General features: G+C 38.7%; 1 protein-coding gene and 1 long non-coding RNA gene across 2 annotated transcripts; both read right to left on the reverse strand.

The window, feature by feature from the left end:
• Positions 1-1,929: 1,929 nt before the first annotated feature.
• On the reverse strand, positions 1,930-32,707 carry RGMB (repulsive guidance molecule BMP co-receptor b). Its single transcript, XM_013044168.2, has 5 exons — positions 32,396-32,707; positions 31,338-31,413; positions 27,831-28,102; positions 21,730-22,238; positions 1,930-5,326 (listed from the first exon to the last, which is right to left on the reverse strand). The coding sequence occupies exons 2-5, from the start codon at positions 31,340-31,342 to the stop codon at positions 4,658-4,660; spliced, it is 1,455 nt and encodes a 484-aa protein (XP_012899622.2). The 5' UTR covers positions 31,343-31,413; positions 32,396-32,707; the 3' UTR covers positions 1,930-4,657.
• Positions 32,708-60,590: 27,883 nt separating this feature from the next.
• On the reverse strand, positions 60,591-212,329 carry LOC123390403. The gene is made up of 3 exons (XR_006604979.1): positions 212,234-212,329; positions 136,941-137,001; positions 60,591-60,695 (listed from the first exon to the last, which is right to left on the reverse strand). It is a non-coding gene; the product is annotated as an uncharacterized LOC123390403 (long non-coding RNA).
• Between the last annotated feature and the right edge of the window lie 76,029 nt (positions 212,330-288,358).

The raw sequence follows: 288,358 nt of genomic DNA on the forward strand, positions 1-288,358 counted from the left end.
ATCTATTAAGTCCATCTAGCCTAAAGAGTCACCTAGGGCCAATGTTTTCTTACTTATTTTATGTCTGGGTGATTTATCCATTGATGTCAGTGGGGCTTATTAACGTCTCCTACTATTACTGTATTACTGTCAATTGTGCATTTGTTAACATTTGCTATATTAGTAATTGAGATCATTTTTTAAAATATGTCATTTATGGCAAGTGCAGTTCCTGCTTGGTTAATTTGTGTATGGTTTGGTCTAAGGTATTACCCGTCTGGTAGCAGAGTGTTTGCTTTTTTTTTCTGGAGTTGGGAGTTTTCATTATTTTAAATTTTAAAAAGTTGGGGACTCATTGAACTTTGTCCATGAAGAACCCTCAATTAGAAAAATTGGCTCTGTTGCTTTCTTCTTGTGGAGTTTGATGGACCTACTTTAATATATGTTAGTTGACCAGACTGGTTTGTTCGCTTGGTTTGAACATCAGCGTAACTGGCAAAGGTGCACGTTCCACCTGTGTAGGAGCTGTTAGCACATGTTCCCGGGCTGTAGATGCCCAAGCCTCCGTGTACACCTACTTGCTACTCCTAAGAAACACAAACACTTCTGCACTCCAACCATATGCTTCCTATTTTGGGTATAGCAGGCTGTATATCCTATTATTTAGTTGATAGGGTCACATGTCTTGTTTGCTTGGAGGAGGTAAAGTAGCAAGTTCAGAGTAAAATACAGTTTAAATAATGTTGTGAATATGCCTTTTCCATTTGGAGGACAGAAAATGAGTGAAAGGAGAAACCATATGGTGAGCTAGGCAGTCAGATAACAAGGAACCGTGAACTGCTTTTTTTTTTTTTTTTTTTTTTTTTAATGTCTTAATAACATTCTCTGAGGCAGGGAGATGCTCCTTGCCACACATGCAAAGACATTGCTTGAGTTTTTTTCCTGCTGTTCCCATAGATAAATTATCTTTGTTCAGAAATGAGTGCAGTGATCCAAGACTGTTACTCTGACCACCTTTAGGCATTAAAATGCTAAATGTTGTGGCTACCAAAAAAAAAAAAAAATTAGGTAACAGGATTTTTAGGATTTGTTAAAGTCCCCGTTTACTGTTTAAGACAATAAAGACATCTCTGTTAGGTTTTTGGACAGTCGCTTAAGTTTCAATCCCTGAAGAGATGTGGGTCTGGACATAGAGTACACTGAAAGAGTAGTTTTGACTTCTAAGCATAGACTTCATTGTGATGTGGATTATTTCTTAGTGTTCAGTGAATACCAGCTTATGCATTTAGTCAGTGGCTTTATCACTGTCATCCGATTTTGTGTGTTTCAGACATTTTTTATTCTGAACTATATATAAGCACTAAGAGTATGGATTAAACCTTCGATTTAAGAAATGATTATGTAGGTTTCCTCCAGCTGGAGTTTGTCCCATTTAGTATTTGACCAAGTAGCAATAATTGATTTTCTTTGCCTTAAGTTTGGGTTTCTTTTTCAGTTAGGCATGTTTCTTGCACAAAGAACAAGTTGAGATCTTGTGAGGTCTCTTTTTAGAACACCCAAGAAAAGGGGATTTACAAGTTCCCAAAGCCAAAAAAAAAAAAAAAAATCCTGCTCCCAAGTCTTGCCCACCAGAAGGAAGTTGTTGCAGTCCGTGCTATCTTAACCACAGTGCAGGTCCCATGTCTGTAAGCCACCAAAACTATTACTAAAGACAGAAATTTTGGATGATACCAGAGGACCAGTTTCACAGCCAGTGACTTATTTGAAATTGCTTTAAGCTTAAAAATGAAAAAACTCTAAGAAAGATGTAGTTTAGAGAAGGAGTGTGGGCTGTCTGTATCATGGGTTGCCAGCGATCACCAAGGGTTTTGCACAAACACAACCTTGCTCCCTTTCTTCTCCTGTTCTGCACTTCTTCCAGCAGGTGTCACTATAATCACAGAACAAACATTCCACAGCATGGTATGTAACTTTATTTTTCTAGCATAATAATTTAAAGTATTTACACACTGCACACACACTGTTTTACACAGATACTTATTCATATACCTATGAACCACATCTAAAGGTTTCTTTGCAAAGACTCGACACACGGGGGAATTTCCAAGCATAACAAAGAGAAGAAAAGGACAAAAGAAAGTTTTGAGTCTTTTAAAGACAGCCATGTGGAGCATCTGTGAAAACCAGTGTTCTCCCCCAATTTTAAGCTCCCCTAAGAGACCTCTGAATAGCTACAGCCTATCCACGTGTTGATACAACCTGAAACTCTCTGGGCTGAGGATTTAAAAAAGTAAAATGTACAAGTACTATTTTCTCTAGAAGTTCTAGATAGAAGAGGAAACGGAAAAACGATCTGGTCCTTCTCTAGAGAAGCATCTGTATTTGTCAGTTATCTGTGGGGATTGTAAATGTTGCGCAGGAACACTGGCTGTCAAGGGCAATAGCCAAATACACTGGTATAAATACTCGTAGTGATAGAGAATGCTTTTACGTGGCCTTCCCAGCTCTATATGGCCGCACAGCCTAAGTGTCTTTCCCCAACTGTAGAGGTGGTGGTTTCACTTTCCCTGAAAAGGACAAAGGTGTTTTTTAACCATAAACACTCTAAAGCCAGATACTGTAGAAAGTTCTACTGCTTTTACTTCACTTTCATACTGTTTGCACAAGAATAGTGGTTATAAGTACTCTATTTTTCCTCCTTTGTTCTATTCAATTACATAACAAAGTTGCTAGCTAACTCTAGCTTCTGATCCTGGCACATGGTTCCATAGGTGAACCAAAACAGCCCCAGTTTAGAGGTGATGGCAGGTGGGCCCCCGTCCAGTTTTATAAAAGATTACAGGGTGTAGGTTTCAGTTCTCTCGTGTTGCATTTTCGTCAAAGAAGTGGCAGGATGCCTTTGTGATTTTTCCCAGACTTGCCAGGTGATTCTGTCATACACTAGAAGACGAGCGGAGGCTTGCCGCCTACCGATGAACCCACAGCTCCGTCCTGTGTTCGGAGGATAGCTCAGTTCATTAAGAAATAGACTTTCACAAACTGAAATCCTCTTTTCCTGCCAGTTGGGGCCTCTGGCAGTAAGCCTAATGAACGGGACATGGCAAAAGGCAGAAATTATCTGGCTATCTAAAACGGAGCAAGTCTGGATCCAAACTGCTGTGGTATTTAAAGTTCATTACCTTCTTCTTGCACTTAAAGTAGAAATTGTCTCCTTTCTCCTTGGAACCAAACATTTACAGACATACAAGAGAAAGTGACCTACCCTAGAACTCACTGCCTCATGGTTCTTGAATTTTGTTGGTGGTGCTCTTCCTTTGCAAGAGCAGGACAACAGTGAAAGGCAAGAGGCAAGGAGATACTTTATAGGAATTTTACCAAATTAAATGAGCAACTGACTAACGGATATTCACTACAGATGTTAAGAGGGAGCTTACCTGATAAAAAGACCTCCCAAGGAGCAATATGGTTTAGTGAGAATGTCTGGATTAACCAGCACCCACTTAGTCGCCTCCTGGTTCAGGCCAGGACAGTGTTCCTGTCGTCTAACACCCTATTCATTCCACCATGCATAGATACATCGGCGACTGTTGCGAAGACGGTGGTGTGGAGGGCGAGGAGGAGTGGCAGGGCCTTTGTGACTGAAGCAGGGCCTGGATATGAAGCAAGAATCCAACAAAGCCTGATCTCTGGGTTCTTAAGGTGAGATTAAGGAGGGTTTACTGGGGTGGGGTGGGCTGCAGACAAGGGTTGCTTCTGAGCAGAAGCAACCAAGAACCAGAAGGCAAGGAACGTGGGCTTGCACAAATTAGAAAAGCAAGGTGTGAAAGATACAACAGGGACATGGGGTGAGGAAAAGTCTGAGAGCTCCTGGGGTCTAACAAAATGCCTGGTATTTATTTATCCGTGAAATTGCTACCTCGAGACCGTTCTGGCCTATTGGAACAGCAGTTTTGTCTGGCTCAACCCCACATACGGTAAGTGCTCAGATCACAAGATCTTAGTTCGTTAAAACTGTAGTGATATTCTCCCTGCCCTCTGAGGAAGTGACAGCGGGGAAGGAGGGCGAGGTTCCTTGGAGATGCGTTGTGTGCGTTGTTTCACAAAAGCCAAAGTGCCTGTCATGGGACTGGGCTGTCCGTCCACACCGAGGGAGGGCAGGAGGAGGCTAAAGACACCCCCTAGCTCACAGGAAGGACGCAGCTTCCCCCAGAAGGCGGCGAGTGAAAGCCGCACACCCAGGGTGGCAGATCAGTAGCCAAGGGAAAAGGCAGGATTGAAGGGCCAGGAACAGCTGCCACCACTGTCACTGGGCATCTCCGAAGGGAACGCTGCATATGGTGTCTGTGTATATGTACTATACGTACTAACCAGGTACACACATAAATATTTAATATATAAAAAATAAAGTGCTTTCTAACAGGTCCCCAGGCAGGGACATTATAAAATATTTCACAAAACTGCCAAACAAAATCAGTACAATCAAAGAACACTACCTCCAACATACATGAAAACAGTCAAACACAGTATGTACAATCTGGTGGGTGCCCCAGGACAAACATCCTGTCATATACATGGTATATACATATATACTCTTTTACTCAATATATTATGACAATATATATTTTAAAATTCTGTTATAGACAAAAAGAAAAACCCAAAAAAACACAAAAGACAACCCCTACAAAAACACAATGAAGATCAAGCATGGGAGTCCGAGGCTGACAGCCCAGTGGCCGCGTCCGTGGGGCGTCCCCTGGCTGCCGCTGGGGAAAATGTGCCAGCGTTCCTTCCGCGGGTGCAGCGCCTCCACGTCCTCCAAGGCACTGTGGGCGGCGGCAGTGAAGTTGGCATCACCAGTGGTGAGCAGGTCGAAGACACAGGACTGGAAATAGATGTCCTTCACTGGCATCTTCTCGTGGCACTGGGCATTGGCAGCCTCCAGTGTGTAGCCCGGCCAGGCCGGTGCCAGTGAGGTGCGAGGCACGCTGTGCCCCAGGATGGCAGACACCTGGCCCTGCCCGTCGTCGATGCGCTCGCTCAGGGGGCAGCCGTTGACACACAGCTGCAGGTCCTGACTTTCCTCGTAGGACATAGCCAGGTCCTCAGGCATGCGGATGGCGAGCGTCAGGTAGTGACCCAGCTGCCGCACGAAGACCGTGGTCCCTATGTAGCGGGCGTGCATCTCCACGTAGCGGCCGCTCTCCCTCTCCAAGATAAGCAGGCTCTTGGTGTCGCCATCCCCGCCGCTGGTGCTGCCATCCACAAAGGCAGCCGGCAGGTCATCGGTCACAGCTTGGTACACTTTCTGATCTGTACACTCCCGGTGAGCTTTGAAGATGATGGTGATCTGGGGGAAGGAACACACACAAATTGAAACAGGCGGGCAGGGACAGAGGTGGTGTCGCCCGCCAAGCTGGAGCTGAATGGCCAGAGACAGAATCTCTAAACTCACTCAGCCCACGGGCTCCTGGCTCAGAAATGAAAGGGGTCACTGGGAAGGAAAAAGAAAAAGTCATATAGGTTTAGAATAAAAATTTGATGCAAATCTGAGGGATGTACATTACGAAAAACTTTTTCTTTACTTTCCTAAAACAGAACTATGCTGCTGTTGGGGTACAGTGATTTTTACTGATACTCTGGGGTCCTTCTTCCCCAAACAGGTGAGTGGTGGTATAGCTCCGAGAAAAAGACCAATTAAGTCAGGTAGAAACGTCAAGGGACGTAATTAATAATATACCCACATCAGAACTTTGATTTCTACAAAGATTCTTCTACAAATTTTCTTACTAACGCTTGGGAACAAAGCAGAGTTGAGGGGGCCCATCCCATCCACAGCCACCAATCATGGGCCTCAGCAAAGATTTCTCTAAGTCTCTTAATCAAATGTCTCACATGACTGGCTAATCCCTGTGACTTGGAAATCCCTTGGCAAATACAGCTCCCAGGCCCTGGCAGAGAATAAATACCCTCAACCTAGTTACCGCAAATGTTTTCCCCAAACAGCACCAGGCCCTTGAACTTCTTGAATTTTTTCTCGAGCCAACTCTCAATTCTCCTAATCAAGCAGAAAAAACCTGATGCTATAAAAACTTGCCTTGTGTAAACCCATTTTCCTTCCTTATTTAGAACAATTACAAGACAACGTAATTGTGCCACCTCCAAAGTACTCCAGACCCTCTGGTACACGTGCTGGAAGGGAAGAGGACTGAAGACAGACGGGCCTTCTGGGCCGCACAAGGTGGGAAGACAGAACATTTGGAGATTTAGGTTATTGTCAGGAACTGAAGTAATGGCTTTTCTTTCTTCTTAAAGGCAAAAAAAAAAAAAAAAAAAAAAGTACCGGTCAAGTAAGAAGGTAGGCCACTCTACAGATTTCCCTGGATAGAGGAAACCTACCTCCCCCACGGGAACTAACCCAAACAATAGACCCTTGTTAAAAAGGCCAGAAAATGCCCTGACTATCCCCCACCACGCCTCTGACAAGTCCTCAACACCACCCTCAAGTTTATGTCTGAAGTTTTTTTCCTCATCCAGGCCAGCATTTACTCACATTATTTAATTCCACATGTTCCCACTGGTGTTACTTGACTGGAATTTTCCAGCCATTTCATTTTACTTCAGCCAGTTATAAAGCTAGATCTGAACCAGCTGCACTGTAGCAACTGGTTCAATTCATATCCGTTGTTTGCAGCTGCAACTAAGAGCCAGACAATATACTATGAAAATGCTTGGTTTTCTCTCTTCCTAATTACCCTGACCCACAATTTAATTTCACTACCAGCCTTCTCAGATTTCAACACCTTCTTAACAACCCAAAGGAGGTGTACCAGAGATGACTGCCGGAAATTTGTTGTGCATCCAACCATAGGACCTTCCAGAGTGAATGGGATTTTGAGCGAGCTATCTAATGGGACTATAAAATAGATTTATTTGGTGGCTCTAAAGACAGTTTGACAAGTGTTTTTAGGGCAAGCTAGGCTCCCTTGGAGGTAAAAAGATTAAGTAAATTCTGCACCTGAAAGAGTTGAAAGCTAATACAGATGACTCCAATAACGGTGAGTAAGACTTTTCATATAATCATTGTCTTCATTTTCAACTGGAGCATTCACATTCGAAGACTCTCTAAGCTAAGAAACCTTAAATTTAAACTAGATTAAAATTATTTGCAAGAATTAAGTACTTTTTTTGTTCATCTCAGGAATAACAATGAGGAATTAGTTTTGTTGAGACAATAAAACAGATCCATTTTCAAACTAGTTCCCAAACGGGCAAGCCAGCCCAGTGCATTCACTAAGCACACCAATTCCAACTCAGGAGTCATTTCAAACACCTCATGCATTACTGTGCTCTGCTTGGCCTGTGCCACTAACCCCCATACCTCCAGAAGATTAAATAACACTCAAAGCTTGACTTCTGCATCAGGATCTACGCTGACCAAAGATCCCAGTTTACGTAACAGATTTTTGTTCGGTTTTCTAGCAGTCATTTTCTCCTTAAGACAGTGAAGCTGGAATGTCCACAATAGCCAAACTATGGAAAGAACCTAGATGTCCATCAACAGATGAATGGATCAAGAAGATGTGGTATATATACACAATGGAATACTCTGCAGCCATCAAAAGAAATGAAATCTTGCCATTTGCAACAACATGGATGGAACTAGAGCGTATCATGCTTAGCGAAATAAGTCAAGCAGAGAAAGACAACTATCATATGATCTCCCTGATATGAGGAAGTGGTGATGCAACATGGAGGCTTAAGTGGGTAGAAGAATAAATGAAACAAGATGGGATTGGGAGGGAGACAAACCATAAGTGACTCTTAATCTCACAAAACAAACTGAGGGTTGCCGGGGGGAGGGGGTTTGGGAGAAGGGGGTGGGATTATGGACATTGGGGAGGGTATGTGCTTTGGTGAGTGCTGTGAAGTGTGTAAACCTGGTGATTCACAGACCTGTACCCCTGGGGATAAAAATATATGTTTATAAAAAATAAAAAATTAAAAAAAAAAAAAAAAAAGACAGTGAAGCTGGTATTAATTTGTCTCTCTTCTAACTGAACTAATTCTCACACAGAGCAAATAAACGTACAGAATTAGCCTGTGCATCGAAATACTGAGGGTGATAATGGATCTATCTATAACCACGGAGATAGAGGAGTTGTCCACTAGTCTGAGTGTGTACTGAAGAGGTATCTAAGAGGTACAATCAATGTAGGTGTAGAAAACACTAGGCAACTGTTGCACCTGACTTAACATTTTGTAATTTTAATTTCGTTCCTCATACAATTACGACTCAAGCTTTCAAAAAAGCATTCAAGCCAGCTGGGGCCAGAAATTCAATTTCAGAAAAACCAAACTTGTTCATTCTTATTAAGGTTTAAAAAAAATTTTTTTTTTGGAAATTCCAAGTTTTTTTCTATTTAAGCTCTGATCGCAAAACAGGATATTCAAAACTGTATTGTAATGCTTTCAAACAGATAATTTAGAAACATCAGCCATGCGGCTTACTTTCCCCTTCCGTGAACTGATCCATATGCTATAATAACTCATTTTGGCACATCTCTTCTCTGCCACACCATTTATTATTAATGGATGGCATTTCTGTGCATTTAAAACATCAATGCCTTTTGTTAAACCTTTCCCACCAAGTCCCTCTCAACCCCTACCTCAGACAAACTACTCTAGTTCTCCTCATTCATTTTTAATGCTTCACTCCCTGAGATCTTTACCACCCACACAAGGTCTATTAGGAAGACACAGATACCAGCTACAAATCAACCTTTCCACATGTGATAGAAAGATATGAGGTCTGTTGTGAAAAATCAAAATTTAGAGGCACTGCCATGAAAAGAAAATGCATTAAGGAAAACAAGGTAGCCAAGGACGGAAAACCCAGGCACTGCTTTGCCAACAGACAGACATGGCTTCCCTGGGCTTGGCAGCTTTGCAAAGTGCTGGGCATAGGTTTTCAAACAGTAGATTCCCTGAACTCTGTACACTTAACTACTTGTGCTGCTTGTATTTTGGAAGAAACAATTACCACTGTGTAGTCAGACTACTTGGTGTTGCATGTGCAGGACCGCACCAGGTTTGATATGAACCTGAGGATTCACCAGAATCCTTCAATTCTAGAACCGGACTCCCAGATCAAGGGACTCACAGCTGTTGGGTTAAAATGGGCCAACAAAGTAACCTGAAATAGTCACAGAAATTAGGTTGGAAGAGAGGGAAACACAATTTTGGTAAGTACCTGGTTAAAATTCTGATTGAGGTAAAGGAAGCGAAAACAAACTCTATTTCATATAATTAGCTGACATGTCTACTGCATCAAATCCTCTGGGTGCAATTATAGGTTGAAAAAATAGGCAGCTCTGGGAGGCTAAGAGAACACTGCTCACAGCCCCTTTTACTCTTACACAGGTCAGTGGCAGCCAGCCTCTACATTAAGTCCCCAAATGTGAGCAAAAAATAAACTACTCCAGTAAGGGCACATGCTTCCAAAGAGAAAATTCACATGGGATTGAATTTTCTGATTACATGGACCGGGAATAAAATAAAGATATCTACTTTTGCCACAGCAATCAGACAAGAAAAAGGAATCATTCCAAATTGGTAATGAATCGGTACAACAGTCACTATTTGCAGAAGACACGGATATAGCCTCACCAAAAACCCCATTAGAAGAAATCAATCCAGTAAAGTTATAGGACACAAAATAGATATCTGCTGCCTTTTTATACACTACTAAGAAGTTATTAAAGAGTAATTAAGAAAATTACCCCATTTATAATTGCATCAAAATGAATAAAATAGGGTGCCTGGGTGGCTCAGTGGGTTAAGCCGCTGCCTTCGGCTCAGGTCATGATCTCAGGGTCCTGGGATCGAGTCCCGCATCGGGCTCTCTGCTCAGCAGGGAGCCTGCTTCCCTTCCTCTCTCTCTACCTGCCTCTCCGTCTGCTTGTGATTTCTCTCTGTCAAATAAATAAATAAAATCTTTAAAAAGAAAAAAAAAATGAATAAAATACCTAAAACCACATTTAACTGACTAGGTGACACACCTCTATTCTGGAAAGTACAAAACAATGATGAAAGAAATTTAAGGGACAAATAAACAGATGTACAAATAATTAAGATATACATACTTATGGCCTGGAAGAATACCATTAAAATGTCCACACTACCCAAAGCAGTCTACAAATTAAATGCAATCTCCATCAAAATGCCAATAGCATTTTTCACCGACTACAATAAATAATCCTAAAGTTTGTTTTAGCTATCCAGGGTCTTTGAGGATTTCAAACAATCCCTGATTTCAAGATGCAGTACAAAGAGGTAGTAATCAAAACAGTAAGGTGCTGGCACAGAAACAGATACAAATGTATATGGAAACAAGAAACTCGTGCTTATATGGTCCATTAATCTGTGACAAAGGAGAACAAGAACATACAACGGAGAAAAAAGTCTCTCCAATAAATGGTGTTGGGGAAAATAGACCATTTTCTTATACTATAAAGGTAAAATCAAAATGGATTAAAGACCCAAATGTGAGACTGGAAACCATAAAACTCTTTTTGAAGAAAACACAGACAGTAAACTTATGAACATTAGACTTACCAACAATTTTCTCTGTATGTCTTTTCAGGCAAGGAAAACAAAAGCAAAAATAAACTACTGGGACTACATCAAACTAAAAAGGTTTTGCATAGTGAAGGAAACCAACAAACAAAAAGGCAATCCACTGAGTGGAAGAAGGTATTTGCAAATGATGTACCTGGTAAGAGAATAATTTTCAAGATCTAAAAGGGCACCAAAATAAATCCAATTAAAAATGGGCAGAGGAAAGGATTTAAAAATACAGATTCAAAGGGGGTACATGCACCCTGATGCTTACAGCATCATTATTGACAACAGTCAAACTATGGGAAGTGTCCATTGACCAATGAATGGATAAAGAAGATGTAGTATGTATGTATACATTGGATTACTCAGACAACAAGGAATGAAATCTTGCCATCTGTAGCAACATGGATAGAGCTGGAATGTGTTATGCTAAGCAAAATAAGTCAGAGGAAAACAAATATATGATTTCACTCATACATGGAATTTAAGAAAAACTGATGAATGTGTGGGAAGAGGGGAAAAAAAAGAGGAGAAGGGGGAGGCAAACCCTAAGAAACTCTTAACAATAGGGAATAGAATGAGGGTTAACAGAAAGAGGTGGGTGGTGGACAGGGTAGACAGATGATGGGTATTTTTTTTTTTTAAGATTTTATTTATTTGTTAAAGAGCAAACAAACACAAGCAAGGCGAGAGGGAGGAGCAGGCTCCCTGTCTAGCAAGGAGCCCGACGAGGGACTTGATCCCAGGACCCTGGGATTATGACCTGAGTCAAATGTAGACGCTTAACCGACTGAGCCATTCAGGTGTACCAGATGATGCATAATGTCCCCAGATGATGCATAATACGGATGGTACTTGTGGGGAGCACTGGTGTTATAAGCAAATGATGAATTACTGATTTCTACTCCTAAAACCAGAATTACACTCCATGTTAACTAGAACTTAAATAAAAATCTGGAAGAAAATATATGGGCAGAGAACCTGAATAGGTATTTTTCCAGAGAAGACCTACAGATGGCCAACAGACACGTGGAAAGATGTTCAATCACTAATCATCTGGTAAATGCAAATGAAAACCACAATGAGCGATTACCTCACACCAGTCAGAAGGGTGAGTATCAAAAAGACAAGAAATAACAAGTACTGGTGAGAATGTAGAGTAAAGGAAACTGTTGGTGGGAATGTGAACTGGAGCAGCCACTTTACAGAGTCACTATGGGAAACAGCATGGAAGTTCCTCCAAAAATTAAAAATAGAAATATCACACAACCCAGTAATTCCACTGCTTGCTCTTTTACCCAAAGAAAACAAAAACTAATTCGAAGAGATACATGTATCCCTAGGTTTATCTCAGCGTTAGTTACAATCAACAAAATATGGGACCAACCTACGTGTCCACCGAAGTAGAGCGGATCAAGTAGAATGGACAAACACACATAAGGTGCTGCCATTTGCAAGAACATGGAAGGATGGAGACGGGATTACACTAAGTGAAGTAAATCAGAGAAAGAGATACCACATGATTTCATTATATGTGCAATCGAGAAAACAAACTCAAAATAGAGAGACCAAACTGGTGCTGGGTGGGTGGGTGGTGAGCATTTTTTAATGTATGGAATGTATGGAATTACTGAATCACTATGTCGAACACCTGAAACTAATGTAACATTAAGAATACTTGAATTAAAAAACAGCATTTATATATATGTGTGTGTGTGTGTGTGTGTGTGTGTGTATATATATATGTTGAATTAAATTACATTTAAATTACATTAACAGCATTTACACACACACACACACACACACACAGATTTAGGGAAAATGTTCAGATGGTTACTAACATTTTTGTAAAATGTAATTTTACAATTACGACTTATTGTATATATCAAGTATCCACCTACAGGAAGGCTGAACTTCAGACCTAGAAAAGTTTATTTTGTTAAATGCTAACACAAAGATAGTATATGTGCTAAAGTGGAAGGCAGCAGATGAAAAACCTTACCCTAGATTCCTCTTCAGGCTGGAATGAGTGCTTGAGGGTCTGCTACCTTCAAAAGACGTCTCAAATTAGGTTGCTCTACCCTCAGAATCTCTTTGCACAGAGAGCTCTGTTCTAGGAGCACTTCCAGGATTCCAGAGAAATGGAATGGATCAGCCTTATTTATTCTTCAGTGTTGCCCCAGGTAATACATGCAGGAACAAGGGCTGCCTTGGCTGCTAGAGGGCTTCTTGGCAGCAGCCAGAGAAAGAAGAAACCAAAGCAGAGGCGAAGGACACCCACAGCTGAGGCAGCTAGGGTGGTCCAGGGGAGAAGCATTAAGCTCAGGGTCTGGAAAGAATATGCAAGAGTGAAAGGGAAGCAGGCCCAGGGAGGATACATGAAAGAGGCACAAAAATGTCGACTTCCAAAGAGTAATTTCTGTACACTTAAAGCAAGGAAGGCTGGAAGTATAAATAGGCTCTGAGACAGCGAAATTGGGCCCGCTTCCTTGTATACATCAGAGCCAGGCTGCGCTGGCCATGAGGAGGAAGGGCCTGGAGTCCTCGAGTCTTAGCGACTCAGAGGACTCAACATGGAACGTGTTTACTTGTGTTCAGACTTCGTGTTATAAGGAGGCCAGCAAGTACAGGAGGGACTCCCGATACTTCCAGATGGGAAGTTAGGCATGTGTGGACAGTATTTTGGGCCTCAGCTCTCACTGTACTTCATACCAGAGGCCACAAGTATGGGGAAAGGTGAGAGCCAGGGCTGGAGGCAGTGACTGCCCCAGCACATTGTGCCTTCAGGGAATCTTCCTTCTGGGTGTGGGGTGGTCAGGGCTACAGATCCTGAGGCCCTAGAAGGGGACCCCTTGCAAACAGCTCTAGGCCTTGGTTCAGCACAGCTGTTGCACGAAGCAATGGGGATTAGGAAATAACAGCCTCTGATCATTTTTCAGTTTTGAGAGGTGATTTAAAAAGTAAAAGGGCTTGAAGGTCTTTACAGTACAGTCGTACTCTACAACTTCTAGGTTCAATTTCAAGTTCCCAGGACTATTAAAAAAAAGAAAGAAAGAAAGAAAGAAAGAAAGAAAGAAAGAAAGAAAGAAAAAAAGCCCATTCACAAAGAGGTGGTCAGAGGCGGTGACCCTCTATTTCCAGAAGCCAGTTAACTGAAATGCTACAAAACAATATCCTCTGTCTCCACTGGCCTGAGGCAGGGAGAGAGGAAGGCAGCAAAAGCACAGAAGCGCAGAGGGGGACACACGGACGGATGCACTCTCCCACATCTTTAGATCTAGAGATTAAACCATGACCCCTACATGTCAGAAGCAAATGCAGAGCAGAAGAGAAACTTAGGGTTTAAATGCCGTCCTATCAATCTGCTCACAATATACAGACTGTGTTCTAACACTGAAAGAACCCCACCAGAATTAGCCAAACATTCTTTTGGCTCCCACTCTCCAAATAACCAGCTAACTAGAACTCCTCTTGCCACAGACCCAGTTTCACCGAAAGCTCCTTCTACAAGCAACAGTGCGGTGTTGTCACCGCAAGCCCGTCTAGTTCGAGTCTGTACGGTGCATGTGTGTTGCTGTTCTTGTTGGTTATCACCTACAAGCTGAGCAGCTTAAAAAGTCCTTGGTTACCCCACCCACGAGAACACAAAATTCAGAACGCTGGGAGAGCAAGTTCTACTGCAGTCAAAACAAATAAAGACGGAATGGGCAAGGTAGATTTTGCCTTGTTCACTACTGTAGGTAACTTGTGACGTGCCACATTCCACACTGGCAGAAACTGTTTGGTTAGCATTAACTGAAGCCAAGAGAAAAGTACCAACTATCCAAGGTTTCCTTCTCGCCCCTTCCTCTCAAAATTCTGACTCACAGAAAATCTGGCAGGGCAGAGACACACTGGGAAATGCCACAGTGAAAGCAGTTCTAACTCTCAGCTGTGTATCAGACTTGGCCTGTGCCTCTGGTTTCAACTGTGGAGCAGCGAGGCTCTGTTTAGAAGCAGCAGAGGCCCACAGCACAGTGATGGAATCCTGCCTGGCTTAGGCAGGAGTTGGGTTATTTTCATTTACAAATGGGGGATATTTTGAAAAGTCTCCTCCTCCTCCTAAACCACAGCTGGGACAGAGGGAGTGGCACAGTGAAGCACGATTCAAAATACAGAACTCAGGAGATACACAGATATAAACTTTATATACAATTTTAAATGGTTTCTACTAACATCTTTAAGTCTCTTCATTCACCGTGGTGATATGCAGCCTATACAGAAAGCACAGGGACGTCTCAGTGGCTCAGTCTCGGTTAAGCGTCTGCCTTAGGCTCAGCTCAGGTCGTGGTCCCGGGATAGAGCCCTACATTGGGCTCCTTGCTCAGAGGAGTGTCTGCTCGCCCACTGTACTCCCCCCAGCCCCCGCTCATGCATGCATGCTCAGCTCATTCTCTCTCATGCTCTCAAATAAACAAAATCTTAAAAAAAAAAAAAAAAAAGACAAGTACAGCATAAACAATAATCAAGGTAGGCCCACTTATCTTATAAAATGATCTTTCACACTTTTGGATGTATCGTACAGCTAATAATTTCTCCTCTTTTTTCTGCCTGCCCTTTCCCTCCCTCATACTTGGAAATCCTTTTACCTCCAGAAAATTTGTTGAACCCGTATGAAACAAAGATGAATACTTCCTGGGCCTCAAACCTTACATTCAATACAAACAGGAGCTATGCAGGAAATGGAAAAGGGAAAAATAAGAACATTACCACCTGGAATTATAGCTATAGCTGACTTCTGCTCTTCTGTTCTTCAGTTTCAATATTCTTTCTACATTAAGTAAATTCAGGGAGGAGGAGGTCACTGACAATATGCTTTCATGGGTTTTAAAAAGGAGACAGGACCCAGAAAAATGAATTTAAGAATTGGAGACTCTGACGGTCAAATTCTAGAAAGCTTTTGGTATTAAAGACCAATAACCTCTAAAAAGTGGCAGCCAGGGTTCTAGACCCTGCTGGGAAGACAGAAATCCCAGTATAAGTGAGGGGCCACCTTGACTGTGGTAAGTGTAAAGGGAGACTGTGCCAAATCCCGGGAGTAAAAACAGTGAACTGCGACCGCGAGCAGGGGGACAGTTATGCGCTGGCTACAGCAGCCCATCTCTCTAGCCTTTCTTGACACCGGTGACAACTTGCTAAGTAGGAACACCGAGAGCCACTCTACCAATGTTCTATAAAGAAACCCTGAACGGCTCGTTTTACACACAATACTCCACCAACTGCTGCACGTTTGTTCTGTGCTTCGACTGAGAGGGAGACAGATCCCCCCTGTATCTCCCTCACCCCCACAGGGGGCCCTGTGACACACAGTGGGTTCCAATGCAATGCTGAGTTAATCATACATTTTTTTAAAAAAAGATTTTATTTATTTATTTGACAGAGAGAGATCACAAGTAGGCAGAGAGAGGAGGAAGCAGGCTCCCTGCTGAGCAGAGAGCCCGATGTGGGACTTGATCCCAGGACCCTGAGATCATGACCTGAGCCGAAGGCAGCGGCTTAACCCACTGAGCCACCCAGGCGCCCTAATCATACATTTTTATCAGAGAAAAGGCTACACTGAGCAGGAAGCTACAACTGCAAACTTCTTCCCCATCTGTTCCCCAATATGCCTCAATCAGTTTCTTTCTGTTTGGTAACCATTTTTGCAAAAACGAAGACCAAGATAAGGAGCTATTATAAAGAGATGGCAAGAATTTCCTATGTAACAGATACTCATAACAAAAGAAAGAGCAATTTTAGCCATTAAAAGTTAGTAGCGGGGCGCCTGGGTGGCTCAGTGGGTTAAGCCGCTGCCTTCGGCTCAGGTCATGATCTCAGGGTCCTGGGATCGAGTCCCGCATCGGGCTCTCTGCTCAGCAGGGAGCCTGCTTCCTTCTCTCTCTCTCTCTGCCTCTCAGTGTACTTGTGATTTCTGTCAAATAAATAAATAAAATCTAAACAAAAAAAAAAAAAAAAGTTAGTAGCAATGTATCTGCAAGAAAGTTTGTGATCTCTGGAAAGACAGGGCTTTTTAAAAGATTTTATTTATTTATTTGACAAAAGAGATCACAAGTAGGTAGAGAGGCAGGCAGAGAGAGAGGGGGAGGCAGGCTCCCTGCTGAGCAGAGAGCCCGATGTGGGGCTCGATCCCAGGACCCTGGGATCATGACCTGAGCCAAAGGCAGAGGGTTTAACCCACTGAGCCACCCAGGCGCCCCAGGGCTCTAGAATTTTAAGGAAAACACCACTGCCCTCTCTGTAACAATGCAACATCCAAGAACAGTGTCCATAGATACACAATACAATCCTGCCGCTGGAGTATGAGGCATTGTCTTTAGTTGATAAAAATAAGAATGATCACTATGTGTAGCTCAGACTATCTCTATAAAGATACTAAAAAACATAGTGGGGGGACAAACACTTGGCCACAAAGAAGATGCACTTGGCCTGGGGTTTAAGGAGGATGGTTTCTCCAACCTTGATCCAGAAATTGCTTAAAATGACAGTTGAAAGCCTTTGAAATGCAGGCAGGCCTGGTGGCTTTTCCCCTATTCTCCAATAGAGAATGGTTCCAGAACACTAGTTAACAAGCCTGTATACTGCTGTGAACAGCAACTACAAGCGATGGGGCATCAGTAAAGAGGGGAGGACTCAACTCAGCCTCTAGGACCCCACAAAAGAGGATGTCTTGTTGTGAGGGAACACCTTGGGTTACACAGTTTGAAGGAAGGAGAGGGAAAGCAAGAACAAACCGAACAATCTAAGTCTTCCTTAGATGATCTCTACTATCATCAACCAGTCCAAGTTTTCAGGCATTTCCCAGAAAGTAGCTGGAATCTGAGATTGAGGGATAATTATAATAATTTTCAGGCCATTTCCCAGAAAGTAGCTGGAAACTGGGACTGAGGGACTTTAAAAAATAGATAACTGCCAGGCCTGGCCCTCTTCCCACGCTTTGGATAGGCACTGGTGCTCCTGCCCCTGGGATTACCAGGAGCTGGAAGCCCTGAGCCATAGAAGTAACATGTGAAGGCGTGTGGGGAGCGCTCCCCCAGCTGGTCTGCAGTCACCTGGCCTGGTGCAGACAAACAACACACCTCGTTCCCAAACGCAAACACTTTAAGGTAAACCATTTTTCAGTCAAGGAGGAAGTATGGAAATTTTTGTAGCAGATCTATAAAGGAACCTGCTGTCAACCCCCCACCTCCCCTTCTAGTTGTCATCTTGTTTTACTGAGATTGAAGGACGGCATGACAAAGCTGGAGGGATGGAAAAGGACACGATTACATTAAAACAAACAGAAAAATAAACCAGAGGTATCCAAAGCACTTGTAAAAAGTAAGTTTGAAACGTATTCCCATTGTTTAGGTGTACAGTAAATGCATTCCTAAAGTTCTTTGGAAAAGGAATCACTTGAAATGTACCCGAGAGACTGGCAATCTTAATACACACTGCTAGGAACGTATCTGTACAGAATCTCATCAGAGAATTTACCGCAAAATCACCTTCTGGAGCCATGGCATACACAAATCCGTAGAGTGCACGTGAACAGAAACAGACACACAGGAGACGAAGGGGCTGGCAAAGGGACTTCGCAAGAGGTGGGATAGGAGATAACCGTCTGCACAGGTGATCTAGCCTAGTTACCGGTCTGAGGCCCAGGTGAGCTAGGTACACGTGTCCTCTTTGGAACCTAAAAAGTTTCCTCCACCCCGCAAAATAAAAACTGCTTTTCTTTCCTATTTAGCCAACTCTGCCAGTTCTAAGCCCGTCCCTCTGGTCTCTCCTCTCCAGGGCCTGCAGGCCTGCAGCCGCCGCTCACAGCCACAGGTGGGGGAGATGGCCCGGAGCTGGTGTGGATCTCCGTGGAGGTGGGAAGGTGTGCCAGAAAGCCCCGCAGCCCCTGAGGTGGAGACAGAAAGCTAGCCCTGGCCTCCCCTTTAGGAGCACACCTCCTGGCAAAGTGAAAACCACATAAGACTCCTCTGAAGAGAGGGAGACAGGCGCAGGATAGGGGGCGGTGGGGGGCTAAGGGGTGGTGGTGGTGGTGTGTGTGTGTGTGTGTGTGTGTGTATGGCTAAAAGCACGAATGGCCTTCCTATACTTTAGGAAGTATACCTGTAGCGCCACACTAAGGTTCCCAGGGCAGGGGGACAGAGAGGAGATGGGGGGGAGCTAAGGTCACACTGCCGAGTGTCGCAGGTCTAGCTGCCCTAAACTCGCTGCCTGCTCTGTGGATGAAGGAAAAGGCTTAACAAAGAAATGGCCCCTTGAATGCAGAAGACTTCACTTTCTTTTATTCAGTTTAGATATTTTTCCCCTCACCTTTTGTCTTTTTGTGATGAGAGAAAGGTACCTGAGGGCAATTAGGGATCACAAAGAGGACCCCGAGACTGCTTGCTCAAGGAGCCACGTTCCCAGGATTGAGGTAGTGTCTTAAGGACCTCACTGTGCCTCAAACCCTGGCTCAGTGACTTAGTTCAGTGCTGAAGGTATTGAAATGAGTAAGTGCTTACAGACGACAATTTCAGCAGCACAGCTGACCATCGTCTACCACAGCACTGGTCAGCTTTTCCAGCTAGTGACACCAGCACACAGGTCATTAAAAATGTCTGACCCCAAGGACGATACGGTATCTGTCAAGTGCAGTGCTAAGTTACCAAGCAGCTGGTCTATGTACGTGTTTGTGGGCTCAGTAGAGCAGAGACCTGTACAAAAAAATCTTCTGAAAGGTTTTTTTTTTTTTTTAAGTATTGCAGTAGACATTAAAAAAAAAAATCAGATCTTTTGGGGAACTTCAAATGTATTTTTTGCCTCAGTGTTATTTTTATTACCATCATTTTTTCATTGCTTAGAATTTTTAAAAGATTTCATTTTGGCTCTGGGTAGGTAAAAGGAAATTGCACTGCAAAATTTTAGGGTTTTAGTTGTGCTTCACCAGCACAGGTGACATCATCACGGAGATAGGTCTTTGGCAGTAACTTTCCAGATGCTTTTGGGAGCTTTGGGGAGAGCTGCAAAAAACAGAAGGAAAAAAACCCCACAACTATCAGAGGCAGGTGAAACCACAGAGTCATGGGCTCCTGAACAGCATGGTCACCAGATGTGGGAATTACTTTCCAACAGTGCACTTAAAGACCAAGTATTCTCATTGTCTGCTGGAATTTAAGTCAGAGGACAGCTTGCCTCCCTCATCCCTTTTGGAAAGGGCAAAACTTTTGATCCTCATCAAACTGTAGGAGAAAATGAAGCTGTACTTCTTATTCATTTGCTAAAAACGATGGCAGACCTGATCACAAATGAAATGGATCCCAACCTAAAGAACTTCAGTGTCAACTGTTCCATTTATAGAATATTGATACTTGAAAGGTAACTAGTTGTTCCAATTAATTCCAAAACAATCACTAAAAAGTACAGAATTCTGAAAGGCTAATTAACAAGTAGAAGTGACACACGATTGGATGGAAGGCACGGAAAATTAAATTTAAGGCTTGAGTATTTCCCCATGCACAAAGCACCTGCTCCTCTCCAAAGTACCGCTGACGGCCCTCCAAGCCCTCAGTTACCTACACCATCGATGACGACTTTCTCCATTCCCAGTGGAACTGCTTTTTTGATCTCACGTTTTCCCTAAAGGCTATTCCCAGGTTTTATGCCCTAAGACGCTGCAGCAATGATGGATTTTTGGCCATAGTTTGTCTTATAACTTCATAATTGTGTAACTTTCTACCGCAACTTATAGCCGGCACATATTTTAACATACAGATAGGAAAAATCATTTACATACTTATAAAAACCAGTGGAGGAAAGGTTTATATGAGATGTAGGATTTGGAAAGGCAAAGCCTGGGCTTTTACTGGGAGCTGAAGTGTAAACATTTTTGAGTTCCCCTAGATGTCTGGACTAATGTAACAGACTTCTTTGTTTTGAGCAACGACTTCTAATCTTAGATTTGTGAGACCCCTGGGTGTCTCTAGGTATCTCTGGAGGTGCTATAAAATTACCTCCTCAAAATGCCAAGTAAAATAATTCAAATTCACTTAAAAAACATGCCACCCATGTTTGGAGGCAAGGGAGGGTATTCTGGAATCAAAAGAACAGTCATAAATATTACTAAAGCTTGATCCTTGTCAATTACATTTTAGTCTAAACCAACTGATGAATAAAGGAAATTGAGCAAGATGAAACAGTTCTGTGTGATTTTTGTGATTAGGGGAGACTGGGAAGAAGCTGGTTACTTGGGACAGTCTTTCTTCTGGAAAACCTTTTCTGACCTCTACATTTACTTACTAATGCCTGAATTAGTACTCACTGGCAACTGGGAACCTTGTTCCTAGCTCTTCACCCATTTGCACGGACACTGGCACCTTAAAGTTGATTTAAATAAACTCTATTAGGTATCAGTTTCTTTAAAACAAACAAACAAGAATACAGACAGGCAGGGTTAGCTGAACTTACTTTTGTCAGTTTTCCCCCTGGCTTCTTCATTAAATTGTTTTCCTGAGATTACATACACGTTATATATCACTGCTCCACAATACCCAATTCTAAAATTGCTTAGTCATGACAAGGTTAATAACAAAAATACTCTGGGTTTGCCACTAGGAAGCTGGCCTATAGCCATTGTATTTTTACTACAGTTTCCAAATTTCCAATAAATTATGTTTCCTGACGGGCCATTGCCCCAGGTTTCAGAGCTTTCTCAGAACACCCAAGTGAGTCATCTGAAAAGTCAGAATATGGATTTAGAAACCAAAGTGACAAGAATCACACTCAAAAAAGACACCACAAAAAAAAAGTATACATTTTCCCCTTAAACCAACCTGTCTTTCCATAGAAACTCAACTTGTATTTTTTAAATTTTTCGTATCACTGCTTAAACTTAGACCCACATTTTACATAAGCCCTAAGATTCCAGTGAGAAATCCTTTACAAAAATTTTCATTTAATCCTCCATTCACCCTGTTAACTGCTTGCCAAAAACAAGAAAAGGTTCCTTTTAAACTAGGTCTTCTGTATCATACTTCAAGAATTGTCCAAAGGGGAAAAAAAATTGTCTTAAGAATCAAACACCTTCAAGTTACAAGTCAGAAAGAAAAAAAGTATACTTACTTTATTTGTAGCAGTAGCACTGGATCCAGGGACCACAGGCACATTCGTCACTTGAACTGAAAGATAATTATTATCTATGAGTGGCCAGGCTCCTTCCACTTTGCACGTCTGAAAGTGATCCTTGAAAGTTCTAAGGTGAGGATCTCCGAACAAGCCACAAAAAAGGTAACCAGGAGGGTTCAGATCCCCTCCCCCGTGTTCTCTGGCTCCTGCGTGGCTGTGATAGTTACAAGGGTCATGGGTCACTTCAGGGTTGGTAGAGGATGTGGGTCCGTCCTTAGAACAATTCCTCTGGCTCATGAGGTCACTGATACCCAACACAGCAGAATGGTATACCAGGTTACCACGGCAGGCTTTTGAAGTTCGCTGGGTGCAGCCAGCATAGGCACGCAGAGCCTTGCAAAACTCAGAGTCAAAGCCGTCAATGGCAGAGTTCAGGTGCGAAGTCAGGGCCACAAAGTCCGTGGTACATTTCTGGATTCGACATTGGGCCGGCTGTTGGCAGTCACCTATGAGAAAGAAGATAAGACCCAACATTTTTTTGAATGCTTTGCAACTTCCTGGGCTTCATGAGAAAATGACATCCTCCTTTGGAAACTGTTCTATAGCATACCCTCCTATTTTAAGAAGGCCTTCAGAAATAGGGTTGCATTGTGCCTCCACATGTCTCAGCCACTGGGAGAAAAACTGCATGCAATTAGTTACCTTAAAACTTGAAATCATGAGCTGCTGTGAGTGAACACGAGTCTGGTCCAGTATTCTTACATGAAAATTATAAGGGAATGGCTAAATGGAGTACCTTTTCACCCCTGCTATTGTTTACAGATTTTGAAAAAGATTCCTTTGCTCTAAGGCCAAGCCAAAGATGTGAACCTTTGTTTTGATTTTGGAAAGGGCGTAAGTCATTTGCTTTGGAAAGCACAGCGTCTATGCACAAAACCACAATTAAGGCTCCACGCCTCAGGTTGGGACCCCTAAATTATAGCATGATTAGTTAAAACCCCTTTACCTGACTCTAGTACAGCTACAGGGTAACAAGAAAAAATCCAGGTACTAAGTTATTCTGTATTTCCTTAGGGGTGTTTATTAAGGAACTGAACATAAACTGACAATCTCCTGGATGCTCTGAAATCTAACTGTTCTCTTAAAAAGACAGAGTGACTCATTGGATCAAGCTGTGTATTTACTTCTCCCTTAACATCCATCACTACTGGATCCCAGGTCACAAGTAGGTCATCAGGAAAGGTACACTAAATCAAAAAGAACACCAGATTGAAATCATACTGCAAGGACAGTTGATTCCACTGACTGTTTTATTAGAAAGAGAACCAGGGGGGAGCCTGAGTGGCTCAGTGGGTTACAGCCTCTGCCTTCGGCTCAAGTCATGATCCCAGAGTCCTGGGATCCAGCCACACATCCGGGCTCTCTGCTCAGCAGGGAGCCTGCTTCCTCCTCTCTCTCTCTCTCTCTCTCTCTCTCTCTGCCTACTTGTGATCGCTGTCTGTCAAATAAATAAATAAAATCTAAAAGAGAAATCTAAAAAGAAAGAGAACCAGCACACAGAATTCTTAGAGTATATATAAATGACTTCTTTCCTTAAGTCAACAGTTCAGATACACCTAATGATTAAAGCAAAGCTAAAATAATTAAAAAAAAAACCCCAACTCCAACTGCCTTATTTTTTTAAAAAGTCAATTTTCAAATTATGTTTTGCCACTAGGTCCTCATATAAAAAAATTAAGAGGCGCCTGGGTGGCTCAGCTGGTTGAACACCAAACTCTTGATTTCAGCTCAGGTGAGAATCTCATCATCTTGGGATTGAGCCCCATGCCCAGCTCACTGTGAAGTCTGCTAGTCCCTCTTCCTCTGCTCCTCCTGCCTGCCTTCCCCCACCACCCCTGCCCTACCACATGCACACTCTCTCTCAAAAAACTCTTTTTTAAAAAATTAAAAACCTCTCAAAGCATAAAAAGATACAAGAATTGCCAATACTAGGTCAGTTGTGTGCGCCAGTTTTATATTCTGACCCATAAACTGGGAATGCTAGAATTACTGAAAAGGAAAATACTTTTCCTAAACATCCACCTCAAGTTTTATAGAAACTAATTTTAACACGTACTTTGTGTTACTTAAACATTCTTTTTAGGTCTCTAAACTGGAGTAACTTTCCATACTTTCAAGTCTCAGACTCCTCAGCTCAGAAATGAGAGGAGGTTGTTTTTGTGATTTGCTCCAGGCATAAAATATTTTATAATTCTTATTCAAAGTGATGGGGAAAAAAGAATATATGTTAAATATGTAATTATTTTAAGATGTGGGGATAAATTTCAGGATAGTATCAAGATTTAGGACTTCAGCTGATGAAGACTTAAAATTAACCCTAGTATCATTTTAGAAAAATACTTTATAATCTTTCCAGTATTAAGGTGCTTTTAAGCCTGAATGGAATAACCTGTAATCTCTGTTTCTGGCTTGAGTTAAGCAGAAAAGACTGGGGGATGACAACCTCAACCTGTAATCTCTGTTTCTGGCTTGAGTTAAGCAGAAAAGACTGGGGGATGACAACCCCTCAAGCCACCTCTCCCACCGTTTTTACATTTCAAAGACCAAGAAGGGAAAAATGTAGTCTAGATTGGGCTCTAATGTGAGTTAAAAAAAAAAAAAAAATTACTGTTTTGGGGCTATGGACTTACAGCTATCACTAAATCCCATTAAAAAAAAAAATCACAAAAACACCTTCATATGTTTGGCCTATCTCATGTTGGCTCGTTCTAGAGTTGACAAAAGCAGCTCCTATATTTACAGAATTTCTCTCTCCAAAGTAGATCAAGTCCTTTTCAACCGTTTGACTTAAAAAACCAAAAACCAACCAACAACCTCAAAGGCATTAGAGCCATTTTACATATTGGAACAATCAAGACAAAGGGATATTAAAAGCCTTGTCGTGGCTGGATCATAAACAGCTAGAACAAAGTCCAGGATAAAGTGCCTTTCCTCAAATCTTTTCCTTCCTCAGGTCACAGATGCTTTAAATTCCTGATTCTCACAACAATAGCTGACAACTTAAAAAAAAGACAACTCTTCTACCAATTATTATTTTTTTCTTCTTAAATAAGATTTCACAGCCAGCAGAAAGCAAGGAAATAAAAACTGGGCCAAGATCAGTGAGTAAAGAACAGCTCCTAGACTATGAATAAATGACAGGACGGGAACTTTCCGCTAAACTTGCAATGCCTATTTGTTCTTTTTATGGTCTATAAAATCCTTCCGAGCATACATTTACTTATAATTATTTTAAATAGTCATAAAATATCCAAAGTAAGAAGAGCATGAGATGCAGATGTAACTGTTCGGGAGAGAAGTACGATATAGACTCCCACCTCCTTTGCCTTCCTTATCCTCCTCCCCTCTCCCTTTTTCCCAGCAGGCAGGTGCCAGTTCTTTTGAGAAATGTCACATCAAATAGAACTCCTTGTGTTCTTTTGCGTGGGATGAGGTTTCCAACAGCCTTTTCAAATAGAGATGATGGGAAAAGAGGAGGACTAACTAGAGAGTGCATCTGGGTCAGCAGTTTCAGCCCATCACAGGCTCCTGTATAATGACTAATTCGCAGCATACACCCAGAAATATCCAGGCTTCATGAATTTATAATGACAGCGCACACTTTGCCTGTTGCAGGCGGTAAAGTAAGCTTCCTGTCAAGATGCCAAGACAATGCAGAGCAGAAACAATCTCAAGGATGTAGCCAACAAAGCCATGAAGAGTATGAGTAAGCAAGTAACTCCTATATTGCATCTCCATTCAGGAATTGTAGAGATTTGCTTAGAGTGGATGTGAGGGAGGGGGGATGAAAGGACTTTTTTTATTTCCTAGGGCAGAAAACAAACTCTGCTGTTACAGATGTCTCCATTTTTCAAGTCAGATGATCAATGATTGGTGTGATAGTGTTTTCATTCCAGTTAATGAAAGTGCTAAAGGATTTGTGGGTCTACAGCTTCCGTTAATGATTCAAAGACCTCACCATTCAAGACCATTTCCTTGAGGCCAGGACTGCACGAGTGAATTTGCTGCACAATCACCAGTTTATAATAAAAGAAATAAGATATGCTGAAGCTGAATTAAGTGAAACGCAGGGCCATATGGGGTGCCGAGGCAAATTATACGGATCCAGGCATAAAACATATGGTAGCCCATCTGCAAAGAGCACTCCACTAGGCTCTCTGAAGAGAAAACAATCTTTGCATTTCAATACCAACACTCTTCAAAGAAATCTTTCAATAATGGAGCCTTTTTTTTTCCCCCTTGTAACCAAATTAATCATTCCACCCCAACAAGTTGTCCACAGGTATCACTCACCACGGAAACTCTAGGTAGAATCCAATGGTGACTTTAGTGAAGACCCAGGAAGATACTGAGAGGAGTTTCTCATCCCAAGTTTTGAAATAAGGCAGCTCACATTAAACATTGTAACAACTTCAGTTTTTCATTACTGGCCAGAAAAGAAGTTTTCAAGGACCACATTCCAATTTTGTCTTAGAACCCTCTGACAAGGAAGGGAAACAATATCCAAGCAGTCATGAGGGACACACAGTCCTAAAGAATACTTCAATTTCCATTTCAAGAAACATACACTTTGACATTAAGAAGACAGATTCTTCACACAAAATGCTCCTGAATGTAGCTTTTGACACATGATTAAAAATTTCCATGTGACTGTAAACAGGTTGACATTACTAAGATTCTAAAGTCACTCATTTAAAACCTTAATCGCGGTAAGGTTTATCACTTACTATCACTTAATCACTTACTATCCCACCCTATGTTTCCCCAAGTGAGTGTTAAAACGCAGCTGTTCTATCACAATGCAAAGTTCCGAAACGTGAATTAAGTCTCCTCAAATGCCACATTTTTTCCCCCATGACTTAGAAGACCTCCCAGATTTTTAGCAAGGCTGCTATGACTTAATAAATAAATACTACTCCACACAGTTGGGTGGCATTACAGTTCAGGATTCTCCAGATCAGAGAGCCGTTGAGACTGTGGTCATAAAATACAAGACAAAAAAAAAAAAAAAAAAAAAAGTCTCGAAGAAAAACTTATCTCATGCTCTAGTTGTTCTCAAAACAGAATTTATCTTTCAGCCTGACACTGAATAAATTCTTGAGACAAACTCCTCGACGTGGTCCTTACTTAGAAAGAAGGTCCTAAATATCCCCACCCCAGGCTTTCTTGAGATACAACGCACACAGAACATTGGGTTAATGCAACTTATTTCACAAGAAAAATAAGTACCACCTGCGAGAAGGCTCGTCTGCGGGCCTACTTCGGGAGGACCAGACAACTCACTCTTGCTTCCACGGGGGGAGCGCCGGCCTCCAGAAAGCCTTGTGCCATCTGTCAACCCCCTCCTGGAACCCGAAAACACGCGGCGAGCCACAAAGCACGAGTTTCCCCCAAAGAGGGTGAAAGCGGAATTAAAAGCAGCTTTCGCAAATACGAAAGAAATTCCTCGGTGAAAGACGTTTAAGTTACTTCGAGATTCACCCCCCCGCCCCCGGTTTTCCAATTCCGCTGAGAATCTCTACACGTGGGGCCATTTCTCCCCCTCACGGCCACCCCCAACTCCAGAGCAGCAGCACAAGGCTCCCGGTCTCCCCTCGAAGGGGGCGGCGGCGGCGGCGGAAACCTGATCCCAGCCTGACTTTCAGTAAACACCGCGACAGTGAGCAATAAAGCACCCGGAACATTTGTCCCGGGGGCGCAGCCCCCGCCGCCCCCGCGCTCTAAATCTTTGATAAGCGGCTGTTGGGAAGGAGATTTACCAACGGTCCCAGTCGAAGGCGGGGAAACCCGAGGGAGGGAAAAGGAGGGAGGGAAAGAGGCCTCTCCACTGCGCCCTGGGCGCGCCGCTCGACCCCGCGGGTGTGCTCCTGCCGCCGCGCCCCGAGCCCGGCAAAGGTGCAGGTCTGGAGCCCGGGAGGCCTCTCCCGTCTCGCCACGCCACGCCGCCCTTCTGCCCCAACGTGTGCCTTCGGGACCGGGGTGTTTGGGAACAAAGCACTCGGCCCCGGGCTGGCTCCCCTCGCGCGCGCGCCTCATACCTGCGTGGAGCAGCCCGAGGCTGAGCAGTAGCAGCAGCAGCAACGCCAGGGGCGGCGGGCAGAGCTGGGGGCGGCGGCGCTGCTCAGCCCCGGCGGCGGCAGCGGAGGCGGCGGCAGCGGCGCAGGAAGGTGCTGCTCTCAAGCCCATGCCCGTCCATGCAGGTCTCGTGGGCTCCGGCGAGGGCGGCGGCGCGGGCGCCGTGTCGGGTTCGTGGCCGTGGCCGTGGCTGCGGCATGGACTGGGGGACGCTCCTCGCTTCCTCTTCTTCCTCCTTCAGGCCCGCGTCGGGTACGGGCCGCCGCCACCGCCGCAGCGAAAAGCGCGCCGCGGGCGGAGCGAGGCGGCGGCGGCGGCGGCAACGGGGCGCAGCGGCATCGCGGCGGCCGGAGGCGGCGGGCGGGGCAGAGGGGGCGGGAGAAAAGACACAAAGACCGTGAGCTTAGCGCTGAGCCCGGCCCCAAAAGCGCGGGCGCCCGGGTCCCGGCCAGCGTGGGCTCAGCGGGCGTGGACCCACCGGAGGCGCGCCCAGCCCTAACGAGAAGCCGCTGGCATCCCGGATATCTGCGCGGCGGACCTGCGGTCAATCAATCTCAGCCCCGCACTGCCGCCCCGCCCTCCCTACATGCGCCAATCCACGTCGTCCCCACCCCTCCGGCCTAGCCCCTCCCTCCAACCCCATTGGCTGGAAGCGCGGGACCTCTGGGCCCAGCCCGCCACTCGCAGGGCCCAAAGCGCCCGCCCCCCGCACCTCCACCCGCCCTCAGCGTACTCGTTGTAATTCGAGTTCCGCGTCCGCAGGGTGAGAGTCCGGTCCGCCGCGCCCGGGCTCAACCTCCCTCCTGCTCCCTCCGCTTCTCTCCCCTTTCCGCGATCTACTGTTTCCTCGTGCCCGACAGAAACTGCCGACGGCAACTCTCTTGTCGGCGTTAACAAAAGCACCCGCTTTTGACTTCCCCTTTAATTAATGTTGATCGGGTTTAACTTCCCCTGAAGGTTTTTTGGTGTCTGTGTGTGTGTGTGTGTGTGTGTGTGTGTGTGTTCTAAATCACCCCCACTCTGTCCCTCCCGCGCCAGCCCCGGCTCCTGAGAGGAAGCGGGCGCTTTTACCCGGAGCCGTGCGGCAGGTCCCCTCGCAGCCAATCACATCTGCGGAACCGCGTTCCGAGCCTTTTCCCGACCTTCTGTAAAGCTAGCGCCCAGAGGCGTTGGAAATCCGAACGCGACCTGCGGTCGGGAACAGATCGGAAGGGCTGGGAAGGGACCCACCAGCGCCCGGCGGAATTCGCGGGCGGCTTGTGCGGGGCTCTGGCGTTATTGTTCCTCTGACGTTTCCCTTCCTGAAAGCAGCGGGGAGGAGTCTGAGAGTGGGCGAACTCCGACAAGTTCGGTTACAATGTAATTAGGTTAATGAGGATAGTGAGTTTTTAATGCAGTGTGGAGTAATTACGCCACCGTTTCTTGTTGCTCGGCGGCTTTTCCACGATTTTTCTTAGTCTATTAGCATAGTAATTCAATGGCAGGTCACTTTCTACTTTTGTCACTTGGATAGATCCAAAAACGAGGGGGAAAAGACCCGGTCGTGTGCCAGGAAAGAGGTTGCCAAATCTTGTCACAGGAAAGCATGTTGTGAGGTTGATGATAGGTTCCAATTTGTTATCAGTAGGTGCGAAGTGGTATCTAATCTAAAGAATGGCTTCAAAGACTAGGAGCTACTTCCACTGTCCTTGCCTTTGCCATTCCTCCGAGGGGCTCGGGGTTGCCGTTTTAAATTCACTTCTAGCCAAATTGCAGTTTGCAACCCTACCGGTTCACTACTCATAATCTCTAATTAGCAATTTCGTATCAACCACCGACACGTTAATACTCCACATGTAACAATGTGCTAATCAATGGACTAGGATAATTGAGGGCAACCCTTCGATCACTCCGGCTTACTCATTAGACACATTATGAACTGTACAAACCACTAGGTCCCTAATGAAGGATGTCTATCTATTTTTACTGTAACTTTTCATTACTTACCTATTACATACTATGATGACTCAAGTGGTAAACACACCTTTCACTGCCCAAGATATAATCCAAACCTTGTGTATATCCATAATATGCTTAATAATAGCTTCAGAGTTGCCTGGAGAAATGACTTTTCGCAGGCAGAGTTATCTGATAATGATTTTTAGATAGTATTGTGGAGTAAATACTATGAGACCAAAAATTTATTCTCTTGCAATTCTTACATGAAATACATGAACTGAAATTAGTGAAATGCTGGTAAACATCTTTTAAAATAAACCAAATCTGAGCAGTTTTTCAAAGTATTTTGCTAACAAAAACTAACAATAAGATGTTTCTTTTCCCTTAACCCAAGATTTAATTCGACCCTTATGAAAGAAGCATGCCACTTTATTGATCATACTTCAAAACACATAACCAAAAGTTAAGATCAAATTCAGTTTAGGTGGGTTTTTTTTCCGCTATCATTACTTTCACTGGTTTCTCCCCCTGCCACTTCTTCCCCACCTCCTTATACTGCTCCTTAAACACACAGTGCTCTAAATTATTTTATCAATAGAGGGCATCCTCGAGCCACTACAAATTCTTGTATAGAAATGGAACTGTATTTCAGAGGGAAAACTTCATTTTTTTCTAAGGTGCTTTATTGCTCATCTGTTGTAAAATTTGACAAGCCCAAGATTTATAAGGCTAACAATTCATTTTTTATTACCACATAAGTGTTCAGCCTGCTTGAGTAAAATGTTAATTTTCACAATTAAACCGCAAGGTGGTTCCTGTTTTCAAGTCTTTAGGTCAGTTGACATACTCGCAGGGTAAATTCGGACTGTTAGCAAGATCCCGAACGGGCTTGTAAAGCAAGAGCGTGGTGAATGGTCGCTTATAGCGCATCCATTCCTCCGGCTCGAATACTGTAAGTTAAGCAGGATTTTAAGATCCTGTAAAGAAAAATCTGGGGATTTTCCTCCCATAAAGTCAATGACTTATAAAAGTCTTACATCTTAATCAGAAAAAAAAAAAATCATGACGTGACAGCTTGCACAGCTCACACACCCACCCTATTTCTTGTTACTTGTACTCTTTCTCTCTTCATCTTTGTTTTCAGGAAGGAAAGATGAGACCAGAACAGCACAATTAGAGGACACAGCAAAGCATCCCATGGTATGAACGTGTAAGTGAACAGAATTAAAACACTTGCCAGCAACATGAATGGATTCTGAATAAGAATGAGAAGTTTCTTTTCCTGAACCTATTATACATGCTGTCTTAACTATTCCCCTGTTGATTTATCTCCAGACATCTAACACGAGGGGCTCACCTAGGACAGAGGAGCTAGGGAGCTGACCGCGATAACGATTTGTGCTACCCATTCTAGAGTAAGCCCCCCACCCCACCCCCGCCCAGCTCTCTAGTCCAGGGTGACCGCAAAGCGGGGGCTGAAATAGCCCGGAGTCCGACAGCCCAGCAGCAAGCAGCTAGTGGATTGTACTTACATCATTCTTAACCCTTCCGATCCTGGAGGGGGCTTGACGGGATCAGGGGGCCCCCGAGCTCTGGAGCACGCAGGACCTGGGTGTGAGAGAAGACCCCAGAGCCTGGCGTGAGCGCTGCGCCCCAGGAAGGAGGGGGCCCGGGACGTGAGTGGGGCTCATCACCCGAGAGTACACAGCCGGCGCCCACGATCCCTGCGGGCTCTGCAGCGGATCACACCGCTCAAAGCGGCAGGTGCAAAAAGCATTTGGGAACCGCTTGCCAGCGCGCGGAGGTAATGCGCTTCCTGTCCATTTATCTCAGGAAACCAGCGCAGCCTTCTCTTCCAAACAAAATTAACCTCTCATTAGCCAGCCACTGACTCCCAAGAAGACCTTAAAAGCTTTACCAGCTCGCTAATGTACTTAGGCTTTTCTTCCAGGCAAACGCGGCCGCGGTGGTGACTGTCATCAGCCCCGGGGGGGGGGGGTGTCCTCTGGGTTCCCCTGGGAGCCAACCGCTTACCTTCCTCCCCGCCCCCGTCCCCAGCTTCAAGTCTAGGAAACTCTGGCCAATCTGGATCCCAGTTTGTGGTACTCCGCAGACCCGACACGCCTGAACGGACTTCACACCACAAGTCGCCAAAACAAGTTCCCACTAGTTTCAAGAGCGCCCCTCATATCACATACTCAGCTCGCCTATCTTCAAGAAATGGGGAAGGGTACCCTGGAGGTACTTCTATGGACAGCTGTCCCTGGGTCATAGGCACTGACTGTCCTTTACAGCGCCAGCCGTTTACGCAGCAGGGACAGGAAGCAATGATCCGAGGTACGGGGAGTAGTGTCAGCTAGGATCTAGCCGATTCCAGGAGTGGAGAATCAAATGTGGTTCTAGGTCTGCAAGAGAAGCCTTTTGGAGCGTTGGGGTGTTCTCACCCTGGCCCCCCGCCGCCCTGAGGCTGGCAGATTTATACCACACAGGTGGACCAAGACCTAAACAAAACAGTCCGGGCCTCTGCCTGCTGCTCGCCCCCCACGTCCCCCTTGGCCCACCGCAAACTTCGACAAAATAAACAACTCACCACAGGCATTCCCTTGTCTGCAGCGCGACGCTTGCCAGCTGGGAAAATAAGCCGCAAGCCACGCGGCGGGGGCGCAGAGGGAGGGCAGCGCGGCGCCCGCCTCTCTCCCCCAGGTGGGGGCAGCGATACCCGGGGGCAGGACGGAGGCTCCGCCTCGGGGGCCGCTTTCTCGCCTCCCTGACTGCTGAGTGAGCGCCGGGCGAGGGGCTGCGCCCTTCCAGTCAGCGCGATCTCTCGGCCACCCAGGGAAGGGGGCGGGGAGGCAAATCACTCAGTTCCCTCCCGCGTTCTCGAAGTGTCTTTCTCTCGCCTTAGGTCTCAAAGAAGACCAAGCCTAGGGGCCTTCACCCCCCCCCCCCCAGCCCCACACCGCCCCCTGTAGGCACTACCCGGATCTTTCCGGCGCCGCTGATGAGTGGCGGGGACCGGCGTCCCAGAGTCCCAGCCTCCGGGTCCCCGCTCCGCTCTCTCCATGCTCACCGCCTCCTTACCCCCAAGTCCCGCACAAAGAGGCCTTTCACTCTGCCAGCGCCACCCTCCGCGCCGCCCTCCACCCCGCCGCGTTGCCTTTGCCCACCAGCAGGACCAGCCGATTCCCGGTTGGTGATCGTGGCAGCCGTCTTGGGGCAGGCCGGCCACGGACGCGTGCAGGCTGTTCCCGCTCGGCGCCTTGGCAGAGGCACAGATGGAGTCCCCCGCCCGCCTTTCCACGCCACACGGCACCAGCCGCCACAAAATGCACCCCTTCTTCTACATAAATGATCTCTGAGGGTCTCCCGAGTGTCTATAAATGGTGGGTGTTTGTGGCGGGGCCCGGGAGGGGTTTGGCGTAGTGGCGGGCATGGTCTCTGGACTTTCGCTGAAATGAATCCAGCGACCTATCCTGTCCACCCAAGGTGCCAATGTGGATGTTTCAGCTTACGAAAGCCCAGGATAACGATTTGTGAATTGTGATGGGGGTGGGGGGGGATTTGAAAAGACGTCTAAGACCCAGGTTATAAAGAAGAAGTCCACGAAATGTTCGGGGAACGACAATCACTTGAATCAGAGAAGGTGTGGAGAGCAAGAAGGAACGGATTAACTTTCTCCCCCTAGGCTGATCTTTCAAAGTTAAAAAGTAAGCATCACAGGTATTCAGAGGTAGTTATTGTTCTGTGCCTTCAGTGCTAGCACCGGCAGGGTGCTTTCTTTTTTATTTTATTTTACTTTTTTTTTTTTGTCCAGGGAAAAGTTGCAGCATCTTGACTTAGGGATTCCACTTTTTTTTTTTTTTTTTTAAATCTCCTTAGAATATCTTTGACCCTCTCCAGCTTTGCTTCTCTTCTCCTGTCCCCACTCTTCCTTATAATTTCTTGATCTAACGCTAGAGGCAGCATAGGGCAGCATAAAGAGGACAAAGTGGAAATCCAGAGAGGAGGGTCTTGACCTGACTTTCTGAGTGGGACTCTTGGGCAACTGATTTAATGTCTTTGAACTAGAGGTCACTATCAAGAAAGTGTGTGTTAGGGGCAGTGGTTTGGTTCCTTCGGGTTCTGAAATTAGGTCACAAGGGAAGCCTCCTCACACCTACAGATTCCCCCCTTTTTAAACAAAGATTTTATTTATTTATTTGACAGGCAGAGATTACAAGTAGGCAGAGAGGCAGGCAGGGTGGTGGGGGGAAGCCTCCCTACTGAGCAGAGAGCCAGATGGGAGGCTGGATCCCAAGACCCTGGGATCATGACCTGAGCCGAAGGCAGAGGCTTTAACCCACTGAGCTACCCAGGCACCCCTGGATTCCCTTTTAAAGTGTTTTCTCACCTTGCTTCAATCTCTCTCAGTGCCGATCAAATTGGGAAAAAAAAATACTGGGGATATTTTAAGATAAATGTAAGATACATTGAAAAATCGTGTTCTTGATACTTAGAATTAAACAAACAAACAAACAAACAAACCTAAACCAAAATAAAAGTCCCTTAGGTCCAGAGAAACAAGGAATTTCAATGTCCCCACTTGCTTTGCCTTTGAAAAGCCACACCAGCAATCAGCAGAGCAGAGCTTTGATTCAGAATCTAAAGGCCAGTCTTATGTTTTTCTTTTTCTTTTTTCCTTCTACCAACACAAAGACAAGCTGACACATAAATAAGTGGTGAACAAGAGTTCAAAGAAAGCTTTGTGATCTATTTCCTACCTAATGCAGACCTAGTCTCTCCCTACTTCTCTGCTCAAGCGGTCTGGATGGCATGGATATAGTAGGCACAAGCTGCCAGAATCCTCTTCCCACCCTTCCCTTCCCAGAAATATTGGGCAGTGGAACCTGGATGCTCACTTGTCAATCATCATGTAAATGCATTCATTAAATCAATACATTCACCATTTTCTTAGCGTCCTAATACTTTCCAGGATTTTCAATTCACTGTCCACTTGGGAACTTTGAGGCTTAGTTCTCCCTCTAGGCAACCCCGGGCTGTTTTCTGTGGAATCTTTTCTGAAACCAAGACAAAAAAGGGTGAAATTTCACAATCAAGTATTAATTCTTAAATTACAAATTTCTTGCTTCTTCAATTTCAACCAAAATTTGAAAATTGCTTAGCTTTCATAGCAATGCACACTTTAAAAAAGTATCCATTAAAGAGTACACTTTTCATTGGGGGAAAAAAAGGTTCTTTAACAATAGTGGTGGGAAAATATTTTGTGCTTATCTAATATGGTTTCTTTCATTTGTTTTGAATGGGACCCACCCACGGTCCCATTCATACATGCTATAAACTACTATATTCCTAACTGGACTTTGGATGTTCCATTAGTAAAAGGACATAGTTTATTTTTTCTCCCCAAATTTTTTATCTTGCTTAATGCTCTACTATTTTTTCTCTTATCTTACCTGAATCTTTCTTTTTTTTCTCCTACCAACCAATATAAGCCAAAGACGGGAATAGAAAAGGGTTAGGAAGTCACTTTTTGGTAAAATCGACTGAGCATTTGTCTGTTGACTGTTAAGAGACCTGAAGATGCACTGTGTCTTCTGAATTTCCACTTAAATGTGATAGAACTTCAGCTTTTAAAATGTTCAGCTAATGTATACATCACATTCTCCAGTTGTTAAGATCATACATAATTTGCTTACTTTTGATGTTTCTAATTTTTTCCTTTTGCAGTTTGGGGGCGTCATCTCAATTATCTTGTAGCATATGAATCTGTTTTCTAGTGTTTCTTGTTTTGGTTTTCCTGTATATTTTGTTGAAATTCTTCTATAGCTTCAGATTGATTCTCAATTTGACAATTCCTTTATGTACTTATAATGTTTTAGAATTATTATTATTGCTAATAAATTATACTATTTTAAATATTAATAGTACTCCTAATAAGATTGGTAAGAAAGAGAACATTTATAAAATGATGCTTTAGGAGAAATCCTGCTTTCTACATGTGATTAAGAAAAATAGTTTATTTAGATAAATATTATTGAAGTTCATCAATACCTGTTTTGTTTGAGAGGATCATTGTTTAAATTGAGTAACCATGTAAAGGATCCAAGACCTACTTCTGCTTTCAAAAGGATGAGAACTTGCTGTGCTTTTCCCTCTGTACAAAGATGTAAGACCGCTGACTTGAATGTCAAGAATTGAAGGTAAAGAATTTCTGGTAAATTGCAAATTTAAAAAAAAATGAAACATCTAGACACAGAGCTATTGAACAAAGAAAACAAACAAATAAATGAAATAATATCAAAACATGACACTGTTTCATTCTGTCAGCAATGTAAGTCTAATTTTCTAGAGAAATCCTGCACTACTAAAATATCCCTGCATATGTATACAATAAAATAGGTAAATGAAGGTATATTAAATTAATAAAGTCAATAGTCATGAAAAAATACGATTCAAACAATGGACCATAATCTCCTTCAAGTGTCAGGAGAAAAACCATATTTTTTTGCCCGTGTGCTACTAGAAAATCTTTTGTCATGAACCTTTTAGCCATTCAGCACAGTGCAAAAGAGTAGAACATGAAACTGCAAGGACCAGCCTTTTCCCGGTTATATTTGTTGATTATTTCAATTGCAGTCATTATACACACAGACTATCTTTTCTAGATCTTATAATATAAAGTTTAAGAGGCAAAGTATATATCCACTCTTATATTATATTTGCTCTATAAAAAATAAACTCCCAGAAGTTGGAAAATTACCTTTTTAGAGACATAAATAAATGCAACATTATTCTTCTGTGAACCAGTTTAGACCTACCACGGTAATTGATAGTTTCTTTTAGAGGCAGAATCTCTATCCAGACACTCACTTGTAAGAACAAGAGTGGCAAGAACATTATAAAAACATTACAGAATGGAATATACTTCAATCCTTGAAATTCCATGAGATCTCAGGTATATGGGAAATTGGATACCCTCATTCTAATAGTCAACACTACCAATTAAGAATTTTAGTTGCTGTTTTAATATAATAAATGATTATGGTTATACTTTATCAATGCTAGAGAAAATTCCAAAAATATACATTTTAATTCAATTTAATAAATTGGAACAGTAGTGGGACCAAAGGAATCTGTTCAAATAATCACAAGTATAAAAATAATAAGTTTTCTCTTCCTTCTTTTCTCATATTTCATCATCCCATCATTTTGAATCATCCAAGCTGTATCAGAGGCTCAGGTAGTGTTTGTGCCAGAAGCAAGGCTAGACTCAAGCCCAAGAATGAATTCAGGGATGAAAACTGCATGTTTATCAGAAGCTTGAGTGAAATAAATCTGGCTGAATTCAGGAGTGGGGTTTGTTTCAAAAGAAGAGAATAGTTTAGGAGTCGGAAAGGATCAGCGGAAGTCAGGTTCTTGCTGTTGAGTAGTTAATGTGCGCTTCAGCTGTCTCAGTTGGGACTGTCCATCAACAAAGAATGTGAGGAATGGGTGAGTGATGGAGGAATCTATATGAACTGGATGAAGCTTCCCTTTTCCCTGTGCCCTGGGGGCAGGGTCCGTGGAGGAGAGGGGATGCATGCACCAGACCCCCTGGTAAGCAGTTAGCATCCGGGATACTTGCTCCTTATTAAAGCCAGGAATCTGATACTGACTAGATAAATCCTTTCTAATTTTTTCATTAAGTGACTGATTTATGAGCACTCACTAACGAGCCTACCAGTCTTCTAAGTCCTGGGGATAGCGCTGTAAACAATTCAGACAAGGCCCTCAAGAATGTGCATGCTGGTGGTGGTGGGAGAATAAAGAGGTAAACAAGTTAACGAACAAAATAGCTTTAATAATGCTATAGAGTTTAAGGAACAGAGGGCTATGATACAGAGTAAGACGGCCGAGAAGAAGCCACCATTCCTGAAAGGGACTTTCTGAGATACCACATCTATAATGAAGGCCTGTAATGAAAAGGGACAAAGGCTTCCAGGCAGAGGTCAAAGTCTCAAGTATGACCAAACTTGGAGTGTTCAAGGAACAGAAAAACCGACGGCAGAAAGTACCTAAAGCTGGGAGAATTTTTAGCAATTTAAGCAGAGTTCTTTAATTCCCAGTTGGCATTTGAATGAGGGAGACTTCTGGGTTGGTCCCACACCTCAGGAAGATAGAAAAATGAAGGCAGCATTTATTTAATTGCTAGCAGGAGCACCACCTGGTATGTGACTCTCTGGAGATCTATCTGCACCCTTACAACTGCTCTGAAGCACAGATTGTTGTTCTCATTTTCTAGATGAGGAAATTTAAATGAAAAGATTTAAGAATACGCCCAAATATACTTAGTAAGTGGTTGGTACAGGTTTGAACTGAGTCTTTCCAATTCTAAGCCCCAGTTGTTTCTTTCAGACTTATTGTTCTAGATTATTTACTGGGCAGGCTTGTTAGAATGCACACAGATTCATCCTAAAGTGTTTAAGTCACAGACAAATAAAATTGGTGTAAGTAATAGGTGAATTGAAAATGAACTGGTTGGGAAAAAAAAACTTAAGACTTATTTTTAGAGGGGCACCTTGGTGTTTCAGTTGGTTAAGCTTCTGAGTCTTGGTTTTGGTTCAGGTAATGGTTTTCCAATTGTAGGAGCAACTCCATGTCCAGCTCTGAGCTCACTGTACAGTCTTCACGTTCTCTCTCCCTCTGCCTCCTGCTCACTCATTCTCTCTCAAATAAATAAATAAATAAAATATTTTTCAAAAATTATTTTTAGAAATTTTATATAAAACCTGTGATCCCCTTCTAGCCCGATCAAGAATCTCTCCTCAGGGGTGCAGAGAGCTGAAGAGTCTCTAATTTCCCCAACTCACGTTCTGCTACTCCCTACAACTCTTATTATCAAGACCTGAATGAACATTACGGACTTGATTGAATGCCCAGTAGTACCCTATGGCTTGATTTTTGAAGTACAGGTTTTGGTACACACTCCTTCAAACGGAGGCCTCTAAGTTTCTAACGAATTCACAAACAGAATTTATCTTATGGACATACTCTCGCCTGATTCACAACTTAGCTTCTGCCATTTCCTTATTACTTAGGACTGTGTGACTATGGTCACGCATGAGAGTTGTCCATGCTTCCAGATATACAGTAATACTAGTGTTTCCTACCGCATTCAGAGCTTGGAAAGAGAACTGGGATGTGGAAAAAGTCCAACAGAGTCGTAATGGAAAACAATCCAGGTCATTAGTGCACAATTGCATTACTGCATTCATTATTACTATAGAGAGACAGTTAGTATTATTATGTCTTACTTATTCATTCAATCAGTCGAGTTAGTTATCTGGTCGATCTTTCAACAAATATTTATTAAACCACCTACTATGTACCAAAACTCTTCTATGTACTACAGATATATCAATGAAAGAGAATAGAGTTGGGAACTAAGAAATACATCAATGAATAAAACATAAAAATTCCTCTCCCTCCTAGAGAGAGAAAGACAATAAACATAAACAGGAAAACATTCTAGAGTATATTTAGAGGAACAAAGTGCTCTGGGAAAAATAGAACATGATAGTGGGATGTGGAATGCTGGTTTGTATGCCCAATGTTTTAAAGGGTGGTTAAGGTGGGCTTCACTGAGAAAGTGACATTTGAACAAATACTTGGAGGAGTTGATTGAATGACCTAAGTATCTTATCTGAAGGAAGGGAGCTCAAGGCAGAAGAACAGCCAGGGCAAAGATTCTGAGGCATATTCAAGAAAGAGAAAAGAGGCCAGTTTTATTTGCCAGAACGGAGTGAGCCAGGGAGAGTGGTAGGTTATGAAGTCAGAGATACTATGGAGGCCTGGATTGCAGAGAACTTCTAGGACACTGTAAGGATTCTGACCGAATTTAGGAACCTGTGGAAAACCTTTGAGATTACATGATTTAAATTTCAGTAGTTTGCTCATGTTGGTTTGTGGAGAATATCCCAAGGATGGAAGGTGGAAGGATGGAAGCTCAGAGTCCAGTAGGATGGTATGTAAGATGTAAGATGGTAGTGGCTCAGATCAATGGTACTGAAGAAATTGTTCAGAAATGGCTAGACTCTGGATCTGTTTTGATGTTCAAATCCAAAGGATTTCTTGATAGATCAGATGGGGATGAGAAGCCAAAGATGATCCTAAGGCATGTGGCCTAAGCCACCATCAAGATGGACTGCCTCAGGCGAGCTGAGGGTTGGAACAGGTTTCTGGTGAAAACCAAAATGCACCAGACAATTAAGGAGATGGTTTTATTTAGTCTGTGGCAATAGGGAGAAAGATGATTAAAAACAAGGACCATCTCAAGGAGAAAGAAAGGGGCTTTGAGGGAGTGGTGGGGAGGCAAGGGAATCTTCAGGTTGTCTTATGGAAGGAGTCATGAGGAAGGATGGAGAAGACTGTTACTTGAGTCCTTGAGGAAGTGTAGAGATGGGTTATCTTGGAATATTGGAGTGCAGGGTGGTACTTTGGGTTATCCACTTCTTTAAACGCAAAGTGGTGGGAGCACAGGGCTCAGGTAAAGTTCAATTTTGCCTGGGGGAGAAGCAAGAGTTCAGTTTTTGGATTTATTGGGTTTAAGGTTTTTGTTAGACTTCCTAGCAAAAATCTCTTCAGTATTTTCTTGTCTGACATCAAGATATTTGCTGTATCTAGCCCTAAACTCTCACATTGCATGTAGAAATATGTGACTGAATAATTTTATTTCAGAAATCAGAGGAAGTCTCTGAATTATTATTTTTTTAATGTAAGCATTTTCATCTTCAACAGCATTTGTATTACTAAAAGATCTATTTTAATGAAATTGGAGCCAAGTTTTCCTTCATCTGACACTTCAGATGTTCCGGGTCTCAGGGATAAGGACTCTTGAATCACAAAAGACTGCTGGGTGCGCCTCAGGATTGAGTTCGTATTCCCATGTCTCACGTGCATCATATGATCTCTCTCCCGTGGGCACTTAGGTGTCCAGTGAATTAGAAAAAGCATACCTTTCTTTAGTAAGGTCTCCTAAAGATATCTGGAAGTCTTTTTGATGATTATACACAGTAAAATACACGAAATGGCGCATTTGGTTGTAGTGTAAGAGGTTATTTATTTAGATTTTCATGTCTTAACCTCATGGAGTGCCTCACCTTTCATATGAAATTCTGGACAACCAACGTTTGATCAAAGTAGTGAGAGAAGTAACAAGAAATGTAGGCCTTTTGTGAAAGACACTGGAAACAGTGAACTTCAAATTATATTTATGAGGAATGAGAAGAGGGTGAGGAGAAGAGGTTTTAGGTAGGAAAGAACACATTACGTTTAGAAATCTTATAATAAATTTAATGCACAAAAGACAAAAAGAGTGAGAGCAAGCCGTAGCCCAAACTGGTAAAATGTAATGGTATATATGAAATAAACTTTGTTTGCAAGTTTGGAAATCTGATTTAGACCATTCCCTTTATTTTGGGTAAAGGACGACTTGGTTTTAAAGTAATCCAAGGCTGGTATGTAGTCTCGTATTTCCCAGTTTTCACTTTAGGAAAGCATTATTGTAACTAAATTCTCTCTCTTTTTAAAAAAGAGATTTATTTACTTTACAGAGAGAGAGAGAGAGCACAAGCAGGAGGTTCAAGGAAATGGACAGAGAATCTCACAGAGATTCTGCACTGAATGCAGAGATGGACGTGGGGCTTGATCTCACAACCCTGAGATCATGACCTACGCTGAAACCAGGAGTGGGGTGCTTAAACAACTGTACCATTCAGGTGCCCCTGTAACTAAATTTTATTAATGAACAAAGGAAGTGAGACTCAGAAACCAGTGGGGGCTCTAATACATTATCTCACTTATTCTCACAACAGTCCTAAAAACCTAAATATTATTATTTTCTGCATTCTACAGATCAGGAAATTGAGAATGTGAGGTAACTTACCAAGTCATGCTCATTTCTGTGAACAGTAGGACTACGTCTCTCTCTGCCTATAAAGTCTCTTAACTATCACACCGAGTACTACTTTCCATGTATGTATTAGCCAAGAGTTCTATCATTTTCACTTAGCCTTCTTTTTTCTGGACTAACAAATTCCTGTGACCTTCGTATTGAAGGTATTTCTTTCCTAACTTCTAATTCTTCTCTTTCCTTCAAAATGTTACAATCAGTGTCTTTTATTACATAATTTTCCTAGAATAAACCTCACTTGGTACTTAACCAGAGCAGTGCAAATAAAATTCACTCCATTGTGTTAAATACTATCCTTAATGAAGGATAAAATGTATTATAGAATTTTTGTGTTGGTGACACATTATTGGCATCTTTCATTTTTCTCAAGCTCTTTTGTGTTCTGTTCTCATTAGCATTTTGTAGTACTCACTGTTTTCTGTGTGAACCACGTCCCTCTTTTCCTTTATTAAATGAATCATTTTTGGGGCGCCTGGGTGGCTCAGTGGGTTAAAGCCTCTGCCTTTGGCTCAGGTCATGATCTCAGGGTCCTGGGATCGAGCCCTATATCGGGCTCTCTGCTCAGCGGGGAGCCTGCTTCCTCCTCTCTCTCTCTCTGCCTGCCTCTCTGCCTACTTGTGATCTTTGTCTGTCAAATAAATAAATAAAATCTTTAAAAAAAAAAAGAATCATTTTTATTGTTTCTAACCTGTTTCTCCAATTTCTCAGGCTCATATTCTACTTTAATTCTAATTTTCAGAAAAGTGTAATTCTTCTAATCATTTAATCTAATCAAATAAGTTTGATTACTATGAATATCTTCACTCTGAGCTTTTAATGAAAGTTTTAATTTATACTAGCTTCTAAAGGATTTTGTGAAACTCTAGGTAGTGTTTTCTCTCAAGGAGGATATTTTACATTTATAATTACTTCTTTTTGGGCTGTTTTTTTTTCCCCCCTGAAATGGCTTTTGTTTTTATTTTTAAAGCAATGTTGTCTCACCAGTAGTTCAATTTCAGTTTCTCCCATCTCTTGTCACAGAAGAAATGACACACCCTACATATTGGCTTGAATAGTCATTCATAGATAGAGCTATCTTGGCTGCAGGGGCTTTTGGTCATTTTGCCTTCCTAGCTGCCAAAATGCTAATAACCTCTGAGGGTTTCCCGCAAGGGTTAACTGGAGAAACATATCAGGCTGTGTGCACCACCAATACTCAGAATCTGGTGACTTCAACCGTGCAGTTCCAGCCATGAATCCTGGAGCCGGTCAACACAGAGCAATCCACTAAGTGAGCCAGTAATGAAACCATGAAGCTAGTTGCATGTTATAGCTCAAATTTATGAGAAAGAGATAATTCAAAATTTAACATGTCATTGAATTCATCCCCTCAAATTTACCTTTTAAACATTTAGTACAAGGATTCTGAGCCTGGGTTTATTCTTTGGTTCTTCTGTCCTTCTTTGCCAGGCACTCCATATTAACTCGTGGATTTTCTTAAACTGTTAAGACTGATGGCAAGCAAAATGTCAATCAAATGCCATTTTCTAATGTGAAACTTCTAGTGCATGTTTGGGTTTCTGCCAGAATAGATTTATTATGAGTAAGTCCTCAAGTCAATCTTTCTCTTCTCTTTTCTTAAAAATAATAAAATGCAATTTGAAGAGAACATTCTTTCTTTCTTTCCCTTCCTTCTTCTCTCTCTTCTTTCCTTCCTTTCTTCCTTTTTAGTAACTCTTCAGAGACTGTTTCTTATCAGAAGGGTTAAAAAAAAATTGATATTTTATTTCTTTCTTCATTTTTAAAAAAAGATTCTAGTTATTTATTTGAGAGAGAGAGAGAGCACAAGCGGGGGGGCGGGAAGCAAACTCCCCACCAAGCAGGGGACTCTCGAATCATGACCTGAGCTGAAGGCAAACACTTAACCCACTGAACCACCCGGGGACCCTAATTTGATATTTTAAATCAAGTAGGAAAAGAACCTCTGTTAGGTACCTTTTATTACTGTCCTTTGTTCGGAAAATATCAGGTAGTTGGTAGAACACTTAGAGATTTCCAATCATCTACCTCTCATGTCTGGTTTGGCAATATATAGTTTGCATCATCATACTATAATATAGAGCTGTAAAAATCCATGCTATTTTGAGGAGAACTGTTCCATAATTGTTTTAGGATTTTTTATTTTTATTTTTTTTAAAGCTTTTATTTATTTATTTGAGAAAGAGAGAAAGAGTATGAGCAGAGGGGTTGGGCAGAGGGAGAGGGAGAAACAGACTCCCTGCTGAGCAAAGAGCCTGATGCGGGACTCTATCCCAGGACCCTGAGATCACCACCAAAGGCAGACACTTAACAAACTGAGCCACCCAGGTGCCCCCTTTTAGCGTTTTTTTTTTAAGACTTTGATTATAGCAAAACATTGAATTTTTAACTGACTCATAGAAGAGTGCTAAGCTTGGTAGTTTTTTTTTTTTTTTTAACTACATTATAGGCAGTTAATCGTTTATTATTTTGTAGTTCCTGGACGTAACCAAAGACTTTATTTGTTGAGTAAGTAAGTTCTAATATAGGGAAAAACCGAACTTTCCAGTTTATTAAACATATTTTACAAATAAAACTATTTAAATAATCACTCCTAGGAAGATTAACAACAAAAGGAAATAAATGATGTCATGTCAGAAATATATATATATATATAACAGGGGAAGCGTAATATAATGTGTCAACTTTTTGTTGAGCCTGAAGGAAAAATATTATTCAGAAAAATGCTTCCTGATAAACACTTGGTGCTGGAAGAGCAATTCACTTTACTTTCTATGGTACTCATCTCTCCACTCCATATATTGTTATTAGTTTGTATTATGCAGCATGTTCCCAAGCAAGAGACACAAAGATGTACTGAAACCAAGCAAACAAGAAAGTAGATAGGCAGATAGACAGTCAAAACAACAAAAAAATCCAGAATATTCAAGCTCTTACCAAATAGAGGAATTGGTTACATGCTGTAGCTAAAACCTATGAGAAGGAGGGGCACCTGGGTGGCTCAGTGGGTTAAGCCTCTGCCTTTGGCTAGGTTCATGGTCTCAGGGTCCTGGATCGAGCCCCACATCTGGCTCTCTGCTCAGCAGGGAGCCTGTTTTCTCCCCTCTCTCTGTCTACTTGTGAACTCCCTCTCTCTGTCAAATAAAAACAAAAACTTATGAGAAGGAGACAATTCAAAATTTAATATAAGCTTTTCTTAATGAAACATCTTGGGACTGGCTTCAATGTTTCAGATTAATTTCCCTCTCACCAAAGTACATTTTCTGGCTTGTCACCATTCTATTTTTTCCTTCCTGAAATAAATTGCCTTTTAGCTAGCATTTTCTTGTTGAGACCATGCATAACGATGTGCCTAGATGGAATTCTGGGGAGAATGAAAAGAGATGAGAAATTTTCTGCATAACACAAGTCAAAACTAGAAAGTCTGTGCTCTGAACGTCAGAGCCCACAGTTCATGTGTTTCCTCCTTGCTGGAGAGCAGAAGTGGATCTGAAGTGTCATACCCCGGACAAATAGCATCAGCATCACCAGGGAACTCGTTAAAAATGCAAATTCTCAGGTCTTACCCTGGACTTACTGAATCAGAATCTCTGAGGATGTTAAAACACAGCATCCAGGGATTCTGGTGCATGTTGTGAGAACTGTGGGCTGCCTCTTGCTACCCCAGCAGCAAAGGTGGACCTGGAAGCTATTAAGAAATACAGAGCTCAGACCCATGAAATCAGAATATACATTTTAACTGGATCTTCAGATGATTCCTCTGCTTATTAAAGTTTGGGAAGCACAGGGCTAGTCATTCTGCTCCAGCGTTCAGCCTTGGGTGCCCAATGAAACCTCCTGGGGATGTTTAAGACTACCTTCAGAGATTCTGATTTAATTGGTCTGAATTTTTTTTTTTTTTTTTAAGCTGCTCCGGTAATTCTAATGGGCAGGCAAGGTTGAGAACCACTTCTTTGAGCCCTCAAACAGAGTTTATTTACTAATATGCTACTTTATATGATTTCCAACACTGTAGGAGATCTTAATCCTTAGCTAAATTGATAGAAGAAGATCCCAGATAAGAGAGGTGATTATTTCACCTTATTCACCTTATTCTGAATGATCAGATTACACCCAAAGCACCACCTTCAGCTGTGGGCTCCCTTCTGGGAAGAATGTAGAAAAACTGGAGCATGTTTCGAGGGGTGGGACCAAGAGAAGCAATGCAAATCATTCCTGGGAGAAGTGGTTACAGGAATTTGTAAAGTTTAGGCAGCGAGAAGATTCTTTTAACTATATCAGATGTTATCACTCTCATGCCTGTCACTTGCCTTTGCATCTGGAAAGAAATCTAAGCCTGTTACCAAGTCCCTACATGATCTGGTCCTTCCTACCTCTTCCGCCCCATCTTATACCCCCGGCTCTGCCCATTTCTCACTCTCTCCACCCACTGTTGCCTCCTTTATATTCCTTGATCATTTCGAGACTTTTCTTATTTCAGAGTGAATTCACATTCTGTTCCTTTTGCTTAAAGCGCTTTCCCCTTAGGTTTCCCCATGGGTGGAGCTTCAACTTTCCCATCTCCTCAGATAGGGTGCCTTCCCTCTGTACCCCGTCTCTCCCAGTACCTTTCTGTAACAAAAGCCTACTTAGGCTCTTCCTGATACATACTGTCATCAGTAATTATCTTGTTTACCTATTTATTTTCTTGTTGATTGTCTTCCTCACTAACCTGTGAGTTTGATGAGGCCAGGGACCTTATTAGTCTTATTACCATATTATCCGTGTCTACAGCAGTGCCCAGTAGAAAGTAGGGGGTAAATAATGACTCACTGATTGAACAAAAAATGAAGGAACAGATGGGGCACCTGGGTGGCTCAGTGGGTTAAGCCTCTGCCTTCAGCTCAGGTCATGATCTCAGAGTCCTGGGATCGAGCCACATATCAGGCTCTCTGCTCAGCGGGGGGCCTGCTTCCCTCTCTCTCTCTGCCTGCCTCTCTGTCTACTTGTGATCTCTCTCTCTCTGTCAAATAAATAAATAAAATCTTAAAAAAAAATGAAGGAACAGAGAAGACTTTGGGTACTATGATAGTTATTTTTAAATGTTTCGAGCACTGTAACTGGAAAGGTGTTCAGATTTGAATGGCTTCAAGGGTTATCCTTAAAACCAAAATGTTAACATTGTAGGCGAGCTAATAGAAAGAAATTTGCAGAACTGAAAGGAGCAATAGGCAGCCAGAGGGAGAAGTTGTTGTAAGTGCATGGGTATGAGTTTCAGCTGCATGGCATTTGACAGAGTTGTCATTGAGGTGACTTGAGCACTCAGAAGGTCATTGGTTCAAGGATCGCTGACATCTTACTCAAGTTCATGAGTCTAGGAGAATGAGAATGGAGGACGGCTGCTACTGACAGAGGTACTATCAATATTGAGGAGACAGAGCACATCGCTGTATTGCAGTGGAGAAAGGCAGAAACATTTAAAAACTCAGTCACGAGACCTGAAAAGGACTAGAAGGCCGTCTGATTTTTCACTGTGTTGGAGCTCTATGCTCTATGCTCATCACCCCTGTCATTGTACAGTATCACAATATTTTCGTAGTAACATAGTTTCCTTTTTTATTTTTATTTTCTTGAAGATTTTATTTATTTATTGGACAGAGGCAGGCAGAGAGAGAGAGCGGGGAAGCAGGCTCTCCACTGAGCAGTGAGCCTGAGGTGGGGCTTGATCCCAGGACCCTGAGATCCATCGTGACCTGAGCGAAAGGCAGAAGCTCAACCCACTGAGCCACCCAGGTACCCCATATTTTCCTTTTTAAAAAATGTGATGTTTCTTGTCATATTTCATCTTGTAAAAGTATTGTAAATGTTGTGTATTTTATTCACCGTTTATCTGTACTATTTTGATGGTTTTTGAGTATACATCTTATAAATAATTATTTATGAAACCAATCTGACATGAATAACCTTGTAAAATTTAAGACTATGCTATAAAGACACATTCTTAGTAGTGCAAATGTTAACTTAAAAGGTATTCAAATATTTAAGACTTTAATAATTGTTATTTATCATGATAAACTTGAGTCAATATTCTTTGTATAAGGAGTCAGGCAAAAAAGTGATTTATTTTGGAAAGAATTCTGCCCAAGATAATGAAAATAAAAGAGTTTGGGTATATAAAATTATGAAGTCAACTTTCACAAAAAATGTCAGCCATCTGGAAATTTCTATTCACCAAGGGTCCCATAGCCAAGATGCTATGCTCTATGTCTAAATTTGTGTATCTGGATTTACATTATTTGAATAAAATGGTTAAAACTAGAGATAATCTACATTTAATCTCATGCCTTATTGGCACTGTCCCCTCTGTTAGCAGAAATACATTGTCATAATTAAACTTTGCTCTTCTTTAGTATTGAAAAAGAGATTAGTGGGCTAAGATATATCACTCATTGATCTGTACAGTATGTGTGTATCGAACATATGTTTTGACATCTGCTTCATTCTGATATTTAGATTTTTTTCCCTGATATTTAGATTTATTGCTGGTGTTTCCAGTCAGCAAATCTCATCAGAAAGTTTCAGTGGAAATTCTATTGGAAGGTCCGGGATCTCGAGTAATTAGTGAGGGAATGATACCAACTAATTATTAAGGTAATTTCTAGAAGGTAGTTCTACCCTATGTTGGATATTCAGCTGTTTCTTTTTTGTCCTGCTATATGCTTCATTATCATTAAACTGTTTATCAATGAGCTCAATGCTTGCAACTAATTTGGGCAATTAATTACTGGAATAGCTGATGGTAACCCTAACTGAGAATTAGAGTCTGGCTAATCAATGTGTTTACACAGTTAAATTATAGTTTAACATTGCCATTGTCAGTTACATTGTTAGTACTCTGGAGGAGGATTTCTTGACCAGCTGATAATATGCTCTATGCTTTTTTTCCCTGCATCGTAGTGAAATCATTAGTGGTCTCTCTGAGTCCTCCTATCTTCTAGGTTATATTTAACTATCTGTGCTCTTCACTCTATTTGGTTCTTTCCCAAAATTTGTTCTTTTCACTTTCTCTTCTAAATTTGGTCTTCTCTTTTCCTGTAATTATAGTTTTCCATCACATTCTCATGACCACCTGCTTGAATTATCAACTTAAACAAAACTTATTGGGAATGAAATTGAAAAACTAATAACTACTGAAGACTTTCTGTAAGCTAGGCATCACAGAAACCTGTTTTGAATATTTGCTTTTCATGCACAGTCATGAAAGTTATATTATTATTCCTATTTTACATATGGGGAAACTGAGATGGCAAGATATTTTACACCGCGGTTAAGTAGCTAGCTGGAGCCCAGCTGGGCTTGCTTTACAGCTCTCTCCACAGCACCACACCCACCCACACTATCTCTATAATTACTTTGAATACCTACTGTGTTCCAGAAATTAAATCGTGTAGGCTTTCTGAATATGAAATGGATAAAACATAAATCCTTGACTGTGAGGGCTCATATTTCAGAAGGGAAACAGGCCTATACACAAATAAGACAATTCCGGAACACAAGTACAAGTATTTGGGAAAAGGTAGAAGGAGCAGACTCACGGAAAATAAGGAGGATGGTTGAGAGAGCCAGGAATCGTTCACAGATGAGGGGGAAAACAAAAAAGAGAAAGAGTGTATCAGTAAGAACTGACAAGAGCAGAGAAAGTTAAAGGTTGGGTGAGATGGGGGAAAATACTATGGTTCTCTTTTCTTTGCTGAAAGCTGTGTGTCAAAATAAATCTGTGGGACAGACACATGGTCCAGCTGGATTTAGGGGTTCAAGCAATGCCAACTGGAGCTGAGGTTTCTCTTTCTCTCATCTCTGTATTGTTTTGGTTGACTTTGATCCTAAGAGGGTATCCCCTCATGATCAGCAGCAGCTGTTAATCTTTTGTGGTCCGGTCTTCAAATTCCATATACAAAAGAGAACCTCTGACCCCCGATGCTTAGAATTATCTTTGTCTCTAATTAGGTCAGGCGCCCATCAGTGAATTGTTACTGCCCAGGGTAATGTGCCGTGCCAACTGGCTTCGGTCTGTGCTGGACACTATCCCTAAGCAGTCTGTGGAGCTCACCTGGAACCCATGCACTGAGAGGGAGGAAACTACAGCAGGGCACTGTTCCCAGGAGAAACACGAGCAAGCACTGCATGGTAAAAACAGCCATTTACCAAAGTCATGGTTCTTCATACATGTTGGATATTTTCGTGTTCCCTTTTCAAGAGAGATCCAGCTAAAGGCACCAATGCCTTCTCAATTCAATTCCCTTTAGCAATCAATCACTGAATACTTGTTTTATGCCTGGCCTTGTGTTATTCCCTGGAGAAACAGCTGAAAAAGACATGAATCCTACTCTCAAGCAGTTCAGAGGCAAGAAAACAATCTCTCTTATCTCTAAATAGCTAACTTACATTTTCTTATATTTTGTTGACATAATTTAACCTTCTGGCCAATGAATGGGACTTAATTTTTTTTTTTTTAAGATTTTATTTATTTATTTTACAGAGAGAATAAGTAAGTAGGCAGAGCAGCAGGCAGAGGGAGAGGGAGAAGCAGGCTCTCTCCACTAAGCAGACAGGCTGATGCCAGGCTCGATCCCAGGACTCTGGGATCATGACCGGAGCCAAAGGCAGCCCCTTAACCAACTGAGCCACCCAGGTGCCCCAGGTCTCATCAGAATTGTTTGCCTTGGATAGCAGGGTTATGGAAGCAGGAGCATGCTCTTTTTAGCTTTTTTTACTTTTACCTTTTCTTTCTTTCTTTCTTTTTCTTCTTTTTATTTTTTAACTAGTTCTCAGCTTTTCAGACAACTGCTTTTCAGTGAAGAGTATATCAGTGGACATTATTTTCCCAAGGACAAAGAGGACATTGGGAATTCATGAAGTTCATCTCTTTAGCTTCAAGCAGTGTCACAGACATTGGTGACAGGTCAAAGTAATGGCAGGGAACTCAACAAACTTCATCATGAACTGCATTTTCTTTAACTACTTTGTTCTTAAAAGTACCTAATTAAAAAAAATCTGTCATATAAATTGTCAGATTTTGCCTATTTTTGTGATGCATATCATTTTGTCTTAGAAATTAAAAACAAAGCATATATGTAGAAAAAACATTTGACAAAGTGCAACATCCTTTCCTGATTAAAATTTCACAGTGTGGGGATAGAAGAAACGTACCTCAATATCATAAAAGACATATATGAAAAGCCCATAGTGAATATTATTCCCAGTGGGAAAACTCACGCAAACCAATGAAAATGAAAACACATTTGTTCAGAACCTATGGGATACTGCAAAGGCTGTCCTTAAAGGGAAGTACATACCCATCCAAGCCTCTTCCCCAAAACTAGAAAAATCCCCAATGCACAAGGTAACTTTACACCAAAAGTATCTGGAGAAAGAATAGCAAATAAACCCTAAGCCAAGCAGAAGAGAAGTAATAAAGATTAGAGCAGAAATTAATGAAATAGAAACTAGAAGAACAGTAGAACAGATCAATGAAACTAGAAGCTGGTTCTTCAAAAGATTTAATAAGACTGATAAACCTCTGGCCAGAATTATCCAAAAGAGAAGAGAAAGGGCCCAAATTAATAAAATCATAAATGAAAGCGGAGAAATCACCACCAGTACCAAGGAAATAGAGAATTATCAGAGCTTATTACCAGGAGCCATAAGCCAACAAATTAGGCAATCTGGAAGAAATGGAGGCATTCCTGGACACTTCTAAACTATCAAGACTGAAGTAGGAAGAAATAGGCAATCTGAACATACCAATAACCAACAAGGAAATTGAAATAGTAATCAAAAACCTCCCCCAAAAACAAGAGTGCAGGGCCAGATGGCTCCCAGGAGAATTCTACCAAATATTTAAAGAAGAAATCATACCTATTCTATCGAAGCTTTTCCAAAAAAATAGAACTGGAACAAAAACTTCCAAACTCACTCTATGAAGCTAGCATTACCCCATCCCCAAACCAGGTAAAGACCCTATCAAAAAGGATTACAGACCAATATCCCTGATGAGCATGGATGCCAAAATACTCAACAAGATCCTAGCCAATAGGATCCAATAGTACACTGAAAGGATTATTCACCATGACCAGGTGGGGTTTATTCTTGGGCTGCAAGGGTGGTTCAACATCTGCAAATCAATCAATGTGATACAACACATTAACAAAGGAAAAGAGAAGAATTCTATGATCCTCTCAATTGATGCAGAAAAAGCATTTGAAAACACAGCGCCCTTTCTAGATTAAAACTCTTACTTCATACTTCAATATATAAGTTGTCTATGAAAATAATTCTCAATGGGAATATCAGTCTCAATGGGGAAAAACTGAGAGCTTTTCTCTTAAGGTCAGGAACAGGACAAGGATGCCCACTCTCACCACTGCTATTCAACATAGTACTGGAAGTCCTAGCCTCAGCAATCAGACAACAAAAAGAAATAAAAGACATTCGAATTGGTAAAGAAGACGTCCAACTCTCTCTTCACAGATGCCATGATACTTTATGCCGAAAACCCAAAGACTCCATCCCCAAATTACTAGAACTCAAACAGCAATTCAGCAACGTGGCAGGATACAAAATCAGTGCACAGAGATCAGTTGCATTTCTTTAGATTAACTTGATCTTATATCCTTTCTGCTTATATTAGTTTCATGATGTCTTGTTATTTCTAAATAGAAGTTGTACCTTCATTTCTTTTTTAAGTCCTCCATACAGTATTTCAAGCTCAATTTTATGTTTTAATTAAATAAATTCCACCTCCAGGGTAATCTATTTTCTCATGGTTTTTGTTTTGTTTTCAGCTTCTCTCTTTCCATCCACCCCACCCCTTTTAGAATTTGTAGGCTTATTTTGAATGCTTTGTCTGTTTTTTGTTTTCTCTATCCGCCTATGCTATTGACCTGTTTTATGATTGCTTCCACTTAGTTCCCTGGGCCCTCAATCAAAAACTAGGATTTACAATCTGCTGCATTCATAAGTAGGAGTATGGAAGACCCAGAAGGCAGTTTAGCATAGCTTTTAGCACCATGGTTATCTTTTTCCTTAGGCTCACTGCTACTGATAAAGCTGAAGTCCCCATCAACAAGTCTGCCACCTTTTTTCTTTGCTTTACATGTGAGAGAACCCACAAAAGGCCCTAGGATTAAGCAGTGACACTACTGCCACCATCTTGCATGAAACACTTTCAGCATCCCTTCTTCCACAGGAGTCAAATTCCCAGTGGCAACTGCTCCCTTCTGACCTGAATGGCAACACACTTAACACTTCAGGCCCTATCCACTCTTTGGATAGTATGGATATTATCTTTTATATGAATCTGAATGCATCTTTTTGGTTTCTCTTTTCATCATTATTAGGGGCACCTGGGTGGCTCAGTCAGTTAAGCACCTGACTCTTGATTTTTGGCTCAGGTCATGATTGAAGAGTTATGGTGGTCGAGCGCCATGTTGGGTCCCATGCTGGGCATGGAGCCTGCTTAAGATTCTCTCTCTCCCTCTACCCCTCACCCCTCTTAAAAAATAGTTCACCCATTATTGTTGTATGTTTTGAGTAGAGGGTGTTTACAAAGCAGGGTCCCACTGCCCAAGTTTGACCCTGAAGTCAATTCAAGATCTTCTATCCTCTCTACTACACACAAGAATGCCTCTATATATTCTTTTACTTGTTCCTTTCTATGTATCAGAAAATACATTAAGTTTTCCTTTCCATTGTTTTGCTTAAGCCAGATGGTGTAGCCTGGCTTGTATGAAGCCAAGCATCCATGACTTTAGAATTAAGGTGAAGAAGGTGGAATTAGTGAGTATTTACACGTAAGGTGGGAAGGGGAAGAAAGCGATAGGGGAAGAAGGGATAGTGTTTGTGAAGAGGACACATTAGAATTTTGGGGTTAACAGTCTGTGGAGTCCAAGTGTGTGGGCTACCATCCTGGCTCCACCGTGTACTGGCTCTATGATACTGAGAAGGTGGTAAACCTCTCTAAGTCTCATATTCAACAGCTGGCAACAGAATTCCTCTTAGGGAGAACAGAAAAAGACCTTGATATGCCATTGGTATAGATGATGAAACTCTTAAGGTATCACTTACCATATTGCTCCAGTACAAAATAATCGGATAGTAACTTCTCCATAGGAGAAAATTAAATGAATTTTTTTTTTTTTTTGGCTCCTGAGAGGAAATAGTTATGAAGTATGGTGTTGTGACGTTAGGGAATGGAGGAGGAGGACTGAATTCTGAAAGTTCTCCAGTAGTGGTATGGCTAAAGGACATCTCAAGAATAAGAATGCATAGTGGTTACTGAAAAATTGTTTGTTTTCCTAAACTGTGATCCTGTCTTGTTCTACAGCCCCAAACTTGAGCAATATCTCTAACCTCATCAATGGTTTATGTGAGATTTTTGTGTATTTATATTTTTTAATGTAAATGGCCTGGTGAGGCAGTCCATAGAGTGAATGGAACCCTCAAAACCAATGGAATGAGCCCCAGAAGTTAACAAGAAAACATATGCTTGGGTTTTTATAGAAATCCCAAGGAGGCTTCAGATTTTGATTAGGAGACCCCAAGTTAGCAAATGGTCCAGGGAGGTAGGGAAAGAAGAACTCTTAGTTGTGTGGGAGGAGATTGAAGATCAACTGAAGGCATCTTGTACCCATCATCTGATCATTCATAGACTAATTCTGACCACAAGTACTCACAGAAGATTCTCATTATTTGCAGTAGGGATGTTCTCTAAAGTTGCCACAAACTGGATTAATGAATAGTGAGCTAAGGGAAAACAGAGTTAGGTCCCTTGTGAGCCTCTGATCACAACATTGGTCAGTGTTATGGTTGACCAATACATACCTTCTTTAAGGTGTGCTTCTGTTTAGAGGCACCTTGTTTAACATACATTGTTGACACATTAACATTGAACTCATGGCCACCACCTCTATAACCCACTCTTGAAAGAAGTTTATCTCATACATATACTTTCTATGTGAAGCACATCAAGGTTTCCTGTACTTAGAAACACTAGACAGAACTGCATTACTTCACTTGGGGGCTATTTTAAACAGCAAAATGACCAACAGAAAGCACAAAAATGTGAAACACATGTGGCACTAAATAAACCATAGAAAGAACACCGATTTATACCATGAGAGCTGAAACAAGAAGGTAGAGCGTTTCAACTTGTTAGGAATGTGGTCATCAGATGACAGGGTTTTTTTTTTTTTTTTTTTTTTTACTGCTTTGCACATGTCTGTGAGTAAACTCAACGGCACAGCAAGTATTGATTTTGGGGTTACAAGTAAATTTTACTGACTAGACAAATTAACAAGTACAGAGTACAGAGTCCATAAATAAGGAAGATTGCCTGCATTTTAATTTTGACAGGTGTCAACCTGTACTTAGGACTTGGCACGGTACAATCTTCAGTTGTATTCCTAATATTCCAAATGAAAAGAAAAAGATAGAACATGATCTTCAATTATATACTCCTATTTAAAACCCAGTTAGAGAAAATAGGACCAGTTCAGCAACTCTGCTTCTTTTAGAGGTTTTGTTTTTGTGAAAAGTGTGCATCTTGAGAAAATTAATGGAATAACCTTAAAATTTAAAACTCAGAAGTTTGCAGACTTATGAGTTCTTTCTAAGTAAAAATTATAGAAAGATTTAGAGTAATTTGATCCATTAAAATTAGTTTTACTCTCTATTCCCCAAAGTCTCAATTGCTTTTTAAAATCGAGCACTTAAAAACATTTATGAAACTACAGTAATTGCTAACAGTATCTATAAAAATGTGCAATTGCTAAGGATTATTCCCTCATACCCTCAATTTCAAAGTAAGTCAGTTATCTAACTCCACACTTCAGACCACAGTGACTGGATCAGAAATATAACATTCAAATAAAAAACAACAATTGAAAGACATTAGTGATAAAAATACAGTATTAGGTATCTGCCCTCAGAGAAAGAATCATGTTTTTAAGACTTTGGTAGCCAGAGCCAATCAACTGTTCTGGCATCTCTTTTTCTTCTTCCCTTTTATTATTCTTGGGCAGCCAAGACTCATCCAATATAAAAACTATTTGCAGCAACAGGAAACACTATTATTTTTTAGAAAGTATTTGTATGGGGAGTTCATTATGGTAAGGTGTAATGAAGGATATAATAAAGCCTCTGTTTACATGGTGTCAGCATAAGAGTAAGACAATTGAATAGGGTTAGAAACAAAGCTCCTGGGTCCTGCCACATGCTCCAATGTTGGCAAGTGGCAGTAAATCAAAGAAATTTTAATCTGAGAAAGGCTTTAAAAGACTCAGAATTACAGGTACTGAATCAGTGGTCAGAATTTCTCTTTCGGGTGTGTGGAGGAAGGGAAATTGATGGAATTACCGCTGGTACTTTTGTCTTTCTCTTCGAGGGTACTTGCTCACTTTCTGTAGGGTTTGTGCCTTGATTGTTTTGTCTAATAGCTATAGCTTCTTGCTTGCTTTTCCTTTTCTCCTAGGAGAGAATACATTTAATTTGTAGTGCCAGAATTCGGTAAGCACTCTGTGACCAGATAATAGATTTGTATTCACTGGATCTTTTGGGAGCTTGAATTACAAATGTGGTCCCACTAGCGCCATGTGTAACCTGAGTAAACTACATGTTGCACCTAATATTCTTGTCTGCACATGGGAAGAAATGTAAGTAATAAGTGCTTGTTGATATTACCCTAATTAAAATGGACACAATATATAGACTAAAAACTCCAAATCTTGTCTTTATTTATTTATTTAATTGTTTGAATTATTAGATACGAGAATAGGTGATCATTGAAGGTCATTAGCTATTTGAAGAGGTTAGATGCTAATTGACTTAGGACTTTTTTGCCCGTTGGGAGACAGAATCACACAGTATAGAATCTTCAGAGTCTCCTTTCAGCAGTAAGACTCTATGATCCCATTTTACAGATGGTGATGGAAATAAATATAGGGAGACACTATGTAACATACCTATGAGAAACAAGCTTAATCAGAGATTGAAACTGATATAAAATATATAAAGACAAAAGTGATTAATTCCTTTCTCTAATTATTTACCTAACTCCTTTGTTTCTAGACTAGAAAGTGGGTTTTTGTTTATTTTTAAGGATTCTGGTTGGAGCCTGTCAAAACTAATGGACCCAGTGCCCTAGGATCTGCTAATCAGTGGTAAAATACATGGTCTGACTTGGTTAGAAATTGCTTAAACCATTAATCACACCCATACCACTTGACCAAACAGTCTACCTCCCTGTTTTATTTCTATCACTGTGCAGTTGTTAATGAAGAGAAAGCATCTTTTTGTACAGTTTATTTTCTATTTGCTTGTCTTAATGCATTCTGTTTTGCCTTTGAAAGATAAATGCAGAAATATGCAGTGATTTTAAAAGAATAGAGAAACTTCCAGGCAAGGTTCTATACTTCCTTGTGTGATGGAGAAAGAAGGCAGACCCATTAATGGAGGATTTGATTTCCTAGGAGAAGCACTGGCCTTATCAAAGCAGACATTTATAAGCTGTCTATTTACTCAGATAGTAGGCATTTCTCCAGCCTCAGGACTCTCACACACATATGGCAAGAATAGTTTCTTACTTGTGGTCAGATATGATCTCTCTTTCCTGATCATGTTTAGCATTGACTCACAGTTACACTTTACAGCGAGATGAAGACTCTGGAAAGGGAGAGACCCAACACACTCTACTGAGTATCTATCATGTGACAGATCATACATTAGAACATTCTAAGCACATTATCGTATTCGATCCCCCCAACAACCTATGGAAGTAAATAGCATTTACATTTTATGGTGAAAGGTTGAAACTCAAACAATTTAATTATTTGTTGAAGATGATATGGTTAGTAAGTTGAGATGGTTGCTAAAGTTGGGCACAAAACAAACATAGAAGCTTGGCATAAAAAGGGCTGAAGAAGAAAGCAAAAAGGGTACCACACCTGTGAGGAATCAAATCTGCTTGCAGTCCTTTTTGGAAAGCTCAATCATTCCTTTCACAGAATCAGAGGATTAGCACCGTTATCTATGTCCTTGTTCTTTTTGAATAAATTCAACCTCCCCTCACAAGGGGGGAAATTTCCATTCATTTAAAGATCATATTTTTAAAGTATTGATCTAGAGTTGTCATCACATTCTTCCTACTTCAAATAGTCTGAATATTAAGATAAATATGTTCTCACTCATTTCACTGCTAGCCAAACTGACCCTTCAGACATAGGGAAGGAACTCATGAAAAATAATACATAATTCTTGCCTCTATGAAGGAATTTCTCCCCTAAAATATACATGGGTTAGAATATCGCCACTCTGAGATAGAAATAGCCAATATAAGAAAGGCGGGACTTAGAAACACACACATACACACACACACAAATATATATATATATATATATATATGTATGTATGTATGTATATGTATATGAAGTACATTGAATACAATGGATAAGTAGAAAAGGCATAAGGCAGCTGGGTTCAGGAGAGGGAAAGCAGTGGAGAGAAGCAGAAAATCCCTCTTTGGACATTTTCTTTGACACATCCTAGAAGAAAAAGGAATCAGCAGAGAGGGCTTCTTTAAATGTGGAGCCATTTCTCCAGCCAAGGTTGGTCTTCCTCTTTCATGTTTCTCAGTGGTCACGTTCCATGCTATAGGGCTCTAACTCCTTAGCACATCTAGGTTTTGTGGTCTACCCTGTAGTGACCACCTAGGAAGCCAGGCACTAAAGATTCAGTGTGGCTTTTTATGCAAAAGTGGAGAGGATGACCTAGCCATAAGGAGCACATAAGAATGAGATAATCAGACATTCTAGGAAGGCACAAAGTTTTGTGTCCGATAAGCAAGGCTGTTGAAGTTTCCCTGAAGGTCATCTCCTTTCCAGCCAGCCAGAAAAGAGAACATAGAGAAGTGTATCGGGGACTATTTTTGTTTTTGTATTTGTCTTTTTTTTTTTTTTTAATTTTATTTATTTGGCAGAGAGAGAGGAGGAAGCAGGCTCCCCGTCAAGCAGAGAGCCCGATGCGGGACTCGATCCCAGGACCCTGAGACCAAGACCCGAGCTGAAGGTAGAGGCTTAACCCACTGAGCCACCTAGGCGCCCTATCTGGGACGTTTTTATGGTACAGGCCTCCAAGGCACACATCACTTGTGTTCACATTTTATTGATTATAATTCAGCCACATGGTCACATTTGGTTGCAAGGAAAGCTGGGAAATGTAGTCTAGTTGTGTACCTAATAAAAAGAGGGAAACATGGGTTTTGAGGGACATCTGACATATTTGGTGTATATTTTAAAATGTAAGGCCTAGAGAAATTGAGTGCCTTGCCAAAAGTCACACAGCATAGAGTCCAATTTCTCCCTACAATATTACATTTCTTACCTTTTGCCTCCAAAACAATCTCCAAGTCTGTGGATATAGCATCCATACTGTGTTCCAGACAGAAGAGCTGACCCTTTAGTTTGGTTTTGAGAGGAAAGCACGACATTCAGAAAATACATTTAATAGACCTAACCATATCTCACCTCTTTCTGTTATCTTAAAAGAAAATCTGGAATTATGGAAGAAGAGTCAATTTACATGACATTAAAATTAAAGTTTAGCAACAATTGGTTGTTTTAACTAAGGAAGAAAGAGAATTTCTTGTTTGACCTGTCAGTGAACCATTGAATCAAAAGAATCAAATCATGGCTCCTCTGTGAGAATAAAGTATAAGTAGATAAGTCAGTTTTTTCCAATCATTGAAGAAAAGCAAGGCATTCTAGTTTAGTAAATGTGAGTTAGACCAACCCGAAATATGTGTCCCCAAACAAATGTTATAAACAAAATATTTCAAATACTAGGTAACATAAAGTAAATAGGATAGTAAAGTAAATAGGGTATCCTGATAGTTCAGAAAATTGGCTAAATCTCAAAGTTTTAGCCAACAGATGGTAAGTACTTCATGATCTGAATAGATGTCCTGGATAGATCTCTGAAGCATGTGCTTAACAAGTGACTGTATAGATCTGTGAGTATCACTCATCTCTAGTCTGTATTAAAAAGGGCTAGAGGGTGTGTGTGTGTGGCTCAGTGGGTTAAGGGCTTTGCCTTCAGCTCGGTTCATGATCCTGGAGTCCTGGGATGGAGCCCCGCATGGGGCTCTCTGCTCAGCAGGAGCCTGCTTCCCTTCCTCTCTCTCTGCTTGCCTTTCTGCCTACTTGTGATCTCTGTCAAATAAATAAAATAAAAATCTTTTTTAAAAAGGGCTAGAGATTAATCAAGTGAGTTCTCTAAAGGGAATTTTTAGGGGTAGAGAATACTGTGGCATTTTTTCTCCCTCTGACACATGGGAAGGAAAACAGAGGAATGGGAGAAGGTTGTTCATTCCCTATTCCCCGAGACAAGTGAGGGAGGACTCAAAAGAACCATCTAGGAAATTAAATCTGTTTGCAAAACAAGGAGATTTGTACTACCTCTTGTTTGGAAAACACTGACGGCAGGAACTAGACTGGCATGTTTCCTCTGCTGGTGAGGCAAGGATGGAAGAGCCAGCAGTTGGTTAAGCTGTCCACCATAATTTGGTGGTAGTCACACATTCAGTAGTCTTCCTGCAGGCCAAATGAGCCCATGAAGGAGACAGCCAGGATTGGGTTTTCTCATGACCCAGCCCAATGGGCTAAATACCGGGGCAAGAGAAACCCAGCAGAAGATCCTGGATCAGGCGAGCATCCTGCACCATGGGACATATCTGAAGAAATCTCCAGGGTCCTCCACTGGGATCATTGGCCTCAGGTGGTTATCCCTACCTTGTCCTTGGCTTCCAGCTTTCTTTCTGCTAAGACTTCATATCTGGCATCTCTCATCCATCTCTCTCTTTCCAGGTGTCTGTCTGCCTTGCTTCTTTTGTCTGTGGAGGTGAAAGTACAAGTAAATTTTAGGAATTCTTCCAGGTAATTCTGGTGCTATTTAATTGCACAAAATGGATGATCTTCACATAGGCTTTCTGATTTTCTTTCATTAGGTTGATTAACATTTTAGTGTGTTTTTGATTTTTCCCTTTTCTGATTCAATGTTGCTACACATTTGCAGTGGGTTCAAGTATTTTTGGTAAGTCAGTACATGAGTATTTCCTGCTTAATTTGAAGTGAGAGAAAAACAAATTGGTGATTTAGGGAATTCTTTTGGCTTCTGATGTGTTATAATCTCTCTGTTGTGGAGAAAAGGGTCTCAGATCTAAAAGGACATTCTGTATCTTCTGCCTTGTTATGCTTTTGTCCTCACTAGAACGCATCCCTCAGATTGGGGGCTGGGTATTGGTGAGATCTTTTTAATGTATTTGTGACTTTCTTCTCAGTGCTGCCTGGGGGAATAGGAAAAGGAGACATAACATTCCCAAGAGCCTTTATTTTCTCAAATATAATAGGGTACCATCATTAAGATCAACATTTTTAGATTTACGACAGCATTTGTAAACAATTGACACACATTTAATGATTGGGAAAAGGCAAACTAAATCCAATAAAAATTTTATCATTTTCTTGTCCTTTTAAGGTTAGTAGATGTAAATAGAACCATTTAAGTCTAAAATTCTTTAATTTGATAAATTAAAATTGCTGCTCGACATAATATAGTAAAGACTATTTACTAAATTAACGTGTTCTTCTCCTCAGAAAATGCAGTTTAAACATTTGTACATTAAAATAAAGAATATTCTTGTCGAATTCTGATGAATACAGCAGCTGTAAAATAAAACTAAACACCTTTCCTTCTTTTTGAAATATTCTCTTTGGTAAAGAAAATTGGATGTTTAAGATTTTTTTTCTCCTCTTAGTTCTTTTAATAATGTATCATGGGAGAATATGGAAATTGTGTTCTAAGGAGGGTCTCTGAATAACTTGAAAATAAAAGAGTGATTTATACAGCTTCTTCTTTTTTCTTTTTTTAAGATTTTAGTTATTTATTTGACAGAGGGAGAGATCACAAGTAGACAGAGAGGCAGGCAGAGAGAGGGAGAAGCAGGCTCCCTGCCGAGCAGGGAGTCGGATGTGGGGCTCGATCCCAGGACCTGAGATCATGACCTGAGCCGAAGGCAGATGCTTAACCGACTGTGCCACCCAGATGTCCCTATACAACTTTTTAAGAAGAACGCAGGGAAGATATTTGAGAAGAAAGAACCAGTTTTGTCTGATTGTTAAACTCTCTATACTGTAATAGGCCCACAGAACAGAGCCACTGCATTTCATAATTTTTGGAGGCACCACTGACATCATAGTTCATATGAAAGTTGTCCTATGGAGTTGTATGGTATTGTGGGGTGTGCTGTCCAAGCCACATGGCTGCTTGTGAATTCCCTACCTTAGAATCTTTTTTCTATTACCTTTAGAATAATAAGAGTAAAAACAAAAATAAGAGAAGGAAATGTCTTTTCGTGTCCAGTAAATTTTAGCTTCTTTTCATTGAAGCATAAAGAAGTTAGGGAGGAAACCTCAAAAGGACTGCGCCTCAGGTACAGCCGGGAGAGCTGTCAGGAGGGCTGGTTGGCTTGAAAAATAACTGGGGGAAGCAAATGAGATGTGTGGGCCTGGCAAGAGAAGAAACAATCCTGCCGGTGCCAAAACAATGACAGCTGGCATCCCAGGGGCTTTGCTATGGATGAGAGCACTCAGAATTGGGCAAATTCTCCATTTCCAATTATGGGTGGCAACTTTAATGGTCAGCTGCTGGTCATTCTGGACCAGATCCCCAATAGGTAGACACTGTTCACTCTTCATTTTTAGATCTTCTCTCCCCACTTCCTTCTCTCTCCACAATACTGACATTTCATATTGAAAAGTGGACTAGATGGGGCATCTGGGTGGCTCAGTGGGTTAGGCCTCTGCCTTCGGCCTCAGGTCATGATCTCAGGGTCCTGGGATCGAGCCGCTGCGCATGGGGCTCTCTGCTCAGCAGGGAGCCTGCTTCCCCCTCTCTCTCTGCCTGCCTCTCTGCCTACTTGTGATCTCTCTGTCAAATAAATAAATAAAATCTTTAAAAAAAAAAAAAAAGAAAGAAAAGTGGACTAGAATAAATTAAGTTACTTATAGTTGGCCATATTGGTTTTTCGTCTTCAGCTTTTATGTTGGTAGGAGGATGAGGGAAGAAAAGGTTGAACAGACTTGCTTTGATGTTATAAAATGCCGGTGGTGTAAATTCAAAATGTAAAGTATCGACCTTGAATAAATAACATAAGATTTAATATAATGTTTTCTATTTGCAAAATGTCCAAGACAAGCCGTCTTTGGTTTATGAAAATTTTAGTTGTCTTATTTTTCTTCTGTGGCTCATACTAAGTTTCCCAGCTTATGGTTTTTGCTACTGGAGTCTCTTCAGCAATGCCAATTCTAATGGTCTCTCTCTCCTCATAAAATGGTGTTCTCTCAAAGCTCACTGAGGAAGGGGAGTTGGGAATATAGGAACAAACTCACCTTTATGTATAGTGGGCTCATATTATTGCCAGTCAGAGCTATATCCTTCATAGGGAGTTTGTATCATATGAAAATCTGTTTATTTTGCTTGATGGTATAGGCAAGATGGAGCTTTTGGTTATGATAGATTTAAGTAATATCAACAAGTATGTCTTTTGAGTTATTTTCCCAGGGGAGATGATGCATTTTTCTAGAACAGATCACATTTATTCTTTGTTGCACTTCTCTGATCCCAGTAGCATGTGTTTGTGAGATACCTGGGTGCATGTGAGTCTGGAATTCCTGGTGTTAATCTCAGCACCACTGCTTTTGAAAGGTGATGTTGACTCTCTTTGGTTTTACTATTTTCAGGATTTTAGATTTCATCTAACTGCCATTGTAGCTCAGTGGTTTCTCCTCTTAGAAATTAACAACTCTGTAATACTTGGCTATTTGGATTCTTAGTGGAATTATCTATCACAGTCCATCTCATGGTGATACAGTGTCCTGTGTCATTTTTTTCTGTTCCTAGTCCCGATACTAGCCTGTGCCTAGATCTCCCTATAAAATATTTCCTGAAAAGAGAATTAATTGTCCCCTCCTTACTTGGGACTTCTCTATTGCTTGATATAAACGTTATAATGATGCAGACCAAACCCCTGCCCCTACTTCCCAACGCCCTACTTCTTTTTTGTTACTTTTCTATGTAGGAGATGATACACAATATTCTATAAGAGATGACAAAAAAAAAAATCATTCGAAGTGATCATTTAGAAAATAAATCAGTCAGGAACAGTAGGGCAACAATGACTCAGGGAGTCAGTAAAAATGTAGGAGAAGCGTATTTTATTCCAAAAGATAATTAAATAATGGTCACTATAGATGAACAGGAATATTTTCTTTTTCTTTTTGTTTGATGTTTTTACTAAAAGAATTTCAAAATAATTTACGAGCATACATTAATAATTAGTTCTCTGCACACCCCCATTTTTGAAGGCTTAAATTGAGGCAGATGGATAATGATTGATTTATTCAAAGCACTCAGCATGTCAGTGGTTGAATTTTGTTGAGATCCCTTTCACTGTAGACCACACCGCTTCTAATGACCTATGTATAATTCATCTCAGCTTCGTCTGAATTAGGAGCTGACATTTTTTGGTAACACAAATCATAGCTCCTTGTCAGTAAAAGAACCTTGGTGTGGGAAACTCAGACTGCTAGGAAGCTCAGTATGCTGCTAACTTTGTTGTTTTTGTACAGATTTGAGAGAATCTAATAGTTTGCCACCTTTATGTTGGCACATGCAAGCATATGTTTATTGATGAAGTTGATTTTTCTTCAACCCAGGTATTTCCTGGGCAAGAAGGAAAGGAGATCATTCTAGGATTTTCTCCCAGATGGTTCAACATGAATTAACAATAAAAATGCATTAAAAATGCTTTCAGTTCAATATTTTTTTCAGTACTGATCTTAGAATGGTAACTATGAGCCTAAAAACCAGAATCAGGTGGTTTTATTTCAATTTCTTCAACATCTTTTTGGAATTTTAAAAATCTTTTCTCTCTTCAGCTGTGTGACCCTTCTTTTTTAGTCTCTCTCTGTTGTGAGTGTGAATACTTGTGCTCAAAAGCCCAGTTTTCCTTCTTTCATGTGCCGAAGTCCTTGATTTGAAGAACTTTTGAGATCAAGCTGAGCCATGCACATGTAACAGGATGAAAACATGATCCAGAGAAGACCAAGGGATATTGGAAGACATATTTGAATGTTGATTCTAAATGTTAACCAGATATTTCATCTTTCTACAGCATAAGAAATAAACTTATAATTACATCTTGACTTGGACAAAATAATGTCTACCCTGAATACTAAAAATTGTAGCTAGAAACGTTCTAGATGTTTGCCACATATACTTTGCTGCATAGTATTTTCTAACAGATATGCTTTCTTTGAAGGACTTGGTTGGTTTTATGGTTTTTTTTTTTTTTTTCATAAAATAGTTTTTTACTTGGGGCACTTGGGTGGCTCAGTGGGTTATGCATCTGACTTCAGCTTGGGTCATGATTAAGCTCCCCATCAGGCTCTGCACTTACTGGGGAGTCTGCTTCTCCCTCTTTCTCTGTCTTCTGCTGCCCCTTACCCCACTTGGGCTCTCTCTAAAAAATAAACAAAATTTTAAAAAAATAATAATTTTTTACTGTATAGCCTGAGAAATATTCATGATTAAATTCCACTAAAATTTAGAAGTCTTTATAGATACTGCCTAAGTAATTATAGTTGTTTTAACTTATTACAAAACTAAAAAGAAATGGAACTAAAATAATGTAGGTTTAATCATACAGTTTTTTAATAAGACATTGGTTGGTTTTATTTAAATAGAATTCTTATGAATGGGAGTTTTAAAGTGTAACTGTCTTTTTTGGGAAAGAATCAAATCAACAAAGCTGCTATTCAAAAGCTAAATTTAAAAAATCAACCTAGAATGTGTCTTGCTTGTTACGTGTCCGGTACTTTTATATGATCAGTACATGTCTATACCTGTCATTCTCTATAAAGTCATTGATGTTGACAGAGATAACCCTGATGGCCTGGAACATACAAAATCAAAAGAAAGATTATATGATATTTATTACATTCTATTGACTAAGGTAACATGAATGGTAGTATGTTTTTTAAAGACTTTAATAAAAATGGCTGAAATAAGAAAAAGGGGGGAGGAGCTTAGGTTAAGACTAAGATAATTAGAAAATCATCCATAACCTTAAGAGTAAGAAAAAATGAATATCAATGTTTGTCGGAATTTTTTTATTATCTTTTAGCTCTCTAATGTAATATACATGTGGTTATGACAAATAAATAAGATGGGCTTGTTTATTCTTACAGTGTCATATAAATGGACTCCAAAATGGTCCCAGCCAAAAGCAAGAAAAAAAATTAATCAATTCATTCAGGATTATCTGGTATATTACTAATAGGGTGGGAATTAACATTCAAAATCTATGTTCCTTATTAGAACTTATTCCAAGAGATGTTAGGATGCTACCATTTCAATATCTAAATACATTATTTAAATATATTACTATTATAATAAATACTGTACTATAACTATAATATTTAAAGTCATAAGCCAATATTTGGGAGTCAAAATCAAATACTAGCACAATGACTCCCACATGAAATTATATACATTATTTATTGTGCTGATATTTTATAATTGGTTAAAATAAGAAGGCTGGAGCTTAAAATATTTGTCAATAGGACAGAAATTATTATTCAATTCACTAAAACTATGGTATCTAATTAATTACAAATAGAGGTTTAATGCCTCACATATTTTCAAAGATGAATGATACATAGGTAATCTACCTAAACATCCACCATTTTATCCATCTGTCCAGTACTCTAATACTGATAACCATATTCTAATAACAAGAGGATTGTAAGTGCTGAGAAAAACATACAACATTATTTTATCAATTGTATTTTATGTTTACTCTATGTTAGGCACTGGGCTTAGAATTAGGTATATGATAATAAGCACATTAAAAAAAGACAACTTGAAAGCAAAAATATTCAAATTGATTTCATGAGAAACAGGGAACTGATATAAGACAGTAATTGCATTTGTCCATGACATGAATAATTAATCCAAATATCTGTATGAGTTTTATATTATTTAAATAAAAGGATATATTGTTCCATTTTGTGCAGTTGAAGAGAAGTCCTCAGGACAACCTCATGATTTAAATTTTTAAATCATGTTTGTGGCCTTAATTTAGCCAAGTAATCCTGATAGTTGAGTAGATACATAGGAAATACTGCATAAATTGACTGTCTCCATAATTTTATTAAACCCTCTATGGGGCAATGGGATAAGGGTAGTAGACAGAAAGGACAGTATCAATTACATCTCAAAATGCTTAACAAAGCAGCATTTTTGCAAGATAATATTTGATGACTGTCCTTTCCAAGACAGTCCAGGATGTTTTACATTTTTAAATATAACTTAATTATTAACATTGATTTAAATTACACAAGACAATCTAAAGGAAAAGAGCTGACAATTATTTTTTCCTTCTACTCATAATTAAAGATTTGTGAGGGATAATTAAAGTAAAATATAAAATTGTTCACTGGTAGATCAGTCTGTCATTGTCTTCTGTATTTCACCACAAAAAGACATATTGATCGTTTCATAAAATATTTAGAAGTTGAAAGCTTTGAATAATTTTTATGTTCCTGCTGAAAAATAAAATGTTATCAACCATGAAGATATAATGATTGCCTCAAGTTAAACAGGAAAATCAAATTAGTATATATTTATTGAAGACCTTCTACATATAAAGAATCTATATATACTGGGTATAAGTCAATCCTGATTTTTTTATGTTGGCAAAGGGCTTTCAAGTGACCGTGAATCTAAGATCATTACATTTTTGTTGTGCTATGATGCATTCTCTTTGTTATTTGTCTATGAGGTATAGCTGCCATCAAAATGAAAAGATTCATATATGCTACATATAAAATAGCACATGCTAAGCCATATGAAACCAGATGTTGAAAGAATAATGGCTTGCTTAAACTTTGTACTAAATTATTTTTGCAGTGATAGAATTGGCCACTTCCCTGTTTCTCCAATTATAAAATAAAGAGTTTGTAACACCCAATGTCTCTTTGATAAGCATTTTACAAACATGGACTGAAGCCAGAAATATGACTATAATATCATAAGATCTATCAAATTTTCCTTTATTTGGTTTTAATACATAAATGATGGATATTATACTTCTTTTTTAATTAATTAATTTATTTTCAGAAAAACAGTGTTCATTATTTTTTCACCACACCCAGTGCTCCATGCAATTCATGCCCTCTATAATGGTGGGGGGGTGGGAGGTTAGGGTACCAGGTGCCACCACTTCAAACCCCTCAGATTATTTTCCAGAGTCCATAGTCTCTCATGATTCACCTCCCCTTCCAATTTACCCCAACTCCCTTCTCCTCTCTAACACCCCTTGTCCTCCATGATATTTGTTATGCTCCACAAATAAGTGAAACCATGTGATAATTGACTCTCTCTGCTTGACTTACTTCACTCAGCATAATCTCTTCCAGTCTGGTCCATGTTGCTACAAAAGTTGGGTATTCATCCTTTCTGATGGAGGCATAATACTCCATAGTGTATATGGACCACATCTTCCTTATCCATTTGTCCGGTGAAGGGCATCTTGGTTCTTTCCATAGTTTGGTGACCGTGGCCATTGCTGTTATAAACATTGGGGTACAGATGGCCCTTCTTTTCACGACATCTGTATCTTTGGGGTAAATACCCAGGAGTGCAATTGCAGGGTCATAGGGAAGTTCTATTTTTAATTTCTTGAGGAATCTCCACACTGTTCTCCAAAGAGGCTGCACCAACTTGCATTCCCACCAACATTGGAAGAGGGTTCCCCTTTCTCCACATCCTCTCCAACACATGTTGTTTCCTGTTTTGTTAATTTTGGCCATTCTAACTGGTGTAAGGTAATATCTCAATGTGGTTTTAATTTGAATCTCCCTGAGGGCTAGTGATGATGAACATTTTTTTATGTGTCTGCTAGCCATTTGTATGTCTTGATTGGAGAAGTGTCTGTTCATATCTTCTGCCCATTGTTTGATATGTTTGCCTGTTTCATGTGTGTTGAGTTTGAGGAGTTCATTATAGATCCTGGATATCAACCTTTTGTCTGTAGTGTCATTTGCAAATATCTTCTCCCATTCCGTGGGTTGCCTCTTTGTTTTCTTGACTGTTTCCTTTGCTGTGCAGAAGCTTTTGATTTTGATGAAGTCCCAAAAGTTTATTTTCGCTTTTGTTTCCTTTGCCTTTGGAGACATATCTTGAAAGAAGTTGCTGTGGCTGATATCAAAGAGATTACTGCCTATGTTCTCCTCTAGGATTCTGATGTATTCCTGTCTCATGTTGAGGTCTTTTATCCATTTTGAGTTTATCTTTGTGTATGGTGTAAGAGAATGGTCGAGTTTCATTCTTCTACATATAGCTGTCCAGTTTTCCCAGCACCATTTATTGAAGAGACTGTCTTTTTTCCACTGTATATTTTTTCCTGTTTTGTCGAAGATTAATTGACCATAGAGTTGAAGGTCCATATCTGGGCTCTCTACTCTGTTTTATTGGTCTATGTGTCTGTTTTTATGCCAATACCATGCTGTCTTGGTGATCATAGCTTTGTAATAAAGCTTGAAATCAGGTAACGTGATGCCCCCAGGTTTATTTTTGTTTTTCTTATCCAATATTTTCTGCAGACACTTTTATAGAAACTTGGGCAAAACAGATTATCTTATTACACTTCATTAAGAAATAGAAACATTTCTTAAAAGTGACTGGATGTGCATGTAGCATCTGTACTCCATCTTAGTATTCCACAAATAAAAACTATACCTGATATTCCACAATTTTGTTTGAATGCTTGGTGGTCATTGTATTGACTAAGATTGTGACTAAGCAGTAACAGCATCAAGTAGCAAGTATAAGGGAAAATTGTGCCATTTATGATTAGTCCTGGTGCTACTTCTCTTAGTAGTTTTTTTCCTCAAAAGAGTAATGCATGGGATGGGTGTATCTAAGACTCTATACTAGAAGTTCTCAGAAATTTTAAGAAGTGCTAATTTTTATTTCCATGAAGATGTGAAATTTCTTTTCCGAGGAATAAGGGAGGTCCTAGACAGTTTGGCAGGTGGGAAAGCAGGTAGTGAAATTTGTCAAATGACACCAAGAATGGTGCCTGATTGGAGATCAATCAGGTAAATTATCAATATATATGGACAGAGCCCAACTGACTTGTTGGAAACTTTTGTCCCATGCTATGGTATGTCATATTTTTGGAAATAATATTTTATTTCATAGGCAATAGCCTATAGAACTTTGGTGAAAACATTTTATTAAATACATATTTAAAAACATATAAATCTGGAAAACTCACTTTCCTTTCCTTTCCTTTCCTTTCTCTTTCTTTCTTCCTCTCTCCCTTCCTTTCTTCCTTCCCTCCTCCTTTCCTTCCTTCCGCTAGCATTTATTTGGAACCCATTTTGTCCAAGAAGCACTAAGATCTAAAGCATTCAGAAATATCTAAAAGATCTAAAGAACATGATTCATATCTTGGGGGAAATGTAGGATGCATATACCTGTAGTACAAAGTAGGCCATCATTATCACTGCATTAGGATGAAGTCCTATGAAGAGTCAGAGGTCAGGGGAGTATTTTCCAGCTTTAATGGTCAGGAACCAGTCCTTTCTGCAAGGTGTCCATTTATTTATTTCTTATTTATGTATTTATTTATTTATTTACTTACTTATTTATTCATTTGGCAGAGAGAGAGCACACACAAGCAGGGGGAATGACAGTCAGAGGGAGAAGCAGACTCCCAGAAGTACATGGAGCCTTATGAGGGACTTAATCCCAGAACCCCGGAATCATGACCTGAGCCAAAGGCAGATGCTTAACTGACTGAGCCATCCAGGGGCCCTTTGCAAGGTGTCTTTATTCCTTTTAATGTACCAGGATATTTATTTATTTATTTATTTTAAAAGATTTTACTTATTTATTTGACAGACAAAGATCACAACTGGCAGAAAGGCAGGCAGAGAGAGGGGGGAAGCAGGCTCCCTGCTGAGCAGAGAGCCCGATGGACCCAGGACCCTGGGATCATGACCTGAGCTGAAGGCAGAGGTTTAACCCACTGAGTCACCCAGGCACCCCTACCATGATATTTAGAAACAATATCTGACATGGGATACTGCTGCTTGCTCTTGATACCTTTCAGTGGATGGAGCAAGGGAATCTAAGTATAAATATAAATATAAAATGTGCAATAAGCACAGTTTTAAAAAGATTTATTTATCAGAGAGAGATAGAGAGAGAGAGAGCTTGAGAATGTGAGCAGAAGAAAGAGAAGAAAGAGAGAGAGCGATCAGACTTAAGCAGACTCCACGCTGAGCATGGAGCCTGACAGGGGGCTTGATCTCATGACCTTGAGATCAAGACTTGAGCCAGAATCAAGAGCCGGATGCTTAGCTAACTGAGCCACTCAGGCACCTTGCAAGCACATTTTAATCTCTATTTTAAAATCTATATGTATATATTTAAAACCGTCAGTTTATATTGATACCTCCAATTCCAATTCAAACTCTAGGCTTCTCTCTAGAGTTCTTATTTTTCTTATTGTAACTTCCTTCCCTAGCACTGAGAAACTTGGCTCTCATTGTCATTGATATCATTAGATCAGTATCCCCTGTATATAATCAGTCTTCCTTTGCAGCTCCTAGTCCCTCCCACATGCAGAGGGTTTCCTTATCCCACCCTTGCTCTGACATTCTGTAACCAGCCACCTTACCATGGGATACTCTACCCACCCTAGCCAGGCCACAATACCCTGCATCGTCAGGTCAGCTGACATGTGGGTTGCTCAATAAAAATTTGATTGATTAACATACTCAATAGCACAATATTTATGGCTTTCATAGAGCAGCATATTGTCACAAGAAAGCAGCTTCCTGTACTCACAATTCTAGGCTTTATTTCTGTGTTAAAATCACATTGTGTTAGTGTCAAACTCAAGTCCAGTTATTTCATTCCAGACAACAGAAAATGAATTATGCAAATACATTTTGGATGATGAGGTTTGAAAAGGCCCAGGATCAATGAAGAGAGAGAAAAATTTTCTGTTGATATTTTATTTTATTTTATTATTATTTTTTAAAGATTTTATTTATTTATCTGACAGACAGAGATCACAAGAGGGCACAGAGGCCGGCAGAGAGAGAGTGGGAAGCAGGCTTCTTGCCAAGCAGAGAGCCCCATGTGGGGCTCAACCCCAGAACCCTGGGATCATGATTTGATCCGAAGGCAGAGGCTTTAACCCACTGAGCCACCTGGTGCCCCTCTGTTGATATATATAATTTTTGTCTTTCTCCGACTGACTTATTTCTTTATTTCTTTTTTTTTAATTAATTTTTTATTTTTTATAAACATATATTTTTATCCCCAGGGGTACAGGTCTGTGAATCACCCGGTTTACACACTTCACAGCACTCACCAAAGCACACACTCTCCCCAATGTCCATAATCCCACCCCCTTCTCCCAAACCCCCTCCCCCCAGCAACCCTCAGTTTGTTTTGTGAGATTAAGAGTCACTTATGGTTTGTCTCCCTCCCAATCCCATCTTGTTTCATTTATTCTTCTCCTACCCACTTAAGCCCTCATGTTGCATCACCACTTCCTCATATCAGGGGGATCATATGATAGTTGTCTTTCTCTGCTTGACTTATTTCGCTAAGCATGATACGCTCTAGTTCCATCCATGTTGTCGCAAATGGCAAGATTTCATTTCTTTTGATGGCTGCGTAGTATTCCATTGTGTATATATATACCACATCTTCTTGATGCATTCATCTGTTGATGGACATCTAGATTCTTTCCATAGTTTGGCTATTTTCAACTTTTTGAGTAACCATAGCTTTATTAAAAAAAAAAAAAAAGCCTCTTTATTCTCCTCTTTGTATCCTTTGCATTATTTTACATTGTTATCTTCAAGCATCCTGTATATTAGTGTTTTGTTTTGTTTATTTGTTTGTTTTACAGGCCAGGGAGAATTCAATTATTTAACGAGTCAGTTTAAAATATCAACAAAGGACCCTCCTACACTGTTGGTGGGAATGCAAGCTGGTGCAGTCACTCTGGAAAACAGCATGGAGGTTCCTCAAAATGTTGAAAATAGAACTGCCCTATGACCCAGCAATTGCACTATTGGGTATTTACCCTAAAGATACAAACGTAGTGATCCAAAGGGGCACGTGCACCAGAATGTTTATAGCAGCAATGTCCACTGACAGTTGAATGAATAAAGAAGATATGTGTGTGTGTGTGTGTCTACACACACACAACAGAATACTATGCAGCTATCAAAAGAAATGAAATCTTGCCATTTACAATGATGTGGATGGAATTAGAGGGTATTATGCTGAGTAAAATAAATCAATCAGAGAAAGGCAATTATCATATGATCTCCCTGATATGAGGAATTTGAGAGGCAGAGTGAGGAGTTTGGATGGTAGGGAAGGAAAAAATGAAACAAGATGGGATCAGGAGGGAGACAAACCATAAGAGACTCTTAATCTCACAAAACAAACTGAGGGTTGCTGGGGGGGGGGCGGGTAGGGAGAGAGTGGTTGGGTTATGGACATTGGGGAGGGTATGTGCTATGGTGAGTGCTGTGAAGTGTGTAAGCCTGACGAGTCACAGACCTGTACTCCTGGGGCAAATAATACATTATATGTTAATAAAAATAATTAATAAAAGAAAAAAAAAGCTATGGTTAATTCATGGTATTTCCCAGCCATAACTTTATCTACAAGTAGACAGAGAAAAGTGAGAAAGAATTTATTCTTAATTAATCTTGTAAAGTTTAAATATAGGCAAAAGTGTTCTGCTATGGAAAAAAATAGTAGGAAATTAAGATCTATTAAAAATATTTGCATTATATATGTATATTTTTAAAGGTTTTTATTTACTTATTTGACAGAGATCACAAGTAGGCAGAGAGGCAGGCAGAGAGAGTGGGGGAAGCAGGCTCCCCGCCGAGCAGAGAGCCCAATGAGGGGTTCGATGCTGGGCTCGATCCCAGGACCCAGGGATTATGACCTGAGCGGAAGGCAGAGGCTTTAACCCACTAAGCCACCCAGGTGCCCCTGCATTATATATTTTTAAACTAAGTTATGACTTGGGAAACAGACTGATATAGGTTGCAATCATATGCTAATAACAAATAATCAGATTCTGTAAACCATAGCAATATGGATCAGTGTATGTTACTTGTGAAGTATCAGTGACTTGGTGATGGCCAGTAGACTGATGTCAATTCATTGAGGACAAAGGAGTCTATGATTGTTGATTTTTCAAGGATATCCCCATTGTGCTGTTCTTTGCCCTGACAGACTCAGTTTGCTTGAAGTATAATTATTAGCAGCACCCTTTTTTATTCTGGAAAGTATTCCAGAGTGGGTGATAAATTATATGGTTATCCTAACTTTAGATAGAATTTGAAGAGAGGAAGCCGAGGGATCTCTCAGCAGTTCTTGTCCCTTTGACCTACAGGAAATAGGCAATTTTAAGTAAAGCCACATAGGCCTAGTTCCACTCTGGACTAAATATGAATGCAAATTGGACCAATCAGCAGTATTTTACTCCAGCTGTAACTTCTGGGTGGTCTTCAAAGAAAACCCCATTTAGAGTGTGTTTCAGCAATGCAAAGGAAATTTCACAGACTGCTAAAACGAGGGTGGGAGGTCTACAGTTGAAAGAGAGGGTTTCAATCACTGTATTAAGGACAGCGGGAGAAAAGCTTTTCTAGCTACAGCTGCCACCTGAAACTTTGGCCACTAGTTACTCACTAATATACATTGTTCACAGCATTCTACTATTTCCCTATAATATCTAGGCAAATTCTGAACACTGTGTTATTCAAGGTGATGTCATGGATTAAAAATGTAATTTAGTACTTTTTGTCCACAGTATTCAGTGTTGACAAAATACACTGTCAATGCTGTCTTTTGTGTTTTGAAGGGAAAACAAGCTTTAATAGGATTTCACACTTCAGTTGTGTGATCCAATGTTAATATAGTATGCTCAGGTGCAAAATTATTAGTAATATAATACTTTCACATTGAGTATTAAGATAGGAATGGGATTTCTGTCAAGATTAACTGAAAAATGCAAGACTTGATTGTGATACATAATACAAAGTTTTAAAGACCACCTTCTTTGATCACATCCATGGAAAGAAAATTCTATGTATACAAATAAGGAATATTTGATGAAACAACACTTGATCATAATGATGGTATGAGAACTTTAATCCATTTTGGATGAAATGAGGAAAATATACAATGAAGTTGTGTCAAGACATGAAGAATGAACAAGTAAGTTCAAAAGACGAGAGGAAGAAAAATAAATCAAAACAAGGAAGAAAGAAAAGATAGTGGCTGAGAGTCCCCAAAAATGAAATAAAAAGGGAAACCAGCAAAAAATTTGAATCAACATCACCTTTACGTTTAAAAATACAGATTCTTGGGGCGCCTGGGTGGCTCAGTGGGTTAAGCTGCTGCCTTCGGCTCAGAGTCCTGGGATCGATTCCCACATCGGCCTCTCTGCTCAGCAGGGAGCCTGCTTCCCTTCCTCTCTCTCTCTGCCTGCCTCTCTGCCTACTTGTGATCTCTCTCTCTCTCTGTCAAATAAATAAATAAATAAATCTTAAAAAAAATACAGATTCTTGGGGTGCCTGGGTGGCTCAATGGGTTAAAGCCTCTGCCTTCAGCTCAGGTCATGATCCCAGGGTTCTGGGTTCGAGCCCCGCAATGGGCTCTCTGCTCAGCAGGGAGCCTGCTTCCTCTCTCTCTGAATGCTTCTCTGCCTTCTTGTGATCTCTGTCAAATAAATAAATAAATAATCTAAAAAAAAATACAGATTCTCAATGTGAGGGTGTGTGGTCACAGCCTTTACTTATCCTAGGCAGTCAATCGGCAACTTGCTTGAAAAAAGCAAATGATCGATGAGCTGGGGAAGACTCTGTAAGTCATTCTCCACTTTCAGAAAATAATTCGAGGGGAATGTCCAGTCTTGGGCCAGTGATATCCTCATCAATAAAAGGACAGCTTTGTAATTAATTGTCTTGCTGCTGTGAATGCTACAGAGTGGTTTCCAAAGAATACCGTATTCTCCCTCCCCACCCTGATCCTTGACCATATTATTCTTGCAATAGAAGTTGCTTAGACCTCATTTCTGGGCATCAGTTAGCTCAGGTATGGTAGCCAGGACAGGAAGGGTAGAGTGCAAGATAAGGAGATAAGATGTGCTGAGTTTTAAGAAACAGGCTGTAGCAATTGTCTTTCCTCTTGAACCTTCCCTCAGTAACACTAATTCTTCTTCTGTAAAGAGTGAATCATGAGGAGTAAAGAAATCTTGGCTCCAAGGACTGCAGTTCTGAGTCTTCCTAACCCGAAGAAAAATTTGACCACTTTTAATCTACTTTAAAACACTGACAGTGCAGATTGGAACAGAAGGTTGGAAGAACAGGACAAGGACCCTGGAATTTCTAAAAGCCCTTATGTGATGGAGTAGGATTAAAGGATTATCAGGCAAGGTGGAGGGAGTGGAGAAGATGGACAAGAAAAGGGTATGAAGCAATAGAAGACAGGGGGAGTCCCGATGGTGGAATCCAGGAACACTATACTTACAATGAAAGGGAAGATTGCAGTATTCATATGAGATGTCACACAAATACGGTGAAAAATGTAAAAATCAGAATTTAATTTCAGGCAGGGTTGTATGGTTAGGATTGGATTGTCATAATTCTCAGAGTTATTTTGAATATAACCAGGGAAGGCCACGCTCTTCCCTTTCACAGAAGAATAATGCAGTTTTTGATTTATTTGTGCCTCTCAAAATTTGTTGGGATGTTGGTCAAATTCAATTCTTTTTCCTGAACTTAACTTTAATTAATGTTATAGTTTTAAAATGACAAACAAGATCATCTCTTATCTCACAAATGAGATACAAATATGCATAAAATTGGTTTTCACAAGTCTTTTAAAATTTGTCATAGGTCTTCCTTTTAACTTACGTGGATTCAAATATGTCATGAGCCCATAATGTCTCCAAACACAATGCCTATAATCACATCTTTAGCCTATTCTAGGCATGTTAACTCTATTTATCCCATACACTTTCAGCATTAATAAAATAATTTCATTTGATTTCAGAATAAAATCTAAATCCTTAAATAAAATAGAGAATAGGTAATATACAGGCTAAAGAATGTAATGTACATAATACATAATATCATATGTAATAGATATTATAGATATTATATGAAATGTTAAATAAACAATAATACCCTTTAGGAAACAAATCTATTGATTTTACTCTATGCAAGGCCTAAAAAGACCCACTGCTCTCTTTGTCCCATTCATTCATTCATTCATTCAGTTCTAATTGAGGGTTTTCTGTGCCATGTGCTTAAAAAAAAGTGTTGGGAGGAATTACAAATGTTTGGCAAAACCACTGTTTTAAATACTAAGATATTTAGCAAATCTTAGTTCAATGAAAGAATGCATTTTCAAGATTTTTTCTACATAAACTTACAACTTGATTTTATCATGACCTATTTGTATTCCCAAATATCCAAGAAAGAACAAAATATAAGCAAAACCAAATGATTGGTCTAACATATTATATTTTACCTATATTGGTCCATGCACTGGATAAATTATGAAAGGTACTAATTCTTTTTTCTAAATACAAAGGGACAAAGGGATTTTGTATTCTTCTACAACCAGTTTTGTTTTAAAACTAATCACGTGATGTGGTGAGCACTGGGTATTACAGGCACCTGATGAATAACTGAATACTACATCTAAAACTGATGATGTACTACATGTGGGTTAATTGAATTTTAATTAAAAAAAGAAATAAAACTAATGAGACTTACCAAACAACAAAGGAACAGGAAAATATTTTTAAAAGACAGTTGCCCTAAATTTTCATTGTATGCTGTCTCTTTAAAAATAAACAGGTAATAAACCGTAAAATGAAGGGGCACCTTTGGCTCAGGTCATGATCCCAGGGTCCTGGGATCGAGCCCTACATGGGGCTCCCTGCTCAGTGAGCCTACTTCTCCCTCTCCCATTCTCCCTGCTTGTGTCCCCTCTCTCACTCTCTCTCTGTGTCAAATAAATAAATAAGTAAATAAAATCTTTAAAACAACAAACAAAACCAAAACTGTAGAATCAATACTTTCCCCCTTTTTTGCTGAGCATAAATTGGCCCTTAGCCTGTCTATTGGTGAGTTGTTTTATGTGCAGAGAGAAATAATATTAGTAATTACACAGAAACCTATAATAATAATAAATGTACAATTGTAGTTTTCCCAGTAATATACCACATATAAACGGGTTTAAATTTGACTATCATAGAGTCTTCAGACTTTCGGGGGAAAGAAAATATCAGGAAATCATAATCTTATAATAGTGTTTCAACAATTCATTAAATAAATTTTAACACCAAGATGCAAAGGTACATGTTGAAGTATTCTCTGGATTTCACAGCAATTTGAAAATGTACTGTGTTAAGTCATCTTAAAGGGCAAACTTTCCATTAAGCATACTGAGAATTCTCTTGAAGATCACAATGTGACTACTTTACTTCCCAAATAATGAGTGATTTAAGAGTAGATTGTTAAAAGCTGGCATTGCTATTAGTAAAGGATTTCAGTCTGTACGTCTTATCACTTATGAGTCAGAAGGGGTTATTACTGATTTTGGAGTTCTGACATCCCTGCTGGTGTCTTCTCAATTGTTGACTTCTCATATAATCCAGAGGGACCGCACAAATTTCTCCAACCATAGCTGTGCTTGGAGGGAGTAAAGGCTCCCTAATTTCAAGGTATGGAAGCTTTTTAGTTGAAGAAACAGTAAATGTAAGTTATGTTGAACTTACTTGGCACCTTGGTAGGTCTTCTTGCAGTTTACTCAAAATAATTGAAATAAAGAAGTACAACTTAGAGGTAGCTCAGACCATGGAAGTAAAAGGAAAATCTGTATTAAGTTCTCCAAAGAGCTCTCTCCAAAGACCAGGAAAGTGGGAAATTTTCTACCTTGAGGTGCAAATAATTGATGCTGCCATGGGGCAGCCAAACAAGAGAAGGGCAATTGTACTTAATGGGGATTGACTCAAAGGTCTTGAATTTTCATCCACTGTGCACAATACACAGTTCTTTTCTTCTGGGGTTCCTTTTGGCATGCTCTCAGAAAGTTCTTTGAAACTTCTCTTAGGTGATCTTTTAACATCCTTTCATTGCCATGTTGAGTTTGCAGTGTTCCCACACAGAAGCCTGTACAAACCCTCCAATGACTGATTGCTCAGCTTTTATCAGCTTTGTGTGCCTTGCCAGGATGTGAGCAAACAACACGGAGGAAAGACATTTCACACCTTCCAGTTCTTAAGCCTCTATCTTTATACAAAGCCAATATATTGTGTGTGCCTCGAGCTTTTGCGTGAACAATGCAAGTAGCCCGGCACCACCGTATCAGCTTTTCCCCAAATCCTCGTCTAGGGAAACAGTTATCCCTTATCCCAGGAACAAGAGTAAATTTATTTTTGCTGCTAAAAAGAAAAAAAAATCATTCAACTTAAAGGATTAACAGATATTAAAATAATATTTGTGTAAGGTTAAGCCCACAGACTGGCAAACAGTGAGTTCTCTTGAACACTAATAATCTGGAGATAATACCTGTTATACTTCAAAGACTTTAAAGGGAGCCTCTTAGTAGCATGTGAATTAATATGGATGATCAAGAATTCATTGCAGAGTCCCAGTTTTTAGTTGAATGATCAGAGGCCAGTGTGCAATCGGTATGTTTCATAGCAATTGAAAATCTGTAATCCAAAAACATCCTTTAAAGGAAAACTTCTATTTAAGTTGCTCAGCTTGAACGAAGAACATCTCAAATTAAATGTCACAAAATTTGTCATCCAAAATAAAGAACTTTTTGTGTCATGTTTGATGTGTTACTGGAAGGTATAAGGGTCAAGTTCATTATATAATCATTACAAATAGCATACTGCATTATGTTATCTTTCAAAATATCTGCAAGCAATAGTCTGGATAGTAAATGTACAGAACTGGCCAAAATAGTTTTTAAGGGTAGGAAGGGGAATAGAAGAAATGTAGGGTCTGAGCTTGAGTCATTAGAAAACAGAGCTAGAGAGAAGGTGATCTAGCTCCGGAGATAGGAATGTAGGACAGGGGAGAACAAAACAGGGAAAGAGAGAAAGCCAAAGGCAATTCAAAATGGTGTGTTCTTTAGCTGAACAATGCCGTGGTCAACTCTACTTGATCCTTGGGGGGAAGTTCTGAGGAACTATATGAATTACATCTCAGAACTTTATTCCACCAGCGTCAGAAAATAGCAGATATCATTGACAATCTCTCTGCCCTCACTGGAAAAGAGGTATCCTATGAGGCATTCATTTCTTTGCATACAGATTGTACACATATAATTATTAGTGACCCTATATCAAAGATTCTATATCACAGAGTTAGAGAAGCCCCGAGGCAGAAAGCAAGAGATACGGTTGTGTGGCTGAGGTGAGATGCTTCCAGGTTATACCTATATAACACTTCTTGCTGTGGCAATGACTGGAGTAAAAAAGTGGTTGAGTGGATGTGAGATGGGGCACAAAAGGTGTCTACCCCTTGATTTCATATCTGCTTATGTTCTCCATTAAATCTAATTAGTCAGGAATCTTCATGGTAGGACCAGCTAGGATCTCTATAAAAGACTTATGACATGGGACACCTGGGAGGCTCAGTAGGTTAAGCATCTGCCTTCAGGTCATGATCCCAGAATCCTGGGATCAAGGCACAGGTCAGCTCTCTGTCAGCAGGGAGCCTGCCCCTCCCTCTTCCATTGCCCCTCCCCCAGCTGGTCCTCTGTCTCACTCCCCTGCCTCTCAAGTAAATACATAAAATCTTAAAAAAAAAAAAAACTTACGATAAGAGATCATTTGTGTGGGTATGGGTGTGGGTGTATAACACTCTTTGATTCCTGTTAACAGTTTTCTGACTTTATTTGGTATTCATTATTTTTCTCCTCCACTAATTGTTTCAGATTTTTGTCATTCCCAACTAGCTCTTCAACTGGCCTAGGTTGTTTACCTAGTGGGAAAAGACAGACCTTCATCCACAAGGCACCTGAGCCCTTATTTGTCTTACCTTCATTGGGCCAAAAGTTGTAATTTCCCACCTACATCTATCACTGGACACATAAGCACCAAGTACCACCCTGAATCCCCTTGGTTCCAGAAGTAGTTCATTCTCATTGTGTTACAGAAACTGTAGCTCTTCAAGACAATCTGTATCTATTAACATTAACAATATATAGCAACTATGTTCTTAGTGTATTTTCCACTGGCATAGGCAGCCAAATGAATAGATGGTGGTTATGTCTTCAAGTTGATAGAACTCTTATAGTGGAGTTATTCCTAGGGGAAGCATTCTCCCTCTGGGAACCAGACCTCTTACTTGGTAGAGCCCACATTGTTGGGGGTGAGAAGCACACCTTGTGCAAATGGTTCTCTGAGTAACGGTTTAAGGGACTACCATATTTACACTCCTTGGTCTCTAGAGTACTCATGTATTCTAGTTGTTGGGGATGCACTAATATATTTCTGTTGCTGATTCAGTGTATATACTATATTCTGAGGAATATGCCCCAAGTCTGAAGGGTGTTGTCAGGTAAGATGATCTCTTACCTGAACTTGAACAAGCCTATTACATTGCTATTTCAAGGGTGGCATGGTATGTGGTGGGGCGGGTAGATCCTGTGGTTACTTTCTCATTCTTGCAGTTATTTGAGGTCCTAAAATGTTCTAAATTGGTTTGAGGCAATATTGTGTGAGACTCCACACAAACCATTCAGGCGTTCTTTAAGTCTCCGGATGGTGGTGTGGGTGGGAATTCCTGTGCACAGGAATTGGGAAGGTACTCCCATGTATGGAGTAGATATCATTTCTGTTAAGGATAAATTTCTGTCCTCTCCAGGATGGAAAATTCCAAGGTAATCAACTTGTCAATCAGTAGAGCTCGCTGCTGTTTCTTCTTATCATAGCACCCTGTGCACTTCATTCAAAACACTTCTTACATTTTGAAATTATAGTCTTTGTTTGTTAATCCCAATAAGGATGCAAACTTGTTGAGTTTAGAAGTGTTGCCTCTTTTGCATAGCGTTATAAGCTCAGGAGGCCTGGCACAGAGTATGGACTGGGTAAACACTCCTCTTTGTACTCTGAATTAGTATTTAGTCTTTATTTCCTTTGGGTGTCTGTCAGAAGGGAACTTGCATTTACTGAATTCTTTTTTATATGCAAGATAACTTATGTACATGATATGTGATGTGCTTGTTGCAGTTCTTCCCATTTTATATTTGAGGAATCAGTTGACAGTCAGCTTGCTTAGAGTTGTCATACAACTACCCAGATATATCTTTGGGTCCAAATGCTCTGAAACTACTGAATTAGGATCTCTCTTGGGATGACAGTTTAGCACCAATTCCTTTTCTCCCCTTTTGTGCTGATGTGTCAGACTTGTAATAAATGTTTCAGACATGACCAAAACAGAATAGACTGTCTTTCCCAATGATCATTTATTTCCCACTCGGGTAAATGGCACCATTCTCCATCGGAAAAATAGAAGTGATTTCTAACTTCTCCCTCTTTCTCACCTCCCTCTAAATCTTTCTTTCAGCACTGTAACTGTTAAACAGAATGTCAGGCACACCTACATTTTGTGATGGGGTTTATCCTGTTTACATAATTTGTATTCCTGACAGAAAATTCAAATGCCATACCATCTGGTTCAAAACCAGTTACCCACAATCCTACTGGCCACTTGCCAAGTCCTATCCATTTGCTTCCTAAATATCTCCTAGTCCTATTCTTTTCTTTAACCAACAATTCCCCCAATTAGTTCATGTCATTGTCAGTTTCCACCTAGCTGCTAAACCATAGTGGACATTTGCTGTTTCTGTCTATATAAAATTTCCTTGCCCTTTCTGCATATAGTACCCCCACCTTCCCTTAGGTAACATTTCCTTACCTATTACCTTTTCAGGTGTTTTGGGCTTGCCTGTCATAGTCCTCTGCCCCTGTGGTCATGGAGATGAGTACCCAAGCCCTGCCAACTGGAATGCTCCATCCTCCTGACCACAGTGCTTGGTGAAAAAAAAGCCCAAGATCCAGCCAGACCATCTGCCTCCAGAGTTTTCTGAATTGAATGTAGAGTGGGACTTCTCTTCTTTACTTATGCTTCCTAAGCTCAGAAGGCACGATCCTCTCTGCACAGAGGAGCCTGAGAAGGTGAGTTCAACACATAGGCAGATGTAGGGCGGATGAAGTGAGTTCTGATGACGTTTTGATCCTATTTATTCAATCTTGAGTAAATCTAGATTCAGCCTTGCCTTTCTAGTTATAACTGCCAATACTGGGTATTTTTCTTTGTGGTTTAAAATGAGCTTATTTGAGTTTATTCAGTTGTAAATTAAAAGATCCAGTAATGAACTTGTTTTCTTGCCCAATCCGTGGCCAGGCCCACATACCCTCTTGTGGCATAACTCTTCTTATGATTTTACCCCCTTACTCGTTTTCCATGCCGCTTACAGAATGAGCAGTCTAAAATGAAAATCTGTTCAAGTTACTCCTTTTATAATGTTCCAGAAATTTCCTTCAACTTTCAGGGAGTAGACTTCGGTTCAAACTCCTTATTTTGTCACACAAGAGTAATCTTTCTACTCTTTCTACTTTCCAATCTCACGTCCTCCACTCTCCATTCTCCTTCTCTCCCTTCACAAATTAGTTTCTCAAAAGCACCAGCAGTCTCATACCTTTAGGCCACTGTGTTTGTAGATACTACTGCCCGGAGAACCAACTTCTCCTTTTCAACCAGCTGCTTGATACTTCAAGTACCGAGGCAGCCAGGACATCTTTCTTGAATCTCATCAATAGGGTGCCTGGGTGGCTCAGTGGGTTAAAGCCTCTGCCTTGGGCTCAGGTCCCACTCCTGGGACTCCTGGGATTGAGCCCCACTCCTGGGATCAGCCTGCTCCTGGGATCCAGCTCCGCACAGGGCTCTCTGCTCAGCAGGGAGCCTCTTTCCCCTCCTCTCTCTCTTGTGATCTCGGCCTCTCAAATAAATAAATAAAATCTTTGAATCCCATCAATGATCATATTGCTTTGTAATCATTGTTTTTTCTTGTCCATTTTTTCCAAGAGACACTGAACTTTAGGAATGCATATGGGATAGTTTGTCTCTGTATTTTCTGTACCTGTCACACTGCCTGGCAAAAAATATGTGCCCAGTAAATGTTGGTAAATGAAGGAATAGAGCCACCCAGATAAAGGACCCTTGATGGTATTCCTTGATTACAGAGCAATTAAAACATATAGGGCTTAACGACACTAGGACAGATTCTTAGACAATTCAAAGTAAGATATTAGCTTCCAAAAAGAGAATTCAAAATGAAAATCATTATCAAACAAAGCATGGATACTTTCCCCCTTTTCTCTTTCAAAAATTGTTTCTTACATTTTTAAAGGATGTATTTATTTGAGAGAGAGAGAGAAGGAGGCAGAGAAAGAAATGAGGGGCAGATGGAAAGAGAGTCTCAAGAGACTCCGTGCTGAGGGGGGCTCTTTCCCATGACCTTGAGATAATGATCTTAGCCAAAACCAAGCTTCGGTCACTTAACCAACTGTGCCACCCAGGCACCTTTGTTTCTTACCTTTTCGAAAGACTAAGATACAACATGGTCCAACGTGTGTCTATGTCATGAAATATTCATTCCTGAAATGAATTATTTGATTTTGAAGCATGGAAATCATTGTAATGATGACAGCTCTCTCTGTATATAATTAAGTCAGATGTTACAGCAGACATTTATTGACAAGAGGCATAGTTGCTATAAAAGTTCTCATTCAATTTTCCCATGAAGCTGACTCAATTTAGGAGAATGGAAAATTTGATGGGGAAGGCAGAGACAAAGGAAATGATGAAGAAAATTATTTATTTTTAGTGTCTTAGTTTCAAGTGTTAAATCTTATTGAAGAGATGTATTTCTTCAAGAATCACTGGTTCAAACAATGTAATATTAAATATAATGTTTATATATATACATATGTATCTATATTTAATATAATGCATACCAATGTATTTCACTAAAGGGCAGCATCCAAAAAGGATTCTGGTCACTGTTCCCTATGTTAAAAATTAGCTAAATTTCAATGTGTGTGTGTGTGTGTGTGTGTGTGTGTGAATGTGCATGTATGCATGAATACATGTGTGCTGAAGGAGGAGGAATTTCTCTCCGAAGATAATACATGTGCTCCAAGTCTTCACGTTACATGCCTTTAAACTGACTATCTTCCTGGGGACATCTAGGTTTTCCTAGGTCTCTAACTTCTTAACTATTTTGCATTCCAGATCACTATGGAACTTTCTTATAATTTCTTTATATCCTTCAGTAGTAAGAATCTTCTTTCTTGAAGGCACCATATCTAGTTTTATTTGCAAGTCCTTTTCTAGATATTAAGTGAATTCTGATCTGCCAAAGTTTCTAACAAATACTACCCACATTGCTTTTTCTTTGTTTTTGGAATGCAGCACCCAGTTCTACTATGATAATCCCAGGTTGACTGCTCTTTTCAATTATTTTTGTATTTTCTTTCAAATAGCTTTAAAACTGGATTAAAGTATTCCCTCAAAGCTCCACGTTTTCTTCTGTACTTCATTCTTCAGAACCCCTACCTTCATCTAGAATCATCTCTGAAAACTCTGTCCCTCCATTCATCTTGCCAATCCTTCAACTCTTAATATATTCATTCTTCCATACCTTCATGTACCAGTCTTCTGTCATTCTTTAAGATAGTCATCTATGATTAACATCCCTACAATTTATGGTTCAATTTTTCTGTTCCAAAGCAGACTAGAGAAGTCTTCCATATTTCTGACTGTATTTATCTCAGGAGAACAAAATCTACCAAAGTTGTTATACATTGAAAATGTGAAGTTAGTAACATCTTTAAAAGATGTTATGGGGGCACCTGGGTGGCTCAGTGGGTTAAGTCTCTGCCTTTGGCTCAGGTCATGATCTCAGGGTCCTGGCTCAAGCCCTGCACCAGGCTCCCTGCTTCCCCTTCTCTCTCTCTGCCTGCCTCTCTGTCTGCCTCTCTGCATACTTGTGATCTCTGTCTGTCAAATAAATAAATAAAATCTTTAAAAAAGTAAGTAAAAGATGTTATGAATTTATGTTTATTTTATGAAAGGCAATAGTTCATTATCCTTGCCCTATAAAAATAATCTGCATCTTGTACCTGGAAAGCAAAGAATGAGAAAGAATTTTCTTTATCCCTGTGCATGGGTTTCCAGTGTTAAGAAAGAAGCCTAGACTAACATGCAGAATGAAGCCTGCACTCTATTTGATGCTTTGGCTTCTAGAAGCACAGTTTCTTCATCTAGCAGACAGTAGCTCTAGTCCATCACATGTAATCCTCTATTTAATTAGATTAGCTCTTTAAGCAAATTTCTTCCTAAATAATCATGTCATAGATCGGAACAACTGTGCTCTTTGTTCTTCATGCTGTTCAAAAGGGCACTAGAAAGTGGTCCCTGGGGATTAGTTAGGATGGACAAAAGCATCAACTCAAATCTGTCAAAGCCCACAAAAGATTCTGAAAATTGTATAGCAAACTAACTTTTCAAATTGATAATAAAAATAAATTCAACAAACATGAATTAAACTTATTAAGTAATGGTTTCTTGGGAATTTTATACGATATTATTTGTTGGTGGGGTTGTTATGAAAGTATAATGTTCAAGAATTTTTTGGAGGAAGGGAGAATGGTTAGTTTTAAGCCAAATTTAATTAGAAGCACTTTCATTAAAGTATTATATTCCCCTGTTTTTATATTCTTGGAATAGAAAGATAGCCATTAAGACTGGAACAGTGTCTCCAGTAATTAGTGTTTATAAACATTCTGCATGTGAGACCTATTTTCCTTCTTGTAGTTAGTAATGGATACTATTAAGAAAACTGCTCATTAAGATAACTAAATATAAGATATTAACTTGGTAATGCTGCACAAAAGGTATCCTTCTTATTATTTTAGCCAATAGGTAGTTTGTCTGCCTACAGTAATTTGGTTTCCAAATTCAAAGGTCATATCACTAATGGAGGAAAGTAAATAAAAGTAAAGGACATTTTTTTTTTTTCAGTGTGAATTTTCTCTTTTCAATTTCCAGCACTCACTGGCATATAAATTACAAGTAAATTTGCTCTGCCTAGATTTTCTTAGTAAATTTAGGCAACCAATCAATATTGCAGGATTCAGTGCTGCTTGTCATAGGAAACACCTGGATCTTTTATCTGTCCATAGTAGGGAGATTTCACAGGTAATTTCCAACTTAAGTCTCTTTGGTTGCCCAGAGCCAGGTAAAACACAGTGGATAGCTGGAGCAATAGTTTTGACAATAAAACATACTCTGTAAGGAAAACGAAGGTTCTAATTGGGCCCAGGTGTTCCAGTTTGATGTTCCTTATTCGGAGGTCATGAAGAGGGATGGGTTCTCTCAGCTTCATTCTGCCAGGCAAAATTGGGGACGTTAGGGTACCATGGCTTAAAAAAGAATCTAGTCCATGGATTTCTCTCTACAACCAGCTCATTTATTTGTGTGAATCTTAATACTCAGGTGGGTTGGTTGGAAAATGTTCATTCTATAACTGAAAATAAAACTATTTGATTTAGTGGACTGAAGGGATAGCTCCTCTCAGGAGGCTCTATTTTGATGGTGTCAGGATTTTTGTCTTACAATGACTTCTCCACAAAACGGCAGACTCTAGCTACCTTTCTGAAGATAGTCCAGGTATGAGGATGTGCTGACCAGAGTAGACAAAGCCTGTAGGTCCAGGCTGAACTGGTAAAGCTCATTTCTGTTTCTAATTCTGGAAGGCCATCTCCAAAAGGAACTGGGAGAGGCAGGCTTTTTAGCTGTCATTCAAATCAATCCATGTTTCCTGAGCTTCTGTGTTTTGGCGGACATATTGCTTTCAGCAAAGGAAGACTTTAGAGATCATTATCCAGACCCCCTCTCACCTCCTATTTTATAAATGGAGTTGAGGTCTTGAAAGGGCAATGAGTTGTCCAGACTACACAGTTACTTAATGGCTTTGTGGAGATGAGAGCCCCATGCTGTTGGTCCCGGTCCAGAGCTCTTTGCCCTGTGCCATGCTGGGAAATTCTGTCTCTCTGCTCAGTTGTAATCATTATTTTCCATAGACTCTCTAAATCAGAAATATTTTCTTCCTAGATGAATTCCTAAAAATCTCAGGTTCCATTTTGGCTCTCAGTTCTGATTCTTATCCTGATTCTTCAAACCAATGCTATACAAGTCCCGTTCTAAAAGTTCCCATCCTGGCACTCCCTTTACCAGAAGCTTTTCTCTTCATTAGAATTTGTGAAGAGAGAAATGTGTGGTTTGTCTTGCAAGACTGTGCTTTCTAGGGCCGCTGCAAACACTACTCACATTTTCCTTTTCTGACCCTCTGCCACAACTGAATGATGACTGCCCTTCCACTAAAATGGAAATTTGTATGTCTCTTATGAAAGAATTGCTGCTATGTACTTTTCTTATGTTCACTACTTGTATGTTATATGAATACAGTGAGCATCTGTATAGTCTTCAGATTTTTTTAAACATGACTTCTTCCTTCTCCCTCCCTTCCTCCCTTTCTTCCTTCCTTTGTTCCTTCCTTCCTAGAGTGAAAGAGAGAGAGAGAGAGCGCGAGAGAGCGAGTGCAAGTGAGGTAGGGAAGGGCAGAGGGAGAGGGAGGGAGAGAATGTCAAGCAGACTTCATGCCCAGCATGGAGTCCAACTCCAGGCTCAATCTCATGACCCTGAGATCATGACCTGAGCCAAAATCAAGAGTTGGGTGCTTAACCGACTGAGCCATCCAGGCACCCCTACAAAATTCACATTTAAAGTGAGCCTGGTGGTGGGTATTAAGGAGGGCCCGTATGGCACAGAGCCCTGGGTATGGTGCATAAACAATGAATCTTGGAACACTGAAATAAAAAATAAAATTACAAAAAAAAAAAAAGTGAAAGTTCGTTATAAGTCATCATAGTTGGTAAAATATTAAAAGTGCTATTTTGGAGCTGTATGTATGAATGTACTGATTTTTCAAGGAGCATGTACTCTCCAGGACTAATCCAGAATTAGCATGTTATCTCCTCTCTGCCTATTTGTCCAAAGCCAGGTTCTTTTTTTTTTTTTTTTTTTTTTTTCAGCTTCCCTGAGTAGTGAGATTTCTACATTCACATAGGCCAGATCATCCCCAACATCAGACAAAGGGAGCCCAGAACTTTGGTTTGCCCATGTACTCACTCCCTCAGATGCTATTCTCCTTGGGATCTTATCTCTCCCCTGTACCTGAGATGTCTCCCCACTAACCAGGAGGACTATCTGCATATGCATCCTTCCCTTTCTTGTCTCTACCCTTTGGCTTCTGAGTCTGGCAAAGTTTGTCTCACAATGAATAGCAGATTCTTCCTTAAATGTGACGTTTGCATTCCTGACATTTTTTTTTCTTTTTCTTTTCTTTTCTTTTTTTTTTTGACACAGAGATAAAGAGTACAAGTAGGCAGAGAAGCAGGCAGAGGGAGAGGGAGAAGCAGGCTCCCCGCTGAGCAGGGAGCCCAATGTGGTGCTAGATCCCTGGACCCCGAGATCACGACCAGAGCCAAAGGCAGCCGCTTAAACGACTGAGCCACCCAGGTGCCCTCCTAACACATTTTCACGTGATGATGTTGATCCAGACGTCACCCTTTGGGATTACTGGTCTAGAAAAACACTTGACTCTTCTTTTGTTTTAAAAACTACTTCTATTTTTAAAAAGCGTTTGTCTTGAAATGATTTCAAATTTACCAGAAGTTGTAGTGAAATACAGAGTTCCACTCTACCCTTTACTCAGATTCCTGATGGTTTATATTTCCGAACCACTTGAGCATAACATTTCTGTATCCAACTAGTTTCCAGCTGTACCTGCCTAACATCAGAATGCTAAGCTGTTACCAGCTCAGCTATTAGCGTCTTTCTTTGCTTTTTAAAACCCACTGTTTTATTTTTTGCTTTTAAAATGTGGGAGGTTATAAAAAAGGAAATTCTGATTTTGAAAATCCCCTCAAAACTTCCTTTTGAGGGAAAAGTTTTCTACTTTTATCCAATTTTTGAAGAACAGAGGGTCAAAGGTAGATAGAATTTCTAGAAACCAGAATTGGTGAATTCGAAGCCTGTGGTAGAGCCACTCCTGCAATATTAACATGAGCACTTGCATTAATGTGGTATTTTCTACTAGCAGATTGCTTTATCTTCAGTTTTCTTAGTTATTGATGTCAACAACTATATGAAATATAGAGGAAGCTTGGATCTATTAATTGCATTTCCTTTACGGAAACTTTCCTTTACAGAAAAAGTCTTTCGCCCGTGTTGACATGGATTTGACTTTACTATCTTGAATCCAACAAGTATCTCTAAATATTGTTTTACAGACAGATTAAAGAAAAAAATAGTTGTTAAGAAATTTTATTAATCTACAAAATTGTCCACAGTCTTTCTCTCACTCAATAGTGTCAGAGTCTGATTCCTGTGAGTATCACATGTTTTGAGAAGTCTAGTACCGTTGCCGAGGACAATAATTTTAATTCTTATGAACAACTTTATCATCTTGGGATGTGATTTATTTTAGGTTTGGCCCAAATTCTTTCAAGCCTTAGACCCAAGTGTCCGTGATAACTTGGAAAACTTGGTGAGATAACCTGGAATTCCCCACATGTCCGTGTAGGTTACTGCTTCTAATTGGCAGACAGGAAACCAGGGGATATAATAAAGTGAAAGATTGCACCACAAGTTAACAGAATAGCTAGATTAGACCTCCGTCATTTAACTCACTATCAAGTCAGAAAATCTCTGACTTGTTAACTTCTTGTTCAGTCTGATTTCCCTCCCAATGCATGGAGCGCTTCATCTATTCCATGCACAAAGCTTCATTTACTTCAAAGTCTCTCCTTTATGGAGTTGAAAGAATGAGCACCTGGCCTGATTAGTATTCTGCCTCGAGATTTGTAAGGATATTTGTGCAAAACTAATACTGCGGAAAAAAACCCCAAAAACCTAATACTGCGAGCCTGGTTAATGATGTGGACTCCATGAACAGAACTCAAACCTCAACCTATTATTAAAAATGATATAAACTACAAGACAAAAACTTGATGGTTAAAATTGTTAGCAGTGAGAAATCATCTACTGGCCCTTAAAGCCAACTAATCTTGCACAGTCATCTGCCTCCTACCGACAGGAGACTTTATAGTGAGCGGTATCTGCCATCTGATTTTAATAGCTCCTCTTGTCCCCTAGTACTCTCTGAATCTAACTGATATGCTTATCAATTAGTCTTCAGAGGTGAAAACATTTTTTAACCTTGATCCTGGTGACATATCATCCCAAGGATAAAACTACCATTCCTCCCTAATGTCTCCTCAAACTATGTCAAAGAATTTAAAGTGAAATAAAAATGACATCTATTTTTACTTTCAGAAACTTATTTCTATCCCTGCTGCCCTCCATCATTGATGATCACCCCAAATTGGAGGTTGACTTTCGGTTTCTCTGTATTCATGTTTTCCTTTTCCCCTTAGTGTGTTCTAAGTGAACTACTCCTGCCACCCCTCCCGCTCTTCGTGATTCACACGGTAAGCATGAACTGATAAATGAACGAGCTGGTATAAAATTTTGCAAACCTATTTATAAGGACAAAGATCAAAGATGTTGACTTGGAGGCATATACAGCAAAAAAGGATAATATTCCCTTTCTTTATGCCCAAGACCTCACACTGAGCCCTCTCCTAATGAGGAAGCCACCTGTACACCACTTAAGAAAGCTATTAGGCAAGAAGAATTCCCACTGAAAAGGGACACATTCAACTTCTATACAGTAAGAAGATCTCCTTTCAGAATGCCCTGTCTGTTAGCCTCCCTTATTATCTCTTAGCATTCCGGTGCACTGTGGATGAGCAATAATGCGTGGTTGGTGGGACTCATAAAAGCATTGGTGGTTGGGACTCATCCAATAAAATTTAGTGCTCAGTTGAAGGGAGACTTGTAGAGTAAGATGGCAACTTGAGTTTTAGGCTCACCATGCTGATTCTTTCTGACTCAACTGCTGCTGCCCTGTTGTTTTCTTGCTCAAGTCTGTGTGAATAGAGAGCTTTACAGGAGACCATAAATACTTGATTTAATTAAGACCATTACCAACACCACTTCTAGCCTCCTTTCCAGGATACAGATTACTTGTGAACAATGGGGACGTAATAAATACTAGGGACAAAATACAGTTCCTCTTTTGTGGTCTGTAAAATATAGAGCATCACAACAAGCTGCTCTGTAGCAATTAAACATTTCTGGTCAGCCGTTTCCTTTGGAGTTGAGGTTTCCAGGGCAAGAGGCTAGGGGGATCCCATCAAACCTTTTCACTTCAGTCAAAAAAGAAAAGAAAAAAAAAAAAAAGGCGGTCCTAGTTCAGCTATCTGATCCTAGGCTGAGGTATTCAGTGCTGTTATTTTTAAAGCCACAAGCCACAGAGACTGTGCTATTTTCTGCTCCAGCTGGACAATTTTGACTTTCATGCAAATCTTTGCATTAAAGCCAAGAAGAACCATGTTAATCCTGTTCATCCCCTGACCCTTATATTTAGTTTGAAGAATGCATAATGTTTAGCCAGATGCTGTTACTAATACTGGGAATCATTGGCTAGAGTGAGTAAAATTTTTCCACTCTTGGATCTTACTTGGGGTGAAATATATTCCTTCTCTTTCTTATGGGTAACTAACTTATCCTGGTTTTCCTCATTTTCAAACTGAAATTTCTGCATGCTGAGAATCTGCTTCGGCCGGGACAAACCACATCTGTTGGGAACCCTAGTTATGAATGGCTTTCGAATTCTACTATATGATTTTTTTCCTTTGGGAAATTTCCTTTTGGGAAATAGTTTAAATATAGCTAATTTATATTGAGTGCTTTAGTATATGTCAACCAAATATTGTCTAAGTCTTTTAAATGAATTTGCTTTTTTGATCCCCTCAGATTCCATTGAGGAGAGTCAACTTATGGAGTTACATATGCTACACAACTTCAGGGGGGTACCAATTACATATATGAGGTGGTCCTGCTGGTAATGTAGATATTATCATTATCCCACTTGACAGATGAGAAAATAGTAGCACAGAGAGATCAGATAACTTGCCTGTGATCACACAGCTGGGAAGTGGTAAATAGGTTTACCCTGGCAGTCTTGCTTGAATGCTCCCAATGGGCCTATTTTTAATTACAGCGGCAATTGCAATCATGACTAACACTGGAAATGCATATTTGCACATCTTACATATCTGTTGTTTTTCTGCCTTTATTTGCCCAAAGCTGTCCTGAAACTGTTGGCTAATCTAGTAAGTTTTCTCCAACTATTTTGTTTAACTATATCTTTTTAAATTTATTTATTGTTTTTCTATTTCCCTATAATGACTGTTGGACAGAATGGTACCTAAAAATAAGCATTTTCTTCCTGGTTCTGTATGAAATAACTTATAGAACCACACTGTCCAACAGAACTTTCTGTGATGATGGAAAAAATCCTGTATCTACACTGTGCAATTATAGGAACTATTGACTGTGTGTGGCTATTGAGTAATTGAAAAGTAGCTAGTGTGGCTGAAGAATGGAATTTTAAATTTTATTTAATTTTAATTAATTTTTAAAAAGATATTTAAAAAATTTATTTATTTGACAGACAGAGATCACAAGTAGGCAGAGGCAGGCAGAAAGAAAGAGGAGGAAGCAGGCTTTCCGCGGAGCAGGGAGCCTTATGCAGGGCTCTATCCCAGGACCCCGGGATCATGACCTGAGCCGAAGGCAGAGGCTTTTTACGCACTGAGCCACCCAGAAGCCCCTAATTTTAATTAACTTTATATTAAATTTCAACAGCTGCATTTGGTTAGTGGCTGCCATATTGGGCAGCATAGATCTTGAATCACTCACTCATTAAGGTCACCTTAATATTTATTATGAAATTGTACTCATTGCTTCATTAGTTATAAATATACCTGTACACCAGTTCCTACATGACTAGATTTAAAGGAGAGATAAGGTATGGGACATGAAGGAGAGAGAAACCACACCGGGGGGAATCCATAGTCTCAATCTCCTATGCTTCTTTGTCCAACAATGTTTCTACATGTGCAAAGAAGATCATAAAGTAGATTCTTTGGGAGACCATAAAACCCATACATAGGTATTTTCACAGGCACTGGACACAGTAGAGCTTTGAGTCATCAAGATGAAGATAAAGATAACCATTTTTTTTTTTTAATTTTTTAGAGAGGGAGGGAGATAGAATGTGTATGCACAGCCACATGATGGTTGTGGGGGGGTGTGAGGGGTAGAGGGAAAGAGACAATCTTAAGCAGCTCTACACCCAGCATGGAGCCTGATGTGGGGCCCCACCACCCTGAAATCAAAACCTGAGCTGAAATCAAGAGTCAATTGCTTAACTGACTGAGGCACCCAGGCACCTCAAGAATTGTGGTTTTTAGGAAAACTGCAAAAACTATTTCTGGACTATTAGTTAACCTTGGTCATCACTTATCTCCTTCTACCAACTCTACACTCACCCACAGTTGTATGCATACATGTGTAATATAAACGCAGTTTGTTTTCTACTATTTTAATACATTTTCAACACACGATGTATATGAAATTTGTGCTAAAACACTAGGGGAATTTCTTCAAAACAAAGTTGGCTTCAAGTCAGAAATGACTTGACCTTTGATTTCTTTGAATGACTGGGTAGAACAGAGATTCCTAAAAGAAGAGGAGGTGATTATGAAAACAAGCTGGATGGCTAATTTCTCCATTCAAGGTCTTTTTCAGGCCTTGCTTGACTACTTTGGTTGCACATCATTAGTTTTGAAAAGAACCTTGCAGGGAGACCACCTCATGGTGACAACACATTTGGAACAGGTGCGTGTCCTTTATGGAGAGCCCCTGAGTACCACTGAGGCCTTTGTAGTTCGCCACCGCTCTCCCCAGGGCTTGGCCTCTCTCCAGAGCCTAGCTTCATTAACCTTGCAGGCCTCATCTCCCTTTGCTTGCAGGAAGAAAGTATCTTTAAAGGCTTCATGTGCTACCTGACTTTTAGCTTCTAGTATCAGCTGCAGCCATTGACTCTCTCATCGGCTGCCTCGCTGGTCCACACAGTGTGGTGTCATTGGGTGGACGGACCCACTAAAACACACAACGCTCAGTAACATGTGGATTTCAGAAAAATAAGGAGTAAATTTTTTTGTATATGTGTGTTTCAAATTTTGTGTGGGACATCATTTTTAAGTACATCCTCTCAAATTTTGCACGAGACACACTAAAGATGATTTGTTGTTTATCCGAAGTTCAGATTTAACTGAGCATCCTTTATTTTTATTTTTATTGGCCCGATCCGGTCATCCTACATCAGGAGCATTCTCTTCAGATCTTAGCAGCGAGAAAAGGGCTAATGCAGTTCAGACTTTGTGGGAAGGCATCACGAGTCATTTGAACAGTGTGTTTCCTCTTTCAGAAACATCAAGTCTGCTGTTCTTGGAGTGACTAAGACTTGGATAATGGGAATAATCCCTGGATCTGGGTCTTAATTATGACAGAAGAGTGTTGATGGGACAAATGACTTATTGATGGCACTGGCTGAGCACCTTGTGGAGCTTCATTTAATCACCACAGACTACGGGAGGTCAATGACTAATTCAAAATCTGGAGCCCTGTTCTGTTTTGTTTTCCTATGGAAGTGTGAAGAGCAGAACTAAAATGAAGTAGCTTTCATTCAGGAAATCACTTGTGCTCAAGGATAAGGCACGCGACTGTTAATTTTTAGGAGTTTTTTTGGCAGCTAGCTGAAGCTATAGAACTTGTGGCATTGTACTTTAAAGTATATTAAAAAGAACATTCTGATTGTGACTTCCAATGCACAAAGCAGAGCTCATAAAAAGAGAAGAGAATGTGCCATAATAACATTTGTATTAGGTAAAATCAATGATGTAGGCATCAGTGCCATTGTTCATCGTCCTGTTAACAACAGAGGGGACAGAGCCAAGAAAGCAGCATGACTTTGCAGCCCACCTAGCAACTTCTGGCTCTTTCGGAGGTAACCCTAAACTTGAGGCAAAGCCACAATGCTCAGTCCCAAACATAGCACTTTTATAGCTGTCTGAGTTTGTTTTATCTCCCCTTTATTCTTGGATTAGTGGCTTTAAAATGGAAATGCTGGATTCATTTCAGTTATTAGGCTGATGTAAGCATTGTAATTCTCTCTCTTGAATTCTTAAATGTGTTGATTGTACTCTGGGAATTTTATGGTTCTTTTAAAAATACTGAAAGTGCTTTGCTCCATTTTTCTGATGTAATTGCTTGTACTGTTTAATTCCCAACTCTATTATATTTGAACTTTTGCAGAGGAATCAAGGAAACACAAAAGGCATGCTAAATGATAAATTCCCATTTCTTTTTTCAAAATACAAATAAAGCTAGTTTGTAAGAAATTGCAGGAAAAGGAAATTGTTTGAAGGTGGAACTTATTCTAAATCCGAAGTCTTGTTTGTTTGTTTTCCAAAGAAATACTCTGGTGACCAAAACAAATGGTGGTGGCTTGGTGACACAATAACAATTGGCAGTCTCTCGTGTCCAAAGCCATTTGCTTGAATTATTTATGTCTCAAAACTGACAGGAATTTCATAAAAGCAAATAAGGCAAGTCCAGCGGGTGTCATTTACATGATGCAATCACACATCTGATCGACTGCTGGTCTCATCTGCCAGAGCTGATGCCTTAAAAACCCGGGGGAGGCATTTATTTCAAGACAGGTCCATGCCCATCAAGGTTTGATTAGTCCTTCACCAGCTTGATTCCACTCATTGTCAAAAGCAGGTTGACAGAGAAGAACAATTCACCTACTATTGTTTGCTTTAATTCACCTACTAATGTTTGTCACATAGGTAGTGTGACAGGATTGTGGCCTTAGACTCTGCAATGATCATTAAAAAAAATACTTGCAAAAATGATCAAGAGCCCACCAATTATGAGTGGTTACTTTATAATACCCAAGATGCGGCGTTCCAGTCTGGCAACCTCCTTGGAAGCTTTTTCGGCTTTGTTTCTGGGACACAGCTGGTCCTGAATGTCTTCCCCCACTCCTCATTAGTTTGGTTTTCTCCCACTGCCGTGCCCTTCTGGCAAGGTGGGTGGAAATGAGCCTTGGTTCCATTGTCCTGGCCTTTGGAGTTGGAATAGTAAGGGAGAAAAATTAATTGCCCCAAGACAATTTCCGTAGTCTTCGTTACAAGCAGACGAGTGGCTCATCCTACCCATTTGGACATCCTACCCATTTAGGACAACATGCTTGAAACTTAAGGATGGTATGTTAAGTTAAGTGAGACAGACAAAGAAAAATGCTGCATGATTTGTTTGTTTGTTTGTTTTTTCCGTAGTCTTCGTTACAAGCAGACGAGTGGCTCATCCTACCAATTTGATGCGGACTTTGGAGACACACTCATGAAATTTATGATTCTTAAGATTTAAGTTTATCTCGTACATTTTAAGAAAAAGTGTTTTGATGTTCAAAGTGAGCAACATATCTTTAAATTGTCATTGAAGTTTGTGTTTAGTTTTTGCCTTGGTGATTACAACAGACTTTGGGAATTAAATGAATGACTTACAATGTGCTTCAGATTTTTTGTATTTTATAGAATACTTACTATTCCATATTTTGAGATATTTTGAATATGTATTTCATCAAAACTCTGTGAAAGTAAATTGTTCAGAACATTATGGTCATTGTTTACACTTAAATTGCTAAAGTTATTTCCATGTCAACTGATGCCAATCACAAGTTTTTTCTCTTGAATCCTGCCATTTAGGACAACATGGTTGAAACTTAAGGATGGTATGTTAAGTTAAGTGAGACAGAGAAAGAAAAATGCTGCATGATCTCACTTATATGTGGAATCTAAAAAGCCAAACTCAAAGAATCAGAGAGTAGAATGCTGGTTGCCAGGGGCAGAGGGTTAGGGAAAGTGGGGAGATGTCTGTCAAAGGGTACAAACTTCGGTTACAAGATGAATAAATTCAGAGGATCTAAAGTATGACATGGTAACCACAGTTACTAATACTATATGGTACACTTGAAAGTTAAGAGAGTAGATCTTTGAGGGTCTCATCGCAACTAAGAAATGTTAATTAGGTGACATTATAAAGGTGTTAGGTAATGCAATACCCAAGTGTTGCACTGAATGTGCATCAAATCAATGCCATCGGACAACTGAAAGTGACACCGTGTTATATGTCAATTACATCGCAGTAAAACTCCATAAAAAAACAAAGTGCTGGAGATGGGTGGTAGTGATGGCTGCACACCAGCATTACAACTGCGCACTCAAAAATAGCTGAAGGGGTTAATTTTATGTTATACATATTTTACAATAAAAAAAGAAATATAAGGGGTACCTGGGTGTTTCAGTGGGTTAAGCCTCTGCCTTCAGCTCAGGTCATGATCTCAGGGTCCTGGAATTGAGCCCCACGTTGGGCTCTCTGCTCAGTAGGGAGTCTGCTTCTCCCCACTCTCTGCCTACCTACTTGTGATCTCTCTCTCTGTCAAATAAATAAATAAAATATTTTTTTTAAAGAAAAGGAACATAAAAAAGTCATTTTCTTTGGACATCCATGATGTAAAATAATTTAGTGCTTGACAATTTATGATAAAGACAATTTGCCTCCAAAGGTTTTTGAATAAAATACTGCCCTGTTCATAAGTAGAAGTTGAGGAAACACATTCAACTTTTGCTCCTTGGTGGGGCTTGTGAGACTGGGGAACTGTAAGAGGCTAAAGGGAGAGTTAGCTCATCGAAGGGCTGATTTTAAGAGGAAAGAATGTCTGAATCCTCCCTAAAGGAGAAATCTTTTGTTTCAAAAATATTCCACTGGGGGAAATAGGCCTATTTTGTATCCTAATCCTTTTCTCTGTTCCTCCTAATTACCTTTTCCCAAGTCTGTGGTATGTTGTTTCTTCTCTTTTATCCGAGCACAAATATAAAATGTCTTATTGTTATTCACCCAGGTGTTCAGGTATGTAATTGCATCAGCAGGAAAAGAAAAGATTTCTTCTTCCAATAGGAGCCTTTTTAGCTTTTATTAAGCAGATTATCTTTTCAGTGGTATGTAGCTTTCCTGACCTTCCTAGAATGTCCCACACCCATTGCTCCAAGTTGGTAGAGGAAACTGCTTCTCTTGCCACTTCATTGATTTAAATGTTTGTGGTCTTGGTGTGCCCTGGGAGGCCTCTCCATAAGTCATGCTGGGATTTCTTTGGACTTTTCAGATCTTCTCTGTTCCAGGCACATATGAAAAGATTTCAGTCATACAAATATCATGAATAAATGAGCTGTATTTGTCTCTAACCTCGGTGTTTACAAAGATGTGCTGGACACCTGGAAAAGCAGTCAAACCTCACTCAACACTTGACATGAAGTTTAACCTCCTCCTAAGGAAACAAGCACTTACAATCTGCTGAATCATCTGACTCTCACATTTTTCATGGGAACCATACACTTGGAGGTTTCGGATACATCCTTTCACTGGGTGTGCTCACAGTTGGAAAATATCTATTATTTTTTCGCTGCTCAGCCTGGGTTTTTGGAACATGGCTCCTTCTTGTAAACACATTAAGATACTTTAAATTCTAAGACTTTCCTTCTCTTAGCCATGCTGCCCTTCTAATCCTCTTCCCAAGGTCCTCTCATTTATTCATCTTGTTCAGAGAACAGCAAGACATGACATCCGGGTCACATTCAGGTCAGGAATGGCAAGCCCATGACTATACTTAAAAACAAGGCAAGTACTATTGCTCCATAAAGCTGCAGGATATTTTACATCATTAGAATACTTATTAAGGAATACCTTTAATTGCATCATGTTTAGTCAATGAAGGAGCATTGTCTTAACACCGACAGACAACGAATGTGTTTGTGGATGAGGACCTAGGAGACTGGACATGGTCTCTGCCATCAACGAACATACAATGTGTGATCATCATAGTAAACACCCAGTGAAAATATGTGGGAATGAAAAAAACATAACTATGAAGCAGGAAGAATATCTACTGTTGAACCAGAGTGTTGATGCTAGTAAGGAAAAGCTTCCAAACGGCTTTATTGCTACAGAGTGAACATTAATTTGTTTCAATGTGATGGGAGCTGGTTATGAATATTCAGAATGTATCCATTTCTGAACTATAGCCATCACAGAACTGACAACTGCATAGCTAGCTCATATTTTGTGTATGTGAAATTAATAGTTTTTACTGTAGAGGAAATACACATCTTCTCCTCCAGAGGAGTTGTGGTACCTTTCCCTAATTTGTTCTGCTTTCTTCGGCAGCCCTAATAGTATCTTTGCAGTAGTTTGCATGGGAGGGCGTCCGGGGAGAGGAGAAATACCCCTTCTTTTTTCCTCTTACTACTAGATAGTAGCTCATAAGGAAATGTGAAAAAATGGTATCACTGAATTGTAGACAGAAGTACTACTACACAGATCTTAGCATGAATACCTGTTATCAGCAGAGAGTAAAGAACGTTGGTTGAGAGAGAATTTTCTAATTACCTTGGTGGAGGTATTATGTGTATTCAGCTAACTGAAGACACTATTAAGCTCCTCACTTTTTTTCCTTTTTCTTTAGGGAATAAAGTGTAGTTAAACGAATATCAGAAGAATATAACTGAAGATTACAGGGATGAAAAACTTTAGATGCCCTGAAGGGTGATACACTTCTTTAAGCTGCTATGATTTGTGAATTGCAGTCACTTCCTGCCATATTTTATTGTGAATGTTACAGGAGATATGACTGATTTAAAGTTTAATCGTATTATTGTTTCAAAATATTAGATTAGGTTAAATCACAACCAAAAAGTGAGTAATAATAACAACAATAAAAATAACTGGCTTTTATTTACCCTGTGGTAAATTCCTGAGAGTTAATTTAGAATTTTAAAAATAAGTATCTGTCCTAGGATTGCTTGGGTGGCTCAGTTGGTTAAGTGTCTGCCTTAGGCTTAAGTCATGATCTTGGGGTCCTGATATAGAGCCCCCTGCATCAGGATTCCCCCATGATTTAGGGGGGACTTAGGCACATGCTCTCTCTCAAATAAATAAATAAAATCTTTGAAAAAAAGTAATTTTCCCCCCAAAGATTTTATTTATCTAGTTGTCAGAGAGAGAGAGAGAGAGAGAGAGAGAGAGAGTGCACAAGCAGGGAAAGCAACAGGCAGAGGGAGAGGGAGAAACAGACTTCCTGCTGAGCAAGGAGCCTGATGTGGGGCTCAACCCCAGAACCCTGAGATCATGACCTCAGCTGAAGGCAGATGCTTAACGACTGAGCCACCCGGGTGCCCCATTAAAAAGTAAGTAATTTCTCTCTTTTTTTTAATTTTAAAGATTTTATCTATTTATTTGACAGACAGATCACAAGCAGGTGGAGAGGCAGGCAGAGAGAGAGAGAGGAGGAAACAGGATTCCCGCTGAGCAGAGAGCCCAATGCGGAGCTCGATCCCAGGACCCTGGGATCATGACCTGAGCGAAAGGGAGGCTTTAACCCACTGAGCCACCCAGGCGCCCCCCAAAATAAGTAATTTCTAAAGCCACCTTCTATGAACAAGCCATGTATAATACTAAAAGATAGTGGTGAGAGAGAGTGCTCCCTTCAACTGGTCAGCAAGGTGGCATATTCAGTGCCCAATACTCAATGTAGTCTTACCTTAAGATCTGCTAAAGATGGGATGCTTATATTCTCCCCAAATTCAAATGTCGAAGTCTTAACCTTTACTATGGTGGTTTTGTGAGGTGAAAGCTTGAGGAGGTAATTAGTTCCTAAAAGCAGAGACCTCATGAATGATATTAGTACCCTTAGACCCCAGAGAGTTTTCTGGGGGAGAAACTGAGGTTATTTAGAGAAGACAGCTGTCTATGACCCAGGAAATGTGTTCTCAAACACTGAATGTGCCAGTGCCTTAATCTTGGACTTCCCAGTGTCCAGAACTGTGAGAAAAAGAATTTCTATTGTTCAGTTCTAAACTACTTACTCTATGGTATTTTTTTATAGCAGCAGGACAGACTAAGATAGTCTCTTTCTCTAGTTGGACTTCACATGGGGTAGCTGCAAGTTGATATAAACAATTTTGTGTCAATAAGTAGAAAGATTCCAAGATTGAGACAAGCAAAAATATTTTTCTGAGTAGCATATAGCCAATTCAGGTAGAATTAGTTTTGTCCATATTAACCATGTAAATAAAAATAGGTAATACTATTTTCTTTGAAATACGTAGACATTTCCAAAGTACTTCCTATCCAATTTTCACATAAGTTATTTCATCATGTACAATATTATTGGGAAGAAGGGATAGCAATGTCACTATTTACTAAATAAGAAAAGTTATGGCTCTAGATTAATTCACAAATAAAACTATTTTTCTAAAACCAATTTGCTGAAAGCTAATTTTCCACAAGTCAATTCACTAAACGATAATTCAATAACAACAATTTGAATACAATAAGAGGGATAATATGTTTGTAACCACTAAATGCATTTTTAAAATGTTCCTTAAAACATATTTGGTAAATTAGTGAATTTGATGAATTTGTAATTTGGCAAATTGATTGTTTAGTAAACTGACTTTGCTTTCAAACTCACAGAATCATTCATTCAGTACTAAAATAATGCATTTAATGAGCACATACTGTATGTCAGGGATTTGATGTTTAATACAGAATGAATCAGCAGTAAACAAATTATAGTTAGTGGAAGAGAGAGTTGAGGACATTATCACAGAACAGAAAGTGTCACAATAGTAATGCTATGGGAATACAGAGGAAGACCATAGGGGAGAAATAGCTATTCCATCTGACTATTGGTCACAGAAGTTTTTTAAGAGAAGGGGATACTTGGGCTGACATTTGGAGGTGGGAAGTGATTTACCTAAAGGAGTGAACAAGTGATCAAGAGATCAAGATGTGCTGAGGCAGTGGTTTTCCAACACTGGTGACAATGTCCATGAAATAAATGTCAAATTAAAATCAAAATTGACATTTAAAAAACAAAATAGAATGGAATGAATAATACCAGAAGGCACTGGGTGGGCTAAATATTGTTTTGTACAAATTTGTTTTAAATATGTATATGTCATATTATCAAATATATTTCTTACTGTGCATCATAGTCAATAGATAAGGCACGGATCTCCCTTTTCCAGAAGAAAGGAGAATGTGCTTATAAATGTACATGTGTAGACTGTTAAGGTAGGGAGGAAAAATTCAGTGTGAGAGACTACAGGCAGAGAAGGCTGGAGAAATAGAGACCAGATTATGGGGGGACTAATAGGCATTCCAAGAAGTTTGGAGTTTATCCTGAAGATAAAAGGAGTCATTAAAATCATTCTTGGCTTAATTAAACCAATTTTCTTTTACTCAAGAAGTTTGAAAAATTCAAATGGTATACAAGAATGAATCTAAGAAAGAAAATTATTTTTTTCCAATACTACTACTTACCCCTCAACCTATGCTTTTATTTCTTAGAAGCTACAGATACTACCAGTGTCTGTTTTAGTATAAATGTGCACAATATGTTGGTGATTTTCCCCTTTGGACAAGGTCATTTAATTTCTTATTAAAAAAGATAAAGAAACTAGCATAACTACACTATTTTTCCCTTTCCCTTCTACCATAGGTATCATGTTGGGTTTTTTTCCCCCTTTTTTGACGTTTATAATTTGAAGTACTATACTTTAGTCTTGATAGTTCAGTTATATGGCATGTCTATTGACTCTTTATTATGGAATATGAAATTTAATATTGTAAATACTTGATAGAAAACTGTAGATTGAAGCTATCTGTTAGTCCTAGAAATTTCCAATTTAGATGATAGAAAAGTTATTTCTCTCAATCTCTCTCTCTGTCTCGTCTAGAATATCCCGAGAAATCCAGAAGGGGACAGACATAAAACTGTGGGACGAGAGAAAGCAAATGTAATCATATTGGTAAGGCCATCAAAACAGAGAATCACGGGCTCTCTGCTCAGCAGGGAGCCTGCTTCCTCCTCTCTCTCTCTCTGCCTGCCTCTCTGCCTACTTGTGATCTCTCTGTCAAATAAATAAATAAAATCTTAAAAAAAACAAAAAACAAAAAACAGAGAATCAGTCCTTGGGCATTCTATAAATCGTGACCGAATTCCCTACTTCCATTTGAGCAGCTCAATTTCTTCTTTAAGTCTGTGACTTTATTATACCCATTCCGTGTTGGCTTCCTTGGAACAAGAGATCTGTATATTTTCCTTCTTTTCTTTACCTCCATTTTGAGTACTGAATGCTTTTGAACTGAAAACATTAATAATCGCTTCTAAAGCCATTAATGTAAGTTGGCAACTACACACTCTTGAATTTACAAAGCGCTTCCACACGTTTCTAATCAAATCATGACAGTAAGCCTAGAAGATAAGAGGCCAGACATTATTATACTTCAAGTTTTATAGGTAAGGCCCAGAAATACTATGTTCCTTGTCCAGGATTGCATGTGGTGGCCTAATGATATTAATAACTGTAATGACAGTGAGCATTATTTGGAACCTTACTGAATTGCCAGGTACTGTTCTATTATTACAGCGTTTGCAACTGGTAACAATATTCCTTGGAAAATTCAACCTCTCCAAGTTTTAAGTTCCTTACTTACAGAATGGGGAGAATAATAATGATCTACCTCGTAGGAAATTCTGAAGGATAAAGACATCATGCAGAGAAAGTGCTTAGTACAATGTTGGAATATGGATAGCTCTCGATAAATGTTAACAATTATTGTTCACCGCCTCTTACTACACCCACCACTTCCTAGGCATTTAACCTTGACTATGCCCATGTGGACCTCAAAGTCCTCTTATTAATAAAATGGAGCAACTGAGGCTTAGGGAGTTTAAAGACTTAACTGCAAACCACATAGCTGGGAAATGATATATTTAGGAGTTTAACTCAGCTCCTAGTACATGATTTAGCCGTAAGGTTAAATCTAAAACCTTGTCCCATGAAATTTGTGTGTTGGCTTCCTGTCTGTCAGTTAATGAGAGTTGCTTAGAATGTTCGAAGTATTGCCATCTACTAGACATTATATTTCAGTTACAACAAATCTGTTGTAAATCTGTATATATCACATCATTGAGAATGACCAAGTTGAATGAAGAGTAGAAGGTGAGTTCTAGTACAGATTCTTGGTGTTTTTCAATTTCCTGAGTGTTTTCTTTAAGTAATCGAGCCAACGATCACCTGTTAGTGGTTCCCACAGTGGAGTATCTTTGAGGTCAAAATTTTGTTTGAGTTTTTAGGGAGTGATCTTTGTGTAAGAGAGGTGATAGAAAAGTGGGAAGTTTTTTGTTGTGGTTATTTTGTTTTGTTTTTTGAACATCATGTTACCTTTTTTAAAAAGAAATTATTTTTTATTTATTTTCAGCATAACAGTATTCATTGTTTTTGCACCACACCCAGTGCTCCATGCAATCTGTGCCCTCTCTAATACCCACCACCTGGTTCCCCCAACCTCCCACCCCCCGCCACTTCATACCCCTCAGATTGTTTTTCAGAGTCCATAGTCTCTCGCGGTTATTTTGTTTTTATACAATACAATCAAGAATGAAGTGTATAGTATATAAGGGTTCTATATGAGTCACCTCTTTTATCCAGTGACATTAGGTGAAAAATCTACATATGTGACTTTTTCCAGATATGTCTATCTTATTCCTTTATTTTTTAATGATTTTATTTATTTATTTGAGAGAGCAAAAGCAGAGAGAGCAGTAGAGGGCGAAGGATTAGCAGACACCTGCTCCCCCTCACCCCCACCGGGGAGCAGGGAGCTGGACTCAAGACTCCATCCCTGGACCCTGAGATCATGACCTGAGCTGAAGGCAGATGCTTAACCCCCTGAGCCATCCAGGAATCCCCACCTTATTCCTTTAAACAGCAGCAACAAAAAATCTCCTAGTTCAATTACTTTTAAGAAAATGGATTAAGAACCATCTAATGGGGGCGCCTGGGTGGCTCAGTGGATTAAAGCCTCTGCCTTCAGCTAAGGTCATGATCCCAGGCTCCTGGGATCGAGCCCCGAGTCAGGCTCTCTGCGCGGCGGGGAGCCTGCTTCCTCCTCTCTCTCTGTCTGTCTTTCTGCCTACTTGTGATCTCTGTCTGTCAAATAAATAAATAAAATCTTAAAAAAAAAAAGAACCGTATAACGTCACCATTTAAAAATCTCACCATGTTTCTTTATTCTCATGACTCGAAGAAGATGGTACTAATTAAGATATGAGCTTTGCTTTCTTTTTTTTTTTTTTTGAAAGATCCCAGGATATGGGGCTCGATCCCAGGACCCTGGGATCATGACCTGAGCCGAAGGCAGAGGCTTTAACCCACTGAGGCACCCAGGCGCCCCTGAGCTTTGCTTTCTTTAATCTGTAAAATGAGGGGGAGTTTGTGATAATGATGTCTGTCCTGCTTACCTCTCGGGGATCTTCTGAAGCACTCTGCAACGTTATAGTATAATTATTATTAGGATCCAGACTCTTCAGTTTAAATACACATGCATAATTATCGTAGCTAAACTTTCCATACGGCTGACAATATGCTAGGCACTGTTCAAAGAATGTTATGTGTATTAAGTCATAGAACTATTACAATGGTCTTCCAAGGTTGATACTACTATGATCCCCCTTTTACATCTGAGGCACACACCAGAGGCACAAGAGGTTGAACCCAGGCTGTGTGTCCCAGGGTCTATGCACTTAATCAGAATGCTATAGTGCATTCTGGGAGACTCCTCAGGATTCTTGTGTCATGTAGATTTTTTTCTATCATATCGGAGACTTAAATACAATGAAGAGACCATAAGCTTTTGGTGTTCTTGATAATTTTAATTCCCTTTCCATATCGCTCTGGGATGTGCCTGCTTCTGTGAATCTTTCTTTCTGAGCTCATTTTTGTGGCTTCTAATAATTTCTGAGAGGCCTGAGGTTCAGCTTAAGAAGATACTCAGCTCTGTTTCTTACACAAAACACTTCTGATACCAAATATGTGGGTACCCCCCTGCACACCAACCAATTATCCAACTCTCCAGACACTAACTGGGTGTCCTAAAATTCAGTTCACTTCTGACATGAACTTTTCAGGGGTCAGTTCAAACCACAGTCAGATTAGATGGCTCCACGTCAGACACCAGGTGCAAGTCTGGGCCGCTTGCAACTGACTGCCTATAGTATATTAATTATATTTTAACATATTAATTATAACAAAAGATGACAGTTTCCCCTATCACTCCAGAAATTAACAAGGGTTTTCCAAGCTCTAGGCCACGAATAGGGGACAAAGACCAAATATTTATTTCTTCTTATATCACTAAATCCTATTAGACTATGAAAATTAGGTCTAAAATCTTTGAAATGATCATGGAAGGAGCCTGAGGAATATTCTGTGATTGAAGTCCTGGAGCTTTCTTACATGGACTTGGCAGTATCCATATTTATTGTGCTGTTTTTATTTTTTTTTAAATTTTATTTATTTTTTGACAGAGAGAGGGAGAGCAAGAGAGAGAACATAAGCAGGGGGAGTGGCAGAGGGAGTAGCGGGATCCCCACCCAGCAGGGAGCCCGATGCGGGGCGATTCCAGGACTCCAGGATCATGACCTGAGCCGAAGGCAGACAATTAACAACTGAGCCACCCAGGCGCCCCTGTGCTGTTTTTCTTTGACTTTGCTCTGGGTAGCCTGATTCAGCAGCTATCTATGGTGATCAAAATATCTGGATTTCAAGCAGGTGGCCTCATAGTTAGAAATAATATCACTCCATATGTTTTAGTTTGACTAAAAGCTTTTTGTTCCGATACAAATAAGGGACTTCCAGAAAAGAGAAACGTAACTGAATTTCATTAGATCAACAGGAAAATCATACGGGTAAACCATATGGGTTTTTCTGTAGCTACTCATAGTCTTCAATTTACTAATACAGAGAACACACGTCCAGAAAGAATCCAGGAAATGAAGAAGAAAAGGACCATTTGGTTGGGGTTGTTCAGCCCTTTTCTGATGGTGCCAGTGTCCCCCAGAGCCAGTTGCAGTCTGGTTTTAAGTGAGTCAATTGGCAAAATTTCTTAGGCTTTCCTTTCCGGAGAGACCAGAGCCTAATGACTCTCACATCCAGGAATGTTTTAGCACAGACATCTCTCTGGAAGACACTCACGGCTCTGGTAATGCTGACCCAAGACTGCACTATTTCTTCATGTTTATGGGTTCTCATCCATCAGATGAAGTGCTTGATAATTATGTAAATACTTTGGATGCATTCCAGACTGAAAGTCTTCAAAAAGCAAGCAGATTATTCGTACACTAAAAGAAGGCATAAGACCCACGTGTACTCTTATTAGATAAACAGGCCATCCCTGAGCAATATCTTATTCTGAAAGAAATGCCCGAGCAGGAGAACAATCAGTGAAGCTTGCAGGGGAGTCCAAAAGTTTCTGTTTTCTCCAGATTCTAGATGTTCCTCTTGCCCCCACTCCTATCTTCCTTCCCCAATTCAATCAACCACAGATAATCTTGTAATAAATGTTCATTTATATACATGTATACTTTATGCATATGTTCACTCGTACACACTGTACTTTTGCACTCATTTTTGTTTGTTTGTTTTATTTTTGTTTTTTGGTTTTTTAAAAGACTTTACTTATTTATTTGACAGAGATCACAAGTAGGCAGAGAGGCAACGAGAGAGGGGGAAGCAGGCTCCCCACTGAGCAGAGAGCCCGATGCGGGGCTCGATCCCAGGATCCTGGGATCATGACCTGAGCTGCAGGCAGAGGCTTTAACCCACTGAGCCACCCAGAGGTCCCTGCACTCACTCCCATGAGTCCTTTGCTCCAGGCTTTTGTTTATGTGCAAAGAATTACTGGTCCTATAGTTTAATTTTGATGCTTTGCGAACTGGGCAAAGAAAACTGTCCGGGGAGTGTCTTGAGTGTTCTTGTGGATTTTTAGATCCATTAGGAGAGCACTGGCCACTCCTTTTCAGTCTCAAACATTTTTTTCCAGAAATACTCAAGGAGTCATAACTCCTAAAGCCTATACAATTTGAATTTATTGAGATATACAAGCAAATAAATAAAACTTAAAATCTTTATAATGCCAAGAAGAAACAAACAACAAATAACCCTTCCCTTTTGAATAAAAATCCACAAAATGTATTCTTTTTAAATAGGTTAGTTAACTATTTCTTAATATATATTTTTTAAAGATTTTATTCATTTATCTGAGAGAAGAGAGAGAGAGAGACAGCACGAGTGAAGTGTGGGAAAAGGGAGGGCAGATGGAAAGGGAGGAGAAGCAGACTCCCTACTAAGCTGGGAGACTCAGGAGGCGGGGCTTGATCTCAGGTCCCCCGAGATCATGACCTGAGCTGAAGCCAGATGCCTAGCCAGCTGAGTTACCCAGGTATCCCTGACTACTTTCTAAGATTTTTTTAATCTTTAGTTTTTCAGGGCCTGGTTGTAATGTTCAAGAGTTTTAAAATCCAGGTATGGCTGTATGGTTCTGTTAGCATTTCTATCGTTATCTCCCGATTATTTAAGTTTTAGAGTCAAAGAAGTGTTTCAAGATTATTCTGACATGCAATATCTCTGTTCTTGGTCTATTAGCAGGTTATCTAGAAGGTTTAGAGATGATACAATGTAAAATATGGAGCACTTTTTACTTCTCTTTTTAATTAAGATCTGGTGGCAGAAAAAAAAAAAATCTGGTGCTAGAATCCCTGCCATTACTTTGTCTTTTTCAGTAAGCAACAGGAATCTAAAAATGCCAGAAAAAGATCTACATGTAGTTTTCTTTGAAGGTAAAGACATTAGCACCCATAAGTTACCTGCCTCTGAAGTGAAAATAGGAAACAAAAACCAAAAAACACAGGAATGATGTTGGAAAAATGAGCTTCTACTCATTTCACTTTTCTGCAACTGACTGGGACAGGTGCTCCATGAATGCAGTTAAAGCAAAAGAATCAACTTTCTAATGTCATTTAAGCTCAAGACCTCAGTTTTGAAACAAAATAGAAAATTGTAAGGAAGGTCAGGTGTGCCTGGGTGGCTCAGTCAGTTGTGTCGGACTCTTGGTTTTTAGTTCAGGTCATGATCTCAGTTTCTCGAGATGGAGCCCTATGTCAGACTCCGTGCTCAGTACAGATTCTGCTTGAGATTCTCTTTCCCTTTGCTCTTTCTTTCTCTCTCTCAAATAAATAAATATTTTTTTTAAAAGAGAAAATTGTAAGGAGGCTCATAAGGAGGCTTAATAAGCACGTTAGTACCATTGTCAAGGACAGATGGGAACCTACTCAGCTTCTCATTACACACAACAGGACTATTGATTAATCTTAGTCATGTCAATAATAATGATAAAAATGGAAAACATTAAATATTTATTATGTGCTAGTCATTATAATAAATGCATTAAGTGCATTATCTCATATATTGCAACAACTCTATGAAGTGGTACTATTTATCCCAACTTTATTTTTATTATTTTATTTATTTCCAAAAATCAATTTTAGTGAGGTATAATTTGAATGTAATAAATTCGATGAGTTTTGAGAAGTATATATTTTTGTGAAGCCATGACCATAATCTAGATAAAGAACAATTCTGTCACTTGTAAAGGTATCTTTGCGCCCCTTTGCTGTTCATTCTTCCCTCTGTCCCGAGTCCAAGGCAACCACAGCTCTCCTTTCTGTTACTGTAGATGGGTTTGTATTTTCTAGAATTTTATATAAATTTTTATATAGGTGGAATCATACTGTTATGGGTCTGGCTTCTTTCATTCAACATAATGATTTTGAGATTTATACATATAGTTGTCTGTATCAGGAGTTAATTAATCAGTCAATCAATTAGTTATTGATGGGTACAAATGTCATATTTTGTTTCTTCATTAACTTGCTGATGTTCATTTTTTTTTTTCCTCCAGTGTTTGACTTTTGCTCAGTTTTTACTGAGCCATTTGTCTTCTTATAAAGTTTATATGTTCTGGATATAAATCCTTTGTCATACAGATGTATTGCAAATATTTTCTTTTAGGCCTTGTCTTGAATTTTGATTATTTTAACAGTGGTTTTCAGAGAACAAACATCTTTAGTTTTGATGAAGTCCAATTTATGAGTTTTCTATCAATTTTTTGTGGGTGGTATTTAACATATCTTTGCCTTCTTTAAAGTTATAAAGCTTTTCTGTTACAGTTTCTTTCAAAAGTTTTATAGTTTTTGGTTTGACATTTAAGTCTATGATTCATTTCTGGTTAAGTTTTGGTAGGGTGTGATGTCTATTTTTTCCCTCACAGATACCCAGTTGTTCCCGTACCAGTTTGTTGAAAAGAGTTTTTCCCTTTGTCATTAAATTGCCCCGGTACTCTTGTCAAAATCAATTGATCATGTGAGTCTATTTTTGAGTTTTCTTCTGTTCCACTGATTTATAGGTCTAGTCTTTCACCAGTACCACTATGCCTTGATCATTAGAGTTTTGTTTTTTTCCTTAAGATTTTATTTATTTATTTGACAGAGAGAGAGATCACAAGTACACAAAGAGCCAGGCAGAGGGGGAGGGAGGAAGCAGGCTCCCAGTTAGGCAGAGAGCCCCATGAGGGATCCTGGAACCCTGAGATCATGACCTGAGCCAAAGGCAGAGGCTTAACCCACTGAGCCACTCAGGCGCCTGGATTATTATAATTTTATAGAAATCTTTGAAATCAGATAGGAGTCCTCCAACATTATTCTTTTTAAGAAATGACTGCCTATTTCAGATCCTTTGCATTTCCGTATAAATTTTAAAAACAACTTGGCAATTCCCACAAAAATCCTCCTGGGAGTTTGATTGGGATTGCATTGAATTTTTAGATCAGTTTAAGGGAGAATTGATATCTTAACAATATTGAATCTTTTAAATCAAGAAATAATATAATTTTATATTTATTTATGTTTTAATTTCTCTTAGAAAATAGAATATGTTTTCTATTTTTAGTGTTAAAGGTCTTTAGATTTATTAAAATTTTTGTTAAATTTTTGTTAATTTTGTAAATATTTATTCCTTAAATATGTTACATTTTTTGATGTACATAGAAATATTTATTTTCTATCCATCTGCTGATATGTAAAAATATAATTGATTTTTGTATATTAACCTTATATCTGGTGACTCTGACAAATTCACTTACTAGTTCTGTTAGTAAGTAGTTTGGTGATTCCTTTGAATTTTTCTACGGAAAGCAAGAAAAATCAGAAACTTACCACTTAGTTAAAATTTTTTCTCCAAAATCTCTAAAGTCTTCAAGTAGTTGTCTTTTGTATTTTTTTCCAGTGTTTATAGGTATTATCTGTACAGAAACTGGAAATCTTTATTATTATTATTCCTATTTAATGAAGAAATTAAGACCATGGAAAATTAAAAAAAACTTGCCCAAAGTTGCACAATAACAAGTGGGAGCCATATTTTAACTCCAGGTTTGTCTTAAATAAGAGCTTTATATGTATATGCATCTATAAAATTTAACACAGTGCCAAATGAGTGAGTGCCCACTAAATATTAACCAATAAATTCAAAATGGCGTTTTCCTGTTTACTATTGATCACTGATTCTGATAGTTCAGTGATAATGAGAGAGTACCATCCGAATGAATGTCATTTGTTCTTGTTTGTTCTATTTGTTTGTTTTGTTTATTTTGTCCTTCACCTGGTAGGGACATAGTCAAGAGATAGTAGTTGTGTCTTTGCTTCACTCTTAGATGCTCATTGTCATTTGCTGAAATAGAGAAAAGCATGTTACTTCACTAAGGGAAAAGAGAAAAATAATTGATCACTTACACTTAAAGAGTGGATTTTTCCAGGAAGCAATTTTCAAAGACATATTTAATGGAAAGATGAAAGATATGCTTCCAAATAAATGTTCCGATATTTTTACTTTTTCAGGCTTAGGCTGTGACAAATGCATAAATAACATGCTCATTGTTTCACTACTAGTATTCTTTTGAGTCTAGGTGGATATTGGGGGAATGCTTATCTTTTTTTTTCTTTTTCTAGAAGAATAAATGTATTAAAACAGTGGAAACCCATTTCATTCTTTGCTTTAATCATTAAATGAGCATGATTAGACTTAATTACACTTTATTAGGTTGTCTTTTCAAAGGGTTAGCTTTGTTTAGAGTCTTGATTTTTGCTACTAATTTAGGACATTTGTTGGTTGTGTCTACACTTATGTTTTCTTTTTTATTAATTAAGGAGAGCACATGTTGTGATGAGTACTGGGCATTACACAAAACTAATGAAACCTTGAACACTACATCAAAAACTAATGATGTACTATAGAGTAGCTAACTGAACATAATAAAAAAAAGAAAATTGTATTCTATTTGTTAGAAAAAAATTCTAACACATTTTTTTTAAGATTTTATCTTTAAGTAATCTCTACACCTAATGTGGGCTCCAACTCACAACCCCAAGTTTAAGAGTCATATGCTATATCGATTGAGCCAGCCAGCTGCCCCTCTATTTTTACTTACATTTTGATTTTATCTTTAGTAATCGCTTTTTTTTAAAAAAAAGATTTTATTCATTTATTTGACAGAGAGAGATCACAAGTAGACAGAGAGGCAGGTAGAGAGAGAGAGAGGAGGAAGCAGGCTCTCCGCCAAGCAGAGAGCCCGATCCCAGGACCCTGAGAGCATGACTCGAGCCGAAGGCAGAGGCTCAACCTACTGAGCCACCCAGGTGCCCCTTTAGTAATCGCTTTTTTAGGCACTTTCCTTGGGTCTGCTTGGTGGTTCCTTCTCTAGCTTTTTGAAATAAAACCTTAGTTAATTTATTTTCATTCTCTCTTGTTATCCCAAGAATATGTACTTGGCTAGAGATTTTCTTTCAAGTTCTTTTTTGGCCATCTCCCACCCTTTCTGAGATACAGTGTATCTAAAATTTATGTTCATTTCTAAATAGATGCTAATAGCAGTTTCAATTTACATTTTAGTCTGGATTTCCTTAAAAGCAGTGCTTGAGAAAAAACTCAGTTTGGGAATGCGACTCTGGGCATCGGGTGTGTGGGACACTGGGAATGACTAGGGAAGAAAGAAATGCCAAGACCAGGGTGTATCATCATCAAGACAGGTACAGGTGTTAAATCTCCTGGGACATTTTGAGAAGACTTTTGAAAAATGTCTTAGAATTGTCTACCTGGAAAAAAAAAAATGGGGATATGTTGACCCATCGGCTTCCAATTTTAATAGCTTAAGGGTAGTTCTAGAGGTCTTTAAGTCCTTTGCACTTCAAGACTGAACATACCCAAGTATTGAACAGGTTCTTATGGGCATCCCACACAAAAAAAATGTCCGAGAAGTCCCAGGGCAAGAAGATAAATGAGTACTTTTTGATCCAAGGTCATGGTACTCTCAGGTATTTATGCATAAATATACCCAAGCTTGTGTGATGCATGCTACCACAGGTACGGCTGTAGTAAGAAAGGGTGCCCAGAAACTATGGGAGCACAGAAGGTGTCTGGTACAATTTCTTTTGTATCTGAAGAGCTCTTTAGGGATATATTTTTAAAAAGTGTTCATCGATTTAGTTTTTACTCTGCTTTTCTGTTAGTTTTACATTCTCTCCGTCAGTTTTTTTAGGGCACATTCCATACATTCTGTGAATTTCATCTCTTCTAAAAATCTAATCATTCATAATATGGAAGAGATGCCTTTTTGAGGAGAAATTCTTTTTCTTTTTTTTTTTTAAAGATTTATTTTATTTATTTATTTGACAGACAGAGATCACAAGTCAGTGAGAGGCAAGCAGAGAGAGAGGAGGAAGCAGGCTCCCTGCAGAGCAGAGATCCTGATGTGGGGCTTGATCCCAGGATCCTGGGATCATGACCTGAGCTAAAGACAGGGGCTTAATCCACTGAGCCACCCAGGAGCCCCTTGAGGAGAAATTTTTAACAGAACTAAATGCAGAGCCAAGTTGATTTATCCTAAGATCTAAAACTGATAATATCCAGAATAGGTCTCAAAATCCCCCCAATCTTACCTAATAAACCAGTATTTATAGTACATTGTGGCCAATACTATAGAGAAATGTATAGAGGGCAATGGGAGGAGAGGGGAGTAAAAAAATAAAACTAGACTGGGCAGTTCAGGAAGGAGTCAGTGGCGATGTGACTTTTGAGTGTGGCCGTTAAGAGTGAGTAAAATTTTCCTGGCATAAGGTATAGTATACGTGGAGGCACAGATATTTGAATGAACTCTGTGTTCACTGAGAATGTATGGTGCCTACTTTAGTGGAGAATTAGCTTATCTTGTCTGTTCACTCTGGGCCCCAGAATTTTTCCCGTAATTTCAATGTGAGGTCCACCTAGTCTAACCATCTACCTAAAACAATAACTAAAATGACTTTATTATATGCAGTTTATGAATGCAACAGAAGATTAATTCAGAGTTCCTAAAAATACTGTGGAATGAGAACGAGATGAGGTTTATTATATAATCTAACTATATATAGTACACATATGTATATAACACATACATTGTATGTATACACATATATGGTACATCTGAAGCTGGCATTAACTTTTAGATTATTTTGCTAGAGAATCGGAAAAAACTTATCTAGGTATGATCAAGAAAAATGTCTCTTTTCTGCTCTAATTTTTATATGACTTGCCTTAAATACTGTGTTTTTTGGCTATTCTGAAGATTCCAGGGTGGTACACTCTGAAACGACTGCTTATTTGTATTAGTGTCTTTTCTAGAAGTCCTAGAGCTTGAGGTTGCATAAATTTGATTTTGCTAAGAACAGTTTTTATTGACTATATTTCCAGGGAGATTTTATTAGTCCCAAACATAATTTATAAATATCTGCCTCAAGTTACTTCTTACCCAGGAAAGAGCTTGCCTTTACACATAGCTCTCTCTATATGCCTGTCCAATCAATTAGAGCACCCTAGTATTTCCAATCTTACTGAACCTGGTCAGAGGAAAGGGGATTGACAGCTATTTTGGCTTTCTAGAAAGTCAGAAAATTACTATAGTCCAAGTTGAAAAAACTACTTTAATTTGGGAAAATACGAACTCAGTAATTCTCTCTCTGTATCCTAAGGATATATTATAATTTCTAACTATAGAAGCCTGTGATTTAATTAAATTCATTACTATTATTATTATTTACCTTTTCATACCCATAGACGTATAGGTGATATCTTGTTATAGAGACACTACAGGTTTTAGAGAATTGTCATACCATCCCTGTAGTGTTAAAGGATTACTCTGATGGTAGGATAAAGAGGGTATGGAGAGAGCCTAGTTAAATGAGAGACGAGGAAGGGATAGAATATACTAAGATATAGAATACTAAGATATCCTAAAAATAGACAGAGAGGATGGAACATATTCAAGAGATATCCAGAACATAGATTGACCTGGACCTAGAACCAGATTAGATCTGGAAGATGACAGAGACATCTTGTTATTTTCTGGGGAAAATAACTCCAAGATTAAAAACATGAGGTAATTTTCTATTATTTGAAAAAAGGGATTTCACCTGCAGAAGCTGCTAATCGTTCAAGTTACAAAGTAAATTACTTCAGCTTCATACTTTAGAATGGGGGAAAAATCTCAGTGATATACATAACAGAGTACTACATTTCTAGAGACATGATTCAGCAAGTTAAAGGGCTCTGTATGAGCCCTACTGTATTTCTTTACTTAATTAAGACTGAGGGGAGGCTTATCTAGAGAGAGAAAGAGAGTCTGCTCAGGTAGGAGAGATTGCAAGGAGACTGTGGGACTGTAGTACGTACTGAAAGAGATTATATAGAACAATTGACTCTGCTTAGTGAAGAAACAAAAACAAAACCAAAAACACAACCATTTCTTTCTCATGCTTTTTAAAACCAGGCTTTTATCCCAAACCAGAAAAAGTTGTTTCTACTTGTCAGGAAAAATAAAGAGTTGAGAAAACATTGTTCTTTGGATCTTTTTAGTAAAGGATCCTTGGGAAGTTATGAATTAATGTATCTTTTACCCTTACAGTATAACTTTACTTCATGAAACACTAGTGGGTACTACTGTTTTTGTCCCCTATGCCTCTTTTTACTTTCTTTCCCTGCACCATTTTTTCTTTACAACAAATGTCCATAGGGACAAATGGGATGAGGTGTTTTAATTTTAATTTAATTTAATTAATTTCATAGATAGAAAAAAATGGGGTGAATTATTCACAAAAGTTCTCCTCATCATCATGAAGATTCTTTTAGAGATTGAATACTTATCCTGACAGAGTGATGAGATTTCCTTGGAAAAAAAACCTTTATATACCATGAAATATTGTGTGTGTGTGTGTGTTTTGGAAAAAGATGTGTTTGTTCTGGCTGCAAATCCGATGTAAAGCCTTATTATAGCTAACCATGGGAACATCTTTACCCAGTTGGCCAACAAACTTCCATAATTCTTGTACTTTTCACTTCCAATTAAAAGAAACTGTTAAGAATTATAAAATAAGAAATATTTTATAATAAGTGAGAAAACATTATTTGCACGCTCTATCCTGGAACTAAATGCATGGAATCCCCTTAGAGGCAATGCATCTATAATACTACTTTCTCTTTCTCTGATACTGATTTTTAGAACTCTTGTATGTCTATAATATTGGGTTGGTAGAAAATATTTGTACTGCAAATTGTCAGAGCCTGCATTAAGGAATAATTACATTTAATAAATTAGGGAACGCATTCTGGTAGTAAAAGATACTTTATAGTATGAGGATTTAAACAATTATCTGGCTACTCCACTGCAAAATAATCCTGTCTTCTGTCCATATCTGGCTAATATGAAATTTTTTGTTTTAAACTCTTCAAATAATTTCTTCACTCTTCTACTGCATTTTTATCAGTGTGAATATACCACCTTAATGATCCCAGTGTAAGTAGACAAAAAGAGTACTTCCTTGCATTATTAAATCTATCCTTTTAGAAAATACTTAATTTAACATGTAATTTAAAAGGTGACATATATCAAATAATACTGTATAACTTCTACATACACTTTTCTCAATTAGGGTAAAAGACCTATTCATTCGGTAAGCAGAACCTAGACTTTCTGTCATCAAATCTGCCACAAATATTCTCACTGCACCACTGACCTCCATCCCCACACAGCAAGCTGGAAAGTGATTTTAGAGAGCAACAGTGGCTCTTTCCTTCCTTTTTTCCTTTCCCTTTCTGTTCTCTTCTTTTTTCCTCTTAAGCAATTGGTCTAAAAGCCCTTTAGGAGCAGAGCAAGGTAGGGGTCTAGCTCGGGGGGCAGGATGAGGTGCTAGGAGGAAACAAAAGTTCAGCAGGGGTGTCAGCGGCTGGGAGCAAGCAAAGCTTGGGAGTCTGAGGACTGCTGCACCCTGTAGAGGGTCAGAGCCTAAGCATGGGGAGGACGGCATGTATGCAAGGGGTCAGCTTCACACTGTTTGGGACTCACCACAAGTAGGAGGACATCCGTATGCGAGGGCACCCAGAGCAGGTCGCGAAACTCAAAAGGGGTGAGGAGAGCCCCCATGCAAGGGAGAAGGAGGCAGTAGTCATGAGCAACTGATTAATTATGGGGGAATTGAGGGGCGCCTGGGTGGCTCAGTGGGTTAAAGCCTCTACCTTCTGCTCAGGTCATGATCCCAGGGTCCTGGGATCAAGGGTCCTGGGATCAAGCCCTGCATCGGGCTCTCTGCTCAGCAGGGAGCCTGCTTCCTCCTCTCTCTCTGCCTGCCTCTCTGCCTACTTGTGATCTCTGTCTGTCAAATAAATAAATAAAATCTTTAAAAAAAATTATGGGGGAATTGATCCAAGTAGTAGGTACAAAACCAAAGAATACTGTTATGCTGAAAATAAATTTAAAAAAATTAAAATAAAAAAAGGAATAGGTATGCTAAGGCTAACTCAAACCAAGTTTCTTGCCGTCAGAGAAGAGAGTTACATTTGAAATTAGGAAACTAGAGCAAATCTTAGGGCAGTAGATTAGAATTGGTGTAAAAAACCATTTAATACACAGGTTTCAGCACGTAGACCGAGAAATAAACATCACTGTAAAGGAAGGCACGCGGGTGCGCGCACGCACACACAGGCACACACATGCATGTCTTCCTGAGATTTGCCCACAAAGTGGATTTCATAGCTACAACTCTCTGATGTGGATAGTGGCACATCTGATGTCCAGACCTTGATTTCTAAACACCATTTATTTAAAGGAATGACATGAAAGGAAGGAATGGCAATTTCAGGGCTTGGAATGGGGGATTACAAGAGGATGCTGGGACATCTCATGCCATAAGCTAAAGGAATACTCAAAAGATGACAGGGACATATCAGAAGGGTGTCGGATCCAGCTGAAATAGGTTGCCACTAACTAAATTTGGGATAAATTGAACATCAGTATAGGCAATAGTAATAATGGATATATGCCATTTAATAAAATTAGAATGCAGGACTCTATCCTGATATAAATAAATGAATACATTGACAATACGATGAGAAATGAATTTCTTACATAGTTTAAAAGAAGCTTCTCACAAAATTAATTTCTAATTACAAAGAGAAAAGGAGTGACAGCCTCATTTCTGTGGTATTCCTGCCAAAGATGCATGATTTAATTTAATCATAAGCAGAAAACTTCAAAATATTCTAATTAAGGGACTTTTTGTAAAATAACTGGCTTGTATGGTCAAAACTGTCAAGATCGTGATACCAAGGAATCGTCCCAGACTGAAGGACACTGAAATGACATAAATAAATATGATGTGTGTTTCTTTTAGTATAATAGATGCTGAGACAATGGGAAAAACATGAATAGGTTATGACGAAGAGGTGGCAGTAATACATCAGTGTAATCTCCCAAGCCTTTTGGTTATATTGTGATTATCTAGTAAAGGAACACCCTTTCTTGTGGCACTACCAACTGAAGTATCCAAGAGTATAAACATCAAACCAACATCTTACTCTTCGACAGTTCTGGAAGAAAAAGTTCTTAGTAGTTATTTGCAGCTTTTATGTAAGTCTGAGAATATTTAACATAAACATCCTAATAAAAAGGTAACTTAAATCACAATATTGTTCATGGTTCATTACTGGGCATGCCCAGCTATTTTAGGAGAAAATACATCAGTATACTGAAGTTCTCTTTTCTTTTACTGTTGAACTTTGACTCAGCTTTTCAAATGTCATTTGATCAGGGTAGACAATGTCATTAAGAGGGTTTTTTCCCTCATACCTTATTAGTAGTTAATATTGTCCAAATAAAATTATTGCCAGGTAGCTAAAATAGTTCAAAAGGCTTGCAAAGATATCTTACTTTCAGCTTTTTGCCTATTAAATTACGAAGGAAAGCTTTCTCTCAGGCCCTATGCTTCGTGCAATTTTGAGACGTCCTTCCATGCGAAGCTTCGACGAATTTCTAAGGCACTTTTTTAGATCTCAGAATCTTGCACTGCAGCAAATTACTGCAGTCATCTCACTGGTGCTGAACCTGAACAAGAACTTGTGAACATCTGTGCACCTCAGACTGTTTGCTTCTCCCTGGTATTTGAAAATCTTCGATGAGTGAATGTCCCAAGAAAGAAGAACACTGAAAATGCCAAAGATGATTTTACTTAACTCCGTGTCGTTACCTAGAAAGATGGTAGCTTGAAGTTATTTTGTTAAGTTTTTCTCATTATTATCTCCCGAACAGATGTGTTAGAATATGAAATGGCTCACAGTTTTTTAGAACCTATTATGGAAAATGCTATTTTGTTACATGTAAATAGACTTAGTTTATTTGTGTGGGCCAGTTGTTTTTGGAATTTTGATCCACACGGTACAGAATTGTTATTATAAAAATTACCAAAAAACTTCCAAAAATATTTATGGGAGTAAGCGTACCTCTATGCTCCAATTTATGATGATACACCTATGGAAAAAGTCCTCCTGATTTGCAGAATAATCAACAACATAAATATATATCTGGATGACCTGAAAATATTTAGATTCTTAATTTTACATTGTAAGATGTTAAAAACCTTTCCTTACTTCCTCCATCATATTTATTGAATACTGATTGTATACAAGAACTGTCTTGTCTCACCAAATGATAAATATTTTTATTCTTATTGGGAGTATTTTATCCTGTTTAGAGGCAAAAAAATATGTTCATTCTACTTGTTTATTAAAAAATTTAATAAAAATACAAATTAGTTGGGTGAAATAACAAAATCTGTGAAATTTTCATTCTTGTCATAGGCAAAGGTCAGTGATAATTAATAATTGATTAAAAATTATGAAGTGGGGGGGGCGCCTGGGTGGCTCAGTGGGTTAAGGCTCTGCCTTCGGCTTAGGTCGTGGTCTCAGGGTCCTGGGATCCAGCCTCGCATTGGGCTCTCTGCTCAGCAGGAAGCCTGCTTCCCCCATAGTCCGCCTGCCTCTCTGCCTACTTGTGATCTCTCTGTCAAATAAATAAATAAAATCTTTAAAAATTTTTTTACAAGTGGGACGCCTGGATGGTGCAGTAGGTTAACCATCTGCCTTTGGCTCAGGTCATGATCCCATGGTTCTGGGATTGAGCCCTGCAGCGAGCTCCCTGCTCAGTGGGGAATCTGCTTCTCCCTCTCCCTCTGCTGCTCCCCCTGCTTGTGTTCTCTCTATCTCTCTCTTTCTCCAATACATAAATAAAATCTTTAAAAAAATAAAAATTGTGAAGTGATAGTTGGGTACTAACTGTGTCTGTTTTTCTTATTCTATCCTAAAAAGCCAGAGGACTCAGGGACTTTGGAAAGCACTGGGCTCTTATTTGTCTTCCTTCATTGTTTTAGTGTTGAGGAAGAGAAGAAAACATTGATCCAGAAGAGGATGGTTGCTTTATTTGACTAGATTGGGAATTTATGTTGGTATATATTTTGGTATATCTTCCCCACTGTCTTCCATGTTTTGATAAGCGGATTTATGTTTCTTTTTTTCTAATGCCTTTCTCACATTCCTATCTATTGTTGGTTTTGAAATACCAATCATGGGTGCATTAGCATAGGATTCTTGAAGATTTCAAGAGTGTTGATTAGTAGAGTCTACTCTCCCCACATCAGGGAAGACAAAGGGTCCAGAAACATAGATAAAGGAAAGAAAGACTGGGCTACTCTGGAGACTGTATGTATAATTTCTATGTCTCTATAGGAGTTTGGTAGTCCAACAGCAAATGAAAAATTTGTCCTTTTATCAAAGCTGGGTAGTGAGAGTTGCCGAAGTTTTCAACATAACCCGAGTGGCTGTTAACATTCTCATAGCTGAAGTGAAGAATCATCAACTCTTTCATTTACTCAACACGTCTGGGCACTTTGCAGAGGAATGAGGGTATAATCTTGTCCAAATTGGACGTGATTCGTGCCCTCATGGAGCTAATAGTCTCATAGTGGAAACAGTAAATAAGCGAAAACCAAGCAAGCAGACGGTGCACATTGTGATCATGCTATGAAATAAAGGGGGGAAGACGGAAGAGCCTGTAACCCAGAAGAAACCAGCAGAGAGAAGAACTTTTCAACGTGGGCCATGAAGGAATGGTACTGAGTGTAGGGAGTGTTTCCTTGGGCATATGGATAGATAGGACCTCTAGACAGGTAGGTGGGACCGGCCTCACTGTAAGGAAACAGGGGTCACAGACAGGATGGGGGAGTGTGGCAGTAGGGATAAGCTTTGATGACGTTCAGACTCTACCTGAACATGTAAAAATGTCCCAAGAACTTCTGTGCAGAAACTGTCCTATAGCTTCCTCTCACACTTGAATATGTTGCAATTTCATTACCATGGCTTGTGAGACTCTGAATCAGGCCTCTAACTATTATGTCTTTGATTTCCCCTGTGTCTGTCTCTTCCTCCCTATACTTGAGAAACATTGGGCACTGTATACTTCCCTGAGGATGCCAAGCTCTTTGCTGCTCAGGCTCTTTGCACATGCCATCTCCAGCCTGAAGCCTCTTGCACCCTTTCTTCACATGGATGTCTTCTTAGCATCTTCATACTTCTGTTAAATAGCCCGTGCTCTGGGAGGCCTGTCCTAATCATGCAGTGCAAAGCAGGGCCTTCCCTGCCCTCCACACCTACTTTCTATCATAGCTTCTGTATCTTTATTCCATAATACCTTTATAACTTGTAATGGTTTTTTCTTTTTTTAAGAACAACATATTTATTTATTTTAGAAAGAGAGTGCGAGAGCATGGGGAGGCGTTGGGGAGAGAATCATCAAGCAGACTCCCTGCTTGCCCGACCAGAGGCTCCATCTCAGGACCCCTAAGATCATGATCTCAGCCTAAACCAAGGAGTCCAATGCTTTACCCGATTGAGCCGGTGCCCGTATTTTTTCTGTTTACTGTTTGTTTTTTGTTCGTTAATCTGCTGCAGTGAAACATAAGGTCAGGAAGCCAGGGGCCTTTTTGTTTACCAGGTAGTGTTTGTCACATGGACCTCGATTAATCAACAGGTAAGAAGTAAAGGAATGAACGGTGCCAAAGGACTCTCTGAGCCAGGTTGCCGCTCCTGTAACTGAAGCGCCCTGCTCTATCGTGCCAGTAAGCTTTTTGGTATAAAGCCAATCTCATATAGATAAAAGCCTAGATGATGATCCAAATCAACCGCATCTACCGTTATTTGATACGAGATAGAACTTTACAAGTCACATTTTGTCCAGTTTTAGATAACTCCCCAATATTTTTACCTGGGCAAGTTTACCTACATCATGCCTTTATTAGACTGTGGTTTAAAAAAAAAAAAAAATCCCAAAGATCTTTTCATTGGCCTGGGGTCTTTCTATTTAGCGGGAAGAAGTGAATTTGAGACTATGGCAGCAATTGTTAGTGTTCAGAGGGGCAGAAGTAGGCATGTTACCCGCAGGAGATTTTGGGTACTTGAAATCCACAGGATGGCAGGGCGATCATTGTCAAAGTTTGATTTATCCTCAATATGTCCGTTTTTCCACAGTGTCATCTAACCGATCTGAACAATGAATTGTTTATGCCACGATAGCTTTTTGCTCTTCCTGGGCATTGTCAGTGAAAATGTTTCAGGTCACCTTATTCCCTTACTAATACATGGCATCCTTTATTAGATACTCTCATATAAGGTTAGCTCCCGTCAAGGATTCTGCTGTGAACTTCGCCTTCCCTTTGAATTGCAACTGGAATAAAGCTCTTTGAAATATCTCGATATTCTAGCTGGTTGGATTTTGAAGGAAAAATAGAAAATAGCTCTGTGTGGGGAGGGAATGATTTTTAAAAAAATTTTTGGTCAGTATAAAGACAGCCAGATATTCAAAATTTATATTTTTGCTTCCAGACTTGAACTTCATAATTCATCATTGAAATGAATTACCTGCTATAATTGAGTCACTCTATAATTGAGTCACTCTAGGGAAGAATTCTATTTCCTTATCATTTAACCACCATTCTGTTTTCTATGTTCCTCTACTAACAGTTTTTTAAATGCCATACAATTTGTGACCCATATATTTCAATAAAATGTGGCCTCTTAAAAAAAACAATGCTGACATCATGTAAGACTTATTTATTTATGTCAATAAAAACTAAACGATAGGAGACACACAGATGGGTGGCAGGAGAGTTGTTAGTAGGTTTAAGTAGTTTTCTGAGGTTAATTGTCATGATTTCTGCTTTAAGTTTTATAAGAGATGCTTCTGGCAAGATTCAATGGTTGTGTCACAGACTTCTTTCATGCATGTCTTTAATATAATGTGTATAGATATGAATGAACATACATTCCTACATGGTGGTTTTCAAAATTTAGTATGGTCTGGTAGGACTTCGTATAATTGCAGATGTCCAATCCCAAACCGCAGAGTCAGATGGAGTAGCCGGAGGGTCACGCTTCTGAAAACAGGCACTCCGGGTGATTCTGAGGCCGGTGACTCATACTCCATTTTGAGAAATCCTGCTGTATGTGTTACTTTTGGAAGCAAGAAAAGGGTCCTAACCTTTTTGATGATACAATATAGGGTCCCTGGGAATGAGACCCAGGAAGTTAGAAAAGCTGCTTTCAGGGAACTCTGTATTCCCAAGCATGACTGTTTCAGACACTCTCCCTCTCCAGAAGTTGCCTCCAGGATTAAAGGAAGGCTGCAGCTTTCCGTATCTTGTCAAGGCGATAGCTGCCAATTGGCTTTCAGAGAGTGATTTGAAGAGCACCAAAAAAGATTACAATATCCTCTCATATTTAGTATAAAAGAGTTCAGTTTTCCAGATGTCATGAAAAACTATAAACATGCTGAAATTAAAATAGCTTCTTAAGGATACTCTGATTGCAAGAATTGGAATTGTGAGTAGATTCATCAAGGCAGACACATTTGCTTTCTTTGTTTCTGTTTCTGTGTCTAGTGCCCAAGTGTTGCTGGAGCCCTGAGCGCCTGCCAACTCTGCCAAGGGATTTATCTAGACTTCTCCTGACTGGACATCCCATTTGTTCTGAAGCTCTACCTATCATACAACAAGTTATAAATGTTGTGGTGTCGGTGTTAGCGTCACAGAAGGCAACAGAGCAGGGGAAGGTCAGAGTGTAGGACTTAGAGAGGTGCTGATCAGTTCGGCTGGGGTGAAGTTTGGGATGGTTACTGCATGAAGCCAGTCTGGGGACTCCCTGTTTATCACTTTCTTCTGAGAGCAGAACAATGAAAGTGAAGAACTGGAGTGTCTATTGTCTCTATTTCCTTTGTCTTTTCCTTTGAGAAATTTAAATTTAATTTTTTAATATTAGAAAGAAATGTAATTTTATTTTTCAATATTAGAAGCAATATTAGAAAGCAATTATCAGTATTAGGGGGCACCTGGCTGGTTCAGTTGGGAGAGCATGAGACTCTTGATCTGGGGGTTGTGAGTTCGAGCCCCACACTGGGTGTGGAGTTGGTTTAAAAATAAACTATTAAAAAAAAAAAAGCAATTGGGAAGAGAAAAGTGAACACTGGAGGAATAAAAGGACCCCACAAAAGAAATGTTTCACTGAACTGTTACAATTGTATCTGACAACCTTCTGGAAAAAAGAGCAACCATAACACAGTTCTTTTTCTGGATCCTGTTCGCTATTTGTCTTATGTTTAAATTTCAATAGGCATGTATTTTTTTACATTTTTAAAAAAGATTTTATTTATTTATTTGACAGACAGAGATCACAAGAAGGCAGAGAGGCAGGCAGAGAGAGAGGAAGGGAAGCAGGCTCCCTGCTGAGCAGAGAGCCCCATGTGGGACTGGATCCCAGCATCCTGGGATCATGACCCAAGCCGAAGGCAGAGGCTTTAACCCACTGAGACACCCAGGTGTCCTTATTTTTTTACATTTTATTGCAAAAGTATACATTCACTATTCCTTTAGGATTTTTGAAGGTAAGCAAAGTGTTAAACTAATGAAACTATAAAAGAACACAAGCTTCTCAGGTCTCATTTAAAACCTCCCCCCATTGAAGCACAAACTCTTTTCTACATTCACTACAACACAAAGAACAGAAATGACCTATTTCATTTGTCTGGCAATACTGACTAGGAAGTTGGAGTTTTAAAGAAAAGGAAGTAATAGACTTTCAGCTGAATTTTTACTGCTAGAGGATAGCCCAAAAGAGTGTTTCCTCTTTCTTTTAAGCACAAAGACCTAGGATTTAATTGCATTATAAACCATTTCATCAACATATCCTTGAAATAACAAGCACCCACATGCTTTGTTCTCTTCTTACCATAATATGTCAGAAAGTCAGCTAAAATTAAAAGGAAAAAAAAAAAAGGCTTTGAGATGAAGAGGCAACCAGCAAGTTAATATTCCTAGAGAAATAGAAAGAGACGATCATAAATAGGATCAGGGCTTTCTCTCATTGTCCTTTTCTCACAGGAGGAGCTTGTTACAAAAATGAGATTGGTTCTTTTGTGGGATCTTCAGCAGGCTCTAAAAGGATAAACGAAGCAATGGATACTAATGCCATCCTACCTCAATCTAAATCCAGTGTATTAGAGAGAAAATGGAAGGTAATCTAGATGGACAGGAGTCTGGAGCTGGACCTTGCTTAGAAGGGAGAAATGGAGGCCTGAGTCTCTTTCTCATTCACCTCAAGACCAGTCTGGGACAAAAGTATCATGTACATTCCCTTCCTTCCTGACCCCCAAAATGAAGTCTCTTTGGAGGAATGTGTTCATGTATGTTGCTACCACAGCAGAAATAGATCTGGTTCTTCCTACAGGCCTTTAACTCCTAATATAAAGTATGTTCCAAGAGTAGAGTCTTCTATTTAATGTTCAAAGTCTCATCTCTGTTCTTTGTGGATCTTCATTGTTTAGCTGGCAAAATACAGTGCTTAACCCTCAGGTTGTTGGGCAAGAAAGTTCAGTCATCAGAACTCCCTACTGATCATGCCACCCAGCATCTCTGCATCTCAGTTTTCTTTCTTTTTTTGTTTTTTTTCCTAAGATTTATCTTTATTTGACAGAGTGAGATAGTGAGCTTTTTAAAGATCTAATTTATTTATTTGACAGAGAGAGATAGTGAGAGAGGGAATACAATCAGGGGAGTGGGAGAGGGAGAAGCAGGCTTCCCGTCAAGCAGGGAGCCTGATGCGAGGCTCAATCCCAGGACTTTGGGATCATGACCTGAGCTGAAGGCAGACGCTTAACGACTGAGCCACCCAGGCACCCCGTGTGCACCCAAGTTTTGTTAATAGCGTCCTGGTTTATTGTATCCTTGGCTCCAGGCTTGGCCGTGTAGTGTGTAACATTGCTCAGATGCCCACTATTCCTTCAGGGGCAGGCTTTGGCCCAATCACAAGGAAAGGATTTAATGAGATTCTTCCTAGGACTGCTGGGCTACAGCCAGTAGTGATTTCCTGCTGGTCTTGGGTAGGCCTGGCTATGAGGCCAGCTCTGCTGGAGACATTCTGACAACAGGAGGGATGATTGAGAATGAAGCCAACTCAGAGGCATCTGGGTAAGGATGAATAGATGACACTGTACGCCCACGACATGGTCTGAGTTACTTGTCACATTCCTTCTGGGGTTAACCCCTGTCCAGCTCTTAGACTTTTTAGTTATAGAAACTAATAAAGACCCTTTTTCCTTAAACTGGTTGTGTCTGGGTTTTCTGTCATTTGCCAAAGAGTGAAGTCTAAGTGATACAAGAGAATTCTAATCCTAGGTCAGTCACTTTCTACTTGGTCACTTTGGATAAGTAATTTATCTTCTATCAGTATTACTTCTATTACTAGAAACACATACACACACGGAAATTACCCACTTGATAGGGTTTTTTATGAAGTTTAAATAAGGTTGTGCTTGTCAAGTGCCTGCCTATAGTAAATGCTCAATAAATATTAACTATTGTTACATGCAAAAAATAAATTGTACCACAACCCTAATATTGAGGACAAAAAAAATATATCTCCAAAGAATTTTAAAATTTGAGTGTCCTTCTTTGCTAATATTACATAGTTTCTTACAATGCTGAAGAGTCATTCTAGTTCAAACTTTACTCTTTATATATATATATATATATATATGTATATATATATATATTTAATAGATTTTATTTATTTATTTGACAGAGAGAGAGAGCACAAGCAGGATGAGTGGCAGACAGAGGGAGAGGGAGAAGCAGGCTCCTCACTGAGCAGATAGTCCAACTTGGGACTCCATCCCAGGACCCTGGGATCATGACATGAGCCGAAGGCAGTCGCTTAATCAACTGGGCCACTCAGGCGCCCTTTCTTTCTCCTTATATTTCATGGAAAGAGTTAAATTCCTTAAGCTCAATAATTGTTACTTCCTAACTTCTCAGCTCACTCCAATATGTGATGCTGACTTAATTGAAGTTTGTGGTTACAGAGAAATGGGCTAATAGGATCTTGAGAGACATGAGATTTTTCAAGATGATAGTATTAGAGGGTGATAAGTAAGGACATCATGTTAGCAAATATCAAAGTTCACTGATCATAACACGTCCAGAGAACGTAAATTTCAACCTTGGTCGTTCTCAACAGATGACCTGAACTAATGAAGGAGAATCAAGTGGTAGAGGTCTTCTCTACTCAGAGTTCTCTTTTAGTTCTCTTTTCCACTGTATTTTTCAGCTCTTCCTTTCATGCAGATGATTCCCAGGTGTATCTCTCTAAGCTTTATCAAATTCCCAGGCCCAGTCTGTTACATCCCCAGTCCTCCAAATCTCTGCTCGCTCTTTCCCATCTTTCTGCACAGGAAGCCAGGTGGCTCAGACTCTTGGCCCATAATATAATATTCGCTTGTTCTTTTACACAACTGACAATCCTATAGATCCTATCCCTTGCATCCACTGTTTTTTTCCAATTCTCTGTCAGTGTTCTCGATTCGGTCCTGTTTTTTGTTTTTTTCTATTTTTGTTTTTTAAGATTTTACTTATTTATGTGAGAGAGACAGAAAGAGAGAGAGACAGAGAGAGAGTGCAAGTCAGGAGAGGGGCAAAGGTGGAGGGAGAAGTAGACTCTCTGCTGAGCAGGGTGCCCAATGTGGGGTGGGATCCCAGGGCCCCCGGTCATGGCATGAGGCAAAGGCAGACACTTAACTGACTGAGCTACCCAGACACCTTGATTCTCATTGCTTCTTGCCCTAGATTTCTAACTAGGTTTCTTGTATCCTTATACTATCTACCAAATTTATTGTCTCCTCCTTCCTTTTTTCTCTTTTTCCTTTATTTTTCTATTTTTATGTTATTACTTTTGTAATTGTGTCTCCTAGAGAACAATATCCATCCCATTATTGCCCTTCCTAGAATCTACATTATCCCAAAGTAGCCTCCAAATTTTGGATCACATGGACCAAGTAAAATAAAAATATACTTAGGATCTCAAAACAGCATTGCCAATTTTTATCTTGCCAAGTAAGAGCATTAAAGCCTCCTACCAAGCTGCCACCTAGCCTTACCATAATTTCAAAACAGCAATTGCATTTGGTTCCAAATATAGGAAAGATACAATCCCATAATAAAGGAAATACCTTTGATTTGAACGCACTTTGTTTTATAAAGAAAATCTTACAAATTGTCTTTATTTTTCTCATTTCTCCCCAGTCTGGTAAAAACTTAGACTTAAACCATCACTGGTCTATGGCCAGCTTTTAGAAATTACTGGCCTAGAGAATAAAGTAAGAATTATGAGCATAGCACTTGTGATCCAATCTTGTAGGAAGCTTTGGTTTGTGTAGGCACAATATAGTTCTTTATTATTTCACAACTGCGTTTTGGAAATTCCCTCTTCCATGCCTTGCCCACAAGCTTCTTAATTATTCCACACTCCCCTCAATTCTCAAGGCATCCCTACTGAGACGTGGCTCACATGCTCTCTTTCTCCCCATAGTGGTAATTCTCTCATTCATAATTAATCTCTCCTTTTGTTTTGTTCTCCATTACACCTGGAACTTTTTTTACCTTTCGTATGTTACTTGCCATGGGTCACAGTTTTCTCTACGGCAGGAACTACATCTTATGCTGCAAAGTATCCATGGAATTTGGGTAGAATCTGGTAATCTTTACAGGAAATGTAGTTTTTAAAAGACAGAAAAATAATGTTGTTCACAGTCTCTCATTCAGTATCAATGGTCTAATGATGGAAAATATTCCTTGGCCAATGGCGCAAGGTACTCAAGAAGCCAGCCATCTGATCCCGAAGAGCCAATAGAAAGGAGTGGGAAGAGGGAGAATGACCCTTCCAAAGAAAGGGCAAGTTTAGAATCCTGTGGTTATTTCTGTCTGGTTGGCACTGGTTAGTGTGAGCCGATGGTTGGTGAGAAAGTCCTAACAGGATGGCAGGTGGCCAGGTTCACCTAAACTGACTTGTAGACAAACATTCCTATATAGTCCTGCTCACTGATTAGGAGAAATGCCAAGGTAAGTGTAGAAGGCTGACAGGAAGACAAACAAAAGTCAAGCCATGTGCAATGGAATTAAAACAGGACAAAGTACAACACCTTTTTCTGGCAATTCATTTGATCCCAACATACTTATTCCAAAGAGAAAAGTGCTTTGTCTGCCTGATTTGGAAAGAATTAGCAGCTTACAAGTGTGTGAATGATTTTCCTCCTCTTAGTATGATATTTCTTGACTCTGCTCTGGTTCACAAGGAACACTGTAGTGGGACACACAGGTAGGGAGAAAGAAAAAAAAATGTGTGACTCCAAAAGGAAATAAAATTCAGAGTTAAGCCCATTTTCTCCCGACACACACACACACACACACACACACACACACACACAAACACACACACACACACTGCTAGCTTTTCCACTTGCCATTGCACTGGACGTCTAGTGGACTAATGGGAAGGTCTGTCTGTCCACCCATGTATCATCTACTTTTCATCTGTCTATTTAATTATACGCTTGGTAAACGACTTGCACTTCCAGTCAAATTGCTATCCCTCACACTGAAATTCTAGGAGATTGGGAAGCTGCCACTATAGTCATCAGGACAGTGTTTCTTGAGTATTTCTTAATAGAATACTCTAATTTGGGACCTGCTAATAGATACTATGGCTGCCTGGAAGGCCCTGAATTTGTTGCATAGATGCTTAGAGATGTCTCTGCCTGATCAGCCTGCTACTGTATAAAGTGGAAAGAATAAATTTGAGAAAATCCATAGCATTTATCTTGCATTACCATTGCGGGAGTAGAAGGCTGTGTTAACGGTAGCGTTTACAGGCTATGGTTTCAGATGCTGTGGCATGCTTCAGTATTTCAATAGAAATATTGACCGTGGACATCGTAATGAGTTGAGTAGGATCTGAACCATGTCAGACTATTGAAATTCTAACAGAGCACATGTTGTTCCAGAGGTGCAGGGCTTTGTTTCTAGACATTTTGCTTTCTATTGAATCAACAACTGTGTACAACATATGTACCTAGTCTTGTTTTTCCACATGAATCACTCAATGACTAGGCTTAATTAAAAAGGAAATAACAAATTATGTTTCTAGAAAATGCCACAACCGATCATTTCTTACTTTGTTATTTGGAATCTGTATGCTAATCTCTAAGGGCATAAATATACATGTGCCTGGATTATAGCATGTGATTAGATTATGCATTTTTTCCTCTCCTAATAAGTGAAAGCAGAGCACAGCCCAGGAAGAAAAGTATCCACGAACACTACTGGCCAATGAAATCATCTAGAATCTGATCAGAGCTATCTTCCCAATGACTGACTCAGGCAGGGTGTGATTGTTTTGCTTGAATTTTTGCTTTAGTTGTCTGATGCAGCCCACTCTCGGGGGTCACCTATCACCATCCAGTTGGCTAGGACAATGTGAACAATGATGAATTTCACTTCTTCAATACTGTGGTCCATATGAGGTCTACAGTATACGATATTGCAGGTTTTTTTAAAAGGCAAATTTGGGAGTTGAGAAGTTCCTATTTGTTAGCATTTTAATGAACTTGGAATAGTTTTCTTTGGGAAATACACTAAGTTACCTGTTATGAAGGACTAAATGTTCGTGTTTCTCCCCCATCCACCAAAGTCATATGTTGAAGTTCTAACCTCCTATGTGACTGTGTTTGGAGAGGGGGACTTCTAAGGAAGTAATTTAGTTAAAATAGATCATGGTGGGGGGCCATGTCCTGATCTGATAGGTTAAGATAAAATCAGTTTCTTTTTTTTTTTTTAAAGATTTTATTTATTTATTTGTCAGAGACAGAGGGAGAGAGAGCGAGTGAGCACAGGCAGACAGAGAGGCAGGCAGAGGCAGAGGGAGAAGCAGGCTCCCTGACGAGCAAGGAGCCCGATGTGGGACTCGATCCCAGAACCCCGGGATCATGACCTGAGCCGAAGGCAGCTGCTTAACCAACTGAGCCACCCAGGCGTCCCCAAATCAGTTTCTTTATAAGAAGAGACACTCGAGCTCTCTCTCCTTCCCTGTGTGTGTGTGTGTGTGTGTGTGTGTGTGTGTGTAAATGCAGATCAAAGACGTCATGTGAGCAGACATGTGAGCAGGATGGTAACCACCTATAGGTGAAGAGAAAAGGCCAAGAAGAAAACTTACCTTGCGGGCACTTTGATTTTGGATTTCACAGCCTCTAGAGCTGTGAAAATAAATTTCTGGTTGTTTAAGCTACTCAGTCTATGATATTCCGTTATGGTACCCCAGGCAGACTAATACACCTGTAAACTTGCATGAAATGTGAGAAAATATGAAATTTAGGGACAAAGGTGACTATGACACATTATCAGTGTGGTAATTAAGATCTTAGACACTAGAGTCAGTCAGAATAGCTTTTCCATTTTCTTTGTTTTGTCACCTAACCAGACTTTGGTTTCTTCATTTGCATAATTGGAACAGTAATACATTCTACTTAATGAGATTGATTATATGTGTAATAGAGTCACATCAGGCCTTAAGTGCTAGTTAATATTAGCTATTATTACTATTATTATGACATGAAAATAGACAAAACATTGGGTCAGTTTCAGTCCTGAAAATGAACAAACATGTTTATTATCTTTTATAAACAAAAATCACAAATGCTATACTCATAAAAGATTTGGTGCCATTCTTATTTAATAGTGCAAATGAAGCCTAGTTTTTCTTTTTCTTTTGAAATTGGTGGTAGAAATCCTCTATTTTCCAGAAATTTTTAAATAGCATACTAAAATGATTTTTTTCAGTATAGGTCCTATAGTGTGTTAAATACTTAATTATGTATTCCTTATTCTGAAAAATAATTACCTGTTTTGATAGAAGGATATTCACAAACTCATTAAACGTAACTTCTCCAAAGTGGCACGGAAGTCACACAGTAAGTTTGTGAGCATTGAGACGTGTGGAAAACACCTGCATGGGCAGAACTGGGAGGAAGAGTCCCTCCAGCCAGTCTAGCTCCAATGGAAAAGGTAAGTCTGCAGAAGTTCAGAATGTGGTACAAAAACTATATAGTAACCAATCTAGACTTTCAAAGGAATGCAGCTAACAAACCTGGGGATCTGCCTACCTGGAAATTCAGTTTCTTAATTCACAACTTGACAAAATCCTATTTACTGTTACTAGAATTATGTGCAAAAGCCAGTAAAAGAGGAAAAAAAAAAAAACCCAGAAAACACAACTTTTCCAGACTTGTAGAAGATTTGTGGTTGATGGTTAATCTAATACCACAAAAAACAGTTTTTGATATGGGTCAACGGCAGGAGTCCTGCCTTGGAGTCGTGGAATGTTTCCACAGAGTTTTATTAGAGAATGCCCTTTCCTGAGAAACAAATTAATTAAGGGAAGACAGACAAATAAACTGCTCTCTTTGAGAATGGGCAATGCTGCAATGAATGGCATTCCTTAAGAGAGTGTCTGGGCACAGCATGAAGACTAATGAATTACTCAGTCTCTTTCACTCTGGAGACGTGTACTTCAATTAGCACCCAGGGCTGTTTGCAAAAGGACTCACAGTTATGGCTTCGTCCCTTTCTGAGCTTTCTAAGAGGTAAGACACATTGGTCAGTATTTCTCACATACCCAGTGTATCTCCTCCAATTATCTCAACTACAATCGACACCAAGCAATTTAGAGGGGAAACTAATTGAACCTCCAAGCACTTCAAGGTGCTTTTTAAACTGCTTAATGTAGATCTCGATATCACAATGATTGACAAAGTATTATCAGTGTCACCATAGGAACCAAAAGTGTTTTACATAGTCCTAAAAGGATCTGACACATTTTTCAAAAGATGGACCCCACTGTTACCACCTGCTGTTAAGAGGTTTCTGTTCTTTGGTGTCTCTTATCTCTAGCAGTTCTTGATCTTCATATTTTAAGATTTGTTTCCCTGGTGAGAGGAAGAAAAGCCCTTTTCTATTGTTCAATAGTTTCATTGTTTCTCCCAGCCTTACAAATGACAGTTGGGGTGACTGCCTATCCCATTTGGTTTCTGGTATGGCTCTAGTTCATGACCCCTTGGATTCTAACAGGCTTCCTAGAACGCTGCCCGGGAGCGGGGGGGCCCTTAGCATAGATCTGACACCACAGGGCAGATTCGAATGGAAAGCCAGAGTCCCATTGTCAGCATGAATGTTCCCTTTATGATGACCTCTGGGCAGCTGGGGCTTGTATAACAGTGGGCACCTTTTCCTTCAACCTTGAGAGTAGCGTCTTGAGGGTAGAAAGCAAAGAGCCTCTATTTCCTGGAGGCTGTGAAGTAGGATTCCAAAATGTATGTTTGCTTCTCCCCTACACTCCCCACCACCAAATGTGCAGGATCAGCTATGCTCTCCCGTGAATTCAAAGAATCTTGTTACAAAAGGCAAATATTTTTCTTAGGGTGAGTAAATAAACATAACAAATCTGAGCAAATATCAGTTCATAATTCCTTTGGTGCTAAATTCCATGTGCTCTAAAGCTCCTTCTTGAGTTTGGGTATGGAGGTTTACATTTTTGCCCAGGAAATTTTTTTTTTTTAATGTGAATTAAGGCAATAAAATTAATGGGACTGAGGTTGGATAAGGCTAACTAATTAGTCTACAACCTGATTTAGGCTATCTTGACTAACATTGTTAATCTGCCTCATTTGGTGACCAGTGCGGGCAAACATCCCCCTCATTTGAAAAGTGACTCTGAAGTCAGAGTTATTCAGACTATATTTTCCAGTGACACCAGTCTCTCTCTTTTGTCTTCCCCAATCTTTGTTTTGAAAAATTCTAACCCTTCAGAAGTGTTGAAAGAATAGCCCAATAAAGACTCACATACCCTTCATTTAAATTCATGAACAGTTAATTTTATGTGTGCTCTTTACTTATTATCTATTTATCTATATATCATCATCATCTATCTATCTAAATACACACCTTTTCCAATTTCCTTTTTTTCCTTTGAGCTATTTGAAAGTAAAGTATAACATCATGTTACTCTTCCTCTAAATATCTTAGTATTTATCACCTAAGGATAAAGCCATTTCCCCACATTATCACAATGCCATTTTCACTCCCAAGAATTTAAAAAGTGGTGTAATATACAATAACATCTAATATGGAGTACAGGCTAAAAAAAATCAATTATCCTTTCAATGTTCTTTATAGGTTTTTAAAAAAAAAAATCCAATCAAGGTTCATGTATTACATTTAGTTGTGATATATTTTCAGCCTTCCTTCATTTGGAACCACTTAAAAAAAAAAGATTTTATTCATTTATTTATTTAGAGGAAAAACGGGGGAGAAAGGGCAGAAGGAGAGGGAGAGAGAGAGAATCTCAAGCAGACTCCTCAAGCACCACAGAGTCTGATGCCAGGTCTGATCCCAGGACTTTGAGGTCATGACCTGAGTCTAAATCAAGAGTCCAATGCTCAACTAACTGAGCCACCCAGGTGCCCCTGGAGCCACTTTTTGTCTTTTGTCACAGAAACATGTTGAAGAGTATAGTCCAGTGGTTTTTGAATAGCTTACAGTTCAGATTTTACTGATTCTTCCCCCATGATTAGATTCTAGAAATTTCGACAATACTACATATACTTGACAATACCACGTCTGCTTGACATTTCATCATCCCTGGAGGCACATAATATAGAACTTAATCACTTGGTTGAAGCAGTTTATGAAAGCTCTCACTTTCACAAAGATACCATTTTTCTTTTATAAATTAACTAACCTATGAGGTAATACTTTGTCATCATATAGATAGTGTCAATATTCTATTTTCCACCAAACTTTCACCAAATGATTTTAGCATCAGTGGCTTCTTCTAGAATGAGCCCCCAAATAATAATAAGAATGGAAATATGTATATCTTTTAATGAAAAACTCATTTTTCTACTTACAGGGGGGATGAATAAATGAAGACTGAAAAAAAGAGAATTTACTCCCTTACCTGCTTGCACTTATGACTTCTCCAGAATCACCTTTCATGCATTTCTCACTAGGCACCAAGTCTGTAAAAATTACATAGATTAACCAGATAAAGGGGCAATTTCATTAATATGAATTTATTCTATAACTTCAAATTTATAGCATTTATTTTTTATTAATCTAATTTGTGAGGTCCATGAGACTGTTTTAATGAACATAATAACTTGATACTGGGGTCTTTGGATAGTATTTGGGGGTCATGTCTGTTTCAACACTCAACTTATAGTTGAATTTTGTTTGGTTATCCAGTAAGAAAAAAAAATACTAATTTTGTAAGAGATAGCAGTTTATTGTGACATCTCAAGGTGCTATTAATTAACCACTCTGGAAGCTTGAAAGGGATTTAAATAAAAATTTTTATCTTGAATTGCATGTAATAATATTATTTAAAAAATAGTTTGCATTCTTATCAATAAATATGTTATATTAGAAGTAATCTAAACCTAAAATGATGGTTAGAGCTAATTACAATTTAATGTTTATAATATGTTCTGAATTTGCTTGTTGTGGGAAAAGTAAGCAGTTATACCTAAATCTTGCCTGGCATATAATTTAACTTAAACCACACTTGTTGCCATAAAAGTGTATAGTTTTTTTTCTTTTTTAAGATTTTATTTATTAATTTGAGAGAGAGAGAGTAAGTGAGAGAAAGAGAGACAGCACAAGCGAGAGGGAGAGGCAGAGACAAAGGGAGAAGCAGACTCCTTGCTGAGTGGGGAGTCTGACATGGGGCTCGATTCCAGAACCCTAAGAACAGAACCTGAGCTGAAGGCAGACACTTAACCAACTGTGCCACCCAGGTGTCCCCAAAATATATAGTTTTTATTTGAATGGACTTCTACAGGCCTGATTTTGCACAAGATTAGTATAGAAATAAATATTCTTGTTCAGTACCATATTCAAATGTATATGAAGAGAATATAGGTAAGCTTCACATGAAAGTACTAGACCACATAGCACTGATGAAGGGGTTAAAGTTTTCCAAAGTGTTAAAGCCAGAGAAGTGTGATGGCCCATAGGCCTGTATTCTTTCCCTGGGTTCTTTTTGCATTGCCCTCTTGATTCAGCCAACCAAGCATACTCTGTTCTGCCTTAGGGCCTTTGCATCTGCTGTTCCCCTGGCTCTCTCCACACTTCCTTCACATCTTTATTAAACCACATCTTTTCAGACAGACATACTCTAATTTCCTCATTGATTTTGTAGCCTCTGTTTAATTTTCCTGTTACCCTTATAAAATTTTCATGTTATATATTTCCCTTCTTTCCTTCTATCCTTCTTCCCTTCCTCCCTTCCTTTTTCTTCTTCTTCCCTCCCTTCCTTTCTTTTCTGCTACTACTACTGGCATATAAATTCAGTGGAGAGTAGGGATTTTTAATCTGTTTCTGTTTATTCCTGAATTCTGAGACCTGAGGACTGTTTCTTTTCTTTTTTTTTAACAGTTTCTTTTTCTTTTTTTTTTTTTTAAGATATTATTTATTTATTTGACAGAGAGAAATCACAAGTAGGCAGAGAGGCAGGCAGAGAGAGAGAGAGAGGGAAGCAGGCTCCCTGCTGAGCAGAGAGCCCAATGCGGGGCTTGATCCCAGGACCCTGAGATCATGACCTGAGCTGAAGGCAGCGGCTTAACCCACTGAGCCACCCAGGCACCCCCTGAGGACTGTTTCAACACATAAGATGGACTCTGAGCATTTGCTGAATAAGTAAACATGATACTTTAAAATAAAGATACACATGTTATGTATATTTTTTTAAAAGGGAAATTCATATTAAATGTTATAAAATCTCTGAAGGGCTATGTAGAACTCTAGGGTTTTACAAGCCCAGTTTGAAACCAATTGCTCAAGACTTTGTTATTCCTCTTATTTCTGGAAATTGAGGGCTGTATAGGAAGTCCAGTAGTGAGGGGGGAAAAAGCAAACTTGTGGCATCCTTCCAAACTGTTTCTTTCAACAAAGGTATCAAAAAATATATCACTGCTACATATCAGTGTTCTCACCTAAATGCTTGATACCATTCTAAATAAAAACAAAATTTTTAAAGCCCCCTTATTTCTCCCTCTACTACAACTTAAAGCTGCATCATTAAGAAATTAATAGAATAGTTTCCTTCCTAATTTATATAGATTATTAGAACTGGAATGGCTTTTAGGCATCATCAAATACAAATACCTCATTTCCAGGTGAAACAACAGTCCTCAAGAATCATCTAGCTTGGAGAGAGGAAGCAAGATGGCGGAGGAGTAGGAAACTGAAATAGCATTAGGTCCCATAAGTTCAGATAGATAGTTATGAAACCATTCTGAACACCTACAAACTCAATAGGAGTTTGAAGAGAAGAAGAGCAGCCATTCTAAGAACAGTGAATCGACCACTTTGGGGAAGGTAGGACATGTGGAGAAGTGAATCCGAAGCAACAGGAAGATAAATTGCGGGGGAAAGGGCTGTTTCCCGGCAAGCAGTGGAGCAGTGGAGTATAAAGTCAGAACGTTTAGAAGTCTGCTCCACTGAGGGATGTCACTCCAGGGGATAAGTAGAGGACAGTGTGGTATCAGGACCCTCAGGGTCACAGAGAGACTGGGGAGTGTCTGAGTGTGGCAGAGCTACCAGGAGTCAGAGTGGGGAAGTCAGCTACAGAGACAGAATCGAGGTGGGGGCTTTCACCTCAGGATTACCTTAAACTGTGATCCAAGGCACAGTCAGACCACTGCTCTTTGAGCAGGGACCCCACAACCGGCAGATCCAGAGAGACCCTCCTCTATCCTCTGGGAGGAGTGGCACAGGAGCACATGACAGGAATCTGCTGGGTTTGGAGACTCCAGATGGAGCTGTGTGCCAGAGATAGAAATGCTCAGTCACAGGCTGGGTGAGCACAGAGCATGGCCAGAGACCAGGGAGACAGAAGGGATTGATAGCTTTTCTCTGAGGGTGCACTGAGGAGTGGGGCCCTAAGCTCTCGGCTCCTCCAGGCCGGAGATTGGGAGGCCGCCATTTTCATTCCCATCCTCCAAAGCTCTATGGAAAGTGCTCAGGGAACAAAAGCTCCCAAGAGCAAACCCAAGCAGATTACTGAGCCTGGCCCTTGGCAAGGGTGGTGCAATTCCGCCTGGGGCAAAGACATTTGAGAATCACTGCAACAGGCCCCTCCCCCAGAAGATCAGCAAGAACATCTAGCCAAGACCAAGCTCACCAATCAACGAGAACTGTGGAACTCCAGAGCTAGAGGAAAGCAACACGTAGAATTCATAGCTTTTTTCCCCATAATCCCTTAGTCTTGCAAAGTTAAATTTTTTTAAATTTATTTTTTCTTATTCTATTTTTAACTTTTCCTCTTTCCTCCTTTAATATTTTTTAACTATTTTATCTTATCAATAACTTTTTAAAAAAATCTTTAAAAATTTTCATGGTTATAGTCCTATTTTATCCCTTCATTTTATTTAACCTTATTTTTTTTATATACATATAGGTTTGTTTCCTTTAAAATTTTGGGATATAATTTCTTCTAATCAATATATAACCTAAATCTAGCTCCAGCCTGATCACATTATCTCCTTTTTTCCCCCCAACAAACATATCTTATCAATTCCTTTTTTAGAATCATTAATTGGCATATTTACAGTCAAATCCCATCCCTTTATTGTGTTTACCCTTATTTTTGTGTATATATATAAATTTTCTTTCTTTAAAATTATGGGAGGTTGTTTCTTCTAAGAGCCCAGAATACACCCAAAGTCAAGTGGATGACTCTGTTTTATTCACCAGTCTAATATATATTTTGTTTGTTTGTTTTGTTTTAGTTTTTAATTTTTAAATTTTTTCCCCCTCTCTTCTACCCCCAGTTTTGGGTCTCTTCTGATTTGCTCAGTGGTTATTTTTCTGGGATCTTTGCCACCTTTTAGTATTTTACTCTCTCACTCATACGTTCTTATCTGGATAAAATGACAAGGTGGAAAAACTCACTACCTAAAAAAAAAACCAACAAAAACAAACAAACAAGAGGCAATACCAACAGCTAGGGACCTAACCAGTACAGACATTGGTAATATGTCAGAACTAGAATTCGGAATGATGATTATTATGGTGCTAGCTGGGCTTGAAAAAGCATGGAAGATACTAGAGAATCACTTTTTGGAGAAGTAAAATCCCCTTCTGGAGAAATAAAAGAACTAAAATCCAACCAAGTTGAAATTAAAAAAAAAAAGCTATTAATGAGGTGAAATCAAAAGTGGAGGCTCTTACTGCTAGGATAAATGAGGTAGAAGAGAGAATTAGTGATATAGAAGACCAAATGACAGAAAATAAAGAGCTAAGCAAAAGAAAGACAAACAACTACTGGACCATGAGGGGAGAATTTGAGCGATAAGTGATACCATAAAACAAAAGAATATTAGAATAACTGGGATCCCAGAAGAAGAAGAAAGAGAGAGGGGGACAGAAGGTATATTGGAGCAAATTATAGCAGAGAATTTCATTAACATGGCAAAGGGAATAAGCATCAAAATCCAGGAGGCACTGACAATCCCCTTCAAAAATCAGTAAAAATGGGTCCACAGCCCATCATCTAATAGTAAAACTTACAAGTCTTAGTGACAAAGAGAAAATCCTGAAAGCAGCTAGGGACCAGAGGTCTGTAACATACAATGGTAGAAATATTAGATTGACAGTAGACTTATCCACAGAGACCTGGCAGGCCAGAAAGGACTGGCACCATATATTCAGAGCACTAAATGAGAAAAATATGCAGCCAAGAATACTACATCCAGCTAGATTGTCATTAAAAATAGAAGGACAGGGGTGCCTGGGTGGCTCAGTGGGTTAAAGCCTCTGCCTTCGGCTCAGGTCATGATCCCAGGGTCCTGGGATCGAGCCCCACATCGGACTCTCTGCTCAGCAGGGAGCCTGCTTCCTCCTCTCTCTCTGCCTGCCTCTCTGCCTACTTGTGATCTCTGTCTGTCAAATAAATAAATAAAATCTTAAAAAAAAAAAAAAGACCTACCAATACGCTGTCTGGAAAAAGCTCATTTTAGACCCAAAGACACACTTCAAATATTTGAAGTGAGGGGGTGGAAAACAATTTATACCATGCTAATGGACATCACAAGAAGCTGGAGTGGCAATCTTACATCAGATTTAAAGCCAAAAGACTATAATAAGAGATGAAGAGGGAAACTATATCATACTTAAAGGGTCTGGCCAACAAGATCTAACAATTTTAAATATCTATGTCCCTAACATGGGAGCAGCCAATTATGTAAAGCAATAAATAACAAAATCAAAGAGAAACATTGACAATAATGCAATAATAGTAGGGGACTTTAACAACCCCCTCACTGAAATGGACAGATATCTAAGCAAAAGATCAACAAGGAAATAAAGGCTTTAAATGGCACACTGGACCAGATAGACATCACAGATATATTCAGAACATCCCATTCCAAAGCAACAGAATACACATGTTTCTCTAGTGCACATGGAACATTCTCCAGAATAGATCACATCCTGGTCACAAATCAGGTCTCAAATAGTACCAAAGGATTGGAATCATTCCTTACATATTTTCAGACCACAAGAGGAAAGTTGGAAAGAACTCAAATACATGGAGGCTAAAGATCATCCTACTAAAAAAATGAATGGGTCAACCAATAAATTAAAGAAGAATTTAAAAAATTCATGGAAACATGAAAATAGAAGTACAACTGTTCAAAATATTTGGGACACAGCAAAGGTGGTCGTAAGAGGAAAGTATATAGCAACACAAGCCTTTCTCAAGAAACAAGAAAGGTCTCAAGTACACAATCTAATCCTATACCTAAAGCAGCTGGAGAAAAAACAGCAAAGAAAGCCTAAACCCAGCAGGAGAAGAGAAATCATAAAGATCATTGCAAAAATCAATGAAACAGAAACAAAGAAACAGTAGAACAAATCAATGAAACTAGGAGCTAGTTCTTTGAAAGAATTAATAAGATTGATAAACCTCTTGCCAGACTTATCAAAAAGAAAAGAGAAAGGACCTGAATTAATAAAATCATGAAAAAAAGAGGAGTGATCACAACCAACACCAAAGAAATACAAACAATTATAAGAACATATTATGAGCAACTATACACCAGCAAATTTCACAATCTGGAAGAAATGGATGCATTCCTAGATATATACAAACTACCAGAACTTAACCAAGAATAAATAGAAAACCTGAACAGACCCATAACCAGTAAGGAGATTGAAGCAGTCATCAAAAATCTCCCAACAAGAGCCCAGGGCCAGAAAGTTTCCCAGTGGAATTCTACCAAACATTTAAAGAAGAATTAATACCTATTCTCCTGAAACTGTTCCAAAAAATAGAAATGGAAGGAGAACTTCCAAACCCATTTTATGAGGCCAGCATTACCTTGATCCCAAAACCAGACAAAGACCCTATCAAAAAGGAGAATTAGAGAACAATATCATTGATGAACATGGATGCAAAAATTCTCACCAAAATACTAGCCAATAGGATCCAACAGTACATTCAAAGATTATCCACCACAACCAAGTGGGATTTATTCCTGGGCTGCGAGCTTGGTTCAATAACCACAAATCAATTAATGTGATACAATGCATTAATAAAAGAAAGAACAAGAATCAAGTGATACTCTCAACAGATACTGAAAAAGCATTTGACAAAGTATAGTATCCTTTCTTGATAAAACCTTTTCACAGTGTAGGCATACAGGGAACATACCTCAATACCATCAAAGCCATCTATGAAAAACCCAGTGAACATCATCTCAATGAGGGAAAACTGAGAGCTTTTCCCCTAAGATCAGGGACATGGCAGGAATATCCATTATCACCACTGCTATTCATCAACATAGAACTAGAGGTCCTAGTCTCAGCAATCAGACAACAAAAAGAAATAAAGGGCATCTAAATCAGCAAAGAAGAAGTCAAACTCTCACTCTTTGCAGATGGTATGATACTTTATGTGGAAAATCCAAAAGACTGTACTCCAAAACAGTTAGAACTCATACAGGAATTTAGTAAAGTGTCAGGATAGAAAATCAATGCACAGAAATAAGATGCATTTCTATACACCAACAACAAGACAGAAAGATACCTAGGAATAAACCTAACCAAAGAGGCAAAGAATTTGTACTCAGAAAACTATAAAGTACTCAGGAGAGAAACTGAGGAAGACACAAAGAAATGGAAAAACGTTCCATGCTCATGGATTGGAAGAAAAATATTGTGAACATGTCTATGCTACCTAAAGCAATCTACACATTTAATGCAATCCCTGTCAAAATACCATCAATGTTTTTCAATGAAATGGAACCAAATAATCCTAAAATTTATATGGAACCAGAAAAGACACCCGAATAGCCAGAGGAACATTGAAAAAGAAAACCAAACTTGGCGGCATCACAATTCTAGACTTCAAGCTCTATTACAAGGCTGTAATCATACAAAAACTATGATACTATTATCAAGAACAGACACACAGATCAATGGAACAGAACAAAGAGCCCAGAAATGGACCCTCAACTCTATAGACAGCTAATTTTCGACAAAGCAGGAAAGAATGTCCAATGGAAAAAAGATAGTCTCTTCAATAAATGGTGTTGGGAAAATTGGACAGCCACATGCAGAATAATCAAAGCCAATCATTTTCTTACACCACACACAAGAATAGACTCCAAATGGATGAAAGATCACCATGTGAAATAGGAATCCATCAAAATCTTTGAGGAAAACACAGGCAACAACCTCTTCAACCTCAGCCAAAGCAACTTCTTCCTAGAAACATTGCCAAAAAAAAAGGGAGGCAAGGGCAAAAATGAACTATTGGGGCTTCATCAAGATCAAGAGCTTTTACACAGCAAAGGAATCAGTCAGCAAAACCAAAAGTCAACTGACAATGGGAGAAGAGATTCACAAATGACATATCAGATAAAGGGCTAGTATCCAAAATCTAGAAAGGACTTCTCAAACTCAACAACCCAAGAACAAAGAATCCAATCAAGAAATGGGCAGAAGACATGACCAGACATTTCTGCAAAGACGACATCCAAATGGCCAACAGACACATGAAAAAGTGTTCACCATCACTCGGCATCAGGGAAATACAAATCAGAACCACAATGAGATACCACCTCATGCTAGTCAGAATGGCTAAAATTAACGAGTCAGGAAATGACAGATGTTGGCAAGGATGCAGAGAAAGGGGAACCCTCCTAGACTGTTAGTGGGAATGCAAGTTGGTATAGTCACTCTGGAAAACAGCATGGAGGTTCCTCAAAAAGTTGAAAATAAGAGCTACCCTGTGACCCAGCAGTCACACTACTGGGTATTTACTCTAAACAAATGTAGTGATCCGAAGGGGCACATGTACCAGAATGTTTTTAGTAGCAATGTCCACAATAGCTAAACTGTGGAAAGAGCCTAGGTGCCCATCAACAGATGAACGGAAAGATAAGATGTAGTATATATATGCAATCGGATTCTATGCAGCTATCAAAAGAAATGAAATCTTGCCATTTGCAGTGATGTGGAACTAGAGGGTATTATGCTGAGTGAAGTAAGTCAATCAGAGAAAGACAGTTATATAATATCTCTGGTATGAGGAATTTGAGAGGCAGGTGGCGGTTGTGGGGAGTAGGGAAGGAAAAAAATTGAAACAAGATGGGATCAGGAGGAAGACAATTTCTTAATCTCATAAAACAAACTGAGGGTTGCTGGAGGGTGGTGGGGGTCGGCATAGGGTGGTTGGGTTATGGACATTGGAGAGGGTATGTGCTATGGTGAGTGCTGTGAAATTGTAAGCCTGATGATTCACAGACCTGTACCCCTGGGGCAAATAATACATCATAGGTTAATAAAAATAATTTAAAAAAAGAATCATCTACGTTTTGAGTAGAAACTAAGCAAGAATAAAACCTGGTCTTCTGTAGCACAGTTGCATCCTCTCTTCAATATGTGCCTGAAATGACATGCTCTGTTTTTATACATTATGGAGAGATTTATAAATAGAACAACAAGTCAATACCACATCTCTTATAAAAAGGGATGGCTTAGGGAAAGGATCCCACTAAAAGGACATGCTCAGGAGTCCTCCTGTATCAAAAGGCTAGTCTTCTAGACAGTCTGCTAAAATGAGGAGGCCACAAACCCCCTCAAACATTACTTTCATCACTGTCGCATTTAAATTCTCATAAGAATTTGGCATCCTTTAAAGGAAAATTTTTTGCCATGAAAGAGAGTAGTACACAAAACTTGTAATAGGAATTGTACTTAAAAGGGGGATATCATGTAATTTTCTTTTTGTTGCACCAATGAAAGCAATATTCACACGACGGAATTAACAGCATGCCAGCTGATAAACTCTCCAATAGTTGCCAATAAAATCTTTGTGCTGTGGAAGAGAGCTTCAAGCAGGTTAAAATAGGAAGGAGATCTGAATATAAGTGTTTAAGTGCAATTTTGAAGATTATATACTTTCTGGTTTCCAGAGTCTCATTATGTAGGAAAAGAAATATGAGTGTGCTTTCCATCCATGGAAATTCACTATGAAATTGTATTGGGAAGAAAGTCAGTTTTTTTAAAAAGAAACATTCAGATCCAGATAATTATTTAATGTTATAAAACCCATATTTAAATATCCAAATAATCTGTAGAAAAGCTAAAATAAAAAACTTCAAATGAAATGTAAGTTGTGAAGATGTGTCTTCTTCATATTTTATTTTGCCAGAAGCCTCTCTTGGGTGTGAAGGAAAGCCTCAGACTATGAGGGCGGTGGAAAGATGCAATTATATCCAGATTTGTGGAGTACATACTCGCACTTTCTGTGTCATTAGCCAAGACTCTGTGAAGTAAAAATAAAAATATGTTTTTGCTCATGTACACTTAAGTAATTTTAATGTTTTTATGTTCATTCATTTGGAATACTATTTTTATTTTATCCTATTTTTTTATTCATTTATTCCCTAGTAATTAAAAAAACAACACCATAGAATATACTAGTGATATGAAGAATGTAACAATATTGGAGAATATGGAGTAAACCAAATATACCCTCTGGGCCTTGCTTTCTGTCCAACCCCACCCCTGTCCTCAAACCTCTTCATTTTTACTTCAGGCTCAGAAGAAAATCTCTGTAATGGCTTTATTTTTTTCTTCCAATAGTTGAATTTTGAAATGGAAGGGAAAATGGAGAAATATTAAAACAGACTATTAGAAGTCTAGATTCAGGGGTGCCTGGCTGGCTCAGTAATTGAGTGTCTGCTTTGGCTCAGGTCGTGATCCCTGGGTCCTGGGATAGAGCCCTGCATTGGGCTCCCTGCTCAGCGGGAGGCCTGCTTCTCCCTCTCCCACTCCCTCTGCTTGTGTTCCCTATCTCCTGTCTCTCTCTATCAAATAAATAAAATAAAATAATAAAATAAAATAAAATAAAATAAAATAAAATAAAATAAAATAAAATAAAATACAAGAAGTCTAGATTCACATAGATTCTTAGTATTCCCACTAGAACTATTGCCCTGCCGTTGGAAATACAGAATCATAAAATGACTTTGGAAAGTCTATATTGTATAGTTTACTATATTGTATAGTTTACTGAAGTCAACTTAGCTATACCCTATAAAACTTTCGAGATTAGAAATGAGATAAGAATTCTTGCAGTCACCACTTCTATTCAACCTTATACTATATTTCTAGCCAGAGCAATAAGTTTTTAAAAAGGAATTATGATTGGAAAATAATAAATAAAATTGTCATTATTATTGAATGATATGTTTCTTCATGTAGAAAATCCTGAGTCTATAGATACGGTTAATATAATAAAAATAGTTTTATTTCTAACCAATAAGGACTATAATATTTTAAAAATTAAAAATCATTTAAATGTCTTTTATAAATAGCATCAGAAAGTATCAAGTACTCAGACAAATCCTCAAGAAAGAAAACTAGAAAGCATTATGGAGATAATCATAGACTTAAATTAATGGGGGGATGTTCACTGATGAAAAGAGTCAATATTCTAAAGGTATCAATTTCCCTAAATGAATATATAGACTCATTTCATTTCCACTCAAAATCTCAGCATTCTTTTTTTGGTCCAGTGGAAATAAAAAAGCTGTTTCTAGAATTTACATGGTGAATCAGAGGGCCCCAAATAGTTGAGACAATCTTCAAGGAACACAAAGTTGAGAGATACAAACTCCTGAACATCAAGCCTTAATATGAAGTTAGAACAATTACCACATTGACATTGTACAAAGTATAAATGAAATCCCAGGGTAAATAAATAGAAAACCCAGAGAGAGACTCACATATGGATACTATGTGACATAGTCAGCACTGCAGAGCAGTGAGAAAAGAACAGTTCTTTCAATGAATGGTGCTGGGTATGTTCAATATCTGTGGGTAGTGGGGAGGGGGTGGCAACTTGACAAGCTCCCCTCCTCTCACCCTGCAAAGCACACAAAGCAATTCCTGGTGGACTGTAATTATACATGTAGAAGACTAAGAAAGATGGCATTTGCTAGATACAAAAGTATCTTTTTCACTTTAGGATAATGAAAGATTTCTTAAACACAGTTGCAAAAATCACTAGCCATAAAAGGTAAGATTGATGAGCTAAAATACTTTTAAACTAGAATCACCTATCTAAACATTTTTTTAATGGACTGAACAGATAAGCCATTGTCTGTGTTTTAAAAAATTAAGATCTCTGGGGCACCTGGGTGGCTCAGTGGGTTAAGCCTCTGCCCTTGGCTCAGGTCTTGGTCCCAGGGTCCTGGGATCGAGCCCCACATCGGGCTCTCTGCTCAGCAGGGAGCCTGCTTCCTCCTCTCTCTCTCTCTGCCTGCCTCTCTGCCTACTTGTGATCTGTCTGTCAAATAAATAAATAAATAATCTTAAAAAAAAATTAAGATCTCTGAATGTTTTTATTCCATAAACATTCTTTTGTTTATATTTTTAGATAAGGTCATCCCTTACATTTATTTGCAAATGTTAATTATGCTAATTTTTAAATGGTTGCTATATTTTCGTGGATTCATTTTTCTGTTTGCAGTTTCTTCCTTTCACTGTATTTGGGTTTTGCAAACGTTATGATTATTGCTTGTTCATTTCACACGGGCATTTAAACTTCCTGATTTCCCATTTGTGAATGAAGGTTCTCCTTAGGGCATCTTCCTTTTCTGTTATCCTAAAAGAGGGTTAGTTTGTGCCTCTGGGGTAGGAAGTGAAGGCGGTGTGTCTTTTCAGTTTATGAGTTCCTCCTGCTCTTGGTAAATGCCTCTGCAACCCCAATTTCCTACATTAGGAATGCTTTAGTTCAGCAGTATATGCTACTCTTAATTCTCAGCTATTGTTCAGCATAAGCACAAGTGGAAGAAGGTGCTGACCCACCATGTTGCTACATGTGTCTTCCCCATTTCTCCTGGTAATCACCACCAAGCCCTAGCCACTCTTTCGATCCATTTACTCTTCATTTGGAGTACCCTTCAAATTTCATAGAATTCCCCTTTCCATGTTTCAGCCTATGCTTTCTCCAGTCCTCATGGCTGGTCTCAGGGCATGTTACCTGGCACTCAGAAGGGCCCTGTACTTGGTTTAATATTGCCATCTTGAAATTCTTAATGATTTTTAAATAATGGTGCTAGATTTTCATTTTGCTGGGACTCTCTAATGTGGCTTTCACTACATATAGCGGGGCCTCCCTAATATATAGCTGGGCTAACATATAGTGGGGCCTCCCTAATATGGCGTTCACTACAAACTTGATTCCTTAATTTCTTTTAGGATTCCTCAAACATCTTATTCTGCTATAGTAATTTTTTCCTATATCCAATGAAATTATGTTTTTTATTTTGTAAGTTTCATGGAGGTATAAATTTCACTTATTTTAAGAGTACAGTACAATGATTATCACTAGGTTTACAAAATTATGCAAGCAACCATCACAACAGTCAAGTTCCAAATCATTTCCAGCACTCCAAACAGATTTTACATGCCCATTTCTAGTTACTTCCTGTTTTCATCACCAGCTCTACGCTTTTTATATTTTCAAGCAATTTTTTAAAATGCATAAATTCTTAGGGGGGGCTTAGATGTGTGTGTGTGTGTGTGTGTGTGTGTGTGTGCACTTATGTGTCTGGATGCTGAATTTCTCCTGAAGGAAGTTGAATCTTGAAGGAAATTCTTGTCTCTAAAAGAGGAGTGTGTGAAACTATCAGTCTGAGCAGCCAGTCACCTTTCTTCTCTTTTTCTATCTAATAGGTAGGTAGTGAGAGGTCATTTTGTGTGAACTCAAGTCTGGTGACAAGATAGTGAATAGGATCCATTTAGAGTTGGGAACTTCTACCTAAACAAAACCTGTTTGTTTTTGTTTCCTTTCAGGATTAAAAAAATTATTTGAAAATAATATAACCATACTACTTAAAATGATAAACTGGTTCATTGGTAAACTCAATAAAACAATAATATATTATACTAAGCAGACTTTTACTCATTCTTCTTTTGGTTTTAATTTGTACAAAATTTTTACTTTTTCTGATTGTAAAACTCCTAAACAGTTATACTTATAGATGTGCACAATATAGAATGATATAAGGAGAAAAACAAAGTTTTTAATTATTCTAATGCTGTATCACATTTTCCATTATTTGTCTTTGCATATAGGTATTTATCTCCTGGATTTTTCTATTTGTTTCTATGTGGATTCATAACTCATATACAATTTTCTCCTTGTTGTTTCCTATGTATGGGGTCATTTATACATATTCATAAATAATCTTGAAAACATAAATTATTTGTGTCAGTGGCAGCTAACGTTGGAGAAAGAAAGAATCTAGGAGCAAAGTGTTAAATACTGTTCTGAATGTGAGAATCATTAGTATCTATTTGTGATTAAGATCTTTCTAGATGGTTCTGTAGCAAGGAGACTGACTTAAGGTGATAAAAAAAAATCTTATGTAGGCCACCCCCTTACAGAACTTTACTAATGAAGCAGGTTAGAGAAGGCAGAAGAACCTTTTAACTAATTTACTTAGGCAACCTCCACTTTTAAAATATGATTGCTTTCTATATATTTCTTTCTCTCTCTCTCTCTTTTAAATATAATTCTGTTTATTTGAAATGTCCATAAAAGGCAAATCCATAGAGGCAGAAAGTAGATAAGTGGCTTCCAAGGGCAGGAGGATGGGAAGTGACTGGTAATAGGTAAAAAGGTTCTTTGGGGGGATCGATGAAAATGTTCTAGAATTAGATGGCTGCACATTATAAATAAACTTTTTAAAAATCACTGAGTTGTACATTTTTAAAAGGTGAATTTTGTAGAATATGAATTATATATATTTATTAACATATTTACATTGTAGTATTTTTTTGCATTTTTCTGCTTCCAAGAAATTTTTATTCCATAAAGGTGAGAGCTACACTCCGTGCAATTCCTAACACATAATAGGTGTTCAATAAAAGTTTACTAGTAAAAGATTAGGAAAAGATGAAAACAAAGTACTGTTTTTGTTCTTACTCCCTATTTTGGCCACTGACTAAACCTGCTAATCTCCCCAAATGCAGAAAGCAGAAAGATATATAATTTAATTAGATAAGTCCTATAAAGACATATAACATCACTTGGCAAGGTGACTGGCACATAATAAGTACTCTGTAAATAAGGATATTAGTCTTAATAAAAATAATCTGTCTCCATGTAGTCAGAAGCCTGAGTTCCCAGCTCTGGAGACCAAGAACAAGTAATAGCTACAAATGGGTAGCAGTTGGAGTGCCCGCACCCAGGGATGGGGACAGGCACAGGCCTTCTCTAGTCTGGTTTGTCCAATTGGAAGCTTGCTCGGAGTACCCCTCGGGCCACCCTTCTTTTCATCTGCAGATATGCTATTGAACATTGTAGTTCAGTCCTGTCAGCCTAAATTACATTAGGAGGATTAGGAGGTGCTCTGCAAGGAGAAAACGGGATTTGGCAATTTGATTTCAGGAAGACTTGAAAGATCAGAGATGGAAGGCCAAGGTGGAATGAAACGGGCTTTGAGTTTCTGCAGTGAGAACCACTCATCGAGCAAGAATGGCAGTTCCTGAAGTGTAGGAGCAATGTTTTCTGTGAGAATCTTCAACATGATAGAATTTTTTCTATTTGCTGAGGTGGGAGATACACTGACATGTCTACAAGGAACATTTTTGGGTTAATTTTGTTGTTGTCATAGGATTGTTCATTGAAATAGTACTTTTGGCTCATCAAAACAATTCTCTTTATTTAGTAATACTAAGAAGTTATTTTTAATTTCCCCTTAGTGTTTTTCATTACATTTTTGTTAAATTTTATCCAAAACTGCTTTTAAAAACAGTGCTTAATTTTTTATGCTTCAAATAAAATCTGTTTCCTTCTTATGAGCAATTGGCAATTATACACGAAGTTAATGAGATACTTATATGTGGGGGGTGTTTCTAGAATACATTTTTTACACATAGTCACTTGTTTCTTTTACAGCTAGTCTGCATGTCATGTTTTGTTGGTTGTTTGAGGAGGAAAGTTGTTTTTTTTTTTTTTTAAACCAAATATTGTTCTAAATAAAGAACTGAAAGAAAACCCTGTATTCTTGTTCACTCAGGGGCTAGTATCAGGTGTTTGTTGTCTGACCCTGGATGAGTTACCCAACATTCCGAGCTGTAATTTCCTATAAATCTATACAATGAAAATAATAGTATTCTGGGTTTTTTTTTCTTTCTTCCTTTCCTCAAAGAATCTATTTATTTATTTGAGAGAGAGAGAGAGAGCATGAGAGAGGAGAGGTCAGTGGGAGAAGCAGACTCCCCGCTGAGTGGGGAGCCCTATGTAGGACTTGATACAGGGACTCCAGGATCATGACCTGAGCCAAAGGCAGTTGCCCAACCAACTGAGCTACCCAGGTGCCCAATATTATTCTGTTTACAGAGTTCTTGTGAGGATTAAAGGAGAAAATGAATGTAAGCAGTAAGCGTTGGACTGGGTGCGTAGTAAATGCTCAATAAATAGTTTACAAAAACTATTTGAGTGTGTGAATGTGAGAAGCAGTCCAGCAGGCACTGTTTTCCTAGCAGATTATGTTTATAGGACCGTGCAGGAAGATTGCAAACATCTGTGCCTTAGTTGCCATTCTCCTGATTTATTTAACCATGTGGATTTTGTCAACTATTTTCAGTTAACCAGACACAGGCAATGCCATCGACGCTGCACAGATGGTTTCTTCAATCCATCAGCGATGCCTGGGTGTGGCAATGCTGGCACTGGTCACATTAAAAGTTAGAGGCAAGGAAATTTGAGATTTTGAATCTTGAGACTTCTGGAGTGTTTTTAAACTCTGGTATGCTTCACCTTCAATCCTGGAAAAGTTGATCTTTCTAAATATATATATTTTTACAGAGTCAGCACCATCATGGCTGCCTGACTCATTAGGGAATGTTCTGAGTCTGTGATAGGAAGGCAGCAAGTGAGAAAGGTTGAGAGAGTTAAAAAACACAATTTAATGTCTGCTTCACTGCTTGTTTTTATTACTAAGCTATAAAGACAATGTAGCAGTGGGGCATCTGGGTGGCTTAGTTGGTTAAGCCTCTGCCTTCAGCTCAGGCCTGCTTCTCCCTCTGTCTCCACCAGCTTGTGTGCTCTCTCTCACTCTTTCTCTCTCTCTCAAACAGATAATAAATAAAATCTTAAAAAAAAAAAGAAAGAAAATGTAGATGTAAGAGCAGAAGTGTTTTGACAGTCTACTACAAAATGTTATGTTCCCATTGTGGACAAATCAGAAAACACAGAGAATAGGAAAAAATTTTTCATAATCCTTCCACTCAAGGATAACTACCCTTGACATTTTGATTACATTCTTCATTATGATTATTTATGTGCATACATACACGCATATGTGCACATATATACATGCACACATATACGTGTATTTTATAAAAAATGGAATCACACTGGAAAGTATTTTGTCACCCACTTTTCCCACTATGTAAGGTAGTCCTAAAACTCTTTCACATAATTTTAATGTTATTCTTCATGATTCTTTTAAATAGATGTAGATAATCCACCACAAAAATGATATGGTACTTCCTTAATCTCCTACATTTTGAGAGTTACTTTTCAATTTTACTGCTATTGTTAAACAATGAGTATTAAAAGTTTTTAGCTAAAAGAGACAATTTTGGAAGGAATTGAGTGAGTCGCATAGGAAACTTTCTATTCTATCAAGGTTATCTCATAAAATTATTGTATTTGAAATCACTTACCAGCATTAGAGAACAACATAAGGGAATAAAAAGAAGTTTCCAAGACAAAATGCATAAAAAAACAGGAGCTACAAGCTCCACAGAATAGAGAGAGTATATAATATGGATGCATGCTGAGTTTCTCTGTACAGGCAATTCTCACTTTGCATAGGAGTACAGGACTGTGAAAACAGCCATTCAGACTGAAACCGTGCAAAGTAATACAGTGAATGAGAAAATATAAGATTGTTCGATGACCTTTAAAAATTTCTGTCAAATGTTGAAAATTCTCTATCAGTGATAAAAGTGTGGTACAGTGAAATGAAAATGAATAGTAAAACTAATGCCTATTTAGTACATCATAATGTAAAATAGTACAAATATTGAGAATTCAGTGTTTTTATTTCTGTGTAAAAAACTTCTCAAAAGTTGTTTGAACAGTAATTGCCATATTCACGTAAATAACTTATGATGTACTCAATGCATCTCTTCTGTGCCTTGGCAAATTTTGATCAGCTTCAGACATTTAATCCTTGGCTTTTTCAATGTCATGTAGTATCTCTGAGAATGCCTTTGACTTGACATCTTTTGCACAAATCAGGCATTTCCTCCGGGACTCCTGCCTTCTCTTTGTCACAACCATTTTCCTCATTTATGTCCACAAGCTGGCCTTCCCAAACCCCTGTACCTGCACATCTAGAGTGTGTCCCACAGTAGTAGGAGCAAGATTACCACTGTCAGCCTTTTCTCCTATAACTCCATGAAGGTTATACTTCAATCTCATTTTCAGCATTATCACTTTTCATTTCTTTGCTGTACTTTCATCTTCATTAACCAATTCCCTTTCTTATTATCCATTTTTGTAGAATTTCATGGGGATTTACCACTGGGAAACTAAGAAGCAAAACTACCTGCTTTGCTGCCTGGTCCTGGTTGAGTCTCATGGGCCGTGATTCATCACTGACCAACTTTGAAAGAGATGACATGATTGGCCACTGATGAGGATAGGCCTCTATTATTCATGTAGTGATTTAGGATGCAAAGACAAGCAGCAAAATTTTTACTTTATACAATTACTCACAGTTAATATGCTGTGGTAATAGAAATGTGGACCAGGTTGTTAGAAATTTAACTAAACCGTGGTAACTAAATGTGCATATTGGGACTGTGCAAAGTGAGGACTGCCGGTATATATTTACAAATAATGAGTGAGGGGGATGGCTTTCCAAACTGGTTTCATAGACTGTAAATGGCAGTACCTCTCCCTATTCCAAGCTATCTGGGAGGCGACGTTGGTTCTATGAAATCTGAAGGATATGTTGCACTTAGGTCACTAACCACAGCATCCCACATTAATTCTTCCTCCTCTGATGTCACAGCATAGCAAAACTCAGTGAGGATTTCAGTCCAACATGGGGATCTGATTGTTTCCTATGATTCTCATACTCTGACAGTGCCCCCCCCCCCCATCTCATGGATAGTGACCAAAAAAAAAAAAAAAAAAAAAAGGCTCAAGTCCTATAGGGCCAAGTCTCTATGATAGTTCCAATAGGATACATCTTTGAAGTCAAGGTCAGGTCAATGGTGTTAAACATGGGGGGGTGGGAGTAGAGGGACAAGGAACCAAGAAAGTTGAGGAATTTACAGCCAAGTCTGTAAACAAAGAAGACTGATGGTAGTTGAAGACAAACAGAAGATTCACTGGAAAGAAGATGAAATGGTCTTATGAAGTAAGGGTTGGGGACCCTGCAGAGATTCCCCACAGAGTCTTGCTATGTTGTTCCGATTATCTTTGCACCACAGTTGTCTGTCACATAAAAAGGCCTTACAGATGTTGCTAAATGAAGCAAGAATTATTGTTGGAATTCGACCACAGAGACAAGCATTTTTTAAATGTCAATTTGGGAGAAATAATACTCTAATAAAACCTAGATTACATTTGACTAAACCACACAGGGCACAGAAATAAAATGGACCAAAGATGGAATTTAAGCACAAGGCTTTTTGGTGAGAAATTCATTTTTTTTTTCCTCTCTGTTTGATGGTTTGGTCTCCTCTGCACTGTCCCCCAGGTAGTCAGAGTGATCTTTTGGAAATGTAATTCATATTATATAGTTTCTTGCTTAACACTTTCCAGAGGCATCCCTCACACAAAGAATAAAATCTGAAGTGTTTATCATGGCTCACAAAGTCTCTGTAATTTGATCCCTAACAAATTCTCTCATCCTATTTCTTACCTCTCTCCTCTACCACTTCCCCCTATGCTCCCATATTCTTTTGTTATATTAGCCTTTTTTTTTTTCCTATGCCACAAACAGGGAAGTTCATTGTGATCTTAGGATCTTTGCTCTTGCAGTTACCTCTGCTCGGCAAGTTCTATCTGTAGATTCTCACATGGAAAACTTTTAAAAAAATATTTTATTTATTTATTAGAGACAGAAAAAGAGAGAGCATGAGCTGGGGGAGAAGCAGTACATGGAAAAATTTTAACATGATCTTTGAAGGAAAAGATGTGTGATAACAACACTCCCTATAAGAAAAATGATGGAAGGTGAATCATGTGAATGGGTCAGGATAAATTGGTTATGCTGCAGTAACAAATAGTCCCCTAAATCTCACTGGTTTCAAACAACAAAAGTATTTTTTTTTTTCTCATGGTTACATGGCCAGTGTGGATTGGCAACCAGGTTCTACTCACTGGCAAGATGCTAATATTTTATACCACCAACTCACTATGAGGTTTCAGGGTTTGCCATGTCAGAAGAAGATGAGACAGAGTAGAGCTTTGTCAGTTAAATGGTTTATCCCGGAAGTGACACAAATTATTGCTCAGGTTGTTTGACTCTAAGTTTGGATCTGCTATTTCCTATCTGCATTTCCAAATTTTTATTAGGCCTGTTGACAGGGACTAAATTTTCTTATGGAATTTTCAAGGTAATTTGAAGTACTTCTAACAATTTAGATTCCTGGGTCCCACCTTGCAAGACAGGACTGAGTTGGTGTGGGGTGGGAAATGGTCAACACCTTATCTGCATGGCTTCTAGTAACTAAGCTGCAGGGGATGTGGACACCACACTTGGAGAAACACCTCTAGAGATTAGAACAATGGTTGGTCTGTTGTAAGTGCTGAATAAATATTTTTTGACTGACTGTATAATTAGGGTTCTTTTATAAATAAAGATTTAAAGGAATGAATCAGTGATTTAAATAAAAAGAATCTGCATATACCAAGTTACAGTAGGAGAAAGAGAAAGGCCTGGAATTCTTTTCATCTCCCCTCAAATAACTTCCAGATTCAGGAGGAGGTAATGCTAGGACTTTCTTTCACTTTGGGCATGTTACTAGGTTGATCCACATCGCATCCCAGGTATGTCATATATCTTGTTCAGAAAAAGGGCACCAGTCTACTGATATTTTTTAAAAAAAGAGTGGATGAGTTCTTTGACTCATTTCCTTTGAAATGAACTGTGGAGAAAGCAAATCCAATCTCATGTAATTAGAAGTTACTTTAATTACGTGAAATACAGCCTACATTTCTTTGACAATGATAGATAATAACCTCCTTTTTATATTGTATTAATAATCTAATGGCCAATAACTACAACCTTAACTAACTGGCAACTGAACTCTCTTGTGACTTATTTCTGTGTCATTTTCACACTCTGATCACAGAATAGCAATTCTAGGACTAAAGATCATAATGATGTCATAAAAAGAAAACCATAAATGTATACTTTTAAAGTGAAGCTAAATGTTCCATTATGATAGATTACCCATCCCCTTGAAAAGCTCAACTGTTTAAAAACCAGATCTGCTACATTTTCAATACTCAGACTTTTCTCTGAAAAGAAGTTTCAGGCTGGAGGATTCCATGGGTGTGTATTCATATGCATTATGTTTTGGTACTTAAAATCTGAAAGCTTCTAAAGTATTAAAACTTTCATGTAAATCATGGTAGGAAAAAAAGACAACAAGCTGGTGCTTAAAATATCCATTAATTGTTTTAAACATTAATTTGCAGGTGGATTCTATTTTTACAATTGCTGTGACATCTTACTTTAATAATGTCACTATTTCCTCCTTCTCTGGGGAAGTTATTCATAATGTTAGACTATACTTAAAGATTCTGGATGAATATGGGTACTCACACCTTGGAGCATGGGCTAAATGTAAGATAACGAAAGAATATTTTTTCAGTTACTACAAATAACAGTGTGTGAAATATATAGATTCTGACTAGTGAATCTCTGTTTCTTGGCTGGGAAATGAATGGATCATAATAGGTAATTTTACTTTTACCTGAATATTGATCAAGTTTTGCTAATACTTTTTTTTTTTTTTAAGATTTTTGTTTGTTTGTTTTGTTTGACAGAGAGAGAGAGAGAAGGAGAGAGCACGAGCAGAGGGTGCAGGAGAGGGAGAAATAGCTCCCACCTGGAGTGGGAAGCCCAGTGTGGGACTCCATCCCAGGACCCTGGGATCATGACCTGAGCTGAAGACAGACCCTTAACTGATTGAGCCACGCAGGCATCCCTGTTGATATTTCTCTAATAAATGGTAACAAACTAAAAGAACTCTAAGAAATACAAGAAAATCACAGGTACTCAGACACTTGCTTTTTTCTGTTACTGCATGAAAGTTGTGCTTTTCCTGGGTCACATCTGAGAAGGCAACATGTACAGCAGAGGCAAAGTCTTCTCTCCTACAAATGTCTCGGTAGTGTCGTAATGTAACGGCTTTGTGTATTTAAAATATACCATGAACACTGGTAGTCCTCAACATCCATGGCAAGGAGAGTGTGATGTGTTGGTTCACAGGCCTCATATCTTCATAAAGAACAGCATGGGATTAAAACTGAAAGCTAAAAATTCCAATGCTTACGACATTAGTGGGACACATATACACACATATATATTTCTAAAATTCAGGTGTAGAGTCGAGCTAATCACATCCCCTCCCTATCTCATAAGAATTACTATTTCTAGAGGGAGTCCTTCCATTTCCTTTTCTTGTCTCCATTTTTCGATGCCTATTTCTTTCCTCCAGAAAATTACCTAATGTGTTTGTTATGCATATTTGTTTGTGCTATGGTCAAATGTGTGTTGTTTTATGTCCTTGTTTTTTAAATTTTCATAAGTGGGCCTCAGTTATAAATCTCAATCTGCTTTTCTCTGTTTCACTCCAGTTCTCTATATTTTGCTGGCTGTTTTTAACTCCTCCAGGCTGCTCACTGTTGTATCACTTATTAGGATCTGTGTAATATTCATACTCGCTTTTCAAAAGCACAATTTGGCTTGTCTTTATTAATGTGTTCATTCTCTATTTCTATCTTTCTAATAATCAAAATGGTTTGTGAATGAAGATCTTAATGTACCAGAAAGAGGGAAAACTACAGCCTTTACTAACATTTCCCAGTGAAGTTCTGTAATGGCACCGGAACATCACAGCTCTCTGACCAAAGAGAGGACTTCCATTATTAGATGAAGACATAAAATACAGGAAATACCCTCTATTACTCTTCCAGTCTCCCCATGCTTTAATCTAAACCTAGCCCAACTGATGTTATAAAGCTATCCTTTAGAGCATCCATTTTCACTGAAACATAGAAGGTGCTTGTGCAGATGTGGGATCTGGGATGCATGAAGAAATATACTACTTTAAAATAGCATAAAGCCAGAAGGTGCTGGAAGCAGACCTGCTGATAACATTGGCTTGCTCAGTCACCATGCATGGTCATTAAGTGACTCTACTTTTTTACTCTTCATAGATCTTAGCCAATAACTCAGAATATCTTGAGTTTCTTAAGGAAAAGTGATCATTACTATTAAGTAGGACCATTTCCCGTAGTCTTCTTAAGATCTTTGCATCCTAATGAGGAATGTGGGCCAGGCTGATGAGGACCTGCTCCTGAGAGCAGTCAGGCTGTACCTGCATCCCCTGGCACTGGGCCAGGAGGCTGTGTGCCTAATCTGCTCAGAAATCGTTCCTTTCTGTCTGTCACTGAAGCCTGAACACACTCCAGGAATTAGGTACTAATTAATGTCAACACATTATAAATGAAGAAAGAAGGGAAATTGCTTGGACTCATTTCTGAGGAAATTTTTAGCAATTCGCTCAGTTAAAATTAATGTGTACCTCAGGGCAGTACTGAACCAAATCATAAAATGCTGCTCATGGGATGAGTGACCCAGAGCTGACCTGAGGGAGCCTCTCGACCAGTATTTGTTTCCATATCATGTCTATTTTGTTAGGATGGTGCTTATAGCATTTGATGATCTGATCTGACCAGTAGCATCAGATGGGTGACCAAAGTATGGCTTTACAAGCAGTAAATTCTAGTTTACCTACACACAATTCTAGGAAATGACTTTCAAAATGGCACTTTCCTGATTTTAGTCTGTAGATGCTTTACGGGCTTTAGTGAACAGTTTTTCAAGGACTAGAACAAGTAGGTCATTACATGGATTTTAGGAAGTCTTCCTCTTTTAATGAACAGCAGATTCTAATATCCTGTTTTTATATCTGTAAAATCTGGAACCAGATGTTAACATCCAAATCATTGTTTTGGATAATCAGGATAATAAATGTGTACTAGTATCTCACATACAGAGTCCAATACTGAGTCCAGTATGTGGAAACCAGTCAGGGGTGAGTCTGTAGTCAGGAATGGGAGACTCAAGGGGGTTCAGTTCTGTGTTCATTATTCTTTAGGCTTCCTTATTACATTCTACCCCTTTAAGGATGCCCTTGGTGTGCTCCTTATTGAAGCTGGCCTGAGTAAGAATGTCTGGCCTTAGACTGGTAAACACTTTGCTGTTTTTGCTTAGGTCTTGAGCTCACTAGAGAAGACTCAGTGCCAGCCAATCCCTCCATCTCCAATGTTCAGCACAACACGTAGCACATGGCTTGGGACAAGAGTAACCAAATAAGGAATACTACAGAGTAATGTAGGCACACCTATAATGTCAAACCGTATTTTGACCATAGTAGCTGGAGTATTGGAGACTATTGGAGAACTCATGATGTTCAACATCACTCCCTCAGCCATGGACTTCAGGGTTAAAAAAATAGATTTCACTCCTGAAAATTTATATGGTCATGGGTAAGCAGCCTTGAAGTCTCAATTCTCTCATCTGTATATTAGGGTTAAATCTGTAAATAATGGATTTGTGGCAAAAGGGAAGAGGTCTAGAGTAACGATCTGTTTGGCCACATCAATGCCAATGATTTTGCTAAAGTGATAAAAAATAAGATCTGGAAAATTTGTTTTCTTTTTTCTTTTGTCTTTTTTTTTTTTTTAAAGATTTTATTTATTTGACAGAGAGAGAGAAATCACAAGTAGGCAGAGAGGCAGGCAGAGAGAGAGAGAGAGAGAGAGGGGAGGAAGCAGCCCCCCGATGTGGGGCTCGATCCCAGGACCCTGGGATCATGACCTGAGCCGAAGGCAGAGGCTTTAACCCACTGAGCCACCCAGGTGCCCCAGAAAAATTGGTTCTTAGTTAAAAGCTGTTTTGATTATATTCTAAGATGTGTTTTCCTAACTCTTTTTTTTTAAAGATTTTATTTATTTATTTGACAGAAAGAGAAATCACAAGTAGGCAGAGAGGCAGGCAGACAGAGAGAGAGAGAGGAGGAAGCAGGCTCCCTGCTGAGCAGAGAGCCTGACTCGAGGCTCGATCCCAGGACCCTGAGATCATGACCTAAGCTGAAGGCAGAGGCCCAACCCACTGAGCCACCCAGGTGCCCCGGTTTTCCTAACTCTTAATATAATAGCAAGAATAAAGTGATTCAAGAAAAAGCATTTTTCTTTGTTTTCCCACATACTAAGTGCTTTCTGCAAACTATGGTGTATAGGGGATAGAAATGGAAAAACACACAAATAAAAAAGTCAGGATAAATAAAGCTTAATAAGAAAAAACTGTTTGGAATTTCCTGATTCTATCTATGCATTAATATTCCTGCAAATAATGTGTATAAATGGGGCACCTGGGTGGCTCAGTGGGTTAAAGCCTCTGCCTTAGGCTCAGGTCATGATTCCAGGGTCCTGGGATAGAGCCCCACATTGGGCTCTCTGCCCTGTGGAGAGCCTGCTTTCTCCTCTCTCTCTCTGCCTGCCTCTCTGCCTACTTGTGATCTCTGTCAAATAAATAAATAAAAATCTTAAAAAAATGTGTATAATTTTCACTGCATTTTGGTAAAGTGTTGGAAGATAAACATGAGGAAAGGAGCAAAGATCTGTGGGACTTGTCCTAAGAGAGTAGCAGATAGGCTGGACTACATGGAAAAGTCACCTAGGGGGATTAACTCATTTCTAACAGTGCTAGTATTAGATGAAGAGGCTTTTTTTTTTTTTTTTTTTTAAATGAAGATGAGAGCACAAGATACACTTTGAAATTTTTAAAAGCTGAAGCAGGGGATGTTTTGCCTCTGAAAATTTAAGAGAATGATAGCACACACTTAACAAATGTCTTGCAGAGCACCCTTTCAAATGAAAAATATATATTAAGCATACCAGAATGGCTATCTATGTGGGGGAGAGAGAATGGGGCCAAAGGGAATAAATACATACATTTGAGGGGCCTTGTCCAGACCACTGGTGATTAAGTCGACTCTCTCTGCACCTGGGGTCCAATAGAAACCAACCGCCACTACCACCAAAACAACGAAACTGAAACACCATGTGAGTATGTAGGGTTCTCAGGGGAGCCCTTTTCATTTCCTACACTGGGGAATGATGCTGCAGGCTATGGAGTGCCTAAGATTCCCAGGTGCAGGTGTGAGTGACTGAGTGAGTGAGTGTGTGTGTGTGTGTGTGCGCGCGCGTGCACACGCATGTTTTCCTGAAACTGAATTTTCATGAAGAGAGATGGAGCCTGAGAAAACTGCTGGCTTTTGAATACTTTGGCTTTCTTGAGTCAGGATATTCACTGCCCAAACATAGCTTTTCCTTTCAATAGCAGCTCTTCTTAACTTTCCCATGGCTTTAGGTGTAGAATGTATGCGCGCATGTGTGTGTGTGTGTGTGTGTGCATGTGTGTGTGTATAGACCTTTGGAGTGTTTGAAGGACAACAACACACCATTTCAAGACCCACTCCCTGTAAGGGTTAAAATGGTGCTGCAGCAAAATTCCCAACAACAATGTCCAGCCCATTAAAAGGCAATTAGATAAACAGTTGCTACAAGCTTGAAAAATCTGCCTCCTTTACCAGGGTGAGTTGCTTGGAATCCATCTACAGTTAATAAAAAGGAAAGGGTGGGGGAACATGGATGAAATGTGAGACAAAGAGAAATAAAATACTCTTTCAAAGAGAAATGTATAGGGATGCTGCTGGAGGCACTCAAGCAGAAATATGGGTCATTCACTTAAAAATCAGAAGATTTAGTTTTGTAAATTTAGCTTTTGTAAATAAGTCTGTTACCTTCTGCCAAAGGGATAATAAGATCATGGTTGTAAAACATCTCAAATATTGCACTCTATTTTCTATGTTCTATATTCTTGACCATTTAGCTACCTATCAGTTGATTGCATGTTTGATCAATTTCAGATAATGCCACAAATATGCATCAAGACATGCCTCTATTGGTGAGCTCACACACTCAGTCTTTCTGCATCACTTTATGACCAAGTTTTCCTTCTACTCTCCATTTATGAGAGATTCAAATGTTTTTAAAAAAGAAACATTATCCTCAAGTGATTATGCCAAAGGCTGTGATCCATCCAAACTCACATGCAAAACAAGGCTGGGCCTGATCAGTGCATTTTTGGGCACCGGGCAACAGCTGCTTGTCATCTACCTTCACTGGAGTGTTTTCTCATTGATTGCATTCCTTCTTTTGACTCTTTCATCTTAAAAGAGACAGAAGAAAGAAAAGGAGAGAGAGAGAGAGAAGGGGGGAGGGAGGGGGAGAGGGAGTGAAGGAGGGGGAGAGGGAGAGGGAGTGAGGGAGGGGGAGAGGGAGAGGGAGTGAGGGAGGGGAGGGATGGGGGAGAGAAAGGGAGGAGGCCACCATTAAGACCACAGTCACCTCACACCACTTATAGACCACTGTACATCATCGTGCAGGGCAGAGAAGGCATAACCCATGACCAAAGCCAAAATGCACTTGTCAGCTTCACTTCTGTGGTGTAAACAATGCCAACTGAGCATTGGTAGACTTGTCAAATTGGGTACTTTTGGTGCAATTCTACTAGTTTTGGTCGCTTAAAGAAGACAGCTCCCTCATGCGCAGCCTTCAGTGTGGGAAATGAGAAGTGACACTTATAGCAGCAGTGAAACCTTTACAAATTCAAGGGGACTTTTGTGGGTGTGTAGAAGTCAGGATATTAAGGCAGAGAGCAAAATCATGTCAGCATGGCTGAAATAGGTACATTGTTAAATTGTAACTTCCAGTTTGCCCTCATTCAGTAGAAGAATAACAGCCTCCGTCTTGATGTTGTTTTCATCACTTTTTGTTTATGATGTAGGACTAGACATAACTGTTAAATTTATTGAAAAAAGTTTCTTAGTAAAATATGAGCATAGAAGGTTTCATAAACAGTTATACTTAGAGATATATTGAGCCAGATATGTAAATTGGTACAGGAGAAGTGTTCTGAAAGATAATACAACAATAGCTTTCACCTTTAAAATTGTCTTGCTCCGAAGTAATTACTTGGACATTAACCTTACCAACATTCTTCTGGATCTATCTCCTCAGGCAAAAGAAACAAAAGCAAAAATAAACTATCAGGACCACATCAAACCAAGAAGCTTTTGTACAGTGAAGGAAGCCATCAACAAAAGATAAAGGTAAGCTATTGAGTGGGAGAAGATATTTGCAAATGATATATTTGATAAGAGGTTAATATCCAAAATATATAAAGAACTCCTACAACTCAACACCAGCAAAACACCAAGTAATCTGATTAAAAATGAATAGAAGACATGAATAGACATTTCTCCAAAGAAGACATCCAGATGGCCAACAGACACATGAAAAGTTGTTCAACATCACTCATCATTAGGAAAATGCAAATCAAAACCACAGTGAGAAACCACCTCAAATCAGTCAGATGGCTAGTATTCAAAGCACAAGAAATAACCAGTATTGGTGAGGATGTAGAGAAAAAGGAACCGTTGCTACACTGTTGGTGGGAATGGGAACTAGGGCAGCCACTGTGGAACATAGCATGGAAGTTCCTCAAAAAGTTAAAAAAAGAATTATCCTGTGATCTAGCAATTTCACTCTGGGTACTTACCCAAAGAAAAGGAAAACACTAATTGAAAAGATATATGCTCCCTTCCATGTTTATTCATTATTCATTATTCAGTTTTATTCAGATTAGCTAAAGTAGGGAAGCAATCTAAATGTCCAATGATAGATAAATGGATAAAGAAGATGTGGTATATATATGTACATGTACACATATACATAAAGATGTGTACATGTACATATATATGTGTTATGCACATGTATATGTGTACACACACACACACAATATAGGATATTACTCAGCCATTAAAAAGAATGAAATCTTGCCATTCATGACAACATGGATGGACCTAGAGGGTTTTACGCCACGTGAAATAAGTTAGAGAAAAACAAATAGCATATAATTTCATTAAATGTGAAATCCAAAAAATGAAAATAAAAACAAAAACAGACCCTTATTTACAGAGAACAAACTGGTAGTTGCCAGAGGGGAGGGAGATTTAGGGGGATGGGCAAAAAAGTGAAGGGGATTGAGAGATACAAACTTCTAGTTATAAAATAAATAAGTCACAGGGATGAAAAGTACAGCATAGGAAATACAGTCAACAATATTATAATAACATTGTATGGTGACAGATGGTAGCTACTTTCATTGTGGTGAGCACTGTGTAATGCATAGAACTGTTGAACTGTTATGTTGTACACCTGAAACTAAGATAAGTTACATATCAACTGTACTTCAGTAAAAAAATGGCAGAACCAAAAATCTATTTCTAAAAAATTATTCTTAAAAAAAAAAAAAGAAAGTCAGTCTGTTGTAGATGTATTTGTAATAGCACATTAAAAAGTCCAAAACCAGGGGAGGAGGTAAACAAATTATTTCTACATCCATACAATTAAATATGTGGCTTTAAAAAACTATTCTGTAAAAAGATACTCATTCTGGGAGAAAAACTGTCATAAAATATAAACAACTGAAAGATGTGACCTATAAGTTGCTTGAATGGGATGTCTATTGTGGAAAATAGACTTGGAAAAGCATCCAGAAAGGTAGGGAGAACATTCAGCAAAATGTAAAACATTTTTCTTTCCATATTTTTAAAATATTTTCTAAGTTCTTTTCTGAGTGCTTTCTTGTGTGATTAGATACCATACCATAAATGTGACCCAAAAAACCTCATTAATATTCAAAGGGCTTTCTCTGAGTCCAGTGATTTGCTTAAACTCAGAGGTTGTGTTCACATGCTATCCTATGGGTACTGGGGTAGGAACATCCAATAGAAGACTCTTGAGGCCATCTCAAGCTTGTACTACCTGGGGACCATCAGTGTAAAAATGGCACACTAGAACATGGTAGGATCCTAGGGAGGAATGGTTCTCCCCAGGTTTTCCATCTTGTCTGTCACCCATAACCAGATGCTCATACTATAATATAAACGGTAACAAACTATGAGTTTATGAAATGAAAGGCACTATTATATTGCTGATAGTGAGGAGGGGGGTCCAAGTTTAAATTGCTTTGGCAATCCTAACCTTGTGTTTCCTGATTCTGATGCAAGTGAAACCTCAACTTTCTCATATTACAATGGTTTATATAATATTTTTATAGATATGCATAGAAGTATATGATAAAACAGGGCTTTATGGTTGGAGTAAGTAAGCAGCTGGATATCACTTTGTTTGATTTGTACAGAAGAGTGGAAGTCCAAACATAAAATGAAATGACTACTCCTTTGTTTAGCTATCATAGACTGTTTCTTTATCACAGTCACATGCAATCTATTGGAAAAATGGAGAGGCAATAACAAACCCAGCACCAAGCTCCATTCTAACAAGTCCCGTTCCAGCATACAACCCCCACATGGTATCTCTGGATTCAAGGTAAGGGGAATAGCTTCCAATGGTCCCTCCTGTATTACTGCATAGCGACTGCTTAACACACATTCAAAATAAATACTCATAGGAACACTCACGCACAAAAGCTTTCTACTTAACACCATCCTGGCTGTGGCGATGAATAATCTGTGATAAATTTCCACTCCCCACACCTTCCTAAGCAGCCCTTAAAGCCAGGGTGTACAAATGGCATGTTTCCTCTGCATGTTGCCTTAGATTTGGGAAGAATAAATGACCAAAATTAGGAAACAAATTTAAATCTTTTGCACAACGAAGTGAAAATGTGTTTTTACAAAACAATCTCTATTCTGTTGATACTGGAGAGGAACCCTTTTAAGTGAGTCAAACAAGAACCCCAGTGAAAACACGGGGATCTGCTGAAATTTCAGGCTTTTTTCATCACCTTTCTGATTTCACACAATACAAAGCATGACTCTGCTCAGGCTAAATTTCCTCGCATTGATTCCTAGATATCAGAGGATGGCCGTTAAGTGTTATCAGATTACCAAACACATGCAATGTTTGCTTGATTGACAATTTTGCAGCTGGCATACTGAAATATATTCTGCTTAGCAACTAACGATAAGCAGAAGAAAACTTTCCGGCTATGTCATGGTTGTGAAAACAGGTGCAGGGTATCTGGAAAAAATTTTACTCTGAAAGGAAGACAAAAGTGGTCTTCAAATGAACAGCTTGAACCTAAAGGATGTTATGTCACCTAATAATAAAAGCAAATACAACTTTCTAATTCTAAAACTTTTTGTGGATTCCCACAAAAATAAGTTACTTTTTAGCTACCAGGGCAAACTTAATCAACTAACTAAGAATAATTTTTCTTCAAAGATTGCTATTTAAGTCTAAGGACACTTTCATTATCATTAGAAAAATCTGTGTTATAGTTTGATTCCTCTGTACTAGTGGTGGTGAACTGAGTCATACAGTCTTTTGAAACGTTACCCAAATAAATTGTAGGAAAGAGTTAAGAAAAATTGGAAGACATTTTTACCTTGTTTAATTTTTCAGATTTTGATTTTTTGAATGTTAGGCTCTTTAATTTTAGACTATTTAATGAACAAAATGAATAATGGTCATATCCTCAAAGGAACAAGAATCAGAAAACTGGATCTTTTCATGACGATGTCTATCTAACAGGTTCTAGAAGTCTGAGTCAGGGGAGGCAGCAGTGTAAGTTCTAGGCTTTAGATGGTTTGGAACACGTTAGTAGAGATTGCCACCACTAAGGGTTCAGTTTATTCTTCTAGTTTTAACCCAAATAAAAATTCTCATCTCTCACTTCACATATACTTTTTTATTTCCTCTGATTGATTCTGGAAACAATGGACTTCAAAAAAAAATAGGGTGTTTTTGTTTTGTTTTTAGCTAAAACTATTTGTAAGAAACCACAGTCTGGTGTAGAAATACAAAACCCTATCTTTGGTTAGTTTGGAGATGCAGGAACCATGTCTTTTCACCATTTCAACAATCCTGGCAGTCATCAAATGACTCTATTCTAAGTTAACCACCAGTCGATAAAAATAAAATGTTCTTTTATTTTTTTCCTCTGCTATCTTCTATCTAACAGTTTCCAGATTCTTTCCCCCCTAAAGTTATTTAGTCTTGACTCAAATGGAGTGATCAGCTTGGTACAGCCACTCCCAAAGAATGATTCATTCATTTAGCAGCTTCTGTCTTTTTCCAGGCAACCTATGATGAACAAGTGTGTGGCCTCTTTAATACGTTCTTCTCAACCTCCCAGTTTGACGTGAGAACATAAGAAGGAAGATGAGCCTGGAGTGCACCTTCTCCCACTCAGAGGTGCATAGCCAGGAGGGAAGGCAGAAAAGTTGTGCTCACAGACCACACAAAGTACTCCCCACCAGGCTGCAGCTGTGACAAGCCAGCAATCCTTCCCTTGGCACCTAAGGCACATCCTTCATAGTCTAAGAATAGATGTGCTTACATTGATCAAGAGTGGGGGAGGCTGACAAAGCTACCCTCATGTGGCTAGGGCTCAGATGCATAAAGATGTCAAGAGATCTGGTTTTAATTGAAATGCAAGCATTCACCATGTGGTTTTTTAGACACAGAGCAATTTTGCCTTATATGGTCAGTAGCATATGTTTTGGCAATACAAAAAAAATCAAAATAAAAACAGTGAACATGAGTTGTAACAATAACTTATCAGGGACTATAGGAAAGAATTATAAGAAGTGAACATTATATAAAAACATGATATTTATATTTTTGATTGTTATACAGATTTAACATGCTAACTGGAAAAAAAATCATTCCACAGTTGATTGCTGTTTTATTCCCTTGTAGAGGGGTAATTTTCCTACAGACAGATTTTCTTGTGATTGATACGTTAGCAACTGAAAAAACACTTCGTATTTTCGATTACTCATTGGGCATTAGGATCACTCCTTTGAAAACTGCTACAATATTTTCATGATCATGAAACCATAAATACTGAGAACTGACTCATGATTCAACTGATGTAGAAAGATCAAAGAGCCATATCATAATTTAACCTTAACTGAATGTTTGTGTGGAGATAAAAATTAGGAGAGCAGGTCAATCCTAAAATAAAATTTACTTGGACTATTTGTTTCTCCTTTTCAAGGTTTAAAATATAAAGCCTTCATTGGCTAATTTGTCCAGATGGCAACTTAGAATAAAAGCTAAATACCACTAGGAAATGGCTCTTGTTTCTTATTACTAAGAGGTCATCTCTACCTTGTCTTGTCAAAATGTGAGACCTCCATACTTGCAAACTCCCTGTGGCATACGGAATTGAACTGAAACTTGGTAGTTCCATTGTTGTGTTTATGTGGCCTCAGACTAAGAACATTTTTTTAGGAAAGCATATGACATGATTAATTGAAAATATATTTTTTTGTAGAGTGAAAAACGTTTGGCTTCATTATTGGTAAATAAATGGTTAAATACTTCAATAAAGCAGATTATGGCTATGCCCCCAAGTGGGACAAAATTTATAGTTGAGGCAGTACCTTTCATATATTGTACTGCTTAAATCCCACCAGGCCTGTGGCCACCCACTTTGCCCACACATAAAACAGGCTACATAAATACAGAAGGTGATAGATGTACCAAATAATTATCATACCTATTTGCATCTTGTTGACTAATTTGTTGATTAATTAAAAGCTGTGTATAAGGATCATCGAGATCCAAGTCTGGATAAACTTGATATTCAGCTTCTGGGAGGTTGTGAGAACATGTTCTAGATTGTTCTCACACCAGATGTCACGTGTTTTCCTGAGAAAATTCAGGCAGAATTCAAAGCACCTTCAGGAAGGCCCATCTTATCTGGGTGACAGTTGTCTGACTGCCAAACAGGGCAGAAGAGAAGGGGATAGATCTACAGTTACTTCCCCCAAAGAATAATAAAATCAAAGTCTTCCTTAAGGTTGGCCACTGTGTGACTTACAGTCCCCTGTTCCTCTTTTGTCCAAGGAAGAAGTGAAGGCCCTAAGTGTCAGAAGTTGCCACAGAATAGAGCAAGGAGTTCACCAGACAGAGGCCAGTGGAACCCAGCTACACGCAAATCACCTTTCTTCATGGTTAGTGCAGAGCTTTAGGACATCCATCTCCTCATCCCAGTTATCCTCTGACGTCACAGAAACCTTCATACCATCCAGTTCTTCTTGACCACCTCACTTTTAGGTACTTGGATTTTGTTTCTGGAATCTGGTTCTGTACAGTCACTGGATTCTCATCTTTAAAATTCACTCTTGAAGTGATTCGCTGGCATCAATTCCCTTCTGACCACATCATCTTAGAATCTCGTCACTCAATCCTCTTCAGACTTCTTTCTTTTCAAAGTTCCATTTCTCACTGACTGCCACCTAATCTAGCACAAAAAACCCCCCAGGAGTCAGAGCCTCCATGGGGAACCCCCATGCAGGTCAAGTCCTGGTTTGAACCTATGGCTGGGTGTTCACACGAGGTCTCAAACCCCACGTGGATCACTTCGATTCAACCAAAGGAATCTCTGAGAACGAGTTGGTCCTCCAACAGCAGGCCACATGGGGAAGCAGACATTTCGATGCTCCTGAAGTTACTCAGAGTCTCAGAGTATGGGGGTGTGACAGTCAAGGAGTATGTGGGAGTGAGTGTATGTGTTGATTATGAGTGTGTTTGAGTGTGAGAGCAAAGAAGTAAGTGAACGACTATAAGCATGCAAAAGTACGAAAGCTTGTGTATGTGTGGTGTGTGTGTGTGTGTGTGTACAAGTGGGAAATAAACACAACAGGAAAACTTAGTAACAAGGTCTGAGACACATGGTATGCCACAGGATCTCTTGGTAAAAACTGAGTCAGACTCTAGCTCAGTTTCTGTGACCCCCTCACTGAGTGATCCAGAGAAGCCACTTTCTGTCTTGTAGACCACAGTTTTTATACCTGAAAAATGAGTATATGAAAAGTACTGTAAACTCCCTCTACCACAAAAAGTACCCCCACATTGCCATCCTGATTCTCTTTAATCAGCCCTACTACACATTAGAAGGTGAATATACAGCTGGAAAAAAGGAGGCTAGGGTTGAGAAGTATAAAAACAGGCTCAAGCCCCCTTGTCACATACTTTTTGGGTTCTGGTCAAAATAGTACAGGAAGAGAGAGACACAGGGTGAGAAGACAGCATCTACAGGGTGATGGTAAGAGGAACACAAGCACACTGATATTCCTCGGCCAGTCTCCTGGCCTGGAACATCTCCTTCTTAAATTCTTCTGAGACCTGGACATGGAAGTAAACCCATATACCTTGCCTACTGCTTTTAAAAAGTGTCTCAACTCTTTAATAGAAAGAATTGGGTGGGTAGGAGATAGTGCATGTCATCTTAATTTGAGAGTAAATGTTACATGTCCCCGAATGGCCTCTATTAATTATAACCAGGAAACAAGCTTGGAGCACCTCACTTCTTTCACTGACTATATTGATGGCTTTCCCAGACTTCTACATAGAAGATAGCCCTGAAAGGCAACAAACATTAGGCAAACCTCTCTTTTCATGCTGCTAAAAATACATCAGTTTAACTGCAGTGCTATCTAAAGACTTAAACCAAAGCCAGAAACAAATGTAAATGCTACCCCTCTTAATAAACAGTCGTTAATAAGTTCATACTTCATTCTAAGTCAGGCTGGGTAAGGGGATTATCAGTTCATAAGCAATGTAGATGAAGGAAAGCAGGAGATTTGTAAAGCAAATACACTGGAAAGTCATAACCCAATATCCCCATCAATTCAAACTCAGACCATTGAAACAAGAAAGGACTGTAGAGGTGGACTGGACTAAGTAAGATGAAGATCTAGGGGACTGAGCCCAGAGAGGCAAAGTGGCTGCTACAGGATCGCCAGAATTTTAGGGCTGAAGGTCATTTTCTGTCTCCCAGATTGATGCCTTTGCTGCTATTGTCTCTTATTTGCTATGTCCTTACGCTTTAGAAAAGTCAAATATTTTCCCAAGGTTGAGTTTTTGGAGGAAAAATTCCTGTGGCACTTTCAGTGTTTCTTTTTAAAGTTCCCTCCTTGGATTTGACATCTTTCATGGTGGGATTTTCCACCTGCCCTCTCTTCCTGACCACAGACTCGCACACTGACACAGCCCCCCTCTCTCCTGTGCTCCTCCTCCTCAGACTCCCTCTTCCTGAATGTCCTGCTTTGCTCCCTACCTTAATGTCTGATTGCCCCCTTTTCTCTCTCTCCAGTCACATGGGAGCATCTCCAGCTCCTGAAATCTCCACAGCCCATCTCAGCTGTTCTGACTTCAAGTCAACCACTTCTGTGGTTTTCATGTTCTTTTTTTTTTATATATATATAATTTTTTATTTTTTATAAACATATATTTTTATCCCCAGGGGTACAGATCTGTGAATCACCAGGTTTACACACTTCACAGCACTCACCAAAGCACATACCCTCCCCAATGTCCATAATCCCACCCCCTTCTCCCAAACCCCCTCCCCCCAGCAACCCTCAGTTTGTTTTGTGAGATTAAGAGTCACTTATGGTTTGTCTCCCTCCCAATCCCATCTTCTTTCATTTATTCTTCTCGTACCCACTTAAGCCCCCATGTTGCATCACCACTTCGACAACATGGATGGAACTAGAGCGTATCATGCTTAGCGAAATAAGTCAAGTGGAGAAAGACAACTATCATATGATCTCCCTGATATGAGGAAGTGGTGATGCAACTTCTGTGGTTTTCAAAGTGTGGTTCTTGAGACAGCAGAAACACATCACCTGGGAGCTTGATGGAAAGGCCAATTCTCAGGCTTCAGACTAGACCTACTGTCCCAGAAACTCTTGGCGGCGAGGCCCAACAGTCTGTGTTTTAATGAGTCCTCCATGTGACTCTGACCTCTACCCAAGTCTGAGAACCACTAACCTACCTTACTTTCTGGTGGCATGAGTTCAAAAGCCAGAGCTCTGCATAGGACTGCTTGTGTTCAGATTCTGTTTTCTGGCTGTATACTTTGGATAAGTTACTTATATAAATACCCTCTGTGCCTCCTATTTCTCAACTATGAAATGGAGATAATATAGATTTGACCTCAGAGATTTGTTGTTGGCGATGAAATGATACAAGGTGTGCACATAATGTACTTAGCACCGAGCAAAACCAAGGAAATGCTAAAAAATATTAGCATTTATTCTTTCATAAGATAGTTCAACTCACAATACGTGAAATGGGTCACTTTTCTTTTCATATCACACTCTTATGAAACTTGTAAACAAATATAAATCAATAGGGAAACCATGTTACTTAAGAATGTAAAATCACATTCTGAATTGGATCTTGATATTATCAATTTCTATGAGATTACTTTCATGTTTGCATTTAGAATAGTTATGTAAATATTCATTTTCTGTAATTCAACAGTTAATAAAAATGATGACATAATGTCACTCAAAAGAATCAGTTTGGAGAAAGCTATTGCACTGCCACATAGGAGTCAACCCAGAAAAAGCTTTGCAAGTTTGTTCTTGTAGCAGCTGATATCTGTAAAGGAAAACACGCATACGTTTGTTGCTAATAAAGCACCTTGGTCTTTCAGTCTAAGACAACTGTAAACTTGTCTGTGCAGAATGTCCCTCAGGCATAAATCAAGATCAACAGATGGAACAGGACCCCACAAGCAACTCTTCAAATCTGAATCACTCATTTTTCTTGCCCATAAATATCAGTTCATATTAATCAATATTACTAAACAGCACTTACAATTGTAGCAATTCTTGCAATTATCATACAGAAATGAATCAATAGTATTTTACATATAAAATGGCCCTTCTGCATATATTTCAGAAAATATAGTAAAAGTTGGGTAATCTCTTGACCCAGTGTGCTAAAGTGTAGCTCATTTCCCTTCCATGCAAATCTCAAGCCCTTTTAAATATCATATACTTGTAATTAATCAAAATACTGGAAACATCCTTGCTCTCACTCCAACGAGTAGGGCCATTAATTAGTGGAGAGCTTTATATGTGATACCTACATTTTAAAATTAGATATTACTTTCCAATATAACTATTTAGTAAATGGATATTGCCATTTTAAAACTTGTGTTACTTGGAACATAGGTACAGTGTATGGTCCCTGTGAAATGGCTCAAGCCAATAGTGAAAACAGAAAGTTCATCCAGAAGGGACCTTTTTAAAGGCAGGCCAAAAACTATATGTGTATAGCAATTTCTGGCGAGTCACTGGCAAAGTCCTCAGCTGTGAAGATCCTGGGCATAAGGTTATGCTACTGTGGTTAGGGAAAAATGGTGGTTGTTAATTTAATTCCTAGCAGACACAATTTCTGTTCCTCCAAAATATGCTTTTGGGTAGTCACCAGGAGACTACTTTACTTTGGCTGAAATGGAAATTCCTTGCCTTTCATGACACCTCAATTTTCACTAAGAGACAAACAAGTTGCTTAAACAGGTAGAAAATACGTAGATAAATTCTTACAGATCAACAAAGGTTCATATGCGGCAGATAAGTACAAGGAACTGTAGGACAAGAAAAACAATGTAATGGAGTAGAGCCATAGAAAATCTGGTGTAAAAATCAGGCACGTGAATGGGAGGTGCTCCACTTGGAGGACACACTTATAAGCACAGCTGTCTTGATTTCCTTCTCAGGTGTCACCATCTTGGCCCTGAGACCACTTTGTTTAGTGCTAGGGAGAAGATCTGGGGCCAGAGGCACTTACTAAGATGTCCAAATTTCTCTCTGGCCTAGTGTTCTTCCCCGGCATTTGTTATTATGAATTTTCCTAATAATCATCTTGGAATAAGGAATCTGTACTTGCATTCTCATTGTGAAATCAATCCTTTAAAAGAAAATAATAGCACCGCTGTTAAGATTGAAACACTAAGAGGATACTTCAATCAAAAGAGCTAAAAGAGCTCTGCTATCAAAGAATAGATTTACCCAAAGCAAATAGTGCCAGACAGTCTTGATGGCATTCTCAATAGAATTAAAAACCATGAGCACAATGAATGTACCTTAACACACATATATTTATATTTTTGTAATGCAATTGATAGAGTTTCTCAATAAACCTTATTTGCCAACCTCATTAGCGTTGGCTTTGCTGTGTGCTCTGTCACATGAACTGAGAACTGGCTGGAAGACAAGTCCTAATGACTCAGGGCAACGTGTTGACTGTAGGGTCAGCGGGAGGTCTGGTTTTGTTTAATGTCTTTATTAACGATCTGGAAGAAAGAGTAAATAATTCTTGAATGAAAGGATTTTTTAATGACCGGCACATGGGCTTAACTGGAGAGCATAATGAAGTTGAAGCATGGAAGCACCAGTCCCAAGCTTGCTACTGACTTGAAGGAGGCAGTCGCTTGATCTTTCTAGATCTGTTTCCCTTGTGGAAAATGGGATAATGGTACTCTTGTGAGAAAACAAAGATAAGATTTTATGATTTCAAACACAAAGTATGATAATACTCCCTCTGATAATATTTAGCCCTTATCTACTGTTTAGAAGTCACTTTATATGGCAAGACCCAGAGTAAGAGGCTGTGTCAGGAACAGAACAACATTGTCGAAGGACAACATGTTTGAAGGACACATGGCTAAACACCCTGGAAAAGGGCTTTGTAAAGTAGGTAGAGGAAGCTTAGAGAGAATAGGAGGTTGAAGAATACCCACAGATTCTTTAGAGGGAAACTACATAGCAGAGTAAGGGATGACGCAGAAGAGGGTAAAGCTGTCTTGCTGTGTTTGGAGATGGGGCAGAGGGATGAGAAGGAACCTCAGGGAAGCCTCCCATACCATCCTCCTATTTTACCCTCTGGTCCAGGCAGACTATGCACACAGAAGATGTATTTACACCCCAGTACTCATATATTGCTCTTCACTTCTTATATTAAAATTTTGAACTATTGAAAATCAGTAGATCATTTCAGTTCAAGCCTTCAAAGTGATTATCTTGAGAGAGTCACTTCTAGTCTGATGCAGTGTAGTCTGAGGCGACCGGCTTTCTCAGTTTACAAAGGGGGCAAGGAGCTATGGGAGGGGGCAGGGTAAGTGGGTGGATAGTGGTGCTCATTTACACAAACAAGACAAAAAGGATATACCACGTTTTTTTTTTTTTTTCCATTGAGAAATATGATTTTCAAGCAGATCAGAATTCTTGTGACAGCTGAGGAGCCTACTCTTTTTAATAGTAAAGAGTCTCATTATAGATCCTGGATATCAACCTTTTGTCTGTACTGTCATTTGCAAATATCTTCTCCCATTCCGTGGGTTGTCTCTTTGTTTTCTTGACTGTTTCCTTTGCTGTGCAGAAGCTTTTGATTTTGATGAAGTCCCAAAAGTTTATTTTCGCTTTTGTTTCCTTTGCCTTTGGAGACATATCTTCAAAGAAGTTGCTGTGGCTGATATCAAAGAGATTATTGCCTATGTTCTCCTCTAGGAGTCTGATGGATTCCTGTCTCACGTTGAGGTCTTTTATCCATTTTGAGTTTCATTTGTGTACGGTGTAAGAGAATGGTCGAGTTTCATTCTTCTACATATAGCTGTCCAGTTTTCCCAGCACCATTTATTGAAGAGACTGTCCTTTTTCCACTGTATATTTTTTCCTGTTTTGTCAAAGATTAATTGACTATAGAGTTGAGGGTCCATATATGGGCTCTCTACTCTGTTCCATGGGTCTATGTGTCTGTTTTTATGCCAGTACCATGCTTTCTTGGTGATCACAGCTTTGTAATAAAGTTTGAAATCAGGTAACGTGATGCCCCCAGCTTTATTTTTGTTTTTCAACATTTCCTTAGCGATTCAGGGTCTCTTCTGATTCCATACAAATTTTTGGATTATTTGCTCCAGCTCTTTGAAGAATACTGGTGGAATTTTGATCAGAATGGCATTAAAAGTATAGATTGCTCTAGGCAGTATAGACATTTTAACAATGTTTATTCTTCTGATCCAAGAGCATGGAATGGTCTTCCATCTTTTTGTGTCTTCTTCAATTTCTTTCATGAGTGTTCTGTAATTCCTCGAGTACAGATCCTTTACCTCTTTGGTTAGGTTTATTCCCAGGTATCTTATGGTTCTTGGTGCTATAGTAAATGGAATCAATTCTCTAATTTCCCTTTCTGTATTTTCATTGTTAGTGTATAAGAAAGCCACTGATTTCTGCACATTGACTTTGTATCCTGCCACGTTGCTGAATTGCTGTATGAGTTCTAGTAGTTTGGGTGTGGAGTCTTTAGGGTGAACTCCTCAAACTCAACACACATGAAACAGGCAAACATATCAAAAAATGGGAAGAAGATATGAACAGACACTTCTCCAATCAAGACATACAAATGGCTAGCAGACACATGAAAAAATGTTCATCATCACTAGCCCCAGGGAGATTCAAATTAAAACTACATTGAGATATCACCTTACACCAGTTAGAATGGCCAAAATTAACAAAACAGGAAACAACATGTGTTGGAGAGGATGTGGAGAAAGGGGAACCCTCTTCCAATGTTGGTGGGAATGCAAGTTGGTGCAGCCTCTTTGGAGAACAGTGTGGAGATTCCTCAAGAAATTAAAAATAGAACTTCCCTATGACCCTGCCATTGCACTCCTGGGTATTTACCCCAAAGATACAGATGTCGTGAAAAGAAGGGCCATCTGTACCCCAATGTTTATAGCAGCAATGGCCACGGTCGCCAAACTATGGAAAGAACCAAGATGCCCTTCAATGGACGAATGGATAAGGAAGATGTGGTCCATATACATTATGGAGTATTATGCCTCCATCAGAAAGGATGAATACCCAACTTTTGTAGCAACATGGATGGGACTGAAAGAGATTATGCTGAGTGAAGTAAGTCAAGCAGAGAGAGTCAATTTTTCATATGGTTTCACTTATTTATGGAGCATGACAAATATCATGGAGGACAAGCAGTGTTAGAGAGAAGGGAGTTGGGGTAAATTGGAAGGGGAGGTGAATCACGAGGGACTATGGACTCTGAAAAATAATCTGAGGGGTTTGAAGTGGCGGGGGGTGGGAGGTCGGGGTACCAGGTGGTGGGTATTATAGAGGGCACGGATTGCATGGAGCACTGGGTGTGGTGAAAAAATAATGAATACTGTTTTTCTGAAAATAAAGAAATTAATTTTAAAAAATAGTAAAGAGTCTTATGAACCAAATGAATATTAGAAAGTTGCTGGTTCTTGTACTATAAAGAAGGGTTGCTCAAACTAGCCTGATCCTAAGTATTTTTCAGGAGTGCTTTTCAAAAATACAGAACTCCATGTCTCAGCCGAGAGCCACCAAAGCAGAATTTCCAAAGAAGCCAGTGTAATTGTTATGATCAAGCAAGAGTGAGAAATCCCATGGTTGAGTTAAGGGTGTTAGATTGTTCTAAAGAGTTTGTCTAATCGATCTATGATACTCTGACATAACCATATCTACTAAAGATGGCATTCATTCCAAGCCTACTCAGAATATTTGTGTTGACTTATTTGGGCTTCTATCTTTTTCCTGCATGAAACCAAAGATCACATTGAAAATAGACTGTTTCTTTGCTTTTTCAGTTTTTCTTACCAGTTAGCAAAGGATATGTTAGTGCTTTAGAATTCCATTTTACCAAAAAAATTCATTTTATAATTTCTAAGAGTATGGCTTATTTTTTCATGAATTGTTTTGAGTTCATTTATAATTTATATCTTCCCCATTTCCAAAAAATGGTTTGAATATTTTATTTTAAATTGTGTTTCTACTGAAGGTTGAGGCAAAACAAACAAACAAACAAACAAACAAAAACCAAAAAAACTCCCAAACAACAAAACACACTTGAGAGTCCCTGATGTGACTAGAGGGACTAGTCTCATCAGCAACATTCTTCTAAAATTCACCTCATCCTCTTCCTTAATGCAGTGTTCTTTATGCTGAGCCACAGATTTTTATTTATTTAGGAGACAGACAAAATGATGTAAAAGACAGTGAAAATTTGATAGAATACTTCCTGTGTGCTCTGAGAGAATTGTAAAAACAGAAGAAACTTTAGAGGAAGACCAAAGAGGCTCCCCAACAAGAACATTAGAATTCTTGCTATATGTAAGTCCTTTTCTAGTTGTATCTGGGCTGGTGGAAAGCAGACCCATCAGTGATACATTGCTCTTAGCCTTTATTCATGCCACTTCTAGAATCACGCCACTAAAGATTTCAAGATTAATTTGATGTTTATCTAGAAAACACAAGACATAATTTAAATTAGTGTACGTAGGAGGATAGGTTGGAGGAGAAGGTCCCAGAAAAATATTCAAGGAAAAAAAAAAACAAACAAACCCTAAAAACTCACTGAGAAAAAAAAGAAAAAAAAAAAAAAAAGAAGCCTTAAAGGCCACTATTAAATAGGTTATAAAATGATGAAAGCATTCTTTGAAAAAGAATGTTTACTTTCACTAAATATCGTGGTTGTTTTAAAATATTTTCAGTGTGCATTTTGTGTCTGAGGTGATTTTGCAATTTCAATCAATTTTTCTCTAAGGAGAGCTAATATTTTATTCTTTTCCTCTCCTGGCAGGCTATGGCTTATACATCTTTTTTTTTTTTTTTTAAGATTTTATTTATTTACTTGACAGAGAGAAATCACAAGTAGATGGAGAGGCAGGCAGAGAGAGAGAGAGGGAAGCAGGCTCCCTGCTGTGCAGAGAGCCCGATGTGGGCCTAGATCCCAGGACCCTGAGATCATGACCTGAGCCGAAGGCAGCAGCTTAACCCACTGAGCCACCCAGGCGCCCATATGGCTTATACATCTTGATTAATCTACCTTCCTCTTCATTTTTTTTAAAAAATATTTTAATTTGAAATAGCAAATAAAAAAAAATCCATCAAAGAGTTCAGTTTGTTAGTATATCTGTGCTGAGTAAATTGTGTCCCAATGACATTGGTAGAAACATGGTACTGCCCACTCAGTTGGATTGGGGTTCCTAAGGGTGGTGTCATTCAGTAGATCCCTCTCCACCTCTTCTTTCCTCAGTGAATAATCTCACATGAATTCTGCACTCACACATCTTTATGTTCCAGGGGAGCCTCAGAGGATAGTAAGAATCTCTTTCTGACCAGGGCTTACCTCTTCACCACGGATGCTATGAGCTCAGCACAGTCCCTGTGTATGGAAGGGGCTAGAAGGATGGAGTTTATTTTCTTATATAGCAGTTCTTATTTCTACTTCTTTCAGAGTCTGGCCACTCTTTAACAGAACATTTAAAATAGAAATCATACTGAATATTCTCACCTCCCAATTTTAGCTCTTCCACTTACTAGCAGTGTGAATTGCAGGTAACTTCTAAATCTCTTAAATGAGGACATTACTGGGGTACTGGGGTGGCTCAGTCAGTTAAGCCTCTGCCTTTGTTTGGCTCAGGTCATGATCTTGGGGTCCTGGGATTTAGCCCTATGTCAGGTTCCCTGCTCAGTGGGGAGTCTGCCTCTCTCTCTTCCTCTACACCCACCTCCCCCAACTTATGCTCTCTCTCTCTCTCTCAAATAAATAAGTAAAATCTTAAAAAAAAAAAAAAAAGTGAGGTCATTACCCAGGGTTTGCTGTGAAAGGAGAAGCTAAAAGCCTAATATATCCAGCAAAGTGTCAGGCACATGGTCTGTGCTTGAGAAATTCTAACTACTGTTATTATGATAGAAATAGTCTATTTTCATCCATTAACTTTTTAAGCTTTTTTCATAATCTTGGTTTTATTCTATATTACTCTTAAATTTTTAGAAAATTTTAATGTTATTATATTGAAGATTCAAGTACTTCATATTTAAGATCTTTCTGTGTTTAAATTCTTATGGTTATTTAATTAGGTTTTAAAATATTTCATTAATTTCCTTTAAAACTTCATTTTCCATTTATTATTATACTATCATTTTCCTTTTCTTCATTTCCCCTTCTACTGATGTATACATATATGTGTATATAAATTTGCTGATTTATTTTATGATTTGGTTTTTATAATAGAGGCTCACATGAAATGCAAGGATGCACAAATGGTAATAGCTTGTTCTTATTATAAAGGGTTGGAGGCAGCCTTTTCTCCAGCTGCTCCTCTGACTATGTTTAACAGTGCTCTTAGCTTGTGTGAAGAAGCAAAATCTTGAGATGCTCAGGATAGCCCTGAGTTAACTTTCCCTATCATTAAATTTGCTTAAGGCATTCAGAACTTATTTTGACCACAACAGCATAGTCTCATGACATTCATTAATTACACTAGTATTTTTATTTTCCAGTGCTGTTTTTGCTATTATCAATGCCATTTCCTGGCAAAAGCAGTAATTAAAGACTTATTTGGAGAAACAGTACAAATGATTCATTTATGTTTTTCATTTATGTTTTCTCATTTGTTTGTTAGAAACTAAATAATGTCTTATTCATTAATTTACATATCCAACAAATGTTGAAGAGACAGTTCCTGTACCAGGGTATCTACTATTTAGCTGTGTAGCTGTACGCTGACCTAGATGTAACCACTAGCAATATGTGGTTAATTGAGCATTTGAAATGTGGCTGGTGTGACCGAGGATTTTAAATTTTATTTAATTTTATTAATAGCATTAATAACATAAAATTTTAATGCTTAAGCAGTATAAAATAATTGGCCACTAAATACAACTTTATTGTACATACAAAGATTTTATATATTTATTATTTTAGAGAGAGAAATAGAGAGCAGGGGGAAGGAGGAGAGGGAGAAGAGCAAGCAGACTCCATGCTAAGCACGGAAGCTAAGTCAGGGCTCCATCTCATGGCCCTCAGATCACAACCTGAGCCAAAATCGAGAGCCAGACACTTAACCCAATGAGCCACCCAGGTACCCCTCATGAATAATTTTTATATTGCTACATGTTGAAATAGTATTTTTGATATATTAGATTAAATTATACTATTAAAATTAAGTTCACTTATTTCTTAATATGGTTTTTTTGATGAAGCTACTGAGAAGTGACATATGTAGTGAGCATTTTATTTCAGTTGGCATAGGCAATCCAACGTCTATGAAACAGAACCAATTACAAAATAATATTGAAATAACATGCAAAGAGTATGTCTGGTTAGTAGAGATTTAGGGAATTTATTTTTAAAGATTTAATCATGATTCAGAAGGAGTTAGAGAAGAATCGCTGAAACACATGCATTCATTTGAGCTGGAAAGTTGAAAAAGCATCTGTAGAGCAAAAGAAAAACAATGACCCAAATCCCAGGTGTGATAAAATGGCTAATCCAGCTGAGAGGAATTTGCATAGAACATTGATATTATAAGATATCAGAGTTGGAAGGAGTTAAAGATTCTTGTCTAAACTCTCACCCTGTGCAAAAAACTCTATTCAGTAAGCCTTCAAGAAGTATGTATCGTATGCCTATGGCATGTTAGATATTGTTCTAATCTGCATGTTGGAGACACAACCACAAAGAAGGTGGACAAATCCTCACTCTTGCTACATTCTAGTTGAGAAAGACAGATAATAGGCAATTTATAAATAAATGGGCAAGAGCAAGGATACATTCAAAATTTGGATAGTACTAGAAAGAAAATAAAATGATGATGGGTATGGAGAGATGGAGGATTGAGAAGCCACCTTCTACTAATTAAATGGAGTACCCAAGGATGGCCTCATGGAGGAAATGACATGAAAGCTGCAATTGGAAAATAAGACACTGTCAACCAAACCAAAGTCTGGAAACAGAGCATTCATCAGATGAACTGACAAAAAAAAAAAAAAAAAAAAAAAGGAAAAGAAAAAAGATAAAAGAAAAAAAGTGAGGATGGATGAGCTTGGTGTGTTCCAGAAACACACTGCTGTGGCTGGTGCACATGAGGGTGGGAGCATAGGCAGAAGCCAGATCACATCTGACCTTAGAAGTCAAATGTGATGGTGCTGGGTTTATAAGATGTGGAATGAAAAACTGTTAAAGTGTTTTTATGAGGAGTGTAATATGAACTGATTTCCTGCTGCTGTGTATAGAATGGATTGTAGAGGAGAAGAAAGCACTCCTCCAATATCCATGAACTGAAAATCATGCCTCCCTCTTTTGCATTCCTATGCAAAATTATCTGTATGTCGCCTAGGGCACTTTTCCTTTCTTACCTTGTATTCTAATTATTCAGTTCAAGTCGTAGCTCTACTACTGGGGAAGAATGCAGTCTGATTCATCTTTGCCTTTCCCGTAGTCTCAGCACACTGCCTTGAACATAATAAGCCCTCCATAAATATTTATTAAGTGAATGAATCATGGAATGGATGATAATTCAGACTCTGCTTGAACACTTTCAATGACAAGAAGGGCATAGCTTCATAAAGCAACCCTTCCCATTGTTAGGAGGTTCTATATGGTTAAAAAAATGCTGTAAAATTGATACAAAATGGATATTTCTCTTATTTTCATTCACTCATCTTTATTCTTTCATTTGTCTGTAGGAGAGCAGAGAAAAATAAATTTCCCCTCCCAAAAGGGTATCTTTAAGCATTGCTAATAGTGATTATATTCACAGATGTTTCATTTTTGCCATCCCCAACCTTTTAAATATTTTTAGACACATTTTCTACTCATTCTCCTCACCACATTCCTCAGGTTATATTTTAGTTTAATTTGATCTCCTTAAAATTTAACATATCAAATCAAATATACTACATGGATCTGAAGAATCAGAATATATTGAGTCTACGACAAACTTCAATATATTGAGTGCTAAACAAACCTTAGCATGGATACATGCTAAATATTTTTAATAGCTTCATCAAAATATTGGTTCATATCAAAATATTTAATCACATTATTAAGATGTCTCAACCAGTTGGAAGTGATGAGTGGATACTTCTTTGACCCATTGCACCAAGCTTGTCAGTGGCTCACTGAAGCAACTGAAATTGGTAGGGCAGAGTCAGGAACCATCTCACTGAGCACTCTGATGGTGTGTGACTTGAGTTAAATTTAATAAAGAACAATGTTAAGCTGGTAATGAGTGTTATCTTTCTAAATCAAAGGTATGCATTTAGGAGAGATCTTAATTCTCTTAATCTCCGAATTCTCAATTTAGGCTTTGTGAATTACTAAATATTAGATGGCTTCCAAAATGGAGGCCAAGTTGGGGAGAAGGAAATTTTAAAGTAGAGGAAAGCTATTTGGAAGAGAAAGTCTTTCTTTATAGCACACTTCATAGACAGGTGTTAATTGCACTTGCCTGGCAGAATCATAATGTTGGAAGTAATCATGAAGGCCACCTGCCAATCTATTTAAGAATTTTTTTTTTCAGGGACACCTGGGTGGCTCAGTTGGTTAAGCCGCTGCCTTTGGCTCAGGTCCTGATCCCAGAGTCCTGGGATCGAGTCCTGCATCAAGCTCCTTGCTCAGCGGGGAGCCTGCTTCTCTCTCTGCCTCTGCCTGCCACTCTGCCTGCTTGCATTCTCTCTCTGACAAATAAATAAATAAAATCTTTAAAACAACAACAAAAAATAATTTCTTTTTTCAAACTGTAGGAAATGAACCATGAACATTAGATCTGCTTCCTTTGATTACTCAGTAACTCCTTAAAGGATGAAGAGAAAAATGGGTAAAATCTTTGTGCTTTTTGTCTGAATGAAGCATGATCCTTATGGCAAGCATCACCTTCCCCTAGCTTCATCTAATTATATTCTTTTTTTCTTTGCCTTGATAGCTTCTACTCTTTTAAAATGAACTTTTAGTTTCTATTAATGTAAGTTGTCCTGAATCTTTTTGAGGTGAGGTATGATTATTTCTGATAGGTGATGAGGCTCAAGGATAACTTAAGATTTTACCTACCTCTTGACAGAACAAACATACATGCATCAGTGATCTATTAATCTAGGAAATTCAAGGTGGTCTAGAATCATTCTACTTCTTTTGTTTGTTCTGAGAGGAATAGCTCATACTGCTGATTCAGAAATAAGAGTTATTAGCAGTTTGCCATTTGGTCTCAATTCCATCTTGAGTGACAATAAATTTATTAAGGTTTTTCTTGAAATTTTTTGATCTGCATGCTTCATTATGAATTAATTATATCTATTATGGTTTCATTGACTAGACTTTTAAATATAATAATCTCAAAAATGTATCTCCCAAATCAATCTTTAGCTACATTAAAAAAGCATTCCTATGTAAAACAAGTAAGATTTTGACAGTAAAGTCAATATTCTCAAATATTTATCATTCTTTTGATGTGTTCACAATAAAAAATGGAACCTGTTAAGAAAATATGTTAATGAGAAGGAAAACATTTTAAATAGAAACACTGTTTTGGGGGGCGCCTGGGTGGCTCAGTGGTTTGGGCTGCTGCCTTCGGCTCGGGTCATGATCTCAGGGTCCTGGGATCGAGCCCCGCATCGGGCTCCCTGCTCCGCAGGAAGCCTGCTTCCCTCTCTCTCTCTCTCTCTCTCTCTGCCTGCCTCTCTGCCTACTTGTGATCTTTGTCTGTCAAATAAATAAATAAAATCTTTAAAAAAAAAAAAAAAAAGAAACACTGTTTTGATCCTCTTGTGCCTACAAATAAACAGAAGATATACCCCCTGTCCCAGAATGTTAGGCAATGCCCTGTCAGTTAAAAGTGGAGACCAATGACTGTTTAAATCACCAAACATAAAATTAAAAGCTGGTAGGTAGAATGGAATGGCTATGGCCAACCAAAGCCAGGGTGAATGGACAAAATATAAAATAAGAACTAGAATGAACAAATTTAATATAAAATTAATCTATGAAAAGCATCTGAAAACTGCTGAAGGAACAAGAACTGTAAGAGTTAATACTCCCCCCAAAAAAGGAAATCATAGATAGTCTGACATTCTATATTCTGGTGAATATGATAATTCTTAGTGTAGGCAAGAAGATGAATACACTGGTTATGGACCAAACAGAAAAATGATTTCAGAAAAAGCAGCAGAGATTTTGGTAGACTGAAATATAGAGTGATAAAATTAGAGATTAAAGGAGCTCCAAACACAGAGCTGCTTTAATCTCAGGTTATTTACAAAACTCCAAAACTACACAATGATAGAGGCTAAAAATGCAAGGGAAGAACTCTAAAAAGTAGAACAAAATTTGTATTGGTCTCCACTGTCAAGAATATATGATTAGAATTTTAGATTTTCCAGGGACAAAAGTCACAGCAAATGCACCATGCTCTCAGATGAAAGCCCTGCAGGTCTATGTTCTAAGGACAGGGTTATATTAAGCCTTTGCAGACCAAAAACCCAACCTCATCTCTTTCTGTTCAGTCAGTGAAAACTTGAATGTTACGATCTAAAATTAAGAGACCTGTACCCCTGGGGATAAAAATATATGTTTATAAAATTAAGAGAAAAAATGGAAAAAAGAAACAGACTCAAAATGGCCCAGATATCATAAGTGGTAGACAAGAACTTTATAGTAACTATGAGTCATAGGCTTAAGAAATAGGTCTCTGCCCTTAAAGAAACATCACAACAAACAGCTCCAGAGAGATCTAGCATAGAAAAAAGCAGTTTGAAAAATGCCTGGGGTATACAGGAGAAAGATTTGTATACAAATCTCAGAGTGTGTACTGGAGGGACAGGGATTATTGGGAGACTTCTCCAGTAATAAGAGAGCTGGCAGGCACCATTTCTTTCCTCTTCCCCCCAACCTAGACAGGCAGACACCTGTGGCAGCACTGTGCCAACACTCTCCGCCTAACTTGGTAATAGCATGCTTCACTCCCATGTTCTTTTGTAGATCTGTTCCCTCCAGTATGCCCTTGGCCAGAGCCAATCCATAGCAGTGTCACAAGCCTGGTCTGGGGCAAAGCAGCCCCAACCACTCCAAAGTGACTCCCCCTGGGGAGAGGGGAAGAGAAAAACCCACACCAGTTCCACTGTAGCCCCAGGAGTGGGCTGGGGCAGATATCTGGTCTGACTGCAGCCCCACCCACCAATAAAAGTTTCTCAGGGGATAATCCAGGGAAAATGTCCTGCAGTTCTGTACTACTCCATCTCTGGAAAACACCTAGTCAGACTCAATTCAAGTCCAGGGTGGCCTCAGACAGGCCTATTAACAACACAGGCGGCAAACTGCTCACAGCAGGCAGAGAGCGCCTCGGTAGACAACTGTACTGAAGGCAAAAGTGGCTCAGCCACAAAGTAAGGCACATGCAGCACACATAGGAGGCACCCCTGAAGCATCAGGTTCTGGTGAAGAGGGGATAATGTGCTATAGGACACTACAGGACCTTTTCTTCATAAGGCCACTACTTTCAAGAGCAGAAGATGTAGCTGACTCTCCTAAAGCATAGAAACAGACATAGAGAGTTAGACAAAATGAGGAGGAAGAGAAATTAGTCCCAAATGAAAGAACAGGACAAAATCACAGCAAGAGAGCTAAATTAAATGGAGATATGTACTGTCGGAGAGAATTGAAAGCAATTTCAACTTGAACTTGAGAAAAGAGTGAACTTGAGGAAAGAGTGGAGGACCTCAGTGAAACCCTCAACAAAGAGACAAAAGCAAAAGAGGACCAATCAGAGATGAAGAACTCAATAACTGAAATTAAATATACACTAGATAAAATAAATAGTAGACTACAGGAAGCAGAATAGATGAGTGACCTGGAGGACAGAGTAATGGAAAGTAATCAAGCTGAGCAGCAGAGAGAAAAATAAAAATAAAAGTGAAAACAGACTTAGGGAACTTAGTGACATCATCAAACATACTAACATTCACATTATATAAATTCACATTATAGAGATCCCAGAAACAGAAGAAAAAGAAAAGGGGGCAGAAAATTGATGTAAATAAATAATAGGTGAAAACTTCCTGAATCTGGGAAAGGAAACAGAAATCCTGATCCAAGAGCTCCTGAGAACCCTTAACAAAATCAGCCCAAGTAGGTCTACACCAAGACACCTAGTAATTAAAATGGCAAAGAGTAGTGATAAAGAGAGATTATCAAACATAACAAAAGGAAAGGAAAACAAGGAAAACAAGGAAAACTCTGTAAAGCTATCAGCTAATTTTTCACCAGAAACTTTGTAGGCCAAAAAGGAGTAACATGATGTATTCAAAGTGCTGAAAGAAAAACCTGCAGCCAAGAATACCTCATCCAGCAAGACTATCATTCAGAATAGAAGAGAGATGAAGAGTTTCCCAGACAAAAGTGAAATGATTCATGACTACTAAACCAGCTCTACAGAAATTTAAAGGGGATTCTTTGACAGGAAAGGAAAGACCATAAATAGGAGTAAGAAAAGTAGGAAGTGCAAAAACAGTCAATTTAAGTATATCTATTAAAATCAGTCAAGGGATTCACAGAATAAAAGGATATAAAGTCTGACACCATAAACATAAAATGTGGGGGTCTGGGGACAGGAGTAAGAAAAGTTCAAAAGTAAGCAATAATCAACTTTAATATAGACTGCTACATGCATGAGATGTTATCTACAAACCTAATGATAACCACAAATCAAAAACCAGTAACAGACAAAAATAAAGAGAAAGGAATCCAAGTATATCACTGAAGAAAATCAGCAAACCATGAGAGAACAAGACAAGAAAGTAACAGAGAACCACAAAACAACCATAAAACAAGTAACAAAGTGGCAATAAGTATATAACTATCAGTAATTACTTCCAATATAAGTATACTGAATGCTCCAATCTAAAGATGTAGGGTGACAGAAAAGATAAAAAAGCAAGAACCGTCTATATGTTGCCTACAAGAGACTCCTTCAGACATAAAGACACATACAGATTGAAAAGTGAAGGATGGAAAGCATTTATTGTGCAAATGGAAGTGAAAAGAAAGCAGGGTCGCAATATTCAGATCAGACAAAATACATTTTAAAACAAAGACTATAACAAGAGAGAAGGACACTTCATAATCATCAAGGGAACAATCCAACAATGATAACAATTATAAATATTTATGAACCCAGTAAGGGAGTACTCTAATACATAAAGCAGCTAATAACAAACATAAAGGAAGTAATTGTTAGTAACACAATAGTAGTAGGGGACTTTGATAACCCACTTACATCAATGGATAGATCATTGAAACACAAAATCAACAGGAACATAATGGTTTTGAATGGCACATTGGACCAGATGGATCTAATAGAGATAATCAGAGCATTCTATCCTAAAACAGAAGAATGCATTTTCTTTTCAAATGCACATGGAACATTCTCCAGAATAGATCACATATTAGGCCACAAAACCAGTCTCAACAAATTCAAAGAGATTGATGTCATACCATGCAACTTTTCTGACTACATGCTATGAAACTAGAAATAAACCACAAGAAAAAAAATCTGCAAAGAATAAATTCACAGAAGTTAAATAATGTGCTACTAAATAATGAGTGGGTCAACCAAGAAATCAAAGAAAAATTAAAAAATACATGGAGACAAATGAAAATGAAAACACAAATGTCCAAAATCTTTGGGATGCAGCAAAAGTGGTTCCAAGAGGGAGTTTATAGCAATACAGGCCTACATCAAGAAGCAAGAAAAATCTCAAATAAACAATCTAACATTACATGTAAAGAAGCAAAAAAAAAAAAAAAAAAAAAGAAGAACAAAAATACCCCAAAACTAGTAGAAAGAAGGAGATAAGACTAGAACAGAAAGAAATAAAAGAGAAACTTAAAAAAAACAAAAACAAAACAAAACAAACAAACAAAAAAACAACCAAACAACAGAACGAATCAGTGAAACCAGGAGATGGTTCTTTGAAAAGATTAAAAAAAATTGATAAACCTCTAACCACACTCATAAAGAGAGAGAGAGAGGACTCAAACAAAATCAGAAATGAAAGCAGAGAAGTAACAACTGACACCACAGAAATACAAAGGATTATAAGAAAATATTATGAAAAATTATATACCAACAAATTAGACAACCTAGAAGAAATGGATAAATTCCAAGAAACACTTAACTTCTCAAAATGGAATCAGAAAGAAATAGAAAATCTGAACAGATTAACTACCAGCAATGCAACTGAAATCGGTAATCAAAAGGCTCCCAAAAAACAAAAGTCCAGGACAGGGTGGCTTCATGGGTAAATTCTACCAAACACTTATAGAAGAGTTAATACCTATTCTTCTTAAACTACTCCAAAAAATAGAAGAGGAAGGAAAATTTCCAAATTCATTTTATGAGGCCAACACTACCCTATTACCAAAACCAGATGAAGATGCCTCCAAAAGAACTACAGGCCAACATCTCTGATAAGCATAGGTGCAAAAATCCTCAATAAAATATTAGGAAAAAAATCCTGGATTTATTCCCAGGATGCAAGGGTGGTTCTATATTTGCAAATCAACCAATGTGATACATCACGTCAATAAGAGAAAGGGTAAAAACCATACGATCATTTGACCAATACAGAAAAAATAGGACAAAGTACAACGTCCATTCATGATAAAAAGCCTCAATAAAGTAGATTCAGAGGGAATATACCTCAACATAATAACGGCCTTAAATGAAAAACTCACAGCAAACATCATACTCAATGGGGAAAAACTATGAGTTTTTTTTTCTAAGATCAGGAGCAAGACAAGGGTATCCACTGTCATCACTTTTATTCCACAGAACACAGAAAAGAAAAAGATATAGAAGGGATCCAGGATGCCTATGTGGCTCAGTTCCTTAAGTGTTCCACTCTTGATTTCAGCTCAGATCATGATCCCAGGGTTGTGAGATCAAGCCTTGAACTGAGCTCTACACTCAGAGGGGAGTCTGCTTGAGATTCCCTCTATCTCTCTCCCTCTTCCACTCTCCACCAATGCCCCACCTCTAAAATAAATTAATAAGCCCCCCCAAAAAGAAATAAAAAGCATCCGAATTGATGGGGGAAGAAATAAAGCTTTTACTATTTGCATGTGTTATGATATAATACACAGAAATGGTGAAGAGTCCTCTAAAAAACTACTAGCATTGATAAATGAATTCAGTAAGGTCACAGATAAAAAATCAATATACAGAAATCTGTTGCATGTCTATACACTAATAATAAAGTAGCAGAAAGAGAAATTAAGAAAATAATCTTGGTTATAATTACACTAAAATTAAAAGAAAGAAAAGATACCTAGGAATAACTTTAACCAAGAAGGTGAAAGACCTCTGCTATGAAAACTATATAACACTGATGAAAGAAATGGAAAATTACAAATAAATGGAAAGATACTCCATGTTCATGGATTGGAAGAACAAATATTGTTAAAAGTCAAAAATACAAGAAACAATAGGTGTTGGTGACAATGTGGAGAAAATGGAATTCTCATGCAGTGTTGGTGGGAATGCAAACTGGTGCAGTCACTCTGGAAAACAGTACAGAGGTTTCTCAAAAATTAAAAATATAAGTACTCTATGATCCAGGAATCACACTACTATTTACCCAGAATATGAAAGAACTAATTCAAAGAGATACATACACCCCTATGTTTACAGCAAATTATTTACAATAGCCAAATTATGGAAGCAGCCCAAGTGTCTATCAAGATAAGAAGAGTGGCATATATACAGACTGGGATATTACTCAGTCATTAAAAAAAATAAATAAAATCTTGCCATTTGCAACAACGTTGTTGCATCTGGAGAGTAAGATGCTAACTGTAATAAGTCAGTCAGAGAAGGAAAAAGACCATAAGGTTTCACTCCTATGTAGAATTTAAGAAACAAAACAAATGAACAAAGAAAAAAAAGAGACAAACAAAAAACCAGGCTGTTAACTGTAGAGAATAAACCGTGGTTACCAGAGGGGAGGTGGACCGGGGGGATGGGTGAAATAGGTCAAGGGGATTAAGAGTACACTTACCATGATGAGCACCAAGTAATGTACTGAATTGTGGAATCACTCTACTGTATATCTGAAACTAATGTAACACCATATATTAACTATACTGGAATTAAAGTTAAAAAAAAAAAGAAACTTAATAGATGGATTTGGTAGTTGATTTGAAGAGTAGAAGATAAGATCAGGGAACTAGAAGATAGGTTATTAGAAAATAGATAAACCAAATCTAACAGATAAAAGGACAAAACTACATTAAAAATGAGCAATAGAGGGGCGCCTGGGTGGCTCAGTCATTAAGCTGCTGCCTTCGGCTTGGGTCATGATCCCAGAGTCCTGGGATTGAGCCCTGCATTGTTCCCTACTCAGCAGGAAGCCTGCTTCTCCCTCTCCCACTCCACCTGCTTGTGTTCCCTCTCTCGCTGTGTCTCTCTCTGTCAAATAAATAAATAAAATCTTTAAAAAAAAAGTAAGCACACACAAAACAGACAATCATATCAAAAAATGGGCAGAAGATATGAACAGACACTTCTCCAATGAAGACATACAAATGGCAATCAGACACATGAAAAAATGTTCATCATCACTAGCCCTCAGGGAGATTCAAATTAAAAACCACATTGAGATATCACTTTACACCAGTTAGAATGGCCAAAATTAACAAGACAGGAAACAACATGTGTTGGAGGGGATGTGGAGAAAGGGGACCCCTCTTCCACTGTTGGTGCAGCCTCTTTGGAGAACAGTGTGGAGATTCCTCAAGAAATTAAAAATAGAACTTCCCTATGGCCCTGCAATTGCACTCCTGGGTATTTACCCCAAAGATACAGATGTCGTGAAAAGAAGGGCCATCTGTACCCCAATGTTTATAGCAGCAATGGCCACAGTCGCCAAACTGTGGAAAGAACCAAGATGCCCTTCAACGGACGAATGGATAGGAAGATGTGGTCCCGGACGAATGGATAGGAAGGTCCATATACACTATGGAGTATTATGCCTCCATCTGAAAGGATGAATACCCAACTTTTGTAGCAACATGGACCGGACTGGAAGAGATTATGCTGAGTGAAATAAGTCAAGCATAGAGAGTCAATTATCATATGGTTTCACTTATTTGTGGAGCATAACAAATAGCATGGAGGACATGGGGAGATGGAGAGGAGAATGGAGTTGAGGGAAATTGGAAGGCGAGGTGAACCATGAGAGACTATGGACTCTGAAAAACAATCTGAGGGGTTTGAAGTGGCGGGGGGTGGGAGGTTAGGGTACCAGGTGGTGGGTATTAGAGAGGGCATGGATTGCATGGAGCACTGGGTGTGATGCAAAAACAATGAATACTGTTATGCTGAAAATAAATAAAAAATAAATTAAATTAAAAATGTGAGCAATAGATCCTCCTGGACCACAGTGGAAAGTTCTAAAAGACATGTATCTGGAGTACCACAAGGAGAAGGAAGAAAGAGCAGCAATATTAAAAGACATGATGGCAAATAATTTTTCCAAAGTTGAGGAAAAGAAAAATCCATAGAATAAAGGTTTGTGAAGCCCAAACAGGATAAAAATATAAAACAAACAAAAGAATGAAAAGAAACTAGCCACACAGTGATAGAAGTGCTGAAAACCAAGGAGAAGAAAAAAAAATTCAGCCTGAGAAAAAGTCATCAAATCTTCAAAAGAACAAGAAAAACAGGACAAGCAGGAGATACAGGAGCAAAATCTTTAAAATGCTCAGAGAAAAAAATCACCAAACAAACAAAATTTCCAACTTGGAATTCTATTCCAGAGAATATATCCTTAGAAATATTTCTTAGAAAATGAGTTTGAGAAAATTATTCAATAGCAGGCATGTCTTAAAAGAAATATTAACAGATGTTCTTTATGAAGAAAGAAAATGACTTTGGATAGGAACATGGAAATGGAAGGAACACAAGAAAGAATGAATAGATGGATAAATAGAATTGAATATTGATTGTTCAAAATGATCATCATAATAATGTCTTTGGTATTTGAAAAATACATACAATTAAAATGCATGAGAATAATAACACAAAAGACGGGAGGAGTAAATATAATTAAAGTGGTTAAGTTATTAGGATTACCAGGAAAGTGGAGAAAAAAATTTGTAATAACTTTAAATCAGTCAATGAAGCATGACATATCTTGGCCTGTAATCACCCAAAGAATTTAATAGTGCATAACTGACTCAATATGGAGAAAACAAAAAAATTTAAATATTTGATTAATGTAAAAAGGAGCAAGAAAAGAGAGGAAGGAGGTATGTAAAATAGTTGAATTAAATGGAAAAAGAGTAAGATGGTAGATCTAAACATCACCACGTGGTATGTTATTACATTAAAATGGACTCAGTGCTCCAAGTAGGAGATTATCAGACTAATTAAAGAACAATGGAATTTAACTATATGCTTTTTATAATAAATCACAGGACATAATTGTTTAAAAATAGAATAAAGGAAATAGAGGTACTCTGTAATGAATAACAAAAAGTAGTGTACCTATACTAATATAAGACAAAGAAGGCATTAATAAAAATGCATTTATAGAAATACAAATTGATTAATAAAAATGCATTTGTCAATTATTTCGACAAACTTGAATAAATCAGTTTTTTCCAATACAGCACCCTGTATATCTGACTGACTACTGATAATGCAAAACAATCTTTGCTCAAAATGGTTATTATAATTTATGATGGATTATGCTGCCAGACCTGTTCCACTAAGAGTCTAAGAAGGAAGAAGCCTGGAAACAATTTTGGAATAGACTATATTTTATGAATGTCATTAATAATGGTAAGAATGCAAACCAAATTGAGTTGTGAAGACACGGTTCTTCCCTTTTATGGTCAACATGTGAAACTTCGTGGTGCCGCATGGGATTAACATGAAGCTCATTACTGCACACATTAAAAATAAGAAAGTTCTTCCTGCCGGCGGATAAGCACCTGCAAGGGCACCCCAAAGGCTTTGTGTTGTTGATCCGCGGGAGAGCCTCTCTTCACAGAACAGCTGTCTGACATGCAGCCCAAACTGTGCCTCACTTGTGTTTTGAAAAAGATGATGTCTGCACTGAATGGACAGGCACACAATAATGGGAGTTTTGGCTTGTAGTTGCTCTGGCCGAGTGACAGATCTTCACTGGTGAAAAATGGATGTAAGCAACCTGCTCTGTAGCACAAACTCTGGAAATTGTGTTTGAGAGGCATAGGTTGACATTCTGCTTAGTTTTTATTTGTTTCCATGGAAAACATGACACTCAAGGCCATTTTGTTTTTATTGACCAAACTGAGATTTTCCATCCTGCTAGCCTATCCTCCTTCTCCTCCCTTTGTCCTCCCAAGGATAAATTTAAACAACATTTCTCAGTGATTTATATTCCTCCATGGTCTCCAGTACTGTTTTACAGAGATATTTTTATATATGCAAAGTTTTTTTTATACTGTCTCCAGATGATAAATTGACTCTCATGGAACAGAGAAGATTTAATGTTCAGAAAGGTCTAGTCAAGTTAAGACAACTTCATGGATAGGAGTTTCAAAATCTATCTTTTAATCTAGTACATTGAGCTCATTTTTGGAAGAAGCACTAAAGGAGCATAAGACTAATTCTGTTCTTAATTTTTGATTTAAAAAAAATACAGAGAGAGTGTTGTTTATTGAAATACACACGATATAAGGTTTTGTTTCTGTTTTGTTTTAGAACACATCTGTAGCATTTTTTTCCTCAAGCTTCTAATAACTCATAGAATTCATAAACAGCATATATACCAATCTCTAAAGCTTAAATTCCAAGTATTCTGACTCTAGAGTTGTTAGATAAAATACAGAGCATCCAGTTAAATTTGAATTTCAGATGAATAATAAATATTTTTTAGTATAAGTATTCCCAATGATTATATTTTCATCTGTGAAATCCGTCAACCCTATTCTGTGATACTGTTTTTAAGAAAAGACAGTTTGGGTGTCAATGGCTCAAATATTATTAACTACAACTTAAAAATGAGGTTTCCTCGGTGTGTGTGATAAGACCTATTTAGTTTGCTTTTGAGGCACAGAAAAAGCTACATTTATTTATGTGTCTCAAGAGAAACTTTAAAACTTTAGTAAAGTCTTTCATTTTGTTTGTCTTGCACTTTACTGCTTCAAATCTACATTTTCTTCAGCACCCCACAATGGTGGTTTATGGGGCCATCATAAAGAAAAATAGGCAAGAGCCTGCTGATAGGCAATCTGGCGCAAGATCCATTTCTTCCATGTATGTGTTGTATATAGCTGCTTGGTTTATGAAATCAGCTCCCATGTTAGCATGCTTTTTCTTTCACACATTAATGACAAAGATTAATAATGATTAAGGAACAGCTATTACTGTTGATGTTGTTAAGAAGATAATCTAGTTCACAGATTCTGGAACCTGTGGATCTGGGTTTTAATTCCAGCTCTAACATAGTTTAACCACATAGCTTTGGAGGAGTTGCTTAACCTCTTTATGCCTCTGTTCCCACCTGTTAAATGAAGGTAAAAATGGTGCCCACTTCATAGGTAACTACCTCACAGGATTTAATATGCAGATGTACACACATGCTCATAGACTTGGGTGCAACACACAGTTGATACTACATATGTTTGTTGTTGATATTTCTTTGTTTGCTGTCTATGTGCAGCTAATAGGCCAAGGTTTTTATACATATTACCAAATTTAATCTTTGGGCAGTTATCCAAAATTAATTTTATTAATATATTTGAAATGTTATGTAATTTGCCTAGCTAATAGAGACAGGAATCAAGCCCAGTGCTTTTTTTTTTTTTTTTAAGATTTTATTCACTTATTTATTTGACAGAGAGAGAGCACAAGCAGGCAGAGAGGCAGGCAGAGGCAGAGAGAGAAGCAGGTTCCCCACTGAGCAAGGAGCCCGATGCGGGGCTTGACCCCAGGACCCTAAGATCATGTCCCAAGCCAAAGGCAGCGGCTTAACCCACTGAGCCACCCAGGCGCCCCAAGCCCAGTGCTTTTAATCAGCATGTTATCCTGCATGTTGATCACACACACACACACACACACTCACTCCCAGGATGTGAGGAGGTTTTTGTGGAGCATGTTATACTCATAACCTAACTAAATCTATATGATGAATCCCACTTAATAGGTAATAGTGTTCACTAATTATGCTGCCTTTTTCCTCCTTTTGTCCAAAGCAAGATTTATGAAATCCCAACATTTACAACCCACTTTTTTCTGGTCTGTTGCTTTTACTTGTTATCTTTATCAAGTAATCACATTTGCAATTGTGTTATTTGGCCAGTGCTGAGACTTCTCTTGATTATGAATAATCCCTAATGGTTCTTCACATTTGACTGGGGCTTCTTTTGGCTATATGCCAATTTATTTTTTTGTGCATGGGTACACACTCACAAGCATGAATGTAAATATGCACATGCATGTATGTGTTAAACCTATTGTTCAGTTTAGTAAGAAACTGCTTACAAGTTATCTGATGATACAGATTTCAAGAAAATAGCAAAAGAGAAATGTACAATCATATGTTGGATGTGAGGTGATGACGAATACAGAGAAAACATCTGGGCAAATTCAGTGAATAGAGATAGCTAGGGAAGTTGCCTATCAGTCAAATGAAAACAAAAGAAGTAATTGAAACTGCACAAACACGTTAAAACACATCGAAACCTAATTCTAGAGGGATGTTTCAGTCAAAGAAACACATGGCAAAAGTAGGCAGATTGGAAAATAAAACAATCTTTTATTTATTTTTTTAAAACGATCTTTTAAAAAAAAAACTTGAGTTTATCAAACTACTGTGAGGAAGACGTTTGATCCTTAGTCATATTTCTTGAAGAATCATTTCTCCTTATCTCCACTAGTAACCTCTTCTAAATGTTTCCATTGCTTCTCTCTCCTTCACAACAACAGGACTCTCTCCTCTTTGCTCTGGATAAAAATTCCCCTTCCAACCTTCTCCCTGACCCTTCAAATCTCCTCCTCCCTCCTTTCTGCAGCCACTAATCTTTAGTCAACTCCCCATCCCCCAATCTCTAGATTATGCATCACACTCAGTAATCTCTGTCCAGTCCCCAGGGTACAGAAGGGAGGGGTGAGGAACTAGGCCAGCAAAAAGAGGACCTTCTTGGAGAAGGAGAAGGAAGAAAGGCCAGAAACATTCAAATACTAATTCTTTCTTTCCTTGCCTTTTCTTTTGTGTGCTGTTACACTTCAAACACTTTGAAGGCACATATAAGGCAAAATTATTTCAAACATCATTGCAGAAATGAAGTAAATGCAATTTTTATTTACCTACTCTATTAATCAACCCAAGTATAAGTTATTTATGACACTGATTTATTTTCTCAGTCTCTCTCTCTCCCAATCCCTCTCATTTTCTCTCTCTTTCCACTCTCTCACAGACACACAGACACAGACACACACACGCACACGCGCACACACACACACACACACACACACGGACATACATATAAACCCAGTTCTCTTCTGATTTACATTTGAGGCTAACTAATATACCCAACTTATTTTGCAATGTTGATCACAGGCAAATGATCTCTCAACGAGTTCTAATCTTTCATTTGTAGGAATGTCATTGTCTGAAGAATTGTGTCAAATTACCACGTATAACAGAGATATGACAAGAAGATCAAATATGGGATTTATAATGATGCATTTTTTACAGTCAGTATTTAGTGATGGTTTAAAAAGAAAAGATGTGCCATATAATCAAGAATTTGGTTTCTATACTCTTATGGTAAACAAAAGTTAGGCACTAGTAAAGATTTAATATTTGTAATGTGGGAAACAAGAAAAGCAAGTGGAGAAATTTTGATGGACAAAGAGGGTTATAAAATATTCTTATTAATATTAACAGGAATAGCTACCACTTACTGAGTACTGACTTTCTGCTGGAAACTGGGAAAAGTTTTAAACATACATTATCTAATCTAACCCTTAGATCAATACTGATAGCAGTATTGTTATTCCATTTATAGAGGAGGATCTGAGGTTTATATGGATTAACTGTCTGTCATCTATCAAATGGTTTGTAAATTGCAGAGCTGGGAATCAAAGTCATCTCTACCTAAGCTAATGTTGAGCTTTAGACTTTATGGTGAGTGTGCATGTGTGTTTGTGGGTGTAATATATGTATACATACTTATATATATACAAATACACATAGCAATTGCCCCCATAGGCAGCTTGTGGTTTCAGGTAGGGAGAAGAGGTTTAGGAGGTGAGGACAGCTTTCTGTGAGGAGATGGGATAGACAGTAATAGGGCAGCTTGTCACCTAAGTGTGTTTGGGAGCTGGAGGATTACAGAGTAAAGGGAGGACACCTTCACAGTGGATTCTATCATGCCCCAGTTCATCACTCTCTTTGCTATCCTTTCCCTGAGGCCTTCTCTCATAGTTTCATCTGCTTCATTCCTGTGAATGTATTATTTCCCTTCTTCTCTGATTTCATACCTGAGCTCTTCTTCTTTTCTCCTCTTGGCATCTACCTTCAGTGTTGTGTCCTCATTAACTATTGCATCTGCCCACCAGTGGATGGTGGTAAAACAGAAGGATATGTGCAGGGAAGTCAACACTCTTTCACAGGTGGTCTCATAGAAGGGTCTATGCAGAGTATCACAAAATTTCCAGGCACTGAGCACTGGTGCCTGCGGTTTATGGGCAGCCTAAGAGACCCCCATTCCTGAAAGAATGGTCTAGGGAACAGGCTGGTTACGCTTTAACACAAACCTTGTCTAACAGTATTTGGTACTATGAGTAGTGCCTGATTTTCATTAGTCTCGGACGCCTCTTATATGAACATCAAATAGCAAAATGTGTCCCCAAACCTCTGACATGAGGATGAGACTATAATTCTATATTATACATTCTCTTCAGCTGGAGGTATGTCCAGGGGCCAAAGCACTGCTTGGAAAGTCAGGCACATTGGTTTAAGTTTCCAGCTCAGCTCTCAAAAGATGATGTCGTGGAATTTCTTAGGGTTTTGACTTTCCAACTAACAATTGGAAAGCATCAGCATCATGGCATCCCACATTTTCTGGGTACCCCAGAGGTCGTATATGGGATGCAATGGGTTTCACAGCATTTAGACATGGTCACTAGACTTCCAAATGTACTGTTTAGTGGGGAGACAAGCAGACCACTACAGAGTCACAACACTATAAATACATATGCTAGAGGTCCCATTCATTGTAATCCTGTGAAGTGCTAGAGGGCAGGGATGATTTACTATGTTGTCACAGACTTTATTTCATAAAGTCTCTTTTCCCTTGTAGTAGAGGACTCTCTTTTACCTTATAGTAGAGGGCTTTTCTGGAGTCTGGAAAGTATACAAATGATGATACAGAACATGTGATTGTTTTCAATAATGCTCTAAAATGAAAGAACTCAAATACATGGAGGCAAATGAGCATCCTACTAAAGAATGAATGGATCAACCAGGAAATTAAAGAATTAAAAAAATTTAGGGAAACAGATAAAAATGAAAGTACAACTGTTCAAAATCTCTGGGATGCAGCAAAGGTGGTTCTAAGAGGAAAATATATAGCAATACAAGCCCTTCTCACAAAATAGGAAAGGTCTCAAATATATAGCCTAACCCTACACCTAAAGGAGCTGGAGACAGAAGAGCAAAGAAAGCCTAAACTCAGAAAAAGAGAAATAATAAAGATCAGAGCAGAAGTCAATGAAATAGAAACCAAAAGAATGGTAGAACAAATAAATGAAACTAGGAGCTGGGTCTTTGAAAGAATTAATAAGATTGATAAACCCCTGGTTTGGGGTTTATCTTTTCTTGATCAAAACTCTTCACAGTATAAGCATAGAGGGTACATACATCAATACCATCAAAAAGAAAAGAGAAAGGACCCAAATTAATAAAATCATGAACGAAAGAGGAGAAATCATAACCAATACCAAAGAAATACAATAATTGTAAGAACATACTATGAACAACTATATGCCAGCAAATTTGACAATGTGAAAGAAATGGATGCATTCCAAGAGACACAAACTACTGAAACTGAACCAGGAAGAAATAGAAAACCTGAACAGACCGATTACTAAGGAGACTGAAGCAGTCATCAAAAATTTCCCAACAATCAAAAGCCCAGGGCCAGACAGGTTCTTAGGGGGAATTCTACCTAACATTCAAAGAAGAATTAATACTTATTCTCCTGAAACTATTCCAAAAAACAGAAATGGGAGGAAAACTTCCAAAATAATTATATGAGCTCAGGATCACCTTGATCCTCAAACCAGACAAAGACCCCATCAAAAAGGAGAATTACAGACCAATATCCCTAATGAACATGGATATAAAAATTCTCACCAAAATACTAGCCAATAAGATTCAAAAATATATTAAAAGACTTATTCACTATGACCAAGTGGGATTTATTCCTGGGCTGCAAGGGTAGCTCAACATCTACAAATCAATCAGTGTGATACAATACATTAATATAAGAAAGAACAAGAACTATGATCCTCTCAACAGATGCTGAAAAAGCATTTGACAAAGTATAGCATCCATTCTTGATCAAAACTCTTCAAAGTGTAGGGATAAAGGGCACATAGCTCAATATCATCAAAGCCATCTATGAAAAACCCACCGCAAATATCATTCTCAATGGAGAAAAACTGAAAGCTTTTCCGCTAAGGTCAGGAACACGGCAGGGATGTCCATTATCACCACTGCTATTCAACATAGTACTAGAGGTCCTAGCCTCAGCAATCAGACAACAAAAGGAAATTAAAGGCATCCAAATCGGCAAAGAAGAAGTCAAATTATCACTCTTTGCAGATGATATGATACTATATGTGGAAAACCCAAAAGACTCCACTCCAAAACTGCCAGAACTTGTATAGGAGTTCAGTAAAGTGTCAGGATATAAAATCAATGCACAGAAATCAGTTGCATTTCTCTACACCAACAGCAAGACAGAAGAAAGAGAAATTAAGGAGTCAATCCCATTTACAATTGCATCCAAAACCATAAGTTACCTAGGAATAAACCTAACCAAAGAGGCACAGAATCTATACTCAGAAAACTATAAAGTACTCATGAAAGAAATTGAGGAAGACACAAAGAAATGGAAAAATGTTCCATGCTCCTGGATTGGAAGAATAAATATTGTGAAAATGTCTATGCTACCTAAAGCAATCTACACATTTCATGCAATTCCTATCAAAGTACCATCCATCTTTTTCAAAGAAATAGAACAAATAATCCTAAAATTTATATGGAACCAGAAAAGACCTCGAATAGCCAAAGGAATATTGAAAAAGAAAGCCAAAGTTGGTGGCATCACAATTCCGGACTTCAAGCTCTATTACAAAGCTGTCATCATCAAGACAGCATGGTACTGGCACAAAAACAGACACATAGATCAATGGAACAGAATAGAAAGCCCAGAAATAGACCCTCAACTCTATGGTCAACTAATCTTCGACAAAGCAGGAAAGAATGTCCAATGGAAAAAAGACAGCCTCTTCAATAAATGGTGCTGGGAAAATTGGACAGCCACATGCAGAAAAATGAAATTGGACCATTTCCTTACACCACACACAAAAATAGACTCAAAATGGATGAAGAACCTCAATGTGCGAAAGGAATCCATCAAAATCCTTGAGGAGAACACAGGCAGCAACCTCTTCGACCTCTGCCGCAGCAACATCTTCCTAGGAACAACGCCAAAGGCAAGGGAAGCAAGGGCAAAAATGAACTATTGGGATTTCATCAAGATCAAAAGCTTTTGCACAGCAAAGGAAACAGTTAACAAAATCAAAAGACAACTGACAGAATGGGAGAAGATATTTGCAAATGACATATCAGATAAAGGACTAGTGTCCAGAATCTATAAAGAACTTAGCAAACTCAGCACCCAAAGAACAAATAATCCAATCAAGAAATGGGCAGAGGACATGAACAGACATTTCTGCAAAGAAGACATCCAGATGGCCAACAGACACATGAAAAAGTGCTACATATCACTCGGCATCAGGGAAATACAAATCAAAACCACAATGAGATATCACCTCACACCAGTCAGAATGGCTAAAATCAACAAGTCAGAAAATGACAGATGCTGGCGAGGATGCGGAGAAAGGGGAACCCTCCTACACTGTTGGTGGGAATGCAAGCTGGTGCAGCCACTCTGGAAAACAGCATGGAGGTTCCTCAAAATGTTGAAAATAGAACTGCCCTATGACCCAGCAATTGCACTATTGGGTATTTACCCTAAAGATACAAACGTAGTGATCCAAAGGGGCACATGCACCCGAATGTTTATAGCAGCAATGTCCACAATAGCCAAACTGTGGAAAGAACCTAGATGTCCATCAACAGATGAATGGATCAAGAAGATGTGGTATATATACACAATGGAATATTATGCAACCATCAAAAGAAATGAAATCTTGCCATTTACGACAACATGGATGGAACTAGAGCGTATCATGCTTAGCGAAATAAGTCAAGCGGAGAAAGAGAACTATCATATGATCTCCCTGATATGAGGAAGTGGTGATGCAACATGGGGGCTTAAGTGGGTAGGAGAAGAATAAATGAAGCAAGATGGGATTGGGAAGGAGACAAACCATAAGTGACTCTTAATCTCACAAAACAAACTGAGGGTTGGTGGGGGGAGGGCGTTTGGGAGAAGGGGGTGGGATTATGGACACTGGGAGGTGTATGTGCTTTGGTGAGTGCTGTGAAGTGTATAAACCTGGCGATTCACAGACCTGTACCCGTGGGGATAAAAATATATGTTTATAAAAAATAAAAAATTAATTAAAAAAACAATTAAAAAAAAAAAAACTCTTCACAGTGTAGGCATAGAGGGTACATACCTCAATACCATCAAAGCCATCTATGAAAAACCCACAATGAATATCATTCTCAATGGGGGAAAACTGAGAGCTTTTCCCCTAAGGTCAGGAATATGGCAGGGATATCCATTATCACCACTGCTATTCAACATAGTACTAGAAGTCCTACCTTTGGCAGTCAGATAACAAAAAGAAATAAAAGGCGTCCAAATCTGCAAAGAAGAAGTCAAACTTTCACTCTTTGCAAATGATATGATACTTTACGTGGAAAACCCAAAAGACTCCACTCCAAAACAGCTGGAACTCATATAGGAATTCAGTAAAGTGTCAGGATAGAAAATCAATGCACAGAAATCAGATGCATGTCTATACACCAACAACAAGACAGAGGAAAGAGAAATTAAGGAGTCGATCCCGTTTACAATTGCACCAAAAAACATAAGATACCTAGGAATAAATCTAACCAAAGAGGCAAAGAATCTGTACTCAGAAGACTATAAAGTACTCATGAAAGAAATTGAGGAAGACACAAAGAAATGGAAAAACGTTCTATGCTCATGGATTGGAAGAACAAATACTGTGAACATATCTATACTACTTAGAGTGCTTGACACATTTAATGCAATTGATATGAAACTACCACCAACTTTTTTCAATGAAATGGAGCAAATAATCCTAAAATTTACATGGAAACAGAAAAGACCCTGAATAGCCAGAGGAATGTTGAAAAAGAAAACCAAGGTTGGTGGCATCACAATTCCAGACTTCAAGCTCCATCACAAAGCTGTAATCATCAAGACAGTATGGTACTGTCAGTATGGCACATAGATCAATGGACCAGAATAGAGACCCTGGAAACAGACCCTCAACTCCATGGTCAACTAATCTTCGACAAAGCAGGAAAGAGCATCCAGTGGAAAAATGATGGTCTTTTCAACAAATGGTGTCAGGAAAATTGGACAGCCACATGCAGCAGAATGAAACTGGACCATTGCCTTACACCTCACACAAAACCAGAGTCCAAATGGATAAAAGACCACCAGGTGAGACAGGAATCCATCAAAATCCTTATAGAGAACACAGGCAGCATCCTCTTTGACCTCAGCCACAGCAACTTCTTCCTAAAAACATCAGGAAAAACAAGGGAAGCAAGGGCAAAAATGTGCAAAAAGCTTTTGCGCAGCAAAAGAAACAGTCAACAAAACCAAAAGACAACCAACATAATGAGAGAAGATATTTGCAAATGACATATCAGATAAAGGGCTAGTATCCAAAATCTAGAAAGAACTTCTCAAACTCAACACCCAAAGAACACAGAATCCAATCAAGAAATGGGCAGAAGACATGAACAGACATTTCTGCAAAGAAAACAACCAAACAGCCAAAAGACACATTAAAAAGGGCTCAACATCATTTGGCATCAGGAAAATAGAAATCAAAACCACACTGATATACCGCCTCACACCACTCAGAATGGCTAAAATTAACCAGTCAGGAAATGACAGTTGTTGGTGAGGGTGAGGCGAAAGGGGAACCCTCCTACACTGTTGGTGGGAATGCAAGCTGGTATAGCCATTCTGGAAAAGAGTATGGAGGTTCCTTCAAAAGTTGAAAATTGAGTGACCCAGCAGTCACACTACTGGGTATTTACTCCAAAGATACAAATGTAGTGATCTGCAGGTGCACATGCACCTGAATGTTTATAGCAGCAACGTCCACAATAGCCAAACTATGGAAAGAGCGTAGATGTCCATCAACAGATGAATGGATAAAGAAGATGTTTTTTATATATATGTATACACACACAAACACATACACACACCAGAATAGTATGCAGCCATTAAAAAATGAAATCTTGCTATTTGCAATGATGTGGATGGAACTAGAGGGTATTATTGTAAGCAAAATAAGTCAATTAGAGAAAGGCAATTGTCATATGATCTCATTGATATGAGGAATTTGAGAAACAAGACAGGATCATAGGGGGAGGGAGGGTAAAATGAAACAAAATGAAACCAGAGAGGCAGACAAACCTTAAGAGACTTTTAATCTCAGGACACAAACTGAGGGTTGCTGGAGGAGAGGGGAGTGTGAAGGATGGGGTAGCTGGGTGATGGATATTGGGGAGGGTACGTGCTATGGTGAGCACTGTGAATTGTGTAAGGCAGATGAATCACAGAACCTGAAACAAGTAATACATGTTAATAAAAAAAAAAAAAAGAAAAGAAAGGAAAACAATTTCTCTTTCCATTTCCCTCTGCCCCTTCCCTGCCCTCTCTCCCCATCTATCCCTCTCTAAAAAAAAAAAATAATAAATAATAAATTATAAATAAATAAATAAATAAATATATAAATGAAATTGTTTTAGTTTAGAAGTTTTTTGTTTCCTGACACTGACTTGCCAAGAAGAGAGGATCATTTATCCTGTAGAACATCTCATTTTTCTGAATTTGTCTTGCATCCATGTAGAAAGTCTTAGTTAAATCACAGTAAATATTTTGGTAGGAGTAGCTATTAGCTTGAGTCATGTACTCCATAATGCATTATATCAGGGAACACAGATTTGGGTTTCCCACCATTTGCATTGCTTTGACTGCATATATTAATGACTCCCTAATCATCTACTATAATACTGTATTTTCTCCTCATTACCAGAAAATAGTCTGTATGCTTTAGTATTACATGGACATCTAATCCTGCTATACATTTCTCCTTACAGTTTTAATACCACATGATAATACTTGTCAAAATCTGTAATTTCATTAAATTCATTAAATTTACAAAGTGGTAATTTATTAATTTTATCACTCCTTCTACATAAATTAGCTGGCCTTCTTTTGAAATCAGAGCTTTTGCTTACAACCAGGTCTATTTGGTTACTTAAGATGTATTCTTCATTGGAAAACTTAATCTTGCTCATAATTCACCGATTTTCAAAGGAAGTCACTGGTTTAATTGAATGTCTCAAACGTTGACAAGTCAGACATTCAAGCTTTCTCTAGAAAGCATCCTTAAAAACACATTGCTTTTCATAGATGAATTGTGGCTCAGTTGTCTATCATTATTCTGAAAATGTATTCACATGACAGTAATAAGCCATCGAGAAGCAATGAGGTGAAGACCAAAAGAACAATTTATTATGACAGAAAACATGTGACTACTCTACCAAGAAAACTCAAGGCCTCAGATTTTGTTAGTCATTTCTGAGCAAAGCATTCAAGGAAGACGCACCCAACCAGTAAAGTACTGACAAGTGAGAAAATACGTATCATTTGCTTTGAGAGGTATTTGTTTCTACATGGCTTAATAAAGCCAATCCAGATTAGGAAAGAGTGGTCACCAATTCTTCCTAGTAGAAATGGTAGGGAAAAAGATGTCAGGGTAATAAGAAAGCTTTTTTTTTTTTTTTTTTTTTTTTAATCGTTAAAGAGGATGTAGTCTTTGTACTGTTTGAGCCTACTTTGGGAATGGCAATGGTGGAAGAAATGCTGTTCTTTACTGTATTTATAACTGTGCTGAGTTTGCAAAAGTTAAACAGACTAAAGTCATTAGATGAATTTATCAAGGCACTGAAATGTAAACACGAGAAGAATGATTTATATGGAGGTCCTCAACATTTTTTCTATCCCCTAGAATTTATTTAAAAAACCAACCAACCAAAACAAAACAAAAAAGACAAAAACAAAACCCCCAAAACCCTGAATTGCAGAGAAACCATCTTCTGTTACTTCATGTTAAGGTAAAAAGAAGTGCCAAATTATTTTGGTGCTGGTGACAGTCAAGTTATTCAACTGCTGGCGATAGTCATAGTCTTAGGTTTTAACAATGTAGGTCAAAGTAGTTGAACTTCTAGCAGATGTTTTAGAATCATCGTCTCTTTGATGTTGTCACCTCTTCCTTTTGTACAGTCTTGCATCACTTTGATTTCTGTGTCCTGATTGTCAAAGAAAGTGACCATGGGATTTGTTGACCTAAATGGACTCCTCTCTCTCCCTTCCCCTCTTTGCTGGAGATCCAGATTTTCCCTGCAAAGTCACATAGAACTTTGGTCTGGATGAGTTGTCAATGGCAAATACTATTTGCTTGGACCCTATGCATTCTTAGACCTTTGGCCCTGAACTCCTTCTGCTAGACTGACCTTAAACCCAAGCCACGCTGATATCTTTCATTTCTTCTAACACTTATGTCTGTTCTCTAGTTTTAGAATGAGCTACCAGTTTTCCAGAAATATGGGTAAAAGTAATTACTGAGCATTCTTCAGTTGGAACTTTCTGAACACACAAGGTTGGGCAGTGTGGAGAGTGGACAGAAAATGGTATAGTAGAAGAATAGCAAAGATGACATTATTTCTTATTCTGGAATTATTTACTGAAGACTTACTATGTAGCATGAAGGAAGAGTTCTTAAACAGCCAAATATATCATCTGTTCTCTACCAACTGGTCTTTGTCATAGATCATGACTATTCAAAGCAATTAAGTCTATTAAGATAGAAAAAATGTTTTTTCTCTTGCAGGTAGGGTCTCCTGTTTAGCTTTTATCACATTTAAAGAATAAGCTCTAAAATGCTCCTATGTCTCAGCTTATTGCTAGTTATATGGGCCTTTTGAACTTTTGTATCATTCACATTCTTATACTTGTTTATTTATTGCAAAGAGCTTATGATATTACATAATTTGATGATAGCAACCCAGTGATTCATGTAGCTTCTTGCTAACTTCATGTCCTTGTGTAGGCTTTATCTTTCATGCAAGGTTTAAACTTGCCTTTGATACTATTACCTTTGGTTTAAAAAGACAAGAGGAAAAAAAATAGGAGACAATTTGCACCTTTGTACAAAGAATTCTTTGACTATAATAAACACTGTAATTAAATTGGTAACTCTAACTCAGTAGTTGGGTTGTGTGTGTGTGTGTTTAAAGATTTTATTTATTTATTTGACATACAGGGATCACAAATGGGCAGAGAGGCAAGCAGAGAGAGAGGGAGAAGCAGGTTCCCTGCTGAGCAGAGATCCTGATATGGGGCTCGATCCCAGGACTCTGAGATCATGACCTGAGCCAAAGGCAGAGGCTTAACCCACTGAGCCACCCCAGTGCCCCAACCCTATAGTTGTTTTAAGAACAATTTTTCCCCATGTCTATAAAAATAAGAAATAAAATTGCCATGCATGGTAAGGCTTCTGAAATCAATTAGTTGTATCTTACAGCCAAGGAACAATTTTGTTGGAAGTTTGGACGTGTGAGTTATGTCGACTTCAAAAGGAAACTTCTGTGGTGTGGGATGAAATATCATTTTGAGAATTTTAATTCTGTTTCAGTTCAGAATCAAAGGCTATTGTACTTAATATTCTCCGCATTTGCAAAGTCTTTGGATTTCGATAGCCATGACTGTTAAAAATAAGAAAGCTTAAATAAGAGTTGGAATTGTATAGAGTTCTTTGCATGAAGATTATGATCTTCCTGAATTCTCGTTCCTTCTTTAAAAAGGGAAAAAGCTTCAAAATTTTCTTAACTTTGGGTAAAAAAACCAATAATACAGTTGAACAAGGAGGATTTGAACTGTGTGGGCTCACTTACACATAGGGTTTTTTTTTAATAAATAAAAGTACAGAACTGTGAATGTATTTTTCTCTTCCTTGTGATTTTCTTAACATCTTATTTTTCTCTAGTTTATTGTAAGAATATAGTATATCACCACATACAAAGGACAAAATATATGTTAGTCAACTGTTTACTGGTAAGGCTTCCAATGAAGAGTACGCTATTGGTAGTTAAGTTTTTGGGGAGTCATGAATTATACACAGATTTTCAACTGTGTGGGGGTTGATGCTCCTAAGCCTTATGTTGTTCAAGTGTCTACTGTAGTATAAGTGAAAGCATCATTTTGCTTTTTTATTTTACCTGTTCAGAAAATTTGAGATTTCTTGCAAGGTATCAGATATGGGGAGGAACTCTCACTCAGGAGATCTTCCAGACACTTTCAAAGATTACATAACCTCTCCTACGAAGGCCTTCTCACCTTATTGTATAGATAATGAAATGCAATGGTATGTGCCACAAAAGGCAATCTCACTGTCCTGGATGCCTTGCTTATGACTCTATCCATAAAGGCTCACTCTGACTCCTGACTTTCTGCATTCCCTCGGACCTATGGCACAGTGGGATAGGATACTTATTCCCTTTCTCTAACCTTTAGTCTGATGTTAGGGGAAGATGCTCAGTGTCCCTTATAAGATGGTGCTGTACCCTATCTGCTGGAGTATAGCTCAGACATCGAGCTGGAGAAGACATTATGGCCTTAGAACCTGAACTTATCCTAAGGCAAAACAAACCTGAGAATCACAGAACTCCAGTCTTTGGAAGGTCTTTTAAGTTTAAGAATTTATCCCTCCCCTTCCCCACATCAATTTCCCACATGTGGTTGTGCAGTCAATTTTGACTTCATTTAGCTCCATTATGTTTTTAAAACCACTGTGAGAAAAATCTCTGCATTTCCCTTTAGTGTCTCCCCATTGGTCCTACTCAGAAAACCAGATAATTCTTTCAGCTTTGATAGTCTGTGTTCCTATAATGCTGTTGGCCTTGGCTTAGTGATGCCTCTCTTCAGGCAAGATTCATTCAGTGGGACCCCATAGCTGCGGGATATAATAATTTATTCAACAGACACTTATGGAAGGCCTAGTAGGTGCCAGACACTGTTTTAGGTATTAGAGAGACAGAAGTAAACAGAAAAAAAAAAAATCTCTTCTCTCACAGAACTCATATTGTTCTAGGAGAAGAGAAGATAGATGAAAGGAAGGATTTTAAAAGTATGATCTGTTAGGTGTTAATATGTGCTGTCAAAAGAAAATAAAGATCAGTAAGCAGGTTGCAATTTAAAATTGAGTGGTCAGGAAAGCCTCACTGAGTTGGTGACTTTGAATAATAACCTGAAGGAGGTAGAAGTGAGGAAAGATCATCGGATATTTCAGAGAAGAACATTTCAGGTAGATGTAAGACAGCAAGTTAAAAGGCCTCAACTAGGATTCCTGAGGACTGGCAAGGAGGTAGGACAAGCAATGGGGTTGGTTAGGGACTTATATAGGCAACTGTAATAATTACCTTGGCTTTTATCCAAATTAAACTAGGATGGATGTCACACCTTTGAACAGAGGAGTGATACTCTTGAATTTTTCTTTTCTGGGATGATTCTAGTTGTTGTGTCAAATGTAGACAAGCAGGGGACATGAACATGATCTGGGAGGGCAGTTTGGAAGAAACTAATAATGTGGGGGGATGTGCTGGGGATTTAGAACAGGCTGGCAATAGCAAGGTTGGTGAGAACTACTCAAATTTTGAATATATTTTGAAAGTAGAACAGATACAGTCTGCTGAAGGCTTAGATATAGTGTGTGAGAGAAAAAGAGGCGTCAAAGGGAGCTTCAAGTTTTTTGGCCTGAGCAATTGGAATGGTAACATTGTGGCTTATTGATGTGGAGAGAGACCTGGATTAGAGTCCCTGTCTATCAGTTACTCAGGGTGTGACTTTGAGAACACAGCTTACCCTCTCTGTGCCCTCACCTCTTGTTTTCACTTATAAAATGGGATAACCTTATCTACTTTGCTGTAGATACAAGAACTAGAGATAATGTATTAAAAGCCCATGCATAGTGCCTGATACTGGTAGGTATTCAATTGTAACTGGAACTCTTAGCAATGTCCCTCAGGAACAAAAGAACAAGTCTTGGTTTCTCTACATGACATACCTGCAGATAGTTAGATATAACTCACATGTTTCATTGGAGTCTTCTCAGAGGGAATCCTTCTTCGTGTGGGCTGACTGGTTTCTATGACTCTCCTTGGTACATGCAGACTTGAACTACTCTCCTGGTTTATAAAAGGAATGGAAAAGTTAGAAAAAACTTTAATCAGCTTTCAACAGTGGGCTAAATGATCAGAAATTCACGTGGTAGCAGACCCCATTTCCCAGCCTCCACCCTCCAACAACAATTGTAAAGGAGAGGCTTTATTATGGATGCACTTGACACAAATATAAGTCAGGATAATGGAAGTCACTCTTCACATGTATTTTCTTTTATTTGTAATTCTGTCCCCATTATATTCAGAGCCCATACATCAGAGGCATCAAATCATTAAAGCTGGAAGCTTCTTGAAGTGCACTGTCTGATATAGTAGCAACTAGTTGTGTGTGGCTATTGAGCACCTGAAATGTGGCTGGTCTAACTGAGATTAAGTGTTGTAAGTACAAAATCTGTATGTGTAAAATTCATACACACATATTGAAAAGTTAGTATGAAAAAATAATGTAAAAATACCTCACTGATAGTTTTTAATATTGTTATATGCTGAAATGATAATTTTTTAATATATTGGGTTAACTAAAATATAGCTAGAATTAATTCCACCTGTTTCTTTTTATGATTATTTTTAATGCGGCTAGTGCCATAATGCATCAATTATAGTCCAACTAAACTTTAAAACACTTCCAAGTTATAAAATCCATTCCAGCCAGTCACAGTGATAATTACTTATGGTTCTGAGTATGCCAGAATGATCCTCCATGGCTGTCAGTTATGAAGAGACTGGTGGCTTTTCTAACCTTTCAGTCCTGTGAACTGGCTATAGGCAAAACATCCTAGAAAGGACGAAAAGAGCAAATGATTTCTATTTGGCTGAGAACCATGTGGCAAAAGCCAAAGAACTGGAACAAAAGCCAGACACATAAGGAAATATGGAAGACTGTACAAAATCAGACTGTCTTTGGTCCTCATTCTTTCTTTTTTAATTAAAAATTAGGGGGCTGGATTAAATAGTTCTTTAAGTTTTATCTACTGCTAAACTTTATGTTCTACTTTTTGTCTTCTGGTGCCCTCCCAAATATAGTAAAATAAATGTTCACATCCTATCTGCCATGGTAGATATGATAGAGCCTTCTGAAATCTTTTCACGGATAATCAAGCTTCATAGGTCACACTAAACTCAGCAGCTAGGAATGGGCAAATTTAAGTTCCATTGGCAAAGCAAATAAGGAATTAAGTAGACAAATATGTAGAGAAGACAAACTGGGGATTCTCATTGATACAGGCTGGGATCCTCACATCAACTATAACTTCAATGTTCTTTATTCAGAAAAAAAAATCTTCACTAATTTATCTAAACAATTTAATAAACTTGATGATGCTTCTAAATCACTTAGCACAATGTCTGAAATAGAGTACACATCTAACAGGTGCATTTTGCAATAGTAACAATGATAGTATTTTATTTTTCTGTGCATCTTTCCAGTACAGTGCTACTCTATATTCATTGAGATTGGCCAGTATATTAGGGCCCTCAAAATGCACAGCAACACTGACTTAACTTGTTAATAAACTGGAACTTCACACCTGCTCCCAGCAGTCCCCATGAGGCCCTGTGAAGTAGAAACACAGCTGAAATGGCCCAGGGATTGCTGGTTGATTTTTAAATCATCAGCATTCATGATGGTCACACATGTATTCACACTGCCAAATGAAATGTATCTTTGCAAGAGCAAAGAGGTTAAGATAAGCTCGTAGCTTGGCTTGAGATGGTTTTATGTTTTTCAACTTTCCCTCCCTTCATTTCTACTTCAATCCAGAAAAGCGTTCATATTTCTCCATGTATATATATATATACACACACATAAACACATATCTCCCAGGAATTTCAAGTGAGTCGTAGTAATTGTTCATCTTGAAGGCTGGGGAGCAGGCATGCACACACAGCCATCTCTGGGTACATGCTCTGGTGCCTGTTTGCCAAAACACATGTTTTCTATTGGTGTTGCATTTCTGATGGGTGCACTGAGATCTACTTTCATCACCAAGAATTCCTTTCCTACTGCTTGATATTTAGTTTTTTGTAAGTAATCTCTAGCCCATCATGGGACTTGACCTCAAGAGCCCCAGATCAAGAGGCATATGCTCCACTGACTGAACCAGTGAGGCACACACTAACATTTTTAATCTCAATAAGAATGGATACATTTTTAGAGTCTATACAAAAACATTCTAGAAGGGTCTAAAGCAATTCCTCAGAATTAAAAGAAAATAACCCTATGTTTTAGCTATTGCAAATTTATCATTTTGTTATTTTATGTGACTATAGAAATTCATATAAAATACAAACACACAGGAGGGAGGAGTCAAGATGGCAGAGAAGTAACTGGCTGAGACTACTTCAGCTAGCAGGAGATCAGCTAGATAGCTTATCTAAAGATTGCAAACACCTACAAATTCATCTGCAGATTGAAGAGAAGAACAGCAATTCTAGAAAGAAAAGAACAACCACTTTCTGAAAGGTAGGACTGGCGGAGAAGTGAATCCAAAGCGATGGGAAGATAGACCCCAGGGGGGAGGGGCCGGCTCCCGGCAAGCGGAGGAGCAACGGAGCACAAAATCAGGACTTTTAAAAGTCTGTTCAGCTGAGGGACATCACTCCAGAGGCTAAACTGGGGCGAAGCCCACACGGGGGCAGCGTGGCCTCAGGTCCCGCAGGGTCACAGAAGGATCTGGGGTGTCTGAGTGTCACAGAGCTTACAGGTTAATTTAGAATGGGGAAACCGGCTACGGAGACAGAGCCAGCAGCGAGCCCACAGCTCGGGGATACCTTGAACCGGTCACGGGCTCGGTGGGCTTGGAGCACGGCTGGAGGTCAGACAGATGGGAGTTGCTGGGCGCTGTTCTCTGAGGGCGCACTGAGGAGTGGGACCCCGGGCACTCAGCTCCTCCGGGCCAGAGACCAGGAGGCCGCCATTTGTATTCCCATCCTCCAGAACTCTACGGAAAGCACTTAGGGAATAAAAGCTCCTGAAAGCGAACCCGAGCGGATAACTCAGTCCAGTCCCTGGTAAGGGCGGTGCAATTCTGGCTGGGGCAAAGACACTTGAGAATCACTACAACAGGCCCCTCCCCAGAAGATCAACAAGAAATTAGGCTAAGACCAAGTTCACCTACCAAGGAGTGCAATTTAAATACCAAGGAGAGCAGCAGAATTCCAGAGGAGGAGAAAGCAAAGCATGGAACTCATGGCTTTCTCCCTATGATTCTTTAGTCTTTTTTCTTTTTCATTTTTTTCTCTTCTTCTGCTAAAATATTTTTAACTTTTACCCTTTTCTTTTTTAATTAGTTTATCTAATATATATATATATATTTTCTTTTTTATACTTTTTATATTCGTTTTCTTTTTTTTTAATTCTTTTCTTTCCTTCTTTCTTTTTTTTTTTTTCTCTTTCTTTCTTTCTAAACCTCTTTTTATCCCCCTTTTCCCCCCCACACGATTTGGGATCTCTTCTGATTTGGTTAAAGCATATTATCCTGGGGTTGTTGCAACCCTTTTAGTATTTTACTTGATCCTTCATATACTCTTATCTGGACAAAATGACAAGGTGGAAAAATTCACCACAAAAAAAAGAACAAGAGGCAGTACCAAAGGCTAGAGACCTAATCAATACAGACATTGGTAATATGTCAGATTTAGAATTCAGAATGACAATTCTCAAGGTTCTAGCCAGGCTTGAAAAAGGCATGGAAGATATTAGAGAAACCCTCTCAGGAGATATAAAAGCCCTTTCTGGAGAAATAAAAGAACTAAAATCTAACCAAGGTAAAATAAAAATAAAAACTATTAATGAGGTGCAATCAAAAATGGAGGCTCTCACTGCTAGGAAAAATGAGGCAAAAGAAAGAATTAGTGATATAGAAGACCAAATGACAGAGAAGAAAGAAGCTGAGCAAAAGAGGGACAAAGAGCTACTGGACCACGAGGGGAGAATTCAAGAGATAAGTGACACCATAAGATGAAACAACATTAGAATAATTGGGATTCCAGAAGAAGAAGAAAGAGAGAGGGGAGCAGAAGGTATACTGGAGAGAATTATTAGGGAGAATTTCCCCAATATGGCAAAGGGAACAAGCATCAAAATCCAGGAGGTGCAGAGAACGCCCCTCAAAATCAATAAGAATAGGCCTACACCCCGTCACCTAATAGTAAAATTTACAAGTCTTAGTGACAAAGAGAAAATCCTGAAAGCAGCCCAGGAAAAGAAGTCTGTAACATACAATGGTAAAAATATTAGAGTGGCAGCAGACTTAACCACAGAGACCTGGAGGACAGAAAGAGCTGGCATGATATATTCAGAGCACTAAATGAGAAAAACATGCAGCCAAGAATACTATATCCAGCTAGGCTATCATTGAAAATAGAAGGAGAGATTAAAAGCTTCCAGGACAAACAAAAACTGAAAGAATTTGCAAAACCAAACCAGCTCTACATGAAATATTGAAAGAGGTCCTCTAAGCAAAGAGAGAGCCTACAAGTGGTAGATCAGAAAGGAACAGAGACAATATACAGTAACAGTCACCTTACAGCCAATACAATGACACTAAATTCATATTACTCAATAGTTACCCTGAATGTTAATGGGCTAAATGCCCCAATCAGAAGACAGAGGGTATCAGAATGGATAAAAATACAAAACCCATCTATATGTTGCCTCCAAGAAACTCATTTTAAGCCTGAAGACACCTCCAGATTTAAAGTGAGGGGGTGGAAAAGAATTTACCATGCTAGTGGACATCAGGAGAAAGCAGGAGTGGCAATCCTTATATCAGATCAATTAGATTTTAAGCCAAAGACTATAATAAGAGATGAGGAAGGACACTATATTATACTCAAAGGGTCTCTCCAACAAGAAGACCTAACAATTTTAAATATCTATGCCCCCAACGTGAGAACAGCCAACTATATAAACCAATTAATAACAAAGTCAAAGAAACACATCAACAATAATACAATAATAGTAGGGGACTTTAACACTCCCCTCACTGAAATGGACAGATCATCCAAGCAAAAGATCAACAAGGAAATAAAGGCCTTAAATGACACACTGGACCAGATGGACATCACAGATATATTCAGAACATTTCATTCCAAAGCAACAGAATACACATTCTTCTCTAGTGCACATGGAACATTCTCCAGAATAGATCACATCCTCGGTCCTAAATCAGGACTCAACCGGTATCAAAAGATTGGGATCATTCCCTGCATATTTTCAGACCACAGTACTCTGAAGCTAGAACTCAACCACAAGAGGAAGTTTGGAAAGATCTCAAATACGTGGAGACTAAAGAGCATCCTTCTAAAGAATGAATGGGTCAACCAGGAAATTAAATAAGAATTGAAAAAAATCATGGAAACAAATGATAATGAAAATACAATGGTTCAAAATCTGTAGGACACAACAAAGGCAGTCCTGAGAGGAAAATATATAGCGGTACAAGCCTTTCTCAAGAAACAAGAAAGGTCTCAGGTACACAACCTAACCCTACACCTAAAGAGCTGGAGAAAGAACAAGAAAGAAACCCTAAGCCCAGCAGGAGAAGAGAAATAATAAAGATCAGAGCAGAAATCAATGAAAAAGAAACCAAAAAAAATCATTAGAGCAAATCAAAAAACTAGGAGCTGGTTCTTTGAAAGAATTAATAAAATTGATAAAACCCTGGCCCGACTTATCAAAAAGAAAAGAGAAAGGGCCCAAATAAATAAAATCAGGAATGAAAGAGGAGAGATCACTACTAACACCAAAGAAAAACAAACAATTATAAGAACATACTATGAGCAACTCTACGCCAACAAATTTGACAATCTGGAAGAAATGGATGCATTCCTAGAAACATATAAACTACCACAACTGAACCAGGAAGAAATAGAAAGCCTGAACAGACCCATAACCAGTAAGGAGATTGAAACAGTCATTAAAAATCTCCAAACAAACAAAAGCCCAGGGCCAGACAGCTTCCCGGGGGAATTCTACCAAACATTTAAAGAAGAACTAATTCCTAGTCTCCTGAAACTGTCCCAAAAAATAGAAATGGAAGGAAAACTTCCAAACTCATTTTATGAGGCCAGCATCACCTTAATCCCAAAACCAGACAAGGATCCCATCAAAAAAGAGAACTACAGACCAATATCCTTGATGAACACAGATGCAAAAATTCTCACCAAAATACTAGCCAATAGGATTCAACAGTACATTAAAAGGATTATTCACCACGATCAAGTGGGATTTATTCCAGGGCTGCAAGGTTGGTTCAACATCCGCAAATCAGTCAATGTGATACAACACATCAATAAAAGAAAGAACAAGAACCATATGATACTCTCAATAGATGCTGAAAAAGCATGTGACAAAGTACAGCATCCCTTCCTGATCAAAACACTTCAAAGTGTAGGGATAGAGGGCACATACCTCAATATTATCAAAGCCATCTATGAAAAACCCACCGCAAATATCATTCTCAATGGAGAAAAACTGAAAGCTTTTCCGCTAAGGTCAAGAACATGGCAGGGATGTCCTTTATCCCCACTGCTATTCAACATAGTACTAGAGGTCCTAGCCTCAGCAATCAGACAACAAAAGGAAATCAAAGGCATCCAAATCGGCAAAGAAGAAGTCAAAGTATTACTCTTCACATATGATATGATACTATGTGTGGAAAACCCAAAAGACTCCACTCCAAAACTGCTAGAACTTGTACAGGAATTCAGTAAAGTGTCAGGATATAAAATCAATGCACAGAAATCAGTTGCATTTCTCTACACAAACAGCAAGACAGAAGAAAGAGAAATTAAGGAGTCAATACCATTTTCAATTGCACCCAAAACCATAAGTTACCTAGGAATAAACCTAGACAAAGAGGAAAAGAATCTATACTCAGAAAACTATAAAGTACTCATGAAAGAAATTGAGGAAGATGCAAAGAAATGGAAAAAATGTTTCATGCTCCTGTATTGGAAGAATAAATATTGTGAAAATGTCTATGCTACCTAAAGCAATCTACACATTTAATGCAATTCCTATCAAAGTACCATCGATCTTTTTCAAAGAAATGGAACAAATAATCCTAAAATTTATATGGAACCAGAAAAGACCTCGAATAGCCAAAGGAATATTGAAAAAGAAAGCCAACGTTGGTGGCATCACAATTCCGGACTTCAAGCTCTATTACAAAGCTGTCATCATCAAGACAGCATGGTACTGGCACAAAAACAGACACATAGATCAATGGAACAGAATAGAAAGCCCAGAAATAGACCCTCAACTCTATGGTCAACTAATCTTTGACAAAGCAGGAAAGAATGTCCAATGGAAAAAAGACAGCCTCTTCAATAAATGGTGCTGGGAAAATTGGACAGCCACATGCAAAACATGAAATTGGACCATTTCCTCACACCACACTCAAAAATAGACTCCAATTGGATGAAAGACCTCAATGTGAGAAAGGAATCCATTAAAATCCTTGAGGCGAACACAGGCAGCAACCTCTTGGACCTCAACTGCAGCAACATCTTCCTAGGAACATTGCCAAAGGCAAGGGAAGCAAGGGCAAAAGTGAACTATTGAGATTTTATCAAGATAAAACGCTTTTGCACAGCAAAGGAAACAGTTAACAAAACCAAAAGACAACTGACAGAATGGGAGAAGATATTTGCAAACAACATATCAGATAAAGGACTAGTATCCAAAATCTATAAAGAACTTAGCAAACTCAGCACCCAAAGAACAAATAATCCAATCAAGAAATGGGCAGAGGACATGAACAGACATTTCTGCAAAGAAGACATCCAGATGGCCAACAGACACATGAAAAAGTGCTCCATATCACTCGGCATCAGGGAAATACAAATCAAAACCACAATGAGATATCACCTCACACCAGTCAGAATTGCTAAAATCAAAAAGGAAATGACAGATGCTGGCGAGGATGCGGAGAAAGGGGAACCCTCCTACACTGTTGGTGGGAATGCAAGCTGGTGCAACCACTCTGGAAAACAGCATGGAGGTTCCTCAGAATGTTGAAAATAGAACTGCCCTATGACCCAGCAATTGCTCTATTGGGTATTTACCCTAAAGATTCAAATGTGGTGCCCCAAAGGGGCACGTGCACCCGAATGTTTACAGCAGCAATGTCCACAGTAGCCAAACTATGGAAAGAACCTAGATGTCCATCAACAGATGAATGGATTAAGAAGATGTGGTATATATACACAATGGAATACTATGCAGCCATCAAAAGAAATGAAATCTTGCTATTTGCGACAACGTGGATGGAACTAGAGCATATCATGCTTAGTGAAATAAGTCAGGCGGAGAAAGAGAACTATCATATGATCTCCCTGATATGAGGAAGTGGTGATGCAACATGGGGGCTTAAGTGGGTAGAAGAAGAATCAATGAAGCAAGATGGAATTGGGAGGGAGACAAACCAAAGTGACTCTTAATCTCACAAAACAAACTGAGGGTTGGTGGGGGGAGGGGGTTTGGGAGAAGGGGGTGGGATTATGGACACTGGGGAGTGTATGTGCTTTGGTGAGTGCTGTGAAGTGTGTAAACCTGACGATTCACAGACCTGTACCCCTGGGGATAAAATATATTATATGTTTATAAAATATAATAAATTAAAAATTTTAAAAAAATTAAAAAAATACAAACACACACACAAATATATATATATATATATATATAATATATATATATATATAATATATATATATATATATATTTGTGTGTGTGTTTGTATATTTGCACAAATATACACAAATTCATTTATATATATATATATATATATATAATATATATATATATATATAAATGAATTTGTGTATATTTGTGCATAACCTTTGTTCCTCAAAAAGTGGCTGAGACTCTTCATTGATTTATATTTTTTTTCTTGCTATGATGACCACAGATCTCTGTTTTACTGACCAGAATGTAAGATTCATGATGAATGAATTTGATCATTCTCTACTATAGCTCCTGTCTCTTTAAAATCATGTATTAAATACTATATTGAGTATAGAAGAAACCTAAAGACTGGCATGGAATAACATGGCATAAAGAATAACTGCTTTTAAAGGACAATAGAGACACTGTGTGTTGTTTTTAAGTTTGTGTGCTGGAAAAACTGGGAGTTTGTCAAAAATTCAGATTCTTAGTACATCCTCAGAGACTTTGGTTCTGTCTCCTGGGGTAGAGGCCAGGATTTTATTAAGCAACAACCTTCTCCCTTCCCTTTCCCACAGATCATTCCAAGACAGGTGGTCTGTTGAACCAGACTTTGAGAAGCACTGCCTTATTACCTGCTTTTTATTTCTGTGTACTGAATAACAAGTATTAGAAGCTTAGCAACTTTGTTTCTCTCCCCATCCTGTAATAACATTAATGGAAGAACTTTTAGTTTTGTTTTTTTTTTTCACCTCTTTAATTCCTATATTAGAAACACAAAGACGGGTTTGGCCTACAATCATAAAAAGAGCCTGCCATTTATTGACAGAAACTTAAGAGGATTTGGGGCTGACTGACATCAGGAAATGAGACCAGGACACAATGTGACGGGCCAGGTTTGGGAGAGAAAGTAAACTAGTGAATATGCTTAGAAACAGCAAAGAGGGAGGAAATGAGATTCGAATTAAGAGCAGAAGGCAACAGGAATTGGTAGAGACAAACCTGGACTGTGTGTTAAGACAGGCATTCGGGGAGTTCCAGTAAAGATGGTGGAGTAGCAGACTGAGATGACATCAGGTAACAGGAGTTTAGTTTGATACTTATCAAACCATTCCAAACACCTACAAACCCAATAGGAAATTGAAGAGGAGACGAGCAGCAATTCTAGAAACAGAAAATCGACCACTTTCTGAAAGGTAGGATGTGCAGAGAAGTGAATCTGAAGCAATGGGAAGATAAGACTGTGAGGGAGGGGCCAGCTCCTGGCAAGCAGTGGAGCAAAGGACCAAAAAATTCAAACTTTTAAAAGTATGCTCCACTGAGGGACATCACTCCAGAGGCTAAGAAGGGATGGAGCCCTCGCAGGGACAGTGTGGTCTCAGGACCCACAGGGTCACAGAAAGACTAGGGTGTCTGAATGTAGATCCCAGGTATCAGAGTGGGGAAGCTGGCTACAGAGACAGAGCCGAGGAGTGAGCTCTCAGCTCAGGGTTGCCTTAAACTGTAATCCAAGGCACAGTCAGACCACTGCTCTTTGAGCAGGGACCACACAACTGGCAGATCTGGGGAGAGCCACCAGAAGAAGAAAGTGGCAAGAATCTGCTGGGTTTGGAGACTCCAAATGGGGCCCTGTGCCAGAGACAGAAATACCCAGTCACAGGACGGGTGAGCTTGGAGTGTAGCTGGGAGACCAGGGAGACAGGAGTGATTGAGCACTTTTCTCCAAGGGCGCACTGAGGAATGGGGCCCTGAGCTCTTGGCTCCTCCAGGCTGGAGATTGGGAGGCCGCCATTTTCATTTCCGTCCTTCAGAGCTCTACGGAAGCTTTCATGGAACAAAAGCTCCCAAGAGCAAGCTCGAGCAGATTACTTAGCCTGGGCCCTGGCAAGGGCAGTGCAATTCCACCTCAGGCAAAGACATTTGAGAATCATTACAACAGGCCCCTCCCCCAGAACATTAGCAAGAACATCCAGCCAAGACCAAACTCACCAATCAAGAACAGTGGAATTCCAGAGGAGGGGAGAGCAAAGCATAGAATTAATGGCTTTCTTCCCATGATTCTTTAATTTTTCAAAGTTAATTAAATTTTTTTAATTTTATTTTTTTCTTATTCTATTTTTTTTAACTTTTCTTCTTTCCACTTTTAACATTTTTAATGAGTTTATCTTAACAATACCATTCTTTAAACATTTTTTTGAAGATTTTATTTATTTATTTGACAGACAGAGATCACAACTAGGCAGAGAGGCAGGCAGAGAGAGAAAGGGAAGCAGACTCCCTGCTGAGCAGAGAGCGTGATGTGGGGCTCGATCCCAGGACCTGGGATCATGACCTGAGCCAAAGGCAGAGGCTTTAACCCACTGAGCCACTCAGGTGCCCCAACAATTCCTTTCTTTAAAAATACCTTTTTAAACCCTCATTCTTATAGTCATATTTTATCCTTCATTGTATCTAACTTTATTTTTTGTATACATATAGGGTTTTTTCTTCAAAAAATTTTTGGGATACAACTTCTTCTAATAGATCAAAATATAACCTAAATCTAGCACAAGGCTTTGTTCTAGTCTCCAGCCTGAACAAATTCTCTCCACTTTCTTTTTCTTTCTTTTCCCAACCAATTTATCTTTTTCAGAATTTCTTTTTCAGAAATTTTTTTGAATTTTCATTTTACAGTCATATTCTATCCCTTCATCATGTTTACCCTTATTTTTGTATATACATAAGTTTTTCTTTTGTTAAAATTTTGGGAGGTGGTTTCTTCTAAGATACCAAAATACACCAAAATCAAGTGGGTGACTCTGTTCTATTCACCAGTCTAATATATATATATTTTAAAATTATTTTTTAAAGATTTTTTTTAAACTTCTTTTTACCCCCTTTCTTCTCCTCCTGATTTGGGGTCTCTTCTGATTTGGTAAGCATACAATTTCTGGGGTCTTTGCCACCCTTTTATTATTTTATTCTCTCGTTCATATATTCTTATCTGGATAAAATGACAAGACAGAAAAACTCACCACAAAAAAGAAAAAAGAACAAGAGGCAATACTGAATGCTAGGAACTTAATCAATATGGACATTGGCAATATGTCGGATATAGAGCTCAGAATGATGATTCTCAAGGTGCTAGCTGAGCTCAAAAAAGGCATGGAAGATATTAGAGAAACCCTATATGGAGAAATAAAAACCCTTTCTAGAGAAATAAAAAAATAAAATCTAAACAAGCTGAAATTTAAAAAGCTATTAATGAGGTGCAATCAAAATTAGAGGCTCTTACTTCTAGGATAAATGAGGCAGAAGAGAAAATTAGTGATATAGAAGACCAAATGACAGAGACTACAGAAGCTGAGCAAAAGAGAGACAAACAAGTACTGGACCATGAGGGGAGAATTCTGGAGATAAATGATACCATAAGATGAAACAATATTAGAATAATTATTATTCCAGAAGATGAAGAAAGAGAGAGGGGAGAAGAAGGTATATTGGAGCAAATTATTGTAGAGAATTTCCCTAATATGGCAAAGGGAACAAGCATCAAAATCCAGGAGACACAGAGAACCCACCCCCCAAAAAATTAATGAGAATAGGCCCACACCAGGTTATCTAATAGTAAAATTTACAAGTCTTAGTGACATAGAGAAAATCCTGAAAGAAGCCCTGGACAAGAAGTATGTAACATACAATGTTAAAAATATTAGATTGACAGCAGACTTATCCACAGAGACCTGGCAGGCCAGAAAGAACTGGCATGATATATTCAGAGCACTAAATGAGAAAAACATGCAGCCAAGAATAGTATTTCCAGCTAGGCTATCATTGAAAATAGAAGGAGAGAGGGGTGCCTGGGTGGCTCAATGAGTTAAAGCCTCTGCCTTTGGCTCAGGTTATGATCCCAGGGTGCTGGGATCAAGCCCCACATCAGGCCCTCTTATCAACAGGGAACCTGCTTCTCCCTCTCTATCTGCCTGCCTCTCTGCCTACTTGTCATCTCTGACTGTCAAATAAATAAATAAAATATTAAAAAGAAAGAAAGAAAATAGAAGGAGAGATAAAAAGCTTCCAAGACAAACAAAAACTAATAGAATCTATAAACACAAAACCAGCCCTACAGGAAATATTGAAAGGGATCCTCTAAGCAAAGAGAGAGCCTAAAACTAGTAGACCAGAAGGGAACAGAGACAATATACAGTAACAGTTACCTTGTAGGCAATACAATGGCACTAAATTCATATCTTGCAATAGTTACCCTAAATGTTAATGGGCTAAATGCCCCAATCAAAAGACACAGAATGGATTAAAAAAAAAAAAAAGACTCATCAACATGCTGTCTGCAAGAAACTCATTTTAGATCCAAAGACACCACCAGATTAAAAGTGAGGAGGTGGAAAACAATTTACCATGCTAATGGACATCAAAAGAAAGCTGGAGTGGCAATCCTTCTATCAGATAAATTAGATTTTAAGCCACTGACTATAATAAGAGATGAGGAAGGACACTGTTACCATAAAGGGTCTGTCCAACAAGAAGATCTAATAATTTTAAATATCTATACCCCTAACATGGGAGCAGCCAGCTACTTAAAACAATTGACAACAAAATCAAAGAAATACAGCAACAATAATACAATGATAGTAGGGGACTTTAACACCCATTTTGCTGAAATGGACAGATCATCTAAGCAAAAGATCAACAAAGAAATAAAGGCTTTAAATGACATACTGGACCAGAAGGACATCACAGATATACTCAGAAGGTTCCATCCCAAAGCAACAGAATACACATTCTTCTCTAGTGCACATGGAACAGATCACATCCTGGGTAACAAATCAGGTCTGAATAGGTACCAAAACACTGGGATCATTCCCCGAGTATTTTCAGACCACAATGCTCTGAAGCTAGAACTCAATCAAAAGAAGAAAGTTGGAAAAGACTCAAATACAGGGAGGTTAAAGAGCATCATACTGAGGAATGAATGAGTGAACCAAGAAATTAAAGAAGACTTGAAAACAATCATGGAAATAAATGAAAATGAAATTACAACCGTTCAAAATCTTTGGGACAGACCAAAGATGGTCCTAAGAGGAAAGTATATAGCAACACAAGCCTTTCTCAAGAAACAAGAAAGGCCTCAAGTACACAACCTAACCCTGCCCCTAAAGGAGATGGAGAAAGAAGAGCAAAGAAAGCCTAAACCAAGTAGGAGAAGAAAAATCATAAATATCAGAGCAGAAGTCAATGAGATAGAGACCAAAAAAAAAAAAAAAAAAAGAAAAAGTCAATGAAACTAGGAGCTAGTTCTTTAAAAGAATTAATAAGATTGGTAACCCTTGGCCAGACTTCTCAAAAAGAAAAGAGAAAAGACCCCAATAAATAAAATCATGAATGAAAGAGGAACGATCACAACCAACACCAAAGAAATAAAATTATAAGAACATATTAGGAGCAATTAGACACCAGCAAATTTGACCATCTGGAAGAAATGGATGCATTCCGAGAGATGTGTAAACTACACAATGGAACCAGGAAGAAATAGAAAACCTGCAGACCCATAACCAGTAAGGAGATTGAAGCAGTCATCAAATCTCCCAACAAACAAGAGCCCAGGGTGAGACACTTTCCCAGGGAAACTACCAAGCATTTCAAGAAGAATTAATTCCTATTGTCCTGAAACTGTTCCAAAAAGTAGAAAGGGAAGGAAAACTTTCAAACTCGTTATTATGAGGCCAGGATCATCTTGATCCAAAAACCAGAGAAAGACCATCAAAAAAGAGAATTATAGACCAGTATCTTTGATGAACATAGATGCAAAAATTCTCACCAAAATCTAGCCAATAGGATCCAACAGTCCACTAAGAGGATTATTCACCATGACCAAGTGGAATTTACACCTGGGCTGCAAGGTTGGTTCAACATCTGCAAATCAATCAATGTGATACAATACATTAATAAAAGGAAGAACAAGAACCATTTGATACTCTCAATAGATACTGAGAAAGCATTTGACAAAGTACAGCATCCTTTCTTGATCAAAACTCTTCACAGTGTAGGCATAGAGGGTACATACCTCAATATCATCAAAGCCATCTATGAAAAACCCAGAGCAAATATCATTCTCAATGGAGAAAAACTGAGAGTTTTTCCACTAAGGTCAGTAACACGGCAGGGATGTCCATTATCACCACTGCTATTCAACATAGTACTAGAAGTCCTAGTCTCAGCAATCAGACAACAAATATAAAGGCATTAAAAGTGGCAAAGAAAAAGTCAAACTCTCACTCTTTGCAGATGATATGATACTTTATGTGGAAAACTCAGAAGACTCCACTCCAAATCTGCTAGAACGTGTACAGGAATTCAGTAAAGTGTCAGGATAGGAAATCAATGCACAGAAATCAGTTGCATTTCTATACACCAACAGCACAACAGAGGCAAGAGAAATTAAGGAGTCAATTCCATTTACAATTGCAAGAAAAACCATAAAATACCTAGATATAAACCTAACCAAAGAGACAAAGAATCTGTACTCAGAAAATTATAACTTATGCAGGAAAGAAACTGAGGAGGACACAAAGAAATGGAAAGCATTCCATGCTCATGGATTGGAAGAACAAATGTTGTGAACATGTCTATGCTACCTAAAGCAATCTACATGTTTAATGCAATCCCTATCAAAGTCCCATCAACTTTTTTTTCAAGGGACTAGAACAAACAATCATAAAATGTATATGGAACCAGAAAAGACCCCAAATCGCCAGAGGAATGATGAAAAAGAAAACCAAAGTTGGTGGCATCACAATTCCAGACTTCAAACTCTATTACAAAGCCGTCATCATCAAGACAGTATGGTACTGGCACAAAAATGGAACAGAATAGAGAGCCCAGAAATAGACCCTCAACTCTATGGTCAACTAATCTTTGACAAAGCAGGAAAGATTGTTCAATGGATAAAGGACAGTCTCTTCAACAAATGGTGTCAGGAAAATTGGACAGCCACATGCAGAAAAATGAAACGGGACCATTTCCTTATACCATACACAAAAATAGACTCCAAATGGATGAAAGACCTCAATGTGAGAAAGGAATCTATCCAAATCCTTGAGGAGAACATAGACAACAACCTCTTCGACCTCAGCCACAGCAACTTCTTCCAAAAAATATCACCAAAAACAAGGGAAGCAAGGACAAAAATGAACTATTGGGACTTAATCAAGATCAAGAGATTTTGCATAACAAAGGAAACAGTCAACAATACCAAAAAACAACAGACATAATGGGAGAAGATATTTGCAAATGACATATCAGATAAAGGGCTAGTATCGAAAACCTATAAAGAACTTATCAAACTCAACACACAAAGAACAAAGAATCCAATCAAGAAATGGGCAGAAGACATGAACAGACATTTCTGCAAAGAAGACATCCAAATGGCCAATAGATACATGAAAAAGTGCTCCACGTCATTTGGCATCAGGGAAATACAAGTCAAAACCACAATGAGGTACCACCTCACACCAGTCAGAATGGCTAAAATTAACAAGTCAGGAAATGACAGATGGTAGTGAGGATGTGGAGAAAGGGGAACCATCCTAACTTTGGTGGGAATGGAGGCTGGTGCAGCTACTCTGGGAAACAGCATGGAGGTTCCTCAACAAGTTGAAAATAGAGTTACCCTATGACCCAACAATTGCAGTACTGGGTATTTACCCTAAAGATACAAATGTAGTGATCCAAATGGGCACGTGCACCCAAGTAATGTCCACTATAGCCAAACTATGGAAAGAGCCTAGATGTCCATCAACAGATGAATGGATAAAAAAAATGTGGTGTACACACACACACACACAGACACACACACACTGGAATACTATGCAGCTGTCAAAAGAAATGGTATCTGGCCATTTGCGACAACATAGATGGAACTAGAGGATATTATGCTGAGCAAAATAAGTCAATCAGAGAAAGACAATTATCATATGATCTCCCTGATATGAGGAATTTGAGAGGCAACGTGACGGGTGTGGTGGGTAGGGAAGGAAAAATGAACCAAGAGAGGATCAGGAGGGAGAAAAACCAGAAGAGACTCTTAATCTCACAAAACATACTGAGGGTTGCCGGGGAAGGGAGGTAGGGAGAGGGTGGTTGGGTTATGGACATTGGAGAGGGTATGTGCTATGATGAGTGCTATGAAGTGTGTAAACCTGACGATTCACAGACCTGTACCCCTGGGGCTGGGCTAATAATACATTATATATTAATAAAAAATAAATTTAAAAAAAAGACAAAAAAAGACAGGCGTTCAGGAGGGTCTTGTGACAGAAACAAGAGGAGAAACCATCTGCTTATGCACTTCAGGTTGAAGAAGAGAGGTGAAGTTGTGCCTGGAGTTTAGGGTGTTGTGGCTGGAATTTAGCCAGAAAGGATCTGGCATCCCCAAGGAATTGGAAATAAGGGAAATAGCTGGGCTAGCCTAAGTATGAAACAGGTTGGAACTAAAAAACAGGCTCACACATCATCACTTGCCAAGTTGGATTCAATGACTAGGCTGGGTAGTTCTAAATGATCTGCCTGTGGGTGTGTTGGGCTCTGAAATCTTTTACCCTCCAGAAGAGAACATTTTTAATACTATTTTTATTTATTTATTTTTATTTTAAAATGGTTTGCTGACATAGAATAAAGTACAGATCAGAAGTGTGGGGGCAAGATTGTTGGAATCCAAGATCGTGACTGAAAGTCTGCCCTATAAAAGGAAAAAATATTAATCTCCTTTGACCTTGGAAGTGAAACTGATAAGTACTGAACAGGGAAATTTTGTGTATATGCCTCAGGTAGTTGAACACACACCTCTCCACTCTCAAAAGGTGCTAATTGAACAGTTGAACGGATAACTGGTGACCTCAGGACACTCTTGCCTAGAGCAGTGGGTGGATAGACAAGATCATTTTTCAAAATGATACAGCTACATTTTCTGCTCATTCCACTCACAACTGAAATAGTCCAGACGATTCCAGTAACTAACTGTGAAATTGTGTAAGAAATTTTAACTTCTCATCATATATTTTTTTCTCATTTTATAGGAAAGTATATAGGCTTTCCAAAGATAGAAACTAACATCCATACAAAAATCACAAGAATACATTCTAGCTCCAGAATTCAATGTCTAAATAGGTTCTAAATATAAATGAAAGGCACTTGTAACAAAAAATATTTGTTTGTTGTATAAGATATGAGGTCTAAGAGTTCATGCTGTCAAGGCTTGGAGTCAAGGAAAAACAAGCTAAATCCCAAACTTTGTTATGGCTCTAGAATCTAGAACCAAGACTTAATGTTATTTCATATAACATTTTAAGGAGAGAAAATAGAAAATGTCTTGGCCTAGATTACTAGGTAAGGAACTGATGAAAGACACGGAATGAATGAACATGTTTCCACTGGACACATGTATAGGAACAGCAAAAGTAGGGAGTGAGAGGTCATTTACAAAACTCCCCTCAAACAAGTGTCCCTCTATGTGACTTGAGCGCTGAAAGGAACTAGTGGTATTTTATAGGAAGTTAAAACAGTCATCACCTACTCCTTCTCTTTACAATGAGTTTTAAGCAAAATTTCTCTTCATTTATTGTGCAAATGATCTCTGTTTTCTGCTGTGTACTGTGCTAGTGAGAAAAGGAGGATAACTTAGATGGGAGTGGGAGATGAACCATGAGAGGCTACGGACTCTGGGAAGCTACCTGAGGGTTTTAGAAGGGAGGGGGGTAGGGGGATATGTATGCCTGGGGATGAGTATTAAGGAGGGCATGGATTGCATGGAGCACTGGGTGTTATACACCCAGTTATAATATATATGTTATATATATATAACAATGCATCATGGAACACTAAATCAAAAACTTATGATGTACTGTATAGTGACTAACATAACACCATAAAAAGAAAAAAATTAGATAGGATTCCTGCCTTCAGGAAGCTCAAATGTAGAGTGCTATGGTGTGAGGTAGGAAGCTTGAAGGACTTTACAGAATTCTGGTAAGGTAGTATGAGGGTTCACAGAGAGACTGTACCATATCCAGCTGGAAGTCAGGGAGGCTTCATGGAGGAGAATGTGAAGTGGACCTGATGATAGACAGAACTGGACAGCGTTTGGAGAGGGGGTGTGAATTCTAGATACAGAAGTTCTAGTAGGATTGAAGACAATGAAATAGAAAATAGCAGGTTATATTTGAGGCCGACCAATGAGTGATCTGGTTTGCTTGAGACAAATGGCTCTAAGGAAAGGCACAGCTGGAGAGAGAAGTTGGAGAAATATTTGAGTAAATAAAATGATCAATGAATAGTGTTTAATAACTTACTTAGTACAGAACCTTCACCAGCAGTACAAACATGGGAGAGGATATGCTGAAGAGGATTTTGTAGAAAGACTGCAGAGTTCTTTTCTGTAGAATGGTAGTCAGAAATTAAACTATCTAAGAGAGTGAGTAAGGTTGATGAACTGAGCCCAGTGTAGGAAAAACAACACCTGAAAGGAGATGATTGAGGTCAATACATCCTTGGCCTGCACATCAGAAGGTGAATGGGACTGCACTGAAACATGGCGGAGGAGATGGAACACATTACTTCTGAAGATAACAGATGCTAGGCAACTCTGGACACTTGCTGCATTATAGAAACTGAGGTTCAATCTGACCAAATATTCAAGAAAAACTAGAAGCTCCTATTTTATGTTGGCAAGGAATTCACATTTTAAAAGAAAGTAGACCTCAGCATTGTGTGGGCCAAATAAAATAGGTGTGGAGGCAGTGAGTTTGAGACCTCTGATGATTGCTTAGGAGACCTTTAAGAAAGGTGGAATAGGGAAGGGATTTCCCCATGAAAAGAAATCAAAGCATGGCACTGCTAGGAATAGCAGGAATAGCAAAGAGCCATTTGGAAAGCCCCAGCTTATTTGATTATTTGTTCAATGTCTGTCTCAGTAGACTATAAACACCTCGAGAGTGGAGACCCTCCCTGTTTTGCTCCCTGACACCTAGAAGAGTGCCTAACATAACAAGGGCATGAAAATAAATATTTATTGAATGGATATTATTCTTCGATATTTATCTTTAAGGCTAATGAGAAGGGGTAGATTCTAGTTTTTTTTTTTTTTCCCCTTTACTTTGGATGAAGAGGGAGTATACCGATATGTGAATAATTATATTAATGACTTATAATTTTATCACATAAATATGTTAGTAAATATATCATTTTTGTTTTTAGCAGAATATTTTCATGTACATTATTACAAAACCATCAGAGTTTATAACCTATGTGAAATCTCTAAAGTAATTGTGATCATTACATTCCTCTAACCAAACTGCTTGAATGATCCCTAATACCTAGTAAATAAAATCTAAACTCAACATGATTCAAGATTACTTCACTGATCTGGCATTTAAATGTCTCCTTAGTTCTATCTTTTCTTTCTATCTCCCAGTCTTGGAATAAGTGAGTAGGAAAGTGGCTTTGGTTGCTGAGAAGAGTTCTTAGGGGAATTCTGATTCTGAGAAGAATTCCTAGGGGACACTCTTCATATTTTTTATGGTGACAGACACACACTAAACACCTGGGCATAGGATATGTTGCCAGTTGCCAAAGAATCATGTGAAAATTGGGCAAGAACTTGTGATTGGGTTCAAGGTTACCATCCTTGGTACCTCTGTTGGTACCTCTGTACCAACCTTGAACTGTGCTTAGATGCCCTTTGTAGGTATAGGACCTAACACATAGGCACAAAAGAATTTTAGATGGTTTGTTAATATCCAGAGTTGCTTTATCAACAATGTCTTTTTCCTGTTTTTTTTTTTTCTTTTTATTCTGTTTGTGAAGGTTGCAGGTAATATTCACATAATGAGAAGGAAGGCTGCAAACTTTCTAAAAGTGATTTTTTTAATTTCTAAATGTTATTTGATGCATTTTATTCTATGTTTTAGAGTAATATTTCTCAAACTGCACACTAAGGAAAACTTACATTAGAATAACCTCAACTGTATGTTGAAAATGGATTTCTGGAACATACCATAGGTACATGCTGAATGTAAATCTCTTGGGGAAGGGCAGAAAGTTCTGTCTTTTTATAAAGCTGCTCAGAGGCACCTGGGTGACTCAGTCAGTTAAGCATCCAATTCTTTTTGATTTACTCTGCTCATGATCTCAGGGTCATGAGATGAAACCCTGGATCAGGCTCTGCCCTCAATGGGGAGTCTGCTTAAGATTCTCTCTCCCCCCCCGCCCCTCCCCCAACTCACATCAGCATGGTCTCTCTGTAAAATAAATAAATACATCTTAAAAAAAAAATCAAGCTGCTGAAGTGATTTGGATGCATGTGAAATTTAAGAAACCCTCTTTGAGGGTATGTGGTCAACCTAGAAGTGGCACCATTATAAGTGGGTGGTCCCCCTTTTTGTCTTTCCCTGTCCTAGTGTAGAGCTAGCTCCACAAAAATGCTACCCCCTGGAAGTTTGGCTGAGGAATATCAGTACAAACACCTGCATACCAGATGGGCACGTCTGTACAGATGCTGATCCAACTTCGGCACATGTCACGCACCACTTGCTTAATTCAGAGTGCATTGAAAGGAAGATGTGGATTTCACACTGATGTGTTCAGCACATTAGTTATTTTCCTTTCTTTTTTGCTTTTCTTCCCCCCTTACTTATCTTGATTTGCAGTCATTTTCTTCCTCATGAACAAGAATTGCAGGGATATTGAATACCAATATGTAAATAACTCATCTATATGAAGGCAATGCTATGTGAGTATTAAGTCACTTTATACAGAAAGTATCAAGAAGGTGATGGTGATATTTATGGGGATAAACATTTCATTTATTATTTTATTTTTAATGTATCTAGTTTTCTATTAAAATCACCTAACAATTTAAGATTAATCAATTACTGAGTATAAAACTATGCATAGGTAAACTAAAATAGGATCAGAAGACAAAAGAATTACAAATTTTTTCTTTTTTTTCCCCTAATGCAAGTGACCTACATATTAAATAGATGGTTAATCTTATCTACTAAAATGAGATACCAGGAAAAGTTCATATAAGTTCAGCTAGGCAAGTGTGAGATACATCTAGCTCTCTTTTCTTTTTCCCCTTCCTTCCTTCCTCCCTCTTTCTTTCTTTCTTTCTTTCTTTCTTTCTTTCTTTCTTTCTTTCTTTCCTTTCCTTTCCTTTCCTTTCCTTTCCTTTTCTTTCTTTCTTCCTCTACCTCTCTACCTGCACTTTCTCTTCTTACATTTTTCTTCCTGCTAGATTTAGAGGAAAGAAAACTGCATTACAAGATAGAAGGAAAGAGTAACAGTCCTTTCCTGAAATCACAGGGAGCCAGGAAACAGTCCATTAGAGATGGGTGAGAAGTCAAAGCTCATGGGTAGAGGGAAAGGAACTGGGGGGTATGTTTAGCTCTGAACAAAAAGCTGGCTACTGTTTTAATACAGGGGCAGGGGTTGGGGGTGGGGAAGAAGTTTCCACAAGGTTTTTTTTAAAAAGACCATGATAAAACTTTTGATGATTAAAACAAATGATAAAGATGGCAGCATATACACAGAGAGAGAAAGAGAGATAAAGATATAATTTAGAGCTTTTCTTGTCCATTCAAGGCAATCTGCTAAGTGTTTTGACTGCATCAGCACATTGAACTACATAAAAATCCTGCAAGGCAGGAATCCTCCTATTTTATAGGTGAGTAAACTGAGGCTTACATAGGTTAGTTATCTTGTCCAAAATTACTCAGTGGCAGAGCCAGAACGTGAGTTCAAGTAGTCTTGCCTCAGATTTTGAAGACTTCACACTCTTCAACACTCCCTATAACTGCTGGAAAATGCAGCATGGAGAAAGTGCTGGTTACTAGGGGTTAGTGATTTCTGCTTAAGAAAGAGAACTTGGAAAAACCCCAAAGGAAAAGCAGTTTAACTGCTAATCAGGACTGGCCAAATCTGGATTGGCATTAAGAAAAGGAAATGAAAGCTCTGCATTATACCATCAGATGGTCCAATATGCCCTTTGATAGATGGTGTGGGGGTGGGAAGAAGCAGAAGCAGTCAAATTATTTGCACGATATCTGTGTTGATTTTGCCAAACAGTGTTGCTTTAAAACTCAGCTGGCAGAAGAATGTGCTGAATAAAGCTGAATAAACCTGAAAGATATCCACCAAGTCTTTCTGCTGTTAAAACTCAGCAGAATACGGTTGCAGTTCATCCCCCTCCCTTGCTAAACAGGGATGAAAATGCTGAGCATTTGCCAGTCACTTGGAAAATGCCTCTGACAGAGGCAGAGCCTGGCTGACCTCTTGTCCCTTCCAGTGGACTGCTGTCCAAGTGCAGAGCTCCAGCTAGACTTCCACTCCCAGCAACATTGCCTTCCATGGCCAGTTCATCGTGGCTTTGGAACTGTGGCAAGGGAGCAGACATACTAAGTGAGCAGTTAGCCATTCTTCAATGCTGCATTGCCGAAGCTGACTTTGCAGTTTTTACAGTAGACCCAGCTACAGAGCCCCCGCAGGAATTTCCTGTTTGGAATCCTTTTATTCTTGCCACAGCAAAATCTCTCAGAAATCTGTCCTATGCTTGCCAGGTATGGCGAGATTAAATAATGCCAGGCTGACACTGTATTCCTTGAAGTTCCCGTCAAAGCATTTTATTATCTCCCAACACAGATTGGAGCAAACACATCTGCTCATATCTGACGCATGTGTCATTTTGTTTGGTTCCATCACTAGGGACAGGAATATCTTTCGGGAATATGCTTTAACGGTTGTTTCGAGGATGAGAACTAGCAGATTTTTGTTTCCTCATTTCCCAACATTTTCTTGACCATTCCCCTGTTCCTTTTCTATTCCCACTCCGATTTCCTTCTCTTCTGATATCAGAATTTTGGAACAACAGGAAAAAAGAAATCTAAGGCATTGCACAGCAATCTAGGGATCACTCTCAGTGGAAAACATTCTTTAAGAATGAGAGTGAATTTCCACTATTCAGTCACCAGAGTTGTACATTGAGTTCATCCATGTCAGGAAACTTCCAATAAAATAAATAGAATCCTTCTATGTCATAGGATGATATGAGGAATAAATGAAGACAACGTCATTTTTATGTGTGGGAAAGCATAAAGCTCAGTATTTCGCACAAAGGAGGTGTTCAAGAAAGGTTAGTTTCCTACTTTCTTTTCCCTTTTTGTGTCTTAAAATTCCTGAAGAAATCATTTTTTTGATCCTTTAAAAACAGTAAATTGAGAACACAATGCTAAGAAAAGAATTATGTAGAGTTACTCAGAGTTGACATAAATATGAATATATATGTGTTTAATATATATATTATAAATATATAGAAAAATATATATGTTTGTAAGTTCCTAAATATAAAAATTTATATTTGCAATGTGGTGCCATGTTAACAGGCATGCCTCTTTTTTTTTTTTTTATTTAAAGATTTTTATTTATTTATTTGACAGAGAGAAATCACAAGTAGACGGAGAGGCAAGCAGAGAGAGAGAGAGGGAAGCAGGCTCCCTGCCAAGCAGAGAGCCCGATGCGGGACTCGATCCCAGGACCCTGAGATCATGACCTGAGCCGAAGGCTGTGGCTTAACCCACTGAGCCACCCAGGCGCCCAACAGGCATGCCTCTTTATCAGAGCATTGTTGAACCTCAGGGCTAGACTGTTGCTAAGGTTTTACTCGATGTCTGACCACAGCACTCACCAGGGATTAGTCTTCTCTGTTTTAGAAAAAGCCTCACGGATTATGTAAAAGCCAAATGTGACTTCCTATGCTGGGGAAAGAGGTGATGGGAAGGCAAGAGAAAGAGGAAGGGAAAAGAACCCTGGTTTTGCATCATATTTCATATCTATTTCTAGTTCTTTCATGGCTCTCAACACAAATGCTGCTGGAATCTGTAAGCCAATTAGAGGTTCTATTTTTTTTTCCTTCTATTATACAAAGTTGTTGTATCATCTCTTTGTAGAAGATAAAGGTCTTCATGGAATTTGAACCAGAGTCCAGAGTTCTGAACTCTGTGTCATTCTTGGATGAATGTGAAAAAATTAAACTAGCTTGTTGAATTATTCATTTGTGTAATTTGAAGTAGGTAAAGCAGTCATACATGATATGTAAACAAATGGGTGTGGCTATCATTCTAATAAGACTTAATTTACAAAATCAGTTGGCAAGTCAGCTTTGGCCCAGGGACTGTGGTTTAGGACTCCTGCTCTAGCTGCAGGCCCATGATGTGGAGAAGCAGTTACAGAGGACTCTTGTCCTCTACCCAGTGTAACACAAGCTAATAGTCCAGTAACTCTATCAATGACCTAGCACAGGAATACCAACAGAGCTTTATCTCATCAGACACTTTTAAACACTTGGTAGAGAATGCCTATACAATTGTGTTCAGAGGAATTCTGAGATTGTATTTTGGCTTAGTACAAAAATATCCCATAACCGATGGAGGAGCAAGGAGACTTAATATCATCAGGTCCTAGGAATTCAGCTAAATAGTAATCAAACCATTCTGAACACCTACAAACACAATAGGAGATCAAGAGAAGAAGATCAGCAATTCCAGGAATAGAAAAGTGACCACTTTCTGGAAGGTGGGCTTTGCGGAGAAGTGAAGTCGAGGCAATAAAAGGGAAGAAAGGTCGTGGGGGGAGGCACTGGCTCCTGGAAAGTGGTAGGGCAGCGGAGCATAAAATTGTAACTTTTAGAAGTCTGCTCCACTGAGGGACATTGCTCCAGAGGCTAAGTGAGTGGTGGATCCCTCTTGGGGACAGTGTGGTCTCAGAACCCATGGGGTCACAGAGAGACCTGGGGTGTCTGAGTGTGGCAGAGCTCCCAGGTATTGGAGCTGGGAAGCTGGCTGTAAAGATGGAATTCAGAAGGGGGCTCTCAGCTCTGGGTTACCTTAAAATGTGATCTGACACACAGTCACACCACTGCTCTTTGAGCAGGGACCCCATAGGTGACAGATCCAGAGAGACTCATCTTCTTCCTCTGGAAGGAATAGCACAAGAGTGCACTGCAGGAATCTGCTGGGTTTGGAGACTCCAGATGGGGCCATGCACCAGAGATAGAAATGCTCGGCCACAGGCTGGGTGAGCTCAGAGTGTGGCTGGAGACCAGGGAGACAGGAGGGATTGATTGCTTTTTTCTGAGCACACACTGAGGAATGCAGCCCTGAGCTCTCAGTTCCTCTGGGCCAGAGACTGGAAGGCTGCCATTTTCATTCCTATCCTCCAAAGCTCTATGGAAAGCGTTCAGGGAACAAAAGCTCCCAAGAGCGAACCCAAGCAGATTACTTAGCCTGGCCCCTGGCAAGGACATCCAATAACACCTTGGACAAAGACATTTGAGAATCATTGCAACAAGCCCCACCCAGAAGATCAGCAAGAACATCCAACAAAGACCAAGTTCACTAATCAATGAGAACTGCAGAACTCCAGAGCTAGGGAAATGCAACATAGAATTCATGGCCTTTTTTCCCCCATGATTCTTCAGTCTTTCAAAGGTAAATTTTTTTAATCTCATTTTTTCTTATCCTATTTTTTTGAATTTTTCCTCTTTCCTATTTTAACAGTTTTGAACTATTTTATCTTATCAATACCGTTTTAAAAATCTTTAAAAATTTTCATTGTTATTGTCATATTCTATCCCTTCATTGTATTTAGCTTTATTTTTTGTATACATATAGGTTTTTCTTTCTTTAAAATTTTGGGATAAAGTTTCTTCTAACAGATCAAAATATATCCTAAATCTAGTGCAGGGCTTTGTTCTAGTTTCCAGCCAAATTACATTCTTTCCTTTTTTTCCCCTTTTCAACCAAACTCTTATCAATTCCTTTTTTAGAATCTTTTAAAATTTTCATCTTTACAGTGATATTCCACCCATTCATCGTGTTTACCCCTATTTTTGTATATATATAACTTTTTCTTTCTTTAAAATTTTGGGAGGCAGTTTCTTCTAACAGACCAAAATACCCCCAAATCAAGTGTTTGGCTCTGTTCTATTCACCAGTTATATATATATATATATATATATATATTTTCTCCCCTCCCCCCCCAGTTTTGGGTTTCTTCTGATTCAGTTAGTGTATATTTTGCTGGAGTCATTGCTACCCTTTTAGTATTTTGTTCTCTCATTCATCTATTCTTATCTGGATAAATGACAAGGTGGAAACACTCACCTCAAAAAAAAAAAAAAAAAAAAAAAGAACAAGGGGAAGTACCAACAGCTAAGGACCTAATCAATACAGAGTTTAGTAAGATGTCAGATCTAGAGTTCAGAATAACTATTATCAAGGTGCTAGCTGGGCTCAAAAAAAAAAAAAAACCATGGAAGATACTAGAGAATCCCTTTCTGGAGAAATAAAATAACTAAAAACTAACCAAGTTGAAATTAAAAAAGCTATTAATGGGGTGCAATAAAAAATGGAGGCTCTTACTGCTAGGATAAATGAGGCAGAAGAGAGAATTAGTGATATAGAAGACCAAATGATAGAGAATAAAGAGGCTGAAAAAAGAGACATAAATAGCTACTGAACCATGAGAGGAAAATTAAAGAGATAAGTGATACCATAAGATGAAATAATATTAGAATAATTTGGATCACAGAAGAAGAAGAGAGAGAAAGGGGCACAGGTATATTGGAGCAAATTATAGCATAGAATTACCCTAATTTGATGAAGGGAACAAGGGAACAGAGAATTACCTTAATTTGATAGCAAGTATCAAAATCCAGGAGGCACAGAAAAGCCCCCTCAAAATCAATAAAAATAGGTCATTTAATAGTAAAATTCACAAGTCTCAGTGACAAAAGAGAAAATCCTGAAAGCAGCTCAGGACAAGAGGTCTGTAGTATACAATGGTAGAAATATTAGATTGGCAGCAGACCTATCCACAGAGAACTGGCAAACCAGAAACAACTAGCCTGATATTCAGAGCACTAACTGAGAAATAATATATATAATGAATACTATACCCAGCTAGTCTGTCATTGAAAATATAGACAGAGACAATATACAGTAACAGTCACCTTACAAGGCAATACAATGGCACTAAATGCATATCTCTCAGTAGTTAACCTGAATGTAACCGGGCTAAGTGCCCCAATCAAAAGACACAGGGTATCAGAATGGATAAAAAAACAAGACCCATCAATATGCTATCTGGAAAAAAACTCATTTTAGACCCAAAGACACCTCCAGATCTGAAGTGAGGGGGTGGAAAGACAATTGACCATGCTAATAGACATCAAAAGAAAGCTGGGGTGGCAATCCTTATATCCAACAAATTAAATTTTAAACCAAAGACTGTAATAAGAGAAGAGGAAGGACACTGTATCATATGTAAAGCATCTTCCAACAAGATGATCTAACAATTTTAAATATCAATATCCCTAACATGGGGGAAGCCAACTATATAAACCAATAAATAACAAAATCAAAGAAACACATTAACATTAATACAATGATAGTAGGGGACTTTAACACCCCCCTCACTGAAATGGACAGATCATCTAAACAAAAGATCAACAAGGAAATAAAGGCTTTAAATGACACACTGGACCAAATGGACATCACAGATATTTTCAGAACATTCCAACCCAAAGCAACAGAATACGCATTCTTCTCTAGTGCACATGGCACATTCTCCAGAATAGATCACATCCCAGGTCACAAAACAGGTATCATCTGGTGCCAAAAGATTGGAATCATTTCCTACATATTTTCAGACCACAATGCTCTGAAGCTAGAACTCAATCAAAAGAAGAAAGTTGGAAAAAACTCAAATACAGGGAGGTTAAAGAACATCATACTAAGGAATGAATGGGTGAACTAAGAAATTAAAGAAGACTTCAAACAAATCATGGAAATCAATGAAAATGAAAGTACAACTGTTCAAAATCTTTGGGACACAGCAAAGGCAGTCCTAAGAGAAAAGTATATAGCAACACAAGCCTTTCTCAAGAAACAAGAAAGGTCTCAAGTATACAAACTAACCTTACACATAAAGGAGCTGGAGAAAGAACAGGAAAGAAAGTCTAAACCCAGCAGGAGAAGAGAAATCATAAAGATCAGAGCAAAAATCAATGAAACAGAAACAAAAAGAACAATAGAACAGATCAATGAAACTAGGAGTTGTTTCTTTGAAAGAATTAATAAGATTGATAAAACCCTGGCCAGACTTATCAAAAAGAAGAGAAAGGACCCAAATTAATCAAATCATGAATGAAAGAGGAACAATCAAAACCAACACCAAAGAAATACAAACAATTATAAGAAACATATTAGGAGCAACTATACACCAGCAAATTTCACAATCTGGAAGAAATGGATGCATTCCTAGGGGCATATAAACTACCAAAACTGAATGAAGAATAAATAGAAAACCTGAACAGACCCATAACCAGAAAGGAGATTGAAGCAGTCATCAAAATCTCCCAACACTATGATGAGTACTGTGAAATGTGTAAACCTGGTGATTCACAGACCTATACTCTTGGGGATAAAAATACATTACATGTTTATTTAAAAAAAAATAATAAATTAATTAAAAAAAAATCTCCCAACAAACAAAAGCCCAGGGCCAGAAAGCTTCCCAGCAGAATTCTACCAAACATTTAAAGAAGAATTAATACCTATTGTCCTGAAACTGTTCCAAAAAATAGAAATGGAAGGAAAACTTCCAAACTCATTTTATGAGACCAGCATTAATTTGATCCCCAAACCAGAGAAAGACCCCATCAAAAAAGAGAATTACAGACCAATATTCCTGATGAACACAGATACAAAAATTCTCACCAAAATACTAGCCAAAAGGATCCAACAGTACATTCAAAGGATTATCCAGCAGGACCAAGTGGGATTTATTCCTGGGCTGCAAGGTTGGTTCAACAGCCACAAATCAATCAATGTGATACAATACATTAATAAAAGAAAGAACAAGAACCATATGATACTCTCAAAAGATGCTGAAAAAGCATTTGGTAAAGTACAGCATCCTTTCTTGATCAAAACTCTTCACAGTGTAGGCATAGAGGGTACATACTTCATTATCATCAAAGCCATCTATGAAAAACCCACAGCAAATATCATCCTCAATGTGGGAAAACTGAAAGCTTTTCCCCAAAGGTCAGGAACATGGCAGGGATGTCCATTATCACCACTGCTATTCAACATTGTACTAGAAGTCCTAGCTTTAGCAATCAGATAGCAAAAAGAAATAAAAGGCATCTGAATTGGCAAAGAAGTCAAACTCTCACTCTTTGTAGATGATATGACACTTTATGTGGAAAACCCAAAAGACTCCACTCCACAATTGCTAGAACTCATACAGGAATCAGAGTAATGTCAGGATACAAAATCAATGCACAGAAATCAGATGCATTTCTATACACCAACAGCATGACAGAGGAAAGAGAAATTAAGGAGTCGATCCCATTTACAACTGCACCAAAAACCACAAGATACCTAGGAATAAACCTAACCAAAGAGGCAAAGAATCTATACTCAGAAAATTATAATGTATTCAGGAAAGAAACTGAAGAAGACACAAAGAAATGGAAAATCATTCCATGCTCATGGATTGGAAGAAAAAATATTGTGAACATGTCTATGCTACCTAAAGCAATCTACACATAAAAAGCAACCCTTGTCAAAATATCATCAATGTTTTTCAATGAAATAGAACAAATAATCCTAAAATTTATAGGGAACCAGAAAAGACCCCAAATCACCAGAGGAATTTTGAAAAGAAAGCCAAAGTTGGTGGCATTGCAATTTCGGACTTCAAACTCTATTACAAAGTTGTAATCATCAAGACAGTATAGTACTTGCACAAAAACAGACACCCAGATCAATGGAACAGCACAGAGAGCCCAGAAATAGACCCTCAACTCTATTGTCAACTAATCTTTGACAAAGCAAGAAAGAATGTCCAATTGAAAAAAGACAGTCTCTTCAACAAATGGTGTCAGGAAAATTGGACAGCCACATGCAGAAGAATGAAACTGGACCATTTCCTCACACCACACACAAAAATAGACTTCAAATGGATGAAAGACCTCAATGTGAGAAAGGAATCCATCCAAATCCTTGAGGAGAACACAAGCAACAACCTCTTCGACCTCAGCCACAGCAACTTCTTCCTAGGAACATCGCCAAAGGCAGGCAAAGCAAGGGTGAAAATGAACTATTGAGACTTCATCAAGATCAAGAGCTTTTACACAACAAAGGAAACAGTCATCAAAACCAAAAGACAACTGACAGCATGGGAGAAGACATTTGCAAATGACATATCAGATAAAGGGCTAGTATCCAAAATCTATAAAGAACTTATCAAACTCAACACACAAAGAACAAAGAATCCAATCAAGAAATGGGCAGAAGACATGACCAGACATTTCTGCAAAGAAGACATCCAAATGGCCAACAGCCACATGAAAAAGTGTTCCATATCCCTTGGCATCAGGACAACAGAAATGAAAACCACAGTGAGACACCATCTCACACCAGTCAAAATGGCTAAAATTAACCAGTTAGGAAATGACAGATGTTGGCAAGGATGTGGAGATAGGGGAACCTCCTACTCTGTTGGTGGGAATGCAAGCCGGTGCAGCCACTCTGGAAAACAGTATGGAGGTTCCTCAAAAAGTTGAAAATAGAGCTACCCTATGACCCAGAATTGCATTACTGTGTATTTACCCCAAAGGTACAAATCTGAATTGGCAAAGAAGTGATCCGAAGGGGCACATGTACCTAAATGTTTATAGTAGCAATGTCCACGATAGCCAAACTATGGAAAAAGCCTAGATGCCCATCAACAGATGAATGGTAAAGAAGATGTGTACACACACACACACACACACACAGGAATACTATGCAGCCCTCAACCCCCTCCCAAATCTTGACATTTGCAACTATGTGGATGGAACCAGAGGGTAAGCAAAATAAGTCAGTCAGAGAAAGAAAATTATCATATGATCTCTGTGATATGAGGAATTTGAAAGGTAGGGAGTTGGGGGGCATGGAGCAAAAAAATGAAACAAGATGGGACTGGGGTGATACAAACCCTAAGAGACTCCTAATCTCAGGAAACAAACTGAGGGTTGCTGGGAGTGCGGTGGTGTGGGGGTATAGCTGGGTTATGGACACTGGGGAGGGCATGTGCTATGGTGAGTGCTGTGAATTGTGTAAGACTGATGATTCACAGACATGTACTTCTGAAGCAAATATTACATCATATGTTAATAAAAATAAATAAATAATAAAAAATAAAATAAAAATATGCCATAACCAATTAGCAATGTTTAAAACAGGCACGAAGGGGGATGTAGTAGCATATGTCATGTTCTCATCTTTTCAGTTTTAGCATACAGGACCAATATGGCCTGACCCTCCTTCATAGACTGATATTATTTGGTTTTAGTGCCTCGGAAGGTTTTTCTAGCTTGATTTTTTTCCCGAGAGCCAAGCGTGGCAAAGGTGCCACTCCATGCAATTGCTAATTTTTTCAATTCTTTTTTTAGTATAGAAGTGATAAGATCATTGAAAGTATTTTATTAGGTAGAGTTAATCAGATGTCTTACCTTTTGGTATGCTGGAAGCAGACGGCAAATAGAATTACGTTTTCTAAAAGTCTTCCTTTAGCTCTCGCTCCGTTTGCACATGAATTTACCTCATTAGTGATGTACTCTCACTAACCTTTCTAGTTCTTTTTTTCCTTTCCCAGAGGCGGCCAGTGCCATTTTGAAAACCACCAAGAGAAGTGACAATACCAAGTAAGCTCTTTGAGAATCCTGCCCACAGACACCCAAGCACTATATGCAGCTGTGTAATAAAACAGATGGCACTTCTCGAAAACAGCAGGCAGCTGTTAAAACTGGATCTCCATCATTCTGAATTCAAAGGGAAGGGGATTTTAACCATTAGTTTCTCCAACTTAATATTTAATTACCCTCAGAAGAAAAATAAGGAATTTCTCTCCAGAATTCCGTATGAGTCATACCCAAAGTTTCACCAAACACGTTTATTGCAGTTGTCTCAACAGTAGCTGTGTGAACAGAGGCTGCAGGAAGAGGCCATCCACGGTTCCTTTTAGCTGGAGTTTGCTTTTAACCAGCTCCACAATCAGTTGTTTTATTGTTTTATTGTTTTTTTTTTTTTTTGGTTTTGGCTTGTTTTTTTATCTAAAAAAGTAAATAAACTTAAAAACATGTATTGAAAATAATTTTGAACACTTTCTTAAGAATTAGATTAGACCTTTTCTCTTATGAAAGAATGAAGTGTGAAGGAATGGGAGAAAGGACAGAGACAGAAAAAAAGAGAAAGAAAAGGTCGGGGCAGGGGTTTTTATCCCAGGCTGGTCTCAGAAAGAATTTTATAAATTACCTGCAATTGTATGCAAAAGTTTGCATTTGTGTGTGTGTGTGCACACATGTGATGTGTATTGTGGGGATCATATTAGCATGTCAACTGAAAAGCACTGCTATACAGATTGAATTTTTATCCAGAGAGAGCATCCTAAAGAAGTTCTGGAATTGCAGTCTGGCCTGAGGCCTGGGGAAGGTCGGGACCAAAGAAAAATGGATATTAATTAAGAAAAATATTATGTACATCACAAGTTTGCCCAGGGGCAGCCCTGATCCTAGCCACACAATTATCGGTCCTGGAACCAGGCAGAATCCTGGCAGCCAGGCAGGCTTTTCTTGGGAATCAGTGACATATGACTGCTTCCTTCTCGTTGTTAAGATAACAGCTGGTGTGCCCTGGAGAGGCCCTGACAGTGAACGATAGCCCAAGGACAAGGCACCAGCTGAAAGCCAGCTTGGCTGCAAATTAGAGTATAATGGCAGAGTGGCTTCTGCTGAGAAGCGATTTGCATCAGAGCCCACCGACAATGCACATTCTGCTGGGCGGGCTTTTGTAAGAGAAGGAAACAAGAAATACTCCATTTTTAAATAATTCAGAATAGGTTTCAGCAAAGGAAGAGAGAGCGCAGAATATAGGGAATCTATGATATCTGTTTTTATATTATACTACATATGACACTCATTTTGCTACTCCAAGAGGTAGATCCTTATCAAACTCACCTCCATATCCTGTTCTTTGCCTCTACTTCCGTACTCCCGTAGTAGCTTATAACTTTATTATAGAAGCATATAAATACAGTGAGTGCTTAGACATATTTCATTAAATTGTGTGTTTATAATGCTTAGGTATGTCTCCCCAATGATCAGTTTACTACAGTTTTCACATCAACACTCTGGCATTCTAAGAATCCTATATATGTGTGTGTGTGTGTGTGTGTGTGTGTACACGCACATGAGCGCACGTGTATGTGTATATGCACACACACATATGTAATGTATTTTTAATTATGTACATATATATCTTTAATTGTTTTAAGAAATCTTTAAGTGTTTTAAGAAATAACAGCCTTGCGGAAGAACCCTGATAATGTGAAACATCAGAGGAGAGATCCAATAAGAGCTCAATGAAAGTCTCTGATAATGAAGACAAAATGCTGAAGAAAGGAAATGGAAAGGTAAGACAGAAACAGAATAGGATTCATGAAATAATAATCAACCCAAAACAGGGAGGAACATTACATAGAACAGATGTTACAGCTATCAGCAAGATAACACATTATATTCGGTATAAGATAAATATATCCAATGAACAGGACTCTTTTGTTAAGGTAACTGAAGATCTGCTAGAATGGCGTATAGATACATGGTAAATTTTGGTGGTTGATAATGCTCTGTTTGTTCCATCTGATGATGGGTTTCATGGGAGTAGAGACTATATCTTATTCCTTTGACAATCTCCTGTGCTTAGTTCAACAGTCATCACACAGAGAGTGTGGATGAATATTTGTCAAAAAAAAAAAAAAGAAAAAAAAAGCCTGTCTGAAACGTAAGGATTCTTTGTAATCCATCTGATCTTATCCATTGTTCCTATTTTTGCACTTTTCTCTATTCGTCCTCCTGCTTTACTTATCACTGCCCCCTGAAGCCATGCTAGAATGCTCTCTCCTCTTTGCCTTCCCCAGTCTGCTTGATATCCATTTATGCTTCAGCACAGTTTACATCCCCTATGCTCCAAGAGGTCTCATCTGTCTGTTTTTTGCATACTGCTACCTTCTCCTCTAAGTTGGAACCCAAAGTGTTCCATTTTTCATTGACTTGTTCACTTGTCCAAAGCTCATTTCCTTGCCTAGACTCCATGCTCATTGTCAGAAGGAACCATAATTCGAAGGTGAATATCTGTATTCCCCATGTTGCCAGGGACACACTTCTTAGGCAGAGACCTGCTTGCAAGGTAGCGAGTGTTTCTGGGAAGGAGGAGGAATCTAATGACATGGCAGGACCTGAGCATGATAGGTGGATGGGGAATCTAGACTCAGAGGTTTTCCAGACTTTGCGGTAGTTTCACCCTCTGTAGGAGCTCACCTCTGCGGAAGATTTGATAAAGCAGGAGGTGGGCTCCGGATCTAGTGTGCTTCCTGGGGATCGCACACTTGGTCAACCTTTCCATTCATTTCCTATTGCAGCAGCTGTAGTCTCAGAGTCTGCATGTTGAAATTAGATGGGTTTCTTTTATGTGGTTACAACCATTAGCTGCTCTTTCTCTCTAGGGCATAAGTCAGTACAGGTAAGTAAAGAGTGGCATAGAGATTTAGTCAGTGTTCTATCATTAGCAATCTCCTCTCTTACTGTCTCTGCTTTTAGGTAGAGCTTAAAATAAGAACAAAATTGTTCCTATATTGTCATGTGGCATTTACTGATTTGACAGCATTTTCAGTACATGGAATACAAAAATAAAGGCTCTGATCTAGGTATTGTGCTAACTTGCTAGTTTTTTTTTCCTATGGTTTTTCAAAGTAATTCAGTTATAATACCAGTCAGTAGATTAGTGTTCAGTTAAAAGAGAGGAAAAAAATGTATTCCTATCTTTGCAAATTAAAAAAAAAAAAAAAAAACCAGAAAACTAAAAACTTGGCTATGTAAATTCTAACTCTCTGTTCTTGAAAACTCTACTTTGGAAATAAGGAGACTTTACTCTCCTGTAATTGTAGAATATTTTTGTATAGCTAAGCAATGATATAGTGTTCTTTAACCTTGTTTTCCATAAAACCATCTAATAGCCTATTGGAAGAATAAAGAAAGGCGAGATTCAGGATCTATCTCAGGCCGATAGGATTGTTCTATGTGGCGGTGGTTTACTAATAGCTTTATTATTCAACCATGTAAGCAAAAGAAAGCACTACAGCTCAGAGAGGACTCAGACAGATCTGCTTTCAGCATGAAACTAAACCAGTGTGTAGAAACAAGTAATTAAAAGGACACAAAGCCCGTAATCAATTGCACACCGGTTATCTTTGATTGCTCTTGCAAAGGACAAATTACACACAAGGCCCTTGCAAGCCTGAAGAAAAAGAGGTTCTATTATCTCCTTTTTGAAATCATTTCTCTGCAAAGACAAGGGCGTCCCTATTCCAGATCCCCTGGTTTAATTAAAAAGACACAAACATCAGATGATGTTGCAGCATATCGAATGTTTCCCTGTCAGGGCAAGGGAGTGAAAGGAGAGTGGGGGGAGGGCGAGGAAGGGGAAGTGGGGAGCGGGTGGGGGTGGGTTGGAAGAATTTCTTTTGCATAAAGGCCGGCCTTTTTCACTCTGACCATCTGTTTTCTCATGGTGAAAAGCCCCATTGCTGGTATCCTGGCATAGCTTTGCATGTCTTTGTGCTTGAGGGACATTCAATCTTGCATCTGATACACGCTGATCTGTGACACTTCCTAACAAATGAGGCTTTGTTCAAACAAAGAGACTCCCTGATAGGAACTGTAAACTTGGAGCTTGATATCCTGTAGGAAAGGCAGGCTATGGCTGAGCTGGCACAGGAAATTCCCTTTGCAATGCAACAGAGCGCAGGGAGGTCACACCCCTCGCGCGCAGCCGGCTCTTTCAGCTCTTCCCAGAACTCTTCTCATCTCGTCTTCCCTTCCGAGATGGCAGGCTTGGAGCACAGCTGCATTTGGACCCGAGATTGAGCCCCATCTCCATTACAAGCTGAAGCCTGCACCCAGGGATAATGGCACTTATCTGTATAGCTTCTTCGTTTTACGAAGCATTTTCACCGTCATTAATCCATCCGACACAATAACCTCATAAAGCCCTGTCCAAATGTGATCGGTTCCAAGAGAACAATTTCATAAATACGAATGCCAATCCCTCCTTGTCTCTCTTTTCTTCCTTCTCTGTCCTCTCTTCGGTCTTTCTCTTCTCTCCTTTCTGATTCCCCCAATTCACGACCTTGAGTTTGAGGTTTCCAACTTGGAAACCATCCGTCTTTTCATCATACAAAGTCTCCGTGGTCCCTTGCCACGTAGGCTTAGCGGTGCGAATCTGAGAATGTATAATGAGCTGCTGAATTCAGGTTCTGATCTGGAGCCCCTGGAAGAGAAGGCCTCAGCTCAGGAAAACACTACTGGCTCTTTCTTGATGTGGTTTAGAATCTTGTTAGAACGTAATTAAGGGTCCTTAGCAAGAATCTCCCCTTCTTTCTCCTTGAATGCACGATTTCCTCCTGTTGGCAGACTCGAACACGCTGGCGGAAGACCTCGCTGAGAAGAGGCTTCTCCTGAAGGTTGTGCCGCCTTCCTTCAGGCAGTTAATTGGTCTTTCCTTTGTGTTCTCAACCCACTTTACTTCCAACTCAGCCTGAGTGTGTAACACTTTGTAGCCTGAGCTATTTGTTTATGTATCTATCTCCCCTACTAAGCTGTGAACCACAGGGCTGGGATCCTGTATTTATTATTCATCCTTGTATATTTCCAGTATTTTATGAAGTGTCTGACCCATAATAGGCTCCCAGGAACAGCATGTTGAATAAATAAATTGTGTTGGTTAAATACTGATAGAACTGGGAGGAAATAAGCAGGAAAATAGGGAAAACTGACTTCACTACACACATCTATAATTTTTTCCTTGGCGGGACCTGTCATCTGGTGTTCTGCTTCTCACCACTTCAACAATGTGAAGCAGTGTGTGATTCAGGAATTATCTTAGACCTAGTTTCTCAGTTTTCTGGATCAGTACTTTTTTTTACAAAAGTAAAAAGTATCTTTTTTACAAAGATACTTGAATTGCGGAGAACTCAAGTAACCTTTCAAAAATTCTGTCTTTGATTACTTAGCAGACCTATTACCAAATATAAAGATTTTTTGGCCTGGTGAGGCAGGCCCTGGATTTACAGGAAAGAAAACTTGTCCTATAGAATACTTTGACACAAAAATTTCTCAGGGAGGCAGTGAGCTGCAGAAGGGAAAGTGGCTACATATTCCTTCAATCTCACTTTGCAACTGGCTTGCTCAATCACATAGAAGTTCTTTAGCGTTTCTGAACCTTGATTCCTCTAGCTATGAAATAAGAATAGTAACTCTAGCATGCCTCAGTGAGATTTTATGAGGATTAACTAAATGTGATTGTAAACCATTTGGGGGCATCAAATACTGGATAAAGTAATTGATATTCATAATTTTGAGACTGGATAGAATTTCTAAGGGTAATGGTGTGAGGCGAATCACCTTTCCATTGCATTTTTAGAGGGAGTGGCTCAAACTCATTTTGTTCCTTTTCTAATCTCTTTTCCTTATATGCCGGTAAAAATATAACAAACTTGATTAATTAAAGTTTGGTAGCATGTTGGAATTTATTTGAAAATAATTCTAAGAGTAATAGCGGTCAGTAGTCAAAGGGTAGAGTAACTATACTTGCCTTGTTGCTGCAATCATTTTGAAGATTACCTTGTAAAACCCAGGGAAAGTTCACAAAGATGGTAGGGACCAACCCTTTGGCTGCTGGCATCCAGCTACTCATTCAATCAAAGGTAACCTGTAGCTGAATCCATAAGCTGTTCTCAAAACTGTAGCTTTGGGGGCCGCTATTATTTAAAGTGAGGTAGCAAATGGTAGCATCACCTGTGGCAAGCATAGCTTAGCTTTTATATGTAGAGAAGTTGAATCACGATGTCCTACACCTGAAACAAATGTAACATTGTGGGTCAACTGTACTCAAATTAAAAAAATAATAATAAATCAAATTTTAAAAAAGAAAAGAATGTGAGATAGCAAAACAACTCTATTAGAGCAATGAGCACAACAAATGGACTTAGAATTTGGGGCTCAACTTACTGAAGTTCCAGAAACAACTGGAATCACAAATTAGTTTATTATCCCAGGTGAATGGGAATGAGAATTTTAATGTGAAGCTACTATACTTGATGCTGCTTAAAGTAATTGCTTACATGAATATAGTTCTGGCTTTTCATCTGAATTCTCTGTTCTGTATTATTGCATTTGATACTCCTAAATTCCCTATTAAGGAGATAGGAGAGGAGCTAATCACTCTACGGTTATTAATAAGTAACTCAACCTGGACAACTTTTTGCTTTGATATCAATGGAGCTCTATGTTTTGATTAAGCTTGTCAGATTTTCCAAGGGTATTTATCACATGTAGAAGGTTTATTGTTTGTTTATTTATATGTTTATTTTAATTGAAAGCATGGAGCTGGGGAACAATTTTCCCATTATTTTCAAAAGAGATATTGATTTCCCTTGCAAACTATTTTGCAGATTCCTTTTTTCCATTTTCACTGTCAGCCCTGAAGTTTAAACCCTCATCCCTTGACTTACTAGAGCAGTCGTTCTGAATCTTGGCAGCACAATTAAATCTCTCTGGGAACTTTAAAGATTCTGACATGTGATTTGGAATCTCAGAAACACTGATATAATTTGTCTGGGATGTGCCCTGCGTGTTGGGATACAGGAAGTGCTTCACGTGATTCTCAAGTGTGGCAGTGAGGGGGACCAGTGACCAATGGCCACGAGCTCTCCTCTGTCCAGTCCTCCCTGAGAACCACTCACTGAGATTTCACCTGATAACCAGTACAGTGACTGGCTCCTATGCAAAGTACATCTCACCTCCACTTTTCCTTTCCTTATTTCCTCTTAATATAGATATTTCTTCTTGCATAGTTTGAAACTAGAAGCGGGATCACTGGAAAAGATCATAAAATTCCAGTGCTAGGTAATTTTTCCCCAGCAGTGCTTTAATCATTTTACCCATTCAAAAATTCTAAAACGTCTCCATTGCTGAGTTCTAAAACTCTTTGACCTAGCATTTAATATTCTTCAACATTTGCTTTAAGTTTTAATTTTAACTCCAATGAGTTAACATATAGTGTTATATTAGTTTCAGGGGTACAATACAGTGATTTGACATTTCCATACATCAACTGGTCATTCTTCAGCATTTTTAAACCTCATTTGACCTCTCTGGTGTCACCTACCACTACTATTTTCTCTTTATCCAAAACCTTACCAAACTGAGCTACTTGCTCATCCCACAGTGTGCTCATATTCTTGTGCCTCTGCTCTTTCTTTTCTTTCTACTGAGAATGCCTTGAACCAGCTTCAATTCTTTCAATACAAATTACCCCTCATATATCAATCAATATGCCACTTTCTTTAAGACTTTTCAGTTTTGACGAAAATGGGTGTAATTCCAATTTTTTTTCCAACTCTGTAGCACTTTTACTTCCATTATCTTACAGGTTGCTCTATGATTATTTATATATTTTATTCTATTCCCTCTCTTTCTTTCATTTACTGACAAGTCCTCAAGGGCCAAAGTAAAATATGAATAAAGCTCAAATCCTGGTTTTACCTTGTATTAGATGTGTGACTTTTAACAAATTATTTTCCTCTGGGAGATACAATACCAGCTTTTCATAGGTTATGGGGAAAATTAAATGAATTAATGCCCGGAATGTACTTAGAACAGTGCCCTGGTCAAGGTGAGCACAGTAAATGTTAGCTCTTGTCTGTCACTTGCTTTATCTTGACAGAGACTAGGTCTGGATCTTGCAAATTTTAGACACTGAAAATATTTGTCTAATGTACTAAATTCTTTGGACCTTGAAAAGATCTCGAATACCCAAACTATAAATATTTGATAACTGATAATCTTCAAGTCATTTTAACAACTACTTGAAGGAGTATGTGGGTCAATGTACCTTGATACTTTGTTTCAAAAAATGGAAAACATAATTTCTGACAGGCCTGGTACTTAGTGTTGAAACTCTTCAGTCCCAGAGTTAGTACTAGAGAATCTTGTCTGTCAGATGCCAATGCTGTCAATCAGAATGATTATTGTATACTCAATTCCACAGACATTAAAAAAAAAAAAAAAGCTGAATATCCAAAAGCCACTGAAATTCTTTAGCTTAAAACAGGTATGTGAAAAGAAACGAAACAGGCATATTATGTATTCTGAGAGCACAACTTCTCAATATAGATTCCATTTAATAATATACACTTCACAGGTCTTTGGAGATAAGACTATAAATATAAGTGTCAGACTTAACCAATAAATATTTGAACACCAGCACACCCTAACCTCATATGCATTTATGTCTCAGATGCCATAAAATAGAATTGACCTTTTGTTTTTCAAGACAGAGAAAAAGAATAAATAATATGATGAAGCCAATGTCAAGTGTGACTATACGACCAGTTATTGGGGCTTTCCCTTGCCTACGTTGACTTTTGAAGTGTTTGAAGTAACTTTTCTTGAAATTAATAATTAATCTTTTCAAGGTGTTCTTTTTGCAGGCAAGGGAGGGCAGTCAATGTTAAAGGAAAAAAGATAAGCACAGAGGACAGGTGCTGCTCTACCAAGGCAAAGTGTTTCCAAGGGACCAAGACACCGCCTGAAATGGACTGCTAGGTCCTCCCTCCCTAGATGTTAATGTGGTCTTTGTCTTCAGCCACTTCCCAGGAAACCCTATCAAAGAATTAACTCTAGACATGATGTTCATGCATGCGAAGCAGTAGTAAACGTTTGAAGTAAGTCTACAGCTAGAGAGAGAAGGAAGGCAGGAGAGAGAGAGGGAGAAATGGGGAAAGGAGAGAGGGAAAATCGAGTCAAGAGACATTTCAGAGCAATACTGAAGACAACTTATCTTCCAGGAGCCTCTTTCTGAGTAGGGTACTTGGGATTTTTTATTTTTATTTTTTTATAACTAGCATTTTTTTACCTATTGCCAAATGTTCAGTTTCTCTTCGTTCAAACATTCAGGCATGGTATTAACAACTTGGATCCATGGAATATCCAACATTTATATTCCTGGATGGGATTGTATTTCTTGATCAGATCCTTATATCGAGCTCATTAACTATAAGGCACTGTGTTCTAAGTTTTGTATGTCATTACTAATTCAACTCTCAGCCCTGTCAGATAGATGCTATTATGATCCCCATTACACAGATGAGATAAGTGAGGCCCAGAAAAGTTTAAATACCTTGCCCAAGATTATAGAACAGGGCCCGGAATTGAACTCAGGCTGTGTGACTGAGTCCAGGCTCCTAAGGGCTGATTGATCCAGCTTCAGAAGGAAAGCCACAATAGCCATCAGAGCGTTTTGGCCCTGCTCTCTGAGCATTTCTGCTGTTGTTATATTAAGCAGTAGTCCTTTCTGAAGATAATAAGAGATAATGGTGCTAACCTGACAAAGGAAAGAAATTAATCCAAAAATGGACAAAAGAGCACTGAGAATTTGGATGAACTGTAAAGTTAGTGCAAAAACCTAAGTGTTCTGGCCCCAGGGCCTGCATTGATCTATTGGTCAAGTGAGGTGCTGATGGCTGAGGGAACGGCAAACCCTGAGTGTGAGTGCAGTCTTATGAGAAAGTAGAGAAGGTACAGGTAGAAAAGCACTAAAGGCCAGAAGTGTACAAATTCAGGAAGGACACTCTGTGACATCAGACAACAGTTTCACCAATTCTAAATATCATTGCCTCCACTCGAGCCTTCTCTGAAGCAGGAAAATACTATGAGGGTATCTTGCAGAAGCCAGTGATCTAGAAGCCTCAGTTTAAACCCCAGTCCAGGAGTGCCTTGGTGGCTCAGTCGTTAAGCCTTCTGCTGAGCCTTCTGCTCAGATCATGATCCCAGGGTTCTGGAATCAAGTCCTACATCAGGCTCCTTGCTCTGGAGGGAGCCTCCTTCTCCCTCTGCCTCTGCTTCTCATGAATAAATAAATAAATAGAAACTTAACCCCCAAGTCCATAACTAATGGGCTTCATGACTTTGGTCCAGGTATTACATTTTTCTTAATCACAGTTTTCCCATTTGTACACAGGGTTAATACTAGTACCTATCTCAGGGTTATTGTGAGAATTACATGAGATAATCTATATGAAGCACCTAGTATAACTCCCAGCACAGTGAGTCATCAATAATACTTCTGGTCTTTTTCTCTCCTCTGTGACACTTGATGGATAACAATTTTGTATTCCACAGTATTTATTCAGCTTTTAATGTCTGAGTGTTGGGAGATATATAAGTAAAAGAAATATAATCCCTGCCCTGGGGACCTTAAAAGATATTCATGAACCAGACACAATAGCCCATAAATGCAAATATTTGTAATAGTATATATTGTATATGTTTGTACAAATAGATAAGTGAACTACAAATATTGAGATAATTTCTAATCAATTTTACAGAGCAAAAAAATAAAGTTTTGCAGATCTATAGTGAGGTGATACAGTACACTAACTAGTCTCTGCCAGGTGTGTCTCTGTGGTATCTCCAGCCACCTAGGGATATTGCCAGGGGGAGGATTCTGTGCCCACAGTGTGTGCACTGAACATCTCACAGGCTAGGCACAGGTGCAGTGTGTCCTTGAGACCAGCAAAGGTCTTTGTCCTCGATAATGTCTTAAGGATATCAGAATCCATTTTTAAATGGGAGGCATGATGGAAAGAAAGGGTTTACACCCTTTCCTTGATTATAATAACATACTGTATCTAAAGTTTCTAAGACCTAAATCATAATTCCTGGGTAACCTGTCACAAAGTTTCTTTGCACTGTACAGTTTTCTTTTTCTTTTTTCTTTTTTAAGATTGTATTTATTTATTTGTCAGAGAGAGCAAGAGCATGAGCAAGCGCAAACAGGGGGAATGGCAGAGGGAGAGGGAGAAGCAGGTTCCCCACTGAGCAAGGAGCCCGATGTGGGGCTTGATCCCAGGACTCTGGGGTCATGACCTGAGCCATGCAGGTGTCTTGAACTGTACATTTTTCAAAAATACTTTCAGTTTGGGATACCACTATGCTATATGCTTTATAAGGAGTTATTAGAAATTAATTTTAAATATTTATATTATTACCAAATTTGTAGTGTAGCATATACTTCTGTTGCCTCATGTCCCATACTTCGGCCTATCTCTGATTTTAGCCATGGGTGCAGGGCCTACTGTTATGCAATCTTAGCTTCACACTGACATCAAAGCCTTCCCCTGTGTCTTCTCACTTTCTATGGAGATGCTTTCCAAAGCCACAGTTCCTGCTCAGTTGAGGGACTCACTGGATATTAATACCCCAGATAATTTAGTAAGTGTCCTCAGACTGCCTTCCTTCAGCTGGAATCATGGTGAAACACATTCTGCATTCTCCTTAGATGTCTGGTTAAATTGCACCAAATACATTTTCTTTTCCTAAATTTTATTTATTTGAGAGAGAGAGAGAGAGAATGAGAAGTGGGGGGGTCAGAGGGAGAAGCAGACTCCCCGCCGAGCAGGGAGCCTGATGTGGGAGCCTATCCCAGGACTCCAGGATCATGACCCGAGCCGAAGGCAAGCATACGTTTTTATGTTGCTTCTTTTCCTTCCTTCCCTGTTTTCATCACCTTGCTCCCTCACTCCTCTTTTTGAGGTTACTCCTAAGTAAATGGCCTGCTTCCAAGTCCTTGTCTAGGCTTTGCATAGAGAGAATTCATATTAAGACATACAATCTCAACACCCAGGTGAATTAATATTCTCAAGCCAGTTAAATAAACTGAATAAAGGGAAACGGAAATCTGGGTTTTTCACTTAGTAAGTGAGGCTGTGAGATTGAGACAATCAATGGAACCTCCAATCAGGCCAGTTAACATCATAGCTATGTGCAGGCTGGCTAGCTTCTCATAAGAACACTTAATTCAGAGCATTATAATTCCTAGGAAAAAACCCTCTACTAGAACTCATCATTCTGAGAGGTGTTCAGTGGTTGCATAATTCTATAATAAGAGCAGGAACGTTATGTTTTAAACACACGAAAGAAGAAATTAACACTCATATCTTTCTTCCCAATAAACAGTTTTAAGTCATAACTGAAGTTGTGCTAAAAGGACTTAGAGACATATGGGCCACTTTCACTTAGTTTAAATCAATAAGACCAGCATAATGGCCTCATTCTTCTTTGGCTGGTTTATGACAGCTGCTTGTGTTAGAATGTCAATGAAAGCCTGTGACAGCAATATAAAAGCTTTCATATTGATTGTGTCATAAGCTTTGGGCTGATTAGAAGAAAAGTACATGGTGCAAAGTATCAGTCTTATCATTTTATAATCATTATAAAAAGACCACAGTGGTTATCACTAGCAAAAGTGTTTATATCATGGTGTGTGAAACCGACAAGTCTATAACCCAAACTGATGCAAATGACAGAAGTTAAAGAGCAAATACACCTGCTCGGAATGAAGAGAACAATAAAAATGGCAGGATTCTTTTGGAAAAATGGTCTACATACTTTTGTATTCCCAAATTTTGTCATTCTTTATTTTCCTTTTTAAGAGTTATTTATTTGAGAGAGAGAGAGAGATTGAGAGTCAATGCAAGTACGGGGAGGCGCAGAGGGAGAGGAAAAGGAAGAGAGACTTTCAAACAGACTCCCTGGTGACCATGGAGTCAGACTCAGGGCTCAGTCTCAAGACCCTGAGATCATGACCTGAGCTGAAATCATGAGTCAGATGCTTAACTGACTGAGCTACCCTGGTGCCCCACAATGATTTGATTTTTAAAAACCCTGCTAATATTTTGCACATTGGTTTTAACATCTTTGCATTCTGTACCAGCATGTATGAAGGACTTAAAATTTTTTTTAAGGTTTATTTATTTATTTGGGTGGGGGCAGAGGGAGAGGGAAAGAGAATCCTCAAACAGACTTGCCGCTGCGGAGAACAGAGCCTGAGGCAGAGATCAATCCCACGACCCTGAGATCATGACCTGGGCTGAAACCAAATATTGGACACTCAGCTTACTGAGGCACCAGGTGCTCAAATTTGTGATTCTTAATGCACATGTTTACACTTCAGTTTTAAGTTATTATTCGTGAGTTGAAGCATTTTATTTTAGATCCATTACTGGCTTTCCATCTTTCAGCAGTAGCAATAGGTCAGCCCTGATACGCATAAAGCATTTAAAATTACCTATAACTCTAAGTAAGGCACATGCCAGCTTTCAGAAAAACAATCTCCCTAGAAACAATAATTAGTCCCTTTGACATCCCAGGTTTATGGGAACACTACCAGTGCAAAATTCAAGAGAGCCCAAATAATTCAACATCATGGACTTCTGGAATACAATCAGACACTGGGTTTGCCCCCAAACTGTTGAAGCCTCTTGAAATAAATTAGCAGAAGAGGATCTGTTCCCTGGTTGTTGTGGGGAAATCTGGTTAGTGTCATGAAGCTGTCATTCCTCTTTAAATTTTCTGGAGAACTATATTCTCCATATTTGGTGACTATCTGAGAATTCATCTCAGTGTTGTTTATGAAATGGCAATGTCTTAGGGACTGATGTTGACAGAAAATTGCTACGTGACGAACAATCCGAGAATCATTAACTGTTGTGGTTTAGTTCACCTCAGATGTCTGCTGTAAACACGTGGCATTTTGAGGCACGTGGCTCTCAAGTGGGCAAATTGATTGGTCTCATAGGATATGATGGGCATCACTCACTAATATTGCTGGTCCTTCACTCCTTCTGGAAGCATGGGAGGATTGCACGTCTTTGCCCCATTAGGGTTAGACAAACATGTAACAGGCTCTAACTAAGAAAACAGGAGTAAAGTGATGAGGGTCACCTCACAGAAGAGCTTATGCATGATTTTCTTTGTTCTCTTCTCTACCCTCCTATAACCTGAAGGCTCTTGTGAGATAGCAGCTTACAAGAAGGCAGAAACTTTGTCCGCCTGGGTCTCTGGGTGATTATCATAAACCAAGCTTGGCCACATGGGTTACATACTGTGCATGAGAGATAGACATTTGCTCTGGAGAGTCACAGAAAGTTTGATGTTTTTTGTTACTGCACATAACCTAGCCTGTCCTAATACGCAATGTTTGTTTTAAAAGGCACTATTTATGTGAATTAGCCACCTGAGATTAGCAATAGCTGTGATACATAAAATATATTTTTGCTAAATTTAAGTGATTATAACTCTACCTTTATTAAGACTATAATGGGGTCCCTGGGTAGCTCAGTCAGTTGGGCATCTGCCTTTGGCTCAGGTCATGATCCCGGGGTTCTGGGATGGAGCCTAACATCAGGCTCTCTGCTAAGCAGAGAGCCTGCTTCTCCCTCTGCCTGTGCTCTGTCTGTCAAATAAATAAATTAAATCTTTTTTTTTTAAGTAATTTGCATGCAGCATCCATTATTATGGCAAGATAATATCCCAGGAAAGAATAAAACCCAGTAGCTCTCTCAGTGATAGGGACACAGCAGGTACTCAGAAGATACTCTTTGAAATCAACCAGGTTACATGAGAAAGCAAGCATGCAAGAAAGGAGGTTTTTGCCCACATACCATCTCATAATACAGAAGAAGGAATGTGAGGGCAGGGAGACAATCATGATGAGATAAAGAAAGGCATCATAGGCTGCAGGAGGTACACACACATAGTCATAATGTAAGTAGGTTCAGCCCAGAAAAATGTGAATACAATGATTTGGAGCCAGCCCAAAGTTTAAGGGTAGATAAAGATAGTTGTGCAGACCACAAAGGACTTTAAAAAACTGAAACTGTGTCTACATGATATCAAAAGTTTCATATTGATTTTACTGGCCTGCTTTTGTTTTCTACCAGGTAGAGTGATAGTGTATCACATCTAATCACATGCTTAATGGCTACAGGTTGGTGGTAATTATTTTTATGGTTAAAAAGCTCTCTTTTTCAATATCATCAACTTTTATAAAATCCTGAATAACACAAAACGTTTTAAAACTTTAATATTTCCCTTTCCCGTTGTATTTTTTTAATGTTTGTATTCCTTGAAGAACTGACACTCCATGAGGACAGGAATGATACTAGTCTATTGATTGCAGAATCTCCAGGATCTAACATGATGTCTTGTAGACATAGTGATACTAATTATCTTTTGACTGAATGCTTTCATGTGTATATCAAGCTTTTAACAGGTGCTGCCTTATCTCTTTGGTTTTATTCCCATTAGTTTCCTCCTCATGCCCTGTGCTCTGGCCAAACAGATCTGCATACAAGCTCCATCCCGTATTTGATCTTTGCTTTCCTCAAGATGTCCCCATCTCTCTGCCTAATACTAACAGATAACTTTTATGGCTAAGCACTTTACACATATCTTGCCATTATCTAAAACAAAATAAAGCCATAAGAAAGGTGCTATTATTGTTAACCCCATGATACAGATGAGGTGAATAAGGCTTAGGAAGGTAAATAGGCTATCTTACTTCTCTAAGCCCCACAGCTCCCCAACCACAGCGCTGCTAAGGTCTGCCTCCTAACAGAAACATGACTCCTAACCACCTTGCTTACTGTTAGCCCCTGTAGTTCACCCTTCAAGCCTCAGTTCAAATACTGCTTCCTCCATAAAGCTTTCTTTTATTATGTTGATCTTCATGAATCTCTCTTTTGTTCCGAACACCTGTTACTCTTAAACTCAGTGCCAGGAGCTGTTAACCCTTCTTAGTTCAGCTTAGTATATAGTTCATGCATATTAATTTTATCTCTCCCATGATACCTTAAAGTCTTGAATAGGAATTGAACACTACTTATTTCATATATTCCAGTACCTAGCATATGAGAGATGATCAAGAAAAACTTCCTAGCTAATGGATTGATAAAGAATAAATTAGTGTTACATCTGCTATATTTATCCTGGAATTCCCATTAAGAAATTCTCTTCAATGGGTGGCTCAGTTGGTTGGGCAGCTGCCTTCGGCTCAGGTCATGATCCCAGCGTCCTGGGATCGAGTCCCACATCGGGCTCCTTGCTCCATGGGGAGTCTGCTTCTCCCTCTGACTCTGCCTTCCACTCTGTCTGCCTGTGCTTGCTCTCGCTCTCCCTCTGAAAAATAAATAAATAAAATCTTAAAAAAAAAAAAAAAAAAAAAAAAAAAAGAAATTCTCTTCAAGGCTAAAGTCTGACAAGGAGAGATCTGGCTTTTGCTTTTAACAACTTTTATTTAAAAAAAAAAAAAAAAAAAAAGTTCAGCTAACTTCCTTCCTGCCACTCAGAAACTTAAAATTATACGTTCAGATTTGGAATTGTGAGACAGTTCAGATGAAATAGGCTGCTTTTTAAAGATGAGGCTAAAATTGTTATTTCCAGTCATTAAAAATGTTTAGGAACAAAGGAATCATCTGACAACTTGTGACTGGTGCAATCAGAGAAGCCAGAGATTGGGATGTTTATTTTTACACTTTGGGAAGGAAGAAGCAAGGATCAGCTTCCAAGTTTGACACCTTTGATGAGCTCAGTGGTTTTGCATCATATCATATGAACATAATGCCTCTCTTCATACCCCCATGGAATTAGGCAGAGGAACACAAGCAAGCCCCGGGCCAGAGCTGTGAACAGAAATTGGATCTGAGGCTTCATAACTGAATCTGACCTTATAAACAACTCAGAACAAGTGAAGAAGTGTCCTTGTGAGTTCCCTTATAAGCTAAAAATAAACTGAAACAATTATGTCTTCAGATTATGGAAAGGTAATGAAATGGAAGCTGATTTAGGTAAATGATTCATGTTTCCCTAATTCCTATGACTACTACAAAATTAGTTTAGCTTATGGGAAAAGGAAAAACAAAATAAATGGAGGATTGATATTTTTGGTTAGGACTGATATTCTTTAAATCTATTTCCAAACATTTCGTAGTGTCACCTTAAATCACAGATTTGAATTTCAGGAACAAACAACAGTGATTACCTGAAGGCTCTTCGGCAGCCCATGTAAAACAAACACATGATTTCATTTCATTCCCAGTGCAAAAATGTCCCATACAATGGCTAATGCTTTAAGATGAGGAAGTCTCAAATAATTTAAAAAATTGAGTGAGAGTATGATCTTATGTATGTGCCTCTTTTTAACGGGAAGTAAAAAAATATTTTATTATGAATTGACTTCAAAATAGAGACCGACAAAGGATCACAGGGTTTGTGTTGAGCATATAGCAAGTGAAAACTGCTAAACCAAACCAGATGCACAGTCTGCTTTGGACAATACTACCTAACAACCCTTCAAAGATCATGCAAGTAGGCTTTACTAACAATTTGTTGCCATTCATTAACTTGCCAGAATGTTTTGGGATTATTATACTTCTGTCATTATTAACTGCAATTGTTTAATTTACAAAAGTGTAACACCTTCCATTCCTACCACCTTTTTTGACCTATGGGATATCAAGATGCAGGTGATGACTTGCCGTGAAGAGGACTTCACCATGAGATCTGTTCTAGTGTTACTCCTACCTCTACCCTTCTGTCCTTTTCTTCATTCTTTTTTTTTTTTTTTTAAGATTTTATTTATTTATTTGAGAGAAAGAGAGAGAGAGCATAAAAGCAAAGTGAGGCTAAAGGGCGAAGCAGACTCTCCACTGAGCAGGGAGCCTGACACAGGGCTTGATCCCAGGACCCTGGGATCGTGACTTGAGCAGAAGGCGGATGTTTTAACCAACTGAGCCATCCTTTCATTCTGTCTTTCTGACCCCCTGCTGAGATTCTGATAAGCTTATAGCCAAGGCAGTCTGTATTAGAGAATCCATCACATCAACACTCTGGCTACATGGTCTTAGTATTATCTTCACATCTCACTAATTTAGTAGTCTCCCTGACTTGCTCTTTCCTGTTGTCCTCAAATGTAGACCTTCTCAAGTTATCTCTCTGTACAATTATGGAGATGGAATGCTAGAGTGTAGTTGAGGTCCCCTGGAAAGCAGAAGCTCAGATAAAAGTAGATTTGCCCAAGACCCAGCAATTGCACTGTTAGGTATTTGCCCCAAAGATACAAATGTAGTAATCTGAAGGGGCACTTGTACTCCAGTGTTTATAGCAGCAATGTCCATAATAGCCTAACTGTGGAAAGAACCCAGATGCCCAATGACAGATGAATAGATAAAGAAGATGGTGTATATGTATATATATATATATAGATAGATAGATAGATTGATATACATATATATAGAGAGAGATATACACATACAATGGAATATCACACAGCTATCAAATAATTGAAATCTTGCCATTTGCAACAATGTGGATGGAATTAGAGGATATTATGTTAAGTGACAGAAGTCAATCAGAGAAAGATAATTATCATATGATTTCACTCATCTGTGGAATTTAAGAGACAAAACAGAGGAACATGGAGGAAGGGAGGGAAATAAAACAAGACGAAATCAAAGAGGGAGACAAACTGTAAGAAACTGTTAATCATAGGAAATAAACTGAAGGTTACTGGAGGGGAGGAGGGTGGGCGGACGGGGTAACAAGGTGATAGACATGAAGGAGGGTATGGGATATCACGTGCGCTGGGGATTATGGAAGACTGATGAATCGGGGAGCTCTACCTCAGAAGCTAATAATATACTGTATGTCAATTTATTGAATGTAAATAAAACAAGATTAAATTTTAAAAATTAAAATTAAATTAATTAAATTAAAATTAAAATTAAATTAAATTAAAAAAAGAAGATCTTCTCATATCAAAAGTAAAAAAAAAAAAAAAAAGTAGGTTTACAAAGGACTGATCAGCGGAAATGCCTGTGAAAGACAAAAGGGGAGAAGGAGCAGAAGTAGTCAGAGCGCCTTAGGCCCCAGGTAGGTCTGACACCTGTGCAAGGAGAGGCAGTGAGAGCAGCTTCTGAGGGGCACTTGTTGCCATGTAGGGGAAAGGCCTCTGCAACATCTCCTGCGGGGGAGGGGAGACATTTCTTCTGGGGAGGGGTGTCACCTCTGCAACTCCATAGTTTTAGGGGAGTCTGCTGAGCCCCCATTTTTAGGGGCATCTCCCTGTCTCTTCTCATCTTTCATCTCAGTGCCCTCAATCTTCTCAACCTGGCCCTGAACTTAGTGTAACAGACCTGCCACAGCTTGTCTTAAATGATCTGGGGTGTGACAACCCAAACTCTTAGGTCCTGTGCCTGCTGGCAGCTCTGTTTGCTTTCACATCGCCCACACACAACACACATGAGGAAGGCTGCTTCAAAAGTTACCCAAAATGCCCTCTGGCTCTCATAATTAGCATTTAATTATTTGTTAACTGACTGAAATTTCTCCTTGTCCTTCTACAGGGCTTAGTATAACCAACCAGTTTCACTGTCTTTACTTGCATTTTTTTTTTTTCACCATACAATTTAAATTCCTAAATCATCGCACCAGCAATAAAGTGTTCCTTCTAGTGGACCGTTTTCCGAGATGACCACTGGTAACATTTTCAGCAGTTGGGTTCATTCTTTGTACCAGAGATTATGTGTGCCTCCTTCTAGCTGGGCACTAAGAGATCTACTCCACAGACCTTATATCACCACATCGTACTGGATCATTTCTGGGACCAGCTGAGTCAGGCTGGGAAGAGGATGACAGTATGGAATCAGATGAGTGAGTGTTTTATTTGGAGAATTGTCCACAAGAGATAAAGGGGAGAGGGCCCAGATCAGGCTGGAGAACCATGACAGAATTATGCAGGACTGTGATGCATGTTTGACACCTATAAATAGATATAAAAACAGTAGGGTGGGGTGGAAAGAACCTCACAATGTGATGCAGCTCTGAGAAGGCACTGGGCTGGCTGAAATGTAGCCCCAGAGAAAAGACGGCCTGTCAGAGGAGTCCCACTTGGGGCAAGAATGGCAGAGCTCTACAACCACCTCTCTGCTCTGTCACTGGCCATACGTAGTCCAGGAATAGCACGGCCTCAGCAAGAATGCTGTGGTGGATTATATGAAACAACATCATCGGCTGTCCAGAGAATACACCCTTCACAGCAGATTCTCTTTTGAAAGGATGGCAGCACAACCCAATGGCTGCCACAGTTGGATTTCAGGTATGGACACACCATAATTGTATAGGAGTAAAATAATAATTACTTGATTTTTTTCCCCGTTATCAACTAAAATTGTGCAATTACACCTCATGTTTGGCTTACTTTCAAAACCATGGCAACCAATGCAAACAATTTCCACGCATCTTAAGTCCTTTTTCTTGATCATAACTGTTAGCTCAGAACTCTTTGTTTTGTACTTAAGAGTTTGCATAATTTATGGCTAAATGCATTACCTTGCTTTTCCTCATATTAAAATTTATCTAACCACTTTTCTACCCACTGTTCTGACTTAAATCATCTTTTTATACCAGTAGAGTTTCTATAATGGGGACTTGTCATTTATAATGGATATTTGGAAGTTTTGACAAACATTTCTTCAATTTCATGCCTAAGTATCTCTGGGGATTTATCTCTTGATTCACTTTAGATGTTTTTGAAATCTCTGAGCAGAATCTTCTGAGGAGGCTCCCTTTATACAGGACTCATTCTCTGTGTCAGCCTTGCATCCTATACTGAAGAGACTAAATGAGGACCCACAAGTCTGAAGAGCCTATCAAATAAATGCCATATCTTAAGGGTAGAAGTTCCTGTATTCAGGGTCATGGCTAAAGAAGAACATTTTGCAGGTGAACACTGCCTTGCTACCTCAGACTCACCTAACTGTACCACAGACAAAAAGGTGACGATGCCAGGTTACCCACGATAACTGCCTTCAGTGACTCTGCTGATATTCTAGATGAACATGGAAAAAGTTGGTCACTGAAGTCCAGGCTATTATTATAAGGTTAAACATCTCACTTTTTCTTTTTTTTTATAATTTTATAATTCTTAATAATTTTTTCAAAGATTTACTTTTTTATTTTAGAGGATGGGGGAGAACAGGGGTGGTCAGAGACAGAGGGAGAGGGAGAGAGAATCTTAAGTGGACTCCATGCTGAGTGTAGAGCCCAATATGGGGCTTGATCTCATGACACTGAGATCATGATCTGAAACAAAACCAGGAGTCAGATGCTCAACCGACTGAGCCACCCAGTGCCCCACTGGGTGGGGCATAGAAAGGGTAGAAACTATACCCTAATAATTACTTGATAGAAACTATACCCCTTCTATGTAATCTTTATGTGTAGCTTGACTACCTGCCTCATGAGGCAGTTTCTCAATTTGAGATTGTGTGATTGCTAGCAATACAATCTGTATCTATAGGGAACTTATGTAAGTCTCTCTTCAATGCTAAGAAATTTGATAAGTTTTACTTGACTGTATAATTTCTGTTTGTATGTAAGCCACAAAGTATGCCTATCCCATTCTCTCTCTGGACTGTTTTTAGGTATTTTTGAAAAGTCTTCCTTAGCCCTCTCTTTCTACTTCAGAAGGAAACTGGTTCTGGGGCCTGCTTTTTGATCCTTAGGCCACACTGGTTTCTGGTTTTCTAATTCATCCAATCATTCCAGGGCTCACCAATCCCTGCATTTCCTCCAAAGTAGAATTATCGCTGAAAGCAGCTGCTAAGTCAGAGACTGTACTTGCCAGCTACCCCAGCATCCAGACGAGGCTTTGTGTTTGATTCTTGATAATGGAACGGGGCAGAAAGGATATGCACCACCCTCTCTTTTGCTGGCTAGATAGAAATCATGAGAAAGCCCTCAGAGATGGCGTGTTCCCAATAAGGATGGCCTGTTCCCAATAAGGAAGTCAGGTCTCTGACTTCCACATAAAGAAAAGCTGTTTGTTCATCGGGAGTAACTGGGCTAGACCTAGGGAGAAATTAAGTTCTATTGTATTAGATAACTGAAATTTCAGGGTTTATTTATCATAGTTACTGGCAATACCATAAGGAATGCAAGACTTTTCAGGCAAGGAAAGATCGTAAGTATAGTTGGAGGAAATATCACTTCATTTACCTTGAGCTTAGGAACGTCTCTGAGTATATGTACACAGAATTTGTAATAAAAATGAAACTTTTATATAAAAACAATGAGAAAGTATTGGACTCTCTTTGTTTTAAAATAAAAATAGATAAGAATATATTATAGATCAACATATCAAAACAGTGTGACTGAGGTTCCAAAAACAACAATAAAAAATGGATTTAGGTAAGCTGAAAAATTAGGTCAAGTTGTAAATCCAAAAGATTTATTTAACAGGAAATGGACAGGTGGAGTATTATATCAGCCTAAGGATGAGGGAAGAATTTTGAAGAAGATAGAGGAATTGTCAAGAAAGGATGTCTAGTTTCGGAGGTAGAGGTCAGTGATTCATCAGCTGTATCTAATTCCTCATTCTACCATGCACCCTCCTTAATCTCCATCACCCAAGTTACCCATCACCCTACCCCCTTCCCTTCCAGCAACCCTGTTTGTTTCCTAGAGTTAAGAGTCTCTTAATGGTTTGTCTCCCTCTATGATTTTGTCTTATTTTATTTTTCCCTTCCTTCCCCTATGAAAAAAAAATTTTTTTAAGAACTTTAAAAAAAGAGAAAAAGAAAAAAAAAAACAAAAAACAAAAAATAAGAAAGGATGTCTAAGCAGGAACAAACCCAGAAGGGGGCAGTGTGTAAGCCAGTAAGAAATGACATCACAAACCAATAAATAAACATCTTAAATATAGAAAGCACCACAGATATGTCCATTTTTATCTCCTGTATGTCAAAAGTATCTAGCTGAAACTCAAGTCTCATAACTAAAGTGAAAAATTTTTTTTTAGTTAACTTTTGTAGCTGCCTGTTGTAGGGAAAGTTATGAGGGACATTCAGGTCTCATACAAATGTGAAGATACACCTAGTAAACTCATGGAATGATTCAGGGCTGTCCTACCCTTTGCCTTGATGATGTCAGTATACTAGTGGACTGAATTTTTTAATTATATATTATATGAGCTATGGAGGAAGTTCTACACAGGCATCAAAAATAAATATTGAAAAAAAATATTGAGAGCTCTTTCCAATTGGATCAGTTGCACATGTCAGAAGCCTTTGGAGGAAATATGTTTGGTAACTGGCTTCCTAGCTTTATGAGTTAAAGTAATTTGGAATAATGACACTTGAAGAACTCGATAATAAACCTCACTAAGAACAAAACAAAACAAAACAAAACAAAAAACAACTTATGCTTTAAAGTTCAGAAATTTGTTCCATTTTTTCCCATTTATCTTACAAACTCCTTATTGAAGTATGGGGAATGTTAGGGATAGGAATGTGGAAGTCAGTCCTTTCCCTAAAGGAGCTTTGAGTCCACTGGGGGATTCAGACATGTGAACGGATAGGATATGACCATGGAATCCAGTGCTGTGATGCATTTATTTCAGGGAAATATATGTGTTGACTCAGAAGCCATAATAAAAATAGTCCAACGCATGGGGAGTCATCCAAAATTTCATACATAAGTCATTACTGAATCATTTAGTTTTGGTGGCAGGAAGCTAGACAAAAACAGTTGGAATTCTGATTTTCCCCTCCAGTTTTCTGACAGCCACCTGTTTTGCCTTTCATAATCTCCCTTTCCTCTCTTCTCCCCATGTAATCCCTCTCATTCTCTTTCCCTCGATTTTTAAGTTAATTTCACACATCTGCTTGAGCCCAACCTCACTTTCACACAGCCCAACTGTAATATTACGGTTTCTGGAGTCAGACTGTTGGGGTTCAAATCAGGCCTTGCCATTTACTACTTGTGTCCCTGTTTATTTACGATTTCTGTGTCTTACTCTCGTTGACTAAAAAAATGGCGTTCATCTCATAAGGCTTTTTTGTAAAGACTTAGTAAGTTTATATTCAGAAATGCTTACTTAGTGTCTGGTACGTGGTAAGTGCTCTGTGGTTAGGTACTAGTGCCCTACTGCAGCTGTAAAAAATCACCACATCCTTTGGGATCTAAACAAACAGCCATTTGTTATCTCTCAGTTCTGTAGATCAGAGAATGGATAAATTCTACTGGGCTCTCTACTGGGGATGTACAAGGCTGAAGTAAAGGTGTTGGCTGGCTTAGGCGCTTATCCGAGGCTCTGAAAGAGAATCTGCTTCCTGCTTTGTTCAGATGAGTGGCAAAATCAGTTCTTTATTATTGCCGGTCTGTGGTTCCTATTTCTTTGACATTTGGGTCCCTCCACTTTAAGCCAGTGATGGCACATTGACACTGTCTCGAACTTTCAGTCTCCTGTGCTTTTGAACCTTCTACCACAGCTCTCTCTGCTTTCCTTCTCTTCTGCCTTTCAGGGCTCATGTGAATACACTGTGCATACCCAAAGGCTCCTGGATAGTCCTATTTCAAATCTTTAATCAAGGTCATTAGTAACTTTAATTACATCTGTAAAGTCTCCTTTGCCATGAAACACAACATATTTACAGATACATGAGGTGGTAAAGATTATAGGAACCAAAATTCTGTCTGCCACAGTTTATTAGCTATTCTCATTGCTATTATTTATTTATTTATTTATTTATCTGACAGACAGAGATCACAAGTAGGCAGAGAGGCAGGCAGGGGGTGGGGGGAAGCAGGTTTCCTGCTGAGCAGAGAGCCTGACTCGGGACTTGATCCCAGGACGCTGGGATCATGACCTGAACAGAAGGCAGAAGCTTTAACCCACTGAGCCACCCAGGCATCCCAATCATTGCTATTATTTAAATGAGTGGAAGAACTAGCATTGGTAGGCAATAAAATGTTCTAGATGCTAATGTTTTCTAGTGACTTGGAAGTTATTTCACTTAAAGAGTTAAACTTTGGGGCATTAGGAACTAATGCACTGGACAAACAGAAATTTTGAATTCTTATTTGTGTGCACATATGTAATACCAATCTCTGTATTTTTTAAGTATAGTACTTTGTTATCTCTAAACTTTACCACAAATCTGTTAATATGCTTTCAAAAATATTTATGAAATTTCAATGTTATGGCCACCCCTGATTTTAAAAACTGAATAAAATTGGCAAGAAGAAATCTTTTTTACAAATTTAACTTGAGGGAAAGTTTCAGAAATCTGAAAAATCATAAACCTTTCTCAACTATGTTTTGTCCTGAAGTTTGATTAGGATTAATTCCTGATAAAAAACATGAATCATATTTATTAAACAATTAGGCTTCAATATAAGGTGAAAACATTTAAATTATAATTATTTCTAATTATTTAACTGTCAGAATAAACCTAAACTAGATCTTGCTAGAAACTGAAAATGGAAAGCTTCAAAAGATCATGAAAAAGAAAATGAAAAGTAAAACAAAATGTAGTGTTTTACTTGTTTTGCATACCTGCAGTATTAAGCGGGAAACTGTCATTCACATAGGTAAACTATTTCTAAAGATTATCTTTTTTTTTTGGTTTATGGCTTTATGACAGGCAGCTTGTGACTATAGATACTGGAATCTTCTGAGCACGGTAACTTCTCCCTAGCATCCGCTCATGGCTAAGGATCTCACTGTGGGGCTAGTTATTTGTATTTGGGGGCTGCAAATGTCCTACTTCAGGAGCCATTTCATACTTTGGGACATGTGGGCAGGCACATACGCATATGCAAGTGCTCTCACATTCATACACACACACGTTATTCATGTACATTTAACAATGATTTGGATTGTTTTTCAAACATACTTTTTTTTTCTTCAGTTTGTCATCTATATACTACACCCAACCCATCAGCGATCTTTAAACAGAGACATGTCACTGAGAAAGATGTGGACAGAGATAGGCAATGAGTATTTCTAGACCTTCTGGGTTATACCATAACTTGCAATGTTCTTTCTATTTTGCTCTCATTTCCTGCTCCTATTTTTTTCTCATCCATTTTTAGATCTAACTTGCCAAATCTCCTTCTAAGCATGTTTACACATGCAGTTACTGTTTTCTCTCACATCCCTCACATTAACCCGATTTTGGCCCAGTACAGACCTTGCTAGACATCTTGGAATAGGGTGATTTAGATCAAAATTCAACCTTCTGTTTCATATGGACAAGATGACATTTAAATCTCCAAGGGTTTATTTATGCAAATATCAAATATCAGGAGTGATTATGAGTCACTATGAAATTTCCTCAATCCCCTTTTAGCTATAGTTAATAATTTACAGGTTGAAGGATACATGCTCGATTACAATCAAATCCTTCAGAAGAGAGGATGCTGGGACGATAGCCTTTCAGTATTTAGCATCCATTTCTATGATATCGCTGAGACTTTGGCATAGTTTTCATGCCCAAAATGTTTTTAACATCTGTGTGACTGTTCTTTTTTTTAAGACTGAGGATTCAGTATTCATTAATCTCTCAAACCCCAGTTGGCCCTCAGAAGCAGCTGAATGCTTTCTTTGCGGGGCGCACAAAATATAATCTCAAAATAAATCACAAGAAGTGTAAGGTAATGGTTTCTAGTTCTAGGAAATGCAAGAGCTCCTGGTATGCTTAGGGAGTTAGGTTTAATGTGGTGAAATATTTTATGTGGCTTTGTATTATCTTTCACTTAAATCTGCCATGTGAAAAGCAAAGAAATGAAAATCTCAGCAACAATAGTGGGTTAGATTTAGGAAGGAATGAATTGATGCCCATTTTTATGATATATCAACCTAAAGCAGGTTTCCAGATTCTCTGTTGTTCGGAAATGCAGAATATCCACTATAGTAAACATATTAAAATTGCTTTTGGAAAATGAGGATGATATTCATTTGACACAGAGGGTGCCTAATCTCTGCAGCTAAATCAGATGGGGGAAAAACAGCTTTTTCATGTGGGTTGCATTTATTATCGCTTATGCACGTTTGATAAGATGGTCAAAATGAACGGATCAATCAGGCTGTAGGCAGTCAGAAGGTATGCTCATAGGCATGAAATGAACAGTTACTGACAGAGTTTTCAAGAGAAATGGAATATCCTGAGCTGAACCAAACCAGAATGCTAATATGGAAATGGCATAGAGAAAGTTTAGTAAGAGGAATTTTATTCTGGGTGAAACATAAATGCAAAATAGACAACTCCACAATTTCACATTTAGCTTATTGTTATTTGGGAAAATAAGTATTTCTAAAATTTGAAGGAAATTTTTTTTGGAAAAATAAATATTTCTAAAATTTGAAATTGAAACTGAATATCCCATTTACCTTAAGATGTTCAAAAACTAGATTGTTCCAAGTATACTGAAGCAGAATTTTGGGGGGCTTTCAGAAAAGGGCATTTGTAATAGTCTTAAAGGGAGGGAGAGACTTAAGGAAACATGTACATTTCCTCAAAGAAATGTCCAAGAAGAACTATTTTCAAGTGCATTATTATCCCTATAGGATAACTTAGAAATTTCATAATTACATGATTAGTTAAGAAAATCCATCCTTGTTGTAAGACACAGACTTGCATCATCGGTTGTATGTGGCTGCTTTCAAGTTCATGGGTTGCCTTGGATGCAGCTTGCCAATGAATGCTTATTTGATAATAATATGAGAAAGAATTAAGAAGATACAATGGTGAAACAGACATGAAAATATAAATAGTGCCTGTTTTCAAGAGAAGATTCCTGCCAGGATAACACAGATCCAGATAATAAAGAACTCAGGAAGCGAAGTTCTGAGAGTTTGTAGTTCCTTCTCAACATGGTTAAACCATTTTGGAAATAGGCTTCGACTCCTACACTTTTGAATCAGCTGGTGTGGTCATTCCTGGCTGAATGCTGCTCTCTCATTTTAGACCCATATTTTTTCTTTATTTTTATCAAAGCTGTGCATGTACATATATTGAAGAGTCAAAAATTTTCTAAAAGTTGTTAAGAAAGACAGCAACTCCTCACCACCCCCTCCCCAGACAAAACCACTTTTAACATATTTTTGTGGCACGTCTCGCCCTTTTGCTAGTGACATACTTGCAATGCTATGTCTTGATCTTTCAGTGTCAGGTTATAATCTATCGACTTCCCACTACTGCAATGCCATTGTTCACCTCACTGCTCCCTACGCCTGTAGAAAATAGGGTCACTTTCCTATCTTTCCATCAGTCTGCTAAAGGTATTACGGTCATTCTGAATAGATCTAGATTCATTGTTTACATGATCATGCCTAAGTAAATACTTATCACAGCTGCTCCATTTAGTAAACTGTATTACTTTTCCTTTTGGGCACAAGTTTAAATTTTTCTATGAAATAAAAACCCTTCTAGTTTTGCTTGGTTTTCTTTATCATCTCTTTAACCACAAACTCTTGTGCATCAAGTGTTCTATTTAAGTTAATATTCCAGAAGTAGTTCCTTGAGCCCTCTGACCTGCTACAATCTGGGCTGCTTGCCCTTCTGTGCCCAGTTACCCAGCTGCTGTGGGGCCTTCTGTCACCACCATCCTAGGGACTCACCTTTTCTTCCCTGTGCTCTGTCCTGTTATGCTTGTCTTTCCTTCCTTCCTCCCTTCCTTCTTCCTTTCCTTCTCTCTTTTATTTTTGGTAGAGCAAAGCCACCTAGGGGCTCCAAGATAGGATATATGAGGTATGTCGGGCGGAGGGGGGGGGGACTTCTGAGGCTTTGTATTATGTGAAAGTGTCATTACTTTAATTCTATCTTATCATAGTTCATCTTGTTATAGAATTCTCTACCGATTTTCCAGCAGAAATCTGAAGGTACTTCTCTTTTGACTTTCACTGCTTCCAGTTTCCAAAGTTGCTGCTGACAAAAATCTGAAGCCATTTTATTATTGTTGTTGTTGTTGTTATTAGAGAGAGAGAGAGAGAGTGCATGAGCGAGGATGGGATATGGGGAGGGAGAGAGAGAGAGAATCTTAAGCAGGCTCCATGCCCAGTGCAGAGCTCCATACAGAGCTGGATCTCACAACCCTGAGATCATGACCTGAGCCGAAATCAGGAGTTGGTTGCTCAACCAATTGAGTCACCCAGGTTCATCCCAAAAATCTGAAGCCATTTTAATTCCGAATACTTTTTAGATAAACTCCAATCTCTCTCTAGCCTCTCCTTCCCCCACCCACTTCTCTAGAAGCTTGCTGCATATATATAGGAATTAAAAAATATATATATAATATATATAACAAATATATATAAATAAATTTATATATAAATATATATTTATTATATATAATTTTATTATATATTTTATTATATATAATAAATATATATTTATTATATATATTTTATATATATATATACATATATGTGGTTTTTTTGTCCTCAGTATTCTGAAGTATAGAAATCCCACACTATGATACAGGTCTCCTTGCATCCATTATGTTAGACATGTAATGGGTCTTTCAACTGAAGCTTTAGAATTAAAAAAAAATTATTTTCCTTTTTTTTTTTTCTCGTTTTTCATTTCTGGAACACGTTTTTTTGTTTTGTTTTGTTTTTGTTTTTGTTTTTTTTAATATACCTTCTGGATTGATCTTCTGGATTAATCTTCTGGATTGATCTAGTTTTCTTGGTATTTTTGTTTTCTTTATTTAAATTATTTCTCGCTACTCTTGTTTTTGTCATGCCAAATGAAGTCAATGTTTTCTTTATATTCTTGACTTTGATAATTGGTGTTTAGAGATGCTTTTCTTTCTTATTAGTTGTTAGGTTTTAATTTGATGCAATTTCATTAGATCTATCTATGTTTTTCAGTTTCCTAGATCAAATGCATTAACTCCTTCCAAGTCAAACGACCTGGAAGTTATTACCATCTACGTAGCACTTTTCTCTACTTTTCCTGTTTGTTTGTTTTGTTTTTGTTTAAAGATTGTTTAAACCTATCTTCTACCATATTTTTAATGTGCTAGAGCACTTCTGGTTCTCAGGATGTTTCTTGTATTATAATATCCTGTTCTTTTTTTCCATAGTTGCAATGTCTCCTCGTACATCTCACTGGATATTAATAATACATTTATCCTATAACTCTCTCCTTTTTACACTGTTTCTTCCAAGGTGTTTTTTCTATTTTTTCCTACTTTGCATGGGGCAGGCTTCCCTCAGATATCTGGTAATTTTAGGGGACCAGAAAAGTTCACTGGAAGTTCTGAGACATGAGTGGATCTTGTCAACTGTGAACATCACAGTTGGATGATGCGGCTGTTTTTAGTTTCCTGAAAAACTATTGGGCAAGCATTTAGGACATGCAGGCATTTGGTTGCCCAGAACTGGGAAGGGGAATCTGGAGATTTGACTGCTTCTTAAAATCCTTATTCTAGCTCTTTCCTTCTACTCACTTATTATGGTATCTGATGCTACCACATCTTTAGCTCTTAACAAATTCTGTGTTAGAAATCTGATGAGTTTGAAGCTTTCCCCATTGCTTAAGACTCAGTTTTCTGGGTTCTCTGAAGTGTTTTGCCAGTTGAACATCTGCTTCCCAGCTTCTAAAATTTTATTGCGTTTGCTTCTTTTTTTCATTTTCCCTGTGCTGGTGGGTTTATGCTTCGGGTGGGGAATCAATTTATTATTGTTTGAGTGAAATTTCCAGAAGGGAAAAAAATTAGCGGTTCGTGTGTAATCAGCAGCAGATTGTGTTTTTCAAAGATGATCACAACAATATCTCTTATCCCTTATGTTCTTCTTTCAATGTGACTGTCACATTTCTTTCATGAGGTGGGTCCTGTTTTCTCTTCTTTTGAATCTTGATGACTATGGTGGAAGTGGTGCTTTATGACTTGTGAAGCTAGGTCATGAAGGGCTAACAAGCTTCTGCTGGTTCTCTAGGGACACCAGCCCTTGGAATCTAGCCACTATACTGTGCCCAGAATATTATGAGAAATGGGGAGTAGTAAAAGCCATGGTGGAGGAGAGAGGGGGAGGCTTCGTTTTCACTGGGTACGAGTCAAAACAATCTCTTCTTCAATTCCAGCTTTTTCAGGTAACTGTGTGACTTTGGCAGTCTCAGTTTCTTCATCAACACAATGGATGAATGACATAAGATGGATTTTAAACTTCTAGTTCCAATGTCCTACAATTTTAGGGCTTTCTAAATAACCTGGGACCAGACTGCTCTTCAGCTCCAGAGGGTTTATTCAAAACAACAGCAATAAGAATGATGTCCTCAAATTTCAGAAAATGGCAGTACTGATAATAATCAGCGAGGCTGATAATCATCTCTTTGACCTTAAGACCTATGAAGTATCTGATGTTGACATTGTACTGGAACTTATTGCTCAGCTATAGCATTTTAGCTGTGGAACACTGTAATTCAATTTGCAAAGATTCACACAACTCTAGTTTTTCTCTAAGTATCTTGTGATGGCAAGTAAAGACCATATCCATGGCAGGGTTATCTTTGCCTATTAGGTTAGTGGGAACACAAAGCTCGAGCACACACTGATGCTGAACAAGAATATTGTCAAGAACAACAGACTTAAAGGAGGAAGATGTTTTAAAGTGATACATAATTCATTGTCAAATCACTTGTTTATATTCTGCCCACTATTCTGTCCTTCCTTCTTGCTACCTCACAGATATTTATAAATCCCATGCTGCTTTCTCAGTATCATTGCTTTAGAACTTCTGAGTTCTTTGGAACTTCTGAGAACTTCTTAAAACTTAAAGTAGTATTTCAAGTGTTCTAAGAGCCCTTGTTTATAGATCCCTTGAAGTCAACTTTTCTTGGCAAGAATTTTTATACATATTCTCCCTCTATTGTAAATTGTTTGTATCCTTTCCTCATGGAATTCCCAATTTTCTATATAAATTATTCTGCAAAGCCTGGGCTCCTGAGGAAAAGGGAGATCTCTTTTACACATGGAAAAAACCCAAATGTCTGTATTTGCTTTGGACAATCTTTAATGTTTTTGAGAGGAGGATATACCACATTATGCTGGGTCTCATCTTTGTTCCCAGACTACCTCAGTCCTCTCACAGAGAGCCCACTTGGACTATTAACAGTTGAAAGAAAATTCTACACTCTCACTGGCCTCTGAGAGGAAACAGCAATGAAACCTCTTCCCCTCTACCCAGAAGTCTGAGATTTTGGGAAAAAGCATGCAAGCAACTTGATTTATGGTTAAATTTGTTTCAAAATTCTACTTTACCTTTGTCTACACAATATTCCTCAGTGGTTCCTGGGGAAATCACATGTCACATCACCATGTTTAGTTAGCAAAATAGATAAGGGATAGATAAAAATTTGAGTCATTGTTGGAAAGGATAAAAACATATATGAACCACTGAGATGCCTTACTTAAAATAATATAACCAATAAAATGTTATCCTTTATGTGAGGATTTCTCAATTATTCCAGGGAAGTAGAAATTAAAACTTATGAGTGTCAGAATTAACTGAAGGGTTTGATAAAACAGAGATTGGTGAGCTCCACCTTCCTATTTTCTGATTCAGTAGGTCTGGAGTGAAGCCAAATAATTTAATTTCTAACAATTTCCCAGGTTACGCTGATGTTACTGGTCTAGGAAAGCACATTTTGAGAACCAGTACATGGGATATCTGGATGATTCAGTTGGTTAAGGGGTTAAACATCTGCATTTGTCTCAGGTCATGATCCCAGGGTCCTGGGATCGAGCTCCACATCCTTCCTGTCTCCCTAGTCCATGGGTAGTCTGCTTGTCCCGCTCCTTCTGCCTCTTCCCCTCTACTCTTTCAGACACTCTTTCTCTGTCTCAAATAAATAAATAATGAAATAAAATAAACAATATTTTAAATAAATAATAAAATAAAATAAAATAAAATAAAACAGTAGGGAGCCTGGATACTGAAGATCTCTACTTAATGAATAACAAACACTTTTTTTTAAAAGAAAGATTCTACAGTAAGATCATCATGATACTTATCTTTCTCTGACTGACTTATTTCACTTAGCATAATGCCCTCAAGATCTATTCATGTTGAAAGTCGTTAAGAGAGTAGATCTTAAACATTCTTTTCACAAGAAAAAAATTTTGTAAATATGTGTGGTGAAGGATGTTAACTAGACTTACTGTGGTAGTTATTGTACAATATGTATGCATATTGAAACCTTGTGTTCTATACCTAAAGCTAATATAATGTTATGGGTCAATTATATCTTAATTAAAAAAAAAAGACATTTTTGGAAGTTTTGATGCTTGCAATAACAAAAAAGTTTTCCTTCCTTTGTTTATGACATAGTTCTGTTGTGGTTTTCCCATTCTTTGAGTAAATAGCTGGAGTCCCAGCATTACCCAGCTTTTTGTGGCTGAACACATCTCCATCTTACATAAAGGGGAAGAGGTTTAGTGATCCAAACAGTAATTTATCTTATCATAACGCACCATGATGATGCAAAAGTTGACATCCAGAAAGCATTCCAGTGTTGGGATTCTACTGTCAAATTCAATACCTTATACCACTGGGTATTGGGTTTGTTCTACAGTCATCGACTATTTTAAAAAGCAAAACACGTATTAAGAATGAATATTGGCCAATGAATCCAGGTGTGCGTGAAATATCACTTTTCTTAATTTTATTTAAATATTCCAGGTCTCTGTCTGAGATTTGGGTGGGGTTGGGGGGAGTCGGCAGAAAATTTAGTCTGTCTTTTTTAGGTTCTGCCACCATTCATGCCCTGCAAGGGCTTTTGTGATCTTAACATCCCTCTGGACATTGGTCAGTAATAACCACCTTAATGTCTAGTAGGCTGTTCTGTTGCTTTGGTATCCCAGTTGGCTTAATAATTTTGTTCATTAGATAAATATTTATTGATTGCTAGGTATGCACTTTTTAAAATTACAGTTAGTACATATTTGATAATACAAAAGAAAACCATAATACATGTGTATTATGAAACATAAAAATAAAATGAATACCCATGAATAATTCCTCAACAATAATTAGGTAACTTATCATTATTGTTGTATCTATCTGTGTGCTTCTTTTTTTAATTCAATGTCCTTGCCTCCCCTGACCATGCTAAATTATGTGTTCACCATGGCCTTGTTTCTTAAAAGTAGTTATGTCATGTAATTAGGCATCCTAAACAAGAACATTTGATTTTATACTGTATGTAGTTTTCTGAAACATGACTTTTTTGTCTAAATGTTGTGTTTCTAAGATTCACCCCTGTTCCTGTGTGAAGTGTTATCATTGCTGTATAGTTTTTCTTTGTATGAATATATCAGAACATATTTGTCCATTCTCCTGTTGATGGATTTTTAGGTAGGATTGTTATGAATAAGGCTTTTTACAGACATCTTGTATATATGTCTGTGGGTGAATCAAGTTTTCTCTAGGATTTTTCATCTTGAATGAGCAATACACTGATGCTATAGAAAAGAAGGTGATATTAGAATACATTTTAATAATCCTTTTTTTTTCTCCTTCAATGTAAAAGATTTTATCAAATATGTTCTATGGAAAACTAGGTCCATTAACCACATTTTCAAAATGTGTTCCATAGTTAAGTAACAGTGATAAGTACTCTATTCTATGTGCCTCCTTTGGAAAGTCATGGCAAAATAAGCTTATCAATGGCTCTGAAAAGTCCTCTAATAAAGGCAGTGTTTAATTTTATGGAGCCTAGTAGTGGTTCTCATGGGTTTTGATCACAGAAACCTTTTGGTTCATTATATCCATCAATATTTCATGATACCAATACTCCATTGAACACATTTTAGATGCAATACTCTGTTGCATCAATGCTATAGCACTATATAGGGTTTTTAATTGTATCCTTTTGACATTAAATGCAATTTGATATATCATTTATAGTCTAGATTAGGCAGGAAATCTCAATTAAATAATAGAAAATCCTAGGAGTTAAAAAAAAAAAAAGAAAATCCTAGGAGTAACAGAAATTCTTACCTAAAATCATTAATTCTGTCTTAATATGTGATCATTGTGATTGATTGCCATTGATTGCCTTGTCCTTGTCTCACTCCCTTTTTTGTAGCAGGACCATCAGCCCTAATCTCAATACTGGAGGAACCATGAAAACTGTACAGGAATAGCTCTTGTTCAATGCACCAGCTGGGTCTAAAAATAAATTCTGGCTTCTATATGAGTAGGAGTGGAAATATTTCTTTAGTGGTGACTCCAGCATCTTTGAGAGGTTGGGATGAATCCTGGATTCACTCATGCACAGTCAGGACTGTTTTCCTGGTGACATCAAGACTTAAGACATTCCAGGGGCGCCTGGGTGGCTCAGTGGGTTAAGCCTTTGCCTTCAGCGGCTCAGGTCATGATCCCAGAGTCCAGGGATTGAGCCCCTACTCAGCAGGGAGCCTGCTTCTTCCTCTCTCTCTCTGCCTGCCTCTCTGCCTACTTTTGATCTCTGTCTGTCAAATAAATAAATAAAATCTTAAAAAAAAAAAAAAAAGACTTCAGACATTCCAAAAAAAAAAAAAAAATCCATAGTTGCTCTACTCTCACTAGAACAGAAAGTAACTTTTATAATTTACCACCCTCCCCTTAGAACTATTTTCTTTGTGTTTTACTTCTCTTTGGCTCAGCTTTTGAATATTCCTTCTCTCCTTTAACTGATGAGATTCTTGGCTTATTTTGATGGAATGCCCAAAGTTTTTTTCAACATTTCCTCAGAATTCATCTCTAGGATTTTCTTTTCAACTCCTCTCAAGCGAACACTTGGATAAATAAAATCTCATCCCTGATTTTCTTGAAACTAAAAATTTTAGGATGCTACAACTCAGGGTTAACTCCCAAGGTCCATTTAGCTAAAAAGTTCAGGGTGCCTGGTTGGCTCAGTGGGTTAAGTGTCTACCTTCAGCTCAGGTCACGATAACAGGATCCTGGAATCAAGTCCCACATCAGGATCCTTGCTCAGTGGGGAGCCTGCTTCTCCCTTTGCCTGCTGCTCCCCCTGCTTGTGCTCTCTCTGACAAATAAATAAATTAAATATCAAAAAATACATTAAAAAAAAAAAAACAGAGCCTTCAGTGACCTTCTTAAAAAAATTAAAAAATTGGTTCCAGTATCAGGCTTTCTATGTCTTCTTTCAACCCAAATAGCCCCTAGTGTTTAGAGTGTGAAAGTCTGGCATTCATTCTCATTGGCTAAGGCCTGCTTTCCCACTTTATCCTATTTGCCCAACTCTGAACTTAACTGGTTTCCCCCTTCCTCAGATTTTGTGAGGTTTTCTACTATGTCCTTTTTATGACAGATGTTATCACTTTCTCTGCCCTGTGGCACATGCTCCAGTGAACCAGTGGCTTCCAATATTTCTTTTAATATTATATAGTGCCTCAATTGCACTATCTCTTAATAATTATGAATAACTAAGCTAGGTGATGTAAATTGCTTCCATAATTCCTAGTGTTTGAATACGTTTCTTAAAACATACTCTCTTGAGGGGCACCTGGGTGACTCAGTGGGTTAAGCCTCTGCCTTCGGCTCAGGTCATGACCCCCAGGTCCTGGGATCGAACCCCACATCAGGCTCTCTGCTTAGCGGGGAGCCTGCTTCCTCTTCTCTCTCTCTGCCTGCCTCTCTGCCTACTTGTGATCCGTCTGTCAAATGAATAAATAAAATCTTAAAAAAAAAAAAAAAATAATACTCTCTTGAGTAAGCTTATCTCTCTGGGAAATCTGTACCCTATACTATTGAATCTTTGAATACAAAATGACATAGTTCTTTGGGCAAGGCTAAATGTGTCTGAAGTACACCACATGCTCTACAGAACATGCCACAAATCTCTCTTCCTGAAAATGTTGGAAGTGTTTCTACAGGCAGACATTTTGTATAAATGTATCCAATACGGATGGACCTTCACTGCCACAACCCATTCTTTATTTGACTCTGGTGAATTTCCTTTTCTTGCCACCTAATTATTCATTAGTCAACTCAACACCCCCCCCCTTTTTTTTTGGCTCCCTCCTAACCACTCTAGAGGGATAACTTTGTTTCTTGGTTTATCATGAAATCTTATGATGAATTTTCAACCTTTCACTGTCTCTATCTCTGACCTTAAATTAAGCTCAGCATTTCCACCTATTCTTTGTCTGATAGGATGAGTAGGTCTTCTCCATTCAAACTCAGTTTATCCCCTTGGTCCCTCTTCTTCTGCCTTGTTAGTTACTTGTCTCACGAGGTACCACCTCTCTCTACTCCATTTTCTAGTCATTCATGTCAAGGCTTAAATATGATTGCCTCAGAGAAGACCTTCCTACTGTAAACCTAGAATAACCAGCTGGCTCTCTCCATTGCATCACTTGTTTTATTGTTTTTCATGGCTATTATTATCACCTAGTATGCTTATTTCTGTGTTTTTGGTTGATTCCTATTTTTACTTCCTTGAGAGCAATGACCTTGCGTCTTGTTTATTCTCAGTGCCTAGAATAATGCTTGGAGCATAGCAGGAGTTGAGTTAATATGGGTAAATAAAAGAGTAGGGGCGCCTAGGTGGCTCAGTGGGTTGGGGCCTCTGCCTTCGGCTCGGGTTACGGTCCCGGGGTCCTGGGATCGAGCCCTGATCCGGCTCTCTGCTCAGATGGGAAGGCTGCTTCCTCCTCCTCTCTCTCTCTCTGCCTGTCTCTCTGCTTACTTGTGATCTCTGTCTATCAAACAAATAAATAAAATCTTTAAAAAAAAAAAAAAGAGTAAGTGCATCCTCCAGTTTCTTCATTTCTACATACTCTCCTTCCAGCCTGTAAATTTGTGGATTATGTTCCCATCTTAAAAACAACACAACCAAAGAAATAGAAGAAAAATAAAAAAATAAAACTTTCCGTTATATTGACAGCAATCGTCTAACCGTTGACTTTTTATGATCGATGTTATCACTCTCTCTGCCTTGTGGCACACACTGCAGTGAAACCAGCAAGAACTGGAAAATTATGCTTACCAACAGACTACCTGTTTTTATAAAGTTTTATTGGAAAGAGCCATGCATTCATTTGTGTATTGCCTATAGATGCTTTTTTCCCTATAATGGTATCATTGCATCTTTGCCATAGAGACCACATGACCACAAGCTGAAAATATTACTATCTGGTATTTTTAGAAAATGTTTACCAACCTCAGGATCTAACTCTTATTATTATTATTATTATTATTATTATTATTTAGCATTCAGCATTCTCCAACATAGTAGTACACCACAATTTCTTGCATGCTTTCAAATCTCATTTCCTCTTTCCCTTCCTTCAGTCTAATTTCAATTATGCTATCTTACTTTCTCTCTGCTTAAAAATGGTGCCCTAATTGTAAAGCCCAGTATATGCTTTTGAGTCTTTATATTTTGGTTTCCATGGCTCTTACCTTCCTCTTCCTTTTCATACCTCCCTGACTATATCTTTTCTTTTTCTTGAAGAATGCTTCTTCTTCAGGCTGCCCCTTTAGAATTTGTATATCTGAGGGGGGCGTGGAAAGCTGTGTCTATCTCTGAAGAGACTCTCTCTCCTCAACCCAAAATTCTCAATCTGTCTACTTTTTCCTACAGAAACTCATTTAAACCTGATTACTTTCAATCTCACTGACCAAGTTCTGGACACATCATTTTCCCACTTGACCTTCATGTCAGCCTCCTGATTGGCCTCCTGCATTCAACTTTACCCCATCAAAGCTACCTCCTACTCAGCTGCCGGAATGTCAGTCTAAGGCAGTCGTTCCCAAACTTTATTGTTGATTAGGCATCAGACTCACTTAAGTGCTTATTAAAATATAGATTGTTAGGTTCCACTGTTGGAGCTTTTACCAAGCAAGTGTCCTGTGGTACCTAAGAATTTGTCTTTCTGTGTTCCCACGTGATGCTGATGCTACTGTTCTAGACTGCATAATGAAAATCACTGCTTTTTTAAAAAGTTTGTATCGCACCCACCCTTTCCTTAAAACCACACAGAGGTTCCCCCAAACCTGCAAGATTAGATCTAAGCTTCTTATTATGTCATGTGATGTCCAAAATCTTATGCTTTCTCCTTCACCAGGATTCTCTCTCCCATTCTGTGACTCCTGATTCTCCTATAACCTCAAGCTGTACATCTCACCAGGTGCCCTGGCATTTCAACCCTCTGTGCTCTTGATCATGCCCAGAATTTCCATGCCTTCTTCACCCATCTTTCTTCTCCTCACTCTTCTAAGAGGGATTTCAAGTGCTGTTTCCCTTTTTGAGCTTCCACAATAATCAGGACACTTTTCCTTCATTACATTGTCCCTCTATCCACATGTGCTTTATTGATATTTGTGTTTATTTTGTCTCCCCTAAACTATGAGCTGCTAGCAGAGTGTTGTGGTTCTTTCTTGCATCACAAAATGAAGGCTCATTTTAATGTCTCGTCTTAGAAATATATTCTCCACTGAGGGTGAGAGCACAGGAAATTCAGTGCCTCCATACATTACTAATCACACTGTAAACTAACCCATTCTTTCCAAAAAGTAATTTGGCAGAATCCATGAAGACCACAAAACAAACACACACAAAAAAAACAAAACCAAAACAAACCTTAGTCATTAGTCTTAGTCATTCTACTTCTGGGAATCTGATCTAAGAAAATAATTTGAAATATGCCCAGAGATGTATGTCACACATTGGTTATAATAGGGAAAACAATGGAAAACACTGAATGTCTAACACTAGGGAGTAATTAAGAACAATACATCTAACTGATGAAATATTGCATATTTAAATGATGATTTTTGAAGTGCATATGGCAAGCATAATAGTATTTTTATTGTAACATTAAGTAAAGAATAAGGATACCAAATGTAAATATAAACTATGATTCTAATTATGTAACAATATTTTTTTTTAAAGTCTGGAAGGAAAAGCACTTAAATTCTGTTAGGATGATAAACTTATGATGTGACTTTAGAAAAAAAACAAATAAAAAACTTATTTTAACCCTCTATGCTGTTTCATGTTCATGCAGTGTTCTTTTTAAAATTAAAAGGATGCGTCAGTCATGGTTGCAAAGGCAATGCTGAATAAGTAGCTTGATCTTGTACCTGATGTTCTTCTCTAAGTTGCTGCAGGATTTGATTTTAAGAACTAAAAAATACCAAGAGCCACAACACTGAATGATATGTTGACAAAAAGTAGCCTAAGCTTCAGATAATAGATAAGCTAAGATGACTTTTGTGAGAAGAGGAAGCTGGATATAATGTGAAGGTACCAAGTTGCAAACCAAAGTATCAGTCACCAGTGAATTAGATGAATGTAAACATCATGGCAAAGACTATAGGTTAATAAGGCATAGGTATGGTGTAGTGGATGGAGGTCACATTGTCTTGCCACAATCTGGATTTAAATATAATTATGTCTCTTAACAATTCAGTAACTTTGTGCAAGTTTTTCACTTCTTGAAGTCTGCTTTCTCACCTATAAAATAAGTAATATTTACCTATGCTACTACTTGCTGCTGATTGTTTACCTGTAACCATCCCACCATCTTCTCTGGCTTACCTCCCTCCATTGTGCACATGCTCCCTCTTTTACAAATACACATTTCCTATTAAAGTCTGTCTCTCCTTCTACAGTCTCCAAGTATCAGATTCTCATATTCTGAGCTCTCCTTTACTCAAACCAGTCCTAGTCACTGAGCTGAGGGAAATACCAGAATATCTTCTGGGAAAGGTCGTCTCCTCTCCAAAATGTATTCATGGACAAACATACTGGTCTTCTTTGCTTGGTATGGTCATTCCCAAGAGGAGAAGGGTCACTGACCCACAGAGGATAGCAGAGCAGAAGGATGGATAGTCTGAACCTTTGATGACATCACCACCCTGGAGAAGTTCTTTTATCTGAGATAAGACACATCCATTTTGTTTAGGTCAGTTTTAGTTGGCTACTCTAGTTCTTGCAGTTGCAACCACCACAATGTTTTATATTAAATTATATAATATGAGTGAGATATGGGTAAGAAAATGGAGCATAGTGGTAGAAGTATAGACTTTGTAGTCAGATGGTGCTTTAATCTAGTGGTAGCCATGTAACCTTGAACAACAAACTGCTTAAATTCTCTCTGCCTCAATTTCCTTGTTTGTAAAATAGAGATAATCATAATGCCAGCCTCAAAGAGTTTGTGTAAGGAATAAATGAAATCTGTAATGCATCTGTGAAACTGCCTGGTACCACAAATTCCTATATTAAAAATTAAATGTCAGGGGTGCCTGGGTGGCTCAGTGGGTTAAAGCCTCTGCCTTCAGTTCAGGTCATGATCCCAGGGACCTGGGATCGGGCCCTGCATCAGGCTCTCTGCTCAGTAGGGAGACTGCTTCCTTCTCTCTCTCTCTCTCTCTCCCTCTCTCTCTCTGCCTGCCTCTCCAAAATAAATAAATAAAATCTTTAAAAAAATGTCAGTAGTAGTATAATAAACTTTCAATAAATGACAGTTACTGCTGTTACAGGTTGGTGGTTAAGAAGCAAACTTAAACACCACCTACCCATCTATTTTATAAACAAGCTACTGTGATGGATTTTACATTAAACAATCAAGTCATCTCATTTTCAATTCGGGGCACTTTCTTCTATACTATACTATCACTGTCTTCTTAGCAAATTTAAAACACTATCACTTCTTAATTATCATAATTTTTATATTTTAATATGTGATACAAAGGTAGAGTCAATGGATAGACATTAAAACACTTCTGTGTTTAATTTGGGTAAGTTGGATTCTTTATGTAGACACATTATGTTTGTGACAAGTTTACATAATTACTATTTTAAAAAATAAGGGCAAACTTCTCTAGCAAGCTGGCCATGTAGTAGATTTTTGGTGATTTCTCCGAAGCCTTCTCTCTATAGGAGTTATACAGTTCATATCTTGGACCTCTCATGCACTATAAATACATGCAGAATCTAAATATTCAGAAAGTAACAAAACCACTATTGAACTTCATGTGGCAACTTTCGCTATTCTTTAAAAAAGAATGTTTAACACTCAAAACAGAATGGAAGGGAGTGTTGATTGTTAAGCTGCCTCTGAATATGAGAGGGAGACTCTATCATCTGAGGAAGAACAGAATTTGTTTCTTCTCCTCAGATATAAGCACAACCTTCTTTCCCTTGTGATTTAATTCAGCTCTAACAGTAACTCTGATGTCATTCTCAAAGCATGGTACTGGCTGAAGCTCTGAGGTATAGAAATGAAGAAGATAATGACTTTTCCCTCTAGTACTCACAGTCTATCAAAGGGAGACAAGTAAGGACACCATATCTATGAAGCAAGTTAGTCTCTCTGGTACTTAACAACTTAACATGAGTGCTCACTAATATCCAGTCATCCTTTCTTGTAGGCCTATTTGTATTAAGTGGGATCAACATGCCTGATTTTACCCCTGGATTCTGAGCATGTCACTTTTGGGTTGAGGCATCAAAAGTTCCTGCACAGTCTTCCAGTTTCTTCTCCCCTCTTGAAATGATTGAGGAAGAAGCCTCATGCTGCCAGAGCAGACACACAATTTGGAAGCAGCCTGGTGACTAATCAAGTCGTCTGATGGAGAACAGCTACCCTGGGAAGTTACCAGACTTACATTAGGTTTTATAAAGCAAGAAATCAGCTTTACTGGGCTAACTGCTGAGATTTCGGGCTTTATCTGTAACCACAGCAAGGCGCAGACTACCCTGTATTTTCTGCTTTAAATGAAGTGTATGTGAAGTATTCTGAGACAGAGGAGAAAAAAAGCCAATTAATTCTGACTGGTAAATTAAAGATGTTTCCACAGAAGTAATATTTTAATTACACATAAAAGATGAGGAATACTTCAATAAAAAGATCAGGGGATGAAGTTGAGTAAGGATCAGTAAGGTATCATAGGAAATATATCAACTGAATGATGATAGCATTCTGTGAAAGCAAAAAGAATGAAAAGGAAAGAAAGAACGAACGAATGAATGAACTTGACAAAAAATAAAGTCATGTGACTAAAATGTCTGGTAATTTCTGGCAAAGGGCAGGCAGGCGCGAGGCCAATTGTAGAGAGATGTGAATGAAAAAAACAGACTGGAGCCACTTATTAAGGGTTTTGATAAACCTAAGTTCCTTGAGCTTGATTTCATACAATCTGAGAGAGCTGTTAAAGGCTAGGGGACATTTGTTGGCAACCACTGAAGGACAGGCATTGAATATACTATAATAATTATTATACCGTTCCTGCCCTATGTTGCTTGCAAAGGGCAATCAGAGAGATTATATTGTTTTGAAATCACTTGTATAAGTGACTTGAAGTGTACATTCCATGAGTGCAAATACTTTTAGAGATACTCAGGCAACCTCACAGGGGAAGTTACATTTGCTCTGAGTCTCCCGTGATCAGCAATGTAGTGAAGGCTTGTGCAGGAGGTGAGGAGGGTAGAAGGGAAGAACTTACTCA

The sequence above is a fragment of the Mustela putorius genome, unplaced genomic scaffold, assembly GCF_011764305.1.
Source record: "Mustela putorius furo isolate JIRA1106 unplaced genomic scaffold, ASM1176430v1.1 tig00537350_pilon_pilon_pilon, whole genome shotgun sequence".
NCBI lineage: Eukaryota > Metazoa > Chordata > Mammalia > Carnivora > Mustelidae > Mustela > Mustela putorius.

Bases quoted from the DNA above. Each gene is read 5' to 3' on its own strand.
- RGMB (XM_013044168.2), bottom strand. The intron at 22,239-27,830 runs GTATGAGGCGCG...TCTTTCTCATAG, and splicing joins CCTCGGGCTGCTCCACGCAG to GTGACTGCCAACAGCCGGCC. The intron at 5,327-21,729 runs GTAAGTATACTT...TCCTTCCCCCAG, and splicing joins GTGCTACTGCTACAAATAAA to ATCACCATCATCTTCAAAGC.